This window comes from Anolis carolinensis, chromosome 3 (genome assembly GCF_035594765.1).
Source record: "Anolis carolinensis isolate JA03-04 chromosome 3, rAnoCar3.1.pri, whole genome shotgun sequence".
NCBI classification, from domain to species: Eukaryota; Metazoa; Chordata; class Lepidosauria; order Squamata; family Dactyloidae; genus Anolis; species Anolis carolinensis.
In genome coordinates, this window is record NC_085843.1 from 116,620,617 (window position 1) to 116,908,974 (window position 288,358).

General features: G+C 40.1%; 2 protein-coding genes and 1 long non-coding RNA gene across 7 annotated transcripts; 2 read left to right on the top strand and 1 right to left on the bottom strand.

The window, feature by feature from the left end:
* The first annotated feature begins 14,597 nt into the window (after positions 1 to 14,597).
* On the top strand, positions 14,598 to 34,692 carry LOC134297553 (uncharacterized). The gene is made up of 3 exons (XR_010004343.1): positions 14,598 to 14,765; positions 31,271 to 31,367; positions 32,665 to 34,692. It is a non-coding gene; the product is annotated as an uncharacterized LOC134297553 (long non-coding RNA).
* Positions 34,693 to 60,965: 26,273 nt separating this feature from the next.
* Positions 60,966 to 147,914, top strand: LOC100562810 (parapinopsin). The gene is made up of 5 exons (XM_008107065.2): positions 60,966 to 61,100; positions 67,599 to 68,294; positions 88,155 to 88,480; positions 111,895 to 112,128; positions 143,670 to 147,914. The coding sequence occupies exons 2-5, from the start codon at positions 67,961 to 67,963 to the stop codon at positions 143,913 to 143,915; spliced, it is 1,140 nt and encodes a 379-aa protein (XP_008105272.1). The 5' UTR covers positions 60,966 to 61,100; positions 67,599 to 67,960; the 3' UTR covers positions 143,916 to 147,914.
* On the bottom strand, positions 134,704 to 228,565 carry st6gal2 (ST6 beta-galactoside alpha-2,6-sialyltransferase 2). Of its 5 annotated transcripts, none has more exons than XM_062974325.1 (7): positions 227,733 to 227,893; positions 211,010 to 211,096; positions 177,557 to 178,559; positions 166,313 to 166,410; positions 159,610 to 159,711; positions 157,371 to 157,545; positions 134,704 to 142,255 (listed from the first exon to the last, which is right to left on the bottom strand). In XM_062974325.1, the coding sequence occupies exons 3-7, from the start codon at positions 178,500 to 178,502 to the stop codon at positions 141,987 to 141,989; spliced, it is 1,590 nt and encodes a 529-aa protein (XP_062830395.1). In that variant the 5' UTR covers positions 178,503 to 178,559; positions 211,010 to 211,096; positions 227,733 to 227,893; the 3' UTR covers positions 134,704 to 141,986. The 5 variants fall into 5 exon arrangements, with proteins under 5 accessions (XP_062830395.1, XP_062830394.1, XP_008105275.1 ...); XM_016991921.2 differs by lacking the exon at positions 211,010 to 211,096 and adding an exon at positions 153,265 to 153,310 and having other exon boundaries at positions 142,081 to 142,255; XM_062974324.1 differs by lacking the exons at positions 211,010 to 211,096; positions 227,733 to 227,893 and adding an exon at positions 228,143 to 228,565.
* Positions 228,566 to 288,358: the final 59,793 nt, after the last annotated feature.

Below are 288,358 nucleotides of genomic sequence, written 5' to 3' on the forward strand. Positions count from 1 at the left end.
TGAAGCAAACTGCAGTTCTCTGTTGGACCAGGAGATGCTTGGGTCGTGAAGTGTCAGCCATGGAATTCCCAAAATTACAGGGAAATGGGGAACCTCGGTAACAAAGAAGGAAATTTCTTCCATATGTTCCCTTATCCACATTCTGGTGGGTTCCGACCACTGGCTTACGGGACCCGTCTTGAGGGGGCGGCCATCGATGGCTTGCACCACACGGGCATTCTTGAAGTCATGGTATTGTAATCCCAGAGAGTCGGCATACTCTCTATCAATGAAATTGTTTGTAGCTCCTGAGTCTATCATGGCATGGACCATGACTGGCCCCTTTTTAGCTGACCACAAGGTGACCACTAGAAGAAATAGGACTCCGGTTGGCGGCTCTTGAGTGGGTTTTTTGACCGGGTTGGCGAGCCTCTCTACGCCCGGTCGCTGGCTTCCCCCGCCGGCTGTGTGCCAGCCGCCTCAGACGTCTTCATCTCCGTGGAGGACGCCGCCGCCAGACGGGCGGGGGGCTTCCCTTTGGCTGGGCACTCTCTAGCGAAGTGGCCCCCGTTTCCGCAGTACCAACAGAGATTTAGGCGTTGGCGGCGGGCCTTCTCGGCGGCATCTAACCTGGGACGCACGTTGCCCAACTGCATCGGCACCTCCTCGTTCCCCCTGGGGTATGGGGCTGGTGGCGGGGGTCTCCATACTGGACGCGGCTGGACGCTGGTGGGAGCGGGAGGTTTCACCCCAGCTCTACCGCTCTGGCCTCGGACCCATTGTTTTCTGTTGGCAAGCATGACTTCAGCTCGTAAACATTGATCAATGAGTGCTTCAAGAGAGTGGGGGGGATCCACTTTGGAAATTTCTTCCAACATCTCGATGTTGAGACCCTCCCGAAATTGTCCTCTGAGGGCTATATCATTCCATCCGGTGCTGTGGGCCAGCACTCGGAACTCGGCTATGTACTGGGACAAGGGTCTGTCCCCCTGAGAGAGGCGCCGGAGTTTATGGCCGGCTGCCTCCAAATTGTCTTCGATCCCCCAAGTCGCCTTAATGTGATCCAAGAAATGTTGCGCTGATCTTAGGTGTGGGGAACCTTGGTCGAACAGCGCCGTCGCCCAGTTGGCCGCTGGCCCGTCTAAAAGGCTATAGATCCACGCCACTTTGATGTCTTCTTGGGGAAACTCGGCATTGCGGGCCTCTAGATAAGCTTGGCATTGGCGACGGAAAACATGAACCTTAGAAGCTTCTCCAGAAAACTTGGTTGGCAATGCCAAGGCTGGGAGACGGATTCCGCGTTCCTTCAATCCCTTTATTTCTCCCTCCTGCGCATTGAGCTTATCACGGATGCGGTCCACTTCCTCCTTGTCGATGGTGTAGCTAAGTGGCTGGCCACCCGGCACGGTTCCGGTAGACATTCTGGCCTAGGTTAATTGGTGCTTAGGGTGGCGGAGTCAAACTGTCAGAACCCAGGCTGCAGGGCACCAATAACCATACACAGAGGCCAGAATCTATCTAATATCTTTATTGAAGAAGTATATAAAGTTAATAAAAACAAGTGTAGAAAATAGTCCAGAGTTAGACCTTTCAGGAAAGGTCAAAATTAGTCCAAAGAAACAATGTCCAATATGAAATATTAAGGTCCAAAGTTGTAATCCAATAACCGAAACACTCACTTGCCAAGCAAGTGAGGGGAGATGACAAGGTCCTTTAGTCCATGAACTTGAGCAAGGCTAGGAAATAACTTGATACTTGGAACACAAGGCTTGATTCAAGACAACAAGGTAACGAGGAGCAGGAACAAGATCCGTGGAATTACTTGGTAAAATCCGGGAAGCAAAGCGAGGCTGAATCCTGGAAAACAAGGCAAGGTCCGCGAAGGTAAACAAGGCTGGAAACAGGAGCGAAGGCTTGAAATCAGGGACTAGGCTTGAAACAGGAACGAGGCTTGGAAACGGAGCGCGCTGTCCACACACAACTTACTCCAGTAGCTGACGAATTGACTCCGCAAGATGTCTTTGTGGGTAAAACACCTAAATAGGGTCTAGTTTTCCCACCAAAGAGCAGTTCTCTGGGGAACTAGAAACGAAAGCTAATCTCTGAGTCCAGATGCATGACTCCTTAAGGTTTCCCATGGAAAGCAGGCTTAATCAGCTGAATTCTTAGCAGCTATCCTAGCACTCCTACGAGAGGCCGCTTGAACAGCTCTCTGATGTTTACAAAACTCGTGGCGAGAAAACACAGGAGATTTAGGCTCAGGGTTTGTTTGACAGATTTCTGGAAGACAAATCTCTTGCAGGTGCAAGGTTCCCAAATCTGGCTGGGAAGGTTCCAATTCTGACTGAGACGGTGAAAAACCCAAGTTCTCCTCTTCATCTGGGACTACAGTGCCTTGAACGGGACTACATGGCCCATGACTCATCACAATTAGTAGTGTTTAAATGAAATTTGTGTCTGGCATGTATTGCATACAGGTTGCATCATCTAGAGTATGCTATAGTCTGTAAAGAGTTAATGACTGAGAAGCTGTGTTGACCTTGATGTGTGCTGGAACCTGGGGAGTATCCAGACTCAAGTTTGTACATTACTGATTGCGTCAGTTGAGATCTTGCTCTGTTCTGAGTTTGTGTCTGCCTAGAGTGAAAGCCAAGCCTGTGTTCGTCTGCAAGTCTGTTTGTCTTGTAAATTAAAGTTTTGTATATATTTTTAACATCGTCTCTGACGTCTCTTCGGTTCTGCGCTTCATTGACAACATACAACTGCTGCTACGCTGCGAATTACTCTGACATATCTCAGGAGATACAGGCTAAAGTTTTAACTCTTAACTAATTTTAATGTAATGCTGCCCTGGATAAAACAAGCAAAATATTAACAAAAACTTGATATCTTTACATACAATTGTGTGGATTCCTGCCTCCAATGATATTCTTTAATATTTGCAAAACAAGCACAGAGAATGTGGATTATCTGCTTTGATTATTTTGATTATATGGTAGTGTAGAAAGGGTCTGAGAAGAACCCTCACAGTTGAGATCGAATAAGTGGAAATTCCCACATTTAGTGTGTACAGTGGTGGAGTAAAAGTCTTATAAAGTCTTTTAAAAAAACTCTTATAAAGGATGGAAGCTCTATATCTGATGGTCCCAGTGGTGGGGCAGAGGGTTGAAAACCTCACATTTAGTGGTAAAGATAGGAGTTAAGATAGAAATCCCCATATCCATATAAATGTATGCTGGTTAATTGTTTTATGACCCAACACATGATTTGCATAAGGAGCAAATGATTTGTAAATACTACTTCGTAAATACTGATTTCAAATACAGCAACCCTAAAATCAAGCAAACCATGGAGAACTTGTTTGTGACAGTTTTAGATACAGAGGAGGTCATTTGATGTGGTTGGCCATGAATAGCCCTCTCTCACGAGCCCTCTCACTTCTTTCTTTGTTGATACATTAGCATGCTTTGGACCATCATAATTATGTATATGTACAATATAATTACTTATGATTATAAGATTAATGCACGGGTTATATATAAATGGCTCAACTCTCATCTGCTTTATGCATTGTTTATGCAAATGATTCTCCCTTAAGGGTTGACATTGCAAAACAATTGCCATGAAAGGGGAAAGGGTTTTAAAGCCAGCTGCCAGTTCAGCTTTATTATCTGAGCAAAAAATATATATAAAAAAATTAAAGCATAAACACACAATTCTGTTGGTTGTCATTATCCATCTCATCTGCTATGAACATAGTGAGAAGGCAGGTGTGGACCTATGACCTTCTGTCCTATGACTCAGGAAATCTAAATAAATTTTTAGCAAAAGTGCCTCTCCTGATGGATGGTCATGTATCTGAGTTTTAATTTATTTCTGTATGGATTTGACATTCTGTAATCAGTTTTTGCTAGTGGCTTAAAGTTCATAGATGGTTCATAGATGCAGTCATGCCGGCCACATGACCTTGGTGGTGTCTACGGACAATGCCGGCTCTTCGGCTTAGAAATGGAGATGAGCACCAACCCCCAGAGTCAGACATGACTGGACTTAACGTCAGGGGAAAACTTTTACCTTTTACTGGCAATTTTATGATATACATGTTTATTTTCTGGGATCACATAAATATTTCTTGGGCCAAAAGTGGTGGGAAGTGGAAAAGTTTAAGAAGCCCTGCGTTAGGCAGCTGGCTCCTTAATCATTTAAGAAAGTGGTGAGTAAAATATGGTCATCCAGATGATGATGGAATGCAACTTCCAGCATTATTCATCTTTGGTTTTGTTGCAGTCCAACAATATCTGCCAGGCCACATGTATTCTTCTCTTGGTTTAGGGCTGCTAAGATCAAAATAAGCTCCTTAAATTTCAGTAACAAAATGGCAAACATCGTGAGTGGTATAGGATAGATGTCACATGCTGTAAAGACCAATCCTTACCAATAGCCAAATATCTTCTCTTCCAATAAAGTTCTAAGTCAGGGATCCCCAAACTTTTTAAACAGGGGGCCAATTCATGGTCCCTCAGACCATTGGAGGGCCAGACTATATATTTTTTTAAAACTATAAACAAATTCTTATGCACAATACACATATCTTATTTTGGAAGTAAAAACAAAAACAAAATGGGAACAAATACAGCCTCAATGTTAATAATCATAATACTAATAAAATAATAAAGAGGGTTGGAAGAGACCCATTTAGTCCAACCCCCTTCTGCCTTTGTGCACCAAAAGCACTAGCAATGCACGCCTTAATAATTAATTAATTAAAAATCATTATAAACACAAGCAAAGCTTTGGAAGGCCTCAGAGTGTGGCAAAGTCTCCTTCTCTGGAGGTTTTGAAGCAGAGGCTGGAGACCCTTCCACACAGCTAAATAAAATCTCACATTATCTGCTTTGAACTGGATTATATGGCAGTATGGACTCAGATAACCCAGTTCAAAGCAGATATTGTGGGATTATCTTGATATTGTTAGTTATATGGCTGTGTGGAAGGGCCCTGTGTGGCCATCTGTCAGATTATGTTTTTGCCTGGCAGAAGAGGGTTGGATTAGATGACCATTGGGGGTCTCTTCAACTTGAACTCCAATATCTAAACCGCAGGTGCCCTGAGCTCACTGGAGGAAGAAACAGTATTCTTTCACACTGTGCCATTATACTGCTATGGTTCCACTGAAACTACCATGGCAACAGCCAATGGAATCCCGGGGTTTGCAGTTTCAGGCTCTCCTCTGGTGCCTCTGGCCACGTTGAGCGATCTCAGGTCTCCACAGAATGCCATCTTGTCAGTCAAATGGGAACATAGCGCTGTGTATGTGTGTGAGGGCCCCTGCTTCCTTCCCCACAGTCCTCCCACGAACACCGCCAGACCCAGGAGGAAAGGGGTGCACCTCCGAAGGACGGCTGCCTTCGCCCTCCTCCTCTTCTGCCTCACTCAGCCGCCCTCCTTGCTCCATGCTGAGAGACAGAAGCCACCTCTGGCTCTCAGATCCCAACCGTTGCACGGCCACCTGAGGCCAAAACTTTCAGCCAATGGCGTTCCTCAAGTCCCCACCTCCACCTCAACTTCCCGTCCAATTGGAAAGTAAGCCCAAACCTACGCTATCCTCATTCCTCTTGCTCCCCTCCTTTTGTCTAGCTGTTACCAAATTGGCATCTCGAGGGACCAATAGGATCAGGTTGAGGTCTGCAGAGCCTACCCCTCACCCGCAGGATGTATACACACCTCCCCTCTTTCTTGCAACCTGACAGAATGGGAGAAAGGAAATAGCTGTCTCTCGCTGCTTTATCTCTGGGTGCATCTACACCAGGCATGGGCAAACTTGTCCCCCCCATGAGCACAGTTGCCACAGCTGAGGAAGGCGTGTGTAGTGTGAGTAAGGAGGTGGAAAAGGCGCGTACGAGGGCCAGATAAATGGCTTCTATGGGCCGCATGCGGCTCGCGGGCCATAGTTTGGGGACCCCTGTTCTAAGTGAACAAAACTCTTGCCTTTCATCAATATACTCAGAGAAGGAGGTGGTTCCTTATTTGATAAGAGTTAAGGTATAGTACTCACATTGATCCATGGATAAGTCGACCCAGGGTTTTTGGGTTGATTTTTTACTAAAATGTCTAGACTTATACATGAGTATATAGAGTAAGGCCATTGAAAGAGATTGACATATCTGTTGACTTGCCATACTACAGTTCATTCAATATGCCTACTTCAGTTGGGCATAGACACACATGCATACATGCACACCTCAAATGTATGTGAAGCAAGTAACATTAGTTGGAACAAAGGCTGGATCTACACTGCCCTATGTCCCAGGATCTAATCCCAGATTATCTGCTTTGAACTGGATTATATGAGTCTACACTGCCAGATATTCTAAGATAAGCAGATAATTAGGGATCAGATCCTGAGATACAGGGCAGTGTAGATCCAGCCAAAGCTCATTTGATGACTCAAGTTTCCATTGTGGAACTTAATAGAAAAAATGCCCTTGAGCTTTTGAAGAATATGCCATTCAACATCAATAGCACAGCGTCAACTTTTGGCATTGCATTCAAAATGTTCAAGTTGGCAAAAAACAGCTTTCCAACTGATTTGAGGCCTAGATTGATTTTTTTTGTTTTTTTCCACAATTAATTATTGTGGCATTTCTTCCTGTCTTCAAGCTCAATTTCCTCCAGTGCTTCAAACATGCTGCTATGGGGGGGGGGGGGGGGGGGTTCCAGGTTACAACCATTTACAAGTTTTTAATTCATCTAGGCTGGGGATCCTGCTAGTGATGTGTATAAATAGTACAAATTGTTGTTTGCCTTGTTTGATTTGTACTTGATTTTATTCTAAATCATCCTGGAATTAAAAAATAAGAAGATATATAAATAATTTGTAAGTAAATGAATAAATGAAATTGGGCTGAGGAACATGACAGTGTTTTGTACACCAGAGAAACACGTTTTATATTCTCTCTTGAATAATAATGTAGGCAAAATGGATTGCAATAATTGAATACAGAATGTTCTAAACAGCATGGCTTCTCTCTTGCCTGGCACCTATTACTGTTAATGTTGCCATTTAATTTTCTTCATAAATTATCCAACTGTTGTATTTCTGAGGATGATTTCCTCTGGAAGAGGTAAGGAGACCCACTTACCATTTTAAAATGTAGTAATGTGGATTACCAAATAAACAAACTATGTTTTACAACATAATCTGGTTATTGTTATTTTCAAAAGATAGAATACAGGATAGATATCCAACAATCACACTCCATAGTTGGTTGTGAGAAGTTGCATCTGTTAAAATACAGGATGACTGAAATGAAATGGCTTGTATGTTAGAAGCAAATATCTTTTATAATTCGGGGTTGCCTTCTCAATCTGAAGAAGACAGGATAGTAACTTTTCAGGCTATTTTAATGTGTCATTAATTTTTTTTAATATATTTGTCTGCAACAAGGACAAGATCAACAGAAGAAAGTATGTGCAACCTGAGTAGTTAATTCAATGTAAATGCTAATCATATATTCAAAATAATTCACATGAAATGTGGATTTCAGTTTTACTGAAAGAAACTATTTGAATTATGTGTGCCTGTGGGACATTTGAAGGCATGTGTCGTTGTCCTGAGTAAGTTGAAAAAGTTACTTTTTGAACTAGAGATTACTGGGAGCTGTAGTCTAAAAATAACTTATTCAGGGCTTTGTTACTGAGGTAAATACCGTTGACAAATCCACACATCACAATTCTGCACACATCTTCTCATGAGTAAATTCAGTGGGACTTACTCTATAGAAAGAATTATTGTTTGCCAGCTTCTTTTTTCTCTTGTGTCAGGAGCGACTTGGGAAACTGCAAGTCGCTTCTAGTGTGAGAGAATTGGCCATCTACAAGGACATTGCCCAAGGGGTGCCTGGATGTTTCATGTTTTACCATCCTGTGGGAGGCTTCTCTCATGTCCCCGCATGAGGAGCTGGAGCTGACAGAGGGAGCTCACCCACTCTTCCCAGGTTCAAACCGCTGACCTGTCGGTCAGTAGCCCAGCCGGTGCAAGGGTTTTACCCATTGTGCCTCAGAGGGCTCCATTGCCAGCTTCTGAAACACTATAATAAGGTTCTCAAATATTCAAACAACAATGGAGTCTGTTATTAACAATATATGCATGTATATATTGAATTTTCAGCTGAAACTAGGTTTACTTCTAGAAGCATCAACAGAATAAAAGGAAGGCTAAAAAGCAAAGGTGGAACAAAGCTTTTAGCCTTCCTTTTATTCTATTGATACTTCTAGAACCTCATGCCAGAGTTTCTATGATTTTGTATTCTTTCTCCTGGAAAATGTTTTAAATTTCATTTGTACTAACCTAACAAATAAATTGCACCATTACAAAAACAAATCAGACCACAAAGAACACAGCACATAACAAAAAATATAGTAGAGTGACTTTTCTATATCCAGTGTACAGTTCATGATAGTTTGTTGTTTCAGAACGATGGGTGCTGTAAAGTGAACCCATCCCATGTTTTTCTTGACAAGAGTTATTCTGAGGGGGTTGCCTTTTTTGAAGGCTGACAAGAATATGACTTATCCAGAGTCACCCAGTGGCTTTCTATGGTCCAGTAGGTATTCGAATCCTGGTCTCCAGAGGTGTTATACAATCCTCACTACACCTTGTTAGCTCTTCATTATAATTTACTAATCCTTTTCCGCCCTTGATTATCCAGTTCTAGTTTTCATTGCAGGCTAATCTGGTTTTTAAAAACTCACCAAAGCTGAGTAACTTTATCTGATGATTTTGTTATTTTAGTATTTGTATTTTCAGACTGAAAAATGAATATCATATTGCCCAAAAGGTGCCATCTGTCCTATTTTCTCTTATTGATTTAACTCGGAATGTTAACTTTTTCTGCTAAATTCTTCCAGTAACTAAACGTATTGATTTGTTTTTAATGGGTAGCCACTATCAGACAGCAATATATCATTCACCAATCATTAGCGGTTTCCAGTGTTCCAGAGGATTATTCTTGCATCAACTGAAGACTCTCTTAAAAGCCACACTTCATTCACTTCCTTTCATTATATGTGCGCCCTGTCACAGCAGTTATCTTTTATTTCCAATGCCCTGCTTAGTACCGTGTTGATGTGTTCTTTCCAAAAGAAAATTATAGCTGACAACTGGCTGTCTGATCATGGAAGCTTGTACATCGGCAGAAGTGAGCACTGTTTGCATCCAAAATCAGTTTGCCAGAGTTCTTACCCACAGTTTTGTCTGTACATCTATCTCCCTTTATTTGGTCAAATAGATCATTATTTTAAAGGACAAGCATAAAAATGGCTTTGCTTATTCACATCTTGCTTGCCCTTTTAAATTATCCTAACTTGTTTGGACACCAGTTCTAAATGCTGCGAGGTCTTTTATGAATCAATACTGTGTCACCAAAAGATTTTCAACCAGTTCTGACAGCATATGTTTCTCAAACTCCCTGGAAATGATCCTCCCTAACAGTCCAAGGTGTACATAAAGGATGGAACTTCTTATAGGATATGAAAGCAAATGACTTTCTCTGCAAGACTGAAACAGCAGATTTAGGAGGAATATGAGGCTTTCACAAAGTTAATAGGTTAAATGACTTGCAACTACAAATCAGTGTGTGTGTGTATTTTATAGAAGACAGATTTTGTTTATTCCAGTGCATACCATTGTTCTGTATTTCCTCTGTTCTGGCCAGTAGGAAGTTCAAGTGTCTATATGGATTTTAGAAACATGACATATTTAAGATATTGATTATTTGAAATATACAAATTGGGCATCTGTTAGAAATTGGGAAAAAAGTCTGCTGATTAAAAACCAAACTATTTATTTATTTATTAAGTTTATTCATATGCCGCTTTATCTCTCCATACGGAGACTTAAAGCGATCACAACTAAAAACATTTCAATATAACTTCAAATATACAAATATACAAACAGTATTAAATAATATTAGTATTAAAACAATCCAGGTTAAAACTATAAAAGCATATAAAATCACATCACAAAATCACAGCAGCCCTTGATGGTCTTCTTATTTAAAAGCCTGCCTGAAAAAAGGGTTTCCGCCTGTTGGTGGAAGGACAGTAGGAAGGGTGCCATTCTGGCTTCCAAAGAGCCCTGGTGCAGAACTGGCCCCAATGTATGCAGCACTCTCCATCTGGATTCCCCTTCTTTGCTAACATAGAATGTTGTGTCTCTTTGCTCTTGCTGGATTCAATAACCAGCTAATTAATGACAGAGGGAATCCTACTCAGCTTTTTAGACTAAACAGGAAACAGTTGAAAAGTATAATTTTGGTACTATGCTAAAATTAGGAAGCAACATGTGGTCCTCATAAGAGTGCTGACTTTTAGGCTATATGTCCACAAAAGCATCTTGATAACTTTCTGTGCAATTACTATTACAATTTACCAATCCATCAAATCCTACTTTAACGTCGCACCTACCACTTAATCCAAAGACACAAGCTGGTGGCTTCCATAACAGTGAGGCGATGAATCTGTGCCAGGCTTATTGAAAACTGGTAGCTTTCATACTTGATGGCTAGTAGAACTTCTGGAGTTCTATTGTAGGAGCCCCCGGTGGCGCAGTGGGTTAAGCCACTGAGCTGCTGATCTTGCTGACCAAAAGGTTGGCGATTTGAATCCAGGGAGCCGAGTGAGCTCTAGCTACTAACCCCTGCTTCTGCCAACCTAGCAGTTTGAAAACATGCACATGTGAGTAGATCAATAGGTACTGCTTCTGGGGGAAGGTAATGGTGCTCCATGCAGTCACGCCAGCCACATGACCTTGGAGGTGTCTACAGACAACGCCAGCTCTTTGGCTTAGAAAATGGAAATGAGCACCAACCCCAGAGTTGGACACAACTGGCCTTAATGTCAGAGGAAACCTTTACCTTTAGAACTTCTGGAAATGTTCATGTGTGGCTTGAATGCTACCAGAGATGTGAATACTCTACACTGATAAGGGATTGGATTAGATTGGGGATGGGAAAGTCTTGAGGTTAGGAGACCACATCTGCCCTACACTCCTAAAAAATGGTTTCTTTTCTTTCTTTCTTTGGCTCCTAAATGATCCCAACATTCCTGAGGTGTGGGGAGGGATTACTTTGCCATTGCATGTCTTTGTCAAAGAACTGACCTAGAAGTCTTACAGAACATTTTGGGACAAACATAAATTTTAATAGTTTTTGCGAGTGCTGAGCTACACAAAAACAGTGTTTAGAATTCTGGAACTGTCTAGCAATCTTGGGTTTCTTATTTTTAAAACGTGGATACAGGTTGCAATAGAAGGGCAGAATATATGGCCAAGACAAAGTCCAAAATTGGATATCGCACATGTAAATTATATATAAGAAGAGTTTTTTTTATAACAGAAGTCAAGAACTGCGTAGTCCTCAAGATGAAATTCCAGCAGCACTTAACAACATCACTAAGGATGGACAAGGATTGAGTCATACTTAGAATTGCAGTTGGTTTGCTCCAAATATAGCTATGTCTGGATCCTACTTACAATGTCCTCCTTCAACTTGAGAGAAAGGACAAAGGAGACCAAGCTTAATGACAAAGGCCTCTATTAGGCTGGGAATATGTGGGACATGGGCATAAACTAGTGTCTCTGGTTCAATCTTCAAAAGAGTATTTTCTGTTCAAAACCAATGGATGCATTTTACCTTTTAAATATTGAGTGGCTGAAGTACTACTGCATCTTTCCAGCAGGGGTCATGCCATGACCAGAGCTGCACAATTGTCCATACCTCTTAGTTTGAAGGCAGCATTTGTTGGATGAAAGAAGATTTAGTAGTGGAGGGGCTTTAGTGTAATTAGTCCTTCTAACGAAGAACAGCTTTGTCTTCTGCTTATATGGGTGAATGTTGTACTGCCAGAAATTCCCATACAGCTCCACTGAAAAGACCTGTGTTACCAAATAAGTACTAGACAGAAATAAAAGTATGAACTGATTGTAAGGTGAGCCAGTGTCACCCACTGACACTGGTTTCAGTGCCAGTGGGTATTCAGTGTCCATTGAAGGTGGGATATAAATATTGTAATTAATAAATAAATAAATAAATAAATAAATATAATACAGATTATCAAAACAGATAATCCACATTACAGTAGAGTCTCACTTATCCAACACTCACTTATCCAACGTTCTGGATTATCCAACACATTTTTGTAGTCAATATATACAATACATCGTGATATTTTGGTGCTAAATTCGTAAATACAGTAATTACTACATAGCATTACTGAGTATTGAACTACTTTTTCTGTCAAATTTGTTGTATAACATGATGTTTTGGTGCTTAATTTGTAAAATCATAACCTAATTTGATATTTAATAGGCTTTTCCTTAATCCCTCTTTATTATCCAACATATTTGCTTATCCAACATTCTGCCGGCCCGTTTATGTTGGATAAGTGAGACTCTATCTGCTTTGAACTGGATTATATGGATCTATACTGCCATATAATCCATTTCAAAGATGATAATCTGGATTTTATATGACAATGTAGAATGGCCCATTATGCACTGGCACATTATATCGGTTGGCAGCCTCCCATCCAAGGACTAACCAAGAGTGATTCTGCTTAGCTTCCATGATTAGACTGAATCTGGTATTTAGTAATTACGACACTGTTAATATCAAGGGCTCATGTCATACTCAAAAGAATTTTTTAGTACTACCAGACAGAGGGCCCACATCATAGTACAAATGCTTCTGACAGGAAATAGATTTTTCTTAATGTGTTTTGTAGTACTGATCAAGATTCTTATGTTGTTTGTTCCCATGAATATCACAGCACATTCATGGTGAAAGCAGGAAGGAATATTTAAACTGTTAGACTGCCAAAGCAAAATATTCCATACATAGATCACTGAGTTCAGAGATGGGATGTTAGCCAAGGTCTTGCATACACTCCAATTACACCATGTAACAAATTTTGAAAAAATTCCTGTTCCTGTATTGAAAGTCTTATTTCCTGTTTAACTGTGTGGTACTTACTTTGAACGTAGTTGTTATACTCCAGAAACTTTGTTTTTGTGGCTATCACAAACTATGTTGAATTGGTTGAGACTCTTTGAGATATTGAAAAACTATAGCAAAATGTGCTGCATGATGTCCTGCAGAAAGAAAGTTTTTGCAGTTTTATAGACCTTTTCTGTGTTTTTATTATAGAACTAATTAGGAAATGATATTTATTGCACAGGAACAAAAATCATGTTGCATAGTGTTATCACAATTTGGCAGAAACAGTACCAATTATTTTAAGCTTGTGTGTTCCTCCTCATTAATAAATTTTGCTGTCTTGACCACACTATAGTCTTTATTATATGAGGCTGGCAAGAGGAATTTTGGCAGCATAATATAGTATTATCTTTGGCGGTAAGTTAACACACAACACTATATCCTTCTGCAACTAGCGCTTGTATTCCATTCATTAGTGTAGCACATTTTTTTTCATTCATAGGTAAAACTGTCATGGCTCTTGATATCGCTGTCTTCTGTGACACTATCTACATTACCATATAATACAGTGTGAAGCTGAGTTATATGGTCAGGGTAGATTTGTATAATGCAGTATAGTGCAGCTAAACTGCATTATATGAGGCCTGTGTGGTAGGTAGGTTTCTTCTGCAATAAGGGCCCTTCCACACAGCCATATAATCCAGAATATCAAAACATCCACAATATCGGCTTTGAACTGGTTTATCTGGGTCCACACTGCCATATAATCCAGTTCGATGTAGATTTTATACAGCTGTGTGAAAGGGGTCTATGGAGACAATACTGTGGCATCAGTGGACATGATTCTCCTCATCTCCCTTTTCATCGTTGTTATTCCCAAGCAACTTGTTTTCCTTTTATTAAAAAAAATCATTTATGTGTTGTTCTTTTTAATCATAAAGCCATAACAGCATAGCTGTGTTGAAAATAAAAATGAAGTAAAAACCCCAAAATTAAGGTGGGCAATGCATAGGGAAGTGTTATGGAGGCAGATTGGAAAACAGATTGTGGGACTATAGACTGTCAAAGCAGTGGCATTGCACTAATAGAGGGAACTGTAATTATGAATGCTTTACCCTAGAAGTTCTCAAACATTTTCAGCCGAGGGCCAGTTCACGGTCCCTCAGATTATTAGGGGGTTGAGTATAACTTGAAAAAAACAACATTGAACTGATTCCTATGCACACTGCATATATCTCATTTGTAGTGCATAAAAATAAAAGAATACAATATTTAAAATGAGCAATTGTAACCAACATAAATGTTGAGACACAGAGGCCTTAAAGAGTCAAACACACTATTTTGTCCAACAAAAGGTTTATTGCAAAAACAAATAAAAGCTCAGAGACACTTAGCTTCAGTGTCTCTGCCCAAAACGCAAAGAATTTACCCAAGCCGGGCTCCAAAAAACAAACCGAAAATAATCCGAGTTAAACAGAAGGAAAAAAAACGGATTAAAAAGCAGTCACAGTAACCAGCAAACAGGCAGCGCTGTACACAAAGAGTTCAAACAAACAGTGCTGCCCCCAAAGAGTTAACTGCAAGGAGGAGTTGCCAAAGCCAGCCGTAGTCCAAGAGTTGTCGCCGAAGAAGCCCAAAGATACGTTGTTTCAAGTCTGTCAAACAGAGTCAGCGTCAAGTCAGTCACCGATCCAGGGAGGGAGAAAGCCACACTCATGAGAAGCCAATCCACAATCCAGGGAGGAAGAAAGCCACACTCACGAGAAGTCAGTCCAAGTCGAAGATCCACAGGTAACACGAACTCCAGGCTGCAGAACCCAGACCTAAAACCTAACACGAGAACGGGCAGCAACAAACACACACAATACAATAATGTAACCAACACTTTGCCTTCTGCAAAGGTTCCCCATTTCAGAGCCTGCTTTTATCTTACACATCATTATCCAATGATGAGCTGGCCTCCACCCCATCATCATCTCTTACAGCTGCCCTTGTCTTCACACGTGAACCCCTGTTTCCATCCCTCCAGTTCCTCCATCTCTGGTCAAGACTTAGGCTTCCCCATGATTCAGATGTATCTCCCGTTTGCCAATCCTCATGTCCCAAAAACCCCACAAACATGTCACTAGAGGTTGGCTCCGCACATATATCCCTTATCTCTTGTACCTTAGTCCAATCCACTGTGTCCTCCCCATCCTCATCACTCCCAGACACATCATTCCCAGAGAAACCCATAAACAACTCATCATCTGTGGGAGCAGTAAGTATATCCCGGATCTTCTTCCTCTCCCGTTCTTCATCTGATTCCTGCTCCTGAGTAACCCTCTTTGTGCCTCTATTCCCATCCACCACATATCCTTCCTCGCTCATTGACTCCCCGTCACTTGAAAACCCTTTGAATGTGTCTTCATCAGTAGGTGCCATAAGTATATCTCGGATCCTTTTCCTTTGCTGTTTTTCATCTGACTCCTGCTTGCGAGTAGCCCTTTTCCCCCTTCTGGTACTCATACTACTGCTTGCAACATTACTTACAGGCTCTACTACAACATTAAACTTACCAGTACTTCAGTGGGAAGTGTGGGCCAGTTTTTGGCTGATGAGATAACCAAATCAATTAGGATTGTTGTTGTGTGCCTTCAAGTCATTTCAGACTTAGGGTGACCCTAATTCTAAAGTGTAGGGCGGGGTGCATTCGGTCCATAAACCTTTATTTTGGGGACTCCTACTTTACCCTTTCTTTGCTGATCATGCAGGAACCCATTGTGATATCAACAGATAAAACAGGCAATAGCCAGATGCTCAAGGGAGCTCTATTGCTGGCAAGGAGTGACAGCAATGACACAGGCCCCAAAGAATGGGCCAGCTCATAGATGGACTGGACTATGCGGACACTGGCTCCAGATTAGGAGGTGCGTACTGGATCCGGGGCAGTTCTGGGACAGAAATACTCCAGAATAACCTGGCCACGACATGGAACATTAGTTTGAAACTACTGGAAAAGAATTTTTACCTAAACATTAGGAAGAACTTCCTGATGGTAAGAACTGTTCGGAAGTGTAGTATCTTGCCTTGGCATGTGGTGGAGTGTCTTTCTCTGGAGGTTTTACATAGAGGCTGGGTGGCCATCTGTTGGAACTTCTTTGATTGTGTATTCCTGTATAGCAGTGGTTCTCAACCTGTGGATTCCCAGGTGTTTTGGCCTACAGCTCCCAGAATCCCAGCTAGTTTACCAGCTGTTAGGATTTCTGGGAATTGAAGGCCAAAACATCTGGGGACACACAGGTTGAGAACCACTGCTGCATAGTGAGGGGTTAGACTGGATGGCCCTTTGTGATCTTGTTCAATTCTATGATGCTGTGAGTCTATGAGGACTTGCTCAGTATGGAATCTGCCATTGAGGGGCTTCTCCTGTGTGTCCTCATGAACTGAGCATGCAATGGATAGGAGCAGAACTAAGAGAAAGCCTCCGCCCAGAAATTTTAAGATTCAGGTGGTCTCATACAAAGTGGTGAGAGTAATCCAGATACCTGTCCCAAAATATCTTAATTATTTTTGACAATTTATGATATTTGTTTAAAATGGAATCTTTCACATTCCTTTAATATTCCTCTTCTCAAAATCCTGGGATCTTTGGCATCTCTGAGACATACAATTACTGCCCTCATCTCCTTGAATGAATGGTGCCCCTTTGGCTACATCAGGTGTGGTCCAAGGGCCAATCAAACTTTAATATAGGCATGTGATAGCCAGAGACATTCCAGAAAGAAAACGTTTCTTAAAAACTTAAAGCAGTAAGAAGAGTAAACGATTTTTTCCAAATGTTAAATTAAAATATTTTTCCAGTAAGAAGGGCAAGGGCCAACAAAAATGAATTGGTGGGCTGCATATGGCCCACAGGCCACAGGTTGGACCACACTGGGCTACATAATCCAAGTAGAAGGAAGTTTTTAGAAAAGCTCAAGAATAATTTATTACCTGCACTGATTATTGAAGCACATCTACTTCTCTCTTAAACAGGGTGAATTTAGTGTATTATTGTGATTGGGTAGATTAAGGTGGAATGATTTAACATGTCACATTATTGTAGTACAAATATACAAGGATTTCTATTTGTGATGTTTTCTCCATTGGTCTGTTGAAACAAAAACCCTTACATTCATATCTACAGAATCATAAAATAAGTACTATTGGTAATGAAGACTGCATGGCTAAAGATGGTTTAGTAAACCTAGGCTTTGTGGTATCCACATTGCATAGTTTCTGAAGTGTATTACCATTTCATCCTACAGAATTCTGATATTTGTAGAAGAGTATTCTAAAAGCTCTAGTGCTGTAGTGGAGGGATGTGAGCTGGAGTTATCTAACAGAAAGATACTCTTCACTTGTGTGCCTTTCTATTCTGTTCCAACATGGACCACTTGAAACAATTCCTGCCTAATGAAGAATGATAGCCTGTGTTTTAATGGTTGAGATGTGACAAGTATCTCCCGGAGGAAATCAGGGGACACTGTTTCCTGATGACATGTTCATTCTCCTATGTAGGAATGACATTGTAACCCCCACAACCATATCACCCTAAACACACTGAAACTGTCTGATTTTGGAAGCTATATTGGCCAGGACAGGTTAATACTTGAATGAGAGCCTACACATTTAGAGTCAGTTTCTCTGCTTGAAACTTCAGGGAATGGTGGCTGCTGGACCACTAAGTTACCAATATTGAGTGTTAGGAACCAATAGTAAGGCATCCTCCTACATTCCCGCAAGATATGCTTGCAAGTGCTGTAAAGGATGTAACTTTTTGCAGTTTTCTTCTTGAGCCTTTCTTCGGAATTCACATGGGCCAAAGTATTTCATTTGATTTTACTTTATTTTCCACCACGGCCCTTTTGAGACCACAGTCATATTTCTGTATACTTGGGAATAACATTGTTGAATTCAGTGAGGCTTACTTTAGAGTAGACCTTGTTGGATGGCATTGTAATTGTCTTTCATCAAACCATTTCTCTGCAAGGAAAAAAATACACACAACCTATATATTTTAATACTCATTATGATGTGATAGTCTGTAAGTTCTGGTGACCTCCAAAAGCTTCGACAGTACATTTCTGGTTTTAAAAAATTGACAGTGTTTACCACACCTGAGGGAATTTCTGATGTGTCTGTAAACATCACAGCATCCCTAAGAAATCCCAGCTGTTTGGCTTGCTTGAAGCAAGCCTGGCATTTTGAGAACAGACTTGGTGGCATTAAGCTGATAATATGCACAACTTTTACTTGTGACTTGGAGTTTATATTACTTCAGGCTAATACCAAACATAACAGTTGTTCTTCCCATTTCGTAAAGTTTAGACACACAATTGAACTCCAGCAAGGTTACATGAATAACAATTGTCAGTATATACAGACATAAATGAATCCAGCACCTTTGAGACTAACTGGGAAAACAAAATCCTAGCATTAGTGTTCATCAACTCTGCCTACTGCTGATGTATTTTAGGAAGTAGACTGGGTCCGTGGAAGCTTATGCTAGAAATGTGATCTTACCAGTTAGTCTCAAAATTGCTTCTGGAAATCTTTATGCCTGTTTTTTTTTTTTTTTTTTGTTTTTGTTTTTTTAAACCCCAGTGTTTTACTATTTTTGAATGCAACTCTCAATGTAGTATTTACATGGGCCGCAGCATTTGTTTTTCAAAAACTTATGCACAATTTGTCTGTATTTTGTATGAATCATATATGTGAGGGATGTGCATAGGCTTCAACTAAATTTGAGATTGAATTGGGCTTTTTTTTGAGAGAAAAGGAAATCGCCGTTCCTTGTATCTCACTAAGTTTCAGCCGTTACATTTTAATGAACATTGCTTCTGTGTGGCAGATAAATACAAATGGAAGAATGCCATCATAAATGAATAAATGTATCTCAAATAAATACCAGAAATGGCAATGGATATTTTAACAGTATCTTAAGAAGTTTAAGTGAATATTCTGTGCAAATAACAAATACACAAGGATACAAAAATATACAGTAGGTCTATGTGGAATTCCAACAACTTTCAGCACAAAATAGAAACATGCATAGAAAATAGCAACTATAATGAGTCATAGCAACATAAAAAATAACATTGGAAGAAGTCAGATCTTGTGATGACCCATGGGCCTTGTAGTCCTGCTCAGGACACTGTAATTCCTGATGAAGATGAAAACTTGGGTTTTTTACCTTCCCAGTCTGAACTGGATTCCTCTCAGCCAGATCTTTCCCAGGCCGATCTGGGAACATTGCACCTGCAAGAAAGTTGTCTCCCAGAAGTATGTCAAACAACCCCAGAGCCTACTTCTCCCGTGTTCTTGCGCCGGGAGTTTTGTAAACAACAGAGAAGTTTGGATTCAACTTCGCGCAGGAGTGCAAGAATTGCAGCTAAGAATGTAGCCAATTAAGACTGTTTCTCGTGAGAATCTTTAAGGAGGTTAACATCTGGTCTCAGAGTTTGGCTTTCGTTTCTGATTCCCAGAGAACTGCATCGGTGGGAAAGTTAGACTCTATATAGGTGTTTTGCCCGCGTAGTAACTTCGCGGAGTCAATTCGTCAGCCTACGGAGCGAGTTGTGTCTGGACAGCGCGCTCCGATTCAAGCCTCGCTCCTGCTCAAGCCTAGCCCTGCTTTCCAGCCTTCGCCTTGCTTCCCAGCCTTTGTTTATCTACGGACCTTGCCTTGTTTCCCAGGACCAATCCTTGCCTTGTTCCACGGATTTTACCAAGTTATTCCACGGACCTTGTTCTTGTTCCTAGTTACCTTGTTCCACGTTTTAAGCCTTGTTTCAAGTATCAAGTTATTTCCTAGCCTTACTCAAGTTTATGGACTAAAGGACCTTGTCATCTCCCCTCACTTTGCCTGGCAAAGTGAGTGTTTCGGTTATTGGATTACAACTTTGGACCTTAATATTTCATATTGGACATTGTTTCTTTGGACTAATTTTGACCTTCCCTGAAAGGTCTACTTCTGGACTAACTTTTACATTTGCTTTTACTAACTTTATATATTTCCTTAATAAAGATATTAGATAGAATCTGGCCTCTGCGTATGGTTATTGGTGCTCTGTAGCCTGGGTCGTGACAGTTTGACTCCGCGCCCCTAAGCACCAATTAACCAAGGCCAGTATGTCTACCGGAGTCGTACCTGGGCCGAGCGGCCAGCCGATTACCTACACCATCGACAAGGATGAGGTGGACCGAATCCGTGATAAGCTCAATGCCCAGGATGGAGAAATAAAAGGTTTGAAGGAACGCGGAATCCGTCTACCGGCCATGGCGTTGCCAACCAAGTTTACTGGAGAAGCTTCTAAGGTTCATGTTTTCCGTCGCCAATGCCAAGCTTATCTAGAGGCCCGTGCTGCCGAATTTCCCCAAGAAGACATTAAGGTGGCATGGGTTTACAGTCTTCTAGACGGGCCAGCGGCCAACTGGGCGACGGCACTGTTCGACCAAGCCTCTCCACACCTAAGATCCGCGCAACGCTTCTTGGACCACCTTAAAGAGACTTGGGGAATCGAGGACAATTTGGAGGCAGCCGGTCACAAACTCCGTCGCCTATTCCAAGGAGACAGACCTATGTCTCAGTATATAGCCGAGTTCCGAGTGCTGGCCCACAACACCGGCTGGAATGATGTTGCCCTCAGAGGACAATTTCGGGAGGGTCTCAACATTGAAATGCTGGAAGAAATCTCCAAGGTGGATCCTCCCCAGACCCTCGAGGCACTCATTGATCAATGTTTACGGGCTGAAGTCATGATTGCCAACCGGAAACAATGGGTTCGAGGCCAGGGCAGTAGAGCCGGGGCAAAACCCCCCGCTCCCGCCAGCGTTCAGCCACGACCAGTGTGGAGACCCCCACCGCCAACCCCATACCCCAGAGGAGGCGAGGAGGTGCCGATGCAGTTGGGCAATGTGCGTCCCAGACTTGATGCCGCCGAGAAGGCCCGCCGCCAACGCCTAAATCTCTGTTGGTATTGCGGGAATGGGGGCCACTTCGCCAGAGAGTGCCCAGCCAAAGGGAAGCCCGCCGCCCGTCTTGCGGCGGCGTCCTCCACGGAGACGAAGGCGTCTGAGGCGGCTGGCACACAGCCGGCGGGGGAAGCCAACGACCGGGTGTAGAGAGGCTCGCCAACCCGGTCAAAAAATCCATCCAAGAGCCGCCAACCGGGGTCCTGTTCCTTCTCGTGGTCACATTATGGTCAGCAAAAAGGGGACCCGTCATGATCCACGCCATGATAGACTCTGGAGCTACCAACAATTTCATTGATAGAGAGTATGCCGACTCTCTGGGATTACAATATCATGATTTCAAGAATGCCCGTGTGGTGCAAGCCATAGACGGCCGCCCCCTCAAGACGGGCCCCGTAAGTCAGTGGTCGGAACCCACCAGGATGTGGATAAGGGAACATATGGAAGAGATTTCCTTCTTTGTTACCGAGGTTCCCCATTTCCCTGTGATTTTGGGAATTCCATGGCTGACTCTCCACGACCCTAACATCTCCTGGTCCAACAGAGAACTGCAGTTTGCTTCACAGTACTGCCAAAACCATTGCCTCGTAGCCAAGGTCTGCCATGCCTCAGACACCGAGCCCATCATCACCTTGCCAAAGAAGTACTCCGAGTATTGGGATGTATTCAATGAGAAAGAAGCCGAAAAATTACCCCCACATAGACCTTATGACTGTGCCATTGACTTGGTGGAGGGGGCCCCGATCCCGCGAGGGCATCTTTACTCCCTGACTGAACCAGAGCAAGAAGCTCTCAGGGAATTCATAGAGACAAACCTTCGCAAGGGATTCATCAGACCCTCTCAATCCCCAGCCACCTCCCCAGTGATGTTTGTGAAGAAGAAGTCAGGGGAACTACGCTTGGTGGTGGACTACAGAGCATTGAACAATATCACCAAGCGGAACAGCTATCCCCTGCCCTTAATCTCGGATCTACTGGATCGGCTTCGAGGAGCCAAGGTTTACACCAAGCTGGATCTTCGGGGGGCTTACAACTTAGTTCGCATCAGGGAAGGGGACGAGTGGAAGACCGCCTTCCAGACCAAATTCGGATTATTCGAGTCCCGAGTTATGAATTTCGGTTTATGCGGAGCTCCCGCAACGTTCCAGCATTTTGTCAATGACATTTTTCGGGACTATCTAGACAGGTTCTTGATAATCTACCTGGATGATTTTTTGGTGTTTTCTAGATCACAATCAGAACATGAGAACCACGTCAAAATGGTGTTACAACGATTGCGGGATCATGGACTTTATGCCAAGCTGGAAAAATGCGCCTTTGATCTACAAGAGGTAGATTTCCTGGGTTACCGCATCTCGCCTCTAGGGCTTTCCATGGATCCAGCCAAGGTTTCAGCAGTATTGGAATGGCGGGCGCCAACTAACAAGAAAGAGGTGCAGCGCTTCTTGGGGTTCGCGAACTATTACCGCAAGTTCATTCCAGATTTTGCCCGCTGGTCCGACCCCATCACTAGCTGCATCCGTGGAAAGCAGCCTTTCCGCTGGACTGATCAAGCAGAGAAAGGGTTCCAGCAACTAAAGAAACTATTCACCTCCCAGCCAATTCTACAGCACCCAAATCCTGGAACCCCTTTTGTTGTGCAAGCGGACGCCTCTGATGTGGCAATTGGGGCTGTACTCTTACAACCGGTGGGAGATCACCTCCATCCCTGTGCCTTTTACTCTCGTCAACTAACCACACCAGAGAAAAATTACACCATTTGGGAAAAAGAACTACTGGCCATTAAGGCAGCCTTTGAAACTTGGAGACATTGGCTAGAAGGGGCCAAATTCCCCATTGAAGTCCACACTGATCATCGTAATCTAGAACATCTAAGAACTGCCCGCAAACTAAATCAGAGGCAGCAACGTTGGGCTTTACTCTTTGAACGTTTCAACTTCCAGATTCATTATGTGACCCCAGCCCAGACCAAGCAAGCAGACGCCCTGTCTCGTAAACCGGAATACGCTGCAGGACGCAAGGAGACCTTTGAATCCCAACTATTACAACCCGAGAACTTTGCCACGCTCACGGTGGGGAACACCAAATCCATTCCCATTGGTTCAACTTCCTCTACTCCAGGACCCATCTGTGCTCAAGAAATCAGGGCTAGTCAGCAAGCAGATGCCTGGGCGCAGGACCAACTTCGCCAAGGTCTGCATTTTCCCTTTTCGCTTAAAGATGGGCTGCTTTGCTATGGAAATCACGTTTATATCCCACCCGGACCGGGCAGGGAAAAAGCGCTTCGTCTGTGTCATGACTGCAAACCAGCAGGACACTTCGGACTATTTAAAACTATGCATTTGATCCTAAGGGATTTTTGGTGGCCCAAGATCCGCAAGGATGTGGAAAAATATGTCAACACCTGCCCAGTATGCCAGCGCTCCAAGATACGAAGGGAGAAGCCCTCAGGGCTTTTACACCCCCTTCCTACCCCATCTCGCCCATGGGAAATAATTTCCGCGGATTTCATCACTGACCTACCACCTTCCTGTGGATTCACCACGATCTTAGTGGTGGTGGACCTTTTCACCAAGTTAGCCCATTTCATTCCCTGCGAAGGCCTCCCCACGGCCAAAGAGACTGCGGATCTATTCCTTCAACATGTTTTCAGACTACATGGATTGCCCAAGAGTTTAGTCACAGACCGTGGATCTCAATTCACCTCTCGTTTTTGGAAGGCACTACAAAAACTATTGGGCATAGACTCTCGCTTATCTTCAGCTCATCATCCCCAAACAGATGGGCAAACGGAGCGCACCAATGCCACTTTGGAGCAGTATCTTCGCTGTTATGTAAACTACCAACAGGACAATTGGGCTTCTCTGTTACCACTGTCTGAGTTTGCTTACAACAATGGAGTTCAAGCTTCTACAAAAGAAACGCCGTTCTTTGCAAACTACGGCTTCCATCCACGTTTCTTCCCCCCTGTCATTGAAACTTCAGAAGTTCCCGCAGCAGAGGATTGGCTGCAGGAACTCACAGCGGTGCAACAACTTTTGCTCCAGCAACTGGACCAAGCCAAGGAGGACTATAAACGCCACGCTGACAAGCATCGCCAGCCGGGCCCCGAAATCAAGGTAGGAGATCGGGTTTTTCTGTCCACTCGCTTCCTGCCCTCCCACCGCCCTTGCCGGAAGTTAGATGCCCGTTTCATTGGCCCCTATCCAGTGGTGGCGCAATTAAACCCTGTGACTTTCAAACTCCAACTTCCGCGTTCATTGCGCATTCACCCAGTGTTTCACCGTTCCCTGCTCCTTCCGGCGGATGGTGTGCGTCCTGATACAGACCAACCGGCCCCCCCTCCTGTTTTGATGAATGGGGAGGAGGAGTTCGAGGTTGAGGACATTTTGGATTCTCGCTTTCACCGCCGCCGCCTACAATATCTCATTGACTGGGTGGGTTTTGGCCCTGAGGAACGCTCTTGGGAAGACGCCTCCACAGTCCATGCTCCTGATCTAACCCGTCGCTTTCATCAGACCTATCCCGCCAAGCCGCGACCTCGCGCCTCGGGGAGAGGGCCCCAGTTTGGGAGGGGCCTTGAGGAGGGGGATAGTGTGATGACCCATGGGCCTTGTAGTCCTGCTCAGGACACTGTAATTCCTGATGAAGATGAAAACTTGGGTTTTTTACCTTCCCAGTCTGAACTGGATTCCTCTCAGCCAGATCTTTCCCAGGCCGATCTGGGAACATTGCACCTGCAAGAAAGTTGTCTCCCAGAAGTATGTCAAACAACCCCAGAGCCTACTTCTCCCGTGTTCTTGCGCCGGGAGTTTTGTAAACAACAGAGAAGTTTGGATTCAACTTCGCGCAGGAGTGCAAGAATTGCAGCTAAGAATGTAGCCAATTAAGACTGTTTCTCGTGAGAATCTTTAAGGAGGTTAACATCTGGTCTCAGAGTTTGGCTTTCGTTTCTGATTCCCAGAGAACTGCATCGGTGGGAAAGTTAGACTCTATATAGGTGTTTTGCCCGCGTAGTAACTTCGCGAAGTCAATTCGTCAGCCTACGGAGCGAGTTGTGTCTGGACAGCGCGCTCCGATTCAAGCCTCGCTCCTGCTCAAGCCTAGCCCTGCTTTCCAGCCTTCGCCTTGCTTCCCAGCCTTTGTTTATAGCCCTGCTTTCCAGCCTTCGCCTTGCTTCCCAGCCTTTGTTTATCTACGGACCTTGCCTTGTTTCCCAGGACCAATCCTTGCCTTGTTCCACGGATTTTACCAAGTTATTCCACGGACCTTGTTCTTGTTCCTAGTTACCTTGTTCCACGTTTTAAGCCTTGTTTCAAGTATCAAGTTATTTCCTAGCCTTACTCAAGTTTATGGACTAAAGGACCTTGTCATCTCCCCTCACTTTGCCTGGCAAAGTGAGTGTTTCGGTTATTGGATTACAACTTTGGACCTTAATATTTCATATTGGACATTGTTTCTTTGGACTAATTTTGACCTTCCCTGAAAGGTCTACTTCTGGACTAACTTTTACATTTGCTTTTACTAACTTTATATATTTCCTTAATAAAGATATTAGATAGAATCTGGCCTCTGCGTATGGTTATTGGTGCTCTGTAGCCTGGGTCGTGACAGATCTGAGTATATGCAATCTGTATAGTCTCCAATTATCTGATTCATCAGGGCAGTCCTAATACATTCCTCTGTTGTCCATCTTACAAAGGCTTTAAAATACTCCTGTTTCTCTCTCTTCCTTCCACTTCTACTTGTGCCCACAGTTTATTTCAGTTGTGGCAGACTGAGTTCTAGGCTTGCTCAAATAATTCGATTTCCCCGTTACCCGTTATTAATTCGTTATTTTCGTTAGTTTTGAAGCAATATACGGCCTTGATTGTCCACACGTCTGGATATCGCGGTTTCGAATCGCGAGAGGCCGTTTTTTCTTATTCCGTCGTTTTTTTCGTTAGGAAAAAAAGCTTTTGCAAATCACCCAAACTCCCACCATTCAGGCCCTTTCCTTTTGCCCCTCAGCAAAAGGGGCGTCACGGGCTCAGCCAATGGGAGGGGGCGAGGGGGAAGGAGGCCGAGGAGGAGGAGGAAGACGGAGGGGGGAAATGGCCGCCGCCGCCGCCTCGCCTCAGCTCAGGCCTGGTGTCTCTCTGTGAGGCGGGAAGGCGGCGGATGGAGCCGGGAATGGAGAGACCGAGAGAGACAGAGAGGGGCCCGGCGGTGAGGAGGAAGAGGCCCGGGATGCGAGGGGGTGTGGGCCAGGCCCGTCCTCGGGGAGGGAGGGAGGGAGGACTACGACTCCCAGGGGCCCAGATTCGCACCCTCCCTCCCCCCAATACAGGTCTCCATACGACGCTACATGAACTTGAATGGATACTGTGGTTGTGTTGTCGAAAGCTTTCATGGCCGGGATCACACTGTTGTGGTATGTATTCCGGGCTCTATGGCCATGTGCCAGAAGCATTCTCTCCTGACGTTTCACCCACATCTGTGGCAGACATACTCAGAGGTTTTGACGTCTGTGCGAAGCTAGGCAAGTGGGGTTTATATATCTGTGGAAGGTCCAGGGTGGGAGAAAGAACTCTTGTCTGTGGGAGGCAAGTGTGAATGTTGCAATTGGTCACCTTGATTAGCATTGAATAGCCTTGCAGCTTCAAAGCCTGGCTGCTTCCTACCTGGGGGAATCCTTTGTTGGGAGGTATTAGCTGGCCCTGATTGTTTCCTGTCTGGAATTCCCATTTTCTGGGTGTTGTTCTTTTACTGTCCTGATTTTAGCTTTTCTGTAGCTAAAAATGCATATAAAATTGATTCTATAGGGAGGATAAATGATTGGATTTCAACTCCTACAGCTTGGCTTTCTCTGCCAATAATGGTACCATACCAAACTAAACCTCCCAAGATTCTGTAGCAGTGAGCCATCTTGGATATTGTAAGGGATTTATTATTATTATTATTATTATTATTATTATTATTATTATTATTATTATTATTAGACCTTGCTCCCAGGAAGGTGCCTTCGCTGTGGCTCCCAACTTATCTATCTACCTTTCCACATATTCTCCACATTGTGTGTATGTGTATGTATATTATATATACATGAGCCCCGATGGCGAAGTGTGTTAAAGCACTGAGCTGCTGAACTTGCAGACCGAAAGGTCCCAGGTTCAAATCCCGGGAGCAGAGTGAGTGCCCGCTGTTAGCTCCAGCTTCTGCCAACCTAGCAGCTTGAAAACATGCCAATGTGAGTAGATCAATAGGTACCGCTGTGGCGGGAAGGTAATGGCACTCCATGTAGTCATGCCGGCCACATGACCTTGGAGGTGTCTATGGACAACACTGGCTCTTGGGCTTAGAAATGGAGATGAGCACCAACCCCCAGAGTCAGACATGACTGAACTTAACGTCAAGGGATACCTTTACCTTTACCTATATACACACACACACAAACACACACACACATATGCAGGGACTATATATATATATACACAGTATATATCACACACACACCAATTTAACAAGGTTTCAGCCACAAAAACAAAGTTTCTGAAGTAGAACAATGACTTTCACAGTAAAGACAACCCAATTTAACAGGAAATAAGACTTTCAAACCAGGAACAGATTTCTGCAATTATTAAAAAAAAAATCAGAGGATAAGGGAAACCTTCCAAATTTTGGTGAGCTATCAGTGTTAAATGTGTTCTACCACTGTACCAAGTTTGAAGAAGATCACTCAAAAAATGAGGGTGGGAGAGTCCTGTAAAGTCCTCTCCCTCTGTGCTGTTTTTGGGAATTGCGCATGCGCGTCCGCCATTAACGAATTAATTTAGAAAATAACGAATTTTCGTTAATTTCGAATTTTTTGGGGGGCAAAATTCGGAAATGACATCAGAAACGAAACGCTGGCGCCCCCTGCTTTTGAAACGAGTTTAGAATCAATTTTTTCATGGATCGCTCAAGCCTACTGAGTTCAAAATACAAAAGCAATTTGTACTCTGTTAATTCAGCAGCAGAGAGGAAAATTGGTCTCTTGGCTGTCCCAGTAAGCTCAGGCAAAAGCAGACAGTGGCGGCTTCAGTGAACATTTCTGTTCTGCCTCATTAATAACTTTTACCATCTTAATTGCACTCTAATGTTGTCCAGCCAAACGTGTCCTGGATATCATTTGTGAAATGTTGAACAGTACACAACTTGGAGCTGCTTTCAATAAATATAATCTCTAACTGCTGACAAGATGACCACTCCAATGAATTATAGTTTTCTTTCATAGGAATTATAGATTGTATTTATTGCCAGTTATTTTTGTGTTTTTGTTCACTTGTTATTTACAGGCAGTCTCCAAGTTACTAAGAAGATAGGTTCTGTAGTTTTGTTCTTAAGCTGAATGTGTCTGTAAGTCAGAAAAGATAGTTTAACTCCATATATATATATATATATATATATATATATATATATATATATAAGCTTTGGATAGAGTAAGTAAGGATTAACGCCCCTATGTTTTTTGTTTTGCTGTCTGTGCCCCTGTCCAGAAGATTTTGCCTCACTTTCTGTCCCTATGGTAATTGGATTTTGATAAAAATAGGCTTGTTGTGGAAATAAGGGTTGGTGATAAAGCTTCGGTGCAGACTCCTTTTTCCCATGATCTCTCCCAGGAGTGAATTTCCATTCCTAGGGATAGATTTCTTTCATTTCCTGTTGTCTCACCCCCGTTATGAGTCATATGTAGGTCGAATGTTTGTAACTCGGGGACTGCCTGTATTTGGATTGTTCATATTACCTTCTTATATGCTGTTCTAATAATTTATTTGATACATGCATGCTTATTTATAATGGTCCTCTTCAAAATGTATTTTTGTGTTTGAGACCCTGTCATCTTGTGTTTCCTAACATCTAGTAAAACCTGTCATATGTTGCTCTGGCATAATGGGAAAATAAAAGTAGTTAGACCTACAAATGTGAGTAATGCAAAAGTGAGGAGCAATATAAATGTGTTACTAAAGTGGAGTAGTGGTCTGGACTAGAACCCTGAGACTAGGGTTCCAGTTCCAGCTTAGCCATGCAAAACCACTGGGTCATTTTGAGCAAGCCACACTCTCTCACTTCGGGAAACCAATGGTAAACTTTCTCTGAGTAACCCTTGCCACAAGGCCCCCATGATAGGAATACTGTAAAACAACATAAGCAGTCATTGCAGAGCCCAGGCTGGAGCCAGAATCTGACCTGAGACTGAACAAGGCATATGAGCCACTAGAGGTGGAGGATGCAAAGATGGTGTCAAAAATAGGTGTCAGGTTTGCTATAAAAAAAATCGGCATGCTGTAAGTTGAAACTTTAATTCTTATTTTAAGCCAATACTTCGGTAGTCTGGTTGAAAAGTTGCCAGATGTGCTATTCACAGAAACTGATGTGGATAATGCTCAGGACATACTGCAATGTGAATGTACTATATAGACATATTGTAATGTAAATGTAATATAAAATGCACTCCAACATTCCAGTAAAAACATTCCATATAAAAAATATGCAAAGATCTATGAATTTTCTGGAGCAAGCAGACAAGCTGGGAAAAAAATCATTACAAAACTAAAGGTTCTGACTTATTAAATGTGATTGGTAAATTATAACCTTTTCTACATAAACTGGCAAAGTTAGCACATGTATACAAATACACTCTGACTCCTTAAGCTCCAAATGAACAGAATCAACATAACAGCATAACAAACACACAGTTCTTTGGGAATTCTGTCTGCAGTTCAAAACAATTTAAATTCACTAGCAGCAATGTATTTTTAATCAGTTGAAGCAATTCAACTGGTATTGCTCAGCTAAGATAGAGAGGAGGGAAGATAACCTTTGAAAGCTCTTTGATAAATGAAGATTAGATGCAGAGACTGTTTAATAAAGATTTACAAAGCAGACAGGCACAAAACCATGTGTTAGAATGGTACTGAAAGTTACCTAGTTCATGATATTTGGAGAGTGGGTATGTCACTTCCACAAAATGTCAGGAAAGGAGAAGGAAGAACTTTATCTCCTCTGCCTTGTTGCACCTGCTTTGTGGACAAAAAAGGCAGATACTCAACTTAGAGAAGCCCAAGTGCTCCAGGACCTTGGACAGCGAAGAGGAAAATTTGGCAGCATTCACGCAACCTGAAAGCATCCCATGATTGCATAAGCCAATACCAGAATTAATTAAGTAGTTAATTAGAAAATAATGCTTTTTCCTGGTTCTCTCTGAGTTTGCAATTGAGATGTAATATATATCACCTTTGTCTTCCTGCCTGTTATCTTTTGGGGCTGCTGTCTGACTCTGGGAGAGACTCTGCAGCTGGGAGCATGCTGCACAATTTGCTGTATTCTGAGGTTCTCTGCAGGATGCTTACTCTAACCAGATAGACCCCGAGGACCTTTTCACAGACCATCCCAAGTCTGTGGCACAACCTGCTGGAAGAGCACAAATACAAAAAACAAAAGCAAACATAGGCACAAAATTAAGATATAGCAGCAATAAAATGTAAGTCAAAACTCATGATTGAAAGTTGACTGGGTAGGCCTGCTGGAAGGGATGGGTCTTCAATTGTGTTTTAAATTGTGTTTGCAAGGCTAAAGCACAAAATGAGCTCAGGCTTGCCAGGGACATTAAAAAGAATAAAAAGGGCTTCTTTGCTTACGTAGGTTGAAAAAGAAAGAACAAAGAGGTGATAGGGCCTCTGCAAGGAGATGATGGAGTGATGCTGACAGGGGATAGAGAAATAGCAGAACTACTTAATGCCTTCTTTGCCTAAGTCTTCTCACAAAAAGAAAGCTGTCCTTAAGGAGATTCCACCTGAACATTAGGAAGAACTTCCTCACTGTGAGAGCTGTTCGGTAGTGAAACTCTCTGCCCCGGACTGTGGTGGAGACTCCTTTATTTATTTATTTATTTATTTATGTACTACATTTATATCCCGCCCTTCTCAGGGGACTCAGAGAGGCTTACAAATAATACTTACATACAGTGTATAATATCACTAGCACAGCACAACACTAGCACACCTTCTTTGGAGGCTTTTAAGCAGAGGCATGATGGCCATCTGTCGAAGGTGCTTTGAATGTGATTTTCCTGTTTCTTGGCAGAAGGTTGGACTGGATGGCTCACAAGGTCTCCTCCAACTCTATGATTCTAAGGTGTTTAAGATCTAGTCTGGGGGTGCTGTGGTTTTTAACTCTTTTGGGGTTAGCACAATGGGTTAAACCCTTGTGAACTGCTGACCTGAAGGTTGGGTTGCTGATCTGAAGGTTGCCAGTTTGAATTCATCTGTCTGCTCTAGCTTGCAGGGACATGAGAGAAGCCTCCCAGTAACACATCTGGCATCCCCTGGGCAACGTCTCTGTAGATGGCCAATTCTCTCATGCCAGAAGCGACTTGTAAGTAACTTTTGACACGATAAAAAAATTATGTATCTTGAGTGCTGTTTGTGTTTAATTCAACTTTAATGTTTATATGTTTGTATATTTTAAATTGTATGTTTTTAATGTAAGCTGCTTTTAGTCTCCTTGTGGAGACAACAACAACAAAAGGAGAGATTTCTGTTGGTGGTACTGAAATTAGTGTGAGTCTTACAATCAATGTTGTCTTAGAATCAAAGGAATATGGTAGTTATCCCACTTAGTAAAAATCATTAGGTATTTTCATGAATTCATTTATATAACCCCTTTTGTAGTCAATGCTAAAAGGATCCACTGCTAGATGGATGAATTATTCTCATCATTCTCATCATTCTTAATTATATTACTCCTTCCCCCCCAAGTGAAATTTAATGATTACAATATAGTAAAAAACATATACTAAGCATCAATATTAAAACTGAATTGGTTGCTTAGCAGCTTAAAATCAATTAAAATATTAAAAGTATCTTTTAAAAGGATACATTTAATATAGCACATGTGATCTTTTCTCTTGTTGCCTTTTCTAGAACCCTTTGCAGAGGTTTTAATTTCTGGTTTGGGAATACTAAAACCATTAGGCTGAAGTACATCAGTCATACAATTGCATATCTGAATCCATACTTCATGGTATTCAAGCTTTGGAGAGAGAAAAGGGAAGCATTTCAGTTAGTTCTTTCTAAAAAAATCACTTTCTTCCCATACCAGCATTTGTTGCCTTGGTCTTCTTATATAAGCTTATACTCTCAAAAAGAAACACAGACATGCAGTTTTCAGCCTTTTTAATACCCTGAAGAGCACGAATCCCCATGGAGAAGGATAGTTCAGAGTTACAGCCAAGCCTGATTATCTGGAACTACAGAACACAGGCTGGAATTACTTTGGATCCTGCAGGCTTTCAGAAAATCTTCTTTAGGGGAAAAAAAAATCAAAATTTCTTCTCTGGGCGTATATGTGTATAACTAAAGTCCATTTTGCAAGACTTTAGCATACACATTACATGGCACTTACCTACTTATTCCCTAATAATGAACCTTATATAACAGAAGAGCTCTCCATAATTCTTTTTTAAAAAGCTGAGCATTTTAGGGAGTTCATTTTGTTTGGCAGGAGCTAACCCACTCCCAATGCCCAAACATCTGCTATGAATGTGGCATTTGGAAAAGAAAAAAAGACAGACACAAAAGGATAATACTGGCACGATTTAATGCAATGCCTCTGGTCTTTGCAGTTCAGACAAAAGATTAAAGAGCTAATTATTTTTTCTTTATTTGCACAGGCAAAACAGAAAACAAAATACATGGCAGCTATTGGACTTGGTGGTGTTCTCTATTTTGCAGTCTTAGGAAAGCATGAATCTTCACTCAGGCATGAAATCCACTGTGACCTTGGGCAAGTCTCATTCTCTCAGCTTTGGAGGAAGGCAAAGCGAAACCTCTTCTGAAGACATTTTGCATAGAAAACCTTCTGATAGAATTGCCATAAGTTGAAATCAGTCTAAAGGCACATAGTAACAAATACACATGGACGCACACACATACAAATATAAGTGTGAGTATGTCTGTACATGTGTGTGTATAATCTTCATATGAGTATATATGTATATGTGGATTTGATTCTTGTTTTCTTTTCTTTTATAGTGCTATTATTCTGTTATGAAAAATCATGAAAGGACAACAGTAATTCCTCTCTTTCTGTTTCCTCATAACAGAGAGAATAATTCATGGGCAGTTAGATGCTAATCACCTAGTGGAGCTGAACAGAAAATAATAAATTGGGGTGAACCTATAAAAAAGATGCTTTCATTTTAAGACCTGATAGTTTTTAAAAGGCTCAAGCTCTTTATCCTCACTGGCTAGATTGGTGTTGCAATTTTGTTTTGTTACAAAACATTAACATGGACAAGAGTTAAGAAACATTTATAGTTACAATAGAAAACAGAAAAAAAAATTGTGATAGCAAAAGGCTAGGACCTGAGTCACAAAGTTCTCTATGTGACTTTGATGGGTTTCCCATAACCTATTTAGTGCTGTCAAAGGATCACAGTTTGGTCTCAGGTCCCTGACTAACAATTATAACAAATAATATTAAGCAAGAAAGACTACTGAGTACTGTATCACACAAGAAAGGAAACTGGCATTGAAGCAAGACTATCACCTTTGGTGACCATTCCTATTGCATGATGCTATATGCATCACATTGCCAATCTACCTCCTCCCCAAAAACCCATCAATCTCACCTTGTTCCCATCTTTTATCTTGTGCAATGGGTCTCATCTGCTTTTATGCTGGAACAGATTATATTCTCTCCCTTTCCCCCGCTATCCCAAGCTGCTTATTTTTACAGCAATATTTGCCTTTAAAAAAACCATTGTTGATTTGTGAAAAGGCTAAACAAATTTTAAAAAATTACAGGACATTGGAAGAGAAAGAAGGCAAGGTAAAAAGGGGATGCAAAAGTATGACCTTGGGACCATGCGTCAATGAACTGGTCAATGGGTCAATGAAGTGGTGCAATTGCACAAATAAAGAGAGATACAATGACAATGGTGTTCATGGCAATATGTATTTGGTGCCAGTGACTGTGTGTTTGCCCTGGAATAGCAGCTTCATGCAGTAAAATCTCAAAATAGTATAAGCCAGATTCGTATGTTCAATATCATGCTATTTATTCCACACTTTTTTCTCTCAAGTGAAGAATACATGGGATTTTGGTTATCTACACTCCATAGTTGTGAGTCTTCATGTCTCAAGAAGGTCATGTCTCCATATAAAATTTAGCAACACCCTCTTTCCTCCTGAATCATTTAGTCTGCAGCTGGTCTGTGTTTGTTCTTCATCCACTTTGTACTCTCCAGTTCTCTCTCTTACCTCCATGTTTGTAAAGCACAGGTTTCTGGTGTCTTTGGCCATAAGAGATTATGGCATCTTAACATTTCTTAGTAAGTTTACTTCCTCTCTTTATATTTTATACACACACACACACACACACACACACACACGGTATATTTGAAGAGCCTATGTTCTGTTTTGAGGAATCTTTAAAGATAGTTGATAACTTGGCTGCAGATGTTCAGACATCCTGAAAGACCATTTTGCTTGAAGCTCAAAAGGTCCTTGTCTGGATCACTTCAACTGGTGCATTTATACAGATTGGAGATAACTGAAGGAGAGGAGAGGTCAAACAGGCTCTATCCACAAGCTTCTTAAGTACTGAAAGCAGTCCTTGAAAATACAAGCTTTGGACAAAATGTTGAAATGCCAGTTTATAAGAGTTCTTCTAACGCATCTCCTCTGGAAGCTGAATCCTAATGGCAAAGAAACTTATTTGGTTCTTCCGCATTGCAGTGCTGAGAGGACTATCTAAGCCTCTGCTTGATGGATAAAAGAAATTAGTCTTTAGATGAACTTTAAAATTTATTTCAATAGCTGGGATTGGATAGAGGAGGGTCTGGTTTTATCTCTGCATGAGCTTCAAGTCCCTTTAGGCAATAAGGCCTTGCATCACTGATACCAGCATGCACTAAAGAGAATCTCGGCATTTGGCAGCTGTGCCATCTGTGCCCATGGAGTTTATTTTATGTCCTTTTATATTATCACAAGCAACATACAATAGAGGTCAGACCCATATTTCTTCTTGTGATAGAATTCACAGTTAGGACAGAGTTCTTGAACAAATCCATCTGGAATATTTTAAAGGGCACTCAAACTAAAATAACATAGTATTTAGAACACAAATCTGATTGTTAGTCTCCAATAGAGTCGACCCATTGAATCAATAGGGATTTAGTTATTTAACACTTATGTTAATTCCATTATTTCTAATTTGTACCAAAATTGGATTTTGCCTATACACACACACACACACACACACACACACACACACACATTAATTCCACCATTCAAATGATAGACACATTTTAAAAGTTTTGGATAATAGATTATTTCTCTGATATCAAAACTAATTACAAATGAATGGTGTGAAGCAGACTATTTAGAATTTAGAAGTCAGATCATCACTATAATATAATTGTTTATTATCATCCAGTTGAAGCCCCTGGTGGCACAATGGGTTAAACCCTTCTGCTGGCAGGACTGCTGACCGAAAGGTTGGCGGTTTGAATTGTGGGAGCAGGGTGAGCTCCTGTCTGTCAGTACCAGCTTCCCAAGCAGGGACATGAGTATATTTGAACTACACAGGATGGTAAAACATCCAGGCACCCCCTGGGCAACATCTGTGTAGACAGCCAATTCTCTCACACCAGAAGCGACTTGAAGTTTCTCAAGTCGCTCCTGACATGAAAAACAAACAACATCCAATTAAGGAGATTGAACTATCATAGGTATTGCCTGTCTCTTCAGTCCTTTTCTTCAATATACCTTTTTTTCTTAACTTATCTGTACTCTAGGGCTGTCCTCCAGTTCCCAGTCCACCCCCCAAAACTTTTGTTCTTTCTCTAGGTTCCAACTGGTAACTCTCACACCCTTCACTGAAGCTTGATTTCTAAAAGTTTTGACAATGTTGAAGGTACTTAGAAACAGGAGAGGACTGCAAGGCTGCATCCTATTGGGAGATGAATTCATGCTCCTTCACATTTGAATTCAGGGTAGTTGGCAATGAAGAAGTCTCCCTGGAGGCCTGTGTGCATATATCACTCATAATACAAGATGACATTCCTGAAACTACACAGGAATCTCATTGGCAACTAGGAAGCTTGAGATTGTCATCTCTTCTAACTCCTCAGAGGTTTTAGGAAGCCTGTTTCCATGTCCAGGCAGAAGACAGATGCACAAAGAGGGTCCTACAATACTTAAATGAAGAAGACTGAAATCAGTCCTTCCATTGGTGATATTTTTTTCAACAAAGAACTGGGGAACATTTTGAACTTTGTTTCTACCCCTGTTCTTCTAGTTTTGTCCTTTCTCCTCAGTTAGGGTTGCCCCATTCTACATGTTCAGCTCTGGACACTAGGTTTACATATTCCAAATTATTCCAAGTATTCTGAAGAGTTTGCAATCTAATTATGCAAACAAGGCAGATACATTGTTCTATTTTGTCTCCCACTCTGTTTCAAGCTTCAAACGATTTAACAGTTAAAACTGATCTTACAACACCAGTTCAGAGTAATGTTTAAAGTGCTGGAACAGGGAGATTCAAGTACAACTCTGCTACTTTGCTGGATTGCTTTGGAGATTAACAGGAGAATGAAGACCACATCAAGTGGACATGTACATTTGAAGTGTACTAGAAGTAATAGAGTAATGACAATAATATGAGCATGTTATGATAAACAGACACTTTTGTGATGTTTTAATCAGAGCTTAACTTTTTCTTCTCCCCTATCAATTTTTCACTGATATCAGATTATCCGCTTTGATGGAGCCCCTGGTGGCGCAGTGGGTTAAACCCTTGTATCGGCAGGACTGCTGACCTGAAGGTTGGGTTGCTGACTTTAAGGCTGCAGTTTGAATCCTATCTGGGGAGAGCCCCAGCTCCATGGGGGGACATGAGAGAAGCCTCCCACAATGATGGTAAAACATCAAAAAACATCTGGGCATCCCCTGGGCAACGTCCTGGCAGGCGGCCAATTCTTTCACACCAGAAGTAACTTGCAGTTTCTCAAGTCGCTCCTAACATGAAAAAAAAACTGCTTTGATTATGTATCTACACTTCCAGATATTCTGGGATACGCAGATAATCTGGGATCAGATCCTGGAATAAAGGGTGATGTAGGTCCAGCCAATTTTAGCAATGTGGTACCTCTTTAACAACAATTGCAGAATTCTGAGATGTGCACATTGCTGAGTGTTTTCTTTAATTTGCCTCTACAGAACTACTATAGCTCTGGAGCATGGAATTCCAAATATACTTCACGATATGGTAAACACCAGAAAGCCATATGGTGGAATTACTAACTATTAGTAAATGCTTTATGACTACTATAATTGTGAGGTGTAGAGGCACACTTTCCTCATTGCCAATTCCTTATTTATTGGAAAGAAACCACACCAAAATAGCAAATATGTGCCAGTGTTGATAATTGCCATCATAATATCTACATCTGAAGCTGTGAGAATCCAGAGCATCCTAAAGAGTTGCCAAAGCAATTCTCTGCTAAACTGTCTTCTTTATTCTGTGCAGATGTTTTTTAAAACATCTGCACAGAATAAAGAAGACAGTTTAGCAGAGAATTTTTTTAAAACATCTGCATAGCAGATGGAAGCATTTATAGTCCTGACTTGTTATGTATTGAAATAGAGTGGCAACTACTGGATCAAAAACGACATACCTTGCCATTATATCTATCCCTAATTCCCCCCCCCCCCCCGATCTCCCACTTTCCCCCTTTGTCTTTTGTTTGCTGCAAATGTAGCTTACACTTAATTAAGGGAAGATAGGATAAGCAGAATCATGTTCTTCCTTGTAGGTGCAAGTGAAGACTCTTAATAACTTTTGCCATCTTAACCATACTCTCATGCTGTTGAGCTACAAGTGCCCCAGTTTTCATTTGTGAAAAGTTGAAAGGCATGAGAGTACTGTATTCCTTTTTGTGATCTAGTTTTTTAAAATTATTCTGAGTACAGCTGCCCCCCCATATTTCCAATTTTTTCCCCCTGGATTTGATTATTGACAGATTTCAAAAATAGAATATATATATTTTTGAAATCTGTCAATAATCAAATCCAGGAAAAAAGTCCTCAGGCTGGAAGACCTAACGATTTCTAGAGAGAATTTTAAAATTGTGTCAATTCCTTTTTTTCAATAACTGAAGCTTTTGGAATGAGGAATCTCTCAAATGCTATTGAAATGGTGAATGGATGCTCTCATACAGTGCCTTTTCAGAAACATGTTGCCATGGTGTTCAGTTACAACACAATTCAAAATGAGACAATAAAAAGAGTGCTTTTACTGAAACCAAACAAGAAATACAATATGCTGTGTATTTTGTAAGCTTTCAAATTACACAAATTTTTGTCTTTTCCCCCCCAACCAAAACTGAAAAAGAGGGGAAAGGGAAGAATGATTTATGTAGCCTTTGGAAAGTCATTTTCAGAAAGAATAAACATAATGGCAAAACTGAAACTTTTTATGACTGAGCCAGTTATGAATGGCTATAGCCATTATATTCATGCCTCTGAAAAACAAATTCACAAGTTCTGTACTTCATTTCTTTTTCAATGTTATACCAAATTCTAGTATTTTCCCCTTTAACAAAACACAATCAGCTTTCAACAACTGCTGGGGTTTGGTTCAAGGACCACCCCCAATAGATACCAAAAATGGTGGATGCCCCAGTCCCATTAAATATAATGGTGTAGTAAAATGGTGTCCCTTATATAAAGTGGCAAACTCAGGGTTTGTGTTTTTCAGTTTTGACAAATATTTTTAAACAATGGGTGGTTGAATCAATTGATACAGAATCTGTGGGTGAAGAAGGTAGGGTATGTGTTGGTGACAGGGTTGTCATATTGCCTGCATAAACTGGCTTTTCTCCTGAATCTAGACATTCATGCCTGTTTGGATCATAGTTCAGTCGAGATGCCAGTTTTTTCTCTCCCTTACATATAGCTATAGATAAGCAACCCCCCCCCCCCAAAAAAAAAACCAAAAAACAAAAACAAAGGAGGGATGCACTTTGAAGGGGTGGGATATGGTGAGGAGATGTGCAGTGAGGGAGGGAGTAGGAAACATGGGAGAAGGCAGGAAGCAGAGGAGAGATGCACTATGAAATGTGATGGAAACATTAGGAAGAAATAGGATTGGCCAAAGAGGAAGTAAATGAGACAGTGGAAAAACAAGGGAGGAATGTGAGTTGAGGTGCAAGACTTGGAGGACCAGGAGGATGAGTGGAAACATTACAAGGACACAATGTGAGGAGAAATAGATAGAGAATGGGAAAGCAAACTGCAGCACAAGAAGGCAGGGAGAGGTGCAAGGTGAAACAAGGAAGGTAGGTTTTGTAGCCTGGTCAAATTCTGAGTGTTCAGATGAGGAGAAAGGAGATGCTGGGAGAGGTTCAGAGGGCCCAGAGGAGAATGGAAATGGCCCAGAGAGAGTTGTTTTGGAATCTCCTACTGGCAGTTCCCAGGAGACTGAAGGCAGTGAGATCCATTAGGTCAAGGCAATTAAAGTTGTGGAGATAAGGTATGCAACAAATACAGACTCACTTTTCCCAGAGAATTAGTGACAAGGAGCAGAGAAGCAGGTGCGCGAGACATGATTTCATGGGAGGATTAGGGCTTTTAAAAGCGGTTCCCGCTGGTACAATCTTTGTGGGAGAAACACTGCATTCAAGTAAAGAGCTCTCATTTTTTTGAGCCTGTGTTCTTGGAATTCATGTATTCTAGTTTCTAAGTTCTTGCTTCCTGTTCCTGTATGACAAAGTTTGCCTGCCTTGGATTCATGTTACCTTGTCTTTGGAGATCATTATGGATTGACTTTTGAGACTTTCTTTGAATAGATTTTTGGAGACTGGGCCTTTGTGGGAATAACCTTTCAATTTTGATTCTCTCTTTTGAATTTGCTTGCTTTTTATATACTCTGCTTTTAATCAACTTTTACTTATTGGATTACCTGGACAGTGTGTGGTTTGTGGTGAAAAGAGGTTTCAGGGCCCTAGTGCAACAGTGGGAGAGATGTGAGAGTAAGTGATATGCAAGGGAGGAAATGTATCACAGTATGAAAGAAGGAATGGAGGAGGTAGGAGATGTAATAGCAGAGTGCAAATGCATGAGGTGAGTCCAGGGAGAGAGGAGAAGGGGAGTAGAGCAAGTGAGGAGAAAAGATCATAGGCAAGGCAAAGGAAGGGGTCCCTCAGGTTCATTCCTCTAATGATCTCCTTCCTGAGGCATCCATGTCATGTTAATTCTCTAAAGAAAGCAGGAGGTGGGAAAAGGCAAGAGGAGAGTCTAGGCAGAAGTATATTAAGGTAGATGCTTGATGAGAATTTTCAAATCTTTTGGAAATGGATCAAAAATTTAAGGAAAATATTAAGGTTTTTATGGACTAATTCCACATGTATTTATCTTGTGAGTATGGTATCAATGTTTGACTAATTCAACTAATTCAGTTATGCATAAGATTACAACAACAACAATTTATTGATTAGTCAGTTGGCCTTATCAAGAACAAACAATACAAACACAACATACAACGTACAACATACATCTGGTTCACTTAAAATAAAATACAGATATACAGGTATTTGCCTGCTTGGTGCCAACGTAGCTTAACTATCTATGCATCAACTATCCTCATCTCCCATACACTGCACCCCAATCTGATCTATGTACTCCGATCTCCTTTTAGCAGCTTTAAACAGATAAAGGGCCACTTTTGTTGTCAGAGTGGGGTTATAACTGGCCAACAAAAATGAGGTTTTGGCCTCAATAACCCAGCTTGTTTTATTACAAATAAAAGGCCATAAGTATTGTTTCCTTTCTTTTTCATATAGGTTACAATTTTGCAAAACGTGGTTCAAATTTTCGACTTCAGGGGTGCCACAAATACATAATCTTTCTTCATATGGGATGTGGTTGAATCTGCTGTATCTCTCCATGGACTCCATTTGTCCAAATCTTGCCCTGGTGAAAGTGATTCTTAGATGTCTTGGCATATCTGCTTTTAGGTACAGTGCCCACTGGAAATTGCATTTAAAGCATCCTAACCACTTCAGAGATCCTGTATTTGACAGGATGGCTATGTCTTTTTGGGTTTCAATATTTAGGATCCTTTGAATTACTGTCCTTTTTTTGGCATCCCTATTCTGGTCTAAGGAAGTAATTTGTAATCCGCAGGTGCAAAGAAACCTTGTTAGTTGTTCTGCCCAGGAATCTTGGTTTAAGCCATTAGAGTAATTATGCATAAGAGAACAATACCCTTGTATTTACCAATGAAAAGCTTATCAGAGAAACAAAAACAGCAGCACCAAAGGTGAGGATGGAGAAGAACAAGGATACTGTATTGAAAGTATTTTGATTTTTTAACTTTACACCAAGGGATACCTTATAATTTTTTCATGGGAGAAGCTGTGTTTTTGCAGCAAAAAAGTGATCCTTATCCACACCTGCCCCTAAAGACTAACAAGTTTTATTTAGCTTTTGCAGTTTTCATTAGAGATATAGGGTGTTAGCTCAGTTGGAGATATTTGCGCACTTTTGGGAGTGCCTTCAAGTCACCTGTCGACTTATGGTTAATCAATACATTTCAAAGGAGTTCCTAGGGGTAGATTTCTCTCATTTCCTGTTGTCTCACCCCATTTGTAACTATAAGTGTTTGTAAGTCAGATGTATGTAACATGGGAACTGCTTGTATTTCTGTTAAAAATATTACCACTTGCTACCCATTTAAAAAATAAAGATTCTAATCGTCAACAGTGTTTCAATCATATGTTCTTCAAGTTGTCTTATTTGTAGCTTCTTGTAACCAGGTCATGTTTTGCATAAAAGACTCCAAGACTTGCCAACGGTTTGATCTAAACTGTGCAGAGTCTTGGTTTCCCCCCTACTACACTTATTGTGGTTGGAGAAAAGAAGGCAATAATAAAAAAATGCAAGTGGTGAAACCCAAACTCAACCCATAACTCCCTGCTTATAAAAATATTTCAAACCACTTTACTTTTGACATGCATATTTCAATAGCCCAGCTTTTCCTCCCATTAATACCATTGATTCCCATTGATTTCAGCCAGTTTACGATTCTAACTACATAGAACTGGGCATTGTTGTTTTGAGCTCTCGTAAGTTTGATAAAACATTTTTACAGTAATTTTCCTGTCTGCTTATTTTGTGGGCAAGAACCCTTAGGGAATGTGGTCTCCCATCGTGTGGTACAATTTTGTGAACTCTGCAGGTTTTGGTGAGTTGGTTTTACAATCTGCAACAGTGAAGTCTTCTTTCAATCATTTCCCACTGTGTTAAGAGATTACAGCTGAACACTGCATTTAGAAAAAAAAAAAGAGAGAGAGAAAGAGTGTTAAATAAAAAACCAAGTGGTCACTGTGATAAATGTACTTCTGCTGCCATTGTACTCATTGGAGTTCTACCACATCATTTAGCCACAACTTTTTTCTGCACCTCATGTTTTTCTTGGTATTTTATTATAGCCTTGATAAAGTTATTTTTTTTCTAGAATAAAACTCCTAGAACCATCAAATGAGCAATGGGCAGACTGGCTGGGGGGAATTCTGGTAGTTTCACAGAAGTCATGTTTCAGAGCTCCGCCAAGAACATTTCAGAAGGGGAGCTTTATAAAACTTTGCTCTTGCTCTTAGGTCTAGATGGGACATGTATTGATCTATATCAGGCATCCTCAAACTGCATCCCTCCAGCTGTTTGGGCCTCCAATTCCCAGAATTCCTGACCATTGAACAAGTTGGTTAGGGCTTCTTGGGGTTGGAGGCCCAAACTGCTGGAGGGCTGCAGTTTGAGGGTGCCTGAACTAGACTGTTTGGCTGGGACTGAAAAAAAAACAACCTGAATTCTAGTCATCAATTAATCACAAATCTCCCCAGGTCACCTTAGGTATATCACTCTTCCCCAACCCAACCTACTTCACAGGGCTGCTGGGAGGATAAAGTTATCAGGAAGTAAAGGAAATACATCTATTGCAACTCCATAGAAAGCTCTAGTTCAAAAAGTACAATTTCCAATTCAGATACTATAATTAGGTGGACTTGAAGGCACAAGACTTCCATAATATTTTTAAATTACAATTTTATTATGTATGGTTCAACTAACAAATAGTGCACAATTCTTCCTATTGCATGACCTATGAGAATCGAAATAAAGATCAACCTCTGCTGCTGTTGCAGTGGTTTTTAGCAGGTTATATCCAAGTTCTAGGAGCTCTGGTGGCGAAGTGTGTTAAAGCACTAAGCTGCTGAACTTGCAGACTGAAAGATCCCAGGTTCAAATCCCGGGAGTGGAGTGAGCGCCCACTGTTAGCTCCAGCTTCTGCCAACCTAGCAGTTCAAAAACATGCCAATGTGAGTAGATCAATAGGTACCATTCCAGCGGGAAGGTAACAGCTCTCCATGCAGTCATGCGGCCACATGACCTTGGAGGTGTCTACGGACAACACTGGCTCTTCGGCTTAGAAATGGAGATGAGCACCAACCCCCAGAGTCAGACATGACTGGACTTAACATCAGGGGAAACCTTTACCTTTACCTTTTATCCAAGTTCTACAACCACACTTCAAGGCTTTAGTCAACAACAATGACACATGGTCAAGTAATAAACCTGGCCAGCGAACTGCCAGGGGAGGCACTGGCTCTTGCATTTGACACCAACATTAGATGGAGGCAATGTTGGTTGCGATTTCCATGCTAATGGGATAGTAAATCCTTTCTGGGTTTTAGTATGGACTTTAAAGTATCTCCCCCAAAGTAATGCTTTCCACAAATAGGATTAGTACCTCGGAGAGCTCATTTAAAGCTCAGACTGAAATCTAATTTGATTTACTGCCCCGTAGGGCTTTTCCGCACAGCCATATAACTCAGAATATCAAGACAGATAATCCACAATATCTACTTTGAATTGGATTATCTGAGTCCACACTGCCAGATAATCCAGTTCAATGTGCATTTTATACAGCTATGTGGAGGGGCTTTAATAGTTTGTAGGACTCAGAGACCAGGGTTTGAATCCCTGCTCAGCCATGAAACCTACTGGGTGATCTTAGGCATATTCAGACAAGTTATATTTTCTCAACCTCAGAAGACAGCAATAGCAACCCCCCTCCGAACAAATCTTGCATAGAAAACCCCTGTAATAGTATCACTCTAGGATCACCATAAGTCAGAAATTATTTGAAAGCATACAACAGCAGCAACAACAACAGATACAACAACAACAACAACAACAGTATCTGTTTGTTGTTGTTGATGATGTTGTATGCTTTCAGATGTCACTGAATTGAGATAATGTCTATTAACCATGCCTGTATGGTTGACTGCTATAATAAAACAATTTTGACCCCTTGCCACTGTGATGTAGTAGATAAAAATATTGGACTTTATTATGAAACTTATCATCTTGGGCAAGTCACCATCTCTCAGACAGACCTACTATATGACCCCAGTTTCTGAAATAAAGAGGCATGGATCTCTGTAAACTCTTCTGACCATTTTAACAAATAAATTATTCACAATTCTTTCTCATAGACTGCAATCCTCCTGAGACCAATTTAACTCAGGGGATTAATTTCTGAGTAGACATAGGTAACATTATCCTAGTAATTTATCATGCTCTAATTTGGACTGAAATGTTGCCTTTTTGAGGGGAAACAGAAGCATTGGTGAACTATGCCTGAAGTTAATCCCATTATAAATCCTCAGCCATTCCATCACCACAGTTTTATTAAACTGCCTATGTTTTAACAGTCTTCCTGAAGAACTGTCTAATTTGCTATCTGTAGAATCACAATGTGAACATGACCCAATAGCATTATTTTATTGTCTCACTACATTGTTTTCTAATGGTCCAACAATAAAACACAAACCAAAATATTATATGTATTGTGAAGAAGAATGGGTTTTGGCATTTTTAAAAAGAAAAATCATACATCTTTTTCTCTATACATAAAATATCGGCTTCTATTTCAAATAAAACTTTATTTCTTTCCATGTTGTCTGATAAGCTTTTAGCAAATAGACATAATTGCACCACAGGCCAGCAGACATCAAGAAAACAAGCCAACTTGGTTCCTGTTGATTGGATGGCAATGTCAGCACAGTTGTAGCACAGGAAAAAAACTGTGTGATAATATGGTCAATAGTTTCATGCAGATACTGTGCTGGAGGCACAAAATGTATTTGCATGCCTCACTGTAGGTTTCATATCATGGTGTTTTAATATCGGCTATCTATCCAAAAGGTTTCCAGATCTCAGTGCAACACAGGTGGTCTCAGGAGGGTTGCAGTCTATGAGAAAGAATTGTATTGAACAAGATATTAGAGGGGAGAAACTTGGTTTCCAATAAAAATGGTTAAATTATGCAAGGACACATTGTACCATCAATTTGGGAACAGAAACAATTGCTGCACTTTGAAGGATGGTGGGCTTTCACTGTCTGAGGTTTTCTGCTGGAGCTGCCTTACCTCTGCATTTCCTAGATCAAGGACAGTTAAAATTATTTTAACTTCTCTGTCATTTAAGAAAAACAATACAGCCATTAACTCACTGTCATTCAAGAAGAGTGGTTTCTTACTGTCATGCAGATACCCTGGATAAAGGGTTGATGTGTTTAAAGTTGCAATGCTGTACTGACTCACAAAGTAAGTGAGTCCAAGGTCTTAGTTGACATGATAGTACAAATTACTGCTAAATTTAAAGCTACTAATGACTTGAAGAATCTCAAGATACTTGCACATTTATTCTCAAACGCACGGTTAATTTACCATTTTCTTCTATTTGACATAAGAACATTCACTCAAAGACACTGTAAGCCTTTCATTCTCTTTCAGGTAAAGGTAAAGGTTTTCCCCTGACGTTAAATCCAGTCATGTCTGACTCTGGGGGTTGGTGCTCATCTCCATTTCTAAACCGAAGAGCCAGCGTTGTCCGTAGACACCTCCAAGGTCATGTGGCTGGCATGACTGCATGGAGCGTCGTTACCTTCCCGCCGGAGCGGTACCTATTGATCTACTCACATTGGCATGTTTTCGAACTGCTAGGTTGGCAGAAGCTGGAGCTAACAGCAGCTGCTCCCGCCGCTCCCAGGGTTTGAACCTGGGTCCTTTTGGTCTGCAAGTTCAGCAGCTCAGTGCTTAACACACTTTGCCACTAGGGCTCCATTCTCTTTCAAGCAACAACCAATTATGCTATACCTTTATATGTACTATTTAAATAGAACATTGTGATCCCTTAAAGAATGTATATTATCTGAGAAATTATTTTGGAACACTAATAGCTGGGAAGTATTGCACTGTATGCAACGAACGCTTATAAATGTATGTCTATTTGAATAAATAAATAAAATCTTTTAAAAATGCAAGGAACAACAGCTGCTAATAAAAAGTGTTTATTGATCAGATATTTAGCCAACTCACTGCTCAACAGTCTCCCTACCTGAGCTAGCCGGGCTGGTCTCTGGCTCGGCGTAGGAACCCCAGGGGCTAATAGTGTTGGGGGACTTCCATGTCTTCCAAGGCTATCCTGTTGGGAGTAGCTCAGGATTTCATGGCCATCATGACAACTATGGGGCTGTGTCAAGTCATATCTAGTCCCAACCATGCTGGCGGGCACACATTGGATGGGATGATAATGATGGTATGGAGGAACTATCTACAGTTTCGTTGTCATGGACTGACCATTATCTGGTCAGGTTTAGACTAACTGGGGTTCTGAACCTCTGCAGGGGTGGGGTGGGGGGCTAAATAAAATTGTCCATCCCAGGAGGCTTTTGGATCCAGATGGATTCCTGATGGCTCTTGGGGAATTTCCTGCTACCTTGGAAGGTGATTCTGTTGATGCTCTGACAGACCTCTAGAATACAGAGGTTGCCAGGGCAGTGGACACAATCCCTCCTGAATGTCCCCTCTCACAGAGCAAAGCCAAATCAGCTCTATGGTATAATGCAGAGGTGGCAGCAATGAAGCAAATGAATAGGAAACTAGAGCATTGTCGATGCGAAACTCGTACCAAATCTGACTGAACATGGAGTATAGCACATTGGAAGACCTACCCCACGGCAATGAAGGCAGCTGAGAAATCTAACACAGCTGCCAACTTGCATCTGCAAATAACCAGCCAGCTGAGCTTTTTTGAGTGGTCAGGGGACTCCTGCATCCTGATTCCTGGGGGTGAGGGATTCCTCTGGCCACCTAATAGCTCGGTGTGAGGCATTCGGAAGGTTCTTTTCAGATAAAGTCACTTAAATCTATTCCGACCTAGCCATCACTACTGATACAGACTACTAATGTAACACAGGCACCTGCTTGTCCAGGTTTGATTGATTCATTTCAATTGTTGCATTGTTGTATTGAACAAGATATTAGAGGGGAGAAACTTGGTTTCCAATAAAAATGGTTAAATTATGCAAGGACACATTGTACCATCAATTTGGGAACAGAAACAATTGCTGCACTTTGAAGGATGGTGGGCTTTCACTGTCTGAGGTTTTCTGCTGGAGCTGCCTTACCTCTGCATTTCCTAGATCAAGGACAGTTAAAATTATTTTAACTTCTCTGTCATTTAAGAAAAACAATACAGCCATTAACTCACTGTCATTCAAGAAGAGTGGTTTCTTACTGTCATGCAGATACCCTGGATAAAGGGTTGATGTGTTTAAAGTTGCAATGCTGTACTGACTCACAAAGTAAGTGAGTCCAAGGTCTTAGTTGACATGATAGTACAAATTACTGCTAAATTTAAAGCTACTAATGACTTGAAGAATCTCAAGATACTTGCACATTTATTCTCAAACGCACGGTTAATTTACCATTTTCTTCTATTTGACATAAGAACATTCACTCAAAGACACTGTAAGCCTTTCATTCTCTTTCAGGTAAAGGTAAAGGTTTTCCCCTGACGTTAAATCCAGTCATGTCTGACTCTGGGGGTTGGTGCTCATCTCCATTTCTAAACCGAAGAGCCAGCGTTGTCCGTAGACACCTCCAAGGTCATGTGGCTGGCATGACTGCATGGAGCGTCGTTACCTTCCCGCCGGAGCGGTACCTATTGATCTACTCACATTGGCATGTTTTCGAACTGCTAGGTTGGCAGAAGCTGGAGCTAACAGCAGCTGCTCCCGCCGCTCCCAGGGTTTGAACCTGGGTCCTTTTGGTCTGCAAGTTCAGCAGCTCAGTGCTTAACACACTTTGCCACTAGGGCTCCATTCTCTTTCAAGCAACAACCAATTATGCTATACCTTTATATGTACTATTTAAATAGAACATTGTGATCCCTTAAAGAATGTATATTATCTGAGAAATTATTTTGGAACACTAATAGCTGGGAAGTATTGCACTGTATGCAACGAACGCTTATAAATGTATGTCTATTTGAATAAATAAATAAAATCTTTTAAAAATGCAAGGAACAACAGCTGCTAATAAAAAGTGTTTATTGATCAGATATTTAGCCAACTCACTGCTCAACAGTCTCCCTACCTGAGCTAGCCGGGCTGGTCTCTGGCTCGGCGTAGGAACCCCAGGGGCTAATAGTGTTGGGGGACTTCCATGTCTTCCAAGGCTATCCTGTTGGGAGTAGCTCAGGATTTCATGGCCATCATGACAACTATGGGGCTGTGTCAAGTCATATCTAGTCCCAACCATGCTGGCGGGCACACATTGGATGGGATGATAATGATGGTATGGAGGAACTATCTACAGTTTCGTTGTCATGGACTGACCATTATCTGGTCAGGTTTAGACTAACTGGGGTTCTGAACCTCTGCAGGGGTGGGGTGGGGGGCTAAATAAAATTGTCCATCCCAGGAGGCTTTTGGATCCAGATGGATTCCTGATGGCTCTTGGGGAATTTCCTGCTACCTTGGAAGGTGATTCTGTTGATGCTCTGACAGACCTCTAGAATACAGAGGTTGCCAGGGCAGTGGACACAATCCCTCCTGAATGTCCCCTCTCACAGAGCAAAGCCAAATCAGCTCTATGGTATAATGCAGAGGTGGCAGCAATGAAGCAAATGAATAGGAAACTAGAGCATTGTCGATGCGAAACTCGTACCAAATCTGACTGAACATGGAGTATAGCACATTGGAAGACCTACCCCACGGCAATGAAGGCAGCTGAGAAATCTAACACAGCTGCCAACTTGCATCTGCAAATAACCAGCCAGCTGAGCTTTTTTGAGTGGTCAGGGGACTCCTGCATCCTGATTCCTGGGGGTGAGGGATTCCTCTGGCCACCTAATAGCTCGGTGTGAGGCATTCGGAAGGTTCTTTTCAGATAAAGTCACTTAAATCTATTCCGACCTAGCCATCACTACTGATACAGACTACTAATGTAACACAGGCACCTGCTTGTCCAGGTTTGATTGATTCATTTCAATTGTTGCAGTCTGAAGATATGGACAGAATCCTTGGAGAAGCGAGACCCACTATGTGCGTTTTCGATCCTTGCCCTTCCTTGTTAATCAAATAAGCCAGAGGGGTTTTGGTAGACTTGGTAGGTGAAGAGGGTGTCAAATGCCTGCCTAAATCAAGGTACATTTCCATCTAGCCTAAAAACAGCTGTTTAAGACAGCAATTAAAGAAACCATCTCTAGACCCAACCGAATTGGGTAGTTATCACCCAGTTTCTAACCCCTCTTTTTGGGCAATGTCTTGGGTGGCCTCGCAACTCCAGGGATTCCTGGATGAAATGGATTATCTAGACCCATTTCAATCTGGCTTCAGGAGTGGCTAGAGGACTGAGATGGCTTTGGTTGCCTTGGTAGATGATCTACACAGAGAGTTAGACAGGGGGAGTGTGTCCCTGTTGGTTCTCCTGGAACTTGCAGTGGCCATCAATACCATCGATCATAGTATCCTTCTGGGCCACCTAGCTGGGATGGGACTTGGGGGCACTGTTTTACAATGGCTTCATTCCTTCCTGGAGGGACAGACCCAGAAAGTGGTACTGGGGGACTCCTGCTCGACCCCATAGCCATTGTCCTGTGGGGCCCCGCAGGGCTCTGTGTTGTCCATCATGTTGTTTAATATCTACATGAAGCCGCTGGGAAATATCATCCAGAGTGTCAGCTCACTCCAGCCGCTTCCAAATGAACACAAGAGACTCGCTCTGTTATCACTGAAAACTTTAGGATACTTTGACATGCATAAAGCCGAGATTGCTGGTCGGCCCAGAAAGACTCCCTTATATACACTCCCCCCACATTCAAAGTAACAATTCCCGCCCAGAGAAAACCCAGCGTAATTCTTCCAGCCGTTTTCCTTCAGGGCCGTGAACCGCAGGTGCCTTATCAGTCTGTGATGTCAGCGTCCTTGCTTTCTGGCGCCAGAGTACAGACCCTGAAATTATGGTCCTGACACAGAGTTTTGGAGTTTGGTGCCATCTGTATGCAGATGACACCCAACTCTACTACTCATTTCCACCAAAAGCCAAGGAAGTCCAGACCCTGAACCGATGCCTATCACCAGTAATGGACTGGATGAGGACAAACAAATTGAAATTGAATCCAGACAAGACAGAGATCCAATTGGTCAGTCGCAAGGCAGATCAGGATATAGGGTGGCATCCTGTGCTGGGTGGGGTAACATACTCTCTGAAATCACAGGTCTGAAGTTTGAGAGTCCTCCTGGACTCATTGTTAAACTTGGAGGCCCAGATATCGGCCGTGGCCAGGAGGGCATTAGCACAATAAAAACTTGTGCTCCAGCTGCATCCATACCTTGAGAAACCACTGTGGGAGAAAAACTGCATATAAATAATGATGTATTATTATTATTATTTATTATTACTTAGTTAGATATAGTAAAGGTAAAGGTTTCCCCTGATGTTAAGTCCAGTCATGTCTGACTCTGGGGGTTAGTGCTCATCTCCATTTCTAAGCTGAAGAGCTGGCATTGCCCGTAGACACCTCCAAGGTCATGTGGCTGGCATGACTGCATGGAGCGCCGTTACCTTCCCGCCGGAGCGGTACCTATTGATCTACTCACATTGGCATGTTTTCGAACTGCTAGGTTGGCAGAAGTTAGAGCAACAGCGGGCGCTCACTCCGCTCCTGGGATTTGAACCTGCGACCTTTCGGTCTGCAAGTTCAGCAGCTCAGTGCTTTAACACACTTCGCCACTGGGGTTCCTTAGTTAGATATAGACTTGCTCTTTTCCTCCCATTACAGATTGCCTCTGAACACATCATTCTAACTCCACTTTGAGATAAAAGCACCTCGCATTAAAGGCTAACACCTCCTCTAGCATTAATGTTTTCTCCAAAGTAAAATAATCAATTTTTAAAAAAAATCCTTGGTTTTACTTCTAAGCCTTGTTGATATTTCTATTGTGCTGGCCACTGACTCACCACCTTCATAAGGATTCTACTTTCCTAGATCTGCACTTCTAAATAATTTCAATATTTCAATGCCACATGGGACAACAAACAGGCCACTCTGTCACCAGAAACATCAAATGATGCTGAAAAATCAGAGGCGTAAGGCAGCTGTAACCAAAAGGTGTTTTTATACACTTACATGCACAGACAGCCAGACATTGACCCAGAAGAAGAAAAGACAGCTGCCTTGAGCATTTTATTGTATTAAGTTCACTAAGCATGACAGACTGATAAATCTGAAGCATTACTTACAGTATGCGTACAGGCAGAGTTTTCATAAAGCGTATTAGGATTATAGCTCTGGGGAAGCTGTCTATTGTTTTGTCTCTAAGATAGAATATACTTTGCAACTTGTGTCTATTTCTGTTTATAAATGAGCATATAATGAAAAATGGAGGATTTTGTAAAATACATTTAGGAAAGTAGGATTTTTATTCTTATGACAATGGGGATTTGCAAATTATGCCACAACTATAAGTAGGAAAATCAGTGAAACATGCCAGTATACTATGTATGTTTTTACACTGATAACATTCACTAACTCAGTGATTTCATGTTTTCAAAATCCCTCCAGTTTCAGTACCATAAATATATTTCTGATATATGATTGCCTTAATCTCAAGGTTAATATGCTTTCATGCAGTCCGTGTTTGTTGTTGTGTACTGTACTTGTTAAAACTCAGTGGTCATTGGCTTGATGCAAATAAAATATGACTTGACTTGATGTTATAGAATTACATAGTTGAATGAAGGCTCATGGGGGAGACATGGCTTAGCAGAACTGCATGGAAAAAAACCTTGGAATTATTGTTGAAAATAAACTGAATATGAGGCAGCAGTGTTATGCAGCAGCCTGCATTAATAGAAACTTAGAGCCCCGGATGGCGCAACAGATTGAACCACTGAGCTACTGAACTTGCTGACCAGAAAATCAGTACAAATCCGGAGAGCGGGGTGAGCTCCTGCTGTTAGTCCCAGCTTCTGCCAACCTAGCAGTTTGAAAACATGCAAATGTGAGTCGATCAATAGGTACTGCTCCAGGGGGAAGGTAACGGCACTCAATGCAGTCATGTCGGCCACATGATCTTGGAGGTGTCTATGGAGAACGCCAGTTCTTTGCTTAGAAATGGAGATGAGCACCAACCCCCAGAGTCAGACACCACTGGACTTAATGTCAAGGGAAAACCTTTGCCTTTTTAATAGAAGCTTAGTTTTCCAGCTAAGGGAAGTAATAGTCCCACTTTATTCTGTGCTGATCAAAACTGTGTTCAGTTCTGGGCAACTGGTTTTAAGAAAATCTGTGCCTTTGGTTTTTGTTGGCCCATATGTAGACTTTTGCATGTATCTCTGCTGAATTTCATTTTATTTGAATTCTATTTCAGTTGTGTTAGTCGCCCCTCTCAGGTTTGCATCATCTACAAACTTGGTAAGAATTCACCCCACCATCGCCATTTCAAGTCATTGATAAAAATATTATCAATATTGATTTGAAGTCTGGATCCCTTGTAGCTGATGCCTGAATGTACACAGTTCTCTTTTTGGGGAAAAGCTTAATGAAATAGATATTAAGCAGTTCTGTCTTTTTCATGTTATTTGTTAGCATTTTACCATCCTTATTGAGCAGCGGTGCCACCATACCTTTTGTTGCTCTCTTGTTTTGTACATATTTGGAAAAAAACCCTTCTTGTTAGCTCCTGGTCTTCTAGCCAGTCATAGCTCGTTTTGAGATTTAGCATTGCTTATACCTGATTTTGAGCTATATGTTTTCATTCTTCTCAGGCATTTGCCAGTCTTTCCATTCTTTATACATGCTCTTTGGGTTTACTCTACAGCCACCTAAGTTTTTTCAGATTTTTCCAATTTACTTCTTCTACAGAATTGCTTGTGATCATGCTTTTAGCAACTCCTTCTTCAAGAAATTCCACCCATGTCTTTTTCCTTTAGCATCTCTTGCTATGGGAGTATACTCAGTATTTCCCTAAGCTTGATAAAAAGCTTTCCGAGAACCCAAGATTTCTGTTTGACCATAGGCCCTTCCAGACAGTGTGAAATGCGGGACAAATAAGTGAGGCAAAAAATCGTGGTACCTTAAGGTGAGTCCAGACATGGAGTTTTCAGTCCCTGTAAATGGTCCCTTGGCATCCTGACAGGTTCAGATGTAATGGATTTTAGAAATCCATAAGATAGATGGGGCACATTCAGCAGAAGTTTACTTTTATTTATTTTTATTGACTCTCTGAGATGTGCTGGACTTCATAAGCACTGGTGCAGATATTTGAAAATGCACACAAGCAGATTTCTTATCATTATCTCTCCTCACCCCTCCTGCTGCATTTACTTTTCCCCTCACAAACTCTATTTCTCTTTGAGTCACTTGCCTCCCATGCTCAGTGTTCACTGTATAAATTCAAGCTCTGTTTAATTTTATAAACATCAGAATAAAGGAATGGTTGCAGAGAGTTCTCATGGGAATTGCTTTCCAATTGTGTTTCCATTTACCCACCTGTGTGTCTGTGGCTCCATTTGTTTACAGCCCTCATGAGCTGCTTTTAAAATGATTTTAAAATGTGGACATGTACTGGATCCACACCAGCATATTGCAACAAATTCACATGTGTTCATCTAGTGCAGGGATATACAGTCATATGAAAATGCATGTTTCTGGCTAAAATTGGGTTTAAAGTTCACCTTGTTAATGCGTGTTTTTAGGCCATTAATTGGATCCAGAGCACATTTTTAGCAAAAGTTATTTAGCCACCTCCCCTTTTATCCTGGTTCCTTTAGCATTTTAAGGCCTATGTAGAAGGGCCCTATATTTTCTTTGGCCTACTCCACATTCACAAATTTTAGTATTACATGGTCATTTTCCCCTAAAGTAACAACTGTATCAAATCTACTAACATTTTCTTTGTTGATTATGAAGATCAAGACTCATGACTCATTAAGACTCAATGCTATAGAATTGTGGCAGTTATAATTTTACAAGCTCTTTAGCCTTCTCTGATAAAAAAGTGCTTACCAAACTATTACTGTCCGCTCCAAGGCATTCTTGACTCTTCAGTACTAAGCACTGTTGCACTTTCAACAAGAATAAACATCTTGACATTTGCAAACTAATAAAAAGATCTGCCAAGCTGTTAACAAAAGGGGAGGTATCAGAAACAGCAGCTGATGGTAAGTTGAACATCCTTGCCTTTGGCAAAATAACACCATTCTCTTGGGAGTTTGTGGTTCAAACATGTCTACTTCTAGGTCTACAAATCTCATCTGAATTTGATTGAAAACTTCCTGAGGGAGATTCCACTTCCTTGGTTTGATCAGATATCTTCTGAGATAATCTGCATGTCTGCTGGAAATGCCCTCCAGATCTTGTGCCACAACAGATTTCATTGTGGCTTTGACCCATCTGGGAAAAATGACTAATTTCCCTTCATAGTGAAAGGGACCTTGAACCCTCTTCCTTTGAAATACACAATTTCACAGTTATACTGTCTGTTCTGATCAAAACATGCTTTAGAGGAAGTCGCTGCTGCTCAGAATTTCAGACAACTGACCTTGCACCAACTGATCCAAACTAACGAGATTACACCTGTCACAAATAACTTTTCTGCTGAATTCTGTAAAAGGTGCTCTCTGTCAAAACAAATGTCTAACTCTTTAGCAATTCATTTTTTTGTGTCAGGAGTGATTTGAAAAACTGCAAGTCGTTTTTAGTGTGAGAGAATTGGCCATCTGCAAGGATGTTGCCCAGGGATGCCCGGATGTTTTGATGTTTTACCATCCTTGTGGGAGGCTTCTCTCATGTTCCTGCATGAAGCTGGAGCTGATAGAGGGAGCTCATCTGTGCTCTCCCCGAGTTGCATTTGAACTGGCACCCTTCAGGTCAGCAACCCAACCTTCAAGTCATCAGTCCTGCTGGCACAAGAGTTTAACCCACTGCACTATCGGGGGCTCCAGCAATTCAAATAATGGCTTATATTAGCACTCCTAAAAGGTGGGAGAGGCATTACATTTGTCTGCTTCTTCATGGCTCCAGTCTGACTGAAGGAGTTGTTCGTGTTTTTTGTGATGTTAAAGTCATGTTTTCAGGCAGAAAACACTACTGAATACTTGATGAAATTTTCCCTTTTACACGACCATTAAAGGGACAAGAGCCCTGTCCCTTGTTTTACCCAGAATCCATAATTGATGGAAACGTGTTTTTTTCCTTGAAGAAGAAAAGTTTGCATTACAGTATTAGCCTTACTTTGACAACTTTATTCTTCCTCATCGGATGAACATGTATCCAAGAGTTCAGGCATAGATGATGGACTCTTTCATACCACAGAGTTATAGCACCCTGATTCCACTTTAAAGGCAAGATCTAATTGAGTGTTGGTGTTTATAACTTTGGTAACGCACTAGGTTAACCTGCCTGAGAATTTTAAGTTAGTTCTCATTAAACTGCAAATCCGGGATTCCACTGGAGATTGCCACAGTAATTGTTTCATGTGAAAGGGCCCAACAGATTTTGTGGAATGTTAAGGGTGGCATCCTGTCTGTATTCACTCAGAAGGAGTCATTCATTGGGACTTGGTTCTGTGTTAAGACAGGTGAGCAACTGCACCCCTACAGATGTGTTTGGCTTTTCACTCTTTTCAGGTCTTGATAGTGTAGTGAGGGATCATGGGAACTGAAATCCAAAAACAACTAAAGCAACACAGTTTCCCACAAGCAGGAGGATAGAATTGCAGCTTGAATGAGCAAGGAGGATTTTTTGAACATTTCTAGACACTTTCTATACTTCTAAAAGTGAAGTAGTTATCATATCTGGTCTGATAATTGCTGCTCCCTGCTGGCCTTGAATAAAATATCTTCATCTGTGCTGACCCTCAGTCACCACCTTTTACCTTTTTACAGTTTCCTTTCTCTATCTGCTCTTCTCTCCCCGTTTCCCTTTAGTTTGCAGCAATTTGGACAAAGGGGTGGCCGTGTTTAATAGTGAGGCACACAGCCAGCTGAAGGCAATACACTGCTGTCTAGCAAAGTGATGAGATGTAAGAGAGAAAAAGCTACTGAAGCATGTTTTCTCTTGATGTATGTTTGCATGCTAGTCAGGAAGAGATGCTGTGAGTAATACCTTCTCCATCCAGCCCTGATGTCCACTAAATGTGTTGCAGCCTGCCAATAGAAGCTTTTCTGTTTCCAATCAGGATTACATTGTTAATCTACAACCACCTTTTGGTTGCATTGCTGGAAATGGTTAACCACACTGTGATGTTTGCCTTCGTTTTTTCTCCCCACTGATATCAAAGTTAATGGGATCTCAGTACACACACAGCACCCTACCTGGATCCATCCATGGCCCAGGCAAACTGAAACAAAATTATGTCAGAGATATATATGAGTTCCTCCTGAGCCTAAAATAATCTATATCGTGTTGACCCATTTCCATGCATCAACTCCATTTCTAGGTACTTTCTGTGCAAGCAGAGCAAAACATGTTTTCTCAAAAGGGAGGTTGATTATATTTAGACTTGCTACTTCAGTCTCAAGGTGAAATAACTTCCTTTTCCCTCCCACCAATAAGTAAGTAACAGTAGTAGCAGTTGTTTTTATTGCCATTTTCAGTCCTCTAGGTGTTACTGACTGGAGTTTAAGAATCTCAACAATTTTGATTCTATCCAATAATGTAGGAATTGGTGAAGTATTGTTGGGGAACAGTGTTGCTTTTTGAAATTGTGCTATTGTGATCTGATCTACAGTGATTTCATTCAGATGCTTTTGTTAGTCCATTTAATTGCTCCCAGAGAAACTGTCATTATTGGCCTCACAGATTTTTCCCAAATATTTTGAAGCCCAGTTTGTAGGTCTTGATAGTTCATATTCTTTACTTTCTCTTTGTCTGTTGTTGTTGTTGTTGTTGTTGTTGTTGTTGTCTCAACCCAAAGTATAAAATCAAGAAAATCTGATAATGCCTTTTCTGATACCCCAAGTCTGAATGTACAAATGAAAATCTAAATTAAGTAGATACATTAAAAGAACTATGGAGTATGCAGATGAGTCTTTCTTTCTTTTTTCATTTACAAGTGAGTGTGCAGGGTCCAGTTCTGACTGAGAGATTTATGTACGCGTAGTCTTTGAATGCTCTTGGCATTATAATTGTTATGGTTGTAATGCTTTTCAACTGTTTAAAATTAGTGCTGATTTTACTAGGAATGTTTTTAAAGTATCTAATATTTGGGTTTTTAAAAGAGAGATTTGAATTAGATTTTTAAAAATTATGTTGTGAGCTACCTTCCCATCCTCTTTTTGGGAGAAAAAAATGGAATATAAGTAGATATATTGAACTGGAGCTGTCAACTTCTGTCCCCAGCCACTGTCCCCTCTAAGTTCACCCTCTGTGCTGTGTATGATGCACATGTGTAAAAAGCCAGCAAAAAAGGAAGCCTTTGGGGAAGTTTAAAATGAAATAGCAGAACTTCATGAAATCTTAATAAAGGGAACCAACTGATATTTACACATGAGGGAGCACTGAGGCAGAGAGGGAACTGTATAAGGTCAACCAATATAGACTTTATTTACAAAAAAAACCCTTGCAATTTTACTTGCAGCTTATAAGCTATTGGAATACTATTACAGCAAAAGAAATCTATGCCAAAGCACTTGGAGGCTTACCAGCAGACATCAATTTATCATTTTCAAGCCATAATGTGAGAGGGAACCATGTTTTCTATGGTGTTGGATGGTCAGAGAGAGAAGAGAGAAACAATAAAAAAATCAAGGGGACAGGCACTGAGAGACTCTGCTAAGGCAAGGGAACCAGCAACAAGTGGAAAGTCACCAGTTTCCTTAAGGCAGTCATTTCATACTGATTAAAACTAAGGTCCCTAAGGGAATGACTGTTGGGAATCATCCTGGACTACTCAAGTCTAAATGTAGTTAGATAGATGATAGAGTTAGATTGAGGGAATCCTTTCCCTGTTTCCAAAGCATGCCTAGACTGTAAAGCCTTTACTGTGTTTCACTCTATCCTGTTTACGTCACATCCCTTACTTTGAAGTTAGTGGAAATGTGAATCTTTAGGGACAATAACTTCTCATTGCTCAGAATGTCTTTTATGGCCCCAATAAACTGGACCATGAGGTTGGAACCATTTGGTTCACTCTTCTCCCTTTGTTCTCCTAGCTAAGAAGAAGCATCTTGCTGTCTCTCCTGGCAAGATGTAACTATTTAGATGTTTGTTATTTTTCCTTTCTTATTTTTCCTTAGAAACCAGTCTAGAGTAGACTAGACAGCTCCCAAGCATTTCTATCTACAATGGAGTTCTTTCTACCTGAATAAATACCTTTTTTGAACTTTTACTGAGACTCTGCAGTCCATTGCAATCCTAAATGGTCAAAGGCTTCTCTTGCTCACCCCGTGTAAGTAACTGCTGCATTTGAAAGCTTTGCTTTTGCTACTCTGCTGATTTTTGGTGGAATCTCCCCCAGAGAGGGTTAAATTGAGTCTAACCGCTCAGAGATTACCACAACAATGACAAGATAAGGAGAATTTGTGTTGTCGAAGGCTTTCATGGCCAGAATCACTGGGTTGCTTTGAGTTTTCTGGGCTTTATGGCCATGTTCCAGAAGCATTCTCTCCTGACCCAAACCTATGGCAGGCATCCTCAGAGGCTGTGAGGTCTGTTGGAAACTAGGTAAGTGGGCTTTATATATTTGTGGAAAGTTCAGGGTGGGAGAAATAACTCTTGTCTGTTTGAGTCAAAGGTGAATGTTGCCTGGCTGCTTCTTGCTTAAGTGAATCCTTTTTTTGGAAGGTGTTCACTGGCCCTGATTGTTTCCTGCCTGGAATTCCCAGCTTCAGAATGTTGTTCTTTATTTACTGTCTTGATTTTAGAGTTTTTAAAATACTGGTAGCCATATTTTGTTCATGTTCATGGTTTCTTCCTTTTTGTTGAAATTGTCCACATGCTTGTGGATTTCAGTGGCTTCTCTGTGTAGTCTGACATGGTGATTGTTAGAGTGGTCCAGCATTTCTGTGTTCCTTAAATAATCGGCTGTGTCCAGGTTCGTTCCTCAAGTCTTTTGTCTGACTTCTCCAGTTGAGTTAGTCTGCAGTGCCTTTCATGCGCTTAGTGATCCCTATGTAGACTTGTCCACAGCTGCTGGATCCCTCTTGTCCTTCACTGAACGTAGCATCTGTTGGATTTTCTTAGTGGATCTGTAAATAGTTTGTAGGTTATGTTTCTTCATAAGCTTCCCTATGCAGTCAGTGGTTCCCTTATCATTTTCTTTCTTTCTTTGTTTTTTCCCTTCCCTCTCCTATATTTTTGAATGCATATTATTTCATGGTGATATAGATTTCTGGTGTTAAATATAATAAATAAATCTATTTTTTTTTAAAAAAAACCCCTAATGTCCCTTTTACACTGCCATATAAAATCCATTTTATCTGCTTTGATAATCTGGATTATATGGCACTGCAGTTAGAAGGAGCCTAAGAAAGGAAGGTGGGATGGTTTTCTCATTTTGCCTTCTGATTCATAAACCTTTTCCTACTAAGCCTTGAGAGAAAGGACAGAGGCATCAGTACAAGTGATAATAACACAACTTCTTTGCATTGAGTACTATAATAAGTCACTGAACATGCACACTCTGGGTTCCAACTCCAAGCATGTGGACAATTTCAACAGAAAGGAGGAAACCATGAAAATGAACAAAATCTGACTACCAGTATTTTAAAAAACCCCTCTAAAATCAGCATAGTAAATAAAGAACAACACCCAGAAAGCTGGAGAATTCCAGACAGAAAACAATCAGGGCCAGCTAATCACCTGCCAACAAAGGATTCCTTGGCAGGAAGCAGCCAGGCTTTGAAGCTGCAAGGCCATTCAATGCTAATCAAGGTGGCCAATTGCAACATTCACCTCACAACTTCTGAGGATGCCTGCCATAGATGTGGGTGAAACACCCGGAGAAAATGCTTCTGGAACATGGCCATACAGCCCGGAAAACTCACAGCAACCCGGATTCCAGCTCTGTTTCTGTCACTTTTTACTATTGCTTCTTGCCTGTCTTGCCTGTCAACTGTTTTGAAGAGTTTAATGTCATCTAAAGAGGCTCTTCTTTCCTTTTGGTGACCCTTTGGTGTGTTGCTCCTTGACAATGCTCCTGATCTTGGAGCCTAGTCATCCTGGTTCCCAGTCTATTGAGCTTCGTAGTGCAAAGGCCATTCTTTACATAGAGTTGTTGTGAGTTTTCCTGGCTGTCTGGCGATGTTCCAGAAGCATTCTCTCCGGACGTTTCGCCCACATCTATGGCAGGCATCCTCAGAGGTTGTGAGGTATATTGGGAACTCAGCAAGGGAGGTTTATATATCTGGGTGTGAGAAAGAACTCTTGTCTGCTGGAGGCAACTGTGAATGTTGTAAGTCACCACCTCGATTAGCACTGAATGGCCTTGCAGCTCTTTCTTTACATAGTCCAAAGCCAGGCGCTATTGCTCTGTTCAACCGGGGAAGACCCCGCCCCCCAGCGGCGCCCACCAATCGGCGGGGAGGGGGCGGGGCCAAGCGGTTTTGGCGGGGGCGGTGGGCGCAGAGGGAAGAAGGGTCTGCAGAGGCGGGTGGGGGAGACGGGCAGAAAGGAGCCGCGGGGGCGCCGGGACTCAGCCTCCGACTCTCTCTCCTTCTGACAGTCAACGCGGGGAAGTCCAGAGGCGCAGGTAAGAGAGAGAGGGATCCACACTTTCCAAGTTTCCCTTCCCTTGGGCACGCCTTCCCCCAGCGGGGGGTGTCCTCCTGCCCCCATTGCCTTGGTCCCTTTCCTCGATGCAGAACGGCAGGGGGAGAGAGCCCAGGGGCCACCCATCCCGACCCCGCTCTGCCCTGGAGCGACACCCAATCGAGGTATTCAAGCCTCATCTGCGGCTGAGAAGTAGACTTCAAACTAATTGGCTGATTGAACTTAGGGTCAGAGTCCTGATCGCCTCATACCTTTTTGCATACTTCGGATGCATCTCCGTTGTAGAAGTCATGCGGTTTGACTCCACTTGAACTCAGTACTCAATGCTACCGAATCCTGGGAGTTGTGGTTTCCAAGGTCTTCGTCTTTCTCTGCCAAAAAGTGCTGGTGCCTCGCTAAACTATAGATCCCAGAATGTCATCGCATTGTGCCATGACAGGTAAAGCGGTTTTTTTTTTTTTGCCATAGATGCGCCTTCCACACAGCCATATAACCCAGAATATCCAGGCAGAAAATCCCTTATTTTCTGCTTTGAACTGGGATATATAGCAGCGTGGACTCAGACAACCCAATCCAAAGCAGATATTGTGGGATTTTCTGCTTGGATATTCTGGATATATGGCTGTGTGGAAGGGCCCTGGGTTACCTTGAGGCCCTTCCACACAGCCCTAAAATCCCAGAATATCAAGGCAGAAAATCCCACAATATCTGCTTTGGACTGGGTTCTCTGAGTCCTCACTCAGATAATGTGGGATTTTCTGCCTTGATACTCTGGGATATAGGGCTGTGTGGGAGGGCGCTGAGTCCACACTGCCATATATTCCAGTTCTAATCAGAACATGCAGGATTTTATTCAGTTGTGTGGAAGGGCCCTTAGTCTATGCGAGTTTATGCTCCCAACTTCATGCTCTCAGGTCCCTCCTACACTGCCATATAAGATACAGATGATCTGTTTTGAACTGAATTATATGGTAGACTCATATAATCCAGTCAAAAGCAGATTTTTTTTCTTTTTTCATGACAGGAGCGACTTGAGGAACTGCAAGTTGCTTCTGATGTGAGAGAATTGGCCATCTGCAAGGACGTTGCCCAGGGGCACCCAGATGTTTTAGCATCCTGTGAGAGGCTTCTCTCATGTCCCCACATGGGAAGCTAGAGCGGACAGGTGGGAGCTCACCCTGCTCCCCGGATTCGAACCACCGACCTTTCGGTCAGCAGTCCTGCCAGCACAACACTGCGCCACTGAGGGCTCCATTCAAAGCAGATAATGTAGATTATGTGTTTCGATAACCTAGATAATATGGCAGTGTAGAAGGAGCCTCAGTCTCTAGGGTGCTACCAGAACCCATTGCATATTAAAGCCACAGGTTTTCAAACATATTTGCACATTTTGACCTGTGGGCAAATCACACACTCTCAGCCCCATAAAATCCCATGATAGGCTTGTTGTAAATTGAAACAACTTGGGGGTGCACAACAGCAATACCAAAAAAAAAAAAAAAAACCCTTACAAGAGCTGTGTAAGACCAAGTAGCTGGTCTGTTAGCATTTTTGCTTGGGAAAAGTGAGTTGTTTTAGGGGCCTTCCACACAGCCATATAACCCAGAATAGCAAGGCAGATAATCCATGTCTGCTTTGAACTGGATTATCTGCATCCACACTGTCATATAATCAAATTCAACGTGGATGTTTTGCCATTGTGTGGAAGGGGCCTAAGAGTCAGAAGCTTCTCTGAGGAGATTTCTTTTGCAATGCATATAATTCTAAGTACTTGTCTTAATATGTGCAGGCGTTTCTCACATTTCCAGTTCCGCGAGGATCCCGCTGAAAGTACAGTTGAAAAGCTCAGAAAGTTGGGCAGAAAGTTGGGACATGGATTATCTGCCTTGCTATTCTCCAGTTGTGCCCGAGTTGTGTTTTCCTGCATTGCAGGGCACTGGAGTAGATGGTTCTTATGGACCTTCCTATTTTGTAATTCTGACTCTTCGCCAGTATATCTCCATTCCAGATTCCTTGCCTTTCTATAGAAATAGTGGATTTGTTCTGTACATTTCTGTAGTTTGGTCTTTAAGGTTCTTTCAGGCTTTTCTTTACTGTGCGTTTAGATATGTTTTAATCTCTATACATGTATGCCTGTGTGGAAGGGCCCAGAGATGTGTGCCTCATCCTGCCCCGCTCTGTTTAGGTCATGGACCGCTAGGGAGCAAAAGGGTAGTTTAGCACATAGAAAAGTTCTTGATAAAAACAAAAATGTTATGACAGGAACCACTGCAAATTATAATGACTTTCCAACTCCACCCGCTATTCTTCTAGTTGTTGGAAAACTTTATTTCCTTTTTTATTTGTGCTGTGTATTCACTTCCCCTCCCTTCCTAATTGTTGGAAAGTTAAAACTTCCTTTGAGATTTGTATTATGGACTCTGGAAATTTGCCAGGTGTCAACTTGATTTAACTTGGACTGTTTAGGTGTACAGTTGTAGCTTGTTTGTTCCATTGTGAATGTTTTCAGGCGAGAATCCAGCTAAGGTTTGAGTTCCAAGACAGCTGGAAAATCTGTTCCATCTTTTTACTTCTTTCCTTTCCATTTAAACCAAACAAATGAAACCAAAACAGCCATCCTTTCCAGGGCTTCATTTACTACCAAGTTTAATTTTTCAGTTTGCTATTTAAGGAATTCATTTGCAGGTTTGTCATGTCCCATTAATGCAGTCACTAGGACTCTAGAGAACCATTTTAATATTAAAATATGAAACATGATAATGTTGGGGGTGGGATGAATTAATTGCTACTGAAAAACTAATGTGTCATTTCTTGGCTGGAAAGAAGCCACAGAAAACATGTTATAGTCACATTTGTTAATGAGGATATTAGTATTCACTGATTCTGTTGGTGTGAAACTAAGTTTTAGTTCCTCCCCGCCCCAAAAAAGTCATGTTAAAAAGGCCTGAATATACTAAAGGGATTAAATCTCATCTGATATTATAAGTTAAGCATGTTCACCCCTGGTTAGTACTTGAATGGGAGACCACCAACAAATATAAGATTTTGTTGGCTATATTTTTGAGGAAGAACTAGGCAAAATTACCTATACATTATCCCAATGTCTGCATGTGCATAATGCTAACAGGGTTGAGGATGGAAATAGGGTTGATTAATATGTAGCTGAGCTGGTCCTTCAATTGGAGTATAATTTAGCCAAATATCTGTCCCATGGCTTGAAATAGAATTTCTCTTTCAGTAAAAACAACTCCAAGTAAAGTTGGTTAGAATTACTAAAATGTGCCCCTAAACAAACAAATGTGGCTCTGCTGTGACTTTGAACTGGGTTATCAGAGTCCACAAGAAGATCAAACCAGTCCATACTCCAGGAAATAATGCCCGACTGCTCACTGGAGGGAAGGATATTAGAGGCAAAGATGAAGTACTTTGGCCACATCATGAGAAGACAGGAAAGCTTGGAGAAGATAATGATGCTGGGGAAAATGGAAGGAAAAGGGAAGAGGGGCCAACCAAGGGCAAGATGGATTAATGTTATCCTTGAAGTGACTGGCTTGACCTTGAAGGAGCTGGGAGTGGTGATAGCCGATAGGGAGCTCTGATGTGGGCTGGTCCATGAGGTCAAAAAGAGTTGGAAGTGACTGAATGAATAAACAACATCAGAGTCCACACTGCCATATAATCCAGTTCAGTGTGGATTTTATGCAGCTATGTGGAAGGGGGCTCAATGTCTTTAGCAGGCATCACACAATAGCAAAAAATGCAAAATGTAAAGAACAGTAGTATCATACACATTGTTTTGGGGTTTTGAATGATTACTTTCTCGGGATTAGTAGTTGATAATGTAGTACATTCAGTATCAGAAAGTAAAAAGAGGAAGCGAAACATTAACCTGGGAGCAAAACATTTGTAAGCAGAAAAACAAAGGATTGTACTTTGTTTCTTAATGGGAAACAAATACGAATATAATATGAATTATTTATGTTCTTTATGAAGAACGCATTTTGAACAAGTCTGGTGAAAAGTTAACATTGTTTTTCTTTGTTTCTACTTTATGAATAAAGAACATAAGATGTTTGATCCAGAACAAGGTGCTTGTATCTTAATGCTGTGGAAATTAATGGGATGTAACAGGGAGGACTTAAAACCCCTAATTGCTGTTGTTTTTCATGAAAACATGATTTCATATCCACAATGTTAGATGCCTAGTATTTATATGTAAACTGCTATATCTAGCATAGAAGTCAACGCAGAGCCATTTGCTGTTTGGCTAAATTGGACAAAAAAAGATCTTTTAGGCCTATATGGAAGTCTTTGGTCCTCCAGATGTTTTGGACATCAGCTTCCAGATCATTTGACTGTTGGCCAGTCTGGCAGGGCCTTCTGGGAAGTAAAGTCCAAAACACCTGGAGACCAAAGTTTGGGAACCATTGGGTAAAGGAGATCCATCCAACCCATTGTTGAGTTGTGTTTTAACAAATACATCCCATTAATTTAATGCATCTGCTCTAGTGGGAGATAATAGGATTTCGGCTATTGTATTTTCTGGGAAAATATAAACTCTAGAGCTAAAATTATGGGAGGAAAACAAAGAGGGAAATAAATTATGCAATCCTCTTTAGTTTTATCCCTTCCTCTACCTTTTCCCAGCCAGCCCCTAGCAGTCTTGATATTGTTTGCCTCTTGGTAGAAGATTGTCTTGGCCTATTATGTGCAGAAAAATACTCCGTAACTATTAAATAATAACAAAAAGTGATGAGTTCACAGTAGGTATTGTTTAAATAATATATTAAGTAGTGAAAAATTCTTTCCCTTGACTTTCTGCCTCTGACAACACAATTTGTGTGCAGATGCTACATTATTGCTAACTCATCTTTAAAATGTATGTTCTGCTTTCAAAAAAAATCTCTCGGCGAAAGAAGAATCTCATTGCACATATTTTTTTCATCTAATTTTTCTGCTTTTAAAATTAATGAACAACCTAAATGAACTTTCTATTTCTTGCCACTGAATAAGACTCTGGACTTCTGTTATTATGCTATATTCTGTTTGCATTGGTAGTGATAGAGTTGTCTTTCAAATCCCATATTATGAACCACTTGTAGGGAAAACCTGGAGGGATATATGTCTCAAGGAAGGGGGACATGGGACCACATGGAAAGAGTATGATTCAGAGGGATCTGGGGTTCCTTGGAAACATATCACATACATTTTCTATTTCACCCCTCAATTCATTTAAATTCCACCCTGTTTCCCCCTTCCATGATCCAGATGAAGATCGTTGTCACCCTCTGTGTTGCATTTAAGGGTATTCCTAAACTTTATAGCAGTGGTTATAATAGCAGGGTGAGCCCTGGTTAATATCTGAATGGGAGGCCGCTATACCAAATGCTGTAGGCTATATTTCAGAGGAAGGAACTGGGATATAAATGTTGGAAATAAAATCATCTCTCAGTATTCTTTGCTTAAAAAAACCCTATGACATTCATAGAGTCACCATAAACCAGCAGGCAACTTGAAAGCACACACAAATAGACACACAAGGGACTAAGAAGATCTAGATAAAGCTCAGGGGGAAAAGAGAAGCAGATGTAGAGAAACCGAGAGAGCAAACGAGAGAAAAAGAAATATGCTATATGGAAACCAAAGTATCGGAAATACTTGTGTTGTTGTAAACATGAAGCAACAACATCTGGTGACCTTAAGATTTACAAGAAGTCAAGCTGTGTTGTATTTGTATTATATATTTTGAAGTCAACATCTGGTACTGTAAATGAGGCCTCATATATAGCCAAACTAATGGCTCAACTTCTTTGGCAAGTTAAGTACTCCTGTGTTGCATCTTCTTATGATTATGTGTCATGGAGTGGCTTTCACTCTGTTTTGTGAGCCAAGAAGCAGTGTAAAGCATGTAATTTAATTGAAGACTTGTAATTGATCCTTTCTATTGTAGTCCATGCCTTTTGCTCTTCATGATCCAACCCATACTGCACTCTGTCCTCATCCTTCTTGCGTTGTATGATGAATTTTGTTCAAAAATTTCCAGAGCCACTTGGAAATTCCAGGGAGTGAACTTGAGTCCTTTTGCAGTCAAAGTAGGGACAGTCTCTTAGTTGTAATCCTAAACTGTGGGCCATGGTTTAAGTGCTATTACCTTCCAGTTTGGAAGAGCAAGTTGTATCCCGATGAGAGAAAAAAAATCCAAAGCATTTATCATGGTGATCTTTGAGAATGTGTATTATCTTTAAATATAATTACACTCACTTGACAGTCAACTGTGCAAGGCAATACCTTGAACAAAGCAATTGAGAAAAAAGAGGCCTATGAAATGAATGGAAGTGGCATCTTCCATTACATTTTTCTTGCCGTGAAAAGTAAAAAGATGGTATGAGTAATAAGGGTAGGAGCAAATTATGTAATGCTTTCATATACAATTATTGTCCTAACTATAATGCTTATGTTTTCCTCTCATTATATGCAGGCATCAAGAAAAAGTATGAGGAAAAAATAGTGAATTAGGAAAAAGCTTTTTGGATTGGAGAGAAAAACAAAAGAATCAATCATATCTCTGCATTTTTGAAAACTTTTTTTATTTTTTAAGGATCTACTGAAATAATTCTTTTAGTGGAGTGACATGCTGGATTGCTACTATCTTCTGTTCCACAGAAGTTATAGGATTGCGGGAAGAAAAAGTGCAATGCAGTTATGTTTCTGGGATGTACAATCTGACATTTCCAGTTAAGAAGTCATGATAAGGCATGCTGTATAAAAATTCCAAACTTGGTAATTTTCAAAAAGTTCAATCTGGAAATAAGATTCTTTGGTATCATCTCATCTACTAGGATGTCAGAACTTAGCTCCAATTTGACTTTCAATATGAGCACCTCAATTGAAGAGCCAGGAAGTGGACTCTCAAGAATGGGACACAACATTGTCGCTGTTTTTCTTGGACTAATTCTAGTTTTTGGGTTCTTGAATAACTTGGTTGTCCTCATTCTCTTCTGTAAGTTTAAAACCTTGCGCAACCCTGTGAACATGCTGTTGCTGAATATCAGTGCCAGTGACATGCTAGTCTGCATCTCTGGGACTACACTCAGCTTCGTATCAAACATTTATGGCAGATGGATCGGAGGAGAACACGGCTGCAGGTGGTACGGCTTTGTCAATTCTTGCTTTGGTAAGAGATCAAACACTTCTGTTTCACTATTCTGGGGATAATTCCTACTGGAAGAAACGTCACTGAACATTATGAAATATTATACTTATGTCTTAGTTGAGGGCAAGTTTGGAGCCCCAAATCATGGATTTTGATGTGACCTGTGTGTAAGCTGAGGGCTATTCCAAAAAGGGGGGAAAGCACAAGCACTATCTCAGGTGGCCAGCCACCGCAGGCAATTGCTGCCAATTTCCCTGCCCAGGCATTCAACAAGGTTTTTAACCTCTCTTTCTTTCCCCCTTCTTTCCTTCCTTCCTTTTTTCATTCTCTCTCTCTCTCTCTCTCTCTCTCTCTCTTAAACATAAGTTAAGACGCAGTATTAGCTCTTTTTCATTTTTGAATAATGATCCTTGCCCTTTTCTGATTAGAATGATAAAAGGGTCTTCATTTCAGGAGAACTTGAAAGAAGCACGGTTTCTTTTTACTCTTTTGGTGCTCTTTTAGGGGGAAGAACTAAAGTGTTTCTGCTGGTACTACTGCCCCCCCCAGGCATTTTAAAAGGTCAGAAGTGGGTGCTACAGCAGAGAGAGTAGAGGGGGTTGGTACTTTTTTTAGATTCTCCTGGGATGGATTACATTTTCACCTTTTGCCACTCTACACAGAGACGGTGATGGCTTGTTTTTATAGGAGTTAAGCTACAGTACTTACATTGACTTATGGAAAAATTTATCCAGTTTTTGGGCTTGATTTTGACTAAAATTTCTAGATGTATATATCTTTTAGGGGGAAGAACTAAAGAGCGTTAAAGCGCTAAGCTGCTGAACTTGCGGACCAAAAGGTCCCAGATTCAAATCCTGGGAGCGGAATGAGCGTCCGCTGTTAGCCCCAGCTCCTGCCAACCTAGCAGTTCAAAAACATGCAAATGTGAGTAGATCAATAGGTACCTCTTGGGCGGGAAGGTAATGGCACTCCATGCAGTTATGCCGGCCACATGACCTTGGTCTACAGACAACACTGGTTCTTCGGCTTAGAAATGGAGATGAGCACCAACCCCCAGAGTCGGTCACAACTGGACTTAACCTTTACCTTATACATAAGTTTATACAGTAGTTCCACTCTGTTTGTTTGATGCTCATAAAATACTTACTTCTTCTCTCCAGAAGCTGTTACTGTGTACAGTTGTTTTACTTGAGGTTTTAAAATTTCTCTGTGTTTGATTTATATGTATTTTGAGTTTGTATTGTCCTAGTTTTGAATGGCATCAAATTGTTGCTGAGTGTGAGCCACTCTGAGACCCTCAATGAGGGAGAGAGGACAGGGTATAAAACAAAAGTAAATAAATAAGCACTTAATTACACATCTTTATCAAGAATAGTCATCCTGATTAGAATCCTCAGGCTGAGTAATAGAAGGAGTGTGTAATTCCGTTAAACCTCATTCTGTTTTCGGTATCTGGATTTTGGTGGACCCCAGACCTATTTTTCAGGAGACTCCCAAATTCGGTTGGGAAAAAAAATCTTTTTTGATCCGGCAACAAAAAGATCTGGGAAGAACCGGCCCGTTGGTGACAATGGGGAATGTATGAGGCTTCCCTTTCTGTCATTTTTCGGGCATCAGTCTTAAGCAAACATCTTTTCTGGGATATTCACATACACTGCTGGTGGCACCTACCCCACACTGCACACCATTCAGGCTTCCCCCTCATCACACAGAGGGAAGCCTAAGCCTCAGTAAACTGCTTTGGTTCAGGCTTTAAAAAAGGGAACCCAGCTATTTCTCCTTCACTCACCCTTCTTTCCTTCTTTATAGAAGGGACTCAATTTCTCTTCTACTTGGTATCAGCAAATAGCAAGGACCTGCTTTATTCATTCATATTGACCTTTTGGTTTCTTGTGGTAACTCTGAAAATACAAGAACAAAAAAAACCTCTGAAAAAAATCCAGAACCAAGGCTATCACCAAGAATTTTGAAAAGATGAGGGCTTTACAGATCTGAAATTATTAGGCGTACCTAAAAAGTTGAGCAATCTGTTAACAAGCATGATTTAGAAATTAATTTCATTTGTCTATTTTTTATAATTTTTTTCATTTTAAAAAATATTACATTTTCATGATAAACAAATATTCACAAAACAAAAATGACATGAATTGTACAAAAGAAATTGTAAAAATATTGTTTTTCAATACATGAAAGAAATAAAACAACATCCTTCATAATTCAAATGCCAAGTAAAAAGAAAATGAAATTTCTTTAATACAGAAAAAACAGAAGAAGGTGACATCTTAGATTAAGTCCCCCAATTGAAAAGCTTGTAGGAGGCAGGCAAGCAGGCAAAAGTTAAAAGAGTAACTTTTCCTTTTTTATCTGCTTGCATCTTCAAGGACTTCTCTCTTATCAAAGACTTCATCCTCCAGTATTATCTTTTTGAGTTAAGTTTCTCTTTACTTTTCTTAATAAAACCAGAGAATATGGCTTTGCCATCTTCCTGCTCTCTACAGCAGGGGTTCTCAAACTTTTTCAGCATCGGAGCCCCTTTTGAAGCAAAAGTTTCTCATGGAGCCCAAGAAATGTTTATATTTTCATGATAAATAAAACAAATATTCACAAAACAAAAATGGCATAATTGTATGACAAAAATGACATGGGCCGGGCAAGTGGCAGATGGGTGGAGAGTATTTGTGTGAACTAATTCCCACAGAAAAAATTACAATCTTCAAAATGAAGAACAATTTTAATCAACATAAACATAATTTAACAGTATTTCAGTGGAAAACCCCCAGGGCCATTCAGTCCAACCCCTTCTGCCATGCAGGAAAAAACACAATCAAAGCACCCCCAACAGATGGCTATCTAGCTTTTGTAATAATATTTACAGTATAGTAATAGTACTCCACTTAGGCAGAAAAAATGAAATACAAAGATACAGAATGGGGAATGCCTGGCTCGACAGCAGTACGTGTGAAAAAGATTTTGGAGTCCTCGTGGACAACGATTTAAACATGAGCCTACAATGTGATGTGGTGGGGAAAAAGCCATTGGGATTTTGTCCTGCATAAATAGGAGTCTAATGTCTAGATCCAGGGAAGTCATGCTACTCCTCTATTCTGCATTAGTCACACTAAACCTGGAATACTGAAATTGAAGGGAGATGTTGACAAGCTGGAAAGTGTCCAGAGGAGGGCGACTAAAATGATTACATATCTGGAGAACAAGCCCTATGAGGAGCGGCTTAAAGAGCTGGGCATGTTTAGCCTGCAGAAGAGAAGGCTGAGAGGAGACATGATAGTCATGTATAAATATGTGAGGAGAAGTCATAGGGAGGAGGGAGCAAGCTTGTTTTCTTCTGCCCTGGAGACTAGGATGCGGAACAGTGGCTTCAAACTACAGGAAAGGAGATTCCACCTGAACATTAGGAAGAACTTCCTCACTCTGAGAGTTGTTCAGCACTGGAACTCTTTGCCCCGGACTATGGTGGAGGCTCCTTCTTTGGAGGCTTTTAAGCAGAGGCTGGATGGCCATCTGTCAGGGGTGCTTTGAATGCTATTTTCCTGCTTCTTGGCAGGGGGTTGGACTGTATGGCCCGTAAAGTCTCTTCCAACTCTAGGATTCTATGATTCTAGGAGCAACCCTGGGACCATCCAGTCCAACCTCATTCTACCTTGCAGAAAAAGTACAGTCAAAGCGGTCATAGGCCGTGCCAGTGGCAGTGGGGCTCCATAAACTGTGTGCTTCCTAGGTAAGGGGAGCAGAGAGAGGAGGCACCCGGAGATGCCACAGAGTCCCTGACTGTGTTTTCCAGAGCACTTAGGGCTCCTCGGAGCACAGTTTGAGAACCATTGCTCTACAGCCTTGTAAACAAGTTTAGAAAATAAAGGCAGTACACGGGTTATAGGAAAAAAAGGAACAAAGTGGCATATATGTCATGGGGGGAATATAAAGCAATTTAATATCACAAATTTACCTTTGAAATACTTTTGAAAATGAGTATTGAAAGATATTCTTTTGTTCTGTAAGAATTGTCCAGAAAGATTGCTATAATTAAGAATGTCAGCAGGCTTGTTTAAACTAAGAAAAAACTATCTAACCCTGGGATTTGTATATAGTAGGTTCTTCTTATTCACTGCAGTTTGATTCTAGCACCTTAGTGGTTGCCAAAATCCATAAATGTTCAAGATAGATAGATAGATAGATAGATAGATAGATAGATGCGCGCGCACGCGCACACACACACACAAAATGGTGTGGTAAAATGGTGTCCTTTGTATAAAATGACTTGCTTTTTAGAATTTTGGATTTTTTGGAATATTTTCAAGCAGTTGATAGTTGAATCCATCAATGCAGAATCCGGACGAGGAAGGCTAACTCTACTGTGACAACAAAGAACTCATCTGTTTCCTCAATTATTTTCTATTCAAACATTTCCAAGTAATTTAAAAAAGCTGACAAATTTGCTTTTCCCATCACTTGCATATGCTTCTTTTCGAATGTAGATATTCTCCAAGTTACAAACACCCAACTTACAAATAACTCATTATTAAGAACGGGGGTGAAACAATAAGAAGTGAGGGCCCTTCCACACAGCCATATATCCCAGAATATCAAAGCAGATAATTCACAATATCTGCTTTTAACTGGAATATCTGAGTCCACACAGCCATATAGCCCAGTTCAATGTGAACCCTGAGAAATCTATCCCTAGGAAGGGAAATTCACTCCTGGAAGAGTTATCATGGGGAAAATGTATCTCCACTGAAGCTTTCTCACCAATTCTTGTTTCCATAATGACCCACATTTTTAAAAATTCAGTTATCACAAGGACAGAAAGTGAGGTGAAATCTTCTGAACAGGGGCACAGACTGCAAAACAAAAAATATGGGTGTTAATTCTTCCCTCTGCCATCCAAAACATATATGTATGGATGTATATGTATATGTGTTTGGCTGGAGTTACACTTAAAAGTGTACCTGTTCTGACTTACAAATTCAACTTTAGAACAAAGCTACAGAAGATATCTTGTTTGTAACTTGGGGACTGTCTGTACACGGAAAGTAAGGAATAGCTTTAGATTTAGATGCTAAGATTCAAATAAATTTTGTAGTTTTCTTTCAAAATGTCCTGATTAAAGTAAAATAGAAAATGTCATCATTATCTGAAAGGACAAAACTGAGTAACCCAGTAATACATGCAATCATAGATAAGCATGAGTCAGAATCCTTAACAGAATTTCCACCTGGATGTAATGGGTTGAGATGGTATATATTTTTTAAAGATGAAGATTGTAATACACAATGAAAAGTCAAAATTGGTTTTGGAAGCACATTATATTGTGTTGTATATCTCAGGGTCTTCTGTATGATACAGAATGTAGGACTTTAACACAAGCAATTTTTAAAACAGAACAATGGAAAAGTGGGTTTGTCATAGGGCATCAAGTATTTCTTGAACTGAGGGAGTGACCAATGAAAGTGTTAAGGAAAATGAGTGAAATAATAAAATGTAAAAAGGTTGAAAATATTGGTTATATGATGAGGAATGAAAAATACAGACCACTGCAGTTATTCAAGGAAAATAAATGGGAAAACACGTAAGAAGGAGAAGAATCTCTTGGCTCAAATCCTTAGAGGATTTGGGTACAAGGCACTGTGTTATTTGGAGCTGTTGCACTGAAAGAAAGAATAGACCACCGAAGAGGAGAAGGATGAGGAGGAAGAGAAAGAAGCAACAAGGGGATGACAAAAATTAGAGAATATTTATAACAAATGAAAGAGACATTTATACATAGAAGTAAACAACTAAAAACAAAATGTAGATATTTATAAAAGGATTATATGTATGGTGCTTTTAATCAAAGGTGAACACATCTAGGCCCAGATAATGATGCTTAAGCATGGGAGAATAAACAAAAGAAGTGTCCGAATGCCTGTGTTTTTCTTTTGCAAAAGGAGTGTTTTTATAGTGTATTGAAGTAGGCTTTGAAGTTGTGGCAAGTGGCATATTTTGCGTACCTGTTAAGAATCTGATTCAGAACAGCAAGGACCAAAAATATAACTTGACTAATGATTATGAAAATAAATGTTAAAAAAATAAGCATCAGATTCAAATCCTTTCTATGAATTGACTTTTCTTGTGAGATAAATTTAAAATTTGGAGTGTTTACACCTGGCCTATTTAACCAGATGTCACCTTAATTTAATTTGATCTTTTTCTTAGTATTGTGCTGTGGTAAAGTCTGTAAGAGTGCACCTAATTCATAGTGCAACCTCATTTTTAAAATTAAAAAATCAAATAACTTTTCCAAGTATCAGTTTTGGGATCAATATCTTAGGTCTGATCTATACTGTTCACATAAGATGGTGTAGAGGCAAATTAGCCTTGTGGAGGCCAAACACCACATGGGGCTGATCCAGAGTAATGCAGAGCAAGGCTACCCCAAGGCAGCTTTGTCCTGCATTAGTCAGGGTAAGGTTCAAATTCTGGTACAGAATTTAGGACCTGTGGGAACAGTTGGGTTGAAATAGCCCAGGGACATGGGATGGCAGATGCCTTTCCCCCCTGCCCTCCATGTCATGGCAGTATCTGACTATGACATGGGTCCTACCTGTTTGCCATTGTATGCAGTGACGTCAGCCAGGGTGACAGGCTTTGGTTGAAGGGAGGGGGTTTCGTCTTCTCCTCTCCCTGAACAGTGAACAGATAGGATCTGTGTCAGAGGAGTGGGGCAGTTAGGATTGTATTCAGTGTTGCTAGGTGGTGGGGACTCCCTCCTGCCTCTGCAATGGCTAGGGAGTCCTGTTTGTACCATAGCCAGGGCTAATCCAGCATTTGACACACCAGAAAGGCACCAGGTTATGGGTCAATGTATATGCAAAAATAATTTTAAAAACCCTCTATAAAAACATTGGTTGACATTGGTATTTCCTGGGGGTTGTATGTAATACAGACATGCCTCAGTTAACAATGCCTCTTTTGCCAAATCCTTTTCTATCTACTCAGTGTCTGCCTTTTCTTCTTGTCTTTTTCCTTTTGTCCTTTTTCTAGCTGAAATGATTTTTTTAAAGTATTGGAATTTGGAGGGCAGTGAAGAACGGAAGAAACATAAGCTTTCAATTGCCAGGCTACAATAGCATGTTGTAACCTGGCAACTCTGCAATAAAGTCTGAGCTAGGAAGTAATTGACAATTTCTCAACAGGCAACTTCATCAGATGGAGTGAAATCACTGTACTAGGATGATTTCACCCCATCTTGGGGATGGAGGCCGACACCGGACATCACACAATGTCATGTGACTTCCAGCATAGGCCCCACTCTCAACTGGGATGAAAGCATCACCAGATGCTTTCACCCCAACACAGGAGGCTTCCTGTGTTGTGCTGGTTCCAATGCAGCCAGCACAGGGCCCTCCTGTGAGGTCAACACTTTCGCCATGTGATGGGGAAAACGTCGCAAGAGAGAGCTGTACGCGAGGTGACAGATTCACCCTGCTGCTTCCTCTTTCCTTACCAGAAGCCAGGTGAAGTGGGATGCTTCACTTGTCCTTCCTGATAAGGTTACAATAAGCCTTATCTCGTTGTTTGTGCTTCTCTACAATCAGTCACAGTAATAGCAGCTGTCTCTAGAATGCATTACTAACCTTGTAAAAGGTAAAGGTTTTCCCGTGACGGGGTCCCCAAACTTTTGAAGCAGAGGGCCGGTCCACAGTCCTCCAGACTGTGGAGGGGCCGAATTATCATTTGAAAAAAACAAAACAAATTCCTATGCATACTGCACATGTCTTATTTGTAGTGCAACAACAACAACAACAACGAAAAAACAATACAATATTTAAAAATGAAAACAAGTTTAACCAACATAAACCTATCAGGATTTCAATGGAAAGTGTGGGCTTGCTTCTTGCCAATGAGATAGTCAAGTTAATTAGGATTGTTGTTGTTGTGTGCCTTCAAGTCATTTCAGACTTTGGCCGAGCCTAAGTCTAAAATTAATTATTTATTTACTACATTTATATCCCACCCTTCTCACCCCGAAGGGGACTCAGAGCAGCTGTATGTACATACAATATATTATATTATTAGCATAACACAATATTAGCATTATATATTGCTATATTGAACTATACCACTATACTATTATATAATATGTAATATATAACATATAATTAATATTATTATATGGTATTACTATTAGTATTATATTCTATAACATAATATTATTATCAATATTATATGTATATACAATATATTATTAAAACTGATATAAAATATATTATAAAACTGAGGGCGGGGGCCAGGTAAATGACCTTGGAGGGCCGCATCCGGCCCCCGGGCCTTAGTTTGGGGACCCCTGATCTGGAGAGTTATTCCTCTTTGTCTCCCCACCTTCGCTTGTTTGGTGAGGAAAAGGGAGAGGGCCTTCACAATGGCTGTCCCCAGACATTGGAATTCCCTCCCTAGTGAGACCAGGATAGCCCTATCCTTGTTCTCCTTTTATTGGCAAGGAAAACATTATACTATCTTTTATAAAATTACTAGGGTTGGTCTTTAATGCTGGTGGTTCTATTTTAAAAATATTTATATGATTTTAAGTGAATTTTAAATTTTCAGGTTTTTATTGTTTAACCCCATAAATTGTTTAATTCTTTCAAAAATCTTGTATTTATACTTGTTTCATGCTTTTATAGTTTTTGCTTCTATGTATTACTAATTGCCATTATCAGGAGAAGAGTGGTGTATATGATGATGATGATGATGATGATGATGATGATATTACTCCAGTTGGTAGGAACTCTCAGAAATTTCATACTGGGGTATGGATAATTTCCTTCCAATTCGCCTTTCCTTTAATTAGGACGGCTAACTGAAGAAATTCTTAGTTTGAAGTCTGTGACCTTATACATACAAACAATATGTTCAGCTAATAAATTATGGCTATTTTGGGAATGATTAAATGTGTGGTCAAGCTGTAAGGCAAGGAAACATCCATCCCAACTGAATTTAACTCTCTCTCTCTCTCTGCAAATACTATGTTTGTTTCTCTTCTTTCATCTTAATATATTTTCTCCTGTGACATTTTAAAAATGAAAAGACCAGGTGAAGACATGTCCTTCATTTCCCCGTGGACAGGGAAATCTGTTCTCTCTGTGGCCTTTCATGCAGGGATTTAATGTGTCACATCTTCCAGATATTTGTGAGACATGTTTTAGTGCCAGGCGTAAGCAACTTCTGTCTTTCCCTTTTAAAGAATACTCTTAAGAATCATTAGAGAGATATACGAGGGAGGTTTGTTGAGGTTTTTAAATGTGACACTGAATACATTAATATTTTATGTTCAAATGTCTGCTGGCAACTCAGTGTTTAGAGCACTCTTGTGAAACTCAGTTACAAACTCTAAACATGAGTAGCTCATTCCTATTTCACCAAATAATATTATGAAAGATTTTGTCACATATGAAAAGGCTAATACAGTGATACCTTGACCTAAGAGTTTAATCTTTCTATGACTGAACTGTTAACTCAAAATGCTCTCATCCCAAAGCAAATATTCCCATTGAAATGCATTGAAATGCTATTAATCCATTCTGCCCCCCAATTTTTTGTTAATTTTTTTTTTAAAAAATGTACTTTATGAATAAAAATAATGTATAAATGCATTCATGCGGAAAAATACAAAAAGAAAGATCAACTTTCAAATGGTAGAAGCACGAAGTTATGTCAATGAAGCACATTTGAGGCAACAAAATGTGTGTTTGGCCAGTGTAAAGCAAGGCAAAATCTACACATTTACATGGAACAATAAAAATTAAACATCAACTTTAAAATGGTAGAAGCACAAAGTTGTGGCAAGAAAGCACAAAGCACAAAGTGAAGCGGTAGGAGCATCATTTTCTTCATACTGTACTCATTTCAGCCTCTCTTCCTCTCTAGATCTTCCTCCCTCCCTCCCTGTCTTCGTGAAGTCAAACATACCAGGAATAAAAAACACACAGAATAATAATATATAATAATAATAATAAAAAAACTTTATTTATATACCTCTCTATCTCCCCGAAGGGACTCAGGGCGGTTTCCAAAGAGTACAAATACAAATACAAAACAACATACATACATAAAATGGCCTTAATCCATTTTAAGGCTAGATGAGAACTTATATACCTATCTTAGGGGCAGGTGATGAGCAGTATACCACAATCTGATTCAAGTGAAAACTAATCTTGATCAAAAACCTGCCTAAACCACCAGGTTTTTAGTGCTTTACGAAAAGTGGGTAAGGTGGGGGGCCTGTCTGATCTCTTTAGGGAGAGCATTCCAGAGCCGGGGAGCCACCACCGAGAAGGCCTGTTCCCTCGTCCCCACAAAACGTACTTGGGACGATGGTGGGAGCGAGAGAAGAGCCTCCCCGGCTGATCTCAAACCCAAAGTTCCTCAAGTGCACAAGAGCAAAGCAGACAGCAATCTCTCAAAGCAGACAAGAGCAAAGCAGACAGCAATCTCTCAAAGCAGACGAGCAAAGCAGACAGCAATCTCCCAAAGTGAGCAAGAGCACAAGGCACGTAGGCATGAGACATGGAGGTTGCTCCCTTGAAGCCCTAAAGCCTTCTACTCTCTCACTAGCACTCCCTCTGGCGCTAGCTTTTAACTCAAAACATAGCTCTTATGATAAAGCGCAACCTGGATTGAGTGGCAGCTCTTAACTCAAAATGCTTTAAAGTTGGGATGTTCTTAAGTAGAGGTTCCACTGTATTGTCCATCTGTCCAATCTCTTATTTATAACCCGTGTGTCTTATATTATAAAAAGAAAATGTGAGAGCTGTTTGGCAGTGGAACTCTCTGCCCCAGAGTGTGGTGGAGGCTCCTTCTTTGGAGGCTTTTAAGCAGAGGCTGAGGTCTCTTCCAACTTTAGGATTCTATGATAAGAAAAACTCCAGGTAGCTAAAAAAAAGTGAAAAGTAAAGCTTAAAAAATACTAAACCATCCATGGAATTTGTTGTGTTTCACATCTAAGGTGAACCTATCACAGGGTTTCTTGGCAAGATTTGTTCAGAGAGAGTTTGACTTTGCGTTTCTCTGAGGCTGAAAGAGTGTTGCTTACCCAGGGTAACCCAGTGGGTTTCTTTGACTGAGTCTGTTCTCTGGAGTCGTAGTCCATTGTTGAAACCTTGTTGACTATCTGTCCATAGAGTCCATAGAGTTTCCATCCACAGAATTAAAACCATGCAAATTATCAAAGTAAAAGCAAATAATGAAAGTAGTACAGCACATTAAAATGCTTTAAAATGAGTTAAGCAGTTCTACAAAGCCTCCTGCAATAGAAAAGTTTTCACTTGTTGATGGGTGAAAGAGCCAACTTAGCCTCTTTCTGGAAAGGAGTTCCAAAGTTTAGGAGCAGCCACAGAGAAAGCCCTCTTCTGTGCTCCCATCAAGCATGCATCTGAAGGCAGTGAGTTTTAGAGAAGCACTTTCCCCAAAGATTTTAATGTTCTGGCACATGGGAGGATTCATTCAAACAGCTTGGATCATTCAAACAGCTTGGACTCGACCTATATATGGTTTAACTGGTCATAACAAGCACATGGAATTTTGCTCAGAAGATGTTTGGAAACTAATAGAAAGTTGGAACAAGGAGACCCCATTATTAATCAAGCTGTAGATGTTTTGACCAGCTGAAGTTTATAAATTTTATAAACTTTATTCTTCAAAGAGAATATTCTAAAGTGTATATAGCACTTTGGAATAAGGTATAACAAAGATATACATATATAACTATGGCCAAACTATGAACCTCTTCATACCGGGGGTTTTTTGGCTCATTTTTCCAGTTGTCAATGGGGCCTGGATGGGGCCTGCTGAATATCATCAGACGATGCTGGCTTGGCCCCACCCATATTCCTCCCACAGGGAGGAAAGTGTTTTGGGGTAGTCCCAACAGAGCTACCTGCATTTTATTGCCCTTTCCCCCATATGGGGACAGGGACGGGCAAAATGGCGAAACGTCACAACCCCTGGGGCTGTGTGAAGAGGTCCCAGATATTCTTAAGAACAGGCACAGTTGGAACACTACTTTTAACTCACGATAGCTGAGAAATGGTGTCTGTTCTGTGTTATATTTCCAATGTGCTGTTGAACAAGAACAAGTGTAGTTGGAAACTCCACAGATTGGAAACTGGAATTTATATTATTATCACTTCTCAATTGAGGCCATTGGTTCCATTCATTGTTGGTTGTTTCTTTTCTTTTGCTTTTTCTTCATTTGCTTTTAGCAGCATAGCACCTGCATTACAGTCACTGAAAAAACAACCCACAACATAGTTTGAAAAACTGGTGTGTGGGCACAAAGAGATTTTTTTTATTTTGTTGAGAAACATAGGTGATGAAAAGAAAATGATTTGTAAGCAACACTAGACAAAAACCAGACAAAGCAGAAGATTGTTCAGTGTTTGTTGTTCAGTGGTCAGTTCTGTGCTGCCAAAATCAGGATGATTTCTGTCTCCTTGAATAGTTTCAGTTCTCAATGAAGCCAATGCAAGTAAGATTAAAAGGCCCCATGTTTATGGGACATTATGTTTTGATCAACCAGTTGGTGGCATTTTAAAAGGCTTTCACTCCTGAGCTTTCTTGCCATTATTCCGCATGTAAGCATCTCTAATCCTCACTCCAGTCAAAATGATATTTTATGCTTGGCGTATTTCCTCATCAAGGAAAGAAAGGATGCATATTATTAAGACAGATGAAAAGGATAAGCACTGGGAATTTCACTTTTTTTATAGGGCCATTGCATATGATTACAGTGAACTGCCATACAACACTGTTCAGTTAAAAGACATTTTTACTGAAGCCATTTCAAAATATTAGACATTTCAAGGTATAAAAGAATTTGCTGCTTCCTGTTTTATACAACTGAATTCTAACATACATATGTCTCAGAGCCTTGAACACCTATATTTAAATGTTTTCATACATCCAAAAGAGCCTATTTGCAGACGAGTGAAGTGAGTGGCTGGATGAGTCAGTTTAGGTGGTTCTGGGAGCTGCTAGGGAAATATCACTGCATGGAATTGGAGCTGTCAGCTAGAAGTGGTTAGTTGCTGAACTGATTTACTGGTAGCATCACCCCAATTTTCTTTCAGCCGGATTTGTAATAATATCAGGAAAGCAGTTCAAGTAGGGGTGAGAGACTGAATAGGAGCACACTGCTTGCCATGCCATCTGCTTCTTTTTATCCAGAGACCTATAGCACAGAATGCATGGCCTTAAGCTGGCATCGTCCAAGACCAATTGCCACATTCCCGAGGATTCCCCAAAGAGGAAGAGGACTGTTGTTCAATGGTAGAGTATGTAGTTTAATACTTGCCAAATCCAAATCCCTGATGACTTCAGGTTGGAATGGAAAAAGACAAAAGACTTTGCCAGTTGGCACTGTAGATGGTACAGATGTAATGCATGACAAATCAGTTTCCAATATTCCTATCCTTTGATCTACACTCTCTGAGAGTAATGGCACTTAACTAACATGATTTGGGTAGAACTTTGCCTGGAGCTCATAAGACTCCCCTTTTCACACAGTTGCAATCTCTAAAACACATGTGCAAAATGTCAGACATGTGACATCTTTTGAATCTATAATCCCCAAATCCATTCAGCAGAGCTTGAAGTAAAAGACACATACTTAGAACTAAAGAACGGTGAGCTCTAGAAATTCTTCTGAAAAGTATTGGAAGTAGATTAAACTCCTCATTCATTCTGCAGACACTGCTTCTGATTACTTTAAGGGTTTTTCATTTCAGTAGTATAATTTGAGGCAGGGAAAAGGGAAACATTTGATTGCTGATTCAGGTGAAGAGTCGGGAGTGTGAAATCATAGCAACACTATTGCAGATAGTGAAGAGATTACACAGGCTTGGAAAAATGAAGGTCATAAAAATATTTGGTATTGTTCCATTATCTGGGTGAAGGCCACTAGTGGGCACTAGAGAGAGAAGGATAGGGGTGGAGAGACTGTTGAAGGAGGAAAGCCATTTCCCCCCGTTTTCCTGTTATTTTCCCCACCTATGTCCCCGTCATGTAAATAACTCTTGTTTATGATATGGAAAGTGGGTAGGGGGAATAACTGGTGAAAACAGGGAAATGCTTTTCCTCCTTCAACCTACCCCTGTAAAATATACTATCCTTCTTTCTCTATTGCCCCCTAGTGGCCTCCACTCAAATAATGGAACAGTAGCAAATATTTTTAAAACAATGTGTGCTGGTTTTGTAGAAATTTGGTATTCTAAATCGAAAAATAACCTCAGATTCACTCCATAACATGCAGTCCCCCTCCCCCACACAACTTGTTTTAACATTTTTATTTTGTAATTTGTACATGACTAAGATTTTTGGGGGCAAGGGAGTAAAAAATAAACCATAACGAAGTAGCAGAGCACCTGATGAACCAACCTGGACACAGTATATTATTTGAGAACACAGAAATGCTGGACCACTCTAACAACTACAGTCAGACTACACAGAGAAGCCACTGAAATCCACAAGCATGTGAACAATTTCAACGTAAAGGAGGAAACCATGAAAATGAACAAAATCTGGCTACCAGTATTTAAAAACTCCAAAATTAAAGAACATCACCCAGAGAATGGGAATTCCAGTCAGCAAACAATCAGGGCCAGCAAACATCTCCCAATAAAGGATTCCCCCAGACAGGCTTTGAAGCTGCAAGGCCATTCGGTGCTAAACAAGGTGGCCAATTGCACATTCACACTTGCCTCAAACAAGAATTCTTTCTCCCTCCTTGGACTTTCCACAGATATATAAATCCCACTTGCCCAGTTTCCAACAGACCTCACAACCTATGAGGATACCTGCCATAGATGTGGGCAAAAGGTCAGAAGAGAATGCTTCTAGAATATGGCCATACAGCCTGGAAAACTCACAGCAACCCATTGATTCTGACCATGAAAACCTTTGACAACACATAAGGAAATGGTTAAAGTCTTCAAATAGATTTTCAAAACGCTTTAATTTGCTGATATAATTTTTTTAAAAAGCACTAAAAGGAGTCATTCTATAACATCAGTGTCCACACTTAATCAAAACTGAATTACAAGTGAATTGATAAAAATATTGAATCTGTGATAGAACTGATTGCAGTATAACTTTTTAATTAAAACCAGTGAGGGTGGACAGCATGTGTCTTTCATATAAACAACTTGCATACATACACAAAAGATTGAATCAGATATTGCAGTGAACAATCATTAAATGCATTACTCAAAGTATTGCTTAGCAATATTTAAGGAAAAACAAGTGTCACATTACTCATATTGAGTCATTTCTGACCAATGATAACTGTAAGGCAAGGCAAGCCTGTTACAGGGCTGTTGTTGTTTTTTTTGTTTTTTTTGGCAAAATTTCTTCAGAAGAGGTTATCATTTCCTTTTCTGAGGCTTAGAGAGTGTGACTTTCCCAAGATCATTCAGTGGATTTCATGGCCAAATTGGTATTTGAATCCCGGTTCAAATAGAGTAGTGGTTTAATGGTAATGCAGATGGCCTTCTCCAGCCATGGGTCATATATGTGTACATTCTGGTCTTCATCAACAAATGTTGAGCCTTAGTGTTAACCAGATGGGAAAAGGAGTTCCTTTTTACCAGTTTAGTGTTGGAGCTGTAAATGCACAGACCTGTCAAAAGATATGACTGTTACCTGCGTGTAAGAGAAAGTTTGAATTGAATGTACAGTTTTGCTCCTAACAGTCATTCAGCAGGACAGAGAGCTGGGGCTTGATGACTTAAGAGGCTGAGCTGTGCATGGGATGTCTACTTATTAGAAGCTCATTTCCAACAGGCCAGCTTCAGTTTGTCTTATGTAAGATGATTGCACTGATTTACTTTTCAGTATCGTTGTAAGGTTATCTTTATTCATTGGGGTGAATTTACTTTAACTGCTTAAAAAAATAATCTACCTCACTGTAGTGCTACTGCATATAGAATTTGGGGTATAGTGCTGTATCTGTTGAATCAGAACGGTCACCGTTTCTCCAACTCATAATTTATCAGCACCCCTGCTGAAAAAATACATGGTTTTATTTTTCCAGCCATTCATCAGCTGTTTAACTCAGAGGGATCAGTCGTGATTGTTTGCACTGCCATTTCCCTAAATATTGAAATAAGATGAATCAGAAACCTACTGCAAATGCTTTCAAAACTGGGGCATTATTAAATTTGCAAATCAATAAGCAAGGGTATTGATTCACAAGCAACACCACAATTACATATTAAATAACCCATAGCAGCACTGGTGGAAGTTATCAAATGCTTCTTTGCCTCTTCTTGTGCTGTTGTTTTTGAGCTGGATTCCACAGTGTTTGTTTTTGCTGTTAATGTGGGTGGGAATGTAAAGCTACTATTTGTGTTCCAATTACAGTACTGAAAAACTTGCTTTCAGTTTAGTAGATTAAGAATTCATTTCATGGAAACCGCTAGCTATCTTCTGCCATTATTGGACATGTAAGAGGGCTCCTGACAGCTTGTTGGCTAGCTCTGTGCACTTTCCTCCAAAACCAGGATACACAGAAATTCATATTTCTATCAGTGAAGGGAGTCTTCTGCACATATATTTTTACGTGTTCAGTCATGTTCAGACTGAATTTTTCACTTAGAAGGTGATTGCAGTAGAGGGCCTAAATGATTCCCTCATATGTTTTGTGGGGAAAGAATTAGATGATATTTTTCCACAAGCTCAATAATATGTTTGTTGCTGTCTCTATACTTGGGACCTTTTCGCATTACAGTTATAACACTATTATTTTCTTTAACTGCCAAAATTCCATCAGGAGTTCATAGTTTGTTGATGTTGTGTGCCTTCAAGTCATTTCTGGCTTATTGCATCCTTTCACAGGGTTTAGGAGAGGATTTTTAGGACTGTGAGACAGAAAGCTTTACTGCCTCACCAAATCACAAACCTCTGGATTCCACCAATCATAGCTATCAAGTTCTAGTTATACAGGGAGAAAGGGCCCCTGAATTTTGTGATGCTATGATACTGTGGCACTTAATCCAAGTAAGCAACTGCTCCAGAAGTAATAAACTCTGTAGGAAATGTAAAATTTCCTTCTCATTGTTAATTTTACCACATTTATTTATTTTGTGTCAAAAGCATTGCATAATAAATAAGTTTAAAACTGATAAAATAAAGTGTTCACAAGCAGCTAAATAGTTTTAGACCAAAAGCGGGCACACACGACTGCATTGTTTGTAGGTTTAAACAGCTCTTCCTCTATACATGTGGCAAGACATTGTGGGCAAGCATACAGATGCTGAGTTGTTTGTTCTGCTCCACAGTTGCACAGGGTGGAGGATTCTTCTAGGTAGTACTATCTTGCCATGAAACTTTTGCCACATTTTATTACATGAAAGGTAGGCACTTTCATTTCGCCACATGAAAGCAAGGCACGAATGCAGCACTCTAACTACTATACAACACAAGAATGTCTAGAATGGCATTTTAACAACATCAGCACCTAAATACAGTTCACTCTCTTTGCTTGTGTGCGATGCTTGCTTTTAAAGATAATGATAAATAATAGCATTTCCCCTTGAATATAGCCATCATAGTCTCTGGGATTTTCTGACAGTTGTGATCCAAAAACGTAAAATGTCCAAGCTTCTTCCAGTGTGCTCCTTCAACTATACTACCCCCAATTGTTTTAAAAAGTGTCATGGTGGTCTTTATGATGGTATTCATTCAACTTGTATTAGCTTCACCTGGGTTAGAAACCCCTTTGCTCTTCCTCTCTGCTCCCCTCCACCTTTTTTCTTTCTTCCTGTTCTTTCTCTTCCCCCACCCTGGTGCTCGTCTACATTTCTGTTTCATAGCCTCTCTTTGACTTGACCAAACACAACCCCTCAGTCAGCAGTTAACCAGTCACATGCTCAGTTTGGGTAATAATAATAATAATAATAATAATAATAATAATAATAATATAACAACAAAAACAAAAACAACAACAACTTTATTTTTATACCCCACCTCCATTTCCCTGAAGGGACTCGGGGTGGCTTACATGGGGCCAAGCCCAGGAAGTTACAATTGTCAGAAAATAAAAACACATCACAATAAAATACAATTACACACATTAAACATAATAAAATAGCAATAATGTCAAAGTTTAAGTAGACATAAATTAAAAATCTGAGCGAAGTTCATAAAAGCAAATTTTTATCATGTTCTGGCTCCAAAAATCCAGGCAAGCATATTTCCATATTAAACAGATTATGTCATCCGTATGCACCCTTATGGCAAGTCTCAAAATAGGTTGACAAGGACACCAACTCACAAATTGCTCATTCCCCACACAGATGCAATACTTTCAATGTTGCTTTATAGGTAGAAAACAAAAAGTAGGGTTTTCGTAGTTGTTTGCCTGCAATGTTGAAGTGGATAGTGTGCAGTCAAGGTGTCTTGTCTACTTTCATGACCCCTTCTTTGTTTCCCTTTCTTCTTCACAAAGTAACTATGCTTTTAAGATCTTCAGGAGATGGAGATATTGAACAGATATAGCTTTCCCAAGGATAAGGATTCCATAACGTTCAGAGACCCGTTTGAAGTATCAGAAATAACTGTGTTTATGCTCAGCATCTTGTTTTTTTAGCATTTCACTTTTCCATTGTGAAACCACCTTCCAAGTGACTTATAGGTTATCTCATATAGAACAGAATTTCCAGGTAATTCAACCATTACAACAGCATTTCAGTAATCATACAATAAACATCTCACAGCATGAAATGCACATGAAGGTGAAACAATTCACATTAAGGTCTAATTTAAAAAGAATGCCAAAAACAACAGCAAAATCCACAAATATTATCCAAAGATAAATATTGCCTTTGGATAAAATCAGTAAAGTTCTATTAAGGAAGACCCATTGTCATGGTCTCTAAGCAGCAACGGTGTGGGTGAGATCAGATTTAAGTACAGTAGAGTCTCACTTATCCAACATTCGCTTATCTAATGTTCTGGATTATCCAACGCAGTAGTCAATGTTTTAGTAGTCAATGTTTTTGTAGTCAATCTTTTCAATACATTGATGCTAAATTCATAAATACAGTAATTACTACATAAAATTGCTGTATATTGAACTGCTTTTTCTGTCAAATTTGTTGTAAAACATGTTTTGGTGCTTAATTTGTAAAATCATAATGTAATTTGATGTTTAATAGGCTTTTCCTTAATCCCTCCTTATTATCCAACGTATTTGCTTATCCAACGTTCTGCTGGCCTGTTTATGTTGGATAAGTGAGACTCTACTGTAGCTGAAGGACAGATTTAAGTAGCCAAAAACCATCTAGAAGTTCCCCTGCTAATCTTCAGGAGCTCTCTTATTTCTAAGAACTTGTTGTAAGTATGCCATTGCAGGCTGTAGGTAGTCATTAATTGTATTTAATCCTGAGATGTGCTTCAGGTTAGGCTTCCATATTACTCATGCCAGGTTGCAGATGTCTCTTTTTCACCATCCTGAAGCTATGACAGAGATACAAATATTGTCCTGGTTCACAATGATTATTTTAAAGCAGTCCTTGAAACTTTACATGAATCAATCCTCTTTGCCTTTCCCAGAGGTAGTGCACTTCCACTGAAATAGATCCTTTGTTTTGAAGATTTGCTTGATATGAGAGTAATTCTCAGAAGCTTTGAATGCAGGTTGCTCAAAGAAAATGAATGAATGACACACTGCTTGGCTCCAGCATACATGTGAATGCAGAGCCTGACTAAGTGAATTTGCCCTGAAATTGTTATCATGTGGAAAATGCTATTTCATTTTTTGTCTTTCTAGGCTTGTGAAGAAATTTATACTGACTCTCTAACAATTGCTTTTCCTTTCCTTTTGTTCCGCAGGCATTGTATCTCTGATCTCACTGGCCATTCTGTCTTATGAACGTTATAGCACTCTTACACAAACCAATAAACGTGGCTCTGACTATCAAAAAGCCCTGCTAGGCGTTGGAGGTTCCTGGCTCTACTCTCTGATTTGGACAGTACCGCCTCTCATTGGCTGGAGCAGCTATGGGCTTGAGGGGGCGGGCACCAGTTGTTCAGTCCGATGGACATCGGAAACACTCGAATCAGTGACTTATATCATCTGCCTCTTCATATTCTGCTTAGCCATTCCCGTCCTGGTCATGATATACTGCTATGCTCGCCTCTTTTATGCTGTCAAACAGGTAAGTGGGTAGAATTCAAAAGACATAGCTATGTTAATCTGGAATATCTTTACACAGATAGATAACTGAGAGAACAGTTATGGTGACATAAGCTTTTGTAAGTCTGCAAAAGCTTATGCCACCAACTACAGACAGGTAAGAAGGTATTGGCTAATTACACTTTCTGTAGAGAAGAGTGGCCAGCACTTCATGGTGTACTGCTTCCACCAGCAGATCAAGACTTTCTTCACATTTTGTTTTTTTCTGCATCCTTCTATGGTACCAAAGTCTGGATGATTTTCCAGATGTCTTGGGCCCCATCTACAATGATCACTTAAGTTGATGTAGAGGCTGATCTGGAGTAACATGGGACAAGGCCACCTTAACATGGCCTTCCCCCCACTTGAGCCAGTCTCCAGCCATGACACCGGTGCTACCTGTCCATTGTTGCATGCGGGACCCTTGGTATTTGTAGAATTTTGCTATAGCACCACATTTCAAAGTGGTTACATTTCTTCCTTTCATCATTCTTCACAGAATATAGTAACACATTTCTTCCACCATCTGTTTAAAATGAGCTATAATACAGGCTTCATTCTGTACCGGGTCCTAGAGAAGTGCACTTGGAAAGGACCAGACGCAGAGCTTTTTATATTTCTGCCCCTGCCTTATGGAATGCCTTGCCGCACTACATGAGAGCCATGCATGAGTTAGGGCCTTTTACCCTAGCACTTAAGACCTGACTCTTTACTAGAGCTTTTAATCTATGTTAATTTTATCAATATTTGTATGTATGTATTTTTATCCTTTACAATTTTATCTTGTAAATCGCCTAGAGCATCGTGGATGGAGGGCGATTAATAAGTAATTAAATGATGATGATGATGATGATAATCTCTCAGCCCAGCATACTCTATTTTCGACTCTGATTTATAAACAGAGACTTTTGTTGATCTCTGTAGCTACAGGTGGTTTCTCCTGGGAACCCTCTTTATCACTCAGCTTTTTACTCGAATCCTTATCTACCATTGCTACTTTTGACTTCTCGGACTGGCCTTGAGGACCTGTACTTTCTGAGTCAGTTTTCTCAGAGAGAAACATCATTTCCTAGAACTAAATTTTCCAGACTTCAGAGCCCATCACTTTGTGCCACAGGAAAGCCCTAAATCCTCAGTTAAACCATCAGCCTCTGGCTGATCTACAACACATGGCTTCAGTGCTGGTGGTCTTTCCTTCTTCCAGAACATTGACATTTGTTCGCCTGTCTTCCCAAGAGAGTTGCAAGATTGTTTGAAGGCAACACTGATGGAATTATTCCAGAAGTTGAGTGTGACGTCTGTAGACGGTCCACAGAGTTCGGAGGACAATAGCTTTATAAACAAGCTTTATAAACAAGAATTTTGGCATCCCTATGAATACACAGACTACATTATCATCAGCATATTGGAGTTCTATAACCGATGTTATGACTTTGGGTTTGGCTTTCAGCCTGCTGAGATTCAGTAGTTTGCCATCTGCCCAATAGGTAATTTCAATGCCGGTGGAAAGCTTCCCATCAACAAGGTGTAGAATCATAGCTATGAAGATGGAAAATAAGGTTGGGGCAATAACACATCTCTGTTTGACACCTGATTCCACCTTAAATGGGTCACTTTGGGAGCCACTGTTGTCCAAGATTGTTGCTGTCATGTCATCATTGAGAAGCTGCAGGATGTTCACAAATTTGTCAGGGCATCTGATTTTTAAGAGAGCATTGCAATTCACTGTGTCGAATGCCTTTGCAAAGTCAGTGAATGCCATGCACAGAATTTGATTCCCCCCCCCCTGCATTTTTCTTGGAGCTGTCGTGCAGTGAAGATCATATCCACTGTTCCTCTGGAGGGGCAGGAACCATTTGGAGTGCATATACATAATATCACTGTATATACATACTCCAGCTACTTGCTTTCGATAATAACCATTTCCAGCATTGATCTATATATATAAAAGAGTGATGGCATCACGGCAACTCACAAAACAACAAAAGTACAGGCCCCCCAACCTCAAAATTTGACAACACAACCCATCATCCACGGCTCCAGTAAGATACAACAAAAAGAAAAGAAAAATAAAGTCCTAATTAGAGGGAGAGCAATAATGTTTTTTATCCAATTGCTGCCAGTTTAGAGAGCTAATCTCTGCCCACTTGGTTGCCTAGCAACCAAGGGACAGCCAGGTTTCAGTTAGGGGACAGGCAGATTTAGGCTTCACTTAGACTTCTTCCACAGATTATCTAATTTGCACTGGATTATATGGCAGTGTAGACTCACGGCCCTTCAACACAGCTATATAACCCATTTATAATCTTATATTATCTGCTTTGCACTGGATTATCTTGACTCCACACTACCATATAATCCACTTCAGTGTGCATTTTATACAGCTGTGAAGAAGGAACCTCATATAATCCAGTTCTGAGCAGATAATATAAGATTAGAAATATACAGTAGAGTCTCACTTATCCAACGTAAACAGGCCGGCAGGATAAGTGAATATGTTGGATAATAAGGGATTCAGGAAAAGCAAATTAAACATCAAATTAGGTAATCATTATACAAATTAAGCACCAAAACATCATATTATACAACAAATTTGACAGAAAAAGTAGTTCCATGCGCAGTAATGCTATGTAGTATTTACAGTAGAGTCTCGCTTATCCAACGTTCTGGATTATCCAACGCATTTTTGTAGTCAATGCTTTCAATATATCGTGATATTTTGGTGCTAAATTCATAAATACAGTAATTACTATATAGCATTACTGTGTACTGAACTACTTTTTCTGACAAATTAGTTGTCTAACATGATGTTTTGGTGCTTAATTTGTAAAATCATAACTTAATTTGATGTTTAATAGGGTTATCCTTAATTCCTCATTATCCAACATATTTGCTTATCCAACGTTCTGCCGACCAGTTTATGTTGGATAAGTGAGACTCTACTGTACTGTATTTACAAATTTACCACTAAAATATCACAATGAATTTAAAACACTGACTACAAAAACATTGATTATGAAAAGGCAGACTGCGTTGGATAATCCAGAACATTGTATAAGCGAATGTTGGATAAGTGAGATTCTTCTTTAATATGAAATAATTACTGGGATAGAATAATGCAAAACAATATAATCTCTAAAACCAGGACAGTAAATAAACAGGGGGATTCCACACAGGAAACAATCAGGGCCAGCTAACACCTCCCAACAAAGTATTCCCATCATCAAAGTCTGGCAAATCCTGTTTTCTCAGGGCCACAGACAGTAGAAGCACATAAAATATCGCAAACAACACCACTCTGAAAACAAGGGAATTCCAGACAGGAAACAATCAGGGCCAGCTAACACCTCCCAACAAAGTATTCCCATCATCAAAGTCTGGAAAATCCTCTGTTTTCTCAGGGCCACAGACAGTAGAAGCACATAAAATATCGCAAACAACACCACTCTGAAAACAAGGGAATTCCAGACAGGAAACAATCAGGGCCAGCTAACACCTCCCAACAAAAAATTCACTCAGGGAGGAAACAGCCAGGCTTTAAAGCTGCAAGGCCATTACATCCTAATCATTTTTCCTAATTGCAGCATTCATACTTGCCTCCAACAAACAAAAAAAACCAATCAGAAATATTGTATATTCACAACCTTTAGGAAATAATATCCCCTGATGGCGCAGCGTGTTAAAGCGCTGAGCTGCTGAACTTCTGAACCGAAAAACCACAGGTTTGAATTGGGGGAGCGGAGAGAGCCCCCACTGTTAGCCCCAGCTTCTGCCAACCCAGAAGTTCGAAAAAATGCAAATGTGAGTGCATCAATAGGTACTGCTCCGGCGGGAAGGTAACGCCGCTCCATGTAGTCATCCCACATGACCTTGGAGGAGTCTACGGACAACACCGGCTTTTCGGCTTAGAAATGGAGATGAGTACCAACCTCCAGAGTAAGACACGACTGGACTTAATGTCTGGGGAAAACCTTTACCCTTGACCTTAACTACACCAATTCCTCAATACTTTATTTCCCATACCACCATACTTCGCCACAGCAACGCGTGGCCGGGCACAGCTAGTATTACATTATAAAGTCTCTTATACATGTTAATATGTGTTAATATTGGAAAATAGCTGTAAAACAGGTATTTGTAAAGAAAAATGGGAATTATCCTCCAGAAATCACTGAGTTGGGACCATTGACAATCCCATTTCCATTAAAACTAATACCTTTAACCCTGGAAGAAAGAGTAGCCACTGCAACTAATACAGCCCATGTGTGGATCATAATATATAGGGCTGTCTGTAGGACTGATTGACTTGAATGTATTGATAATGGAATCAGTAACTTTTTTGTAATCCTTGTGAATATGAAAAAGGAGCTAATTGAATTGTGAACTATGATTAATATATGGTAATTAATTCTGTTGGCAGATGAGCAAATTTAGAATTAGTTGAGATAATTTCACAAATTGAAATAGAGATTTAATGCTGGGAAATTAATTGATTTATTAGGTTCTTATCAGTCTTTGTATCCTAATAGATAATAATTGATTCTTTGTCTGCAATAACAGGATTGATTTAAAAGGAAAAGTTAATTAATTAACCAATTGTATATTTAATTAGGTTGGTGGTTTATGATTTCCCCAGTTTGGCTTCTTTAAGAAAGCATCTAATTAACTGGCATTGAAATTAGATAGTACTGATATAATTGTAAGGCAAAATTATTGTGAAGGACACACACACACACACACACACACACATATATATATATATCGGAGCCCCTGGTGGCTCAGGGTTAAACTGGTTGAACTTGCTGACCGAAAGGTTGGCAAATCCAGAGAGTGGGGTGAGCTCCTGCTGTTAGTCCCAGCTTCTGCCAACCTAGCAGTTCAAAAACATGCAAGTGTAAGTAGATCAATAGGTACCACTCCATCAGGAAGGTAACGGTGCTCCATGCACTCATGCCAGTCACATGACCTTGGGGGTGTCTACGGACAACGCCGGCTCTTCAGCTTATAAATGGAGATGGACATCAACTCCCAGAATCAGAAACAACTAGCTTTAATGTCAGGGTAAAACCTTTACCTATACACACACACACACACACACACATATATACACACACGCATGCAGAGCCGGCCCTAGGTATTTTTCAAGTGTAGGCGAACAGAATTTTGGCGCCCCCCCAAACCAATCACTGAAAAATAAAAGCGTTGGATAAGCGAAAATGTTGGATAATAAGGAGTATAAAGGAAAAGCCTATAAAACATCAAATTACATTATGATTTTAAAAATTAAGCACCAAAACATCATGTTTTACAACAAATCAATAGAAAAAGCAGTTCAATACATGGTAATGTTATGTAGGAATTACTATATTTGCAAATTTAGCACTAAACATTGAACAGGGATATAGGGCAGTGTGGACTTAGATAACCCAGATAGCCCTCAGTATTAAAAAAAAACCTCTAAAATCAGGACAATAAATAAACAACAACACTCTGAAAACAGAAGAAATCCAGACAGTAAACAATCAGGGACAGCTAACTCCTCCCAAAAAAAGATTCTCCCAGGCAAGAAGAAGCCAGGCCTTGAAGCCACAGGGCCATTAAATGCTAATCAAGGTGATTAATTACAACATTCACACCTGCTTCAAAGAAAAGTTCTTTCTCCCACCCTGGACCTTCTACAGATATATAAACCCCACATACCTAGCTTCCAAGTTCCTACAGACCTCACAATCTCTGAAGGCCCCAAAGGTGGGCTTGCGTGGTGCAAAGGTGGGTCTGCGCTGGCCGGAAGGCCCAGCGCGGCCGCTGGAAGGCCCGAAAGAGAAGGAGGTGGAGAGTGGTGCCCTCCTCCCAGGACGATGGTGCCCCCGGGACGATGGCGCCACAGGCAAATGCCTATTTCGCCTTATGGTTGGACCGCCTCTGCACGCATGCACCAGGAGTTGAGATGCCATTAGACTCTGCCCAAAAATGAAAGGACTTTTCCAATTTCTTGTGATGATGTTTAACAAAATTTTGCAAGACAGAAAATAATTGGTTGCATAAGCCATGATTAAAGGAAGAACAGACTTAGTTTTCCTTTGGAAAGCTGTTTTAAAAATAAAATTAGATGCTTTGAAGTGAAGAACCTAGGAATAGCTGTCTGCAGCAGCCATAAGTAAAAAAGAGGAAAAGATATTATTCAGAATTATATCTGTCAATGTGAGAGTAAAACCTAAAAGGGATGACAATTTCATTTCATGAAATGAACCTTTCCCGCTACACATTTTAAAAGGAGAGGAAAGGGTTTGTTTGTCATCCCTTTTAGGTTTTACTCTCACATTGACAGATATTCATATATTGGCATGAGAACAATGGTATGTATGTAAATTGCATTAGGTAAAAGGTAAAGGTTTCCCCTGACATTAAGTCCAGTCATGTCCGACTCTGGGGGTTGGTGCTCATCTCCATTTCTAAGCCGTTGTCCATAGACACCTCCAAGGTCATGTGGCCGGCATGACTGCATGGAGCGCCATTACCTTCCCGCTGGAGCGGTACCTATTGATCTACTCACATTTGCATGTTTTCGAACTGCTAGGTTGGCAGAAGCTGGAGCTAACAGTGGGTGCTAACTCCGCTCCCTGGATTCGAACCTGTGACCTTTCGGTCTGCAAGGTCAGCAGCTACGCCACTGATCTTAAAATGCCTGCATCTATAGAAATGCGGATAGCAAAAGGTTTATACATGAAGAACATGAATGAGAACACAGCCTAAAAAGCGGTAAAGTCTGTTATGAAGTATATCATGTCTGTTAGCAAGTTGACATTTTATTTTGTAGAATTATTTCTTAATTTAATTGTGAAAATTATTCCAAGAGACAGGATCCATTCAAATCAGCAACAATTTGTTTATTTATACAAAAAAGGATTTTCAGCTCAATACTGCAATCTAGCAAAAAATATATATATTTTTTTTTAGAAAATCATATTTGATAACATATAAGATGCCTGATCACCTAAAATCAAAAGTCTATTGAACGGTCATAAGGACTGCTGCAATATATGGAGTCAAATGTTGGCCGGCAGCAAGGGAAGCTGAACACCACCTTGGTGTTATTGTGATGAGGATGCTATGATTTACAGCTGGCATCACACGTTTTGACCACATCTGCAATAATGACATCCAGCAACGCTTTGGCATTGCTCCAGTTGCAGACAAACTACGATAATCACGCCCTAGATGGTGTGGTCATACTCTCTGAGGTGAAGACAAGTTCATTTGCAAGATTGCTCTTGATTTAGAAGTGCCTGGCAAGAGACCAAAGAGTTGACCGAAGCAACGCTGGCTGGACATGTTGCACAATGACCCGAAGACTTCTAGCATACACCCTGACCAGGCGCACAACTGGGTAAAATGGTGCGAACAAACCAGTATAGCAGACCCCACCATCAAGCAGGACAAACACAGAATAATAATAATAATAATAATAATAATAATTATTATTATTATTATTATTATTATTATTATTATTATTATTATTATTATTATTGGACATAATCATTATGATTTATGGTTTATCATTTTTTGCTGGGGATGTACGGTACATACACTTCTGTTGATATTAAGAGAAAAGGAAGCAAGTGTATAAAGTCATGTAGATCCACAAAGCACAATAACTGATGCCCGGGGAGTGGAATTACTGTATGGTGCTCATATTCGCAGAGATACATTCCTGAACTTTCTATGGATAATTGCGAACCTTACTGGAAGTTACTATGGAGTCATACTGGAGGTCCTAGCAAATTTCTAGAGAAGGACTCTCTCTCTAGGAATTCATTAGTTCTTTCAGGGTCAATCAATGGAATGGTAACTTGGACATAAAATACCATAAAATCACCTGGAGGATGTAAAAAATTCCTTAAAAAACTTTTTTTTGTCAGATGCAGGTAAGTGATCCTACAGGAATGAGCATTTACCACCATTCTCTCACTCTTAGCAGGTTACTTGCTTCAGAGAAGTATACTTCTCTGCTGATGTTCTAGGGAAGGATTCCTTAATTCTTTTGGAGCTCATATTTGACGAACACATGACATATCCTTTATTCTTAGCTCCAAAATTTCTTCAAAGGGGGCAGAACCTGAAGCACTAACTTGATTGGAGATCTATGTATATTTTCTTTAACATACTGTTGAAGCAACAGCCAAAATCTGTTGTTCTAGATTTCCTTTTGTGTTCAGTCTGACTGCTGATACTGACCCCATCTACACGAACCTTGCCATGGTGGCGGGAAGGAACCCTCACTGCCAAAAGGTTTGGTGCCACTGGATGGCCACGCTAAATGTTTCCCTCTGCTCCCTGTGTTTTGGCTGTCTCCTGGCCCCAACATTTTCTCCATGGTTTGCTCTGCTGTCAGTCTGAGGTACCAAGGGAGGCAAGGGGAGAAGATGAAATTTCCCTCTCCTCTCCCCTCCCCAGGTCTCCCTGTCACAATGGGGAAAGAGTAGGTGCCATGTTGCAGGGATTGCTATGTTGTGTCCCCAGGCTATGTACCTCTGCCAACCAATCCTGGGAAACTTAGGATGAGTCAGGACAGTTGCAGCCAGTTCCAGTGTGGAACCGGCTCCATGCCCCTAAGATGGGGAAATGCCCTGAACCCTGGGGGAGGATAACATTAAGGTGGATATGGATCAACGGGGCTGATCCATATCTACATTGACCTAAAATAGATGTTCCTACGGTCTTCATGAGCTGACTTTGATCCTACATCTCAGATGAACTAAGGTGTTCTCCTGAGTCCAAATCTGGAACAAGATGTCATTACACTATGGAAACCTACTGCTCATCTGGCCTTCCAAAAGGAAAACTAAAAAGCAGGAAAGACACTACAATCTTGACATTTTATAAATATTTAGCTCATTTCTAAAGACTATAGTTTTCTTTACTTTGTTGAAAGTTTTGTGTTCTCTGTGATCATGATAGTAACATAATGTTTTATAATAATTCTTTTAAAAAGAAGAATGAGCAGCAATAAAGCTTCCATATGCCTCCCCTAATCCACTGCCAATATACATATTATATCCAGTTAGATATATGTTCTTCATTCTAGAAATAGAACCCAGGGAACTGTCATGCAAAGGATGACATTTGAATTGGGCATGCATTTATTGATTCTTCATCTGAATAAGTTTTCAGTTTTTACTTCAGTGAGGTAGATATGTCCTTTATTTCAATGACATTTACCCCTCAGTTAAAGCCCCAAACGCCTCAACTTTTGGTACGACACTTAGTATTTGAGAAAGCAAGGACTGGCCTTTGCATGAACATTTTACAATTATGATTGTGAGTAATGCTAGAAGATGATATTTTGGATTTTAGGTGCTAACTCCTGGAGGATTCTTGTCAGCAGAGAGCAAAAGCTATTACTTAAATGTCTTCAAGGATTAAATATTTGCCTGGTACAGACCTAACATATTCACAAAGTGCTCTTAACATTTAGATGATGAAATTGTAGCATTTTCATTAGAATCTTCTGCAGTCAGACTGAGTCAGTTGTAGCTGGGATTGCATGAACAAAGCATGCACATAACATTTTAAATTTTTACAGAAATCCAGAAAGGCAAAGAGCATTTATCTAACTGCATCTCAGAGAGCATAGCTTTTATGTCCAAACAATACTGAATCTATCTTTGAGTGTACAATTGTATTTTATTACAAGTCAGAGAATTGGGAACAATATTAAAAGTTTTGACAGTGTTTAGAATCATAGAGTTGGAAGAAACCACATGGACCATCCAATTCAACCCCCAGCCATGCAGGAAAAGCACAATCAAAGCACTCCTGACAGATGGCCATCCAGCCTCTGTTTAAAAGCCTCCAAGGAAGGAGCTTCCACCACATTCAACTGCTGAACAACTCTTACAGCCAGAAAGTTCTTCCTAATGTTCAGTTGGATTCTCCTTTCCTGTAATTTCAACCCATTGCTCTGAGTCCTAGTCTCCAGGACAGCAGAAAACAACCCTGCTCCCACTTCCTTATGGCACCCTTTCACATATTTATACATGGCTATCACGTGTCCTCTCAAACTTCTCTTCTGCAAGCTAAACATCCCCAACTCTTTAAGATGCTCTTCATAGGGCATGGTCTTCAGGCCGTTGATCTAGTTAGCCTCCTGTGAACACGTTCCAGCTTGTCAATATCTCTCTTAAATTGTGGTGCACAGAATTGGACATAGTATTTCAGGTGAGGTCTAACCATCGATCTAGACCAGGGGTCCTCAAACTTTTTAAGCCGAGGGCCGGTCCACAATCCTTCAGACTGTTGAGGGGCCGGATTATCATTTGAAAAAAATACAAACAAATTCCGATGCATACTGCATTTGTCTTATTTGTAGTGCAAAAACAACAACAACAACAATGAAAGAACAATACAATATTTAAAAATAAAAACAATTTTAACCAACATATATTTATCAGGATTTCAATGGGAAGTGTGGTCCTGCTTCTGGCCAATGAGATAGTCAAGTTAATTAGGGTTGTTGTTGTTGTTGTTGTTGTTGTGTGCCTTCAAGTCATTTCAGATTTTGGGTGAGCCTAAGTCTAAAATTTATTTATTATTTATTTACTGCATTTATTTACTACATTTGTATCACACCCTTCTCACCCCAAAGGGGACTCAGAGTGGCTTACAAATTATATGTACATACAATATATTATATTATTAGCATAGCACAATATTAGCATTATATATTACTATATTGAACTATACCACTATACTGTAATATTATTAGTAACATTATATGTAATATAGAATATATAATTAATATTATTATATGGTATTATTATTAGTGTTATATTGTATTACATTATAATATTATTATCAACATTATATGTATATACAATATATTATATTATAAAACTGAGGGCGGGGGCCAGGTAAATGACCTCGGAGGGCCGCATCCGGCCCCTGGGCCTTAGTTTGGGGACCCCTGATCTAGACACTATACTCCTTTTGATGTAGGCCAAAGTCCCATTGGCTTTTTAAGCTGTTGCATTACATTGTTGGCTCATTTTTAACTTGTCATCCACCAAGACTTCAATGTCTTTTTCTGCCTGACTGTAATATCTTACATTTGTCTTTGTTGAAATTCATTTTGTTAGTTTTGGCCCAGCTCTCTAATCTGTTAAGGTCATTTTGAATTCTTATCCTATCCTCTGGAGTACTAGCTATTCCTCCCAATTTGGTGTCATCTGTAAACTTGATAAGCAGGCCCTCTAAACTTTCATCCAAGTCATTAATAAAGATTTGAACAGAACTGCGCCCAGGACCAAACGCTGCGGGACTCCACTAGTCACTTCTTTTCAAGATGAAAAGGAAACTTTGGTGAGCACCCTTGGGGTTTGGTTGTTGAACCAATTACAAATCCACCTAAAAGTAATATTGTCTAGCCAACACTTGATTAGTTTGTTTGCAAGAAGATCATAGGAGAGCTTGTCAAAGATCTTACTAAAATCAAGATCTGCCATAACCGCAGGATTCTCTGCATCTACCAAGCTTGTAACTCTATCGAAAAAGGAGATAAGATTAGTTTGGCATGACTTGTTTTTGAGAAATCCATCTTGACTTTTAATAATCACAGCATTCATTTCTGAGTCCAGACTGCCTCCTTAATGATCTACTCCAGAATGTTTCCTGGTATTGATGTCCAGCTAACCGGATGGAAATTATTTGAGTCCACTTTTTTCCCCTTCTTGAAGATAGGAACAACATTTGCCCTCCTCCAGTCTGTTGAAACTTTGCCCACTCAAAGATTATTGCCAATGGTTCTGAAATTGGGTTGCTGTGAGTTTTCTGGACTGTATGGCCATGGTTCTGAATTTACTTATGTTAGTTTTTTCAATACTCTTGAATGCAGTTACTCTGTCCCTGGAGGCTTGAATTCATATAAATTTGCAAGGTATTCCTGGACTACTACTTTACCTATTTTGCTTTTCATATCTCCTATAGCCTCGTCCACCCCATATTGCTCAGGTGTTGAGCAATTCTGCCTTTTCCCTATCTCCAGTCAGCATTTCTCCATCCTCTCTATGGAGAGACCCTACCACTTCCTTGTTCTTCCTTTTTCTACAGGCGTAACAAACAAACTCCTTTTTATTGTTCTTAATCTCTCTGGCAAGCTTGAGCTGATTTTGTGCTTTAGCCTTTAAGACCTCTTCCTTACATGTGTTGGTTATTTGTTTCAATTCTTCTTTGATTGTTTCCCCTCTTTTCCATTTTTTACATGTCTCCTTTAAATCTTTGCTCAGCTAAAAGTTTCTTGGACAACCATTCTGGTTTCTTTGCACTTCTCGTATTTTTTCTTCTTGGCACTGTTGCAGTTGTGCCTTCAGCATCTCATTTAAAAAAAAGAAACTCCTACCCATCATTAACTCTTTTATTTTAGTATTCCTATCCATGGAATTGTGCTCAGTATTTTTTTACATTTCTGGGAGTCACCTCTCCTAAGTCTAGAATGCATGTCTGATTTCTTTTAGTTTCCCCATTCCTCTGTATCTGTTATATCCCAGCCGCCTTTGGATGCTGAACCTGGTTCAGACATGAACTTTGACCAGGATGAAGTCTATTCTGACATTTCACCTAGTTCTCCTTCAAGTTCCTTCCAATTACAGACCCCAGCTGTGGATAGCTCTGAGGCTTCCTTAATTAGGAGAGATAATGATAACACTACTCCTCTGGAAGAACCAGATGTTTCAAGCTCCCCAGGGAATGTATCTTTTAACAGGAGACAGACTTTCCAGCAACAAAGATCCCAGACACAGCAGCTTCGCAGGAGTCAACCATTGGCTGCTAAAGCAGATACTGGATAGCAGATTGCTTTGGGAACATTTGGGGAGTTTGGTTCCCTTCGTTGTAATTAGATCTAACTTCTATAAAAAGTGTCTTGCACTGTGAACCTCTTGTAGTGTCAACGTAGCGACTTCATCATTTCCAGTTCCTTGATTTCTCCAAGCCGAGTTTGCTCTTTCCTGGCGGCCAAGCCGAGCCGCGACTCCCGTTGTTAATCCGGAGTGAATTCACGTCCTTGCCTTGTTCCTGAATCCAGTTTGCTTTTAACCTCGTATTTTGCCTGCCTTGTAACCCAAGACTTTCCAGTGTCAGGACCCAGGCTGCAGAGCACCAATAACCATGCGCAGAGGCCAGAATCTATCTAATATCTTTATTAAAGGAATATATAAAGTCAGTAAAAACAAGTGAAGAATATAGTTCAGTAGTAGACCTTTCAGGAAAGGTCAAATATAGTCCAGAAAAACAATGTACAATATAAGATATTAAAGTCCAAAGTTATAATCCAATAACCGAAACACACACCTTGCCAAGCAAAGCGTGGGGAAATGACAGGGTCCTTTTAGTCCAACGGAGCTTGACAACAAAGGCTGGAAGCAAACTAGATGCTTGGCAAACAAGGCTTGATACGTGGCAACAAGAGGCAAGAAGCAAGAACGAGGTCCGTGGCAAGATCCGAGGACAAGGCAGGCTTGAAACTGGAACAAGGTCCGAGGGAACTGGAGTAGCGTAGTCCACACACAATCTACTCCCGAAGCTGACGAATTGACTCCGCAAGGATTCCTTTGCGGGCAAACACCTATATAGGATCTTGTTTTCCCGCCAAGGAACACTTTCTCTGGGGAACAAGAAACGAAACCTATACTGTGTCCAGATGCATGACTCCTTAAAGTTTCCCAAGGGAAGCAGACTTAATCAGCTAATTGTCTGGCAGCTATCCTGGTGCTCCGGCGAGTCGCCTCCCGAGCGCCTCTATCTTGATTATAATAATCCCGGCGAGAAAATGGGGGAGATTTCTGCTCAAGGCTTGTTTGGCTGACTTCTGGTGGGCAAACATCTTGCAGGTGCAAGGGCTCCAATTCTGGCTGAAACGGTGGGAAACCCAAGTTTTCCTCTTCATCTGCCACCATAGTACTGGGAACGGGACTACATGGCCCATGAGTCATCACATCCAGTGACTTTGGACTTCGTTGGTTACTCCTGCTGCTTTGTTGTTTTCCCCGCTCAAGAACTTTGCAACAGTTTTGAGCGTGTTTCAGTTTCTAGACTTTGGACAATAGTATTGGACATAACTCTTCAACTCTTTGGACTAATTCATACCATTCCTTAAAGGACTATTGTTCACCCATCTCTTCCACTTATTATTTCCTGAATTTATTATTGTTCTAATAAAGATATTATATGATTATTGGTCTCTGTCTGGTTTCCAGTGTTCGAGCAGCCTTGGGGTGTTACAGTATTATAAACTCCAGGAGAACATAATCATTTCCGCCTAAGGATCCCACCACTTCTACTCCATTTACTAGGTCCTCATTGTTGGCTAGGATCAGATCCAAAATAGCTGATCCCCTCGTTGCCTCTTCCACCTTCCGGACTATAATAAAATTATCTGCAAGGCAAGTGAGAAATTTGTTGGACTGTGTATTCTTGACAGATCTTGTATTCCAGCAAATATCAGAATAGTTGAAATCCCCCCATTACTATTATATCTCTTCTTTCTACATTTTTGGTCATCTGGTCAAGGAAGGCTTCATCCAGTTCTTCAGTTTGGTTTGGAGGTCACAATTACATTTTTTTCAGTCCTTGTTCCCTTAAGTCTTATCCAGATACTTATCCTGGCTTCCAGGATTGAAATACTGCAGCCCTTCACAGGTGTAAACATCCTTTACATATAATGCTACTTCAACCCTTCTCCTATTTGGCCTACCCCTCTCTATTGCTACATTCCAGTTATAGGATTTGTTCCACCAGGTTTCAGTTATGCCTATTCCCCCTCGATGGATTGTCACCTTGACGTGGTGAGGGGGCTTGCGTGTTCCAATGAACCTGCGGGCACAACTACGGGAGTCACACACTCCTAGGAGTGGCCACAGGGGAGGATCCAGACCAAGAACAATCTGAAGACCCGAAGACCTCAACAGTGGAGCAGGTGGAAGATAACATGGTACATGTTACAACGGCTGTGAAGGCGGAAGAAGGCTGCAACAGAATGAGAAGCCACTTTCGCTGTGTTAATCACACCACTGCTGGAACCTCAATCTGTGAAGACTGTGTGTTGACCGGCCATGCACCAACCTCCACACATTAAAAAAAATCACGCACAGGCGTCTTCCAAGAAATGGAGGACCATCATCCTCAAACTACGAGGGATCGCCTAAGTAAGTATGTCGTAACTGTTTTGTTGGGCTAAAAGTTCCAGTTCATCTTATTTCCTATTCTCTGAGCCGTTGGGTTATTCCCCGTAGCTGTTTATTTGAGAGTATTGTCCTTTTGCTGTTTGGTACTTGTTTTGTTTGTCCAGACCTCTCTTTAAATCCAGTTTCTGCCTCCTGCAAAATTCTGGGCTTATAGTTTAGGAAGGGGCCTTTAAACTGCTCAGTCAGAGAGGTCCTGTCGCTCACTAAGCTACAAACCCTGGAAATAGGCAGGAGGCAGAAACCAGATTTAAAGAGGATCCATATTCTAGTATGATGAGGCTTTCAGTCCCAGAAAGCCATGAGATAGGGTCATAAGAAAATGGACTTGACTTTAAGGCACTACATTAACAACAACATTCCTGTTTTGCAGAACTTGAAATTGGAAACACTCATGACTGACATCTCATGCTAGGTTTGGTTTTATCTGGCATATTTCATTCACAGTAGCTAATAGTATCTGCCATCTTATGAATCCACTGCCTTTAAAACAATCATTTTCTGTGTTTACTCATTTTATGTTCTTTGGAGATATGTTGTAGTGTTTCAATCTGTCAGAAGGAATTTAGGGATGCACTGCTGGAAGAATATATTTTGGTTCATCTTGGAAACCCTTTGTTTCCTTTAGTGGAAACGTTGAATCTATAGGTGATGGCAAGCATGACAACATTGTATCTGCTGAAATGTGAAGTGCCTTGTATGCTCTCACTTGGCGACCAAGCTTCATTTTTTTCTGGTCAGCTGAATGAATGTGTTGTGACAGGGACCTCAGCACTGGGATGTCCTGTAGTTTGTGTTTCCCTAGAGATGCATGAATCAAATTTATTTGTGAGGCAAATTGTCTTTTAAAATTTTGCTTCAGGGAGTGAAATATACTAGGTGGGTCTAAAGAATGAACTCTTGCAGAGTCGACTATTCTGCATGCAACTTGTCTGCTGTCACTACTGAATCTTGAGATCACGGTTCACCTAATGAATTCAGACCAAGTGTGAAGATACATTGTCTGTTGCCTGGTTCTTGAGGTTCTTCAGGCACAACTAAACTTCATCATATGGGCCATCCTTTCAAAACTTTTTTTACTCTGGCGTAACACCATGAAGCCAGCATGATGTAGTGGTTTGAGTGCTAGCCTATGACTTTGGAGAACAGGGTTTGAATCTCTGCTTAGCCATGAAAGGTCATGGACACCTTAGGGTCACTATAAGTTGGAAACAAGAACCGCAGCAAAAACACTTGAAATTATTTTCAGGTTTCAGGGAAGCCCTGCATATTATATCTTCAGACACCGGTGTGTTAGTATGATTGGTAAAATGTAGATACAAGTGATAACTTTCAATGCGTTTTTGAGTAACAAATGTGTTAAATCCCTAAAATCTAATAAAATAACCAGAATAAATATTTAAATATAAATATATGACAAACTAAAATATAATACATAACAAATAAATAAGAGCAGACTAAAAAAAACACCTTCTTAAAACACATACAATGCCAATAAAAACATGGAGCAGCAGCAGAATGCCCTTTCATACAGTAATCTCTTTGAATGAGGCTAGAGATTGCCAACTGCAGTCTTCAAGATCCATGAACTGATCTGGAGCTAGAAGAGTGTTTTGCTGCACAGAGGTCATGCTCTTTAACTAGCATTGTTGCTAATTAGTATTGGCTCAGGAACTATACTATATACACATTCTTAAGGGGCATAAAGTCATTGATGATGAGTTGCATGAGATAGCCAAACAGAATAAAGTACTTGAAATTCACATAGTGAACCATTTTGTCCTCTGGTCCCCACAGTCATTTTAACTACTTAATCCATTTGAAGAGACAGAGAGAACATGTATTTGTGTGACAAGTCACATCCTTTGATTCTTTTTTTAAAAAATTAAATATTTTCTAATTAATTAGAGTTATTTTAAAAATGGTAGGAATCCCGTGCTGATGAGTCTACTTAGGAGTAAAATTGCCATATTTTGTTCAGATTAAAAATACCGCAGAAGTGAAGAGCAGCAGTTTTCAGTTTAGTAGAACACCCAAGACAGTTGTTTTCACCCGCAGCTGTATTTATGTTTTTATTCAGAAAAGGTACTCATAGAAAGGATAATCAATGTGGGAAAAGGAACATGCTATCCTTTCCTCCTTTCCCGGTAATTTCTACTTGCAGAGATAAATGGTCTGAAGAAGACACTGCTGTCTATGTGTACAGCCACTCCATACGAAGCATAAGCTTTCCAACTAGCATCTGGAAACAATTATAGACTGGTTGAAGGCCAATCAATTTATTCAGTTTTGAAGAGGCAGAAGTGCCATGTGGCAAGAGCTTCCTCATCAGCATTTTCTAAGGTAAAAGCTAACATGGTGTCAAGAGAAATTATACATCTCCTATGGGGGCTGGCTCCAAAGGTCTGCAGGTAAATAAGCACTCTGTTGACAGGAATCACTACTTTTATTGTTTTTGCAGGTAGAAACCTCAACTCACCCAAATACTTCTGTGGCACAGTTTACAACCCTTTTATTTTTCAGACTTCCAATCCCACTGCAGCAAATCTTAGGCCAATTGCAATATGACCTTTGTCTCCTTTCCTTTATATGGCAACTACTGCAGAGCTGAACTTGCGGAGCATATAATATCTCAGTCTCCATCAGATCCCTTTATATTAGCACATATATACACATTTGTATGTATGTATTTTTATCCTTTACTATTTTATCTTGTAAATCGCCTAGAGCATCTTGGATGGAGAGCGATTAATAAGTAATTAAATGATGATGATGATGATGATGATGATATATATGTGCTAATGCCAACAGGTGTACTTGCTTGATAAACTTCCCCAATGGCACATGGAGGAAGGAGGAGAGAAAAAGGAGGTGGAAGAGGAGGAGGGATGCATTGAGGAGGAGAAAGGGGAGAGTGAAGAAGAGAAGGAGGAAGATAAAGAGGAATGGGGGATATGAGTTTTAAAAGCCATTTTAATGTATTTGCTGTATTTTAATTCTGTTTTTACTACACCATTAGTATTTAATTTTTTAACTTTTGTATTGTTCTTTGTAAATTATTTAGTGTGGATAGATTTTTGCCATCTTGAGTCCCAATGGGGAGAAACGCAGGATATAAATAATGATAATGATAAAAATAATAATAATGGATCAAACTCAGGGCATGGGTCAAATTCAACCCACCATATCATTTTATGTGGCCCTCCAGATGTTGGACTAAAATGCCTGCATTCCTCATCATTAGACATCATGACTAGAGCTGATGGGAGTTGTGACACAGTAACATCTGGAAGGCTGCAGTTCAATTTAGTAAGTGGGGTTTGATTTTAGATACAAGGCTTGTCCAACTTTAAAATGTCCTTTAATCTTTTCCCGATCTCAGAGCCACAACTGCTGTTGGATTGCAATTCCCATTATCTCTAGTCTGCATGGTGGGTAATAAAAAATTATGGAAGTAGTTGTTCAGTGAAATCTGAGGATCTAAACTGGGCAAAAACTAAAGAGCGCTGACCACTATGTAAAATAAAGATAGTTGGGCCTCTTTATCCACAGGCTCTCTGTCCATGGATAAAATGGCCCTTTGAAGGCAACAATAAGTCTTGATGTGGCCCTTGATGAAAATGAGTTTGACATCCCTGCACTATGGAATTTCCCTCATCCTCGCAGATACCAAAAGTATGGGAGTTCTGCTCTATTTCTTGTGGTTTTTCTATCCTAGGCCTATACATGGTTGGGATGGATCAGCCCCTTGGCAGCATTCTGCCCTGTTTTAGTGGTTCAGCTGCATTATATGCCAAGTTCTAATGATGCCCTCTGTGCCATAAACATTTGCTGACTTGCCTTGGCAATGCCATTAGATTGTCTTGGGCACAGTGAAAGGAAAGCATACACTACAACTGCTCTGATTTGTCAGCGACACACTTGATTAACCTTCTGTTGTGCTACTTTTCTCCATTAGTTTATTAAAATTGCAGCACACTTGAGTTCTAAGTGCAAAAGTAGTTTGCACTCAATTACCTCAACAGGAGGAAGGGGAGAAGAGGGGGCAGAATCTTGCCCTTATCTATATGCCTCAGCTTTTTGGATTGTGCATTTCTCCTCCATAATAACTTTTGCCAATTTTGATTAACTGCTTGATGGTGTCCAGGATTTCATCTGTGAAATGTTGGAGGGTTTCAGAAAGAGGTCTGTGCTGAGATATTGCCATGTTTTATTTAGGGTAGTTAACATCTAATTATGCATCTTCAAGGGGGAATTCTTTTTGGTTTACTAACTTCCTCTAGGTTTCATATGTCCCTTTCTCCATCTCCATTTTTTCAATTTCTAGAAGCTTTTAAATTACCAGATATTAAACTGGCAGCCTTCTTTCTTGCGATCATGAATTTTTCATTACTGCTTGTGTATGAGTGGCCTTACTGAATAACTAATTATGACAAGATAGGTATGCTTTCAAATAAAATGAAATAAAATCTCAAAAGAGTGCTTTGTGGTTAACTGCAGCTTTCATGAACAAGCTGCCTTTTATTAGGTGGCTGTTAAAAGGCCAGCAGAGGTTATATATTTTTATCTATCTATACACATATAATTGATTGTAAAATGGATGAAGCTGCAAGTAATGCCTAAAGGTCAATAAAACATCGATAGGAATACATTTGCCAAGCATCCAAAATGTTTTCATAAAAAGTGAGAAAAAGTATTTAGTTGACAAATCAGTACAAAATGATTTACTTTCAAGGTTGTTGTATGTTTTCTGGGCTGTATGGCCATGTTCCAGAAGTATTCTTTCCTGACGTTGTGCCCACATCTATGGCAGGCATCCTCAGAGGTTGTGAGGTATGGAGAAACTAAGCAATATATTAACTAAGATATATATTAACCTTCCTTGCTTAGTTTCTCCATACCTCACAACCTCTGAGGATGCCTGCCATAGATGTGGGCGGAACGTCAGGAGAGAATACTTCTGGAACATGACCATACAGCCCGGAAAACATACAACAACTCTGTGATCCTGGCCATGAAAGCCTTCAATAACACATTGATTTACTTTCCTTCTCATGATGAATAAGCCATATCTGAAGGAATTTGTTTTGTTGACATTTTTTTACCCATAAGTTCTCAATGATTATTTTTAAATGGTCCCCAAATGTTTTCATAAGACAATATACTCATCAGTGTAATTGCAACATGCATCTCGATAGGATTCCATTGTTTTCTGCTAACCAAATCAGACCAGGAGACTTCAACAGTACAGTCAGCACAGGCATTCAATTTTACAAAAGCAATTATGTTTAATAAAACCAGGCTCTAACTAGGTTCACAAATGCATGAAATTATGTTGGTCCATTTAGTGTGCATAGTTTTGAGAAATATACTTGAAATGTTGGAGAACACTATAGGCATTTGAAGAACTTCCTCATTGTGAGAGCTGTTCAGCAGTGGAACTCTCTGCCCCAGAGTGTGGTGGAGGCTCCTTCTTTGGAGGCTTTTGAGCAGAGGCTGATGGCTATCTGTCGGGGGTGCTTTGAATGTGATTTTTCCTGTTTCTTGGCAGGGGGTTGGACTGGATGTCCCACAAAGTCTCTATGATTCTATGATTCTGGGGCTAGCAGGTAGGACAGTCCCATCTAGTTTCTTCATTTTGCTGTTTAGTCATGCTCAGTAGGAGATTTGGGAGGAAATTGCTGTTTACCTTCTCAGTTGCAGGCTTATGAACCCACATATGGTAGTATCAGTAGAATTCCATTCTTTCTCAGATCCAGTTATACTGCACTGTTTATTGCAGACAAGCTGCTACCATCTGACTCTGAAAGTCTGTGTTTCTCAAGCTCTTTCCTCATCCTTTCAATGTGCATACTGTACTGCTAAGGAAATTCCAGTTTAGCTGAGAACAAACAGAAATGAGGGTCTGGGCAGGCATAAAAAGACTTTACAGGAATGAGCTTCTTTGTCAGAGGCCTTGTTAACTGATGTAAGACTGAACATTTTCATGATTGCCGGCTCCTAAGGAAGTAAGCAAATGACGACCATACGAGGGTTGAATGAAAAGTAATGCCTCCACCTTGGTAACTCCTTAACAGATGGCAGTACTGGTTCAGTAGACTCCCCTCTACAGTTCCATTTGGCGGGAAGCCTTAGCATTGAACGGTTGTGTTGTTAAAGTGCGAAGTATGAAACTCTGCGCAGATGGTCAGTCAATGTGACTTAAGCAATGTGTAATCATTGAATTCTTGACAGCAGAAGGTGTCACCCCAAAGGAGAAAGGTGTCACCTTCATTCTCATAATGGGAGAGGAGTTCCTGGCAAATTTCAAGTCTGTGCGCTTTCATTTCAGGCATCAGCATCCAGGGTACCCATCGTGCACAGATCTTCCGATAGCCAAGCAAAGCAATCATGTGACCCACACGTTCTTGTGAAATGCCGATTATGCTTGCAATTTCTCTCTGAGTGATACGATGATCGAATCAATCTGTGAACATTTTGCTTGTGAAACTTGGTGATTGCTGTCACAGGACGTCCAACTCTTTGTTTGTCACGCAAGTCAGATGTTCCCACCTCAACATCTTTAAACGTACTTGCCCAACAACGCACAGTCTGCAGTGTGGATACAGTCTTAATATGTTTATGGTTGTAAAAATCAATATCTTGACTTGAGCAATTCTCAATCAGTCTAAGCCTTACTCTCATTTCCCTCCCTCCTTCTCTGTTCATTCATTCTGTAATTGTTTTTCTCCATTCCTCTTAACAATAATAGCAAAATAGTGCCTGATGTCTTTGGCGTGAATCACTTTAGGTTGGACTGTGGCCCAATCACAAGCAGTGGTCTGGAGAATATCCTTAAAATGAAGGATGAAGAGAAAAAGGAATACTTTGCCATTCATGAAAAATAAATTTGTTGGGAATGAGTTGCAGTGCAGCTGAACAAAAACAGATGGAAAATTATAGAAACTTTGGATGGCAGTAGATTCTTTATGGGTAGCATTTGGTATGGGGTGAATTTATAGCCATCTGCCCTTACATTGCAGTGGAAGTAGGGTTAAAGTTACAACCTGTGAAATGTGTGCTTCTAATGAACTATGTTTAACATCTGTCAAAGCTAGGCTATATATAATTCAGAATTTCAGAGTACACTGGATGAGTATGAGCAAACTGAAGCTTAATCCAAACAAGACCAAACAGGGAATAGAGATTAATTTTATGTTGGAAAGCATTACGTATTTCCCTTAAAGACTCATATTTTCATTTGAGATGTACTCTTGGGTTTAGCCCTCAATCTGAATGGCCCAGGTTATGATATTTTCTCATAGGAAAGAGTGGGACAAAGCTACTTCTATTTTAGTGGCATAGCCACCAAATGGTTGTGGCAACATGAATGCTACTGATGCAACATGGTCCAGTTGGTATATTCTACTACAAGCATGGCAGATGTTTGTATGTGTAAACAGAGGTCATGTGCCATAAGGAGACACATCCAATTTTTTTTAAAAAGACATCCAAATGTAGAGCTTGTTTCCAAAAGGTATCAAATCCATCTGAACAAAATTTACAGGAAAATGTTCTGATTAGCTATAAAATGCATTTTTCCAAGCCAAATGATTTGATACATTTTGATAGTTTTGATCTGTATATAATATTTTACTCCTAGCCAACAATGTGAATATTTTTCAGGGTTTAAAAAAAATTGATGCCTTTTGGAAACAAATTCCACATATTTTTAAGAAAGCACCACACAACCCCACCCCCACTCTCTTTCCATATCCTTGCATGTGTATAGTTCTAGACCTGACTATATTCTTGTTAATCATATGACTAAGGATGCACTACAATGGCTTAGATCTTCTGTCTCCCATCAATATGTGTTGTTGGTGATGTAAAGGAACTGTGTCATTTGTTTGCCCGACAAAGATACAAATTACAGGCTCTGCATTGCAAACTTTAAAATTTACTAATCCTGCACACAGGGAGATGGTCGGCATTGAAGTGACATTAAATATGCAATATAAAATATATTGCTTTAACTTAAAGAACATGCCCATTTATTGGCTAACCTTAGCTCAAGCACACACTTGAATTGTAAGCTATTTATATTGCTATTGAGTGTACAGTTTTTCTAATCAAATACAGCAGTTTTGGTCCTTCATAATTAGATGTTATGTATTTACATCAGGTGGGGAAACTCCGAAAAACCTCTGCCCGGAAAAGAGAATTCCATGTACTCTTCATGATAATCACAACCATCATCTGTTACCTGATCTGTTGGATGCCCTATGGCGTTATAGCACTTCTTGCAACATTTGGTCGTCCTGGCTTGGTGTCTCCTGTAGCCAGTGTCATACCTTCTATCTTGGCAAAGAGCAGTACTGTATTCAATCCCATCATCTACATTCTAATGAACAAGCAGGTGAGAATGTGTTTTTTAAAGGCTGTTTACTATTGTTTTAGAAATATTTGTGTGCTTCTACAATATAGTCTATGACCCCACGGCACTGTTGGAGTATGAACCAGCTTTGTTGCCTTCAGAACTGACAACTTGATGGAATTGTTCGGGGGGAAATGAGATAAACATGTTTAATTTTTTCCTAGATTAATGCAGCAGAACAAATGTTGAGGAGAATAGGAATGCAATATATGCCATGGCCAAAGGCTGCCAGCTATGTGTCTGATCTTATGAGTCTAACAAAAGCAGTGGTCAATACGCCCCTCATGTCTACTGTTTTCTAAACTTTCAATATAGGATTCTTGTAAGGTGATGTGTTGGGTATGGTATTCTTCAATAATAGCTCACAATATAAAAATAATGAGATTTTAAAGTAGACCATTTTGCCTTGGTCTTTGTCAACCCTTAAATTAACATGCTATTCAGATATCATGTATTTCAGTGCTTATTGTCTCAAATATCATATTTCAAATTGCTATCCAAGAAAAAATTCTGGTTTGTTCTTTAAAAGGAAATTGCATAGTGATTTAAGTCAATGGATCTTAAAAATGTTTTCAGCCATTGATCATGCTCATTGATTTTTATAGGATGTTTGCAGAGTTGCAGTTTTAAACTCAAGATTATTGTCTGTCAGATTTATGTACTGATTCAAGAAGAAAATCCCTTTAAAATAAATGGCAAAGTGTGGTTGCGTAAGTTTACCTCAAGGTCCTCAAAGATAGCTGTCTTATTCAGGGTTGAACAAAGAACGCTGTCATCTCTTAGCCTTGATGGGAAAAAAGGGTCACCATCAATCATTTCATTGAAGAACTCAAAGATAGGAAGGAAAAACACAGCAAAGTCCCAGCTTGCTTTCAGTTTCTTTGTAAACAGCATCTATTTCCTTTTGTGCTTCAGATTTATTGTTGGTGTTTCTAAAAGCTCCCATAAGCTTTAGCAGTGGCTTCCCCACTGATATATTAACATATCACACAACTATTAGACTCTGAGGCAGACTTGTAATATGTGTTGTTCAGAACCACTTGTTTCTGCATCATGCGGGATTCTACAATGTGAAATTCAGCTTTGCACCGACTCTAAGAAACTTTTGAATAATGCCTCCCAGAACCCCAGGTTTATTTCTCCCACTGTGACATAGGTCTTTTGTCTCACTCTTCTCCTTAAGATAAGTCAGGACCACCAAGATGCCTCCCCAACATGCGAGTGAAACCTGAATCTTTTCCTTTCATCTAATTCTGATATTGTTGAAAGCACAGAGCTGCTGAGAAGCATATGTGTCTCTCGCATAATTCATAACACCTGGAAAACCAAAAATGCTTTTAAAACAGGATTTTCAGGGATATAGTTCCTGGATGATGTCCCAATTTGTGTTATGTTGTAGAAAATATTTGCTTGGAACACCCCCCCCCCCCCCCCCACCTGCTGCCCCAAACAGCCTTTCAGCAAACTTTATTCAATTTTGTTGCATTCAGCCACTTCATCAGGGATGCATCTGCACTGTAGAATTAATGTGGTTTGACATGTCTTTGACTGCCATGGCTCAATGACTTGGGATCAGGGAAGTTGTAGTTTTACAAGTTCTTGATCCATCTCTGCAATGGGTAGTGGTGCCTTGCCAAACTACAACTTTAGGGATTCTGTAGCATTGATTCATTGCAGGAAAAGTGGTGCTAAACTGCATTAATTCTAGATACACCCTACTAAAGGGATCTTTACCTATAGCTAGGTAAAACGAAAATCAAAACGTTGATCTACTGTGTAGGATATCCTTGGTTGTGAAAAGGAGGAAAATTCCAAATCTGAGATAGCTGGGAAATGAATTGACAGAAAACTAAATGAAAATAAATAAACATGGATGTTATGGCAGTTTGACCCAACTTGAAAATACTACACACAGTTTTGAACACTGTGCATCCATAAAGAGGTGTTTCTGAGTAGTTAAGAGCAAAAAGGGTTTTCAAAACTGTAAAGTGGCAGCAGTGGGCAAATTCCTGAGTGAGGAATACATATCTTTCAGCTCTCCTAATCTGGCAGGGATAGTCCTGATTAATCCTCTGTTATCCCAGTTTTTCAGCTGCTGTTAAAACAACCAGTTTCCCTCTCCTCCCATTCCCACTTTGTCTTCAATGTATTTGAATTGTTGAAAGTTAATTTGCAAAAATATTTTGAACTGAATTAACTCAGCTGGTAGTAGTGAAAAAAAGGCTGAATTTTGGGTTCCCCGCATATTTTTTTAAAAAAAACTTCAGCTGGATTTCTTTCTCCCCTCAATTGTTTATTCAAGCTCTGTTTAATATTATAAAGTTTAATATAAAGAGTTTCAGAGAGTTCTAATTGTTCTCTATTTGTGCTTCCTTTAAACCAGCTGTGTGTCCGTTTGACAGGCCAATCAGCTGATCAGCTGCTTTGGGATTTTAAAAAGTGCACATGTGCTAGAGCAGTCTACATAGGGGGGAGGGAAGGAAATCATGTGTTTTTACAAGTGCAGGGATATATAAGGTAAAGGTAAAGGTTTCCCCTGATGTTAAGTCCAGTCATGTCTGACTCTGGGGGTTGGTGCTCATCTCCATTTCTAAGCCGTTGTCCATAGACACCTCCAAGGTCATGTGGCTGGCATGACTGCATGGAGCGCTGTTACCTTCTTGCCAGAGTGGTACCTATTTATCTACTCACATTGGCATGTTTTCGAACTGCTAGGTTGGCAGAAGCTGGAGCTAATAGCGGGCGCTCACTCCGCTCCCGGGATTTGAACCTGGGACCTTTCAGTCTGCAAGTTCAGCAGCTCAGTGCTTTAACACACTTCGCCACCGGGGTTCCTACAGGGATATATAGTGATGTATATATGCATATTTTCCAGTCAGAATTGGGATATAAGGAGACCTTTTGAACATGTATTTTTCATCCATTGCAGCTAATCATTGTGGATTTACTGCTAGCATCATTTAGCCACTCCCTTCTTTTAACCCAGTAACTTCCACATTTTTGGTGATGTGTAGAAGGGCCACTAGTTTATGTGTTTTTTTCTTGTTAATAACTTACTATCTTAACAACTTACTATCTATCACAATGTTTAAAATGTGGACTTTTTAAAAAACCCATGGTGAGGAGAAAGTGGATAGGAGGATATTTTTCTCTCTTTGGCAGAGTCCATGCCTGCAAACTAATTAATCTTCCCCTTTGTCCTGATCCCTTTTGAACACACAATGTTCCTCTGGTTTTGAAATGAAGGCCTGTCATTTTGATGCCCGAGGGCATTAGTATGATTTTTTAAAACTCTTTTTATTTTGCAGTTTCTAGGAAAAATATTTATTTGCAGCATAATGTCCAACTCAGTGTGGTATAGTGGTTTGAGATGTGGATGTAATGTGGTTGGGTGCGTGTTGTTGGATCTTACTCCATCTTGTGGCCCCCTGACACATGGGAAAAAGCCCATTCCTATCCACACTCCATGAGAAATATGATCCTTGGCATTCTCCCCACAATGAGTTGGCAATATGGGATTTGAAACACCAACCAAAACCCCAATCCAACCATATCATTATGAATACAAACAGAATATAACACAACAGTAAATGTCTACACTACAGTCTCATTCAGTCATAGGAAGTAAAAGAATTATCCAAGTTGTTCATTATTTTTCAATAAAGAAAAATTAGATGAAAAGATCATGTGCAGTTAGTTTCTTCATCTTTAGTTCACAGATACCTTTTGAAAGCAATATAAACTTTTAAAGAGGTGTTGTGTACAGCATCTGGACACAAATTGTGTTGTCAGAGGCAGAAAGTCAAGGGAAGGAATGTTTCCCTCCCGCATATATTATTTAATGCAGTGTCTACTGCTATCTCATCACTTGTTTGTAATTATTTAATACTTACATAATTTTTGCGTGCACAATAGCCTATAGTAATAAACCAAGACAATATTTTCTCAAGAGGAAGACAATATTGAAGCTGCTAGGGGCTGGCAGAAAAAAAGTAGCAGAAGGAACTAAAGAGGGTTGCATTATTCATTAGCTTTTTTGTTTTGCTTTAGTATATTAACTATAGAATTTCCACAAAGTACAATAGCCTAAATCCTGCTATTATTCTCAACTATAGTAGCCCCATTAAATCAATGAAATTTAATTATATGCTGACTCACTACTCAATAATTGATTGAATGTGTTTCTTTTGGTTGGATTTAACTCAGTGGTTCTCTAAGCTTGGCCCCCATGTTTTTTGGACTTTAATTCCCAGAATCCCCATCCAACTTGGCCAACAGGGCCTTTGAGAGCTGTTGTTCAAAACATCACAAAGACCAGAGTCTTAGAATCGCTGGCTTAAGCAATAGGTTGAAGCCAAAATGTACGTCAATGTAGCTCTTAAGGAACATAGGTGGTCCAGTTCAGGCTCTAAATGGACTTCTATACTTAGCTTATGCAGAAAGTTGTTTGTATAGATACAGAGTATCTGCCATTGTGGGTATGCAATAATTTTTACACAAAAAATACTACAACAATTATGGATCACTTTCCTTTTATTTTATTTATTTATTTACATCACTTTTACCCCGCCTTTCTCTCCGAGGAGACTCAAAGCGGCTTACAGTAAATGGCAAAAATTCAATGCCTAAAAACAATGTAAAAACAACAATTCATATAAAACAATCTACAAAACAGTTCATATAAAACAGATACCATTACAAAATAAAATCACATTATATAAAATTTTAAGAATGTCCAAGAATGTCCAAATTTTAAGAATGTCCTTTTATATGCATTTTGGAGAAAAACAAATGCAAAAACAATGTAGAGAATATATCTTTGTCTTCCGTTTTCACATTTGTTTTCAGTACTTATTAGTTCAATTAGTACTGTTTAGATCAATCTGTCAGGATGTTTGGATGTTTATATGTTGACAGTTCCAATAAGAAACTACAGTAGAGTCTCACTTATCCAACATAAATGGGCCAGCAGAACGTTGGATAAGCGAATATGTTGGATAATAAGGAGGGATTAAGGAAAAGCCTATTAAACATCAAATTAGGTTATGATTTTACAAATTAAGCACCAAAACATCATGTTATTCAACAAATTTGACAGAAAAAGTAGTTCAATACGCAGTAATGCTATGTAATAATTAATGTATTTACGAATTTAGCACCAAAATATCACGATATATTGAAAACATTGACTACAAAAATGTGTTGGATAATCCAAAATGTTGGATAAGCGAGTGTTGGATAAGTGAGATTCTACTGTATATAAATCCCTACAGCTTACTGTTTTGTGTATACTTTGTATTCAAGGAATACTAAAAGAAAGATTTTACAGTGCCACCTAGTGTTTGAAATGATGGGGACATTGAGTTGAAAGGACTGCTACAAACACCTGTCCCTACAAGAGGCTTGCTGAAGCTGGACTAAAAATGTAATACATGGCATAATTAACAAATAAAATCATACCATTTAAACTGTTTATAAAAAGGTAGAGGAGAGAACTGTAGAAAGTCTTGGGATGAGAGAAACACAAGCATTTGACTTGTGTTTCTAGTCACTTCCATCAAAGCCGTAAGTGCTCTTCATACTTTATTATAACGGAGCCCCCGGTGGTGCAATAAGTTAAACCCATGCCGGCAGGACTGCTGACTTGAAGGTTGGGTTGCTGACCTGAAGGTTGTTGGTTCGAGTTCAGGGAGAGTGTGGATGAGTTCCCTCTGTCAGCTCCAGCTCCCCATGTGGGGACATGAGAGAAGCCTCCCACAAAGCTGGTAAAACAACAAACATCCAGGCATCCCCTGGGCAACGTCCTTGCAGATGGCCAATTCTCTCATACCAGAAGCGACTTGCAGTTTCTCAAGCTGCTCCTGACACGAAAAAAAACTTTACTGTAATAATTAATGTTGGGGTTAATAGTTGGAGCAAGATTTCAAAAATGTGCCCAAGCTTTAACTTCTTTAAAGATTCATCTAACTATTTTTCATGCTTTTGCACGATGGCCTGGAGTTTGGTTGATTTGAGGTGACAAAGAGAAAGACGTGACTTGTTAAAAGCTGTCCTTGAGCTAACAAGAAGCAACGTGGCACTGTGAAATGTCAGGTTTCGCAGTGTTCTGTGGAACACTTTGAAAGCATTTCTGTGTGGCTAATATCCTAAAAATATATAAGTGAGTGACTGTCTACATTATCCAAGTGCTTTTTCCCCAAGTCTTAAAGCAGTGGTTCTCAATCTGTGGGTCCCCAGATGTTTTGGCCTTCAACTCCAAGAAATCCTAACAACTGGCAAACTGGCTGGGATTTCTGGGAGTTGTAGGACAAAACACCTGGGGACGCACAGGCTTAGAACCACTGTCTTAGAACCAAATATATTCACAATGGGGCATTTTGAAAATTTTGGAAATTCAGGTTGCAGACTTCATGACCATTGGCTATGCTGTCAGGAAGTCATGCAAATTATTGTCTCAACCATCTGGAAGGAAATGGGTTGCCCACCCCTTCATAATACCATTCAGACTTATATGTGGATATGTAACTTTGCTTGATCCTGCCAACCTAGCAGTTCGAAAACATGCAAATGTGAGTAGATCAATAGGTACCGCTCCGGAGGGAAGGTAACATGCAGTCATGCCAGCCACATGACCTTGGAGGTGTCTATGGACAACGCTGGCTCTTCGGCTTAGAAATGGAGATGAGCACCAACCCCCAGAGTTGGTCACGTCTGGACTTAACGTCAAGGGAAACCTTTACCTTTACCTAACTTTGCTTGAATGGTTACGTTTACTTTGAAGGAAAAACTACATAGAGGTTCGACTTAGGGCGCTTCCAGACAGGCCCTATATCCCAGGATGTGATCCCAGGTTTTCTGTTTATCCCAGATTATCTGGCAGTGTGGGCTCATATAATCCAGTTTAAAGCAGAAAACCTGGGATTAGATCCTGAGATAGAGGGCCCTTAAGGTTGCCATAAGCCAGAAACAACTTGAAGACATACAACAACAACCACCACCACCACCACCACAACCCCAATCTGGAAAGAACACCCAGTCCTAAAGGCCATGTCCAAATAGGAGCTGGGAAAAGGGGATATGTGCTAGATTCATAGCAATGTTAAAGTTTGGAGTACAACTCAGAACAGATTGATTTTCTCACTATCATGAAAGGCACCAGAATTGAAAATGTAGGATTTCACATTTGTGATTAGAAGCCAAAAGGGTTCTAGTCTTCTGATTCAGCTTTTCTCCTATATCTAAATAAATATCATTCCAGAAGGAAACTTTGTATCAGAATGAACCCAATGTGTGTGGCTTTTCCTGCAGGTATAACGCAGATGGATGATAAATGATTTGTAGTGGGCTCTAATAGGATTAATCTAGTGATGAACATTTTCATTTAAGCCTACTAAAACTCTACAATAATAGCCTTGAAAAATTAACTTACAAAAAGGTTCAACGTTTCACAACTAAATGTTGCTATTCTCATTAGTGTCTGTCATTGTAATTTAAAATTATGTTCTGTGTTTTATGTTCTTATCATTTTTTGCATAGCGTGACAGCCTGTGACGTAGTCACTGTTTAATAACCCAATTAATCGCTTTCTACGTCCTACAGCCTTTATGACTCTTTTCACACACACCTATAATTTCATCCATTTCCCATCTCCAGTAACGTGTAAAACTTTTCCAGAAAGCATTGTTAATTGCCATAAAAATGTGCAGACATGTGTAATAACTACGCAGGGTGTAGTTGTAGAGGGTGGCTGAACCCGTTACATCTTTCAAGACATGCTGCTGTTTTGGATTGCCCATTTAGACAAAACCTCATTTGAGAAGATCGAATCGAATTTTGAGAAAATGATGGAAATGAAGGAGTCAGTGTTGAGTAGTGACTTGAATGTACAACACTGGAGACCAGAATCTGAATCTGATTGAGCTTGAATCTCAATTAACAAGCTGAAAGGTCAGGCAATCCCTTCAGTCGGTCCTGTTTGGAGCTTTTAAAAAGAGATTTTTAAGAAATGAAACTAAATTAAGGAGGAGAGACAAAAGTGTGAAAAGAAAAAAAGGAAGTACATTTCATGTTTGACAATATGGAAGAAATCATTTTGAAAAGTATTTTGAGGGGTGGGGGACAGTAAGTTAGATTTAAAGGCACCTGCTTCTCTACTTTTAAAGATCAGGTTTGTAAAGATTTTTAATATCAAGTCAGGGAGTGCTATGGTTTGAGCTTTGAACATGTTTTTGTATATTTTAACTGTGAAATTTTAAAATACCATTGATATTTAATTCTACTTTAATTTTTGTATATTTTGAGGTTTTAAATTGTATTGAAATGTATTGAAATGTAAGCTGCTTTGAATCTCCTTGTGGAGAGAAAAAGCAGGGCATAAATAATCATAATAACAATACAGTACTTTCATTAATGGAAATTGTAGAATTAATTAAATATTCTGAATAAGCCATCAAATTGTTTTGTTACTAAGGCTGAATCTAAACTGCCATATAATGCAGTTGGGATCTGCATTATATGGTCAGTGTAGACCAGTGAATCTCAACCTGCAGGTCCCCAGATGTTTTGGCCTTCAACTCCCCAAAATCCTAACAGCTGGTAAACTGGCTGGAGACCCACAGGTTGAGAACCACTGGTATAGATCCATGTAATACAGTTTAACTGCATTGAACTGTGTTTGAGTCTACATTGATCTATATTACATGGCAGTATAGATCCAGCTTAAATGTCTTGCTTCTGAAAGGTGGATGAAAAACTAGAGACTTGTGATTTGGCCAATGGGCCTGCCATTCTACTGAACCAAGTGAATCTGACATGCTGGTGTTGGTAATGGAAGTCGAGTGGTTAATGTGTTGTTGAAGGCTTTCAAGGCCAGAATCACTGGGTTGCTGTGAGTTTTCTGGGCTGTATAGCCATGTTCCATAAGCATTCTCTCCTGATGTTTCACCCACATCTATGGCAGGCATCCTCAGAGGTTGTGAGGTCTGTTGGAAACTAGGCAAGTGGGGTTTATATATCTGTGGAATGTTCAGGGTGGGAGAAAAGGCTCTTGTCTGCCTGAGGCAAGTGTGAATGTTGCAGTTGGCCACCTTGATTAGCACTGAATAGCCTGGTTGCTTCCTACCTGGAGGAATCCTTTGTTGGGAGGTGTTAGCTGGTCCTGATAGTTTCTTTCCTGGAATTCCCCTGTCTTCTGAATGTTGTTCTTTATTTACTGTCCTAATTTTAGAGTTTTTAAAATACTGGTAGCCAGATTTTGTTCATTTTCATGGTTTCTTCCTTTCTGTTGAAATTGTCCACATGCAGTCACCTCTCCACAAAAGTCAACATTGGCACTTAAATACAACACCGAATGAAGCAAAGAGTGTTTGAGGATTGGGATATTCGCAGAGCGATCAAGATGCTTGTTTATAAAGCTACTGTCCTCCCAACCCTGTTATATGCCTGCAAAACATGGACTGTCTACAGACATCACTCTCAACTCCTGGAATGACTCTGTCAGCGTTGCCATTAAAAATCCTGCAAATCTCTTGGGAAGATAGGTGGACAAATGTCAGTGTGCTGGAAGAAGCAAAGACCACAAGCATTGAAGCGATGCTCATCTGACATCAACTTCACTGGACTGGCACCGTTGTCCGAATGCCCAATCAACATCTCCCAAAACAGTTACCATACTCTCAACTCAAGAATGGAAAATAGAAAGTTGGTGGACAGGAACAGAGATTTAAAGATGGACTTAAAGCCAACCTTAAAAAACCCTTGCATAGACACCAAGAGAGAACTGGGAAGACCTTGCCCTTGAGCGTTTTAACTGGAGGTCATCTGTTACCAAGAGTGCTATGGAATTTGAAGAGTCACAAATGGAGAGCAAAAGGGAGAAATGTGTTAGGAGGAAGGTGCGTCAAGCCAATCTTGACTGGGACCGTCTTCCACCTGGAAATCGATGTTCTCACTTATTTCACCCAGCACCACATCTGAGGTCATTAGTCCAATAATAAAGTGTTTATTGAATAAAGAATATAAAAAAGGGGGAAAGGGTTATGTCCAAAAGCAGCAATCAGGATATAGCCAGCAATATATATAAGCAGCCAAAGTTCAATAAAAATCTTTTAGAAAATGATAATAATAATAATAAACTTCATTTTTATCCCACCACCATCTCCCCAAAGGGACTCAGGATGGCTTACAAAGGCACTCCAGAGTGCAGCATATGATATAAAGTGGTACATGAATATAAAACAATATCATATAAAATTATAAAATTAAGCAACAACCACTATCAACACATATAACATAAAATCAAAAATAGCACAATATTAAAAACACAAAACACAGATCAATTCACAACTTAAGTGCCAGAGTGTCAACCTCATATGGGCCCATTTCAGCCTACTTAGGTCAAAAGCCTGGTTGAACATCCATGTTTTTAGGCTGTATCGGAAGGATTGAAGGGTGGGAGCTAATCTAATCTCCTTTGGGGGTGTATTCCAGAGCCGGGGAGCCACAACTGAGAAGGTCCTCTCTCTTGTCCCCACCAACCACACTTGAGACAGTGGTGGGACCGAGAGAAGGGCCTCCCCTGCTGATCTCAAAGCCCGCAAAAGCCAAAGAAGCAGCATAAAAGCTAGAAATCCACAAACAGAAATAATCCAGGAATGTGAACACCGGAAACGCTTCCAGGCAAAACTCCTCCAAGATACATAGGCAAAAGCAGGAACATGAAACAAAAATCTTAACAATACAAGAAACATTGACTTCTTGAAAACTTGGTAACATAAACAGGAGACTGTTTTCCCCAAAAGCAACGTCTCTGAAATGCTTGGAACCAAACAACTAATTTAAGCCCAACCATGCTGTCATGAAATCATTCTGAAAACATCTGGATCTCAAACCCTTATCTTGGAGGCACTCTTGGAGGTGCTGGGAAGATCTTCTCTGTCTATTTTTCATGTCTTGCTTTCTGAGATCTAACCTATATGCCCTAGTGACCTCTTCGGCCTCTCCATCTTCCCAAGGTCTCTTCTCTAGAGAAACAATAGTTTCACTTTCCTCGGCCTCGGTTGCTAGGGAACGATCTAAGGTATGCACAGCTGCGTCAGGCTAACCTGACTGAAAATCTCCCTGGACATATACACTTTGAGGCCCCTCATCCCCATAATCTTCTGAATCTTGTTCTGGCTCTTGCCAGGCTACAACAATGTGGATCTAGAATAGATCTCTGCAGTCACCAATGGACCCACCACCAAGACACTACACTTGGAAGACAATCATACTAGGACATGAGTGATTGCCGATGCAAGTGTGTACACCAGAAGATTTTTCACTCAGTTTACAGTACCCATCTAGCCTTTTCCTCATGGAAGTATTTTCACACAACAGTTTCTGTATTATCTTCTATCGCGTTGGATAAGAGGAGCTTCTCTTGAAGTCCCACTACATCCTGATTCCATTAAAACATCACCTGGCCTACACTTCTATTCCTAAACAACCAAGCATTCAGTTTTTGAATGTTCTGTGCTGATAAAAGAAAAGAAGGTCTTACTTTGCACAGGTGTCCTAAGGGAGAGTTCTGGTAAATATGAAGGCAGTGGCTGGGATTGATAGGCAGCAAATTGAGAAAGAAAGCATTGAATCAGAAATCAGAACAGCTGAGTTCTTGAGGAAGAGTCAAAAGTGAAAAGTGAAAAAGTCAAATGCTTAGATTCCATATGAATCGAGTATGTCTCCTATCTTGCCTGTTTTATTATAAGTATTTCCTGGCACTAATTGTGAATCAAGATGAAAATTAAGCATAGGTATCACATAACTTTAGAAATCTGAAGATGGGAAGGAAAAATTGTCAAGAGTAAAAAGAACTGACCAGAAAAGAAAAAGGGCTTTGATCCACATTTCCAATCCATTTCGTATTTGTGATTGGTTGCATTGTTATGTGCCTTCAAATTGTTTCAGACTTATGACAATCCTAAGGTAGACCTATCACAGAGTTTTCTGGCCCTGAGGGTGTGTGGCCAAGTGGGTTTTTATGGCAGAGCAACGATTTCAACCCTTGGGCCACACAGTTTACAGAAAACCTACACACACAGATAGATACCTTCATAAAAACTCCAATCATCACCCAAGTCAAAAAAGGAGCACAATCAAAGGCCTGACAGACCGTGCACAAAGAATCTGCGAACCTCACCTCCTCCAAGGTGAACTAAACCACCCATGAGGTATGAACTCTTCAGCCTCATTTTCTAACTGACAGAATGAGGATTTAATGGCAAGTTAGGTGAATGACGGCATTCTCCTGAATCATCCATTTGGAAAGCTAAAGTTTAGAACAAATGAGCAGTGGATGTTCAAGGAGCATGCTGGTGCTTCACTTGTTTCTTCCTGGCAATCATGTTCTTGTTCAGAATTACTCTCCTCTGACTGCTTTTTTTCCTGCTGCGGAAAAAGACATGAATGGCCTTATTTTGCCCCTGATAGGCCAGAGATACAGCTGATCAAGACAGATTGCTATAGCAACCTATCCCCTAGTACTTGTTTGAAAGCAGGCCCTTTGTTGCTGTGAGACACCAGAATTGTTTTAAAGATGGGTGTGGGTGGATGGAGGGTAAAATTAAAATCAGCCGGGTCATAGTACGTTTTGTCATCTTGCAGGAATATTCTTGTGACAACGTATTAATTCAGCTAAATAAATAATAAATGTGTCGTGTTGCATTAAATATCATTAAAATTAGCATAACCATTAGATGAAATTAAATTAGATTAAAATTGATAAAAAGAGTAGTAAGTAGTAGTAATAATAATTCAAAGTAAAGTTTATAGAGCTTTGATTAATATTGAAACACTTCACATGCTACACTTAACCTGCATTGGATCCAGGGAAGGAAAGCAAGAAAGCAAGATGTTTTATAGATGGTTTTGATATAAGATTGGTAGTTAGTTAGTAGGCATGCGTGAATTCCTCGGAATTGTCATTAATCGGAATAAAATTGGTTCTGAACGGGGTTCCGAGGTGGTTTGGTGATTTGGAATTAACCTTCCAATTTGAAGTGTTGGAGCCCATTTATTTAATGACCTTGGAAAACCTTCGGATATATGAGAAAGCGTTTTTAATTCAACCAAACTTTGTTTGCAGGGAGGCGCAGCCTAGCCTGGGCTTGCCTCCTTGCCCAATCAGTTCTGAGTCTTGGTAGAAAGGGAAGAGTGTTTTCTCCAGTGGCTAGCATCCAGACTTAATAAGAGCCCCATAGAAAGAAACCAAGTCCTGAGCATTTTCTGTCCTGGTTGGGGCTAGCAACAGGCTTAATAAGAGCTCCATAGAAAGAAACCAAGTCCTGAGCATTTTCTGTCCTGGCTTGGGCTAGCAACAGGCTTAATAAGAGCTCCATAGAAAGAAACCAAGTCCTGAGCATTTTCTGTCCTGGCTTGGGCTAGCAACTGGCTTAATAAGAGCCCCATAGAAAGAAACCAATTCCTGAGCATTTTCTGTCCTGGCTGAGGCTAGCAACAGGCTTAATAAGAGCCCCATAGAAAGAAACCAAGTCCGGAGCATTTTCTCTCCTGGCTGAGGCTAGCAATGGGCTTAATTTCATTAGGTAAAGGTTTCCCCTGACGTTAAGTCCAGTCGTGTCCGACTCTGGGGGTTGGTGTTTATCTCCATTTCTAAGCTGAAGAGCCAGCGTTGTCCGTAGACACCTCCAAGGTCATGTGGCCTGCATGACTGCATGGAATGCTGTTACCTTCCCGCCGGAGTGGTACCTATTGATCTACTCACATTTGCATGTTTTGGAACTGCTAGGTTGGTAGAAGCTGGAGCTAACAGTGGGCGCTCACTCCGCTCCCCGGGTTTGAATCTGGGACCTTTTGGTCTGCAAGTTCAGCAGCTCAGTGCTTTAACACACTTCGCTGCTGGAGGCTCGGCCTTTTGGCTAAGATCAAGTGTAGTATTAGGATAGCTAAAAAAATGAGTGAGAGAGAAGCCCCTCAAGTTTCCCCATTGACAATAATGTTTTCCTTCATGCGCATCTGCCTTTAACAAGGTACATACGAAGATTCGGAAGTTTCAGAAAGTTTTGAACTTTTTGCCTTCAAAATTAGGAAATGACTTTAGAAACAAAGCGCCAGCACCTCCTACTTTCGAAGAGAGTTTAGAGCCATTTTTTTTCCTGCATATGCTTAATAGTTAGGTACTTTCTAAAAAAATAGGTGATACATAGTGGATGATTTCATTTCTTGTATTCTGCTGTTTATAACAAAGCTATGGATTGCAGTGGTCTCTAGATTCCTTCAAATGTAATTACTTCTGAACAACAGGACAACATTTTAAAAAGTTTATAAATAAAGGATATATAAAACACAATTTCCTGTATTCTTGGAGGTGAGTAGATAAAGCAGTAAGCACAATAATACTAGAATTCAGGGTCATCAACTGAAATTGAAAAGGAAATACAGGACATAAGTATTTTCACACAGCGCATTGGGAAATTGTGGGACTCACTGCCAGGAGAAGAATTGGCAACTGGCAACGTGGACAGCTTTAAATGTGAATCAGATGAATTCACAGAGTCTAATAATAATTCAACATGCATTAAGAGCAAGACTGCTATAAGAGCTTGATTTGGTGTATCTTACTGTTGTTTCCTTCAGTCTAACTCTGGATTATGAACATTAATGTGTAATGGTATAATCTCTCACATTCATGACTGAAGGGCCTCTTGTGTTGTGTGAAATTGTTTCATGCAGTGACAACTGGTGGTACTCATGTTAGTGGGGTGGGAATCCAACATAGGTTTTCCTCCAATATGAAGAGGAGTTATCAAAGGTACTGGACCCTATTTTGCCAAATATATTTTTAATCTTGAAAAGCTATTTAAAAAGTATCCAAGGTCTGGAGTGGATAGTGACCTAAAGGCCACCAGCTGACACTAGTTTCCTTCCAGTACCAGTCTTGCTCTACATTTTATGAAGAAAGGGAAGGGCAACCAGTCATCATTTGGGATTAGCTTCAAGTAGTCTGCATATGATATGCATGACGGGTGGACATTGCCTCCTTATCCTTGAGCTGAGCATAATTTAACTGGGATTACTTTAGTTATTATACTAACCACAGATGGGGTAAAGGTAAAGGTAAAGGTAAAGGTTTCCCCTTGACATTAAGTCTAGTCATGTCCGACTCTGGGAGGTGGTAGACCTCTCCATTTCTAAGCCGAAGAGCCGGCGTTGTCCGTAGACACCTCCAAGGTCATGTGGCTGGCATGACTGCATGGGGCACAGTTACCTTCCTGCTGGAGCGGTACCTATTGATCTACTCACATTTACATGTTTCCAAACTGCTAGGTTGGCAGAAGCTGGGGCTAACAGCGGGAGCTCACTCTGCTCCTCAAATTTGAACCACCAACCTTTTGGTCCGCAAGTTCAGCAGCTCAATGGTTTAATCCGCCTCACCACCAGGGATGGAGAACTGCTGAGTATTCACATTTTCCACTGTCTATAGACTCGTTGCATGTTGCATCAACTTTTCCCATCAAAATTGAAAGTATCTACACAATAGTATTTTAATGTGTTTTTTTGCATTAACATCTGTATTGTGGGAATAATTGGTTATAGGGGACTCACACTCCCTGGTATCTTCTAGAGGCACAAACCTCCATGCAAGACTATAATTGTTTTAGAAGGGGTCCCCAGGGATCACTCAGATAGTTGTTGTTTTTTTTTTGGGGGGGGGGGGTGTTCATGACTAGTGGGTACATTTTTCCTCCTCTGAGATAAACTGTAGTACAACAGTATGACCTTTTCATAGTTCTTCCACTGTTCAATCTGAAGGAAAGTGTTTATCTCAGATTTTGAGAACAACCTTCATTCTTTTTGTAATGAGAACCAACTATTTTCTCCTTATCTATTTTTCCAATTATTTTGAGAGTTGGACTTTTTCACCTCAAAATTTCAAAACTGGATGATATGACATCCGTTCATCCAAGAAACATCAGTAGATGTGGGTCAAATGATCCATGCTGCTTTCACACCACAGAATTATAATGTTGTACTTTCACTTTAACTGGATTTGAAGTTTCGAAAGGAATTAATAGAATTCCCAGCCAGTGAGCTCTAGTACCTCACTAAATTACAAATTCCAGAATTCCATAGGTCTAAATTTAACTCACATCCCAAGTGAAACATATCAGTATAACTTATCTTGAGTGCCACATTTCTCTGCCTAAATAATAATATTGACTCAAAACGACTGTACATTCACAAGTGGTTACTTCTGAACATACCACATGCACAGACAGAGAATTGCAACTTCATAAATAGAAATAAGAAATCACCAAATAATTTTGTATCAAAGTTGCTGGTGAACTATGCATGCGTATTTTGCAAAAGGGATCCACCTGAAGTAACAGGATCATGTACAAGCATAAAAGGAATTTGGGAAGTTCCAACCATGGCATATGGGTTTAAGCCACATGACAAACCAATGGATTAGCTAGACCTTTTGTGGTGCCTTTGGGGTCTTAAAAATTGTGATTGGAGCTATAGGTTGTCATGCTGGCATTTAAAGTGCCTGAAAAATGAGTGTGGATTCAAATTAACCTTTGTATTATAGCTCATACTGAAAAGACTACTGTAGAGGAATCAATTACATATACTCAGAATGGAAATGTAGGCATTTACATTTAACTCAACATGGTCGTAGAAACCCAAACCTTTTATCTTTATAATGATCTGACTAGGAATCATAAAAAATCATGGGGGAATTTGATTTTTTTTAACACCCCCCCCCAGAAAACATTCTATACCCAGATCCCCCCTCCACTCCCAAAATTCCCCCTCCCCTGGGCCCACCCCCTCCCCTATTCTTCTCTCTCCCCCCCCCCCATCTACCCCCTCTCGCTACCCCCCTCCCTCTGCTTCCTCACCTCTCCCAAGCATACTCTCACTCCTACGACCCCCCCCCAGCTTTTAAAAATGTGTTAAAAATCATCAATAAAAATTATGTATATAAAAAAATCATGGGGGAACTGCCTTTGTTAGTTTTAAGGATATAGTATTAAAGGATTTTGTTGTGCATTCTGAATAGTTGTTGTTTATTCATTCAATCACTTCCAACTCTTCGTGACCTCATGGACCAGCCCACGCCAGACCTTCCTGCAGGCCTCACCATCCCCAGCACCTTCCAGGTCAAGCCAGTCACTTCACTGATACCATCCATCCATCTTGCCCTTGGTCGGCCCCTCTAACTTTTTCCTTCCATTTTCCCCAGCATCATTCTCTTCTCCAAGCTATCCTGTCTTCTCATGATGTGGCCAAAATACTTCATATTTGCCTCTAATATCCTTCCCTCCAGTGAGCAGCCAGGCATTATTTCCTGGAGGATGGACTGGTTGGATCTTCTTGCAGTCCAAGGCACTCTCATTTTCCTCCAACACCGCAGTTCAAAAGTGTCTATCTTCTTTCACTCAGTCCAGCTCTCGCATCCATAGGTTACTATGGGGAATACCATTGCTTTAACTATGCGGACCTTCATTGCCAGTGTGATGTCTCTACTCTTCATTATTTTATCGAGGTTGGTCATTGCTCTCTTCCCAAGAAGTAAATATCATCCGATTTCCTGGCTGCAGTCTGCGTCTGCAATAATCTTCGCATCTAGAAATATAAAGTCTCCATTCTGAATAGTAGAGCATACTTATTAAAGCTGAAGTACTTTGGCCACATCATTAGAAGTCAGGAAAGCTTGGAGAAGAGAATGATGCTGGGGGAAATGGAAGGAAAAAGGAAGAGGAGCCGACCAAGTGCAAGATGGATGGATGGTAACCTTGAAGTGATTGGCTTGACCTTGAAGGAGCTGGAGATTGCAATGATGGCTGACAGGGAATTCTGGCGTGGGCTGGTCCATGAGATCATGAAGAGTCAGAAGCGACTGAACGAATAAACAACAACACTTATTAAATAGGTTTTTCTCTGTAAATACAGACAATCCTAAGAATGTATAGTCCCTCACTGAGATCCCTCAAAACCAGGAAAATGGAGGTAACAATGTCTCACTTTCAGAAAAGTAGATATGTTTAATCCAGAAAACCAGTTGTAAAGAACACCTATTTCCCCTAGCCTCCTATTGTCCCTGAATGCTGATTGTGTTATCCCAGATCGCTTTCCATGGTGGATGGGACTGATGGACACCAGGCCCAGTTCTTCATGGATGCTGGGCGCACCCGAAGTGGCGGTGGCGGCGTGGGGTGGTGACCGCGGAACCAGGAAGTATTTTGTATTCTCGCGATATTTCGTGAGATCTCGCGAAATATCGTGAGATTTCTGCAAGATCTTGTGGAAATCTCGCGAGATCTCGTGACAATACAAGCTACCTCATGGTTCTGCGGCTAGCGACCCAATGGTCACCGCCGCCATCCGCCGCCACCACCGGTAAGTTTGGGATGGGGGGCGCAATTTCAGGCGGGGGGGGGCGTGGCCCTAGGTTGGCTTACCACCTGGAAAAACGTAGGGCTGCTCCTGATGGACACTGCAGTCCAAAACATTTGTCTGACATTATTTTAGAGAATGCAACTATAAAGGAAAGGCCCCTCATTCTTTCAGGAATAGCTGGTATGGGTGTGTATAAGGTTGTTTACCGAGAATGCTGCTGATCCACATTTAGGGTGGTCTGATCTCTCTCCTTTACACCTATCAAAACCTGAACAGAACAATCAGTCCTAAACTATGTCAGCTATGGAGGAGAATTGCTGGCTCTGAAGCTCAGAAGCAGCACACATGTTTTGGCCCTGATTCAGGACACACTACAATCTGTTTAAGATCTTAGGTGACAGGACTGGGGAGGTTCTGTCACTAGCAGAAACTCTAAAAAAGGGTGAGGCTGAACAGAATAGGACAAAGACTGTACCAAACAAAAGTTGGTGGATTGCTCCAGTTCTGGTTACTTGGGAAGAGATGTCATGACTAGAATTGCCTTGACGACAAGTGTTAACTCCCCATTACGTTCATATATGTATCTTTTAGGAGGTTGGAGGAGGAAGTATTTTATGCAATGTCCTTCACCCCAGGTGTAGTATTGGTACAACTCCATCACTTTGGCCACTGATCTGCTGTAATGGTGAATGTTCCTTGTTCTGGATGCCCTTATATACTTATTTACTTGGAGATGAAGCTACAGCCTTCTGAACTGATGCCTTCACCGGGAATGCAAAGGCAGTAAAGCAGACAGAATGTGCCTGGGTTCATCCCCATAGCAGATTAGTGGCTGAGGGGATGGAGATGCCCCCCCCCCCCCATGGCTGCTGTTGCATATCTGGAGAGGAAGTGGGGAAGAGGAGGCATATGCTAGTGGAGATTGAAGCACTTATTAGATCTCAGCCAATATATTTGGACTAGCCTTTGTCCCTTTAAATTTTATTATACTGGGGAGCCTTCAAATATAGTTTTGCCCATGAAATCAGTTGGGCCTTCATATCCATAGGTTCTGCGTCTAAGGATTTAACTGGCTATGGCTTAAAAATATTTGTGGGAAGGTGGAATCCAAAAAGAAAACCATGCTGCTCGCAATATTATATAAGGGATAGCATTTTACTATGCCACTGCATATAATGGGATTTGAGCATCCATGGATTCTGGTAGTCGCAGGAAGTCCTGAAACCAAACCTTAGTGGATAATGAGGGCCCACTGTAATATGAAATTTGTGGTTCTGCCAATCATGCAACTATTATTGTATAGGAAAGCTAAAGAAAGGCCTCCCTGTCTATGAAAACTACCATCGTCTGTGTTTCTAGCCTAAAGGCATCTTCTGCTGAGTGAGTCATTGGTTATAAGCCTAATGAAAGAAGATGGGCAACAAGTGTTGGCCAGTTCCTCAGATGGTGCTCTGGGACTCCACAAGGCTGTTTGGTCCAATCATGCTATTTAAAATCCATCTAAACTGCTGGGAAAGTATGTGAGCTGAGGGACTGTTAATTTGCAGATGACACTCCATTTTTTGTTTCCCTTTTAATTTAATACTGAGGAACCTCTTGATGGTCTGAAACTATCCCTGAACATTAAAATGAACCAGATGAAGTGTAATGCACTGAAATTCAATATGTATGTGATGTTTGTAGATGATTCATTCATCTGGCTGAATTGTGTTTTTAGTATTCTCTGTCTGTGTGGTTTGAACTTCTAGGTGCATAATTTAAGGGGTGCTCTCAGATTCGTACTCAAGCCACATTTTTTATCAATTTAAATGTTAGCTATAACTACTTGGACAGAAATAGCCTTTCAGCAAGCCTTTATTTTCTAATAATCTCCCATTTGGATTATTACAATGTAGTAATGACACATGGGCTGCAGTCCAAAAAATGTTGGTATGCCTAAAATAGGATGGCTAGATGGTTAATGATAGCTGGCCAATGAAGTCACATTCTGCTGGTATTTTGTCAGCTGCATTGACCACCTGTCTGTTTCTGGGATTAATTCAAAGTGTTGCTCTTCACCAAAACCCCTTTACATTTGGGGGCAGATTGTCTGAAAGAATGTCTCCTTCCATATTTACCAAATGGGACATTCTAGGTACCCTTGTCATGTGAAATGAGTCAGAGCGAAATTGAGATACTGCTGTTTAGTGAAATGACTCTGCTCCCTGAGAGAGATATTCTGCCATCAGTTGAATAGCCTTTCTCCATCTTTGTCTTTTAAAGTCAGTATTGGGAAAGATCTTTTTTTTTTATGCCGGGTATTTTGTTTTGAGTTCTTTTAGATTTTTAAATTATTATTAATTTCCTCATGTAATATTTCAAACTTGCTTTGGGGTTTTTAAAATTGCACTAGTTTATTGTCATTTTTTGCTTGTAGTATTTTATTTTTTAATTTATCGCAACACTGGCAAGCTATTAGGCAATTAAAATTTAATAAGCAAATAAAATTAAGCCCTGTTACAGAAGAAAAGAAAATGTATTACTTTTTAATAGTGTCTCTGACAATGTGACTGGCAGTATAGTATAAAGCAGTTTGACAGCACTTAACTGCCATAGCTCAATGCTGTGGAAACCTGGGAATTCTAGTTTTACAAGTCTTTAGCCTCCAGTCTCATGAAGGTAGGTGATTATCGATGCTATTTGACCCTTGCTGCATTTGTGCTTCAAGAACTTAATTTGCACTTTTTTTCTCCTGCATTAATGGTGTTATTGCCAACTCTTCTCCCCTGCTCCTTGTTTCATGACTGGTTTGTCTTTTTTAAAGAATGTAGCCAATAGCGTTACAATGGCAAAATGGTGTGATGGCAGGAGATATTGTAATGTGATGACAATATAAGAGCAAACAAACAAAATTAGAAATCAAAAGGGGTGTGTGTGAGAGGGATATAATATACTAGTAAAAGTATCTTCCCCACCTGAGCACCGGAAGTGATCTGAAGCCTTGAGGGAGGGATAACGTAGTCACACTCACACAGCTCCCACAAATGGATCATTCACAGAAGGTAGTGTTATATGTGTACCAAAACTGATTAATGAATTGTTAAGAGAAAAGGGGTCATTAACAGATTGTTTCCATGATGAAAAAGACACATATCTTTTCAACAACCCTGCAATGCAACCATACCTTGAGAGTGGAGAGCAACAATGTTGGTGTTACAAGGCTGAGCCACAAGCTGGACTAATGCATTGCTAAGATGGTATAACAGATTGGTGTGGTAATGCTTTATTACTAGCTGTTAGAAAATGTGATCTGTATAAGCAGATCCGAATGTAGCTATAGTTGCATATTAACATGAGTGGATATCCCTGCTCCTTTTATATTATTGTTGTTTGGTTTTTACCTCCCAGTGTTTGTATTCTATCTGCCACCAAGTATTCACCAACTAAGTTCAGAATTGAGATTTCTGAAATACATTTCGGTTTTCAGTTTTGTCTTTAAAAAATGAATGGGCAGCAAGCAATGCTCATGCTTGCAGATAACTTGTGATTTTTTGATTGCACACACTTGTGACTTGATTTAATCAATGGATTTATGTTTCAAGCTGATTAGGACAAGAGTGAAAATTGATAGATCTCCAAAAGTCTTAAAAAGCCTAGAAATCAGTAACAGAGATAATGGCAAATTGTCAATGTATTAGTCCTGGTCTGGAAATGCTTATGTTTGTTGGGGAGACATTTATCAGCTTCTCTGTGTGCAGGAACAAATATCTACGGATTTAATTATTGTTGCTGAATACTGTAATTTAGATACATGTAGATGCATTAACTGTGCCGCAATAAGCTTCTCAGACATCCACAATGACAGAGCGAGATTTCTTTGAACCCCAGTGGGTTTTGAAAATACTGAGTATGAGTTAATTTAAAATTGCATTCTTCTTCATACAGCTACAGTAAGAAAAAACCCAAATTAGATCTCAGTAGGAAACTAAACAGCTTCTTATGGAATCAACAGGCATTCAAAATTCTTGTTTTAGAGACTAATCACATCTATATTTAAGAAACAGCTATTTCTTCCATATTTTAAAATATACCAGACTGAATGATTCAATGATGATAGCTGTTTTGTATCATAAGAGTTTTATCCTTCAGACTAAATAATGAGAGAACACCAACTTTTCTATGCAAATAAAAAACAAACTTTATTTACAAGAAAAAACTGTACACTGTGCATACATAAAAATATATAAAACCAAAATAGAAAATACAAAAGTGTTAAAATGTATACAAACACTGTTTAAAAATGTGACTCCTGGAAAATCTCAAGCTTTAATTTCTTGAAGAGTGCACATTCACTTAAAAAATCATCATACAAAATAATTTTCAAGGCTATTAAAAAGTACACAGTCTTCTATTGGAATAGCTCAGCAACTACAGATTTAGAGGATGAGATGATATGTATAAATAGAAGGTGTGTGCACAGATGAACATTCAGGAACAGTTTCAAATGATATTTTGTTTGAGGGGAGGAAAGTTCTTGCTACCTATCAATTGATTCCCTTCTTTTGCAGCCCACTCTGGATATTCTAGTGAATTCTGAAGACAGTTAATTGTGGGTTGTGTCTTACAGGACTGCAGCAGGAAAGGATAAATCACCCCAAATGGGCCAGAAGAATCTTACTCTGGTTACACAAGGTTTATGTAGTGATTTGTCCATCCTACTGTAGTTCTGTGAAGTGTTGCTGATGACATTCAGCATGTTTCTCAATCCTCTGGAGTGATGTTGTGTGTGTGTGTGTGTGTGTGTGTAGAACCAGAGGTACTACAGCATGAAGGGAGACAAAAGAAAGACCGGTTGCACAAAGATGCTTTCCATCTGCACTATGTTAGATCCCATCCTGTATCCTGAAATCTTCAGTATCAAATACTGTATACTTTTTTTTTGGTAAAATAAAGTGGGGAACCATTAGCCTTCCAGGTGTTTTGGATTACAACTCATTATCCCTTACTATAGGTTGGGATTTCTGGAAATTCTGGAAGTAGATGGCCAAAGGTTGCCTTTTGTTACTTCAGGCTCTCCCATAGGAGCTGTTGCTTCCCTCAAAAAGTATTTTTGTTGCAAAAGAAGGGACTCGTTTTGCTCTTGACAGTAGAGACTTGCCATTGCAAAGAGTTTGCAGACCCTCTTGCTTGTATCCCCTTTCAGAAATGAACCATCCAAATTATCTGCTTTGACTTGGATTATATGGCAGTGTAGACTCATATAATCCAGTTCAAAGCAGTTAATGTGTATTATCTGCTTTGATAATCTGGATTATATGGCAGTGTAGAAAGGGGCTAAATGGCCAAAATCTTCCCACCATTCAGTAGACAGTTAAATCAGGTGTTCCCTTTATACAGACAGATATGTAGATATCTCTAAATAAGCATTATAAAGTGTGGAAACTTGCACATAATAAAACCAACTGATTGTACTTCCAGATTGGCACATATTTTTCAAGACAATGCACTCAATATTCAGTTCAGTTTTGTAAATTATGTTAAGTGGCAAAATACTGAAATCCACATGAAAAGAGTGACCTTAACCTTATTTATGCACAATTGAAGCACACATAAAACTACACAAACACAAAGTGTGTATTTGTACGTGTGCACCTGTGCCACTGTGTGTGCGAGGGAGAGTGAGAAAACAGTGGCAGAGTTAGTTTAAAGACAAGAATGCAATGATTTGCAAGAACTCCTAAGTTAGAAAAGTCAATGTTCAATTTGTGGACAGAAAATCTTTGTTGAACAGAATTCAAAATACCTTCTAGTCATGTTTTTCAAGTGTTAGAAATCATTTAGAGACTGAATCATATTTTCATGAACAGCCAAGGAATGAGCCAAGGAAGGGTTTTTATAGCAAATATAGAGCATTTGGCATCTTTCATTATTGCCACTTCTGCATGATGTGTATAACATCTTTGACTGAGGCGTGAAAGCTTACATGACCACAGGGCTGATTTGACAACATTAACATCGCGCAATTGAAGTACGTTGCTGAATAGGAAGGACACATCGTTCCCTTCTTGGTTGCTGGCTTCCATGCAAAAGGACCACATAGCCCCTTCCATACAAAGATCTAGAATGCAATTTACCACTGATGCCCTTAAAAACTGGTCCAACTTTTCAGTATCTCCCTTTTCAGTATTTCCTGTGAGGAAAAGCAGGACACGGCAAGTAAGGATGGCAATCCTCACTTCATAGACTTGCATCTCAATCCTAAATATGTCCTATTGCAGTGGTTTTCAACCTGTGGGCCCCCATGTGCTTTGGCCTACAACTCCCAGAAATCCCAGCCAATTTACCAGCTATTAGGATTTCTGGGAGTCAAAGGCCAAAACATCTGGGGATCCACAGGCTGAGAACCACTGTCCTATTGGTTTCAACAGAAGTTGTGTCCAAGTGAATTTGCTTAGGAGGGGCTATCAAGAGTTGTATTCTTTACATATAATCAATGTAAATATACATATAATATTTATTTGTAAACCCATACGGTAGTAGGCTGCATAACAACATCATCAGATATGAGGCTAATTTAGCTTTTCCCAACCTGATTCCTTCCAAATGTGTTGAACATTAAATCCTATCACTTCTAGTCAGCTCAGAGCCCATCTACATGAGGCAGGGTGGGATGAATGAACTCCATGGCATCCACATGATTCATGGGACCCATTTGCCTTTATGCCCACCAGGACTACTTAATGCAGTCTTGTCTTGAATTTAGAAAAAGTCTTTGGCACTTTGTGGTGGTGTCAACAGTTGGTCCGGTTTCTATTTGGAACTGCCCATCCTGCTTAGAGGATGGCACCTTCCCCTTCTTGTCCTCAGCTTAGTGGTGATCACCAGGTGCAAAATTGCTGGTGGTTGTTACTTATTACCTCCACTGATGCTAAACAGAGCAATTGGTGGAGGGGAAAGGAGAATGTGATTCCTTCTTCCCCCTCTTCCTTCTCCTGCAGGGCTCTGTAGCTCGAGCCAATATTAACAGATGCAATGAATGATAAGCTCCTGGTAGTCACTGCGAAGCCAATGCCATTGCTAAGCCAAGAGGGGGAAGGTATGACTGGTTGTCCAGTGGTGCTGAACCAGATTTGACACCACTGGGCCATGTGGTCCATCCAGCCGACACTGCTGGTTCAGCAGCTGGCCATGCAGTCTTCTGTGGTGTCGATCTGGAGTATCTCACTATGGATCTGCACCAACGTATGTGGCCCATGTAGATGGGCCCTCAAACCATAGCCATGTGGGCTGGTTGAAACTGTAATTTATTACATCATAAGAGAATAAAGCTTAATGCTATACATTTCAAGAAGGAGTATTTCACATCTGGAGCAAGCATGAGAAGGTTATTGGGAGCAATTTCATTCTGTTTTATTCTAACTGCACTTAGTCATTCATCCTGAACTAGAATAAACTCAAGTTTAAATTATACTTTAGGATCAGATACCTGAGCCTATCTTGCTTTAGCAAACCATAGTTTAACCTAGCTGCAGTTTGTCATTCTTGGATATAACAATAAACTAGAGTTAATCTAAAATGGCAAGCTCCTGTCTCCCCAAGACTCTACTAAATAAAGAGTACAGGAGGGAGTTCCCTGTTGCTTATGCATTCAAACTAGGTCTTAGTGTTACATTTATATCTCCCATTGTGCAACTGGATTTATATTAGATCTTTTCTGTCTTACACACTATCATTTTAGTTGCTCCAAAATTAATTTACAGCACAGTCCTTTTTACATGGAAGTAAATCCCAGACAGTCCAATGGGACATACTTCCAGGTACATACATACATACATACATATATATATATATATATATATATATATATATATATATATATATGATGAAATCTTATACACACACATTCACCTGGGAGTAAGCAGCTAACACTGTTAACAAAACAACTTATAGATGAGAAAAAATCACTTTAGAAAACTAATGATGGTGTGAATATGCCTCCAATTACATGTGAGAATAAAACTAATACTACAGTTGGAGCATTTTTGTTTATCAACAAAAACAATCAATTTGAAAACAATCTGTTATAATAAAGAAAGAACACCTTGATTTAACCATCTGAAGGCATTATGTATAAAAATGGAAAGAGCACCACATTAAAAAAAAATCCACAGTGGAAAGCATAGACCATAACAGATAACAGTCGCAGGAATAAGTACATTTACTCAAGGGGTTGTTGAGTGCAAGTTTTCATCTGTGCAGCTATCAGTGCAAAGAAAATGTGAGGTTCAACATCTTTATGCCAATCAATACTCACCTCTACTATCAACCTTTGCTTTTTAAAAATGTGTCTTGCTAACTAGCAAATAAAGCAAAGGCTAAAACAGGCTTCATACTTTTTTAAAGTGAGATTTCTCACTGAATTCAAGTAGGAATTACAGACATTTATGTAATATTTATAAATCTGACTTAGATTGCAAAGGTACTATATATATTATATGATGGACTAGAAAACATACAAAATTCTATTTAACATCTAATACACATTCATTTACTGTCTTAAATTGAACAGTATGAATTTTCAGGAACATTTCACCAATTCTACTAATTTTTTTTCTTCACTTGTGAAAAATGTTTAACAAAAGGGGGAAGAACAGAGCAGTACTGGCAGTAGTCCTCTGCTATTTCCCCTTTTCTGTTTTCCTCCACCCAATTTATGTCGCAGTAAATGCATTAGTGTTTTTAACTATTTAATGTTACAATGTGAATACTGTCTCAATAATAGTTTGTATTTTGGAGAACAAATGCTCATCTAAATTATGTTCTATGACTACAATTAGTTGAGGTTTTTTTTTTTTTTAAAAAAAGGTGATCCCCTCAAGTGTCAAGAAAGTGCTGCCTGTGGATGCATACAATCCCAAGCTCCTTCTGTGACACCCATCATCCTAAAATTAAGTGGTGGGTTATTTTTTTTTCTTGGCTTCACAATGGGCTTTAGCACTTAGCAACGGATTCTGGAGGTGCTACTGGTCATTTTAACTTCCTGAACTTTTAAAACTAATTTTCCAAGCAAAAAGTGATAATCTAGTCACTTCCCAATTGAAAATGAGGGCCTCTTTGGCCCTGAAACAGGCAAAGGGGGTGCAAAAAGATTGTCGAAGGCAATGGAATAGGAAACATCAAGCCTAGAGCTTTTTGGACTGCTATTGGCCATTAGACAGTACCCAAATACAAGATATGCCATTTTTAGATGGTGAGATAGGACATGGGGGATGTGGCTCTCCATAGTGCCACAGAGACCCAACAGAGCCCCAGTCTTAGGATGTTACCCACCCTTTTCAGAATGTCTGTAGGTTAAAACTGCCTCTTTGAAACTAGTTGGATGAAAATACTAAACAACAGCATGCTTCGCCTAAACAATGAGATACAGAGATTGCCAACGAGGACTACATATTAGGGGGTATTCAATTTTAATTTTGTTGCTTCTCTAAAAATTCTGCCTGTATTCCCTTAGTTGTGGGACTGATTTTTTCATCTTCTTTCTACAAGGAAATCTGTATGGATTTTACGGAATGGATACATTTGTAATGTACTTTTCTTAGGCTACACATTCAGTATGCATTTCCCCTTTTTAAAAAACAGATGCATGATCTCATACTTATATGAATCATGTGGCTTATATGCCAAAGGGCTTATAGATTTAGATGCATGGATTTTTTTGGGGGGAAAAATCACAAATTGATTTTAAAATGAGGTATAAAATGCGTAATTTTGATAAGCAACCCAAAAGCACAAAAATATTTTTCACCCCTACTAGGGTTTTTCTGATTTGACACATGCCATTAGCTGTAAAGCTATAAAATGCTGCATTAGAGTGTTTATGGGAGAAAGAAGAATGTGCATTTGGTATGCTATGCAGACTTGAATGGCTAGCCTTACTCACTCTGAAATTATAGATTTTATTATCTTCATTTTTAATAATGAGAGAATGTATGTTTTAAATAATGGGCAAGATAAAATGTATCGAATGCTCTGAAAAGATTCCACAGATAACATATCCATGGTAATTAGATACAGTGTCCCAGTGAAATGTTCAGAGGTAGTAAATGTTCAAATGCTAGGCATAGGCAGAGATATAGAAGGGAGAAGGAACTGTTATGACTATGCTGAATTGCTTGGGCACTGCATCTACGTAGAACCAGACTGAACATACAGGCAACAAAGCACTTTAAAAGCCGTTCTATTTGCTTGTTTTTTTAAAACATGGATGTTTGTGTGTCATTGTCTGTTCTGGGTTGTTGTATGTTTTCCGGGCTGTTTGGCCATGTTCCAGAAGTATTCTCTCCTGATGTTTCACCCACATCTATGGCAGGCATCCTCAGAGTTTGTGAAAGCCTTTGACAACACAGTGTCTGTTCTAATGATATTCTCATGGGCTGTCTTTAATGGGGTAAAAAAGCCTTGACATGAATACACTGAACTTGCAGAAAATTGCAACTTGAAATTAATTTGTATCATCCATGTGGAGCCAAGATCTTGCATGAATTGAGGGCCTCTATATTACACTGTGCTATGAACACTTTACATGGCTGAATTTACTTCTGGCTGACTACTAGAAATCACATTCCGGCAAACCGAATTATTAAATTGACAAATGAAGTTGTTCCAAATTAGATGAACCTTTGTCTTGGAGTGGGCTGAACACTAAATATACACAAAAGAAATGGGAAAAATATAATCTTCTGTTTCCAAAATACGACAGCAAACATCTCCATTCTGCCTTCCCCAACATATCTCACATACCCAAAAACTGTAATATGCTTTTTCCGAGGCACTGAAGAGACTGCCTTCTTATTCTTTTCTCTACATAGCGATCATTTGCGTGTCCCAAGAAATTATGCACATTAAAAGAAACTAACACAAACATTTTAAATTTAGGGTGCCAAATCCAATGATCAGTGTAAGTCTAAATAAATCTTGAATTAAAAGCATATGGCTCATTATGTTCTGTAAGTATCTGATATTGATACGTATGGACTTTTTTAACCTAAGAAAAGCAGAGATAGCCTAGGTTAGCATGAAAAATGGTCGGTGGATATGATTTTATTTACTTGTGTAAGGATGTAGCCATTAAAAGGCTGAGTTTAAAGGACAGGAATCTGACCCATGTGACATAGTTGTCTGATGTGTTTTTGGCAGATCCCATGGGCAAATAAATACTCACTATAGTTTGCCTTCACTTGTATTTTGCATCTCACAAAAGTTAGGCCTGAAGAAAGACCAGTTTGCAAAGCAATAAATAATGAGGCTTCAGAAGGAAGGACTTCCTTTGTGCCTTCTAGTTAATGATAGTTTACAGATTGTAGACTAGGTTGGTCTAGGACACATTTTCAAGTACTTTTTTTGTTATCAGTATGACAGTAGCACCTTATTGCACATTGTTTTAGAAAGATTCACCATTATGTATATGGAAACCGATTGTGTCCAGGGCACTTCACTGACCTGAACCCTGGCAAAATTACTTTCCCTTTTCGGTACAGATCATCCTGGAAGCCTTTGTTCATCCTCTGCACCAACAGTTTTTCATAAAGCAGTGGGTGGTAGGCCCCCAAGGTACACGCTGCATCATAGTAAAGTTCATGGTAGTGGCAAAGATCAGTCTGTCGGACTGAAGGAATGTATTCATAGACATGCACTTCATGGCACATTGACATCATGATGAGGATTCCTTTAAAAAAAAGAAATAAATAAAATTATATAGCATGCCAGTACAATAGCAGAATAAAATGTGCTCTATACATGCAAAAAAATCCAGGTAAGCTTTATTAACTCATCACATCATCACTAGTTATTTCAAATATTGGGTAGCAGAAGTATGTTATAATCCATGTTGTAAAGATGATAACCAATAAAATGTGCTACATTATGGGACACAAATCTGTGCCTTACCCTTTGAGTGTCTAGAGAAAACACAGTAATTTTATGTGTTCAAAAATGGTAAATGACAGGCAGAAAGGAAGTAGTTCCACCTCCCCCCCCCCCCCTTTGGTCTATGTACTTAGTACAGTAGAGTCTTACTTATCCAACCCTCGCTTATCCAACGTTCTGGATTATCCAATGCATTTTTGTAGTCAATTTTTTCAATACATTGTGATATTTTGGTGCTAAATTCATAAATACAGTAATTACTACATAGCATTGCTGCGTATTGAACTACTTTTTCTGTCAAATTCGTTGTTAAACATGTTTTGGTGCTTAATTTGAAAAATCATAGTGCAATTTAACGTTTAATAGGCTTTTCCTTAATCCCTCCTTATTATCCAACATATTCACTTATCCAATGTTCTGCTGGCCCATTTATGTTGGATAAGTGAGACTCTACTGTACTAAATAAAAGGTGTGTTTGGGTTAGCGATTACAGCTATGGCAGAAGCAGCCAGTGGTTTTTCTCTCACCAAAGCAGACTCAGTATCTTAGTTACCTGCATGTATTTTATGTCCAGAGATGGTAAGAAACCATAAATATAGTTCAGCTAGTTCCAGGGCTTACATATAACGGTAGCTACTTCTTGTTATTTACAGTAATTCTCCGTATTTGCTGGTGTTAGGAGCACAGGACACCCATGAAAGTGAATCGTAAATAATAATAAAATAATCTCTCTCAAGGAATCCCTAGGTCATCCAGCACGAGTTTATGGCCAAGATCCACCAGATGTTGATCACAAAATCTTGGAATTTCTAGGATGTCTAGGAATCTCTAGCTCAGGCAAATGATCATTGAGTTGCACTGGAGAATCAAGATTCTCAGAGATAACATTTCAATCAAATATGTGAATAATCAAATCCATAAAAGTCAAACCTACAAATGTGGACAGCTGACTCTTATTTTATACATGCTTTTAAAGAATTTAGTTTATGACTGGGGCTGAGCTGAAAACCATTTGACAATAACAGTGTTCATAAAGGTAACACCAGAATACTCACTTATCTCTTAGGATGCCCTAATAGTTTTACAACACATTTGAATCCTAGATTCTCACTGGTGATGCACAATATTTTATTAGTTAACAACTTACGTAAGAAAGCTAGCCTTTGGTGAAACAATACTGATGCATGTTTTCTTTTTGGTTGCTTGTTTTTCAGTTCTATAAATGCTTTCTCATGCTTCTGCACTGCCAGCCTTCTTCAGTTGCTGATGGAGAAACCATATGCCAGTCAAAGGTCATGGCCATCCACCAAAACCAGAAGGCACAAGGTGGAGTTATATTAAAAAGCCAAGTAGTTCCACAAATGGATGAGAAAGCAATCTGTCTTCTGAGTCCAGAGTCAAGCCTGGATCCGGTTTTAGAGAGCACACCCCAACTGTCCAAGGAAAATTCATTCCTGTGAAAGAGTACAAGCTATTGCCTATAAAACTACATCAAATATGTTACAGTTTGTAACTAATTAGTTCTGAATTCTCTGAGGAAATATGTTATATGTTGAGCAGAAACAGAACAGAAGTTCCTCCTATTGCTATTTTTAACTTTAAAGCAAGTAGAAATTATGTTATACACTGGAAAAGATCTGTCTTCTAGATAAAAGAATTAGGGGCTACTTGAATTTTAACACAACATGAAGGTTGAGCATCCCTAACCAACAAATCCAAAATGCTCCAAAATCTTAAACATATTGCTGCCAGCCACCTATTTCCCCCTTTGATGTAGTGTTCCTGCTCATTCATTTGCAAGATGGAAGACAGTGGCTGGCAGGCTCCCCAGAGAGAGGTTAGAGAGAACACAAGGATCTGTGGAATACTGAGAGAATCCCATTTTGGGAGAAAGGCTGTATATAAACCCAATAAATAAAAATTAAATAAAAGCAGATGTGTGCCAAGCACTATGCTTGGATTTCTGCCATTTCACAGAACTTCAGTGTCTCTCCAGTTTCATTTCTCACATATCACACAAGTAGCAAATGAAAAATACAAGAGAGTAGAAAGGGGACTTGTGGAGTGGGAGGAGGCACGAATATCCAAGATCCAAGATATCTCATTATATATATGCAAATATTCTGATTCCAAGCATTTATTTTCCATCCCTTCTAGTAATGTTAGCTCCTTGACAGCATTAAACTGGGATTTCCTTCTAGATATATGTGTAGCCCGATTAGCATTGGCCTCTAGAAAACTTTAAAGACATTTTGTAAGTCATATTCTTTACAAAGAATAAAGTTATAACACTCTTTAGTTTTTTCTTTAAAAAAAAGATTTCAGTTTAGTTCCTCAAATCTCACAATTTAAAAATTTACCAGCATGGTGGAGTGGTTTAAGTGTTGGACTGAGACACTGGGAGACCAGTGTTTGAATGTCCATAAGCCATGTAAACCAACTGGGTGATCTTGGGCAAGTCACACAGTATCCGCCTCAGAGAAGGACAAGGTCAAACCCTTCTGAACAAATTCACTAAGAAGACCCCATAAATCAGAGATTACTTCAATGCACACAACACTAGTTTAATCTTCTCAGGAACAAATGCAGTTCAGTCATAATTTGTTTTTTAATTGTAACACGGCTATTTATTAGGGTGTTGTTTTTTCACAGGACCTTTGGGCATCAGTTTTTCTGAGAAAAACTGAGAAACTGAGTCCAGCCCTCTAGTCATAATAAGTGAATCTACATGTTGTCTTTTGTTTAGATAATTATATTCTGACATAATGAACCACGATTAAAAAATGAAGCCTGGAAATATTCTGCTAATTATAGTTTCCCATTCCATCCAAACTGGGAATCTAGTTAACAGCTTCAGAGCAAGTCAGAATATTAAGCTAATGGCAAACAATGGCTTAATATCCTGGCTTGTTCCAAAGACATTATCCACAATTTACCATATGGATAAAACAGGAAACCACAGTTAATGGAAGACTTCACTTACTCTCTTACTTTCTCATACAAAGCAGGACATATTTTGGGGCATTTCAGGACATATATATATATATATATATATATATATATATATATAATGCACAAATAGTATTTTAACCCTGCACTGGTTGGGGGGACATAAGGGGGGCACATGTGGTCTGGATGTGATTTAAATTAATTAGTATGATCCTTTGCATAAACAGTCTGAACAAATTTCAAAATATCACCTCACTTTTGAATTGAACTAACAAAAAGCTATGTTCTAATGTTTACGTTTACTAGTTTAACCCCCGTCTCTGTCTTTTTGGGGGTGGGGGCTCTCCCTGTTCCCAAGAGAGATGGCACATTTCACAAAAAGTATGAGAGCACTGAATATCTCTTGTCACAACAAACTTTTGACAATCATGGGATATGACCTCCTAGACTACAGAAGTATTTCCCTTTTCAAACAATTATTTTAATTCTAAGAGCATACTCTAAAGATTTTTTCTTATATGACAGTACAAACTGCATTTGAACCTCTGCCTTCCTTTTGGTCTCAGATATGAATCTTATTAATATAAATATGAATTTAGGATCAAAATGAAATGTTTATCTTAGTAAAGTATGACCCCTGTATCCTCAGGGATAATGTTTCTGGACTTCATGTGAGTATGTGAATGTGTGGATCATACAAATTCTGTTGAAATGAAGAACTTCTGGTACAAGAACACCAGAGGACCTAAAAATGCATAGAAAGGACATATTTGTTGGACATGGATAAATAACGTTGAAGATACAGTCCAGCAGATATGAGAGTTGTACTGTATACCTTAGTATCACACAGAAGTGTTTCCTTCACTACTGATGTGTAGATGATGAAATACAGATCTGCCCAAACTGGTTCAAATTAATTTCATTGCATGTAAATGCTATGTATGATGAAAGATCATATGGCTATCTGCATTTGTCCATACCACTGAGTTCAATGGGGGGATATTTGCTTAGGAACTTCATAAATGTGTAATTCTGGGGTTTACACATGAACAAAGCCTGCCTTTTTTATTAAGCCTCAGACAAAATCATGACTGAGATAAAGCAAGAGGCTTGATGGGTGGACAGAAGTCACTATTTTGCTCCTCTCATTTGTCCATTCGGCCATGCTATATTTTAACTAGATGACATTCTAGGAAGACTACCTCAAGGGCTCAATATCGGTGTTTATGAATCGGTGAGATTCATGAATTCAAAATGAGAAAGAAACAAAATCTTACAAGATTTTGTTAATGAGCAGCAGTCACCTTCTGCTCTGAGAATTGATCTTAGTTTATAATAAACAATATAGGGATAATGACTTGGAGACAGACCAAGTTGAAATAAGTAGGACACATTTGTTACAACCAAACAAAGTGCCAATCCAAACCACCAACTTCAGTATAACTGATCTTATTTTTTTCTTGAATCTTAGGTATGGCTCTTGAAGTCTCCCTAATTTTTAAATTTAAAAAAATTGCAAAAAAATCCAGGGACACAAGTGCTTTCCACAGCCAGATCCTCTTTGTTCTCTCTTCTGAAATGACAACCCTTCACCTGTGGCCAAAAACAAAAACTTGCAATGGTTTCAAAACATGATCTAGTCTTCAACTTAAAAATGACAAGTGTTTCTAAAGGATAAATCAAGTATTGCTCACAGGTACTTTTTTGAAAACAATCAGTAAAAAAGTTCAGAATGGGCAGAAAAGTTGACAAGTAAAAATAAACCTGTGATAACTTTCTGGTATACGATTGTTCTGATGTAAGTACTTCAGTGCAATCATGAAATTCTTAGCATGCTGTGGCTGTCACCTTATCTGCTTTACATCCGGAATAATTCATAAACAAAATGAAATGTCCTTGGGCATACATATGGCACAGACCTAGTTCATGGAAGGGGGAAACTTCTATTTTGCTAGATCTCCATGAATATTGGACACATAATTTATAGTGTTTCAACTGAAGATAACCAAAGTAAGTATGTGTGTATGTATTTGTATGCGCACAAACATCTATATACATGCATTTCTATATGTGCACATGTGTATGTAAGCTTACATTCACTGTATCTAGTTCAGCTTCCATTATATATATATATATATTAAAATGTTAAGCAATCTAAATCCATCATATTCGCATTAATATTTATATATAAACTAAAGATACCACTAGACCTCAACCCTGTTTCAATCATAGCTTGCATTTCTTAACATACATACTACTTATCCTTGATTCTGGTCAAACAAATGTTTCAATCTGCGTTGCTGGAAATTAGGTGCATCTGATACAATCACTTAATAACATAGAATTTGTACATTTGTGTTGCTTGTTCTGTCATGTAAATGTATGTTCACAATGAAATCATACACATATACATATTTTGTCAAGAAGCCCTGCTGAATTTTTAATATGCCATGTTACCTATGGAGCTGTGTAACAGGAATTGCCATGTTCAATAAAATATTTTGTGCATAGTTTTCACCTATTTTGTTTTCCTAAAGCCACACTACTCCTTAAAAGACTATTCTTTGAGTCAGTTTGGGTCATTATTAAAATCAGTAGCTGATTACACCCAATGTCATTTCTGTGGTAATAGCAATATTGTAACAGAAATATTAAGTTAATTTCTGAGGAAAGACATTGGGTATAACCACCTACTGGCACACCTTAGTTTGGCCAAGATGTTAATATGCCAGACAGGCACTTCTCCAGAAGTCAGAAGAATTCAAAGTGGAATGTTGTTGAAATTCAGATGCAGATTTTTCAGACTTAAAGGAACGTTATATTTACATTAAAATAGTTGGTGGGAATGCGTGGTATGGTAAGTATCCAAAGAAAGGATTACTAACAGCAAAACTGTAAAATATAGCATTGTGCTGAAAGTACAGTATATGAATGGATAACTTTGATTCTCCAGATATTGCTGGAATTCCAACTTGCAGCAGTCCTAGCCAACATTGCCAAGAGATCATGAGGGTTGTAATCCAAAAACATCCGGAAGGACACACTTGATCATGCCTGATTTATAGCTGATTTGTCACATAAACTACATATTCTAGTAATATGAAAGCCAGCTGACATATGTACATGTTAGTGCTCCCCGGATCTGGAATTCCCTTCTGGAGGAGATCCGGCAAGCACCCACCCTGGCTTCCTTCAAAAAGCTGCTTAAAACCTGGCTCTTCCGCTGCGCCTTTGGATAACCGAGCCCATAGCTATAGTAGTCGCACAGGCCACCTCTTTGACTTGAAACACTGCACTTTATTCCTCTGCCCCAAAGCATCTTAGAATATCACATTGCATTTTAGTTCTAGTGGTCCCTCCAGGCCATCCTCTCCTCCATCCCAGTGGTCTTTTTCCCCCTCTTTCTTTGCGGATTCATGTTATTTGAGTGATTATATTCCTTCTGCTTATGTGATTGTTTTAGTCAATTGTTATGTTTTGTTTTCATTTCTAATTCTTATAGCGTTTTATAGTGTTTTCAGTGTTTTATTGTACAATGTTTTATGCTGATTTTATATTGGAAACCGCCCTGAGTCCCTTTTGGGAGAGAGGGCGGTATACAAATAAACTTTTACTTACTTACTTTTACTACTTACTATGATTTCAAGTGATGACTTGCTGAAAGCTAGCACAAGTCAACAAGCAGAGATTGATTATATCACTCTTACATCAATGTAAAACCAATACTTTTGATGCTATGATACCAAAAGGTGAACATACATAAGAGATTCTTCCCTAATTCTAAAAAAGGAATTAGCAAAAATATCCTTCATTCCCATCAGTAATAAAATAGAGGAATGGGAAAAGCAGACCTATTGCAAACATGATTCACACGAAAAAAGTATGCCTGAACTAATTTGTATTTTAAAAAATGGTGAACGTACTGCTGCAAAATGAGTCACAGAATGTGTCAGTGGCATGAAAAATTAAAGAAGTATTTTTGAGTATTTCACAGAATAGGTTTCTGCTATTTAAATCCACAGCTTTTTTAAGGATTTATCTGTTCAGGATGTGATTATGGTAACTTATCCTTCATAATCCACATTGCAGTGTCTGCCCATGTAGACTGCCAATAAGGAGTGAAAAAAGGGAGAGAGAAAAGGACGACCCAAACAATTACCGTCCGGTCAATCTCACGTCGATACTGGGCAAGATTCTGGGAAAGATCATTAAGAAAGTGGTCTGCAAACACTTAGAAACGAATGCGGTCATCACTAATAGTCGACACGGATTTATCAAAAACATGTCATGACAGACTAATCTGATCTCTTTTTCTGATAGAGTTACAAGCTGGGTCAATGCAGGGAACACCGTGGAACTTCTGGCAAACAAACTAGTCAAATGTGGGCTAGGCAAAATTACGGTTAGGTGGACCTGTAATTGGCTAAGTGAACAAACCCAAAGGGTGTTCACCAATGCTTCCTCTTCATCCTGAAAAGAAGTGATAAGTGGAGTGCCACAGGGTTCTGTCCTGGGCCCGGTTCTGTTCAACATCTTTATTAATAATAACTTAGATGAAGGGTAAGAAGGCATGATCATCAATTTTGCAGATGACTCCAAACTGGGAAGGATAGCTAATACTCCAGAAGACAGGAGCAGAATTCAAAATGATCTTAACAGATTAGAGAGATGGGCCGAAACTAACAAAATGAAGTTCAACAGGGACAAATGCAAGATACTCCACTTAGGCAGCAAAAATGAAATACAGAATGGGGGACGCCTGGCTTGACAGCAGTATGTGTGAAAAAGATCTTGGAGTCCTCGTGGACAACAAGTTAAACATGAGCCTACAATGTGATGCAGCAGCTAAAAAAGGCCAATGGGATTTTGGCCTGCATAAATAGGAGTATAGTGTCTAGATTCAGGGAAGTCATGTTACCCCTCTATTCTGTCTTGGTCAGACCACACCTGGAATACTGTGTCCAATTCTGGGCACCGCAGTTGAAAGGAGATGTTGACAAGTTGAAATATGTCCAGAGTATGGCAACTAAAAGGATCAAGGGCCTGGAGAACAAGCCCTATGAGGAGCAGCTTAAAGAAATAGGTACATTTAGCCTCCAGAAGAGAAGGCTAAGCAGAGACATGATTGCCATGTACAAATATGTGAGGAGAAGTCATAGGGAGGAGGGAGCAAGTTTGTTTTCTGCTGCCCTGGAGACTAGGATGCAGAACAATGGCTTCAAACTACAGGAAAGGAGATTCCACCTGAACATCAGGAAGAACTTCCTCACTGTGAGGGCTGTTCGGCAGTGGAACTCTCTGCCCCGGAGTGTGGTGGAGGCTCCTTCTTTGGAGGCTTTTAAGCAGAGGCTGGATGGCTATTTGTCGGAGGTGCTTTGAGTTTGGTTGAACCCAAGTTTTCACCAATAAATACTTTACCACAACCACTACTTGGGTTATTTGAGCAGAAGGGATTATCTTCTGGCAGTTACAAATTAACAAATTAACAAAATTTACAAAATGTCCTAAACAAACAAACAAACAAACAAAGTTGTGACAATGGCATTTATCTGAGGTTAGTCAATTCATTTCCATAGCTGAGCAGCTATTTTAATCTTTCTCCAATACCATGCTGGCCCTGAACAAATCTCATTTTATTTGAGTACCTGATTAAAATATGAATGGGACTTATACAGGGAATATCAGGAAACCTCAGCTAGCAGAAGGAAATGCTAGCTATATAATGCTTAAGACTCTTGCTTAAAACTTTTGAGGCCAAAAAAAGAAAGAATGAAAAGAAATATCTAGGATAAGATTTGATGAACTGGTTCACTTCATCAGATGTGTGTTAGTTCGATTTAGTCTCAAAGGTGGCACTTGGTTCCTTTTTTGACTTTCTGTGTAGAACATGTCCTGTTGAGTTTATGCTCTATTGTCCAGGATGAGAGTCGATGCGCCTTTCGAATGCAGTTGGAGAAGATTAAGAAAAAGAAGCAGTTCTTACTTTCAGATAGCCTTCATTTAAGGCACACGTGTCAAATGTAAGGCCGGCGGGCCAAATTTATCCTACCATGTCATTTTATGCTTTCAATGCTAGGGCAACATAGCTACAGTCTTTGCCATTACAGTAGAGTCTCACTTATCCAACATTCGCTTATCCAATGTTCTGGATTATCTAACGCATTTTTGTAGTCAATGTTTACAATAAATTGTGATATTTTGGTGCTAAATTCGTAAATACAGTAATTACTACGTAGCATTATTTCGTACTGAGCTACTTTTTCTGTCAAATTTGTTGTATAACATGTTTTGGTGCTTAATTTGTAAAATCATAACCTAATTTGATGTTGAATAGGCTTCTCCTTAATCTTTCCTTATTATCCAACATATTCGCTTATCCGACGTTCTGCCGGCCCATTTATGTTGGATAAGTGAGACTCTACTGTACCAATGATCCCCTGAAAGCAACCACAAGACTGATGAAAATAAAATTGACACCGCTGATTTAAGGTATCCTGTAGAAAACAGGCGTCTGATCTCATTCAGCAAGGCTATTAGGTTTTGATGGCCCTATTGTTTACACAACATTTTAAAAACAAAACAGCAACCCATAAACAGCATGAAAGGGATCTTGTAGAACCTTAGAGATACCAATAGCTAAGAGAATGAAGTTGGTAGCATATGCTTTTGTAGACTAAGTCTGTCTTCTCAGGTGCATGGAGTAAAACCTCTAAAGAAAACACATGTAGCCAATTTTCACCATCCAAATAGTTTCAGTCTTAGTATCTTTACATAATGGCCTCAATCCAATACTCTCTTAGTTAATGTAAATATACTAAGGCCGGACTGTGGCGAAGCTAGTTGGTAGCCAGCTGCAATAAATCACTAATGACTGAGAGGTCATGAGTTTGAAGCCAGCCCGTGTCAGATTGAGCGCCTGACCATTAAAAATAGCCCAGCTTGTTGTTGACCTAAGCAACCCGAAATATAGTTGCATTTATCAAGTAGGAAAATTTAGGTACCACTTATGCGGGGAGGCTAATTTAACTAATTTACAACACCATAAAAATCGTACAGCAGTGTGCAGAAAGGAATGAGGAAGCAATCCATCAAGGACTCGGTGTCACAGGGGATGATGAAGCAGCAGTTCCCCCTGTGGCCAGAATCGAGCACACCCTCATGAAGCCTGGAAGCTGGATTATGTTAAATTGCCTCTGTGTCTTCGTCTCTGTCTCTAATGTCTAATGGCCTTGAATGTTTGCCATGTATGTGTACATTGTGATCTGCCCTGAGTCCCCTTCGGGGTGAGAAGGGTGGAATATAAATACTGTAAATAAATAAATATCTGCCTGGAAATGTACTGATTGATAGCAAAGCTGCTGAAACCATCCTGCATAGTCATTCCATGCTTCACTGCAAGCCAGCAAGATTGGAGAAGAGTGGCTGTATCCCCATGGTGTGACACAAAGTGTTGTAGAATATCCTGATGGATCTCAGTGCTCTTGTAATCATTTTGCATCTGGCTATGGGATTCTACTAGGTGCAGCTCTGATCCTGCCTGCTCATTGTGAGGCATAAAAGGGCTGTGGGTTTTTTTTTCACAGTGATTCAGGGCAAGAGGAGTTGGGCACTGTGGAGGGAGGAAAGGAATGCAACTCTCACAATTCCCCACAAAGGACAACTGCACATGTAAAAGACACTTGTGTATATGCTTGTGTATGTCTCTTAACAGGATTCTTGCCATTGAGTGTAAGGTTATTAGAATTCCAGTCTCAACCAGAGAGAAACAGATTACTCTATCTCCATTTGTTAAAATAGTATAAGATAGTTATAACATTATATAATGAAATGGATGTCGAGCTTTTGAAATCTAAACCATACCTGTGACAATCACACCCTAGGAGGCATTCCATGAATGAGGGTATTTCTGTTAACAAAACAGAATTAATGTGCACAAAAATGTGTACAGTAGATCAGTTTTAGGAACATTTGTAAAGAGATCCATTTCAATGTATTTCTTCATAGATGGGTAGACAGTTTAAGCAGGTAGGAAGACAGACATATTCAGGCAGACAAGAGATTCTTGTAGAGAGGAATGGTCTGTCACATGTGACAGTCTTCATTTATTTTCCTTTATTAATATTGAATTTTGCCAGTGGGTATATTTAGTTCATAAATGTGAAATTTTGGTTCAGCAAATCATCTAGCAGCATCTTTCAATGTATTATTCTATGACATTCACAATAGCCATTCTTCTACTCTGTCAGCATTAGCTCAAATCAGCTATAAGACAGAATGATGGATAACCATTCTAAAATATCCATCCCATAAACATTTATGCAGATTGAATGCATCATATACTCATGCATTACTTTACCTTCTCTGCCTAGTCCTCAAACAGCTACACAATTTCCACTTTTAAGTACATTGGATGTCTGTACGTTTCACATTAAATAGTCACACACACATTATTAGCATGTTTTCAACCCCCCCCCCTTTATTTTTGCTAAAATTAATCTATTTTCTTTTAATATACTGTGGCCTATTTGGTTAGGCAGCTCCATATCCATGTGTGGAAAATTACGCTATGTATGTATACATCTATATATATAAATGAGTGATGGCATCACGGCGACCAACAAAACAACAAAACTACAGGCCCCCCAACTTCGAAATTTGACAACACAACCCATCATCCACGGCTCCAGTAAGATACAACAAAAAGAAAAGAAAAATAAAGTCCTAATTAGAGGGAAATGAATAATTGTTTTTATCCAACTGCTGCCAGTTAGAAGACTAATCTCTGCCCACTCCTAGCAACCAACTCAGCCCCTGGGGACAGGCAGATTTAGGCCTCAGGCCTCTTCCACAGATTATCTAATTTGCACTGGATTATATGGCAGTGTAGACTCAAGGCCCTTCCACACAGCTATATAACCCATTTATAATCTTATATTATCTGCTTTGCACTGGATTATCTTCACACTACCATATAATCCACTTCAGTGTGCATTTTATACAGCTGGAAAGAAGGGGACTCATATAATCCAGTTCTAAGCAGATAATATAAGATTATCAATATACAGTAGAGTCTCACTTATCCAACATAAACAGGCCGGCAGGATAAGTGAATATGTTGGATAATAAGAAGGGATTCAGGAAAAGCCGATTAAACATCAAATTAGGTAATTGTTATACAAATTAAGCACCAAAACATCATATTATACAACAAATTTGACAGAAAAAGTAGTTTCAGGTGCAGTAATGCTATGTAGTAATTACAGTAGAGTCTCACTTATCCAACATTCTGGATTATCCAACGCATTTTTGTAGTCAATGTTTTCAATATATCGTAAATATAGTAATTACTACATAGCATTACTGCGTATTGAACTACTTTTTCTGCCAAATTTGTTGTCTAACATGATGTTTTGGTGCTTCATTTGTAAAATCATAACCTAATTTGATGTTTAATAGGCTTTTCCTTAATGCCTCCTTATTTTCCAACATATTCACTTATCCAACATTCTGCTGGCCCGTTTATGTTGGATAAGTGAGACTCTACTGTACTGTATTTACAAATTTACCACTAAAATATCACAATGAATTTAAAACACTGACTACAAAAACATTGATTATGAAAAGGCAGACTGCATTGGATAATCTAGAACATTGTATAAGCAAATGTTAGATAAGTGAGATTCTACTTTAATATGCAATAATTACTGGGATAGAATAATGCAGAACAATATAATCTCTAAAACCAGGACAGTAAATAAAGAGCAACACTCTGAAAGCAGGGAAATTGGAAATTCCACAAAGGAAACAATCAGGGCCAGCTAACACCTCCCAAGAAAGGATTCTTCCAGAAAGAAAGCTGAGAAGGGAGTGAAGCACTGTGTATTACTTGTACTTGCCTATGTATGGTAAATCCAGAAAGAATAACTGCTGCATGTTTATTTATTTACAGTATTTATATTCCACCCTTCTCACCCCGAAGGGGACTCAGGGTGGATTACAATGAACACATATATGGCAAACATTCAATGCCAACAGACAAACAATATATATAGACAGACACAGAGGCATTTAACATTTTTTTTCCAGCTTCACGATTCCGGCCACAGGGGGAACTGTTGCTTCACTGTCCACTAGTGGCTGCACTTCCTCATTCTTTTCCTCGTGTTCTGCTGGCAGTTTTATGATGTTGTAAATTAGTTAAATTAGCCTCCCGCATAAAGCGTACTTAAATTTTCCTACTTGATAGATGCAACTGTCTTTCGGGGCTGCATAGGTCAACAGCAAGCCGGGCTATTTAATGGTCGGGGGCTTAACCCGACCCGGGCTTCGAACTCATGACCTCTCAGTCAGTAGTGATTTATTACAGCTGGTTACTAGCCAGCTGCGCCACAGCCCGGCATGTTTATCTCTCCTTCCTGACAACAATACCTAAGTTAGATATTCAAAATACTGCTATTCAGCTGTTTGTCAGGAAAATGAGGTTTAATCCATGAGTTCTTCCGCCTTTACTGAGAAAGTACTCAGCATATTAGCAGCATTCAGTTTATTGAGATAAGAGATTATGGCTAGCATCCTGTTAGTACAATTTACTAACCCTTGCTTTTTTGTGGTTTTGAACACAGTTTTGTGTTGTTTGTAGAGATGCGTTTTAATATGTGTATTTGCAGTATTTTTACAATGTTTATGTGTTTTAATTGTTCTGTAATCCGCTTTGAGCCATGAGGAGAGGCAGGTAAGCAGAGGTGGTTCAACCACCAGGCCAACTAGGCAGTTGCCTGTGGCGCCATCTTGTTGGGGTCGCCATCGAGGCAACTCCTGTCTCCTGCAGCCTGCCTCCACCGCCGCACCTCCCTCCGCAAGGAAGGAGCCGAGGTTGCCGCTTTGGGGAGCAGAGAAGTGGCGCCAGGAAGGCGTTCGGGACTTTGCAGAGCAGAGAAGCCGCTGAATGCCTTCCTGGCGAGGCCTTCCTGGCATTCGGCGGTTTGGGGAGAAGAGAAGATGCGAACGCTTTCATTCTTGCCAGGAAGGAGTTCGGGGCTTTGGGGAGCAGAGAAGCGGCACCTCTCTGCTCCCCAAACCACCGAACGCCTTCCTGGTGAGGCCTCACCAGGAAGGCCTCACCAGGAAGGTCTTCAGTGCTCTCGGTGCCCGCGCTGGGCCCGCCTTTGGGTCCTTCAGAGATTGTGAGGTAAGTGGGGTTTGTATATCTGTAGAAGGTCCAGGGTGGGAGAAAGAACTCTAATTAATCACCTTGATTAGCATTTAATGGCCCTGTGGCTTCAAGGTCTGGCTTCTTCTTGCCTGGGAGAATCTTTTTTTGGGAGGTGTTAGCTGTCCCTGATTGTTTACTGTCTGGATTTCTCCTGTTTTTAGAGGGTTGTTCTTTATTTATCATCCTGATTTTAGAGTTTTTTTTTTAATACCGGGGGCTATCTGGGTTATCTAAGTCCACACTGCCCTATATCCCTGTTCAATGTTTGGTGCTAAATTCGCAAATATAGTAATTCCTACATAACATTACCATGTATTGAACTGCTTTTTCTGTTGATTTGTTGTAAAACATGATGTTTTGGAGCTTAATTTGTAAAATCTTAATCTAATTTGGTGTTTAATAGGCTTTTCCTTAATCCCTCCTTATTATCCAACATTTTCGCTTATCCAATGCTTTTATTTTTCAGTGATTGGTTTTGGGGGGGGGGGGCGCCAAAATTCTGTTCACCTACACTTGAAAAATACCCAGGGCCGGCTCTGCAGGTAAGAACCAACAACAACAGCAACTACAACAATGTTCGAGCTGATTTGAAATTCTGGCATTGATAATTGAGTCCCTGAAAAAGCCTGACTAAAAATGTGTAAGTCTGGATAACGCATGCAGTACTTACTTTACATCATGGGGCTGGAGAAAAGAACATTGTACAATGGAGAATATTTTAGTAATAAAGGCATCTACCAGTGGATCCACCTACCGATGAAACCTGATGAAGGAGGGTTGGGTTGTATCTCTTCCTTGGTATTTTCTTGAATGATATCCCAGAGCTGCCATATAAATTTTGGATGGAGAATGTAAAATGGTTGGTTTGGATTCTTTCTGCGATGTTGTACGTATGGAGTAAACAAATTGTAGTCTGGTTTCTTAAACCACTAGTAGAGGAAATAAAAACATATATTTTATTGAAGTGCTAAATGCATACTAAATCATGACATATTGGCAGCTCTGTCTTCATACAAAAATCATGGCAAGTAAATCTGGATTTCTATTACTTGAAACCTATTCTCTCCATTAGGAATCTCAATAAGTAGATCTCTCAAACCGATTTGAATTTCTTCATGTTAACCAAATTTGGAAGACAAAAAGGTAACTTTCAGGATCAAAACAACACTGCCCCCTGTATGAGATTGCTGAAAATGTCAGTCTCTCTTTCCCTCAGTTTCACTATTTTAGCTTTAATGTTGTTTGATTTCAATTCCATATATTTTCAATTGTACAAAGTTAGCAAAATGAATATAGATCTTAACATTTATATTTAATTACATTTATTAGTTATAGACTGTATTTCTTCAATTCTAAGACATCACCAATTGTAAAATGCACACTAATTTCAGTCCCACCAACAGAAAAAAGGTTTATTTATATACATAAAAGAAACACTAGCAATTCAAATACGTATCCCATTTTTAGAGGTATTCATATAGGAAAAACTTGATCTTAGAATTGATGAACTAAAGTATTAATATAATATATACATTTAATTACAGAATTGTGTATATAACATTTAATTTATTTCAGTTATTCATACAGTATTAATTATACATTTGTTTTATATGTCATTTTACTATACACACAAACACACATACACGTATATATGCATAATTCACTCCTGAAAGAGTTATCATGGAGGAAAGGTGTCTCAACTGAAGCTTTATCACCAGTCCTTGTTTCTAACAACAAGCCACATTTTTGTATATGACTTTTTGTGAAGTTTCTCTGATAGTGCATTTTTGTATGATTGTTCTGACTGAAGACTGCATACTAAAAAAACTGGCATATCAAAATATCTATGTTTCAATTTATATACTGATTTCCATTAAAATATGGAATTAACTTTTCTCATAGCTAATGGTGCAGAAAATAACTACCTGGCCAGGTAGTATAGCAAAGGATTTAAAAAAAAACAGAAGGAGAGCAAATTTACAAGTCCTCCAATTGTAGAAGAATAATTTTTCACAGTTTACTATTGTTTCAGTTGGGCAATAGAGGACTATGAATACAGAATTGCAGTTGGAGAAGCATTTGCACCAGGGAGGTCACTTTAGTAGCAGTGAGGGTAAAAAGATGGGACAATCAGGAAGGAAGGAAGGAAGGAAGGAAGGAAGGAAGGAAGGAAGGAAGGAAGGAAGGAAGGAAGGAAGGAAGAAAAGAAGGAAGGAGTCTGGTTGCTAGAAAAATATATTAATTTGTGTTTGGCCAGCATTAACCCAATTTTGTCTTTGTTATCACAATTGTTAGAAGGCTTAATCTCCAGGATTCAATGTATTGAACTGGCCAAAGCAAAATGTGAAGCTACTCTTACAGGATCCATGGCTCCCTCTAGTGCCAACAGGTGAACATTAATAAATTCAGCAGAGTCATGGAATCACAGAAAGTTCACCACTGGATGAAAAATTTACATGAGGCAGGCAAATAATTCCTGCATTAACACTGGCTTGTCTAAACCAGGGAGAGCAGTCCCAAGTCAAAGGAGCATAAAAATTGTGCCTCTTCTCTGTAGAAGTTCATGGTTTTAAGCTATAATTACGAGAAAACGTGTTGCATGGCTACACAGAAAGAAGGAAAATGACATATGGGCTCACTAAATAGTAAAGGAAGAGTATCATTTGATACCAGTGCCAGCTATTGTTCTGTTGTTGGTAATAGGAAAATGTGTTTTGGGCACAGGGCAGTGACATATGGCATTCATAATATTTCTCTTAAGGAACTAAAGTTAACTATTTTAGTTAGTTTTGACTCAAGAAATGAGAATATTAGGGATATATGATTGTTTGTTTGTTTTTTAAAAAAATCCCAACTATAATAGTAACTACTGATGTCAAGAAACTATAATGTAAGATATTCCTTAGTAACAATAGCTTTCCTAGCTATGATTTCTTCCATCAGGTAGCAAGATTACTTACAGATGCTGAACTGTATCCTAGCTGGTGACTTACCACATTGAGATTTGCAGAATAGGGAGCAGGATCCCAAGCTACTAAGATAACATCTTTATATAAGGAGTTCTCAATGAAATGATGGTTTGGATTGGTAAGAATCTGAAAAATACAAAAACACACATCTGCTAAAACCTTTCTGAATCAAATCTCTATATTTATCAGTGTACCTTTTTCATGTGTATGTGTATATGTACATAGGAAGACACAGTAGGTTAAAATACCTTTTATTTTAAAATAAAAATCTAAGATAAGCATGGGATTCTAAACTGTCTATGCTAAGATTTAAATTACCACTATATCAGCTGGGAATGGAAGCACCTTCTCAATATATTGAGCCACCAGTATATTAAGTTGGTATTAAGTTGGTATCACAGTGTCTGCTTTGTGGGACCTCTAATATGACAGTGATACCGCTGCATGTCCCATGCTTGGTGAAGTTTTCTATAAAACTTCAATCACTCCATCATTATATCAGGATTTACCTCCACTTTTCCCTATGAAGGCTGTGGGTATGCCTCCCTCCAAAGTGGGAGACTATACATCTATATTTTTTGAAATATTTTTTGTAAGACTACTTTATTACAAAGAGACAGATGATAGTGTAATCCCTTTTTAAAACAAGCATCCAATTCCAAAGATGAGTGTGTATTAATTTATTGAGAGAGGTTCCAAAATTTGAGACTTTATGAATAAATGAAACTGTAGATGTTGGTCCTGCAGATTTTATCCTTGGGTATCTTATTATATGTATTTTGATAGTCTGGTGTTTTATCTCTTTGTTTTAAACATGCTGTGCCTCCCTCAATCCGCAAGGAGGGTCATACATTAATAATAATAATAATCATCATCATCATCACCATCATCGTAGTAGTAGTAATGGGGATGCACAGTATTTTTCTCTAATATGTATCTTGAAACATTTTGTGATACTGTGATCTACTCACCAAACAGTTTTGAATTAGTACCTTAGAATTTACTGGGACACATAGATAGGCAACTGTATTTCTAGAAAAAGATTGTTTTAAGACCAGCTGAAAAATAGTTAAATCTTGGGCCAATCAAATCCAACACTCTTTAATACTTACTGAAAGCAAATTGGTTAAACATTTAGTTGAAGCATGAGATTTTAAATTCTCTTTTGAAATCAAGCAAGTTTAAAGCCGAACATAAAACATACCAGCAAATATGTACCATGAATTCATTTCTGAGCAAATATACTTAAATTATTGAGACTTGCCTACACTGTGCCCTTAATCTGGATCTATTGACATTAAATTGAATTAGATTACTTGTTGGAATCACAGATGCCTTAAAGGGCCAGACTTAAAAGTGTCTTCAAAACAGAGTTTATAGAAACAAAAGGAAAATGACGCAGGGACATTTAAATGCAGTTCCACTGGTCAAAAACTCAAAAACCCAAACCAGACCTGGTTCAAAAGGGTAAACAGAAATGCATTCCAGATCAACTAGATGCAAAAAGCAACAAGTCAAACAAAGTGCTCTAAGGCAAAACAAAAAGGCACAGTACACAAATGGTTAACAGAGGGAGTTGCAAGTAGAGAAGCATCCAGGGCCGGTTGTTACTAGGCGGCCGCGTCAGCGGCCGCCTCGGGCGCAGGGCCCGGGGGGCGCCGTCAGGCTTCCCCCCTCCCAGCGGGGACCATGAGCTCACTCGCCGGCGAACAGGAAGGCCTGTTCGGTGACGAGCGAGCTCATGGCCGGCTGGGATGGCCCTGGATGGCCGGCCTGTGCGCCCTGGCCCCGCCTCTCACGTTGTGTGAGAGGCGGGGTCGGGGTGAGCTGCGTGGGAGGCGGGGCCAGGGTTGGCCCCGCCTCCCGCGCAGCTCAGCCTTGCCCGTCTGGCCTTTTCCAGGCGGGCAGACTGCACCGAAGGTCCCTGCAGGCCGCGATCGCGGCCTGCAGGGACCTCCAGTGCAGTCGGCCTGCCTGGAAAAGCCCAGGCCGCGCGGGGCGGGAGGCAAGGCCCCGTCTGGGCGGAGCCCTGCCTCCCGGCCTGTGCGCCCCGGCCCCGCCTCTCACGTTGCGTGAGAGGCGGGGTCGGGGTGAGCTGCGTGGGAGGCGGGGCCAGGGTTGGCCCTGCCTCCCACGCAGCTCAGCCTCGCCCGTCTGGCCTTTACCAGGCGGGCCGACTGCACCGAAGGTCCCTGCAGGCCGCGATCGCGGCCTGCAGGGACCTCCGGTGCAGTCGGCCTGCCTGGAAAAGCCCAGGCCGCGCAGGGCGGGAGGCAAGGCCCCGTCTGGGCGGAGCCCTGCCTCCCGGCCTGTGCGCCCCGGCCCCGCCTCTCACGTTGCGTGAGAGGCGGGGTCGGGGTGAGCTGCGTGGGAGGCGGGGCCAGGGTTGGCCCTGCCTCCCACGCAGCTCAGCCTCGCCCGTCTGGCCTTTACCAGGCGGGCCGACTGCACCGAAGGTCCCTGCAGGCCGCGATCGCGGCCTGCAGGGACCTCCGGTGCAGTCGGCCTGCCTGGAAAAGCCCAGGCCGCGCAGGGCGGGAGGCAAGGCCCCGTCTGGGCGGAGCCCTGCCTCCCGGCCTGTGCGCCCCGGCCCCGCCTCTCACGTTGCGTGAGAGGCGGGGTCGGGGTGAGCTGCGTGGGAGGCGGGGCCAGGGTTGGCCCTGCCTCCCACGCAGCTCAGCCTCGCCCGTCTGGCCTTTACCAGGCGGGCCGACTGCACCGAAGGTCCCTGGAGGCCGCGATCGCGGCCTGCAGGGACCTCCAGTGCAGTCGGCCTGCCTGGAAAAGCCCAGGCCGCGCGGGGCGGGAGGCAAGGCCCCGTCTGGGCGGAGCCCTGCCTCCCGGCCTGTGCGCCCCGGCCCCGCCTCTCACGCTGGGTGAGAGGCAGGGTCGGGGTGAGCTGCACGGGAGGCGGGGCCAGCCCTGGCCCCGCCTCCCGCGCTGCTCGCCGTGACCCCGCCTCCCACGCTACGTGAGAGGCGGGGCCAGGGAGCAGGAGGCGGGGCCCGCCGGCGCCGCGGTAGGCGTGGCCATGTGCCTCCCGCGGCACATGGCCACGCCTTCCGCGGCGCCGGTGGGGGGGGGCGCAATTTCCCCCCTCGCTTTACATATAAATTTATCTCCGGCCGGCCCTGGAAGCATCCAAGGCCGAAGCAGGAGGAATCCAAAGCAGCATTGCTCCAGTGTCTGCAGAAGCAGCATCTCCAGCTAAACTGGTTCAGGTCCAAACTGCATATCCGAGTCCAACACCGAACATGAAACAGGCAGCAGCAAGACTACAAGAAACTTTCCCAATACCCAGCACACGAACGCACATCAACACCTTGCCTTCTGTGAAGACCCCTCACCCCTGAACCCACTTTTATCTACAAACCATCATCAGAGGATGAACTGACCACCGCCCCATCACCATCCCCCACAGCTGCTCCCAGCTCTTCATGTGAATTCCTTTGACTCTCCCTCCAGTTCCTCCATCTCTTGTCAAGACTTAGATCTCAAGAATCAGTTGGATCCCCTGATTGCCAGTCTTCACTCCCAGAGAACCCCATAAAAGTATCACTAGTTGCTGGTGCCTCACAAATAGCTTGCACTTCTCTTATCTTAGTCCAATCCATGGTGTCTCCTTCTTCTCCTTCACTCATTGACCCATCATCCCCAGAGAATCCCTCAAATGACTCTTCATCTGTAGGTTCTGTAGGTATGTCCCGAATTCTCTTTCTCTGCTGCTCATCATGAGATTCCTGCTCCCGAGTAACCCTTTTCCCCCTTCTGGCATCCATACTACTGTTTGTAACGTTACTCACAGGCTCTACTACAACATTACTCTTGTCCATGTTGATTTCCCTTCTTCAATATAACTGAATTAAATCTTCATTTCAGTTCCCCTTAGATACCAATCAACGATGTACTGTATTATTTTGTATGCTGTCCATTATTTTCGGCACAACAACATATTTAAATCACTTTGGCAAGGTGCAGTCTGCAGGACACACACAGCCATCAAAGTGTGGCCTCTGAATCCCCCAAAATACTCAGACACCCACATTTTAATTTTTGTGTCTTTTGGGGCAATTCTGTTCTCATCCAATTTGCAGCAAACATCCAAAACTGGTCACAAAATTGGTGGTACTATACTTGACCACTGCAAACCTGCTTAAAAAAAGGAGGGACGGCCTAAAATTGTTCAAAATGGCAGTTGGTGGTGACATTAGATCACTTTTGATACAATGAACTTTGTAAGTCCAACAATGCTGAGCACGAAAGAATCAGTCGGTGCATTAGGGTTAGTTTAAGTGACCCATGTGCCTTAATGCCTACCTCACTTGACCCCTAATATACTTAGCAATGTTTCTCCTTCTTGTCTCATCCCATAATTCCTATTACTGTTCTTTCCTAGCATGAAGCTAGTTCAGATTAATAACCTGAGTAACTTTTCTATCTTAGAATGGAGTTCCTATAATAAAGCCTTTTGTTTGTTTCTCTAAACCGGGGGTTCCCAAACTAAAGCCTGCAGGCCAGATGTAGCCTTCCAAGATAATATCTCCAGTCTTTGGCCTAAATTTTAGAGTTAGGGTTGCCCTAAATCTGAATCAACATGAAGGCTCACAAGAAAGCACACACTGGCTGCCGATCAGCTACCGAGCACAATTCAAAGTGCTAAATGATTCCGGCCCAGCTTACCTGTCCGAACGTGTTTCCCGCTATGACACATCACAAAATCTAAGATCCTCCGGGGAGGCCCTGCTCTCGGTCCCACCAGCCTCACAGGTGTGGCTGGCGGGGACGAGGGACGGGGCCTTTTCAGTGGTGGCCCCTCGCCTATGGAATGCCCTCCCAAACGAAATTAGACAGGCTCCCTCCCTCCTGTCTTTCCGAAAGAGAAAGGCTAATATGATGTATTTGTACTTTTAGCTGTCCAAAAACAGGTGAATTTTAGATTATGTTTTTGTTTTATGGCCAACATGGATATCCTGATAGCATAGCTATAATAACAAAATGACATCACCACATTCATAGCCAGAAGTTAAAGCTGCAAAAGAAGGCAGATGCTGTTTGTTCACCTCCAACTGCAATCCAGTCATCTTGTTTTACAAGAGAGAAAATGGCAGAGAAGGGTTCTTTAACCATTCCAGGGGAAATAACAAAAGAATTCACATCTTATACAGAATGGGATACATACAAGTATACTTTAGTTAATGAGATATATGTGTCCCTGGGCATTACTTCTTTAACAGAAAATTTGGTTCCAGAAGCAGAGATAACATGGAAAAAAATAGGCAGAGATTCTTACACAACTAAAAAGAAGAGCAGCTCTTATTTCAAGAAACCTTTAATGCAATATTAATATTATGCACTAATAGAGTACATTCATCAGGGATGGTTTTTATCTCCATGCTTCTTTTAATTTTCTTTTAGATATTTGTAATGATTTTTAACACGCTGGGAGGCATAGCTGGTGAGGAAGGCTCATTGTTGCTGAACCTTGTCCTGCTGCCACTGCCAAGGCTAGAAGAATTATGCCAAAGCATGGTAGTTCACCAGTTGGGTTCCAGATTTAATAAAATAGCTGCACTGGATGTCGAATGTTTACAGAGATTCCAGGAGTTAGCCACCATCTTTGTTTAAAAAATAAATTCTTAATAGAAGATGACCAATAGATATTGTTTTGATTATCTGTTAAATGTTGCTGCTGTGTTAAGTATATATTCCAATACACAAAACTAAGGGTCCTTCCAGACAGAGATCTGTCTCGCTTTTACCGGAGGCGTTTAAATGGTACCTCCAGTAAAAGTGAAATAATGCTGAGTGAACCAGGTTTCCCTGGTTTACTCCACATTAATTAAATATCTCATTAGATCTGGATCTGAATGGAATATCCAGGTCTAATAAGGTAATAGGCATGTGTGGACTGACTCTTGGGATGCGTCATGCATTTCCTGGGGGTCAAGCCACACAGCCATCTCACACTTGTGGGCTCCCCCTCCCCCCAAGCTACAAATTTCTCCCCTAAAACTTATTGAAAAGGGTCCCTGGAAGCCATTAAGCCTCTCTTTGCATCCTCCTGAGTGGAGAAAATGATCTCACCCCTCCCATCTCCTTAGGCGAATTTCCTCCACTCAGGAGGATGCGAGGAAAGGCTTAATGGCTGCCAAGGACCCTTTTCAGTAAGTTTTAGGGGGAAAATTTGAAGCTTCAGGGTGGCTTCATGCTATTCCGATTTCAATTGGGACGGCATGTAGCCACCCTTACAGGGAAAATCTGGGTTTTGTGTTGGGGGTGGGGACTAGAACTTGAGTGTAAGTGGGTTATTTTAAGCCATGTCCACTCGCGTCTTAGTTTAGAGTAGAAGGGCCCTTTGTAACAACAATTTCAACAAAGGCAACAAAATAATATCCAAGAAGTAGTACATCAATTCTACTTAAAGTGACGATCACTAAGTCATTGTCTGCCAGTCCCTGGTGAGTTTCCTTGAAAGAAAGAAACAACTGTAGCTAGTGGGTACAACTATGGCATCAATCTCTGGCACAATGGGAAAAAAATTACAGGTCTGTGCATCAGGTAGCTTAAGAAGTACCGATGACATAAAATAAAACAACATTTAAGCAGCTTGGGTCACTTGTGTCATTCACATATTGGAATTCACCCAGTCATCATAGTCTGTGGTGGGGATGATGAGTGATGCAATCTAGCAACATCTGTATCCCACCTCTGCATTAAAGACACTTACCTGGGAATTAATAATACGCATGGTGGTTTTATTTCCAACATCTTTTTCATAACCTCGGGTTGGAGCTGAATTGAATCGTAGAACTGCCTCATGGGAATCTAAAGCCAGAGAAGAACTATATTTAGATGTGTTTGTTGTATACATGCCTACTTGTTACCGTGTCCAATAGATTATTTTATATGATAAGTATATTTAGAACTTGCTTTGCTAAAAAAAAATTACCCTACCGTTTAAGAAAATGCAAATATCATCTATTTATTTATTTATTTTATTTATTTCAAATATTTCTATCCCGCCCTTCTCACCCGGAGGGACTCATCTATCTGTTATGTGCTGCTGTACTGTTCAACCCAAGGAACATTCAGATATTGATGTAAAGGAAATTGGTTAAGTTTATTGTCGAAGGCTTTCATGGCTGGAATCACAGGGTTGTGTGTTTTCTGAGCTGTTTCGCCCACATCTATATACCTCACAACCTCTGAGGATGCCTGCCATAGATGTGGGTGAAACGTCAGGAGAGAATACTTCTGGAACATGATAATAAAGCCTGGAAAACACACAACAACCCAGAAGTTGGTTATAAGCTTTCAAAATTAATACAGAAATATTAGCGGTTCACAGAACGATACACTGTTCTTCTATTATGCATAATATTTCCATGCATGCAAAGATAATAAATGGCAACATCTAACTGCAGTTCATTTGTTTCTCCATTCCATACTCTTTTCTAATTTGTTGTTTTCTTATTTGAAACTACTCATAAAAATTGTTAGCCAGAATGAATACATTTAGCACAAAAAACTTTAAAATGTCTATTTAATGTTAAATCTATAATATTTTTCAGTATTTTTGTTTCAATATCTTTTTTATCAATTTTAATTTTAGGATTATATTCATTTTCACATTAATGATAAGAACGTTTTAGAAATGATGCTGTAAAATGACTATATGTTCCTGTGTTATGAGAACACCATGCCTTAGCACTTCATTGTAAAAATGCCAAGCTGTCTTCTGTCTTCATTATCTGTGGATCCTCATAACAGAAGAAAAGGTATACTGCCTAGAACTCAATGTAACAATGAAGTAAAAATCAAAACGGTGATAATTTTTTTTGTAAAATCATTGTATGTCTTAACATTCATAACTGTGTAGCATTTATAGCTGACAAACAGAAGAGGGCACCAAAGGTTTACTGTTAAGCATCCAAGTTTTTCTTGAATTCTGCACAATAGTTAGCCATGTTTTTTCCCCCAGGCATCAAATAGTCAATTTCATTTGAAAAGTATATTTCATCATGCTTGGTCTCCCCAGAATCAGGTTTGTTGATAACTTTGGTGATAACATCATCTTCAATAACTCCTAAAGGAAGTCCAACTGGAGGAGGTGAGTGCCAACGTGTTCTTCTCCACTCACCATGAATGGAAAGCAAGCTGTTTTCATGTATGAGCTATTTCCGAATGTGTGTCCTAGGATTTTTTCTTAAGTTTAAACAAATGTTGCATCCCTTTGGGCAAAGTTAGGGATATACTTCAGAGTTTGCTGGAAACTCTGGAGTATCCCATGGCTTTCGGGCAGTCTGAATAGCTAGATTCGGTCCTATTAGGCCCGATCCACTCTTCAAACTGGACACTGGTATCATCATCCTTTCCTTATGCTTATCAGCACAGGGAATGGGGATGGATTATGCCTGTGTTACCATCACGACCACTACTAGACTCCCTTTGACCTCCTAGCCATCACTGGAGTTTCTGCAGACATCAGAATAAAGTACTGGTAATCTAATGAGGGAGGGGTATAATCCTCTTTTCTCCTCCTGTTCATGCAGGAGCCTTTCCATCTCAGAACAGAGTGTCTACACAACCAAGAAGATGGGGGATTACCCTCTCCATCATATTGATTGCAAGTGCCACATTTTGATGTCAAAAGAGTTGTCCACAACAGCCAGGAGGTTGTACAGAGCTCCATGGCTGGCTAGGAGAGGTGGTGGTGACACAAAGGAGATGAGATGAATACTGCACTATGGAGCAACACTCCAGATCCAGGGCTGCTTCAAGGCATATTTGCACTGAATAGAATTGGCCTCAGTTAATGAAAAAATAAAATGTTTTATCAGTGCTTAGAAAGAAATTCAGAAAAAGTAATTAGTAAACAGTTAGAAACCTAATTACCTCAAAATTAGTTGCCATCATAGCTACAGGTCATTGTTCAAATGTAACTTTAAAAGTTACTTCGTGGGAAAAACACATCAAAATGGTTTTATATATAGCATAAAGTGGAAATACAGTAGAGTCTCACTTATCCCACACTCGCTTATCCAATATTCTGGATTATCCAATGCATTTTTGTAGTCAATGTTTTCAATACATTGTGATATTTTGGTGCTAAATACGTAAATACAGTAATTACTACATAGTATTACTGCGTATTGAACTACTTTTTCTGTCAAATTTGTTGTATAACATGATGTTTTGGTGCTTAATTTGTAAAATCATAACCTGATTTGATGTTTAATAGGCTTTTCCTTAATTCCTCCTTATTATCCAACGTATTCACTTATCCAACATTCTGTGGCCCGTTTATGTTGGATAAGTGAGACTCTACTGTAGTTAGAAGTGGACATTTTTAAAAGAATATGGGTTTTAGTAGCATTAAAGGAAACATATATGTAGGCACTGATAGAATCTTTTTCATCTACCAGCCCCCATTCATTCTCTATGACTAAAGGAGAAAAAGGATGTAGTGGTGACAAAACAGGAAGCCTCAAATGACTTTTTTTTGCTTTCTGGGCTAGTAAAGGAAGGAAAAGAGCAGCAGTCTGTGAAGTGCAGTTGAAGGAATGGAGAGTGGATGCAGAAGTGGAAGACATAGCTGTTGTGTTTCACAATTCTCTTAGGTGCATTCCAGACAGACCCAACACTCGTGATGGGTTTCAAATTAGCCTGAGGTTACTCCAGATTAATCCAGAGTAAATTGGGTTTTCCCAATTTACTTTGGATTAAAAAAAAACAGCTGAAAAGATCCAGACCTTACAGATCTTTTCAGGTGTTGGGCCTGTGGGGAGTGACATTCAGGACCGCATTTCGTGATCTCAGAGGTCTGTGATTCCCATTGCCACTCCAGTTCTTTGGGTACCTCTCCCCTCCCAACTCCCCATTTCCCCTCCAAGCTTATCAAAGGGGTATAGCTGTGTATTCAGGCCCCAACATATCTGACACAACATTTTGAGATTTTCCCCCTCTTCTCTCCAAAGCTCCTGACACATTATTTGCAGTAAAGTCCGGATTGTTTCAGGTGTTTTTTTAAATCCAGAAACTTTCTCCAGGGGTGGGGGTGTGGGCCTGAGGCCACAGCCAGGCCACTCTGGTAAGTTTACTGGGGAAATTGGGGACTAGGGGCTGACTAGATGCTGGTAGCCATGTCCCCCTGGGGCAAACCTGGGATTTGGGCCCTGTGTGTAGCCAAAATCTCTAAAGGAATTGGAATTTTAAATCCCAGTTCCTTTTGCAATTTCAGTCTGTCTGGAAGAGCCCTTAAAAGAAGCAATCAGAAGCGAACATTTTAGCAGAAATTATAGCTTGGAATAGTTGAAACAAATATATGAGAAACATGCTTTAAACAATGGATACATGCTAGGTGAGATATGTATTCAGAAAGGCTACTAAGCATACACTTTCCAGGTTGTATCCTCAAAGGAGAAAGTCTTCCAGATGGATTCCTGCTTCCCATGGTCCTACTTTGCCTCTACACACACTATCTCTGTGTTTGTCATGAGATCACAGGCAGCACTGTACATTTCAGACACTTCACAGATCTCTATGTCACTGTGAACAGGCAAGATTGCACTCTCTCAAGGCTTTGGGATAGTTCTGCTGTTTTTTGTAGTATCAAGTGCTATGGGTGAGGGAACTGCTAAATGGATCTTTAAATTAAACAGGATGGTGTGTGCTGTGTATGTATTCTGTCATAGAGAGAAGCAGGTTGGCTGGGAGATTCAGGTTGTAATTAAAATGTTTTCTAAACTCTGTTCATACACATGGAGGAAAACAGATAAAAATAAACCCACATACGCTTGTCTGTGAATAAGCTCTTTTACACTCAGCATGGGGATTTCCTTCTAAGTAAACATGCTACATGGTGTGTATCTTCCTTGACAAGCTCAGGAAAATAAAAGGAGCAGTCCATTTACTTTCAAGGCTGTTTACTTTTTGAATCCCCCAAACTGTTAAAGCAGCTATTGCCTATGTGTGTCAAATATTAAGTAATCCCACAAGGGACAAAAAAATTATAAATACAATCTGTTCCAAAAGGGAGCCAATTTAGAGCAAAAAAAAAAAACCCTAGCTTAAAAAAAAACACTCCAGAAGTGAGTGGTACAGGTATTACCATATTGAAACAAAGACAAAAGTCCATTTGGCACTTTAAAGACCCCCCAATTTATTACAGCAGGAGGTTTTATGGAGTAAAGTCTACTTATTCAGATTTTAATGGTTATAATATATGGGAGAACAGTGATGTCACAGGGGAACTAAATGTAAAATTTAATAAATTTAAAAATAGTAGTCACCACAGTTAATAATGCCATGGTCATTCCAATTATTTTCTGCATTTCGTTCTTCATGAGCTTACTGTTTATAATGGCTTTTCTCAGCCCACCCTCCTCTTACATGTATATTTAAGGTAATACTTAAGATTGGGAACAAGATTGGCAATCATATTTTTCATTTCTTCATACACGTGCAATTAAATTGATTTAATTTGATTAGTATTCTGAATGCATGTATTATAAAATAATTGAAGCACTATTTGCTGGTTGCTTACAAATTGCATGCAAATACCCACATTAAAAATATTTCAGGTGTTTTGAATCTGAAATTCTTAAGCATAAATCTAAAGCTTTGGAAGACCATGCTCTATAAAAATACAATCCTAAAAACCATATCTGGAGAAAAGGAAGACCACATGAATTTTTTCTGACTAACATACAAAGAAATAGTATTTAAGGAATCTTAAAAATATGTTATAAATTTTGGTTTGTTGAATCAAAGGAACTGTTTCTACATGTTTGTTGTTAATCAAGTCAGGTTCAATTTATGGAAACTCTGTGACTTCTAAGACATTGTGTCATCAACAGCCATCCTCATGCCTGTGGGTTTAGTGCCTGAGACCATGTCTACATGGCTAAAATAAACTCTCTGCTTAGGTGCTGCAAGGAACTCAAATGACACACGTCTGGATTCATGCCAGAAGCATTGCACCCATCATTAAAGTGGGTCAAGAGAACATGGGATTGGGGTTCCTTCCACACAGCTGAATAAGATCCCACATTATCTGCTTTGAACTGGGATATATGGCAGTGTGAACTCAGATAATCCAGTTCAAACCAGATATTGTGGGATTTTCTGCCTTGATATTCTGGGTTATATGGGTGTATGGAAGGGCGCTGATTCTGAAGCATCCAGAAAGCTCTGGAGTATCCCAGAGTTTTGGAGATGTGGACAGCTTGATCAGTCTGGATCTGGCCTGATTCACTGTCAGCATCATAAATAGACCCACTACTGCACTGTTGGCAGCAAGTAGCTTCCTGGTGGTGTTGTTGCTTCTGGTAATATCACATAAGAATGTGCAGCCATATGACCCTGAAATGTGATGTCACCAGGAAGCCTCTGGCAGGGAGCTGCTTGCTGTCAGTCATGGCTGGCCATATGGACAGCCAAAGGGCTCCAAGGATGCTCCCTAGCTGCATCAGATCATCTCCAGAGTGGCTTATTCAGGTAAGTGTAGATACAGACTGAGTCTAGTAAACTGCTTTTCTTGTAACATAATGTAAAATCAGAGCGTTAAAAATCCTGTTTCCAGATAGCCATATGATTTTGTGTGTGTATAAATAACAATCTTTCAAATAAAAAGAGCCATATTATTCATGCAAGCAATATATGTATTTCAGATTTTTTTCAAAACAATTTTAGCATGTGTGAATACTGTGTGATAACAGTACAGAAAATTCTCACCGCTGTGTTATTCTTTTTGGCTGGGTTCCTATGTGTTTTGGAAAACCCAAATGCTTTGGCCATGAATATTCCTTCAAATCCAAATGTGGTTTGCTTTGCATTCTGGTTCTGTTACTTCCTTTCTGTTGAGTCTATCTCCCATATCTATAATCTTATGCACACAATTTAGAATAGGCTCTATCAATTGCCTTGGGAGACTTACAACTGAGTAAATCTGCACAGGATCTTGCAGTACAGATTAGATTGCATTTGGGGGGGGGGGAGCCTCTGAAAGGGTCAAAGACTGGTTGTATATTTATCTAAGTTGACCAGAATAGTCTTAAGGGGAAAAATTTGAGAAAATTCCCTAAAGACAAAAGGAGTGAAACACTTCAGATGAACTCTTTCCTTTAAGACTGGTTAAAAATAAGTGAAAAATCAGGAATGTTAGAATATAGCATTCCATCATGCAATATTACGGCTAAAATCCTGTTGGTGAGCTATACTAGGGGTTGTACTATTCTGAGGGTTGTGCAGTGGTAATGTGAAAGAGAAATACATTCTGCCAGAGTACAGCACCAACAGGATTCCAACTCAATTGTATTTTCCCCCCTACAAATGAAAAACAAGGCTTGGCCAAAAAGACTAGCAGGCAGTCTGCCATGGACTGAATGCATCAGTGCACAATCTCATATTGGCTTCGGAATTGTTCTAAGACAGACGTGATGACTTCACATTTATACCCAATTAGCTTATGGCAAATGTGAAAAGGCAGCCATTTCTGAACATCTGTTGCAGGAAGCTATCTCTTTCTCCAGAGTCTTCTTAGCCACTGATTCAAGCTTCTCCATAAAGAAAGAGGAAGCCCACTGTGGATTCATGAAACTGTGATAAGAGGATGGACTGGGACAGATTACAGCTTGTGAGATAGGGCAGAAGACAGAAGAACTGGCCTGGGATATTTGTACATTTTCCACTGTGTTCTTAATTCTGAATTAATCAAGGCTAGACATTCCAGTTCCATACCTCTCAATCAACAATATGCAGTATACTCCAGATTAGCCTGTACTAAAAAAGATGGGTTGGGAAGGGTTAGTGGAATGCATCTTTTATTCTCTGTATGTTTCTACAAAATGCTGTTTAATGACTATTTTGCTGATGGGAAACATACAAGAGCTAAACTACTCTGGGATTGGTGGTTATATAAGTTTGAGTTGATTCTGACTTATGGCAACACTATCTCGAGGTTTTATTAGCAGGAATTGTGCGGGTTCTTTTTAGTTGGGAGGGGGTGCTATTGCTTTGAGGCTGAAAGAGTCACTCAGTGGGTTTCCATGACTGAGCAGGATTATGGCCTTTGTATGTGTGAATGAAGCTGGTCTAGATCATCATCATCATCATCATCATTTAATTACTTATTAATCGCCCTCCATCCACGATGCTCTAGGCCAGGGGTCCTCAAACTTTTAAAGCAGAGGGCCGGTCCACAATCCTTCAAACTGTTGAGGGGCCAAATTATCATTTGGGGGGAAAAACCAAACAAATTCCTATGCACACTGCACATATCTTATTTGTAGTGCAAAACAACAATAACAATGAAAGAACAATACAATATTTAAAAATGAAAATAATTTTAACCAACATAAACCTGTCAGGATTTCAATAGGAAGTGTGGGCCTGCTTCTGGCCAATGAGATAGTCAGGTTAATTAGGGTTGTTGTTGTTGTTGTTGTGTCTTCAAGTCATTTCAGTCCAAAATTATTTATTTATTCATTTACTACATTTATATCCCACCCTTCTCACCCCGAAGGGAACTCAGAGCAGCTGTATGTACATACAATATATTATATTATTAGCATAGCACAATATTAGCATTATACTATATTGAACTATACCACTATACTGTAATATTATATGTAACATATAATTAATATTATTATATGGTATTATTGTTAGCATTATATTGTATAAAATGATAATATTCTTATCAATATTATATGTATATACAATATATTATATTATTGAAACTGATATAAAAATATTATATTATAAATGAGGGCGGGGGCCAGGTAAATGACATCCGGCCCCCGGGCCTTAGTTTGGGGACCCCTGCTCTAGGTGATTTACAAGATAGATCAGGATCATCATACAAGGGCAAACCTTGTCCTGCTTATGTATTTTTTAAAATTCACCCCTGATGTGAAGCTATGAAGAAGAACGCTCAATTGGCATCAGTGGGGTAGCAGTGCTTCTAAAATAAAATCAGATTGGCAGGGTGAGTTTCAAACTTCTTAGTCATGCATCATGGCCCTAATCTAGACCACAGCAAGATGCATGAAAAGAAGAGATGTTTGAGATGCCACAAAATGTGGAAAGGGTAGTGTTCTTCTTCAGCACAATAAAGAGACTAGCAAAAAAGAGAAGGCTGAACTCTGGAACATGTATATCTTACACACGGAAATACTAACTTTTACTAATGGTAAAAAAAATATTTTGGCCCAGATCTATTTCCAAATCCATAATACTAAAACTAGGGGAACTTTTGAAGGAATGCGTTCCCAGTGGGAACCCCAAGTATCTAGGATATAATTGAGACAAGAAGTATAGTACTAGGAAACTGATTTTTAAAATAGAAAAAAATAGAAAGATTATAATCAGTGATAGCACACTGTGAGAAGGGAGAAAAATATATAGCTATTTCATTACAGTTGTTTGAAAAGCAGTAGGAGATCTCTTAGAACTGGAGGTTATTCTTTTTTTATTTTCAGTGCCAGGACAACATGGCCCTTGTGTTGAGAAGGTTGGCTATTAAGGACCTCATCATATGTGCTGCCGGAATCACCATGGATTGTGCCGAATTGGACGGTGACCAGTGTGAGGAACCCGTCACCCCATGCCCCACACCACCCGGCTTCCCTCTTACCTATCTCACGGGAGGAAGCATCCGCTGCCCCAGAGATCCCAATGTAACTCAGGAAGCCTCCTGTGTTGCCGCAACGAAGGCATATACTGGTTCCTCTTTAGTTTTGTGATGGAGCCACTCCAGAAGTTGCTGAATGTCATGGGATGGGAGCCAATGGGTTCTGTCACAAAACTAAAGAGGAACCGGTGCTGCTGCAGAAATTTACTTTGTCTGATGAGGTTGTATTTCAGCTTGATAATGATAGCAATTTGAAACCAATGTTGAAATTTAAAGGGAGAAGCACCTGGATAGAAATAAAGCCTGATGAATTTGAGAAGTAAGATGGCAAAGGGAACATTCACAAGGAAACATGAATGCTTAAAAAAGCAATGCTACGAAATGATTTTTAAAATTCGTGTACCTTAGCCGTCACCTAGAAGAAAAATCAGGAAGATATAAATCCTGATATTTCACCATTAAATCTCTTTTGAGTAATAATATATGTAGTATGGGTTTTAGTAACAGAAAAAATAACTTTGCAACCACTTTTGAACATCAAAAACTTTCATATACTTTTTGCCATGGAGTCTCCAGTTCAGGAAAGTATATCACCACTATTAGGTGTGGCTTGGTTTTGCCTCCCCTCAAAAAGAGGGGGGAAATCATAATACAGATGTATGTACTAGTTTGGGCTGGTATGGCAACAATGGCAACTTCTGGAAATAGACACAGACTCATGCATCGATAAAATCTAGATAGAATTACCATTAATAAGAGCATGCAACAGTAGTGATCATTATTATAACAAAGTACTTATTGTCGCAACAGCTATTAAAGTAAAATTAATATAAAATTGGCATTTCTTCTACTACAAAGAGAATATGAGAAGTTAACCATTTCTTAACCTTAGTCTAATGTTATTAGACTGAGGGCGCTCTCAGGCAGCAATTTATTGTGGGTGAAAATGGGTTAAAGTAACCAGTTTTCGCCTGGGTTGCTGTTCCCACAGGCATCCAAAAGAACAGGGCTTCCCCAAAGCCCTTAAATAAAATAACAACTTACCAGACTGCCATGCCTCCTCTCCGGCAGGCCTCATGGCATGTAGAAATGATGTGCCAGGAGGTGGTGGGGGGTGGGACAAGCAATTTTTCTCCTTGCCTCCTCCCCCGCCCCACCTCCTGACATGTCATTAATACGCACCAGGAGGCCTGTTGGAGAGGAGGCATGGTGGCCTGGTAAATTTTTATTTTATTTTAAGAGCTTTGAGAGATTTTGGGAAGGGGGTGGGCATCATGAGTGTGGGGACTGACCTCCGGGACTACCCAGGAGTCTGTCCCCACAGGGCCCATACCCCATTAGACTTTCAGGAAGGCCTGGGTCTAATAGTGTTTCTAATTAATTAGGGACAAAGCAGGGTTTTCCTGCTTTGTCACAAATTAATTCTCTTTTGCCTGAGGCATCGTTTGGATGCTTCAGATAATAGTCTGACAGTGCCTGCATTTTGGGACCTGTCTGGAAGGACCCTGAGACATCCAAGATAACCTTGCCAAATTGTTCTCTCACTTTAGCTCTGTGCCACAAATCCTAATTCAAAAGACATTTTTGGGAAGTCTACAGGGGAGCAGGAGGGGGTGACCTTGGAGCATATTTCTTCTTCTTTTTAACTCAAAACATTACTCAAGTCATCTCAGGACAGGACATTTTATTTCACATCTGTCTGACTAGATATTCAAGACAGGAAGAAAATAGCATTGGAAGTCACTATCACAACATCTTGAGCTTTCAAAGACAGCATTCAGAGGAGACTTTGCAAATTCATGAGGAACAAGCCCAGCAGTGTCTTCAAACCTTGGTGGGATTTGCCACCATTAGGGGCATATCCGCACTGCACAATTACGTCCAGTGTGATTTCCATGGCTCTGTGCTATGGAAACTTGAGGTTTGTAGTTTGTTAAGATACATATAGTTTTTAGCTAGATAGCTTTGAATCCACTTCCCTCAACCACAGTACTAAAACTATGTGACACAGAATGTTAAGTAGCTCAGCCAACTTCAAATTTCCGTATTCTGTAGGATGGATCCATGGCAATAATAGTGGTATGGAAACACTATAATTTGTCATATGTTTAGAGGCACAGCAAATTCTGAATACTCACTGCCCACAAGGGTTTCCAGCCCCACCCAATGGTTTCTAAGTAGCAAAATGCCACCCATAGGGAGAAACAGGATGTTGGACAAGATAGGCCTTTATCCTGATTTTGTGGGACTCCTATTGGGTTCTTATGAAAGGTTCACCATGCTTAAGCAGGAGATTAAGTGTTTCAGCCATGCAGCTACCCAAACATCCTCACTTACCAATTTCTTTCCCAAGAGAAGAGTTCAGTATGGCACCAGCAGACATCACAACAGCACAGCTTCCAAACCCATTTGGATATAGTTTATTTAGAGAAATCTGGGGCACATGCTTTTCCCATCCAAGGATAGAGAAGGGGGCTTCTTTGCCATCAATGGTTCGGATGTTCACCCGTGCCTTCAGCTCACAGAAGAGCTGTTCAGAAGTCAGCTTGGAGTTTCTCTTCCCTCTAAACCGCACTCCATGCTTATTGGTATTCAGGTAATCTTTCATTGCTTTCTGGAGGCGAGGATTCAGCATCTTGGAGGAGACGTCCCCTTTCCAAAGCCTGTACAGGAACGATTTTGACATTGTAGAATATATTCCATCCCACTCATCAGACTCTTCAAACATTTGGCTTCTTCTGTGTCTTGTGTGCCTTCTCTTTATCTTCCTTTGAGAGAGCCAATTATTCTGAAAAGCCTTTCTCGTCTGATCCTCCCCCTCTGCAGAGATTAATTTCACTATTTGCTGAACACTGCTCTGTGACTGAGGCTGACCAGCAGCAAATAAATAATCACTATCCCTTTGATAGAAAGCACTTTTTGATTTTCTTCTTAATTGAGAAGGGAAAAATTCTTCCTCGCTTTCAAAGTCATCCTCTAAGTCAGTCCACTTTTTAATGCTCCCAGTTCCTGATTTAAATGAGTCTAAGACATCGTCACTGAGCAGCACTTCATTCCCAACTGCTGATTCAGAAAAGGATGGGTCATGAATGGCTCCCATGATAGCTCTCTGTTTGCCCTGAATAGGCAAAAGCCTTTTAGTCTCAATGTAAGAAAAAGAACTGGGAACTGCATCAGCAGTGTTACTATCTGTGAAATAGATGAAGATCACCAGGAATAGGAGGCCCCATGCAAATATTCCAAACAGCATTACTTGTTTCCATTGCTTCAGGTTAGGTTTCATGGCAATGTCTTTGCCAATCCCTCTGTACCTTAAAGGTCTGGTAAAGGAAAGTCAAACCTGGAGGGAGAAAAACAAATATATATATGAAGTTCTCAATGTGTTTTCAAATGTATCACAGAAACACACAAAGCAGAAGAACTATAATGACAAGTGTTACTATCTGCTGCCCTAGGAGCTCTAGATGTAAGACAGAAATATACACATTTTCATAAAAAAACAACCCCAATATATAATAGTCAGGAAGATCTGTGTGAAGATTTCTATTTCTGAGATGGGAACCTGATAGAAAAGGGTTAATAAATTGTAAATGAGTTCTAACTGAGACAGATATTGAGCTCACTAACAATTAATGAAATACTGGTAGCTTTTTTCTCTGAACTTCCCATTTCTAATCTATCTGAAGTACAGAACAACCTCCTGTATCCACAGTACTGGCACCTGTGGATTTATATACTCACATCTGACAAAATATGCCATCTCTAGGAAGTTCTAGATCCTCCAAGCAATACTGTGGTGACTTCTGCAAGAAGTCACTCATTTCAATGGGATTTCCTGGTTCCATGGTTTGTTCAGGAGCATATCCCACACACACTGGGTTAATACTGTACAGTAAATCCCCTTCCCCCAAAATAACAAACAGAAGTTATTTGTAGCATAACATTTTCCACCACTGTCTTAGGTCCCATCTACACTGCCATTATAATGCAGATTGAACTGAATTATATGGCAGTGTTGACTAGTAGAATCCAGTTCAATGCAATTCAATCTGCATTATACACTGACCATATAATGGAATTCAAATGGCAGTATATAGCAGTGTAGATAGAGCCTTAGAGGGATGCTTAAAAATACACTGAGCGCATTGCTGAAAAGCCAAAATTCTTGATACATGCTAAGTATTGGTCAGGTTTTTTCGTAATACTGATGCCCTACATAAATCACAGTGTGGCAAAAGTCACACATTTTTTTTTAAGATTCCTAAGAACTAATCATATGATTCCCAGCTTGCATTAAAACAAAGAATATTCTCTAGTGAAAATATTGTGCTGAAAGAGCTTTACTGTTCCTTTGATCCCATTCAAGTAGCAGACTGCAATCCCTGTGCAACAACCCCCATTGTTTTGCAACAGGAGGCACTTTCAGTATCTCTCAACTGTCCTCCTCTGTTTATTACAGGAGAGCTGAGTGGAGGAATAGTCTTTATTCTTTTCAAACTTTCTTCTCTTCAGTACTTTGTATTGTTAAGGTCTCCACTGGTTTTAAAAAAATATAAAGACAAGGGGCAATGGGGTCAGGATGGTTCAAGTTGATGTTCTACGTTAGGCACTGTTATGTTAAATAGGCCCCTTTCTCCTCCTAAAAGAAGGGAAGGGGGTATATTGCAGCTTTTCAATTAGATGTTTGTACCAGGGTTAGTAGGGGTTGTGAATTTTGAGACCAGACTTTCCCAGGGTGTTGGGGACTCGAACTTGATGGGAAAACAAAACTGCAATTTCACTGGAAAATGTTTTAGAGCTGCTAGCTGGCAAAAGAGATGAAAAAAACCCCTCTCCAGTACAAAGCAAAGAGGGTGTTCTCTTCAAAGCAAGGATATACTCACACACTACTGTGTGTTGCAGCTGTTCCATTGCTTTTTAATATTTTCCAATGTATAATTATAACAACCTCTTTGAAGTAGAGACAGCTTTTTTTCAAAACACGACTTCAGTAGAAAATGCAAACTACCTAATAACATAAAAAAGAGGACAGGAGGAGAGCGATAAAAAAACTGAGGCAGCATCTTTAAAATTAAATGTTTTTTTTTAAAAAAATTGCTTGAGCTTTTATAGATATAAAACCATTTCCTAGGATGTAGTACCAAGTACTGTAGTAGTAACGACTCCTATTTATACCATTGTGGGACTTGAATAAAATCTAATACGATCCAGAAAGATGTAAATCTTGACCCAGAGCCTAAATGATCAAGACTAAAACCAGTTAGTCTTAAAGGTGCTGCCACATTTCTTTTTTCTCGCTCTCGAAGGAGGATTTTGTCTCATCTGACAAGAGACAAAGGACCTAATCGCACAAGGAATTTTTAGCGTCCTAGGATGCTTCTGCCCAGTTAAGGTACGGATGGGCATGCAGCCCATCACATGACATCCCTCAACTTCTGGCGGAAACCCTGTCCCCCACTAGCATGGAAGCTTCCTGGAACATTTCCTCATCAACATGGGAAAGCTCCCATGTTGTGCTGGCTCTACTTCTGCCCTGGTTGGGGGACACTTCCCCCGAGTGATGGAGGAATCGTTGCCACGCCTACAGTTTGCCACGCTTGCTGGCAAAACAGCATAGAAAGTGTATGATATGGGTTATCTGGCAGTGGGGACTCATATATTCCAGTTTAAAGAAGATAATCTGGGATCAGATCCTGGGATATAGGGCAGTGTGGAAGGGCCCCCAAACACCCAAGAACTAGAAGGGGCAGAAAGAGGTGTCGATTATGGCACATGAATCTTGCCCCCCCCCCCTTCTAATGTTGCTCTTACAATTCTAATGTCACCACGGTTAATAATGTCTGCTGGGTGAAAGTATAGATTATTTTAATTTTCTTCACTATTAGAAAAAATCCTTGTCCTTTCTCACATTACAAGCCATGTAGCTGTTCATATGCAGTAGAAATGTTAACAGCAGTCTTATTAAGCACTCTGTGGTTGGAAGAAATGAAACGCAAGTGAATTGGCACAGTGGGACTATTAACAGGGAGGACAAGCAAGAAACTGTTATCCATTTTCAACCCACCCTGATCTCCTCTGATCTCCCCTGATTTCTCTCTGTCCACATCACTGACTTTGGAACAATAGATAAACTGAAAAACCACAATTCAAAGCAGCATGTTTTTCTGCTCTGACATCATGTGTAACTGTGCATGACTGCAGGCATATTCTATGGCATATTAGAGCTAGAAAGCGCTGCTGGGAAAAGGAGCTGCAGGTAATGAAAGAGCCATTGAGTGTCAGAAATGGCCTATGCCAGTATTTTTTATGAATGGCATTAATCACATCTGCCCAAATAGGTACATATAGCTTGGGATGGACCTTGAGTCTGACTACAGACATTATACTTAAAAAGCAGATTTGAAGAATTTTAAAACATTTTGACAGGAGAAATAAATCTGAAGCCCCAGAAAACCACATCCGCCTCTGTGATTACCTACAAGATACAGCCATTAGGAATGAAACCTTATGTTGTTGACTTTAAAGAACTTCACACTCCATATGCAATAACTCAGATACGGTCCTGGCAAGGTAGGAATAAAGGTTTTCTTTCTCCATTTCATGAATATTTGCTGTTCCTATATCACTTTGCATTAGCACAACAAGTCTGGAATTGAGACCAAGAAGTTAAATTTCTTTCTTGAAAATTAAGACAGCTAGGTTTGTAGACATGAGAACACAGAAATCATTGTCCATGAAGCGTTTCACTGACAATTAGAAAAGTTCAATAATAATTCTATCCAAAATAAAATGTTAACAGCCTTCCAAATAGAAAATAAAATGTTATGGAGTCACACTATTAAAATGCCTGTTGTTATTGCTGTTGCTATGTGCCTTCAAGTCATTTCCTACGTATGGAAAACCTATCACAGGATTTTCTTGGCAAGATTTGTTTGGGGTGGGTTGGTTTGCCTTCCTCTGGAACTGAGAGAATGTGACTTGTCCAAAGGCAAGCGGAGTGGAGATTTGAACTCTGGTTTCCATAGTCAAACGCTCAAACTACTATACCACATTTTCTCTTATAGGTAAAAATAAAGGTTTCCCCATGTCTGACTCTGGGGGTTGGTCCTCATCTCCATTTCTAAACCGAAGAGCCAGCGTTGTCCGTAGACACCTCCAAGGTTATGTGGCCGGCATGACTGCATGGAACACCGTTACCTTCCCGCCGGAGCAGTACCTATTGATCTACTCACATTGGCATGTTTTCGAACTGCTAGGTTGGTAGAAGCTGGAGCTAACAGCGGCCACTCATGCCGCTCCCGGGGTTTGAACCTGGGACCTTTCGGTCTCCAGCTCAGCAGCTCAGTGCTTTAACACACTTCGCCATAAATATGAAAAAACAGGAATTCCAACCAGTTTTATCTCTTTTTCATGTAATTCCTTTCTCCTTCAAAAAGATCGCAGTGTGCTCATGATGTATTATGAGATTAATCCTATACTTCTTACTTAAATTCTGTAAATTATTATCTTAAAGTTAAATATCTGGATTAATCCTCCTTTGCTTTATTTATATTAGTACAACTTCAGAAGGTATATTTGCAGAAATACAGTAAAAAGTGTTTTAATGCCTTAATTTCAAAAGTAAAAGATCTAGAACATCAAATATTGATACTCATGACACTAATCTGTGGGTCCCAGGATTTCTTCCCCCACCATCCCCACAGGCTTCCTCTGTATCAGAACAAGATGGAGGACGGAGGGGGACTTTATTTATTTATTTATTTACGACATTTATACCCCGCCCTTCTCACCCACGGGGACTCAGGGTGGCTTACAACAGTTGGCAACATTTAATGCCAAGAACATAATAATAAACCAAAAACAGTACATATCATCAATTACAACTATAAAAATACATCATTTAAATACATTATAACATTTAAAACATATGTAAATTAGATCCATTTGTCTAAAAACCTCATGCTTCAGCCTTCAATCAGACCCAGGCCCCGCCCAACACGGCATGCTGACCATGCCCCCGCGTTGGGTGCCATCTTCCCAGGGGCGCTATTGAGCCCCTGGGAGGCGTGGTCGCGCTACGCGGGAGGCATGGTTGCGCGCTGCGGGAGGCGTGGCCAGGTCTGGCTCTGCTTCCCGCGGGGCACGCCCTGGCCCAGCCAGGCTGCATGTGGTGACAGTCCTTCCAGGCTGGGTCTTCACCATGGCCTGGAAGGACTCCCACCGCACGCAGCCTGGCTGGGCCAGGACGCACACCATGGGAGGCGGGACTGGCCACACCGGTCCCACCGGCACGCCCGCTGCGACGGGAGTCCTTGCAGGAGGCGGCGAAGACCCAGCCAGGCCTGGCTGGGACAGGATGCGCCCCTCAGGAGGCCAGTGCGCGCGGGGGGGGGGGGTGTGCAAAATTTTTTTTTGCGTACCCCTTTAAATTTCCTCAGGCCAGTCCTGATCAGACAATGTCGACGTTATCATATTACTCATTAAAAGCTTGTGCACACAGTCATGTTTTCACAACCTTTCTGAAACCCAGAAGGGTTGGGGCTTGTCGGAAATTTGACAGGAGCAATCTCAAACATCTGACAGGAGCAATCTTAAACAGTGATGCAATATGCGCATTTTCCGTCTGGAATCAGGATAAAAGGGGACCTTTTTATCCTGAGCTTTTCAGCCATTGCAGTGAATCACCATGCATTTAGTGCTAACATCATGCAGCCACTCCCTTTTCAACTCAGAAAATCCCATGGTTTAGGTGCTGTGTAGATGGGCCCTCAGTTATATTAGAGAGCAATACAGTGATGCTTGGGACACGTTTGCAAGATAACAGCTGGCGAGTTTTTTTCAATAAGCTGGCAACATGTCTGTCTCAGGCCTCTTCTATACTGCCATATAAAATCTGGATTATCTGCTTTGAATTGGATTATATGGCAGTGCAGATTAAGATAATCCAGTTCAAAACAGATAATGTGGATTATCTGCTTTGATAATCTGGATTATATGGCAGTGTAGAAGGGGCCTCAGTTTTCCCAGGTTTCTGTTGTGGCTTCCTCAAAATTCAAACCCTGGGGTGGGATGAATAGGGAAGAGATATGCTGGTGGTATGCTGTTAAGTAGAAAAGGAAAGTGGATGGAGCTGATGAATCCAGACCAGAATCCTTTCTAACTCACAACCCTCTGCTCCACGCCTTCAATGTGAGGGACAATTTACACTGATCTAAATGAATTATTTCACATTTCAAGCAACAGGAAGGAATGTCAGTATGATACTCTGGAAGGAGCTACCATGTCCATAAAAACTGCACAAGTCTCCAAAGTATCGTAATCCCACTATCTTCAAATTTGTTACTATCTGTAAGTAGTAGAGACACTGAATTCTAATTTAAATTGATACTGAAATTAAAGGTTCATCTATTGCAATCTATTCACTATGAAAGTTTGACAAAATGAAAGATGAACAACAATTTAACTGTTTAGCTATGCTGAAGCATTACCAAAATTCAAAGTTCCAAGATTTTCATTCTATTTTTTTTATATAACTTAATAAAGAAAACCAACACAAAATTATTTTAAATTGCTGATGACAAGCCAATGAACACTAACTGGAATGTATTTTAATTGGCTAACTCTTGGAAAATAAAGTAGTATTAAATGCTTACATTTTCTCCTTTCTGGCACAGATTCACACGTAGCAGAGTGATTTACTACTTAAACCAACACTTGGTCAAGAGAGTTTTCTTCTACATGTAATGCAATTGGACATGTAAACCAATGCTAGCCATAAGAACTAGACATATTCTTACCATATGTCTACAAATGAATATCACACAAAGAGGTTCACCTATTCCCTCACAACCCTAACACAGAGTTATTCCACCAGACATTTTTCTAACACATATTATTTTGATCATTTCTAAGCCTTGGGGTGGGGAGAGGAGAGGGCAGAATGCCATTTTCTTGCAGGAGCTTTTAATTCCATTAGGTACATTAGGTACTACAAGGTTATTCATTATGTATGTAATGGTAGAAGATGGAACAAAATGTGTTAAAGACTTTCCAGCTGAAAGCAAATGGCTTATGTAAGAATGGAGGTGAATTATATGCAAAATAATTACTTTCATCTCATTTCAAAACTATAGTTTCAGACTATTTGGGCTGATAATTATATTTTGTCTCTTATAAATATACAATTTTTCATGCATATTTTAGCAGTAAACACAATTTTATATTTTCTTATTATATCAACTATTATTGAACACACACACTATTACTCCACCTTTCCAACCAATATAGGAAGGCAGGTTAAGCAGAATTAAATCAACATAGAAAGCTCAACCTATGACCTTCATCATGTTGAAAAGGTAGAACTGACTGGTCCAGTGATGTATTTTAAATATTTGTTTGACTTGTCAACAAATCTGTGAATTAAATAATCATTATTCCAAACTTACATCTGGGGAAGACTGTGACTAAAATGAAGAGATTTCTCTAATGCTACATAGGATGGGGCAGACAGAATGTAGACAGCTCACAGCACCTCAATATCCTGAGTTGCAAAGTTACACCTTCATTCTACTGTTCCATCAGGACTGTGTATCAGTCAGTCAGTATCACCTTTCCACCACGGTATTTAGATTCCTCTTGCCAACAGGTGTTGAGGCTAAGCCACAAGACAGTTGTTCAGATGGCAGGCAGAACCCAAGGAAAATCAGAGCTGAAGCACAGTATGGCCACCATATCTATAGGGGATACATTCCTGAAATTTGCAAAGATATGCAAAACCACTGATAATAGTGAACCCTATTGAAATGAAGATTTCCAGTCCAGGAATACATAGGAAGCTGAGGAAATGCCCAGAGAGGGTATATTTTGTTCGATCAGAATGAATGATAATACAAGGATCATACTGTATATAGTGGGCCTTTGGTATCTGCTTGGGTTTCGCTTTAGGATGCCTCCCCCAATACCAAAATCCATAGGTGCTCAAATCCCATTATATATAAAAGTGTAGTAAAATGGTGTCCCTTACATAGAATGCAAAAAATGAAGGCTTGTTTTTGGGATTTTTTTTTTTAATATTATCAAACTGGGGGTGGTTGAATCCATGGGTGAAGAAGCTGTGGGTAAGTAAGGACTGACTTCACAGTAGTGTTAGGAAAATTACTGTTATCAAGAAAAGTTTGAGTCTAGAAAGGAAGCTCTTTACTGCCCTTCATGTCTGGAAAACACTACAGTCAATCCTAATTAGCGATGTGGGTAAATCTGACAATACTTTGATAAATCACTATCTAAGGACCATTGAGTAAATAGGAAGCTTTATCAAAGTGTCCTACAAATTTTGGAAAGAAAAATGTTTGGTTTGATTATTACTGCATACATCACTGAGAGTGAGGAAGAGTTGTGTGTGGCCCCTTCAACACTTCCATATAATCCAGATTATCAAAACAGATAATCCGCACTATCTACTTTGAACTGAATTATATAAATTGTTGTGACTCAGCTGGAACCTCAGATTGACTCTGATGAGGATGATGGGATTCAGGTTCAAAATGTCCCTGTTGTAGAAGATGAGGTACAGAGAGTGCAAGTTTAGTTTCCCACAGCAAGGAATGGTGTTGATGATACTGAAACTAGCCAGGTGCAAATTGATTTAGAAAAGGAGGACAGTTTTCCGTCTGATAACGAGGATCAGCAAACTAATGAGCAGGCTGACCTTGATAAAACGGGTTCCTTAGATCGAGCTGACGGTTTGGAATTCAGGGTTCGGAGGAGTGTGAGAATCGCACACAAGAGGGAGGTTAGAGGCCAGAGAAATGCTTTTATGCTTTGCAAAGAGTATTAAAGCAATGTGCTTGGAGACAAAGCTTTGTCAAAGCAACTTTCGTTCAACCAAGAAGCAAGCTCTCATTTTCCTGGAATATCTTGAAGCCTATGTGTTCATGTTCCTGGGACAATGACAATGCTCTAAGGGGACTTTGTTTATTCCTTGAGATTTCTTGAATTATTCCCTAAGGCTTTATTTTGTAACGATTTTTGGAACTTTATTTTTACTTTTTAAGAACTTTTTACCTTCTATTTTTTAATAAACTAGAAAGACTTCAACCTGTGTGCAGTTTGGTGTATATAGCAAAGTGAAGCTAGCCTGAGGTGCAACATGAATTTGCACTGCCATATAATCCAGTTCAAAGCAGATAATCTGGATTTTATATGGCAATGTAGAAAGTGGTCTTTCTAGAACTTCAGCAAGTTCAATGTCCAGCAGAACCTCTGGTAGAAGTTGACCACAGAATCATGCTGGAAGCCTAGAGGGAACATCTCTCTAGGCATTGTGTGTCATCCAGAGCAATTATATGGCATTCAAAGCTCTTCGCACATAAATGAAACTGTGTTCAATGATCTTGCCGAGTAAGTGGGCCTCCTGCATGTGTTACAACTATAAAAATTTTATTGCAAAGGCTGAATGGAAATTTAGACCTTCTGTGTTCAAGCCCATTCTGCAAGTCCAGTTGGTGTCAGGACCTTCAGTGGCCCTCCAGCAGCTTATTGTGTAAAAATTAACAAGCTATACAACCATTTTCCGTGCTTTGAAAACCTTTACCTTGAAATTTCTGCACACGAAGCTGATATTAAGCAGAACAAATCCCTACCCACTTTCTGGTTGTGGAGATTTTAGCTTCTTTTATAGATGTGTGGAAAATATTACTGCCAATAGTCCTGACAGATTTAATATGTATATTTTTTTTTGTGTGTGTCAGAAGAAAACACTGGGGAAACAAACACTAGGATCCTGGAAGGTGATCCTCCAAAGGCCCAGACCTTTTGGGAAAGCCTTGGTCTTTTCAAGAATTTTTAAAATGTGGATTAAAGTTGGAAAATCAGGTTTACATGGATTAGCCTAAAACGTCACTTGGATGCCTCTGGCTAATCCATTTCTCAGCCCGATTTAGGGCTATGTAGAGGGGGCCTATATGACAGCACAATGTAAATTAATAAGCAACTTAATATGACAATTTGGGAGTACCAGGTGGCACAGTAGTTTAAACCCTTGTGCTGGCAGGACTGCTGACCGAAAGGTCAGCGGCTTGAATCCAGGGAGCGAGGTGAGCTTCCGTCTGTCAGCTCTAGCTCTCCACTGCAGACTAATTCAAACAGAGAAGTCAGCCATAGCAGAGCACGTGATGAACCAGCCTGGTTACAGCATATTATTTGAGAACACAGAAATGCTGGACCACTCTTAACAACCACCATGTCAGACTGCACAGAGAAGCCATTGAAATCCACAAGCAGGTGGACAATTTCAACAGAAAGGAGGAAACCATGAAAATGAACAAAATCTGGCTACCAGTATTTTTTTAAAAAACCCTCTAAAATCAGGACAGTAAATAAAGAACAACACTCCAAAACGGGAATTCCAGACAAGAAATAATCAGGGCCAACTAATCACCTCCCAATAAAAGATTCCCCCAGGCAGGAAGCAGCCAGGCTTTGAAGCTGCAAGGATATTCAAAACTAATCAAGGTGGTCAATTGCAACATTCATACTTGCCTTAAGAGGACAAGAGTTCTTTCTCCCACCCTGAACATTCCACAGATATATAAACTACACTTGCCTAGTTTCTAACAGACCTCACAACCTCTAAAGTTGCCTGCCATAGATATAGGTGAAACGTCAAGAGAAAATGCTTCTGGAACATGGCCATACAGTCCGGAAAACTCACAGCAACCCAGTGGTTCTGGCCATGAAAGCCTTCGACAACATATGAAATGAGTACGTTTACTTCCTTTGCAGTGTAACTGCAACCTTTCTCTTAGTTTTATAGTTATGGAGTTATGGTCTCAACCTTAGGGTGTGGAAGAACTATCACATTATTTAAGTATCACTTTATGCTCTATGTCATGCTCTGCTGTGGTTTTTGAGGTCACAGTGAGGTAGACGGGAGGGTATTTTGTATCAGATTAATGGTGTGTAGAATTCAGATCTTTTAAAAGCACCCCCTACCTGTAAGTGTTCCAGTTTCTCTTGATAAAAATAATAATTACAGTATTTTTCAAAAATGGGAAGTACAAGAGTAACTTTCAACTATGGGGAAGATACTGGAAACTATCACTTGAAAAAAAAAAACTTGCCAAACACTTAATCTCTTAACAACAGCGAACTGAAGATGACTGGTACAGTAGAGTCTCACTTATCACATTGGATAAGCTAATATGTTGGATAATAAGGAGGGATTAAGGAAAAGCCTATTACACATCAAATTAGGTTATGATTTTACAAATTAAGCACCAAAACATCATGTTTAACAACAAATTTGACAGAAAACGTAGTTCAATATGCAGTAATGCTATGTCGTAATTACTGTATTTACGAATTTAGCACCAAAATATCATGATGTATTGAAAACATTGACTACAAAAATGCATTGGATAATCCAGAATGTTGGATAAGTGAGACTCTACTGTAACTATATATTTGTATTTATCAGTCTTACAGGCATCGTACTTCAATATACAGGCAAGACAATGCTTCCATTTACATCGGAGACCATGGTAGCTGTTCCTTGCCTTCTAGTTCGCCATGCTACACTAAATTCCAGAATATTTAGTTGGTCCTCCACATTAGCCAGTTTGTGGGGTCCTGCATTTCATCCCATGTAAAAGTGGAGGACCTACTACTGTCATATTCATATTTAACTTTTTACCTTTATTGTGAGATGGAAAATGCAGCCCTTTTCTTGCTGATATTAGACAAGTTCTGCAGAGCTACATACTCACTTACCTTAATAAAATAGACTGTTACTAAATGGTATTCAATCATCTTTTTTATTAAATAAAATAATTTCAGCCAGAAATTTAAGCATTGACTTGAAAATTTGATGCGAAAAAAGGCTACTCGGCAACTGATGAAAGCTTCTTTCAAGTAAGCCTTTTTATTATTGGTTTAATGATTAAAATTATTGAACTGGAAACTAAAGGAACACTGATGGAAAATTGCTGGGTTGGATCCAGATTTAGGAACGTGCAAAAAGGATGGGGGAAGCCGACTTTGCTGTCTCGACTTTTACATTTCAGTGCTCTGTCCTACTGGAAATAACTACAGAAAAGTATTGGGAAACTCCTAAGGGAGTGAACAGTAGTTGGAGAGGAATGTGGCAAAGCAATCTTGTATGAAGGAGTCCTTCGTTCCCCAGAAGGCAGTTCCTGGATCTAATCCCTAGAGTCTTATTTGATCATCTTTCTCCCCATATTTAGTGCAGCCTGTCTCTTTTGTCCAAAGGCTACCACATCCAGAATGCTTACCCTGAATAAACACAAATAACTGCATCCAAACATACTTTTATTTGTAGCCGAATCACTGAAATCAATGGGACTTCAATCTGGCTGGATCTACATTCCCCTATATCCCAGGATCTGATCCCAGATTATCTGCTTTGAACTGGATTATATGGGTCTACACTGTCAGATAATCTGGGATAAGCAGATAACCTGGGATCAGATCCTGGGATATAGGGCAATGTAGATCCTGCCTTAGGCCCCTTCTTCACTTCCATCTAAAATCCAGATTATCTGCTTTGAACTGGATTATGACAGTGTAGACTCACATAATCCAGTTCAAAGCAGATAATCTGGATTATCATCTTTGATAATTTGGATCATATGGCAGTGTAGATGGGGCTGGAGTCAAATGAAAAATACATCATATCAGTCTTCACAAACTGCTTCACAAGTTTTCACACTTTGAAGTACTGTCAGGCTTTCATGCAGTATTTAAGCCTTATCTCTTAAAAAATATAATGCACCAGAGAGACAACATGGTGTAGTAGTTACAGTGTTGGATTAGGAATTCATCTACACTGTAGAATTAATGCACTCTGACACCAGGACTTCCAGAACTATGTTACCACAACCATCATCGGTCACCTTAATCTACTTCACAAGGTTGATGTGAGGATAAAATGTGAGACAGGGGTTTTCCATGCTGCCTTGAGCTCCTTGGAAGAAAAATAAGGTGTATATGAGCAAATGAATACATGTTTCTCTTTACCACAATTTGTCTGTGACAAGTGCCTTTAATGAAAGAAGCCCTATGTAAAGCAGAATTGTGTTATAAACAAATACAATAAAAATAAAAGGTATGGATATTAAATAATGGCTAAGCAATTCCTGGCAAGAAATTCTTTATTGCAAGAAACAGATGTGAATGTCAAACCATTTACATGTTCATTCCTGCGCTCGTATTCTGAAAGATCTGAAATAAGGAGTGATGGATAACCATTAAAATGATAGGGCACAGGAAATACACCAGCCTGCATGTACAAAAATGTCACTGCTCCTACTCAGATATGGAACCACATGAAATATAATGACATACTTCCAAAGCATTTAAATCCAAACATGCCTTAGAATATGGTTTAGAGAAGACATCGTTTTTCATCTTCATGGAATGATAGCTGCTTTTCTGGAAATTTCAAGAACCTGTTTTGGAAATGTACCCATTTTTATCACATATATAGTTGCATAGCGATTCTTCATTAACCTGTAAGGTTTTGTTTTCAGTGTAGACACTACAGTTTTGCTGATGCAGATGCTTTTACACTATCTCAGTACAAAAGTGTTTCAGAGCTGTATTATCTGATTCTATATACTTTAATTTCCATCATGTAAGGGATGTAAGGTACAGTGCTAAGCACAATGAAAACAATGCTCTCCATATTCCAAGCATCAATGAACTAGAAGACTTAAACAAACCATATAAAAATCATTTAGAAAATCATTTGGAAAGGGTGGCTTGAATATGCCAGATTTTAAAGACAATTTGTTGCAAAAGGGAGATATATTGTTCTCATTGGAAATATACACACTCACTAATTCTTTCAACTACAATCAACATTCACTGTCTAAAGCAAACCGAATTAATACTTTATCTGTAATCTCTAAAACCTGCAAGATGGCTCTCCTGTAGTTTTAGAATTAGTTCTATTGCCAAATAGAACCACATGGATATATGCAAACTACGCATAGGTTTTCTGTTTCTTTCACTGCAAGATCACCACCACATCCTGGAATAAATGGTCCTTTTAAATACTCTGTTTTGCACATTGTAAATGCAAGAAAGGACTAGGTGTACAGTAATGCACTATTCAGAGCCTCCAGTAGTGCAGCAAGTTAAACTGCTTAGCTGCTGAATTTGCTCACCAAAAGGTTGGCAGTTTGAATCCGGAGAGCGGGGTGAGCTCCAACTGTTAGCAGTTTGAAAACATGCAAATATGAATAGATCAATAGGTACCGTTCTGGTGGGAAGGTAACAGCACTCCATGCAGTCATGCCAGCCACATGACTTTGGAGGTGTCTACAAACAACGCTGGCTTTTCAGCCTAAAAATTGAGATGAGCACCAACTCCCCGAGTTGGACACGACTAGACTTAATGTCAGTCTCAGACTTAATAGTGCATTAATTAAACCTTTACCTTTATTTAATCACTATTCTGAAAATGGGTTTCTTCAATAAAATTGTTTGATGAAATAGGTGATCACTACCAGGAGCTAAACATAATAATTTCACTCCAGATTAATTTTGAGCTAGACTAAAAGGGAGTTTGCCATCTCTTTCCAAATAAGAGCCATTAAAGCATTGCAGCAAAATTGCTTGATGTGCAGCAGATCCCAGCATAAATCTGGCAATTTTAGTATGCCTACGACCTTGAGCGAAACCGTGGGCAATCACTGTGGATCTCAGGAGTTGGCAACTGTGTGCTTACTACTTGTTTTGGACTGTAGGTTCTAAATTCTGTGATCATTGCACGGGTAATCTGGGGTTGGTGGGAGCTGTAATCCAAAACATTTGGAGAGGGCCAGGTGGTCTGTTACTGGTATACACACACAGTCTCAAGGTAGATGAGCCAATCACCTATCTCAGGAACCGGCATTTTTCTAAGTTCCTGCAAAGTCTGATTCTGTGATCATTGCACAGGTAATCTGGGGCTGGTGGGAGCTGTAATCCAAAACTTCTGGAGAGGGGTCAGGTGGTCTGTTACTGGTATAAACACAGTCTCAAGGTAGATGAGCCAATTGTCTGACTCGGGAACCGGCATTTTTCTAAGTTCCTGCAAAGTGTTTCCATCTGATCCTTGGTACAGAGACAATTGTGGTCCATTTGTAGTAAAGATGTGGGGGGAAAGGTATCACACTTTACTTGTTCAACAACCACAGTTTAAAAGGTTACTTTTGGACTCCAACTCACTCTGACAATGCACATGCCAGTTGTAGATTCTAGGAATTATAATCCTAAAGTATCACATCCCACCTCATAAAAGTACCCTTTCAGTAATTATGTTACATATTCCAGGACTAAATGATATCATCTAAATATTTCTCAAAGCTAATAAGCTTTCCTAAGCTCTTGCCTCAAATTACACTGCAAGAACAGATTTTCAGGAAGCACCCACTGCTTCTGGTAAGCCTTAACCCAATCAGTCATGAAGTGTTATTTCGTTTGTTTGTGTTTCAAAGGTATTTGAGATGCCTCACTTGCTTTACACACACTGTTATTTTCCTCCTCTTGCTTCTCAGTCAGAGATAAAATATATTTTTAAAAACCTGAACAAGTCTTTTGATTAGAAAAGTATTGCATTTCAAAGAGAACAGGGCAGGAGAAGCCATGATTACAAGGTCTGTTTGGCAGACTAGAATCAGAAACTGATTATCATTGTGTGCCTTGAAGGCACACGTTGGTGACAGATGTGCAACTGTCGATCATCAAGGGGAGATTTTACAAGATGAATTGTGTATGTTCTACATACTGTCCAGGAGTGGAACATTTATTAAATACAGTCTGTTTGTTTTGCTTTTGATCAGTGGAAAGGATTTAAAATCATTATATCATAGTAAAGCATGATCATGGGGATACATTCTTGAATTTACCACAGAAACAGGTGCCACTGGATAACAGTGAACCCTATTGAAATGAATGACTTCTGACAGAGGTTGTCATAAAATCACCTTGGAGAACCTAGAAAAGTCCCCGAGAGGATATATTTTGATGGATGTGAGATGAAGAAACAATGAATATCACTCCCATGGATACAGGGCTTTGTGCCATATTCTCAAGTTTGCATCACTGACATGCCAAAAAAAAAAAAGACTCAGTAAGCTTAGGTGCTGGTAGATCTACTATATTCAGCATTTTATAGAATCACAGCATCTTAAAGCTGGATAGGATCATATGGGCCTTCAAGTACAGTTTCCTGCCATGTAGGAATAAAAAATTCAAGCACTCCTGAAAAATGCCCATTAAGAAAAAGTTCTTAATGTTTAGGTGGAAACTAAATACTGTAAATAAATAAACTTTCCTTGTAATTTGCCATTAAGAAAAACCTATTTGCCTACTGCTGTTTTAGTAGGAAGATACTGTTAAGTGACGTTATAGAAACTGATTAGAACTGTATCATCCAATATAAGCACTGGTTTCTGTAAGTTACCATTTCTTATCTTATCACATGGAGCTTTTAATGTAGAATTTCCCTTATTTGAAACAACAAAGAATGAAATAACATTAAAAAAACCAAAGCCAGGCTGTGGAGAAGGTGCCTCGAGGGAGGGAGGGAGGCTCCAGAGGAAGTTCTAATGCAAGATTTCTCCTCCCCCCCCCTCCACACACACCTTCCTTGTTTACCTTTGAGGAGCTCAAAGGCTCCCACCAGCTGCTTTGAGGTGGCGGATGGCAGGGCGGGCTCCATGCAGAAGAGGGCATGGAGCTGCAAGGAGGCCCAGAAGGAAGCCGCCACCACTCATGGCTGCCTCTGCATCCACCTCTGCTGCATCCTCCTCCTTCGCATCTTCCAACCAGAGGAAGAGGGAGAGAAAAGTCCTCCTCCCTCTCCTCTCGAGTTCCCTCCGCACAGCAGTGGTGATGGCGGCGGCTTCCTCCCAGGCCTCCTTGCAGCTCTGCGCCCTCTTCTGCATGGAGCCCACCCCACCGCCTCAAAGCAGCTGGTGGGAGACTTTGAGCTCCTCAAAGGTAAACAAGGTAGGCGTGGGGAAAAAAAATTCTTGCATTGGAACTTCCTCTGGCACCTCGGATGATACAGACGCTCGGATTAGCGGAGCTCAGTTAAGTGGGGCTCTACTGTAAGTACAATGTAAAAAAAAAAAGGTAAAGGTTTCCCCTTGACAAAATATGTACAATGTGTTTTGTGCAAATTACACAGTTTTCTAGAGGGGGTGTGTGTCTCCTTTTTACACAAACAAAATTTTCACAAAACTCTAAAAATAAAAAAAACAAAACAAAATAACCTCACAGTGTTTTGATCGCAATGCATAAGATGCTCTTTTTTATTTAGGATGATCAGAAATTGGTATTATTTCACCCCCTCCCCCATCTTATTTGATTTATAAATCTGGAATATGTTGAGGGAAAGAAACTGTTTTCCATTTCTTATACAACATAATGTCATTTGGAAAATAAAAGAAAAGTGTGAATATTAGCCTATGCAAATCTACTAATAAGTAAGCCCCACTGAGTGTGTTGGTATTTACTCTTTGACAAGTGTTTATAGGTCAGCAGATTCAATATCTAACTTCGAAACACTACCATATTGGGAAGTTTTATTTTCCAATATAAAAACTAGGAATATGTTCTTGATATACCTTTTGCTTACTCTGCCATTTTCAATCCATATAATCTGTTTTATTATGAAGAGTCCCTTAAATTCTGTATCTGTAATTTTCAAAATGCTGCAAAATTTGATGCTTTCGAAGCTTATTTTGGATTCATTCATGATTATAACATGAACAGTTGACAAGCTGCCTTGAAATATGGCTGACCCATGATAATCTTCTCTTTTAAGATCCTGTATTATAAAGTGTATTATATGAAGCATGAAGAGCAACAGCAAGGCACCATAGGACTGGCCTATATTTCACTATGAATTGAAACATTCCATAGTTTTGCAAATGAAATGAAAATTCCAACATTTTGGCCAAGCTAGAATGGGATTCAGACAGTTGCAATAAACGTTTTCAAAGCTAAGATCTTTGTAGGAAAATAGACCTTATACTATAGGCTTGTTGTTGTTTAATGGTTTATTATAACTAATTGAGGGAAAATTGGGGAGAAGGCAGGATGATGATGATTCTCAAACAATGTGATACCTCAGGCACCTTTGGCCCCTGACCATTGCTGACCAGGACGAAGAAGACTTTGGTTTTCTCCCACGTCAGCAAGATTCAACTCCTTTCCAGATGCCTTCTATTGACATTTCCGAGCCAGCGCCAATTAAGGATGGCCTTGAAACAGCTCTCCCAGATTCTCCTGACGGGTTAGTGTTTGATTGCAGGGCATTTTTGAAAACAGAGAGATCGCAGAGACAAAGTTTGAGGAGAAGCTCCAGATTAGCGGAGCGTGGTGACTATGGCTAAGCTCAGTTCTCTTGGGAAGAATTAGGGAGTCAGGCACCTGGCTTGGGGGAGCTTATGAACTTCAATAAAAGTATTGTGCTGGAAACTTTCCTTTGCGGTGTCAACGTTACTTCTTACTGAGAAGCATCATTGTCTCTAGCTCCTGAATCCCAAGCGGTCTGACGGTGCATTTACTCCTGAGTAGACCGGGCTTCTTGCCGAAGTTTGGACTGCGTTTCAACTCCAGCACATCTAGCTTGTGCCTTGCCTTGAAATCTTGCTTTTGGACATTTACTCCAGAGAACTCATCTGTGCTACCTTGCTCCTTTTCCCCACTTAATACTCAAGTCGAGTTTGAGTGTGTTTTGGTTTCTGGACTTTGGACCTTAATATTGGACATAAGACTTTCACTTATTGGACTAATTTTGATCTTTCCTGAAAGGTCAATTGCTTGTTCAACTTTTCTGCTTATTTTCTTTTGGAACTTTATTTGCTTCAATAAAGATATTATATTGTACTAGCTGTGCCCGGCCACGCATTGCTGTGGCGAAGTATGGTGGTATGGGAAATAAAGTATTGAGGAATTGGTGGTAGTTAAGGTCAAGGGTAAAGGTTTTCCCCAGACATTAAGTCCAGTCATGTCTGACTCTGGAGGTTGGTGCTCATCTCCATTTCTAAGCCGAAGAGCCGGCGTTGTCCGTAGACTCCTCCAAGGTCATGTGGGATGACTACATGGAGCGGCGTTACCTTCCCGCCGGAGCAGTACCTATTGATGCACTCACATTTGCATGTTTTCGAACTTCTGGGTTGGCAGAAGCTGGAGCTAACAGTGGGGGCTCTCTCCGCTCCCCCAATTCAAACCTGTGGCCTTTCAGTCCAGAAGTTCAGCAGCTCAGCGCTTTAACACGCTGCACCATCAGGGGATATTATTTCCTAAAGGTTGTGAATATACAATATTTCTGATTGGTTTTTTTGTTTGTTGGAGGCAAGTATGAATGCTGCAATTAGGAAAAATGATTAGGATGTAATGGCCTTGCAGCTTTAAAGCCTGGCTGTTTCCTCCCTGAGTGAATTTTTTGTTGGGAGGTGTTAGCTGGCCCGGATTGTTTCCTGTCTGGAATTCCCTTGTTTTCAGAGTGGTGTTGTTTGCGATATTTTATGTGCTTCTACTGTCTGTGGCCCTGAGAAAACAGAGGATTTTCCAGACTTTGATGATGGGAATACTTTGTTGGGAGGTGTTAGCTGGCCCTGATTGTTTCCTGTCTGGAATACCCTTGTTTTCAGAGTGGTGTTGTTTGCGATATTTTATGTGCTTCTACTGTCTGTGGCCCTGAGAAAACAGGATTTGTCAGACTTTGATGATGGGAATACTTTGTTGGGAGGTGTTAGCTGGCCCTGATTGTTTCCTGTGTGGAATTCCCCTGTTTATTTACTGTCCTGGTTTTAGAGATTATATTGTTCTGCATTATTCTATCCCAGTAATTATTTCATATTAAAGAAGAATCTAACTTATCCAACATTCGCTTATACAATGTTCTGGATTATACAACGCAGTCTGCCTTTTCATAATCAATGCTTGTGTAGTCAGTGTTTTAAATTCATTGTGATATTTTAGTGGTAAATTTGTAAATACAGTACAGTAGAGTCTCACTTATCCAACATAAACGGGCCGGCAGAACGTTGGATAAGTGAATATGTTGGATAATGAGGAATTAAGAATAACCCTATTAAACATCAAATTAAGTTATGATTTTACAAATTAAGCACCAAAACATCATGTTAGACAACAAATTTGTCAGAAAAAGTAGTTCAGTACACAGTAATGCTATATAGTAATTACTGTATTAATGAATTTAGCACCAAAATATCACGATATATTGAAAGCATTGACTACAAAAATGCGTTGGATAATCCAGAACGTTGGATAAGCGAGACTCTACTGTAAATACTACATAGCATTACTGCGCATGGAACTACTTTTTCTGTCAAATTTGTTGTATAATATGATGTTTTGGTGCTTAATTTGTATAACGATTACCTAATTTGATGTTTAATTGGCTTTTCCTGAATCCCTTCTTATTATCCAACATATTCACTTATCCTGCCGGCCTGTTTACGTTGGATAAGTGAGACTCTACTTTATATTTCTAATCTTATATTATCTGCTCAGAACTGGATTATCTGAGGCCCCTTCTTCACAGCTGTATAAAATGCACACTGAAGTGGATTATATGGTAGTGTGGAGTCAAGATAATCCAGTGCAAAGCAGATAATATAAGATTATAAATGGGTTATATAGCTGTGTGGAAGGGCCTTGAGTCTACACTGCCATATAATCCAGTGCAAATTAGATAATCTGTGGAAGAAGTCTAAGTGAGGCCTAAATCTGCCTGTCCCCTAACTGAAACCTGGCTGTCCCTTGGTTGCTAGGCAACCAAGTGGGCAGAGATTAGCCCTCTAAACTGGCAGCAATTGGATAAAAAAAATTATTGCTCTCCCTCTAATTAGGACTTTATTTTTCTTTTCTTTTTGTTGTATCAACCTTGAGGCGTGGATGATGGGTTGTGTTGTCAAATTTTGAGGTTGGGGGGCCTGTACTTTTGTTGTTTTGTGAATTGCCGTGATGCCATCACTCTTTTATATATATAGATTGGTCTCTGTGTTGGTTTTCAGTGCTCTCGCTGCCCAGGGGTGTAACAAACAACCTCACAAGTAGATGAGGTATGGATTGTTGCAGATGAATTCACATGGAAATAATTCCTTGAACATATGTGCTTCAAAAAGATAAGCCACCTGTTCTCCAAGACCTTGTTGAAAGAGTCTTCCCAGTAGGAGTTCCCCAGTTATGGACTGATCTCTGCAATGAAGCTCTCCAGGCATCTATTTCCTTGCAATGTTAGTGCCAGACAAAATATTTTATTTTCTAATTTATCTAAGAGAGTTCTATTGTCCATATCACTTTTGCAATGTTGTCACAGCTCCCATGTCCAGTTTTAACTGGGATAGACCCACAGAGTTAATGGATCTAATATTAAATGTTGGCTTAGTTACAAAATTTCCATTGATCAAATGGGTTTGTTTTAGTTGGAACTATCAACTAGAATTAGGCATTATATTTTATAAGTTTGTTCTTATTTGCATCTTTTTACATAGTTACTGTTTTTTTAAAACAGAATAAATCACAATGTTTCTATTTTGTAGGATTTATTTACCTAAAATACATAATAAATAAACATTTGTATTTGTTACCCAATTAAAACATCATTAAATGAATTTCTAGAAATTCAGTTGACAGCCAGAATAAGTTTCACAAAATGTCAACTTTCTGATGTAATTTAAGGTAACAATTTTGAATTTTGATTGGCTTACTGAAACAGAGACATACTGGACTAGGCATAGTAAGTTAAAAGAATTTAAAAAATGAGATGTTCTTTAACTCTTGGATATTTTCCTAATTATCTCTGGCTCTTTGTAATTTTAAAATGGCTTGGCTCAGAAAATTAAAACTTGCTTTAATGTTTTCTTGGCAAAGCCTAGTGCCTCTGACTAATTTAAGGGTGCTTTGTTATCGAAGTTGAATTATGCACACAGTGTCGGAATTACCTCATTGCCAACTCCACTAGCTGGCATTTGTACACATTGGAAAAACCAGTATCAGTACTATAAAAGCTGCCTGCACTCAGTTCCTCAAGTTGTTAGGATTACACTTCTCATTTCCTTTAAGTTAAGCTCTATTGTTTTTTTTCTCTACACTAATATTTTATAAGAATATTACTATGGCACCCCATTAAAAAAAATGTCAGTCGCCATGAAACCCCTCCTCCTTGGTATGACAGTGCTTTATTTTGTTTTCATCATCTTGCCAAAAAAACAACAAAAAACCCTGTATTTTGTGCATAAAGGTAGAACTCTGTAAAAATGCTATCACTGAGATCCTGTATCAAAGGCTATAATAATACTCATGTATATGTCTAGAAATTTTAGTTAAAAATCAACCTCCCCAAGACCCCACTGTACTTGACAATTACAGACCAATCTCCAGCCTCCCATTTCTGGGCATTGTACTGGAACGTGTGGTGGCTTTGCAACTGTGCCGTCCGCCAGACAATTAAAAAAAAAACTATAAAGCTGAAACGTGCCGTCCTTTATCCGGGCGAACTGCAAATCCCTATAAGCTGTCCTAAAATATTGAACGACTGAGTCTGGAGAACTTCAAAAAAGGATGTTTATTCATACAAGGTTGTAAACCTGGCACAGATCTTAAAGTTGCAGAAAATGAAACAAATTTCCATAGGTTTTAGTTGCAGAATTATCCCTGGTTCCAGAAGGCAAAGGTGATTATAAAACCACTATACCCTAATCACGCTGTCTATATTAGAAGGAGAAACTCTTTCCTTCCCTATCTTTACAGCAAAGATTAGTTCTAGAAGCGATGGAATAACCCTGCTCCTCTAACTAGATTTCCTATTCCAGATCAGTATAATTCAATACTTATCTAATTTGGATAGGCTTAGATTGGCCTGGTTTTGAGGATGATTTGTCCCAGTTAGCCTTGCACAGCTCCAGCACGTTGGAAGACTATAGCCAGAATGAAACTCTAAAATGGAGACTAGACCCTGGTAAAAAGGGCGGTCCTAAGATGTTGTACTCTTTGACCAATCATTGCAAAGAAAACTGCAGCCAGCTCTTGCAGACTTCAAGCCACCTTTCCTGGGCTTTTGCAGCCAGAGGCTGAAACAAAATGCAAAGGAGGGAAAACAAACAAACGACCAATAAGTAAGGCAAACCATCGTCCTGGGGGACGGAACACTCCCCGCTTAAATTCCCAGGATGTGGGAATTTACCACTCAAAAACATACAAACCCCTTTGCACATATGACAATACAAACACTAGAACTTTAAACATCTCCAATAAGCAACACGAGGTCACTAATTGGTCTGTCCAAAATGGACACTTTGTCTCTGTTGCAAGTCTTTAATTGAACTTTCCTGACCTTACCATCCGGGCAAGGAAAGGTCTTTAATACAATGCCCATGGGCCATGCATGGCGGGGCAAGTCTTTGTCCTTTAACAACACAACGTTGTTAACCTCAATGTTGTCCTGTGGGCTTTGCCAGATTCTTCTAGCTTGAAGCTGGCTTAAGTACTCAGCTTTCCACCTTTTCCAAAAGTGGTTGGCCAAGGACTGCACCTGTTTCCACAGGGCACGGTGAGTTCCGTCCGGAACTGGCAACATGATGTCCTTCCATCCTGGCACCTTTTGTGTCAAAATAAGTGCAGGAGTCAGTGGTTGTAAGTTCTCAGGGTCACTGGTAAGGGGAACCAGCGGCCGGTTGTTGATAATTGCGGTAACTTCCGCCATAAGTGTCACCAAAACATCATGCGTCAATGACCTATGACTCAAAAGCATGGCATTAAGGATTTTGCGACTAATACCAATCATCCTCTCCCAAACACCACCCATGTGGGAGGCGTGAGGAACATTGAAAGTCCACATAATTTGTTCAGTATTCGTAAAGTTCTGAACCTTTGGGTCTCTCCCAAACCTAGACACACAATTGAGTTCTTTGGTCGCACCTACAAAATTGGTGCCACAGTCCGACCGAATTGACTTAATTGGCCCTCTGAGGGCTATGAACCTTTTTAATGCGTTTAAAAATGATGAAGTGTCCATCCCTTCTATAACTTCTATATGGACAGCTCGTATTACTAAACAAGTAAACAAAACTGCCCACCTCTTGTTATTTACAACACCACCCCTGGTTTTCCTAGTGACAACCTCCCAAGGACCAAACACATCGATTCCCACATGGGAAAAGGGTGGGTCTGTCAAAGTCCTATCCTGAGGTAGTTCTGCCATCAACTGACTTTGACAGTTTCGCCTAAGGCGCCTGCATTTAACACATTTGAAAATACAACTGTTGACCAACCTTTTGGCATTAACTACCCACAGACCTTCATTTCTAAGGGCTGCCTCAGTTAGAGTTCTACCCTGATGATGGATCCTTTCATGGTGATGCCGAACGAGCAGCAATGCAGTGTGACTATTAGGGGGTATGATGATGGGGTTTTTTATGCACGCCTTGAGTTTAGCTTTGGCTAACCTTCCTCCAACTCTCAAAATACCCTCCTTGTCTAGAAATGGGTTTAACTCATTTAGAAGACTTTGATTAGGGATGTTGAGCCCTTGCTCTAGCCTAGCTATTTCCTGCTTGAAAGCAGATCTCTGTACTGACTTGAATATGACGCTCTTAGCCTTTATCATATCCTGGACCTGTAAAGGCTCACTATCTTTGCAAGCTAAACGATGTATAAGCCTAGCAACTGCTCTAAGAAGACTGTGCCACTCCGAAAAACGTTCAAAGCGGTGCAGTTCCAGGTAAGATCTTTGGCCTGTCTTGATTGCAGTGGTGGTCTTGCAGGCTGTTATTTCTGGAACAGACTCTGGTAATTCTATGTTTTCCGAAGGTGAAAAGACCAACGGGAAGTAGACATCCGCTAAACATCGGGGACCCATCAACCAACTGGATCTTAAAACTCGTTGAGCTGATGCTCCTCTAGAAGCGATGTCGGCTGGGTTGTCATTTGTGGCAACATGATGCCACTGGCTAGGTGTGGAGCTAGATAGAATGTTGTTAATTCTATTTGATCTGGGAACTGTGATGGTTTCCAGTCCTTCAGCTTGAGAAGTCCAATTTGCCCAAGCTGCTTTCACCGATGGGGTCAGCTCTTGATCCCATCCTATCTTCTTCAGTGACCAGAGTCTTTTTTCTGTCACATGCCTGTTGTTTGGCAAAGTGGGTTTTTCTGCTTTAAAAGGCAGAGGGGCTATCCAATTTCCCTCGGGACTCCGGGAAACTTGAGAGTTCATGATCTCTAAAAACCTCTGTTCATCTTTGGAAAGCGCTGTAGTTTCATCCCTTTCGGAGACTTCAAAGATGGAAGAATACTCTGGTGTTATCCCCTGACAATAGACCGAGATATGACTCAAACAGCTATGCATTAGTGTGGGGCGACTACCTTGAAGCACATGCGCTTGACGAGTGCCCACCGACGATGGAGGGTGCATCCTATTTATGCACACTGGGCCTGTAACTGTCCAGCCTAGTGGTAGCAGCTGAGCAATGGGCGCCCCTGGAGGTCCCTTAACTTGGTCGTTCACATAGAACAAGTTCGGACAGTCCGCACCAAGCAGAAGGGCAATGTCCACATCTGGACGGAAAGCAGGTAAGGCGTTCTTCAGCCTTCGCAAGTGTGGATGAGCCTCCACAACTTCTCTAGTTACAATCTGCCTTTTGTTCCGGGGAATAGAGGAACACTCAATGAGGTCTGGTAACTCGAACAGTCTCTTCTGGTCACAAGAGGAGACAACAAAGCCGGATGCTATGCGACCCTGCAACTTCTTCTTCCCTACACAGGTGGACATGGTGTAGTCGACCGTCTGGGTTTTTATGTCAAACAGTTGGAAAAACTCTGGAGTCGCCAGGGAGGCGTCGCTTTGTGAATCCAAAGCCACGTAAAGTCTCTTTTTAAGCCAAGGTCTTCTGGCTGGATATACATCTGCTAGGCAGATGGGATGGCAGACTCTGAACTGGTGCACGTCAGAGCATAGTTCAGTACAGGCGACCGATGGGGCATCCTCCTGCATCCGTGACGCGGTCTGCATGTTGGTGGCTTCAGTAGATGACCCTTCTTTGGAAGACGTGTCCCCTTTGGCGCGGGAGACAGCGTCAGAGTTGTGCATCGCGGTGCAATGCTTAAGGCTGTTACACCTTGCGCATTTGACGTCCTCTTTGCAGTTGGATGCAAAGTGAGGAGTTGCTCCACAGCACCTAAAACATATGCCCAGCTTCTGTACAATCTGTTGTCTTTCTTTATATGTCTTCCTACTAAACTCCCTGCAGTTGGCCAAGCTGTGAGGCTTTTGGTGAATAGGGCAAAGCAACTCTTTTACCTCTGACCTGGGTTCGTCAGTCTTGTGTTGAGTTTCGACTGCCTTTACGCTGACAGGTCTATTGGCCTCTCTAGGTGGTTTCTTGTCCACTTCAGGCGCCTTCCCTGTATGGATCCCTTGATATAAGGTGGGCAGGCCCGTCTGTGGATCATTCCTTTCCCTGGCCGCTCTGGTGATGAACTGGACCAGATGGGAAAACGGTGGGTACGCCTGAGAATGGGCCTCCTTGTAGTTAAAAACCTGTTTCCCCCAGTCTTCCTGCAGGGCAAAGGGAAGTTTGTCCAGAATCTGCCGCTGGGACAGATGCTGATCGAGGCACTGCAGTCCAGGCAACTCTGGATTCTCCTTGGCCGACTCTAACTCTGCAAGAAGATCACTGAGGTCCCACAAGAGCTTGCAGTCCTTGAGCTTTAAGGTTGGGAACCTTTGCAGCTTGTCCATTAGAGATGCTTCAATCTCCGTGCTAGCTCCATACCGCTGGTCTAATCTGTCCCAGGCCTTTTCCAAGGCTTTGTTGGGATCAGCTACGTGGGCTGAATATATTCTCTTAACTTGAGAAGATGATGCTGGACCCAACCAGGCGCCTAGCAGGGTCAGCTCTTCTTCAGGCAACAACTTTAAGTCTCTAATTGCCCTCTTGAAGGTAACCTTCCAGAGAAGGAACTCTTCAGGCTTGTCTGAAAACTTTTCAACTCCCTTGTCTTTGAGGTCTCTTTTGGGACTTCTAAGGATCGAGACGAGTTGGGATTCTGGCGTCGACGGGAACAAGTGTGGCGTTGGCTGCTGTGGGGAGAAATCCCACCATACTCCTTGCGTCGACCTTTGGTCTTTTGGAGGGATGACATCGTCTGTAGATGGACCGATGGTTCCCTTTGGACTTGCTTGTAGGGCCCAATTGGTGGTAGGCTTTGATGGTTTGGCTGACTGTTCAGGAATCTTAGTAGGAGGCACAGGCAACCTGAGCAAAGACGAGCTCCCCGCTATGATGCTCTGAACTTTAGGCAACCCGAAGGCAACTTTAGGGCCCTGTTCTGACCGAAGAGAGAAGTCTTCATGTTCCTCGTCAGAAAGCTGGCTGTTTAAACTATTAAGGTGCACAAGCACCTTGGAGGAAGGGTCCTGCATTGGCAACTGACTTACATTTTCTTCTGTGAGTTGCCCACTTAGGACCTTGGCCAAAGTCTCAGCTTTTACCTTTTTGGCAGTAGCATCCATCCTTATTCTAAGCATTTCTATTTCACATTGCCTTTGGGCCTGTTCTATTTGGAGTCGCTGTTCCTCCTCTTTAAGGTGGAAAGTGTGGTCAGCTGCTTTTGCATCAGCTTCCGCCTCCGCAACCTTGCTCTGTAGCTCCAGACGTGCAGCCTCCTTAATGTGCAAGGCAGCTAGGGAAGAGATGGCACTCCCAGCAGCAGAAGACTTGCTAGAGTGGCTGTGTTTAGACGATGCACGCTCCCTTAGTTTAGATACCTGGCTAGACCGGTTGGACTTAAGACTAAGTGCCACAGCAGGTGATTTTAAAAGATTGGTCTCATGGCTGCATAAGGAAGCTAGGATTGCCCTCACCCTATTTTCTTTCTCATTAGTGTCAGCTAAAACACTCACTATTTCTAACTCTGAATCCTTGGCGTTAATGCGCTCGAGGACCTGGACTATCTTAGACACTAAACCCCTCCAAAGACCGAAGGTCTCTTCGAGGTCTGTCTGTAATATGGATGGCACCCTTGTAATACCCAAGCTCTCTATTCTGCCCATCAATGTTGTGATGCGCTCCCATGCCGAACCTAACCTCACATGGAGGAACTCCTTTTCGTCTATTAGATGGGCTAGCATTTTGGCTGAAGGGTGCTTTATCCTTTGGGGCCTTTCATTCCTACTTTCAGCCTCAGGAGGAGATATACCATCTGTATCATCTTGAAATTGCATAGACATTATATATTCTTAGTAGCAAGTAAATTTACAACAAAGGCAAATGCAATATACCTGCAAGTAAATTTACAATAAAAGCAAATGCAATATATAATACAATGCACAGCACTTAACCATAGCAATATATATCACTAAGTAACTATACTTTACAAAGATTGTGACCTTTGGCGCCAAACTTTGGTAGGCAAGCTGCAAAATGCCAACTGACAGCAACTTGCCACTTGATACCTCCCTTGCCCGAGTGACGTAAACTGCCAAAATGGCGACTTCGCCAAATTTTCAAGCACCTCGTGCTCTGCGGCTCGAGGCCTGCCGCCGAAGGAGCACCGAGGCTGGCTTTGGAAAGGAGGAGAGAAAAGATGCCTCCTCCCCGCTGTGAAGGGAGGTCACCACCGCAGGACGATGAAGCAGGCCACCACCGCAGGACGATGAGGCAGGTCACCACCGCAGGACGATGAGGCAGGTCACCACCGCAGGACGATGAGGCAGGTCACCACCGCCAGGCGATGAGGCAGGTCACCACCGCAGGACGATGAGGCAGGTCACCACCGCAGGACGATGAGGCAGGTCGAAGCCGGCCGAGTGCTCCGGCCGAACTCGCAGCAGCGTTGCCAGGCCTGTCCAGGTTCTAGCCTGGTTCTGGTGGGCTTCACGCCTCAGAGCCAGCCAAAGAACTGTCGCTGGTGCTCCGCGGCTCGAGGTCTACCGCCGAGGGAGCCCTGGACGTTGCTGGGAACTGCACAGCCTGTGCAAACCCAGAAAGCCACTGGGCCACGTGCGCACACGCGAGCCAAATAGCAAGGAAATAGAGCCCCACTATTTGACTCCTTCAGGTCTGAGAGCGGGCTCCACTGCCTCAGACGCTGGTAGAGTCTTTAGGTATGCAGACTGAGCTCAGGCGGAAAAGCCGCGGCCTAAACTAAACTTCCTAAACTATAAAAAACTATAAGCCGTGCAAGCTAGCTCAAGCGGAAAAACCGCTGATCTCCCTCAAAACTGTGCCGTCTGCCAGACAATTAAAAAAAAAACTATAAAGCTGAAACGTGCCGTCCTTTATCCGGGCGAACTGCAAATCCCTATAAGCTGTCCTAAAATATTGAACGACTGAGTCTGGAGAACTTCAAAAAAGGATGTTTATTCATACAAGGTTGTAAACCTGGCACAGATCTTAAAGTTGCAGAAAATGAAACAAATTTCCATAGGTTTTAGTTGCAGAATTATCCCTGGTTCCAGAAGGCAAAGGTGATTATAAAACCACTATACCCTAATCACGCTGTCTATATTAGAAGGAGAAACTCTTTCCTTCCCTATCTTTACAGCAAAGATTAGTTCTAGAAGCGATGGAATAACCCTGCTCCTCTAACTAGATTTCCTATTCCAGATCAGTATAATTCAATACTTATCTAATTTGGATAGGCTTAGATTGGCCTGGTTTTGAGGATGATTTGTCCCAGTTAGCCTTGCACAGCTCCAGCACGTTGGAAGACTATAGCCAGAATGAAACTCTAAAATGGAGACTAGACCCTGGTAAAAAGGGCGGTCCTAAGATGTTGTACTCTTTGACCAATCATTGCAAAGAAAACTGCAGCCAGCTCTTGCAGACTTCAAGCCACCTTTCCTGGGCTTTTGCAGCCAGAGGCTGAAACAAAATGCAAAGGAGGGAAAACAAACAAACGACCAATAAGTAAGGCAAACCATCGTCCTGGGGGACGGAACAGCAACTCTAAAGTTTTCTGGATGAAGCAGATTATTTAGACTCATTTCAGTCTGATTCAGACCTTCTCCAGTTGATTGTAGATGTCTACAAGATTTAGAGATAGAGATACGGACCTTCAGATAACCTGGACCGAAGACATATAGGGCTTTCAAAACCAGCACTTTGAATTGTGCCCAGAGATGTGTGGAGATGTTGCAACAGAGGTGTTGTTTGATCTCTGTAGCCTCCCCCAGTTAGCAGTCAGCTGCTGTTTTTTTGGACCAACTGAAATTTCTGAGCACTTTTCAAAGGCAGCCCCATGTACAGTAGTCTAACCAGGATGTAACTAAGGCATGTCTCACTGTGGCCAAAACCGACTTTTCCAGGAATGGGTGTAGTTGGCTCACCAGCTTTACTGTGCGAAAGCATTCCTGGTCACTGCTGATACCTGGGCCTCCACGTACAGAGACAAATCCAAGAATACCCACAAATTGTGAACCAGCATATTCAGGGGGAGTGCGGCTGTAACATGGGCTGAATCACTACTCCTAGATTTGTCCTATGACTGATAAGGAGCACCTCTGTCTTGTCTGGATTAAGCTTCAGTTTGTTTGCCCACATCTAGGCCATTACTATCTCCAGGCACCAATTTAGCACAGGAACTGCTTCCTTGGGATTAGGTGGAAAAGAGTAAGTGTTGGTTGTAATCTGCGTATAGATGGCACTGCACTCCAAAACTCCAAATGACTTCTCTCAGCTGTTTCATGTATATGGTGAACAGCATAGGGGACAGAACTGAACCTTGAGAGACCCTACAAGCCAGTGGCGAAGGAGTCCGCCAGCGCCACCCTCTGAGATCATCCTTCCAGTAAGAAATGCAGCCACTGAAAAACAGTACCTCTAAGCCCCATCCCAGAAAGGCAACTCAGAAGTATATCATGGTTGATAGACTCGAAAGCTGCTGAAAGAACCAACAGGAGAACCAACAGAGACAAACTCTCCCTGTCCAGTTCTCTGTGTAAGTCATCCACCAAGACAACCAAAGCTGATTTTTTAAAATTTTGTATTCGCATTGTTTTAAATTGTGACCAGATTGGGTGACTGTCAGACATCTTGAGTTCCCATGGGGAGAAAGGCAGGGTATAAATAAAGTAAATAAATAAATAACCGAAAAACCTGTGTTGACTTACACATAGAGGAATGTGAGAACTGTACCTTAACTGTTATCAAAATGGGAACCTTCCACTTCTCTGAGTGGCAAAAGGCAAGAGCTTTGTCATTCTGGGATAACCTCAAAAAAGCACTGACCCCCTCCGTCTATTCTCTCTGTTATGGTACCACTTCTGATCTTTTTGAATATCTGGTTGGTGAAATATTTGTTGCATCCAGGGGCATCTTGCACCAAGCTGGCATTGGTGCTTTCCATTCTGGGAACGAACTCTAACTTTCCTACAGTCATATCAAAATCCATAACTTTGTCCTTCCTAACCTGCCCTTGACTACATGAATATATAGTAACTTGATGATGACATGACAACAGAGCTACATAGACATGATACACAACTAAGCTAGTGAACTGTGAAAATGCATGATGGGGCATCATGCAGGATCAATGGGGGCTTTCATTGTGCAATGTGAATTCTTGTACACAGTATGCATCAGAACATGTACAACAGTCATGTTGCTGGATCTCCTTGCACAATGATCCCAATAGCATAGCTATATCTCCCTTTTTCTCCTGAGAATATGAACATTGCACAACAGTGCAATTCAACTTTATGTGATCATAAGTCATTTTACAATCACATAAATTCCCATCATGCAGGCCTGTATACTGTCATGAAATAGCATAAACAATTACCTTTTAAAAAGAAAAGAAACATGCACAAAAACAATTTCAATCTTTCCCCGTTGGAAGGAAAGTTTGGGAAATTTTCATTATTTCATGCAAAAGTCATGATTTACAAATCTAACATTTTTATTTCCATCCCCAAAAATAACAGTGCAGTCATTAGGGGCAGGAACAAAGCAACGTTCTGGGAAAGAAGCTTCACTTGAAATGAACTTTACCCATCAGCTTGTAACATTAGAAACTTAGTTCTTCTGGGAAGCATCAGTAATTCTTGAAATAATAAAACAACACCTGGGGTTTTATTGGACTTAGACCACAGGCTGAAGTCAAAGTTTCCATCCCCTCAACCCACAGATGTAGGCGTTTAAGGAAGCAGTACCATAGTTGGTAAAACTTCTTTTTAATCAGAAATCTCTACACATTGTATCTATAAACAGGGCTTGAAATTCACAGGAGGACAATGGAGTTTAGAAATTATTTACAGTAAAATTAGCAGAACCCGAGGAAGCCAAACAGACATATTTTAAGTGATGTTTCAAACATAAGAACCTCCCTGGAATTTTGCCTCAATGCCAGACCATTTCTGAAGATCACATTTTCCTCATCCTGTCTCTCCTTTCCTCCCATCCTGCTCTTCTTTAATCCCTTTTTCACTCTTCTAGTTTCAATTCTAAAACCTATCTGTATTCAACTAATTGCCAAAGCAAGCTTCGTGTTATTCAAAGCAACCTGAATAATTTGTATAACAGACAATAAGGCCTGCTCTTAAGAACCATAAGATCGTCACTAAACAAATAAGCTCAGTGACAGCATTTATTCAAGCTTTCTACAGGGTCAAATGGCCATTTCACAACTTGGAATCTTTGTGCATAAAATAGGAGAGGACTTTAAAAAAATAACTTAACTTAGTTCAGCTATCTATAACCAAATACTTTTATTTAAAAAAACAAAGGAAGGAAACTGTGTACATACTTTGTTGTGTGGCATGGAGATGAAGAACCTTAAAGCATTCAAATATTGTTTAACTGAATCTCTTCTCAGCCTGAATCAGCATTACATCTGCAAATTTTAGGGTTATGCAAAGCCTGTTAATACTTCATACTTTTGCATAGATGATGCTGTTTTAGCCAGATACTCTAGAGAATGAGTTTATACATATTGCAATAAAATCAAACTTGCAATTACCTCTGGCAGCAATACAACACATTTAGATAGGATATACTGTAGTAAACCTTGAAAGTCAGCACTAAGACAGTGCACATTACTGGGACACGAATCAGGGACCCTTTCTCTGAAGTTCAGTGCATGAAGTTCAGTGCAGTTAGTTACAGCTCAAGGATAAAAGCTATCTCTCAGTCCGTCGATCTGTTAACTCTATATGCAAACTGATGTTTATTCAGTGTATGTGGAAGGCAATAAATGATATGCCTGCAGACTAGTTTTTCAAGGCACTTCACAATGATGGAAGTTAGTGCCACTGGTCTGTAGTCCTGAATATTACCAGTGGGGAACTTCTTTAGTTCCGGAACAATGATGGAGGCCTTCAAAAAAGATGAAATAATAGTCTGAGATAAAGGCTGATTAAAAATCAAAGTAAAACACCGGCCAATTGGTCAGCACAGTCTTTAAACAGCCAGTCAGAAATGCTACCTGGTTCAGCAGCCTTCCTAGGATTCGCAACCCTCAAAACACTCCTCACCTCATGCTCCTCCATGGTAAGGTGGAAGCTGCAACTGCCTAATGGCTGAATTCCAGGTACCTCTGGTGGGCTTACTTCAAAGGGAGGGGCCTTATGAATTCCCAAACAGATATCTTCTCTAGTGCTTCAAAATAAACTATAAATGCATGGATACATTTAGACCCCTTCTACACTGCCATATGAAATCCAGATTATCTGCTTTGAACTGGGTTATATGGTAGTGTGTAGACTCATATAATCCAATTCAAAGCAAATAATTTTGATTATCTGCTTTGATAATCTGGATTATACAGCAGTATAGAAGGGGCCTAAGAGGCCTTCTATACATACTGTAAAATCCGGAAGTAACCAGGTTAAAAGGGGGGGATGGCTAAACAATGTTTAGCCAAAGTGCAGGAGAGACTGGGTTAAGAAGTTAAAAGTATGTGTTAAAAATATGCGCTTAAAACTCAATTCAGAATGGAAAAGTGCACCTTTGCATGACTGTCTATCCCTGCAGTCATGCAAAACACTTGCTTTCCTTCCCTCTCCGCTGTATAGACTGCTCCAGAGCATGTGCGATTTTTAAAAAGCCCAAAACAGCTTATCAGCTATCAAATAGACACAATGGTAGTTCAAAGGAAGCACAAATAGAGAGCAATTAAAACTCTCTGAAACTTGTTATTTTATATTTTATAATCTTAAACAGAGGTTGAATTAAGACTTGGGGGAAGAGAAAGATCTGAAGTTTTTTTAATTCCCTCCATTATACGCTGAACCTCATATGCACACATGCAAATTTGCATGTGCGCATATATGTTTCAATGTATAACAGAGTGATTTAAAAAAAAAACTTTCACCAGATGTCCCCTGTCCACCCTCCATGTCGATCCGCTTTAAAAGAGGACTGTGAGGATGGCCAGAGACCATATCCTGGGACTGACAGCTCTATGTGTGGACCTGTTGTCAGGTCCCAGGATTATTTTTGTCTTAGATTTAAAAAATAGATTTTGGCACTGTCTGGAAGTGCCCTAAGATGCATGCCCAGGGGTTAAAGCACAAGCACTATAACTGTGTACTGTAACAGCTCTTGGTATCTGTCTCATCCATGAATGTTCCCATGTAAAAGGAAGATGTAACCAATTCATATTACCACTCCAGCTCAACCACTTTCACCTGTATTTCCTTCATGCTTTACTCCTGGGTCTATAGTCATTACTCAGACACACCTATTGCAATGTACAAGATTATCTGTTTGGAATACTATCACAAACTATACAAGCCCTGATTTGTCATACAGTGGCAAACAAATGCTTAACTTTGCATATGGTAGAAAACACATTTACAAAATTAATCAACAGCAAGAATTTCAAGCAGCTATCATAAGGGAAAGACCTACATGAATTGGCATTTTAACAAAAAAGAACCCTACTGCACTATTACGCAATCATGCAGATCTCCATAGATAATCTGCCAGTGCTCCAATAAATGACACAGTGAAACCACAGAGACTTCATGGCAATAGTGTTCAGTTATTATTTGTTGACACGACCATAAAAATAGCTACATATTGATTTTCCCTCATCCCAAATCTCTACCACACAGACAATATTATATATGAAGGGAAACTACTCTGTTTAGTTCTCCTTTACATCTGTTACTCTTGTGGCCAATGAAACTTGACTAATCTAGAATTTTCATACAGACAGCTGATAGATAATACTTTGTCTTAATTTGGATTTTCTCATTTTTTTGAAAATACAGTAGTAAAAGTCTTAGCTACAAGTAGCCTATTTTTTTTCAGATTCACTTATGCATGACTGCAACTGATGGAAGGTACAAGTGCATCAAAAGAAGAATAAGCTTCCAAGTGTCTGCAATTACCTACTGCATCTTCAAAATCAATACACTATTACAGCTGACCACACTCAAGAAATCCTTATATTTAAATAACATTAAAGTTATGACTCAAACCTCTAAAACCCATAAAATTCAGATTATTTACTCAGGAGAATAAACCACACAAGGCTTTCCCTTATGCTTTGGCTTAGCTAATCATGCATTTGTCAGAGATGTTTTATTTGTAGGGCTTAAATACTGTGTATATATATCTCTGCACTGAAAGCATCTTACTATCGCAAGTCTGAGAACAATTTGCAAGGCTTTATGTTCACTCATCCATTACCTGCACGGCCCAGTATGATAGAGGTTCACAATAAAACTCTCCCACGCCGAAAGACTTACTTGATCCATCCTGTAGTTGTGAAGTGCACAGCCTTTTTTTGAAGTCACAAATAAATTGTAGCTTGATTGTATCCCCATACCACCACCGATCCAGTGGAACATCAATGACATGGATGGCAGCCCGGAAACCACACAACACTCCAGACATGGGTGTTCTTTACATACTTGGGCAAGGGAATCCTGGCCCCTCTACCTGCCAGAGTAAATACTTAAGTAAAAGTGAGGAAAAGAAATAAGGTGTGATCCAGGTCCTCTTGCCAGCTCAGAGAGTCACCCACAGTGTAGCAGACACTTTATGCTTTCTTAGCCCTTGTAGTTAGTTTGAGTACTCTCCTATATGAGCACTCCCCAGCCATCTCTCCTGGCACCTGACTAAATAGAGGATTCTGGCACTCAATATTTCTCAACAAAATCCTGGGAACTTTATTACGTTATCTAAATAGCAATATTTTGTAAATGCAATTGCAATGAAGTGGCTTGAAGCCATGAGGGGGCAATCGGGAGCTATTGTTGTACTGAATTACATCCTGATGCTCCATTTTGCCCTTATCACAGGTGGTCAATGGCAACTTGGCACTGCTGGTGAGTCTGAAGGCTAGGAACAGAAGGAGAATGCAGAACAGAAGACTTTGGGATTAAGAGAGAGAACTGCATTTTCAGATCAGAGTGGCACTGCAGCCAAGAAAAAAAATGGGAACACATATGAACAGAGAAGAGAACAAACATTTTTAAATCTCTTCTGCAAAGCTGTTTTGGAATGTGAACTACAGTCATTCTTTTAGATTTGTGATTTTGACTTTTGCAAATTTGATTATTCACAGATTTGATTAAAATGTCCTCTCCAATCAACTTCTTCCAATCATGCTAGATTACCTAGATATTTCTAGAGAAAACACCTTTCTGAGACCCCTTCTAAACTGCCACATAATCCAGATTAAGAAGCAAACAAGACACATGATCTTTGAACTGGATTATACACATCTACACTGTGAGAGGTTCCAGACAGCACTTTAACCCATTAGCCATTGGGTTTTAAAAAAACATGATCGCGCCTGGGTTGAAGTCTGCACACACCCCAGAAAGCGCGTGCTTTTTGAGGGCGGGGGTGGTGGTGATGGTGGCATCAGGACACAAAAGACCCCCCCCCCCCTCAGAAACGCCTTTAAAAAAGAAAATAACTTACCCGGCTGCCATTCCCCCTTCTCCGGAGCTCTCCTGGCATGTAGAAATGATGCACCAGGAGAAGGGGGGGAAAGACTGATTTTCCTCTCCCCTTCTCCTGGTGCATCATTTCTATGTACCAGAAGAGCTCCGGCTGCAGAGTAATGATGGCTGGACAAGTTATTTTCTTTTTAAACATTTTACTCAGGGGTTTTGGGAAGGGATGGAGACTGTCTTGGATTTCTTGGGCTCCAGGAACCGAAGAAACCTGAGACAGATGTGTAGATGGGCACAGGAAGTCACATGGCACAATCCCCAGTGCCCATTTACAAAGCGTTTGCAGCTGGAAAGACAGGTTTTCTGAAAGAAGGTTTTCCTGCTTTCTCCCAAATTAATTTGTTTTTACCTGAGGCATCGTTTAGACACCCCAGGGAAAAACGCGGGTACTCGCGCTTCTAAGAGGCTGTCTGGATGTGCCCTTTCATATAATCCAGTTCAAAGCAGATAATCTGGACTTTCTATGTCAGTGTAGAAGGGGTCAAAGAATCTCTAGGTCCTCCAATACAATTCTATGTTTTGCTTCCAGAGGAAGCGGACTACACAATTGTGTTGAAAGACCCAGAAATTTCTACATAGTGTTTCATCAGTTTTTAAAAAATGCAATTTCTTTATTCATGTTCTTTCACTTTCATTGGGTCCTTTGCCCCTAATCCCAGGAAATATGAAGTGCTAAGTGTACTACCTATGTGATGATTACTCTCAAAAGGCTTATTTGGGCCAAGGCTCCATGTGTCTGGTATAATTTGCCTACAGGCCTGATCACATGAATCAGTGCTTTCACCCTTAGTCCCCACCCGCTGCCAATTTTACAACTCCTAGGGCTGAAAGTGCAAAATGTGATAACCTTGTCTGCAGCTTCTGGATGACTATGTGGATCAGCACTTCCTATGTCACATCAGCTTCACAGAGCATCTGGAAGAGTTGTTTCCTTGCAGTCATTCCCTTACAGGAGAAGCAGTTTCGAGAAGGATGCCTAGAGAAGTAACATGTAGAACACCTTCCTAGCTCTTCTGGCTCTTTGGACCCACACATTCAGCCTGGAAAGGCCCTGTTTACACATTGTTATTTACAAAAGAATTCAACTCATCTAAGATTATATATTTTTGAAATGTAAATCAGCAATATGTAAAAATTACCATCCAGTTATGAGCTGAAATTGTTCCCCACAAAATGGGGAGTTCTTTTATTCAGTATTCAAGCTTTCAAATGGGGTTTGTAAGGCATCAGGAATGAAGCACTGTCCTTAGTTAAATAATGGTTTTTGTTAAAAAGCTTGTAGCACTTGACTAATTTTTTCAAATATTTTACATCAAGAGTGGGGCCATGCAGGTGCTTCAGCCTAAAACTCCTATCAGTCCTGCCTGTCCAACAGTAAGGAAGCATAGGAACTGTAGTCACATATTCCACAGCCTTGATTTATATGGAAATACTGTGATAATGGTTGCCATTAACTGGGGTTAATACAGGAGTTAACAAGTCGGAATCCTAAATGCTTCCAACTAGCAGTGTGAAATATCACTTTGGAGATGCTATCCTGTGGCTGCTTACCAGCATGACAATCAGCACCATCATACCACTGCTGGCACTGTGTGACCACAATGGCTCGGCAGTGCAAATTCATACTTCTCAGTGTGTGGCATAACTGCACACTCCCGTTCCTGCCCTCTCCATTTTAAACAATTTTAAAGGAAAAAAATCCAGCTAGGGGAGAACAGAGGATGTCACCACATAAGGACTTTGTGTCATCACATGAGGTAAGGCCAGAACTGGGCTTAACTGGAGACTACTGAAAGAATCTGCAGGCAAGGCAGATTCCCATGGGCAATACCAGAAGTAGATGTGTTTCATGGAATGCCCTCAGTTGTACTCTGTTTTGCCAGCACCTGGAAACAGAGAGAAGAGGCAGGAAATACTGTGTCTGATAAGGTGGATGCTTACAATTTTAAACAAGTACAAAATAGCTAAAATATACAAAAGGTAAAAAAAAAAATAGAATAAAGCTATAGGCATATCTTAGGCCCCATCTACACAGGCAATGCTATCCAGCTTGGGGCTGACCTGTCGAGGAAATGTTTTCCCCCAATGCAAGCTCTAAAGTGATTCCTGCCAGAAATAGCATGATAAAAAGGCACCAAAATTATTATTATTATTATTATTATTATTATTATTATTATTATTATTATTATTATTATTATGTTTATTTATACCCTGCTCTTTCTCTCCACAATGAGACTCAAAGCTGCTCCCGATTGAAACCCCAAAATAAACTATACAATCTACTGCATCCCTTTTGTGTATAAACCAGGCACATGAACCAAATGCCAAATATAGATCACAAATTTAATTGGGTCTAAAATGGGAGTAGTTGGAATAAAAAGCAGATGCACAGCACAGCTGGAAAATAAATGAGTGCCTCCCCCCCTAAAGCAATGAAAGTACCATGGGAATGCTAGATTTAATGGAGGTAAGAAAAAAATCATGAATTTTGATTGAGTCAATTACTCTGGATCAGAATGTGGATTATAGCAACCTGGTGGATTTGTGTGGACTCCTTTTCAGCTTGCTGCCAGTTCATGTGGTGCCTATGTAGCCAGGGCTGTAGCCAGGGGGGGGGGGGGGTTAAGGGTTCTACCTCCCCCCCCCCCCAAACCTGGTTTACTCATGGTTAACCAATTTATAAGTAAACCAGGGGTTTTTTAACCTGACACATTTCAGGTGTTTTTTTTTTAAACTTTTAACCCACTCCTCTGTCTATGGCCCTGTATGTAGACAATCCAGATATACATAATCCATCTTCTCATCTGTATTGATTGCCTGTGTGGAAACAGCCTTGGTTAAATAATGCTTCTGACAAAGACATCTGTTTATGCTCCCGTCGTCCTGGGGAAAAGCAGAACTACTCTTACTGTAGTTATGTGTGCTCACCTACAACAGGCAAGACAAACAGCTGTTGACTTCCTAAACAGCAAAATAGAGAGAAATGGAGTGTGGGTGTCTGTCTCAGAAGCTCTTTCTATCGTTTTTTTTAAAAAGCACCATAGCTATCTAAGGGCCCATCTATACAGCTACATGAGTGAATGGACTCTGTGGTGTCCACATGATATCTTAATGCAACCTTCTCTCAAGCTAAAAATTGTTGCAACCCAAAAACAGACAAGCTCTAGAGATTCAGGGAAGTCCCAGAAGGCCATGTTAAGGAGACTGGGCCTCCTGTATTACATAGATGTCATGGAGTCCATTCACCTGAATGACTCATTTGGCCTGTGTAAATGCGTCCTTATCTGCTTATCATCCTGATACTGTTATTTGCCTTTAGCTTAACAGGAAAGATCTTCCATGGCTGGCTTTGATCACATCCACTTAATTTGTTCTTTTATTGGCATAATTTTAAGTTATGGCATATGTTTGGTACTGCTGAAATTTGCAAAGCTTGTGATGATTATTTGAGAATGGGAATGGGACTAACACAAATCAGTAGTACATAGGAGCTGCATCTATGTTGTAGAATTAATGCAATTTGACACTATTAATGGAGTTTGACACCTGCGGAAGCTCAATGCTATGGAACTCTGAGATTTGAATTTTGGTGATGCATCAGCACTCTGGGAAAGAAGGTTTAAGACCTTATAAAACTACAATTGCCGTGATTCCATAACACTGAGTCATGGCAGAAAGGTGATGTCAAACTGCATTAATTCTACAATGTAGATTCACTCCAATATTTATTTCCAGACAAATATATGTGGCAGTATCATTACTATATTTAGAGGTCACATACATTCTCTACTATTTTAGCTGTGTTTTAAACAACATTGCAGACTATCTGGTATTCATTTTCTTATATATTGCCCATTCCCTTTCTCTTTTTATTCATTTCTTTTGTGAAATTACCCATTATTTCCTTTTGTCATTTGATGACTTTTAATGACATCTCTAAATCAGTTTACAGCAGAAATGCAGAGCGGAACACATTCTTTGTGTGGGAACAAGGTCTTAGCCATGAAATGCACTTTGAAAGGTGATATGAAAACTCTTATTCACAGTGAATGAACGTATGGAGGAGAGAAGAAGTCTAAAACAGATATGAATGGAGAGAGCCACTTAAGTCCAGGGCATCTTGATAAACCGAATAATATTTCTGCAGTTTCTACAATGGCTTCATACTATTTCTTCTGTCCTTTTTAATGAGGGAGTGCCAAGACTTCAACTAGCCCTTTTTAAATAGCTAAACCAAAGCATCTTCACATCTCTGCTACAGGATTTTTGGTACAAACCTCATGTAAAATTTGCACCCATTGTGACAACAACTTTGAACAGTGAATCCCACTTTAGGATTGTAAATTGTATATATCTGTGTGTAAATCAACCTAATGTGTAAGTGGGGGATAGGATTTAGAGTAAATATTGTGAATTTTAATGTCCCATGGATAAGATGAGGGTCATTCCATGCAACGGGGAAAGCACCAGTGTGGCCTCAGGGCCAATTGCCCTTTGCTCCTGTTACTTCCATTTTCCTGCCCAGGACAACAAAATAACTCCTAAAAAGCTACTCATAAGATAAATTAATTCTGGTAAAAACTATTTTGGATTTTCGTGAAATAATGAGTAAAATTTCCACATTTTCTCATGTCAGTTGTTCCTTTTCCACCATTCTTTCATGTATACTGCACATGTACAAAAAGTATACTTATATTTACATTGATTTAGTGTTGAACCACTGTTAAAAATACTAATACTTGTCCCTGTTTTTTCTCTCTCTTTTGTCAAAGTCACAATAAAAGAAAACAATGAGGAGTTGTGTGTAAGGGGAGGGGGAGTCTACATATTTAAGCACAGCCAGGTACTGGAATTACTGTTTTTCAATTAGTATGCTAAATGATGTGTGTATGAGTTTGAGCTACTTTAAAATTGCTAGCTCTCAGAGGGTCACTTAATTACCCTTTTTGTTCTAAACATCAAGTGACCCATATAACATGTTTTAATCACAACTGTTTTACATATCTAATACATCAAATGTGCCAATCCTTCTAAAAAACATAGCAGATTGTCAGGTGCATTTTCGTCAGCTTTAGCCCAAGGTCAGGTCCTATACTCAATTCTGGCTTGATATCTGGACTAAGGGTGAAAAGTGATGAAAATCACACTAGTACATAGTCAAAACTGCTGAAGTCCTCATTGTTAGAAAAACCAAAAGAATTCTTTGAATTGAGTTCATGGATCGGTTTTGAAACATCTGTTCCTTTAACACCGACAGGTTTCATATTATCTGTTGCCGTCGACGTTCATGAGCAAGTGTTATCTGCTCCACTGTTTCATGTTGTCACTTTGCATTATCCCCCTCTAACCATGCACATTCAATGATGACAAAAAACAAAACCCCCAAGATGCAAACACAGCACAGTCTTAATTATAGGAAGGCATTTAAGGTGAACTGCTGCAACCACAGCAAGATTTCCCCAGGATACCAAGTTGTGCTGCCAATTCATGGCATGAAGGAACTTCCTGTATCTTTCTAGTGTCAATTTAGCAATCCACATTACTATTACAGAAGAAACATTTTGCACCTTCCAAGTTATACCTTGCCAACTAACTTATTAGTGAAACAAAGACTGAAATTAGAAACTACAACCTGCATACTAGGTTTCAAGATTGGTACCAGATACATAGTAATCAGACTGGTACTGGACTTGAAGCCAAGTATGCAACCACTTCTAATATCTACCTACATCAAATTCTCCTTCATATTTCTGCATACTTATCTACGTCAATACTTTATAAAGATAATATTCCAAAACAATTAATAGGAAAACTGTCTCCTTATAACCAAGAACAAGTAAAAGAAAGAACTAGATAACACTTGATTGAATAATGGCCAGAGGAATGTAGCTTCTCCATATAAAATAGGTGGGCTGTGTTGTCTGTATATCTTTTTTTAAAAAACTGTAGTCATTAAAAGGGTAGCTCAAAAGATCAGAATTTTCAATTTTGATGTAATCTTTTTGGAAAAAACTTCCAAGAAAGTTAAAAAGAGACTACGTTGTCTAGTTAGGCAGAAACGTGACAAGTCCTTTAAAAATATAGTAACTCTTTATTAACTTCTCAGTAATAAACACACTGTTATTGTCTGCTACTTTTGACATTTATTATTAAGAAATAGACTCAAGATTCAAGAACTACCTAAAAAATGAACAGTAGAACTTAGCAGTATTAAGCAAGATAGAGAACTGGCACATATTAGAATCCCTTATCCAGAATTTTGAAATCCAAAATATTCCAGAATCCAAAACTGGCCACATGATAATTGAGATAGCTTTCTGATGGCTAAAATTACACAAACTTGGTTTCATGCACAAAATTACTAAAAATAGTATGTATAACTCTATAGAATTATAGAGGTGGAAGAGACAACAAGGTTCATCAAGTCCAACCTCCTTCCATTCAGGAAAATAAAATCAAAGCACTCTCGACAGACATCCAGGTTTTGCTTAGAAACCTCTAGAAAAGGAGACTCCCTCATCCTCTGAGGAAGTATATTCCACTGTTGAACAACTCTTACTGTAGGAAAGTTCTTCCAAGTATTTAGGTGGAATTTCTTTCCCTGCAATTAGGACGCTTGGTGTCCTAGTCCCTAGAACAGCAGAAAACAAGCTTGCCCCCTTCTCAATGTGACATCCTTTCAAATATTTAAACATGGCTATTATGACTTGCTGTGAGTTTTCCAGGCGGTGTGGTGGGTGAAGCATCAGGAAAAAATGCTTCTGGAACACGGCCATACAGCCCGGAAAACTCACAGCAACTCAATGATTATTATCATGAAAGCCTTCGACAGCACATGGCTATTATGTCCCCTCTCAGCCTTCTTTTGAAAGCTAAATATACGCAGATCCCTCAGCCATTCCTCATAGGGTTTGGCCTCTAAACCTTTGACCATTCCAACTTGTCAATATCCTTCTTAAATTGTAGTGCCCAGAGCTGGACACAGTATTCCAGCTGAGGTCTGACCAAAACAGAATATTAATTCCCTCATTCTAGACACTATACTCCTATCAATTTCATGTTTGACTTTAATGCCATCTTAAATGTTTCAAATTCTGGAAAAAAAATGAACTATAAAACATTTCTGGTCCCAAGCATTTCAAATGAAGGATGCTGAACCTGTACTATATAATAATACGGTTTCAAAAAAAAATCTAAGGTCTAATGCTGTCTTTGCATGTCTAATCACATCACATGTTCCCAGACCCAATGTACATGGCCTACAGAAACTGATGGCAACGTGCTTGCTTCATACCCATATGTAGTACAAGAGAATAAACTATCATTGCATCATGACCTGTCAATAAAATCTTCTTGTCACGTCCTCATCTCACAATGAAAGAGAAATGCCAGTTTTCAGATCAGTTGAAATACATTTTACTACAATGAGAAAGGACAGCAGTATTTTCATAATATGAGTGTGTACCCCATTAACTTTTTAAGAAAATGAGATGGGTTTAGAGACAATGATCAAGTATCAGCTACAAAAATGAAAAAGGAAAGAGGTTGTAACTCAAATCTACCATATTCCTTTTCTGTTACTACAACACCATATACATTCCAAGCTCCATTGTATAGGGTACAAGGCAGAATATACGAGTAGATAGATATAGATAGATAGATAGATAGATAGATAGATAGATAGATAGATAGATAGATAGATATGGATATCTATCCATTTTCTAATCAATTGTTACTATGTAAATATCACATTATGAACTATTTCTGTGCTGTTACTATTATTTTGTGCCATTACAAATTACAGGAAATGCTCTCTGGTTCCACCAAATGGCCAGTGCAGATACTACACCTTGAAATATATATTTAAAATACATGACATACAAAACAACAATTTCCAATTGCAGAATGAAACAAGCAGCCTATGTGACTTCTTCCTTTCCCCCTCCTATTTCACTGACTGAATCAGCACACAATAATATGTTCAAACATTAATAAATAACGGGCACACAACTGCTCTACCAAAAACCTGTACAGTACAACAATGCCTGCTATAGGCAAAATAGCATTGCCTAAAATGTCTGCTAAAATGTACTTGTTTTAATAATGTTTAATAGCCTAGTATATAATGCTAACTATCTTGCCTCAATGCATTAGAATATTAGAATAATATAAAACATTGAACAATTGATACAACAATCAATATTCATACGTACATTTGATGGTTAGCATTCATGAATTCTCTCCACATACACAGCACTTCATATGAATTGACATGATTTTGTACAAATGGCTTTTTCACACATAGAAGCAATCACAATTCCACAATCAATGAGTAAACATCCGTGTGTGACCCAACCCTATAAAATACAAACTTGCAGCACTCTACTGAAACCTTGTGCAAACAGAGAAGATTGTATCTTGAGTTGCAGCCTACTTAGTTCATGATAACTAAAAATTAAATACAGATTTCCTATAATTTATGGGATATAAATTATATACATTTCATGTTTAGAAGATGACTCTTACATGAATATGCATGTAATGTGTGCATGCATATAGTTTGCCAAATTGTTAAGTCTTATTTAGAAATCAATGAAACTTACTTAAATGTTGATTTGTCAAGTTGCCATTGAGTCAATACTTTGACTCTATTTGAGACAAATCACTGAATTTAGTCCTTTTGGGTCACTAGGAGAATCACCAAATACTTATGCAATTGCTTTGAAATAGCATTATTATTGTTAAACATCATTAACATAATGAAAATAGATATGTGACTGTGATGCCATTTATTTACTGTGCATCTCAGAATCTTCTTTTGATGACAGTATTGGCTTCAAAACTCAATGCAGTTGGGGATATTTTATGTGTCATAAGATTTTAAAAAGTTTTAATGTCACTGTATGAATTTTAAACTAATGTCTGATATGTATTTCGAAGGCATTGAACAAGTGTCTTGGTAAGCTGCCTTGAGTCCCCTCCGGGGTGAGAAAGATGGGGTGCAAATGGGGTAAATGAATAAATACATTTCCTACAAAATGTGATTGTATGCAGACCTGCTGCCTTCATCCTGGCCTCCAAAGAGCTTATTGTTTCTCCCACCAGATATCTTAAGTGAACTGTTATAGACTTAACATCAGTGCAGTAGCAGACTCAAGTGCAATTACATGCCACAAATGTGGAACTTTAGTGAGAAAGGCAGTTGAATAACGTGAAACAAGCATGTACAGAATAACCAAAGACATGCACTTTCCATTAAGACTATTCCCAGTAGAATTGATACACGGGTAAATACAATTGCTTTTAGATAAAAGGAAACTTCTCTCCTATGAGTTGTTTTTGTGGAAAATGAGCTCAATCAATCTGATTCTTATCACTATCTGCAACTGGGAATCAAACCACATGCTTTGTTAAACACTTGAGTGTATTGCTGCATATGAACTTTCCAGGTGTAGTGTAAGCTATATACATCTCCAAATTAGGAGATGTAATTAGGAACAATACCTTTAAATTTAAAATACTACCCTGTGATTTAAAAACAAAGAAACCTCAAGTGGCTTCACTTGAATTTTCCTTAAAACATGTCAGCAGTGAAGTAGCTGGTGTAAATGACTGAGAACAGTGTGCTTGTTGAAATATCTCTGAAATCCTGCCTGGTAAATCTCCCTCAGGTTCAAGAAGTGTGATGATTTAAACAAATGACAGAAGTCCTGAGAATGTTGCGTGATTAAGATGGCAAACATTGACATCACAAGAAAGAGAAATGCAAGCAGTTCTACTAAAATAAAGGGAATACCCAACTTTCAAAATGTAACAAGAAAGAAAATGTTTTCAGCGAGTCTGTGGTAACAGCTAAGAATCCAAATATCACCAGCTACCTATACAACAAGAGAACCTAAATATCCTAAAGGCAACTGATCTTGGAAGCTAATCAGGGTCAGCCGTAATTAGTACTTGGATGAGGGACCACCAATGAATACCATGTGCTACAAGCTTCATTTCAGAAGAGGGATCTGGCAAAACCACCTCTGAGTATTCTTTGCCTGAGCAAACCCAATGAAAATAATCGAGTCACCTATATGCAATTTGAAGGCACACACACCCTTATACTACCCATTGCAGTCTAGGTACATGTATGCATCACACAATTTTCCTCAGTTACACAATTCAGGTGTTTTTTTGGGGGGGGGACTGGCAAAGCATTCTACACTCTTTGTGATATTTCTATGCATTCTTAATAATAATAATAATAATAATAATAATAATAATAATAATACCCCGCCCTATCTCCTGGAGGGGACTCAGGGTGGTTTCCAACAAAAGTAACAACATGGCAAACATTCAATGTTGAAAACAGATAATGATGAATCAAATCAAAACAGTGGATAAAACAATCTTAAAATAAACTCATAAAACTAAATAACAGTAATACATAACTGAACTTAAATAAACATAATCTAACCCATCACACACAATTTCCACAGGCTGAAGTAGGTGTCCAACATCTAGGCAAGGATATATATAAAGGTGTACTAGTCTTCCTCCTCTCCATATGCTAAAGTGCACAAATGAGTTTTTTAAAGCCTTTTAAAGGAGAGGAGGGTATGGGCTGTTTTTATGTTAACTCAGTCCAATTACATCACATTTTGCCTGAAGATCCAAAGTACTTCTTTTAAGTGTAGAATATTTCCATGTCCACTTTTATATTTGAACTCTTAGGCATTTTTGTGAAATGATTGGTATTTTATTTGGAAAAAAGATTTTAGACTTTTCTTCTTTCTGTCACTCTAAGTTATTTTGCAACAATCAGGTGAACTTTACAAAAACAAAACATTCAAAGGGCATTTTTCTTTGCAGAAGAAATTCAGATTTCATTTACTCTGTCTATTCAGTCTGGGCAGTTCAGGCTAAGACACTTCTGCAGTGTTGTGAAAAATGTAAAATACTTTGAAAAATATAATATTTCAGGATACTTGATTGTTAATCTAATTAGAGTGTATCTGTTCATCACATTATTATAATACATACACTGCTACTTCCCTGAGTGACTATCCTAACTAAAATATGTCTTTCCAGCTCCACCCAAAGAAAACATTCAGGGATGCCCAATAAAATGTGTGGATGAACATGGACTTCTCCCTTTAAGAGTCAACACACTTGCCTAGAAAAACCAACGGTCACTGTGAGAAAACAAAGAGAGCTAATAGAAGAAAGCCATTTTTAAGCACCTCATTGACATTCTTTGAAAGCCCTGCTTCTCTAAACAGATCTATTCAACTCTTTGAACTACAACATAAATAAATAAATAAAGAGCGCAGGGTCTAGTGCAAGCCACAAAACCATTCAGCACCCGCCATAAAACTGGTCCCAATGCTGGAAGGAAAGAGGAACACAAATAAATAACAACAACCATTTCCTGGGCAAAATGAACAGTGGGTTGTTGTGAGTTTTCTGGGCTGTATGGCCATGTTCCAGAAGCATTCTCTCCTGATGTTTAGCCTGCATCTATGGCAGGCATCCTCAGAGGTTGTGAGGTCTGTTGGAAACTAGGCAAGAGGGGTTTATATATCTGTGGAATATTCAGGGTGGGAGAAAGAACTCTTTGTCTGTTTGAGACAGGTGTGAATGTTTCAATTGTGTGTGTCAGGAGTGACTTCAGAAACTGTAAGTCGCTATCTGGTGTGAGAGAATTGGCCATCTGTAAGGATGTTGCCCAGGGGAAGCTTGGGATGTTTGATGTTTTACCATCCTTGTGGGAGGCTTCTTTGATGTCCCCGCATGGGGAGCTGGAGCTGACAGAGGGAGCTCACTCCCGCTCTCCCCAGGTTGGATTCGAACCGGCAACCTTCAGGTCAGCAACCCAACCTTCAGGTCAGCAGTCCTGCCAACACTGCGCCACCTTGATTGGCGGAGTTAAGAGATGGGACACTGAAAGGGCATTAAAGCAGGCATAGGCAAACCTGGGCCCTCCAAGGGGTTTTGGACTTCAACTCCCACCATTCCTAACACCCGGTTGGCTCTTAGGAATGGTGGGAGTTGAAGTCCAAAACCCCTGGAGGGCCCAAGTTTGCCCACGCCTGCCTTAAAGTCTAAGCCAGGATGACTCTTCTCCGACTCCAATGCGTTTATTAACTTAGCCGGTCCTTCTCTTCTCCACCCCGTCGCGTTTTCCTGCCCACAAAAGCGTGTTATTATTAAAAAAGCAAGCAAGGAAGGAGAGGACGGAAGGAAGGAAGCCAGGGCACTTTTCAGCCCCTGAGGGCACAATGCTTCTGCTCTCCCCGCACTTTGCATCTGCCACAATGGCAAGGCTTGTGTGTGTGTGTGTGCCTGTGTGTCAGCGCCGAGGGCAACCCTCTCTCTCTCTCTTTCAGCCCCGCCGCTGCCAAGCCCGAGCGAGGGATGTGACATTATTATTACTCGGGAAGAAAGAAGGGCAGCGACAGTGGCGGCGGCATCTCATCCTATCCAAAGGGAGAACCTCTTTCTCTCTTCCGAAAAGAAGACCCGCAAGGAAGGAAGGAAGGAAGGAAGGAATGAGACCTCCACACGTACCACATTCTAGGAATTCCTCAAAATCTCCCCACGGTGCTGCTGATTCCGCTGCTGCTGCTTCTCTCCCGCTCTCTCTCTCTCTCTTTTGGAGGCAAGTGTGCGCGCACTAGCCGCGTCTTCCCCCGAAAGGCACACATGCACACAGCCCCACGGGAGACCCCTCCCCTCCTCCTCCCCCTCCCCCTCCCCTTATTAACCCTGCCTTGGCGGGTCCGCGCAGCAAGGCACGCTTCCCTGCCCCACACTCTCCGTTGCACATGGCCCGGGAGGAGCGCCCGGCGGGTTCCTTGCCTCCTTCCCCGCGCGCGCCCGCGACAAGGAGGGAGGGAGGGGGAGCAGGCGGGAGCGCGCGCGCAGCCCCCGCCTCCCTCTTCCTCCGAGGCTGAGGGGTTTTGTTTCGGGGGCCTTACCGGGAGGGAGGGGCAAAAGGGAGCGGCGATGCCACACCGCAGCCCGGGTCGTCAGTCAGTTCATGGTCGGTGCCCCGACGAGGTGACAGGAGGGCGAGAGCCGCAGTTAAAGAACCAGCTGCTGCTGCTGTTGCCGGTGGCCTCGCTGTTGCCAAGTGGCTGCTGGGCTGGCGGCAAGCCCCGCTCGCCCTCGGTGCTGAAGGGTGGGCATGCTGAGGCAAAGGCAGGCAGGCGGGAAGGCAGGTAGGCGCTTACTACTGTTCCTGCTTCGCCGGTGTCTCTACGGCTCCTGCTGCTTCCACTGACTCCAAATCCCGGACTGCGAATCGCGGAGAGAGAGAGAGAAAGAGAAAAGGGGGGAGGAGGAGATGGAGAAAGAGGAGGAGGGGACGCTCATTGTTTGAGAAAGGAGGGCGGCAGCAGAAGCCGCAGGAGGCGGCTTGGGTGCCGTTCCCGCCGCCTCTGTGCTTCTCCCTCGCCCAGTGGACAAAGGTGGAGACGTGCCCGCTGCTCCACCCGCCTCAGTCTCCGCTCAGGAGCCCACGGTGGCGCAATGGGTCAAACCCTTGTGCCGGCTGAACTACTGACCGAAATGTCGGCGGTTTGAATCCAGGGAGCGGGGTGAGCTCCCGTCTGTCAGCGCTAGCTTCCCATGCGGGGACATGAGAGAAGCCTCCCACAGGATGGTAAAACATCAAAACATCCGTGCAACCCCCTGGGCAACGAATTCTCTCCAATTGCCAATTGGCGTCCTTGCCAATTCTCTCACACCAGAAGCGACTTGCAGTTTCTCAAGTCGTTCCTGACACGGACAAAAAAACTATCCGCTCCTTCCCCTCGCATGTCTTCCCCTCTCCCCCTGTAGTGGTTCCCTACAGACCCACTAAGAAAATCCAGCAAATGCTATGTTCAGCAGAGGGCAAGAGGGATCCTCTCACCTCTGCAGGAGTCTACCTATCCTATAGCATGCAGCTGTGGACAAGGCTACTTAGGGACCACCAAACGCAGCAGCATTGCCCAAACAGGAATCAAGAAATATGACAGGCACTGCAGACTAAGTCAACCAGAGAAGTCGGCCAGAGCAGAGAACCTGATGAACCAACCTGGGCACAGCATATTATTCAAGAACACAGAAATGTTGGACTGCCCTAACAACCACCATGTCAGACGACACAGAGAAGCCACAAGCATGTGAACAATTCAACAGAAAAGAGGAAACCATGAACAAAATCTGGCTACCAGTATTTAAAAACTTTAAAATCAGGACAGTAAATATAGAACAACACACCAAAAACAGGGGAATTCCAGAAATGAAACAATCAGAGCCAGTTAACACCTCCCAACAAAGTATTCCCCCAAGCAGGAAATAGCCAGGCTTTGAAGCTGCCAGCCTATTCAGTGCTAATCAAGGTGGCTAGTTGAAACATTCACACTTCCCTCAGGCAGACAAGAGTTCTTTCTCCCACCCTGGACACTCCACAGATGTCCCCTCGGGTGAGAAAGGCGGGGTAGAAATGTTGTACATAAATATATAAACCCCACTTACTTAGTTTCCAACAGACCTCACAACCTCTGAGAATGCCTGCCATAGATGTAGGTGAAACGCCAGGAGATAATGCTCCTGGAACATGGCCATACAGCCTGGAAAACTCACACCAATCCAGTGATTCCGGCCATGAAGGCCTTCGATAACACAACTCTTTCCTTCTTTCTCACCCAATGGGCAAAGAGGTTGCCCCAGGGCTGAGGCACCCTTTTCGTCTTCCCTGCAGTCTTTGCCTCTTCTTTTCTTCCGCCTTCAAAGGCACCCCTCAAAGTCTGGGGTAACTTTGGCCATGAGGCTCCTCCATTTTTCACTCAGTTGAAGTAGTCCTTCCATCTATTTGTAATGTCCGTTTTTTTGTTCATTCTTGTTACTTGCTTAGTCATAATTCCTGTAATGTCTAACAAAACTTGATCATACATATAATCATTCCAATTATTTAACGTCCATTTTAATTTGTCTCCCCATCCTCTAGCAATCGTGGCATGTGCTGCTCTTATTGTTACTTTAAATAATGAAGGAGCAAACAATTACATCAGAGAAAAAATACAAAGACTTTACCTGGGATCCTCAACTGTGGTTGAGGAGGTAGAGGGAGGGAGGTAAAAAATATTGGTCGATTTGGTAGGCAAATGTTGAAAAGGGGAAGTACTACTGTTATGATTTATAAAACCCAATAAAAATGTTTAAAAAAAGCTTTGGCCATGGGGGCAAATAATAATAAATAATAATGACAAAGTTCTGGAACACAACACATCAGACATCACAGTTGTGGAAAAGAAAAAGGTTTGGATCATTGATGTGGCCATCCCAGGTGACAGTCGCATTGACGAAAAACAACAGGAAAAACTCAGCCACTATCAGGACCTCAAGATTGAACTTCAAAGACTGGCAGAAACCAGTGCAGGTGGTCCCAGTAGTGATTGGCACATTGGGTGCCATGCCAAAAGATCTCAGCCGGCATTTGGAAACAATAGGAATTGACAAAATTACGATCTGCCAACTGCAAAAGGCCACCCTTCTGGGATCTGTGTGCATCATCCGAAAATATATCACACAGTCCTAGACACTTGGGAAGTGTTCGACTTGTGATTTTGTGATACAAAATCCAGCATATCTATTTTGTTTGCTGTGTCATACAGTAATAATAACAATAATAATAATAATAAACTTTATACCCCGCCTTTTTTCCCATGAGGATTCAAGATGGCTAACGATCTCACACTTTAGCCAAGTTTAAAAAGTACAGTGTGGTAAAAACAGATTAAAATACAATAAGTAGACTTAAAACAGCCTTTGAAGATACTGAGTACCTTTAAAAACATGTTCACTTGACCCTGGTGGCCCTTTCTCCTTTCTTAGGTGTTCAGGATGCCTCCTTCATAAAAATGGACAAGGGCGGGGGGGGGGGGGCAATTGTGTATGAAGACAAGGGCAACACTCCATTCCTTTTCACACCTTGATATGCCTTGGAAAAATAAATTACTCATATAGGCAAAGAGTAAGAACCAGGCACTGCCTCTGCATAATTTATTCTGATATATACGGTATTTACTCAAATCTAATGCTCACCTTTTTTGACTAAATCAGCTTTCCAAATTTTGGTGTGCATTATTTTTGTGTAATAGAGTCATTTTAGTACTGAGCCAAAGTAATATGGGAAGCTACTTCAGGAGCACCTGGAGCCTCTATTTGAGGGATGTAATGTGTAATGTAATTGTCATAGCTCAATGCAATGCAATTCTGGGATTGGTAGTTTGATCAGCACTATTTGGCAGAGGAGGTTCAAGACCTTGTAAAACGGTAGCCCCCATGACTCCATAGCATTGAACAAAGGCAATTAATGTGGATTAATTCTAAAGCATAGATGCACCTCAAGGTTTCTTTTCCATTGCTTAAAGCTTTGGTGTTCCAACACAATTGTTTTTTTTTAAAGGAATTCTAAGCAGGCAGCAACTGTAATGAGCATATTAGAAAGAGTGCACATTTTGCTGCTGCATATTACATTCTCTAGAATTTTTTTTGTTTGAAAACTGAGGTGCACATTTAATTCGATTGTACATTCTTCTTCTTCATTCACACAGTCATCTCCGAGTCTTTGTGACCTCATGGACCAGTTCATGCCAGAGCTCCCTGTCGGCCGTCGTTGCCCCCAGTTCCTTCAAGGTCAAGCCAGTCACTTCAAGGATACCATCCATCCATCTTGCCCTTGGTTGGCTTCTCTTCCTTTTCCCTTCCATTTTCCCCAGCATCACGATCTTTTCCAAGCTTTCCTTTCTTCTCATGATGTAGCCAAAATACTTCATATTTGCCTCTAATATCCTTCCCTCCAGTGAGCAGCCGGGCATTATTTCCTGGAGGATGGACTGGTTGGATCTTCTTGCAGTCCAAGGCACTCTCAGGATTTTCCTCCAGCACCAAAGTTCAAAAGCATCTATCTTCTTTCACAACCATAGGTTATGATGGGGAATACCATTGCTTTAACTATGCGGACCTTCATTGCCAGTGTGATGTCTGCTTTTCACTATTTTATCGAGGTTGTCCATTGCTCTCCTCCCAAGAAGTAAACATGTTCTGATTTCCTGGCTGCAGTCTGCATCTGCAGTGATCTTTGTGCCTACAAATTTAAAGTCTGTCACTGCCTCCACATGTTCTCCCTCTATTTGCAAGTTATCAATCAGTCTCGTTGTCATAATCTTGATTTTCTTGATGTTTAACTGCAGCCCGGCTTTTGCACTTCCTTCTTTCACCTTGGTGATAAGGCTCCTCAGCTCCTCCTCATTTTCTGCCATCAGAGGGGTATCATCTGCATATCTAAGGTTGTTAATGTTTCTTACAGCAATTTTAACTCCAGCCTTGGTACATTAGACTTGAATAAATACAGATATATGCTCTGTTCATCCCATCAACTTAATGCTCAAGGAAGGAGGCAGCAGGTGCAATCTCTTTATATTGAACAGTCAGGATTATTTATGGATTTTTAAAACCTCTGTACAGAATTTAAGTGAAGGGTAAAGATAGGCCTGTTGCATGTCAGGATTGCAGCTACTTACTTGGGACTGTGCTTGGGATATTTGGTTTATCCCATCCTACTGTGTTCAAGGCAGCTTCCATTAGTTCTACACAACAACGCGAACTGAAATATACAGACTTCGAGACACGACTTGGTTTGTGGCTCTTCAAATAATACTCCATGGATGTGGTTTCAGAATAAGGACCCACTGTAGATGGGGATCTGTGTAGGCAATTTATTCAGCCAAATTAGACTAGAAATATGAGTTGTGCGTGAGGTTCTACTACAGCATTCAGAATGAAAGAGTTATCTGAAATGCTTCAGAGTATAGCAAATCTGCAACTTCCAGGCAGACTGACAGTCATGTTACTTACTTAGCTGTAACAAAATAATAACAACAGAGCCTTGTAAGCACTTTAAAGGCTAACTTATTTATTACGGTTTGAGATTTTGCAGTCTACGGTTCATGAAATCATAAGCCATAAAAATACTGCAAGTCTCTTGTTTTTTTAAAAAAACTTGGTGACTCAACCCACATTTATTGCTGGTTCAACCGAATTTTGACATCTCTGCTGTTGTGCGGTAAATGAAGACTGTTGCAAATTGAGCATAAATCAGTTTTGGTTGTGTCATGTGAACTGAGCTTATAGGAGAAGAGGTGTCTTCTATTTCCCCAAAGTATATAGAATATCACAACTGCCCCCATTTTAATCTGTCCTAGATGCAAGCACTTTTAAAGCTTTAATTTCAGGTTATGAAATTTAATCATAATGTGTGGAATCCATGAAATAGCACGCAGTTCATAGCCAGTATTCTGTATCTGCGTATCCCACATAGAAACATTATATCATGATGTTGGAGAAAAGGATTTTCAAAACTAAAACCTGGAATGTATTTAACCTATTTAATCAGATTTGCTGTATCATATGAAATGTTATTTATTTATTATTTATCATCCATGCGATTATATAAGTAAATCATTTTAAACAAACATTTAAAATGATAAGAGTAATTTAAATAAACTGAAAACAATACAAGTAGACAAGTTAGAAAAAGTTCAAAAGGTTAATTTAAAACCATGGATATAAATATTTTAGAATAAACCAATTATGCCCTAAAGGCCTTAGTGAATAGGCATATTCTTACTTGTTACCTAAACACTGAGGTGTTACGCCTAGTTTCCCATGAATGGAAAAGGCTTACTAAACCCTTGCCAAAAATATTGTCATGTTAATTGTCACATATGTGCATGCCATTATTAACAAAGTAATTTCTTCAGACCCACAAATGAATTGACTTAAATTCCTCTCTTCAGTGTGAAGGATTATAAAGGCAGCATGTGGGCCATTATTCCATTATTCCTGGATTTTGATCTTCCTTCATAATAATGCCCTGTGTACTGATAGCATATTAGCTCTCTGAGTCTAGACTGCCATCTAGTCAACTAGACAAGTGTTATGAATTTGGCTTGTGCAGTCTGGGTAAACTGTGATTAATTTGGTGTCCCAGATTTTGATGGGGATCCTGATTTGTTTTTTTGGGAGCAACCTGAATTCAGGAGGACAGAAATCTATTTCTGATCTGGGAAACAGAAATATTAGTTTTCTATCCAGCCCATTGGCAGCAATGGGGGGGGGGGGACTTCCCAGGCTCCCCCTTCTGTCATTTTAGGCATTGTTTGTCCTTATATCCTTCATGAAGACCTGGATTAAAAGCATCAGAGTTAATATACCACTCTTTATGCAATCCTTTCCCTTCTGTCTATAGAGAAGACCTGGGTTTAATAAAGGGCTTAAGAAACCTTGCTTCCTTGGATCCTTTTCCTTCTAGTGGCTCCTCCCTCCCTCATGTAACTGAAAGAAACTGAAAGCAGCCAGTTTTTGACAGCCACTGTTCTGTTGTGGCTGGTAAAAAAAAATGACGGCAGAGCCTTGCTGTTACGGACTTCCAAACAGGCCAAACAAGCCGAAGGCAAATGTCCAAAACGAATCCATGCACAAGCCTAATATGAATATCTCTGGGGAGGCCAAGGATTGCAGAAATATATGTATACACACACACAGAAACATACTATTGGGGAAAATAAAGGCAATTGACATTGGGCATTGTCAATGGACATAGAAAGAGGACTTGCCTAACAAGTTACAGGTGACTGTGGCCCATAGAATGAAATATAGTACAACTCCCATCACCACGGGAATCATATTATATCATCTCTTTAGACATTTAGTAGGTCCTTTGTGTAATTTTATGGTATATTTCCCCTGGAAGTTACCGTGGAGTTGAACTGGATGACCTAGCAAATTGCTAGAAAGATTGCCCTGTAGAAATGTCTAGGCTCTTCAGTGCAACTCTATAATATACTAGGACCAAAAGTCAGATAATGGTGCTCGGTCATATCCATGGTTCCAGGTAACTGGTTTTGCTGGGAACATACGTCCTGCAGATATGGAGTCTTACATTATTCTACAAGGCTGGCCTGAATTGAATTATTCCAAGACATAGTGTTTTGCTGCAGATCACAAATCATGGTCAGGTGAATCTCAGGCTCCTTCTACACTATCCCAGGATCTGATCCCAGATTATCTGCTTATCCCATATTATATGGCAGTGGAAATGCATATAATCCAGTTCAAAGCAGATAATCTAGGATCAGATTATGGGTTATAGTGCAGTGTAGATCCAGCATCATTAAAACAGGCTTTATGAAACAGACAGATAATTCAATAGGCAGAAACTGCAGAGTTTTAAATCCATTTTAAAAACATACTTATTTAAACAGGCCTCCTGTGGCTGGCAATGATTTCTCCCTTGTTCCATGTATGTATCTGTTGTTAATGTTTTCTTATTCATTCTATAACTTGTTTTAAAATTGTTTCATTCTGTATGAACTGTTTTATGAACAGCTTCAAATTGGTTTATGTTTTATAATTACTTTACATTAGTACTGAGCAGTCTCCACGCATCTGGGATTAGAGGTCCATGCTTTTGAGAAGGTTTTTGGACACTGAACCAAGAACGCAAAACCATGATGGCACATTTGAGGTTGACACATATGCTTTTCATGTAGAAGGCCTCATTTTCAGTCTGTGATATCATCTGCTATGAAAATTTCATATAGCTGAGAAGAGCCTCTATTGCAACTGATCATTGAAAATTTAGTGCAATTCAAAGGTAGCTTCAAACTATGGTGGCCAGACAACAAATTCCCACAAAAGTGCATGAAAGTGTTCTTTGACTTGCATAATCATCATCCAGGCCTCACACTGGCTTCATGATTTCTTTTGTAATCATCTGTGCAGTGAAGCTACATTCTTCAATACCAGTTTGAAACTGCATTAAATGGTCAATGTAAATGAGGCCATAGACTCTAATGGGCTAGAGCAATGTTCCTCAGCCTGATGTATCCAAACATATTGGACTCTTTCTTCCATTGTTCCCAGTTACCATGTCCAGTCTACAGGGAATCATGTTTGGGAAGACTGGGGACTATCTGACAAAAGATGTAGATTAGTTTAGTTTCCACAACCTTCTTTGGGAGCACAAGTTTTAACATTTAAGTGTAATTCGATGCCAGTAAACATACAATTGGCTTTATGCATGATGTTATCACCATAGTGGTGGGTTGGAATTGTGCCCTTTTAATCTATGTACAGTATTTTATGTGCCATTGAGACCTCAGCCGTCACCCCACCCCAAATACCCCATTGTTTCCAATTCCAAAGAATATTTTTTTACTAAAAGGAGATCTGAAAAGTTTTTAAAAATCTTTGTGAGAACAGTTTTGAAGGGCTTTCTACACTGAAATAGCCAAAACCAGCTCCAGAAAGCCCCAAATTGACATAAAAGTGCTGCTTTTCATTTCAGGTTACTGAAAATATAAGGCATTTTTGGCCTTTGGAAAGGCCAAAAATGAAATAGGGCAACTTATTTGTATTACAAATTGATTATCTCTAATCCAAAATGAAATACTCCAAAATCCTAAACCTTTGTCCACCACCTGCCCACTTTGGCTTTTGAGGCCACAGCTCTTCCACTCCTGCTCCATTATTCACAAGGCAGAAGCAACTTACTGGCAGATTTCCTGGAGATCTCCTGTATGTACTGTATTTTTTTTCCATATACAGGTCCATTATATTTTCAGTCCTTCAGACCCTCAGTTTCTGTCCAGCTTTGCATCTCATATACAAGCAAATGAGACAAGGCACCGAGGAGGCACATGAGGATTTGCAAAACAGCGGGAGGCATGGATTAAAACCAAGCACTATATTTGGATTTCTACCATTTCACAGATCCTCAGTCTCACTTCAATTTCATTTCTGTTTTATATAGGTATTACAAAATCAAAAAAAAAAATCCAAAACAACTCTTGTACCAAGTATTTTGGATAAAGGATATTCAGCCTGTATCATTTTTGGAGATTATAGATGTATCCAAACATGCTGGAGTGCACTAACAGGTAACCCTGTTAGTGCACTTCAGCATGTTTGGATACATTGGAAGGGAATCCTCTGTGGTACAATAGGACTTATTTCTAATTAGTGTTCACAACTCCTTGTGTTTTTGCACTCTTCTAAATTTTGAATTTCTGATGCAGAATGAAAAATGTACCAAACTGTGTATACAATAATGTACAGTGTAAGATAAAATACATACAAAATGTGTATTGTGGGATAAAAAGCACATCAGAATGTTTACTTTGTGAATAATAGCAACAATAACTCTATGACTGATGTAGAAATAGGATAGAAAACACCCATGAAAAGTGCATGTAGCCCTTGAACCTTGAGTTCATGCTAGTGTGCAGCATACTGTTTACATTAGTGATGAATGTGCATACTTGAGAGTAGCCTAATGGAGAATGAGTGCGCACAACAAGTGTGCTCTCTCAAATACAGAAATGATTCATTCAGGCAAATCTATCACACGGGATTTCATCATTTGATTGTTTACCACTTGACAATTAGCTTCTGAAGTGTTTGCATTCAAACGGACTGTGCTTCAGATGACCTGGAGTAACCTGGAGAGAGCTTTCTGTCTGCAATACTTCATATGTGCTAGTGGTTGCACACATACAAATCATCAAGTGCTGCTTTCATCAACAATCAATATACCTTATCTACATTGAAATGTTCTTTAAAAACTTGCACAATTTTCAGGTGTATATGAACACAAAATGGCACTCAAATATAGACGGATTTCTCTATTAGAAGATGAGTTTGAATCATAGCATCTTGAGGCATTTGAATACATATGTCCGTTTTCTTCTCTTCCTTCTTGACTTCTTGAGAAATTCAGTGTCCTCTGCTTAAGAAAAGAGCGTGTGGCTTCATAAAAGACGAACACACCTTGGATCACTAGAGGAGATACTTTACTCTTGCTAATGGTGTTTACTGTCCTTTGTCTTGGTTCCCAACTGCAAAGAGTAGCATTGAGATCCCTTTAGACCAATGGAACAACAATAAAACAGCATCTCATAGGATATTTTAGCATGTTTTTTAATTGAAAAACCCGTGGAGCTTTGAAAACATGCAGTATGTGTGTTTTTTTCATTCTGGTTGGTCAATAAGCATATCATTTTTGTAGATTTTATATTGTGTTCTACAGGTTAAGTATCCTTTAGCCAAAATGCTTGGAACCAGGTGCGAAGCTGGAGATAAATGTTTTGAATTTTGGATTTTTTCCCAGATTTTGGAATGCCTGTATTTGTATATACATATGTAATGTGATATCTTAGAGATGGGACTGAAGTCTAAACATGACATTTATTTATGTTTCATACACACTGTATACACATGTAATTTTATACAATATTTTAACTAGTTTGTATATATTGAACCATCAATATGCACAATGATGTCACTATCTCAGCCATCTATGTGGCCCTTTTTTGGATTTTGGAGTAATTTGGAATTCCATACAAGAGATGATCCATCTGTACTTTGCTGTATGGGCAACATGGCTACATCTGAATATATTTCGCCTCCATAATCGTTGTAGTCATCATTATCATCAGCATAGTTGTAATGATTGTATGTATGCATTCCCCCATGAGAATATTACTGCATCATATAATATGTTGCAAGGTGGCTATTGTGGTCATCTCATTCAACTCCACATGTTTATTTATTCATACCAACACCACTCCTACGTTCTCTCGTCTTCTATTTCTTTATAAAAGAGAACAATCACCTACAGGCTCTGAAGAAGTCTCCTTCTCAGAAGTACTAAAGAAAAGAGTGCAGTGGAAGTCAGAATTAAACTATTGAAAATCAGACCAGTTCTGAACATCTTGCTTTGTTGGATGATTGCTTTTTTTCTTTTTGCTTCAACTCTAAATGGGAAGATTATCAGGAAGCAACTGCTGTTAACTTAAAAGATGAGTCCTCAGAAAACCTCTGGTTAGATTATTTTCTGCATTAACATTCTTTGAATATATGCTAAATTTGACAGTCTATTGGCTGAAAAATGGTAAAAAGGCTTATCTGCAGATATATTTAACTCCCAAATTCCCAATGACAGGAATGCAGTATACAGTAAATCCTTTGGTAGGAGTGCTGGAGAATGAATTATGATTATAAACTCCAACTTGTGACCTTCACATATCTGTAGCAGGTCAAGAAAACTGCTCATTGTTTCTGCAGCGCAGTATGTTTTTAGTAGTGCTGGCCAGACCTGTAATTGTCCTGCTCTATCCATAGCTGTCTACTAAACTCAGCAAACAGAGAAGAAACCAGCCACGGGGTCATAGTCAAATTGTATGTTTTGCTTGAGCGCAATTAAATGAGAGAATATGCATTGTTGCTTTTTAGACATTTTTGCCAAGTGCTCTTCAGTGCATATTGCTGGATGGGCTCCATAAGATCTACTGATCTATTTAGAAAATATTTTGAAATATCTGTAGCTATCATCTAAGAAGGCCCTAAAAGGAAACAGAAAAAAATGAAGTAAGTGGACATTCTAATCTTTTAAATATCTCTCTGTAATGTGAGTGCTTACTGCTTGATAATACAGAATATCAACTTAAATGCTAGTATCCATTGTACCTGAAAGCATGCAAAACCATTTTGGTTTTTAGAGTAGAGCTGTACAAGGAACTGATAGGTTTCTTCTTTTTAAAGGAGATTACGAATGCCTTTGGGACACACATTTTCAGGAAATTGCTACATTTCATAAGACTTACAATCAAGCAAGTGTGATGCTCACTAAATGGTGGGGATCTATATCAAAGGAGGTGAAAATATGAGACTGTAGCTTGCAGGAGTAGTTGGAAGATGTAAGTTCATAGTTGTCCAATGCACAGCCACTGAAAGGAAGTCTTACTAAATACAATGAAGTTTATTTCTGAATAGCATCCACAGCTCTTAGTCTGAGTGGGGTGTGTGAGGTGAGCCACCATATTCCCTAAATAGACACACACAGGAAAAAGAGTTTAGCTGGATCTACACTGCAGTTTGAATCTGTACTATATGATCATTGTAGACCCAGATAACAATGCAGTTAAATTGCATTGAACTCTATGTAATTTAACTGCATTGTATACTGACCTTTTAATGCTATTCAAACTGCATGATATAACAGTGTAGATCAAGTATATTTTATTTACTTCTCTTTTCAACTATTTTTTCTGATTTCCTTCCTTTCAGCCCTACTTCCTCTTTCTGTGTTCTCTTACCTGCATTCTTTCCTCAGTTCCCCTGCCTGATGGATATTGGTATGAATACCATGCCATGCCATGAGTGAAATCTAGACAAAGTATAGGAAATGTATCTCAGCTGCAGAATTTTAACAGATCTTGGAATGAACAGCCTTGGGATATATTTTTCTTATTACTCAAATCCAGATCTGCCATTTAGTTGTTTTCAGGTAGACCTGCATTGGTCATTGCTACTCACATCAGACTGCCGACTTTTATTGTTTTCCACTCTGTTTCAAGGCCAGCTTTGCTTCTTTACTCACTATGGATACCCACTAAGCTTGAAAACATTTTTGGGAAGACAATAGACTTTATTGTAGTTGATCTGATATCACTGACAATTTCTCAAAACAGGAAACTCTGGGGAAAATAGAATGGGGGGGGGGTCCTTATAAGTGAAAGATTGCAAGTTCACAATCCATTTTACTTTGCTTTTCAGTTTTCTCTCACTATTTTTATTCAGAAATGTGAGAGACAGTGCAGATTTCTCAAGCAGAGCACCTGATATCCAAGGCAGAAGTTTGAATAGCTTAACAGACCACTCTACGCTCTCTCCCATAACAACTAGCAGAGAAAGAAACCAGTCTTAAGGCACATCTACACTGTAGAATTAATGAAGTTTGTCACTGCCTTAACTACCATGGCTCAAAGTTATGGAATCATAGGAGCTGAAATTACCCATCTTTAAGCTTCTCTGACAGACTACAAATTGCATTAATCCTACAATGTATATGCACCCTTGGCCTTCTTCATAAGGTATATAAAGGTAGTTTTGCTTATGTGTAGATGTGCATACTCAACACAGGTTCATTTTTTTGTTTGTTTGAATGGTTTGATGAACTCTTATATTATTATTTTTTAAATGAGAAGAAAGCTTAGACTGTAAATAGTGGATAACGTAGAAATAACAAGACTATATGTTATAAATTAAGTTACTTATATCAATATGCACTCAATGTCAGAATTAACTGGTTGATTGATTAATGTAGGTATACACGTACATATCAACATTATTGTTACGTGACTATATCTGCTATGATTTGTTGTGCTGTTATGTACCATAACTATAATCAAATGTTTACCTCCCCCCAAAAAACCCCATAGGTTCATTTTCTTGAGCAAAACCAAGGGAAAGGGAAAGTGTCACTATATGGTGTCAGGAAAGTTAGAGCATCTCACTCCATGCTCCATGGCAGGGAAAGAGATGAAAAGATGTGAGCTAAGGAACAAAGGAAAGCCTATGTGATGCAGGAAGAGAATACGAGTGAAGAAACACACAAGGAACCACATAAACTCACTGTGTCCATGCTCCTAGAAAGGACATGCAACCAACGGGTATGGGCAGGCAAAGCTTGCTAATTCAAATGTTTTCTTTCAGTGAAGGCCTGTTGAATGCCTCATAACCAAAGCACAGTCATATGGGGAAATATCATTAAACAAATTCCTTTTCTCATAGCCGACTATTTCATAGAAGTAATTGTGCAATAATAGATAAGTGAGAGAAGGTTCGTTCAGTGTTATGTGAAGTGAAAGCAAAAGCTACAAGTGATATAATTTTTTTTTCAGATCTTTCACAGGGTAGTGCTTAATTGATCAAGAAAGTGGCACAAGAGAGAGTGGATTTAACCGTTTAGTCTGCCAATACTTTCTCAAATTATATTGTTCTCCCCCAGTTCATCCTTCTGTTCCAAATTCCTCTTCTGTTCCGTATCTACTGTAGTAAGGAAATAAGTACCTGTACTGTACCTAACATTTCTCTTCAGTTTGGCTAATAACATTGTAGACTGAAATTTGAATGTAGAAATTACACGGGGAAGAGATTAATCTCTCTTCCACCAATGTTACTTCTCCAGTCAAATTAGCAGCCTCTTGCAGCTGCTTTGAAGTAAAGAAAAGATAAAATCACATGTAGTTTGGGGCCATACTTACAGTTGGCACACATTAAAAGAGACTTGATTTGCTGTAACTCTAGTCAAAATGCATTACAAGAGCTACAGTCAGGAGGTATTCAAAAGAAAGTTGGCCTTTTGAGATTAAGCTCTTTGAATTTCCGAGCTACTTTAAGCTTATAGTTCCTCAGTTTACTTAATTATTTTCAATGTCCACAGAGAGGAAGCAATTAATTTCTAACAAGTCACTTACGAAAACAGCACTGGCTAAAAACAGCAAGACTGAAAAATTAAATATAAGCAGAATAAACTAAAAACCACAGTTCGCAAACCTTGGGGCTTTGGGTACAAATGAAATAATGTGTTGGTTTAGGCATTGTGGTTGTGATCACGGATCAAAAACAGCAAAAATGGGAAAAGTAACTTTTTTGGATGACAAATCCCAGAGTAAGGGGGGGGTGATGTAAGTTCTCCTGCTCCCGATATTGAAGCAAAGCACTCTTTCTCCATATCATATGGGGCCAATCTCCCACTAATGGTACCCAGCAATATAGAGATAAATTCAATAGACACCATCAAAAGAGAAAGGTAGCAGGCAGCAATGGCAGCAAAGGGGTAGTACAGGGATACCTTTCTATTCGAAATTAATCCAAGTCTCCAAGATGAGATGAATTACACCCAAGGCTGTTCAAAGAACAGACAGAAGTAATCCCAGAACCACTGGCAATAATTCTGAAAATTCCTGGAGAACAGGAGAAGTCCTAGCAGGCTGCATGAAGGCAAAGGTTGTCCACACCTTCAAAAAAGAAAGATGGGGGAGAGAAGACTCAAGCAAATATTGCACAGTCAGTCTGAAATCATTATCAGGAAAAATTCTACAGCAGGTTGTTAATTGGACAATGTGTCATATATACAATAAACCAGTAGTGCATCTGGGTTTGGGGGATGGCCTTCATGTATTAAAAGTGTGCCCAAAGCTACTGTTCTTCTCAACAGAATAGCCCATCCTTGGAAGGGACTTGTAGGGAAAAGTAATTCCATATTTGCTGCCCATGTGCTCTGCTTCCTGAAATGGCTATCTTATCAAATCTCATCATAGAGCCAACACTGCTGATTGGATGTTTCTGGAAGTTTTAGTACAAAAAAAGTAAGTTTTCCTAAGCTCCAGTCAACAGACATGCTTGTGGTTCAAATTAACTAGGCTCAACCATAAATATACTGAGCCATGGGTTACAATAGTCAGATACAATCCTCAGGTACCCATAAGTAATGATTAAAGCAAACCACTGGAACAATTTACATGGGTATTTGAGTTTAGTGAAATAAAGTGGCGGACAACAATAGCATGATATGATTAGATTCACACATATTGAACTTGGAAGCATTCCTGCTGAACTGAGGCCCCTTCTACACTGCTATATAATCTAGATTATCAAAGCAGATAATCCATGCTATCTGCTTTGAATTGAATTATATCAGTCTATATTGCCATATAATCCAGTTCAAAGCAGATAATCTGGATTTTATATGGCACTGCCCCAGAACCTGATCCCAGATTATCTTCATATCCCAGATTTTCTGACAGTGGAGACTCATATAATCCAGTTTAAAGCAGATAATCTGGGATCAGATCCTGGGTTATAGGGCAGTGTAGAAGGGGCCTGAATGAGTCTTCTCTAAGCCAAGAACATGGTTGATAAAACATTCTAAACATTTACACAAGTTTTGTGGCTGTTGTTTTTGTCTTCAAGTCATTTCCAACTTCCAGTGATCTTATGGCAAACCTATCACAGGCCTTTCTGTGCATGAGAAAGTATGACTCACTTAAAGTTGCCCAATGGATTTTTATTGATGAGCAGGAACTCAAGCCCTAGTGCCCAGAATTATAGTTCAATGGTCAAACCACTACATTACACTGGTTCTTTTTATATGACTCATCAGGAATTAATTACCCTGCATCGGAATATCTGTTGAAAATCAATATATTAGTTCTGAATTTAAAAGCCACTTTTTCTTAAAATAGGTTCAGAGACATAAAGATTTAAAGCCAAATAGATCTCACCTTAAAAACACAATAATGAAAATTATGCTCAGTTTTGTTTCCCCTTTACAAGGTGCACACTGCACAGTTTGTAGACAACAAAGCAGGTTACATGGAGTGATGTATGTCTTGTAAAATAATGAAAAGATTTTATTCACAGCAATTTTCCTGAGATTTGTGATGCATGTAAATAAAAAAATACATCTGTCAAACAAAAATGGAGACATGTGATTTGTATATTTATCTGTATCCTTTTCATACTAGTGCCAGAGAACCAGAACTTGGAAATGTTACTTTGGGGAGCTACAACTTCCACAATTTTCAGCCAACACCACCAAGCTGATGAGGGGATCCTGAAAATTATACTTCAAAAAGTATCATTTTCAGTCTTTGAAAAGATGCGGATACATTTATGATTGGTGTTTGGCTATCATATGACATTCCCCTTCAGTCTCTTTCTCACTACACAATTAAAGTTATTATTCCACTATAATTGCCATGGCCTTATCCTGAGGTTTGTAGGTTTGTAGTTTGTAGAACACTCTGCAGAAAATTCTAAATATTCCTCCCTAAACTACAAAACCCAGGATTTCTCTCAGTAAAAGACAAAACTTGCTTGCTTGATTAAATGGCAAATTTCGTACTTCAAAAAGTATGAGTCAAGAATTGCTCCAGGGCAGTGGGGAATTATTTTAATCCCTCACCTTTTAAAATCTCCTGCATCATGTCCTATGGGGCATAGAAGTTTGTGAACAACTTCAGTGTGATATCCTGTCACTTAAAAAGGTAAAAGTTTCCCCTGACGTTAAGTCCAGTCATGTCTGACTCTCGGGGTTGGTGCTCATCTCCATTTCTAAGCCAAAGAGCCAGCATTGTCCGTAGACACCTCCAAGGTCATGTGGCCGGCATGACTGCATGGAGCGCCGTTACCTTCCCACCAGAGCGGTACCTATTGATCTACTCACATTGACATGTTTTCAAACTGTTAGGTTGGCAGAAGCTGGAGCTAACAGCGGGCGCTCACTCCGCTCCCGGGGTTTGAACCTGGGACCTTTCAGTCAGCAGGTTCAGCAGCTCAGTGCTTTAACACACTTCACCACCGGGTCTCCTTATCCTGTCACTTAGATGGGCTTTTATGTTTCAGTGCTGACAACCTTTCTTCATTTTTGTACATTTTTAAAAAGGTTGCATGAGATGTGGGTTTAAGTATGAGCACGATCTTGTGCAAACCCAAATATAGGAAAGTCTTGATTGGCGTCCTGTCAAAATCTCATTTGGAAGAGGCCACATGGGCAATTAAGTTCAACCTTCTGTCATACAAGAAAAGCATAATCAAAGCACCCTGCCATCCAGCCTCTGTTTAAAAGCCTCCAAAGAAGGAACTTCCATCACACTCCAAGGCAGAGAGTCCCACTGCTGAACATCTCTCCCCCCCCCCTGTTGTGGTTGTTGTCGTTGCTGCTGTTGTGCAGTGAATGGGGAAGGCAATGAATGCTCCCCTCATGCAACAACCCACAGCCCTTCAAGACTCACCTGCCTCTCACTACCATTTTCCTAATACTGGCATGGAATAGGTGATGGAGAGCCAAGGATATCTCAAGAGCATCTGGCACAATGATAAAGACATTATTCAGGACCTCCAAGGTGTCCCATGGAGGAGGATGACAGTACTGTCAAGGATAATAACAATGTTGTGGTGCATCTGGGTTTTAAAGGAAGGTAGATATGGCATAGTCCCATGCAGGTGGAACATTTAACCTTTCCTTTCAGCCTTCATTTTCCAAAATGCCACACACTGCTGAGGCAGAGCTCCTACATAATGTTGACAAAGGAGATATTTATTGTACATTTAAGGGAGGATGTCAACAAATGGATATCTGGAACCAAATAAATGAGCCATTGAACTTGTTACTCAAGGCAAGCTTTTAGGGGACAGGCATCAGCTCTCTCATTAGGTTTCCTTTTCTTTTGAATTACAGGCTTCTGAAAGGTGATTCATGCTACTTAAAAGCCAAGCATGAGAGCAAGGAAAAACAAATTGTGTGCACGCAGGCTAAACTGCTGTGTTTCTCCTGAGGAAGCATTGTTTTGAAAACCTAGGTTGCAGTCTAATGTAAAGATCCAACAACTGCAGAAGAAAATGAAATTAGCAGGACTGAAGTCATGTGCTACATTTTAGTGACCAAAGCACCTTAAAGCTCAGTTCCGGGTTTGGAAAATATTACTTGGCCATGCTGGGACTTGCAGTCCAAAAAGGCAACTTTTCTAGAATCTGAATTTACCCTGATTTTGAAAGAGAATGTCTTCTGATGCTTTAGAGGAGAAATAAATAACATGTGTTCTCTGTTACTTGCATAAGCAAGGACATTTTTAAGTGCATAGTTTTCATACCTGCTGAGAAAATGGAATGAAAACAACAGCTAAAAGGATTAGGAAACTAAATTCAAGTCAAAATTTATATTGTTTTCAAACCTCACAATATTTCTGTAAACTTCATTACAGTATATAGACATGATATGCCACACACACACACATTATGTACAATTGTAATACATGGCACAAAAGTACTATGATATAAAAACCCATCGGATTATATATGACTAAATATTATAATAGAATTAAATGTAATAATGATGCAATATTATTTGTATGACAATTTGACTATATTTAACGTTTCAGTGCCAAAGAAATAATGCCCATTCCGCCCCAAACAAAAATTGTATGTTTATTTCCTTTATAAACCTTGGGAATGAATGCTAATACAATTATTGCAAGATTTGCAGACTGTATTGTACTAAAATGTTTTAGAGAGACTAATAGAGAAAACCTATATATTTTTACAAAAAAGAAATCCACTCTGAATTCAGTAGGACGTACTGTCAGAATATTGTTTACAAAATCAGCCCACACAGGGTTGTTGTTTTTTTTAAAAGGATAAAAATAAAAATATACCACATTCATAGGCTCCAGTAGAGCTTGGAAAGTAATTTTTAAAACAATCCACTGTGGTCCTGACAAAGCAGAAACAAAGCAGAATGCTACAGGCATCTGGCCAGACATATGAGGACAGACATATTCTACTATAAAAGTAACTAAAACCAATCAAGAAGATTAGTAACCTGATTTACTATAGTTAATGTAAAAGAGGAAATTAATTACACATAAACCATTATTTTAAACCACAGTTGACCCTCCATATACATGAACTCAATCCAAAAAGAATATCTTGATTTTGCCATTTTATTTAAAAGACATCATTTTATTATGCCATTGTAGATAATGGGATTTGAGCATCCATGGATTTTGATATCCATGGGCAGTCCTGGAACCTCAGTGGATTCTAAGGACCTACTGTAGTTGCTTCCAAGCTCTGATGTCGACACTATACCATTCCTTACATTGACTTCACATTTAGAAACAATCTGGACAGCTCTGCTTTTTGATATCCGCATGGCCTTAATTTCTAAACAAATAGTTTAGAAGAGTCATATCATACAATGAGGTACCAGTTTGAATCCACTACTACATCAGGAACAATATTTGTGAATAGATGTAATGTACAGTTCCTGAAGTTTAGGGATATACCGTATGCTGTTGCTATTTATGCATTCAGTTGCTTCTGACTCTTCGTGACCTCATGGATCAGCCTATGCCAAAGCTCTCTGTCGGCCATCGATACCCCCAGCTCCTTCAAGGTCAAGCCAGTCACTTCAAGGATACCATCCATCCATCTTGCCTTTGGTTGGCCCCTCTTCCTTTTTCCTTCCATTTTCCCCAGCATCACTATCTTCTCCAAGCTTTCCTGTCTTCCCATGGTGTGGCCAAAGTACTTCATCTTTGCCTCTAATATCCTTCTTTCCAGTGAGCAGTTGGGCATTATTTCCTGGAGTCTGGACTGGTTGGATCTTCTTGCGGTCCAAGGCACTCTCAAAATTTTCCTCCAACCACACAGTTAAATTTGTCTGTCTTCCTTTTGCATTTATAGGTTACTACGGAGAATACCATATACCATATACTGACATATAAATCAACCTCATGTAAAAGTCAAGGACCGGCTTTGGGGCCAAAATTATGGATTTTGATATGACCCAAAGATAAGTCTAAGGTCCTTCTTTATAGAGGGGAAAGTACCAATATTGTCTCAGATGGGCAGCCATTTTTGGCTGCCATTGCCAATTCGTCACCCAAGCATTCAAAAAGGCCAGAAATAGCATCACGGCAGAGAAAGTAAAGAAGCTTGGTACTTCTTTCCGGTTCTCCCTGAATGGGCTAAGCACTCACATTTTTCAGTCTGTTCAAAGAAGGGGATGGTTCCTTTTTGAAAAGAGTTCAGGTACAGTACTCACATTTGGCCATTGATAAATAGACCCAGTTTTTTGGGTTGATTTCCCCCCCTCCCACTAAAATTTCTAGACTTATATATGAGTACCTAGGGTAATTTTTCACTAATTTTCTTCTTGCAGGAAACGATTAGTAATTTTAGCAGTGTTCATTTCACTGTTAAGAAAATTTTTCAAAACTGCCCAGTTTTTGAGTCTGTTTGCAGTTTCAGAATAATTCTGCACAAAATTTAGAAGTGATATTTTTGCATGGGAAACAGCATATTAGTGCATAAAATAACATTTCTATGCAGACTTTTTATAATTTTGTGCAGAAAATACTATTTCCAAAGCAAAACAAGCAATGTTCATTTTTTAACAAAGTAAGGCCTGAACTGCAGGAGTCTCCTCATCATGATTTTTCAACACTTTAGAAGGTTGCTTTTGTATTTACCATATTTCATTGCATAATAATCGCACTCCCCACCACCACCACCTCTCTCATATTTCCATCATCTTGCTTGTGAGAATAGAGGGACGAGGAAAGGGTCCTTCCTGAAGATCTCAGTTTAAAACCACATCATATGGTCAGTGTGGATGAATATAATGCAGTTTAACTACACTGAACTGTATTATATGAATCTACACCAACCATTACTTACTTAAGCGATCCCTCGAAGCTCGAGGATGATGGTCCTCCAGTATAGTGTCTTGGTGGTGGATGCGGAGGTGACTGTGGAGACTTATTCTTGACCTGCATGTTCTTCTGTAGTGAGGGCATCGGATTCCAGAAGGAAGACGGTCCTGGTCAGGGTTGGCTTGATGCACCTTCCTCTTGGCACGTTTCTCCCTTAAGCCCTCCATTCGTGTCTCTTCAAATTCTGCAGCACTGTTGGTAGCAGATGACCTCCAATTAGAGCACTCAAGGGTCAGGGTTTCCCAGTTCTCAGTGTCTATACCACAGATTTTAAGGTTGGCTTTGAACCCATCTTTAAATCTGTTTATCTGTCCACCAACATTGCATTTCCCATTCTTGAGTTGGGACTATAGTAACTTCTTTGGGAGATGGTGATCAGGCATTTGGACAATGTGACCAGTCCAGTGGAGTTGATGGCGTAGGAGCATCGTTTCAGTGCTAGTGGTCTTTGCTTCTTCCAGCACACTGACATTTGTCTGCCTGTCTTCCCAAGAAATTTGCAGGATTTTTCAGAGGCAACGCTGTTGGAATCTTTCCAGGAATTGAGTGTGATGTCTGTAGACAGCCCACGTTTCGCAGGCATATAGTAGGGTTGGAAGAACAATAGCTTTATAAACAAGCACCTTGGTATCCCTATGAATGTCCCAATTTTCAAACACTCTCTGCTTCATTCAGAAAAATGCTGCACTCCCAGAGCTCAGGTGGTGTTGTATTTGTCACAATGTTGACTTTTGTGGAGAGGTGGCTGCCAAGGTAGCGGAAATTGTCAACATTTTCTAACATTACACCATTAAGCTGTATTCCTGGCATTGCAGAAGGATTGGATGGTGCTTGCTGGAAGAGCACTTTAGTTTTCTCGATGTTCAGTGACAAACCAAGCTTCTCGTATGCTTCTGTAAAGGTGTTTAGAGTGGCTTGTAGATCTTCTGTTTCAAACTGCATTATATGTCAGTGTAGATGGGGCCGGCTCATATAGTCTGCCAGGTTGTCTGGACATGAGCCATATAGGACTTTATAAGCCATAACCAGTACTTTCAACTGTACTCTATTTTCAACTTTTTCAAGTATTCCTCCCATCCCTACTGCGGTCACATTCATCCATCCAGCAGCTGGTTTTTCTGCATTTAACTACTGTTGTTGATTTGGGACTATACACGCAGCTTTGAGCAGATGGAAGAGACTGTTCTTAGCTCTGGCCATGTCAGTCATCTCTTTCTCCTCAAATGGGTGGTTGACACTGTCAAGCTAGTTCACAACAATAATTTCCTAATTGCTGCATATATATGATTCCAAAATGTGCTGGGTTCAGAGTTGAGCATTGCTGCATAGGCTTAACTCTGAATCAGGGTGATTGTTGGTCATGCTAATTTAGAATAATTATGTCAGCTGTCTATATTTTAATGCTATTAACTTTGGCAAGGTTTTGGAATACCTTGATAATGAGGCTGCATTTGAAAACAAGCAGTTATTTATGAAATCAATTTTTTTCTTTTGATTATTTGTTAGGAGATGTTATTATAAACCATATTAAGTAATAATAACCATTCTCTTTGATCTCATTGACCTGATTTAATTGGTTTTTTAAAAATGATTCTTTGATTTGACTTAAGTATACTATACTTAAAAGTTTATGTTCAGGAGTGATCAGGTTTTAAAGAAATCTGAGACAATTTTTTGCACATGTTTTTGTTTGTGTTTGAACATTTGAAAAAGTAATAATGTGAAAATTCAAATGAGAAAAAGAGTCTGTTTTAGTAAGAGATTAAATAAATAAATATCAATAAATGAAGCATAGCAGAATGTGAATAAACAAACATGACCATGAAGAAATGGTTTAAAATGGAAGAGTTCAATTGTTGCAATAAACTGTGCTACACAAAAGGAAACAAAGATCACAAATCCCTTCCTAAGCACTTTATCCACTTAACTTATTTACTGCATTTTGCTTAGAAAAGAAGAAATTCATGAAGGATCAGTTTGACTCAAAAGACCAGATAACTTTCCCCACATCAAGCTTGTGCTCTTTGAAAGAGGCTTTCAAAATGAAACCAATTTTAGCATATACTGTTAAGAAGAAGAAGAAGAAGAAGAAGAAGAAGAAGAAGAAGAAGAAGAAGAAGAAGAAGAAGCAGCAGCAGCAGCAGCAGCAGCAGCAGCAGCAGCAGCAGCAGCAGCAGCAGCCTGAAGTCTACTTGCAGTATATATCCTAGGGCACTTCCAGACAGGCCCTGTATCCCAGGATCTGATCCTAGATTTTCTGGTTTAAACTAGATGAGTCTGCACTGCCAGATAATCTGGGATAAACAGAAAACCTGGGATCAGATCCTGGGAGTGCTCTTAGACAAATTCCACTGTAAAGTAAGTTCTAATAACAATTATTATAATAGCAAATCTTCAAGAAGGGGGGAAAAATGACAATTACCTCAAGTCAATACCAGGCAAGATTCTGGAAAAGATTGTTAAGGAAGTGCTCTGCAAACACTTAGAAAAGAATGCTGTTATTGCTAATAGTCAACACAACAAGTCTGATCTCTTTTTTCGATAGAGTTACAAGCTGGGTAGATACAGGGAACACTGTGGATGTAGCGTACCTAGATTTCAGTAAGGTTTTCGACAAGGTCCCCTATGACCTTCTGGCAAACAAGCTAGTCAAATGTAGGCTAGGCAAAACTACTGTTAGGTGGATCTGTAATTTTCTAAGTGAACGAACCCAGAGGGTGCTCACCAATGCTTTCTCTTCATCCTGGAAAGAAGTGACAAGTGGAGTGCCATGAGCAGGGTTCCGTCCTGGGCCCGGTTCTGTTCAACATCTATACTAATGACTTAGATGAAGGGTTAGAAGGCATGATTATCAAGTTTGTAAATGACACCAAATTGGAGGGATAGCCAATACTCCAGCAGACAGCAGCAGAATTCAAAACAATCTTAACAGATTAAAGAGATGGGCCAAAACTAACAAAATCACCTTCAACAGGGACAAATGCAAGATACTCCACTTGAGCTGTCAGGTGACCCTGAGGTAAGGCCCGTTCAGCCTGTGATTACCCTTGCACCTACCTTGCCAGAGGTACAGTCAGAGTTTGTCCCTGCACCTGCCTTGTCAGAGGATTCTGGATTTGAGCCTGAGATACAACCAGAGTCTGTCCCAATGGATTCTGGGACTAGAGACAGAATGGTTGCAAGTAGACAGTTTGAACCACATTCCTCTAAACAGTCAAGGCCAGACCTTTTGATGCCAGATGGACATTCCAGTTCAGATGCTGAAAATGATAACACAGGAAGGGCTAATGAGCTTGACACGAGAGGAGTGATAACTCAACACCGGACAGAGAGGGAGTCTGTGTGAAGGAGTAGATGGCTGCTTTTGAAGTGAATTAATAGGTACTATTCTCACAGTTTAAGGCCTTGAATTTCCCTTAAAAAGTCAGAGGTGGCAACATTGCTAATTCAAGCGAGAAAGATCTTTGCTCCATGTTCCTGTGTATTCCTGCAGCCATGTATCTTGCTTCAAGTTCCAGCCTCGCTTCGGCCTGTGAATCCAGTTGAATGTTCCAGTGACTTTGCTGTTTGGATTTCTATTCTAGCCAAGAACCTCGCCTTGTGTTTCAGCATTGACTTTATACCTTGGACTATCTTGGAGTTTGTTCTTGCATTCCAGTCTTGTTTCCTGTGTTTTTCGTTTGACTCATGCCTTGGAATTAATCTTGATTGGACTATTCTAGATACCTTTCATGGGACTTACTTTGATATCCAGTTTGGACTATGTTCTTTAGTGACTTTTATAGACTACTAGCTGTGCCCGGCCACACGTTGCTGTGGCGAAATATGGTGGTATGGGAAATAAAGTATTGAGGAATTGGTGGTAGTTAAGGTAAAGGGTAAAGGTTTTCCCCTGACATTAAGTCCAGTCATGTCTGACTCTGGGGGTTGGGGCTCATCTCCATTTTGAGCCCAAGAGCCAGTGTTGTCCGTAGATTCCTCCAAGGTCATGTGGGATGACTGCGTTACCTTCCCGCCGGAGCAGTACCTATTGATGCACTCACATTTGCATGTTTTTGAACTTCTGGGTTGGCAGAAGCTGGGGCTAACAGGGGCTCTCTCCGCTCCCCCAATTCAAACCTGTGGCCTTTCGGTCCAGAAGTTCAGCAGCTCAGTGCTTTAACATGCTGCGCCATCAGGGGATATTATTTCCTAAAGGTTGTGAATATACAATATTTCTGAATGGTTTATTTTCCCCTGTTGGACGCAAGTATGAATGCTGCAATTAGGAAAATGATTAGGATGTAATGGCCTTGCAGCTTTAAAGCCTGGCTGTTTCATCCCTGAGTGAATTTTTTGTTGGGAGGTGTTAGCTGGCCCTGATTCTTTCCTGTTTGGAATTCCCTTGTTTTCAGAGTGGTGTTGTTTGCAATATTTTATGTGCTTCTACTGTTTGTGGCCCTGAGAAAACAGAGGATTTGCCAGACTTTGATGATGGGAATACTTTGTTGGGAGGTGTTAGCTGGCCCTGATTGTTTCCTGTGTGGAATTCCCCTGTTTATTTACTGTCCTGGTTTCAGAGATTATATTGTTCTGCATTATTCTATCCCAGTAATTATTTCATATTAAAGTAGAATCTCACTTATCCAACATTCACTTATACAATGTTCTGGATTATCCAACGCAGTCTGCCTTTTCATAATCAATGTTTTTGTAGTCAGCGTTTTAAATTCATTGTGATATTTTAGTGGTAAATTTGTAAATACAGTACAGTAGAGTCTCACTTATCCAACATAAACGGGCCGGCAGAATGTTGGATAAGCGAATATGTTGGATAATAAGGAGGCATTAAGGAAAAGCCTATTAAACATCAAATTAGGTTATGATTTTACAAATGAAGCACCAAAATATCATGTTAGACAACATATTTGGCAGAAAAAGTAGTTCAATACACAGTAATGCTATGTAGTAATTACTGTATTTATGAATTTAGCACCAAAATATCATGATATATTGAAAACATTGACTACAAAAATGGCTTGGATAATCCAGAAATTTGGATAAGTGAGGCTTGGATAAGTGAGACTCTACTGTAATTACTACATAGCATTACTGCGCATGGAACTACTTTTTCTGTCAAATTTGTTGTATAATATGATGTTCTGGTGCTTAATTTGTATAACGATTACCTAATTTGATGTTTAATAGGCTTTTCCTTAATCCCTTCTTATTATCCAACATATTCACTTATCCTGCCGGCCTGTTTATGTTGGATAAGTGAGAGTCTACTGTTTATTGATAATCTTATATTATCTGCTTAGAACTGGATTATATGAGGACCCTTCTTCACAGCTGTATAAAATGCCCACTGAAGTGGATTATATGGCAGTGTGGAGTCAAGATAATCCAGTGCAAAGCAGATAATATAAGATTATAAATGGGTTATATAGCTGTATGGAATGGCCTTGAGTCTACACTGCTACCGTGTTTCCCCAAAAATAAGACAGTGTCTTATATTATTTTTTGCTCCCAAAGATGTGCTAGGTCTTATTTTCAGGGGATGTCTTATTTTTCCATGAAGAAGAATTCACATTTATTGTTGAACAAAAAAATTAACATTTATTATATCCTGTACAGTAGTTGTTATCACAAACCAACATAACCAAACCAAACAAACTATGACTCCTGTCAAGAATTTCTTGTTACTACCATTATTTCCATGTACAACTGGAATGTACATTTACCAATCCTGCATGCTATGGTGTTTTGTTTGGCAGGCGCTGGGCATGCTTCCAAACAAAAACTTTGCTAGGTCTTACTTTCGGGGGAGGCCTTATATTTAGCAATTCAGCAAACCCTCTACTAGGTCTTATTTTTTGGGGATGTCTTATTTTCAGGGAAACAGGGTATATAATCCAGTGCAAATTAGATAGCCTAAGTCTGCCTGTCCCCTAACTGAACCCTGGCTGTCCCTTGGCTTGCTAGGAGTTGGTTGCTAGGAGATGAAAGTGGGCAGAGATTAGCCCTCTAAACTGGCAGCAATTGGATAAAAAAATTATTGCTCTCCCTCTAATTAGGACTTTGTTTTTCTTTTCTTTTTGTTGTATCAACCTGGAGGCATGGATGATGGGTTGTGTTGTCAAATTTCGAGGTTGCGGGGCCTGTACTTTTGTTGTTTTGTGAGTCGCCGTGATGCCATCACTCTTTTATATATATAGATTGCTTCAAGATTTTCAAGTACTTTGCTCTTGTGGATTTAAACCCATTTTATTGACTCTGGACTTTGATTTTGCTATTGCTTGCATATAACCTTCAATAAACAGCTTGCTTGCTTATATTATGGGGCTCCAGTGTAGTTTTGAGATGCTACGTAGCCTAGGGGTGCAACATCACATGACATAAGGCTGCTTCTGGCGGGGCTGTGTCCCAGCTCTCAGCAGCATATTCACAATACAGGTGACTGCCTGTGTTTTCATTCAAGAAGCCGGGGATAGCGTGGGATGAAGCTGGGGGCAGACAGGAAACACCATGTGATTGTAAGGTAGTGATGTGGAGTGCTGCCCAACAGTTTCCCATGCTGCCCCACGGATACATCCCACTGTCCCCCAGCTTATGAGCCTCCATCTGATGAGGTCCTCAGTGCAACCAAGAACAATTTCCTAAGCATTTCCCTCAGTATTTTCACACATAAAACACTAAAAGAATAGAATAGGATGAGCATGGGTTTTATAATAACAATTTTATTATTTATGACAATTTCTAACAAAGCACTTTTACATCTTTTTAGAAAACTCACTCCACATGGCCCAAACCCTTTCCTCTCAAAATAGAGCTTGTTGTAACTGAACAGAAGGATTTCAAGAAATGCTACTTCAAATTTTATTTTATTGTAAACTTCAAATACCAGTTGTCTATATGGGCCTATTAGACAGACAACTGTTCCCTTTGTTCATTTGCTCTCTCAGTTAATTTGTCATTGATTTTATGATCAATGCACAATGACTCCCCACCACTGTGTTGTTTTATGCAAAAGCTTATACGCCCCGAAGAGTTGTTAATGAATGTGTTTTCACTATGTAGTGTTGATTTCACGCTGTCCTTAAAAAAGGGCCATCCCCAAAACTAGTTATGTCATGCAAGTTTTATTTTGTAAACACGCAGAACGATGAAAATTTGCTGGTGATGATAGGTCTGAATTTTGGCAGAACAAATCTAAATATCAATTTGTTTTTATAACACACATGCTGCATAAAATACCCCATGATGGTTCCAGGACAAGCAAATCTTACGCTAATTCTAGTTATTTAAGTATAATACCCATAATGGATTATGAAAATCTTCTTAGATGGTGGATGTAATGAATAGATAATTTAGTGAAGGTTCTTTTCTTTTCTTTTTTTACTGCAGTTTGAGTCCAAAAACGTTTTACCTGCATGGGCAGAGATTTTGAAGACTCACACAGAATGTTTACCTGCAACCTACAGTTGGTAAAATCAGTAATTTTAAGGTCTTTATTATAACTCTTCTCGCATTAAAAGTTTGCTTTTTTCGAAAGTGCTATGGAATCAGGACTGCACTCTCTTCGATCACACCTTCATAATCTTCCCATCATTGCAGCCTTCGTTCATGCTAATACCTTATCACATACAGCATCTGGTACCGCCCACTCAGTACAACCAAGTAAAATCACACAGATCCCCCTTGAAATATAAATTGTAAATATAAATGTAAAGCAGCCCTATATTTTAAAAGACCTTTTTTTTCTTTTGGGGAGCAGGAGAGAACCTCCTAATTTAAGATACTGCTCACAGATAAACCTTTCAATGTCTGCTCAGTCACTGGTAAGCAAAGGCACCTAAAGCCAGTGGTGGACTGAGTCTAAAAATATTGGTTGCCAGGAGACAAATTGGCCCACCCACACCTATAAGGCTATCACTTAATTTTTATAAGAAATTGTAATGATTTGAGCCTATATAATGTATGTGTCAGCCTCATATAATCCGAATCAGAATTTTTTAAGAATTTTTTAAATTATATTCTTAAATATAAAGAATTCTAAAAAAAGAGATTTTTTTATTAAAATAATAATACAGTAGAGTCTCACTTATCCAACACTCACTTAGCCAACGTTCTGGATTATCCAACACATTTTTGTAGTCAATGTTTTCAATATATCATGATATTTTGGTGCTAAATTCATAAATACAGTAATTACTACATAGCATTACTGCATATTGAACTACTTTTTCTATCAAATTTGTTGTCTAACATGATGTTTGGTGCTTAATTTGTAAAAATTTCCTTAATGTCTCCTTATTATCCAACATATTCGCTTATCCAACATTCTGCCGGCCCGTTTATGTTGGATAAGTGAGATTCTACTGTACAACATAAATTCTACTTGTATACATTAATGATATTAGAACTGCTATTATATTTTCAAGCTACTAAAATATCATTAACATATTGTATAATGTTTAAAGGGGCCCACTTGCCATTGGGTAAGCTGATGCCCAGGCCAGGCCGTTATTGCCCAAAGCCCACCCAATATTGGCATTGAAACAAACTGAATGATCATACCGAAAATGGTAGCATGGCAGAAGTGAGAAAGGAGGTAATTCATGTTAATGAAAAGTTTGCATTAATGAAAAGAATTGCTTTCCAAACTGGAGAATAACAGGGATGACATCATGAAATAAATCTCAGCCAGAAACGGGCTAATCCTGTTCCAATTGCGATATAATACCCTGTGTGATAAAAACCTAAGTGTGAGGAGAAGGAAGAGGAAATAACAGAAAAAGACAAGATATATTTTCTATCATAAAACAAGCTGCATTTCAACTTGGCCTTGTTTTATATCTTTGGCTGTTGTTTTAGCAGCATCTTTAGATGATTCCTCTCCTAGTGCATAGATGACTGTATGGTAGATTGTTTACCAAAATCCAGATTCAGATTGCACAATATTCGTTCTCTAGAAATATTACTAAAAATAGTTGAATATTTAAATAAATAAGCAGCATAATTACAACACCATCATCAGTTTGCTGATCATTATCATTGAGCCCTTCCAGACAGGACTGAATCCTGGGGAGGACTGTTCCACCCGGGATTCAAATCCACACCTCCCCCAATCCCCAGACTTTTCCTGGGAGGTGGATGGCTACATGCTCTCCCGGGTCAATCAGAAGTTGACCTGGGAGGGCATTCAGCCAACCCCCAGTCCCCCATTTGCTCCCAAAACTTACATGAGAGGCCTGGCTGCATGCTCAGGCATGCCTGTCGAAAGCTCCTGGCATGAAAAAATGATGTGTCAGAAGGTTGGGTGTGGGCACCCCACTCCTTCAGGCTCCAGGAGCCCCAAAGAACCAGGATCGCTGTGGGGATTGACCCCCAGGATTGCGGAAGTGTTTCCAGGAGCCAATTCCTACAAGGCCTACACCTGGAAAGATCTAGACCTTACATTAAGGTCCAGATCTTTCCAAGTGTCTAATTAATCTGGGGTGATCTGGGAAATCCCAGTTTACTCCTGATTAATTCAGGTTTACCCGAGGCATAATTTGGATGGCTCAAGTAAACCCGAGACAGGCTTAAAGGCCTGTCTGGAAGGTTCCATCATTATCATCCCACTCATGGTCTTATTACAGTCTTCTACAAAGTCTATGAAGTTGGTTTGCCATAATGTAAAAGCAGAGTGAAGTTAATTTCTCACTCCATGTACCTCAGACTGATTAGGGTAATTAGATATAGGGCTGGCAATAAAACTCTGCATGTGACCAGAAAGTGGAAATCCCTAGGTTATCACCACTCATTGCAAAGAAAATGAATTCATGCTTCCAGAGCAACAGGGATGAGCAGAATTACATACATACACAGCTCACAATAAATTGAAAGTGTGGAAGCATTTTGGAACCCTGCAGCAATGTTTAGAAAAAGCCCATGCTCTTTCAGAATTGCGGATTGACTCGTATCCATATTAATGTAAAATTATATATTATTATTATAAAATTCTAATATTATACTAATTGGCAATTAGCAATAAGGGATCCTTTGTAGATGCAAGTGTTCAAATGTGCTTCCCCATCTGTCAAGTCCTTCCTGTCAAACATATGCAATATCTCTACTATTTGTCAAACAGGATCTTTTTTGTGCATGTTGGAGCTTAGGCAGAACTTCAGGATCTGAGGCAATCTGGTGTTTTCTCCCAGTTCAAAGTAAAATGCAATAAATTGTAGCTCATACCTGGTATTAGGTTCTTCAGAAATATTTAATATATTGAATAGATTTCTCTGTGTTAAAATGAATAAAATACATATTCCAAATACAGGAAAAACAATATTCATTCCCCTGAAGCATAGCTAACACTTTGTTATGTGTTTGAATTCATTCCTTGCCATTTCATTGGCTCTTTAGCAGGTGAACAAACCCAGATCATTATGGCAAACAAATGAACAAACAATGAACTTGGCCCGACAGTTAAGTAGCATAGATAACTAAGCATTAGAACAAAAGATGCCTCGTGACTGATTCATCTGTTTTTTTTAAGTAGCCATAATAGCTCTGCAACAGCATGATGTTACAACAGTAAGGTGTGCTATGATAATATGACAGTATACAAAAAGAAATCAGAAATCATGAGAGGCGATAAGAATGGATGAAACATCCTAGAAAAGTCATCTCCTCTGTCAGAGCACGGCACATAGTCTGGGGCTTCTCTGCCAGAGATTTCCTTGGGAATCCTTGAGGGAGGGATTGCCTGACCATCTCCATACCACACTCACAAATGATTTGTTCGCTGGAGAAAGCCCTATGAGAAAGTCACATCTGAAATCATTACAGATTTGTGGCAGGAAAGGGGGGTCATTAACAAAGTATTTCCACAATCTAAAAAATTTGCCTTTTCAATGACCCAGCAACACAACAATGGCTGAAGACGGATTATGATATCATACAATAAAGTTGAAGCACCTGCTGGAATAATGCATTGCTGTAGTGCTCTAATGGCATGGCATGATAATCACTGACTGAATGACATTTGGTTATTCATGCTGGGAGCCGGCTCATCTACTTTGTTCCATTGCTCTTAAATGTTTCGCTCTGATTTGGCCATGAAAATGTCTAGATATCAATTAGTTAGTAGAAAGGAGTGGATTTTATCAACCATAGCCTAGAAAAAATTTCCGTTGAATTAGTATGAACACTTGACATAAATGATCTTATGAAAGGTTGCCTAATGTGCACCTGTCTGATATTTGTCTAAAAAATTGAATCAACAAGGGAAAAAACCTGTCAGTTTCACAACACTGATTTCCCCAAGGAGGATTAATGTTATAATTAATACTAGTTGACATTTTGCTCTCCTTCACACACACTGTGTGGTTTTCTTGTTCTATATCCTTTGGCATTTGAATCAGATAAAAGGCACTCAAATGCTTTTGAATTGTAATTGTTATATTTTTTGTTAGTGATCATTCAGTCCAGAATGAGTTTTTAGGGTTGATGGAGGAGTTATTCTGGTCTTGTTATGTTAGTGTGAGTGAAAACCATGCAGCTGCCTGATGCTGCTGCTGATTTTACATACTATATGGAAATGATGATGATGATGATGATGATGATGATGATGATGATGATCATAATAATTTTCATAACGCATCTAAAATCACAAGGTGCCTTGCAATCTTAAAAAGAAAATTGCTTGACTACAGGCTCGCAATCAGTATTGGAGAGGTAGTTGAGTGGATGGGAAAGAAAAGAGAGGGAAGGATATAGCTCTGTTGGGTTTAATAGAAATGCTTCAGAAGAAAAACTTCCCTGCAGTTACCCACGTGCATGTCTCTAGAGTTGTGGTTCCCAAACAGAAGTCAATTATCCCCAAGCAAATACATACATCTATAAACATGTGCATGTATCAATCATTTTCTAGTGGCTGAAAGTTTGAATAACGCTGATTGACACAACATTCATTTAGAATGTTTCCTGAGCATTGATGATGAATATTTGTAGAAGGCACTGGGACCCTAGGGGTTCGGACTCCTGGACTCAACCTTGCGGTCCAGCTCCAGGAATGCTTTTCTCAATTTAAAATTTGTGCACCAACTGTAGATATCTGATCTGACCATGGTCGTACATGACTTGGTTACATCCCATTTGTCCATATATTTCAGGCTTACAAGGTGTCAGTTTCCATGCATTGGCAAGTTACTATGTTGTTTACATGACATTGGATTTTGGCTAGCATCTTGATGAAATCCAGTATTCAAAGAAGTAAGTTCCAGGCTCAATGTGTTGACTTTCATTGCCGGAATTACTGGGTTGCTGCGAATTTTCCAGGCTGTATGGCCATGTTCCAGAAGCATTCTCTCCTGACATTTCACCCACATCTATGGCAGGCAACCTCAAAGGTTGTGAGGTATATTGGAAACTAGGCAAGGGAAGTTTATATAGCTCCCACCCTGGACCTTCCACAGATATATAACCCCACTTGCCTAGTTTCCAATATACCTCACAACCTCTGAGGATACCTGTCATAGATGTGGGCAAAATATCAGGAGAGAATGCTTCTGGAACATGGCCAGACAGCCTGGAAAACTCACAGCAACACATATCCAGGCTCATTTGACTTTTGGAGTTTGTAACATTACTCTCTTCAATATACTTAGTAGTAAAAAAAAATCAAATGATGCCACAGTAAGCTCTACAATTATCTGAAAAGGAAAAACAGGAGTCTGGCAGGAATTGTGTAGGATGCTGCTTACCAAATAAAACACATCACTTTCCAGAACACATTGTTTTTTCTACAGAAGTTGGAAAAGTTGTTATGTTGACTACAAGCCCCAGAATCAACCAACTGGAATCACCATTGGGATCTACAAGCAATTTTTATAGGATCTGCTCTCCCCACAACCTAGAATTGAACAGTAATTTAAATGCATCATTTGCCTATCAAGATTCCTCTGGTCACTTTCGGCAGCATTACTGTGGATGAGACTGTAGCAAACATAGATTTGATGTTCCAGATAGCCTGCTATTCATTCCCAAACTACCCTTCTGTTTTCAACATTTGATATGAGGGCCTTTCACACTCCATAATTATAATGTTCAGATACAACTTTAAATGCATTTTTTCCATCCCTTGGTATCTTGGAATTTGTTGATTTGTAAATTATTTGGAATTCTAAAGAGCTCTTTTGTCTCTGCAGATTACAAATCCCAACATTTTATAAGATGCTACCATGATGGTTAAAGTAGTAGTAGTAGTAGTAGTAGTAATAATAATAATAATAATAATACACTTTATTTATATTCCGATATATCTCCCCGGAGGGACTCAGTGCAGATTACAGTATATTCATATAAGGCAAACATTCAATGCCTTTTACACAGTGAACAACAATGACATACAACACACAGACAAAGGTTAAGACCTCCCCCCTTTCATCTCTGGCATCTGGAGGCGATGCTCAACTCTGGCTATGGGGAGGTGCTCTTGTTCCATTTTTCCATGTGAGGAGCCTGTTGTCCATAGACATCTCCGATTGTGTTTGCTGACATGTCTGCATGTCTGCATGGAGCCCCAAGGTGGTACCTATTGATCTACTCACATTGCATGCTTTTGAACTGCTAGGTTGGCAGAAGCTAGGGCTGACAGCGGGAGCTCACCCTGACGTGCAGCTTCAAACTGCCAACCCTTTGGACAGCAGATTTCCTGCAGCTAGTGGTTTAACTCACTTTGCTACTGCGGCCCCTTTAGAATCATAGTGCTATTACTGCATAATTTGAAAAGGCTCCTGGTCAGCATGCATGCAGAATGGGGGAAAGCGCCATCTTTTCTTTTCTCCCTTGTCTCAGGAATCAGTCCTTGCTAGTATATCTGCCCCAGAATTAGGAAAGCATTTTCTGACACCACAAAGATATTTCAACAATTTTGATTTATTATTATTTATTTAAAGAATTTTTATCCTGCTCCTCAGCTACAAAAGCACCCAGAACAGAGCAGCTTACAAATTTTTAATTTGACCCCAAGCTTACATTGTGCATTAGATCAATAATTGTTACACAAATATTACATAAGGCACGATGGAGTTGTGTCTTGCTGGTTGCCTCCCTCCCACTCATTGACCATTTATTTCAGTGGTTCTCAACCTGGGGTTCCCAGATGTTTTTGGTCTTCAACTCCCAGAAATCCTAACAGCTGGTAATTTCTGGGAGTTTATTTATTTATTATTTATTACAGTATTTGTATCCTACCCTTCTCACCCAATAGGGGACTTAGGGCGGCTTACAATAAAAGCACATATATAAAAATAATACAGTACATTTCAAATCAATTAAAATTAAATTACGTTAGGCCTTCATAAAAATACACATATAAATATACAATTAGTGCATTTCAAGTCTGAAAAACTGGGTCTGTCCTTGAGTTCTAAAACACATAGTAGTAGTTGATGCTGCTATTCGAAGGCCTGGCCCCACAACCAGGTCTTAACTCTTCTATGGAAAGATAAGAGGGAGGGAGCCTGCCTCACTTCACTTGGGAGGGCATTCCATAGGCAGGGAGCCACTACTGAAAAGGCCCTGTCTCTCGTCCCCGCCAGCCGCACCTGGTGGGACCGCTAGCAGGGCCTCACCTGAGGATCTTAAATTATGAGGTGGGATATAGCGGAAGACACGTTCAGACAGGTAAGCTGGACCAGAACCGTCTAGAGCTTTATAGGCTTTGAATTGTGCTCGGTAGCTAATCGGCAGCCAGTGGAGCTGGTGTAGCAGAGGAGTCGTACGCTTCCTGTATGACGCTCTGTTTATTAACCTGGCTGCCTCCTGTTGGGCTAGTTGAGTTGTAGGGCAAAAACCCCTGGGGACCCCAGGCTGTGAACCACATATTTATAAGCTACTATTAGTTGCCAGATGTAAATACAGTAGAGTCTCACTTATCCAAGCTAAACAGGCCGGCAGAAGCTTAGATAAGCGAATATTCTGGATAATAAGGAGGGATTAAGGAAAAGCCTATTAAACATCAAATTAGGTTATGATTTTACAAATTAAGCACCAAAACTTCATGTTATACAACAAATTTGACAGAAAAAGTAGTTCAATATGCAGTAATGTTATGTTGTAATTACTGTATTTACGAATTTAGCACCAAAATATCACGATATATTGAAAACATTGACTACAAAAATGGCTTGGATTATCCAGAGGCTTGGATAAGTGAGACTCTACTGTAGTACTAGTTCTAAATTGTGAAGGAGGTGTCCAAGGTTCTGAGCCTATTTTATGGGATAGACTTCCGCATTTTGGAGTGCTGCTTTACACTTTGCATTAAAACCTAGAGCATGATTGCCCCACTGGCAAAGCAGCCACCAGCTGCTGCTCCGTTTAAAGTATTCATAGGTGGCTGGAGAAAAGTAGTTGCCATGCAATTTATTAAGACTATAGCCTTGAACTCTCAGTCTATAACCTTCCACTGCAAGGAGCACCAAATAACATTTGAAACAAATTTTAGTTCAAAAGGATCCTTAACAGCTGGATTCATACCAATGTGTTTTCATTTTTGTTTTCAATGTACCCGTTCCTGCATGAAATGAACCTTTTCTATTGAAACTGGTGGTGCAATCCTATGGTGAAGACTGTACTTTATCAAAACAGATGCCATCAATGACTATAAACATTGACTCATTCCTCTCTATTCTGTTGGGGGTCTGTTGCTATTCTGTTGCCGTAGGGGTCAAAGTATTTGTCAATACATCTTTCATCAATGCTATTCATGGCATTAATATTTGTGTGGATAGTTTTATAACATTTCTCTGGTGTCATTATCTATTTTTGCCTTCTAAATAAAGCATTCATTTTCAATCTTTTCCCTTCTAGATATCATCAGTCCTTTGGAATAGGCGCAGTGTGCTACCGAAAGTCCTTTCTCATCTCAGGAAGGATCAAGCATTTCTCTAAAAGCTATTAATGGATCCGATATCGCTCTTCAGCATGTGCCTTTCTTAGCCACAGTCTGCACACAGAAGGCTATGTTACAATGTGGTGCTTCATAGCAGTAATGAATGTGCTTGAATCTATATCTGCTTCAGGTACCCACTGTGCACAAGATATGCTTCAGACAGAGAGACAAAAACAGGAGTTATTTTCTTGGACTTTTGAGAGAACAGAAGAAAACCCACACACGTAATAAAGTAGTTTGAAACGATCTGCAGGAGTCCTATGCCATTGTTATTACTAATGTTACAAAATAAATATATTGTCCACTAGCAATTTGCCAGTTCTAAATAAACTTTGGAAATGTAATGATGACTGGCAAAGCTCTGTGAATTGGGATGAGGAAACAATTCACCAAATTTATTTGACTTCAGCTATTTCATTTGATATATGTTTTGTTGTAATATTCTTGGAGTTTATCTGTTGTTACTTTTCCTTTAAACGTGGGATATCAGTGTGACAGAAGTATTTTGAGTAGAAAATTGGCTATCTTAAAAAGGACCAATCATCTTTCCCTGTTTACTTCTTCTCTAGTTGAAATCATTGCTTCCTGCAGCTTATTTTCACTTTAAAAGTGGGGTTTGGGAAAAGCAATGTGGAATTTCATGTACTGTGTACAACCTTATAGTTATGTGGGATAATAATGCAGGCCAAAAATGTTTGCTAATGAAATTTCTAACTAATGTTCTAGATGCAGAAACAGTTGTAGTTCATTAGCTTTTAAGGAATATACAAAGGTCGGTATCCAGTTATTGGATTTTATTCATTTACCTCATTCACCAGATCCATTGAAGGTTTTACCTAGACCCCAGCAAAGTCTAAATTAAAATGACAGAGATGGATTTTAGATCCAGGTGTATTTCAGGGGATCTTCTCCCACTCTTTAGTATCACTACACCTACATGCCAAGATGTGGACATCAGGAGACCTCAAGTGAATGTTTTTGGTTGTTGATTAAAATAGTTTGAAATCATAGCTGATGCAGTCAGTATAAACAGAAGTCTTCATGGTTTCCATTTCTCCTGGTTTATCTTGGATACTGCTATATGCTTCAGGACAAACTGGCCCTACTGACTTTCTCTACATAGATGAGATTTTTTTCTGACACTTCTTTTTCTGGTTGTTTGTTGTTGATGTTGTATGTGCCTTCAAGTTGACTCTTATTTATAGTGACACTATCACTGGATTTTTGTGACAATATTTATGTGGAGGTTTCCATTGCCCTCCTCTTAGGCTGAGAAACTGTTACCTGCTCAAAGTTATTAGTTAATTTTGTACAAATATTTCTAACCACTTCCATAGAGGAACTATGGTTATCAACAGGATTCCGAACAGCATGTTAATTGCTGCTCAAAAAGTTTCACTTACTGCATTTTAAAAATGGAAACAACTGTTAACTATGTTATTGAATAAATGTTAACAAGTTCATTGTTAATTATTATTTTTCCAGCTATGACCCTGATGTAGTCAAACAACATCTTTCCTGACAACTGGCCATACTTACTAACTAATTGTAAGGCACGGCTGGTGGGAACGAGGGACATGGCCTTCTCGGTGGTGGCTCCTCGGCTGTGGAACACCCTCCCCATTAACACTCAGCAGACTCCAACGCTCCTGGGCTTCAGGAAAGCCTTAAAGACATGGTTGTGTATGCAAGCATTCAATGAATGAGAACATCTATGTCACATGGTCTGTACTAAGATTTACGTATGAGGATTTTAGATGAATGGATTTTAACTTGGATATGTTTTTTAACTTTTGTATTATGTATTTTACTATATTATGTTATTTATTTATCTGAACTGTTGTTTGAATGTATTGTGCCAGGCATTGAATTTTTGCCTATTATTGTAAGCCGCCTTGAGTCCCCTCGGGTGAGAAAGGAGTGGTAGAAATGATGTGTGTGTGTGTGTGTGTGTGTGTGTGTGTGTGTGTGTGTGTATATATATATATATATATATATATATATATATATATATATATATAAATTTGAGTCAAATGACATTTAGGTGTTGTCTGCATAGATAAAAAAGCATACTTCATGCTGACATAACACACAATACTCTTGAAAATACAAATCTAATTCACCCCAAATTATAAAGGTAAATCCAAATTATAAAGGTTGACCTTTTATCCTACAGTTTTCTGGAAAACTTGAGTTATTCTACATGTACCTACAATTCGAGTTGGCTTTGGTATTAAGTTGGGGTGGGTGGGTGGCACAGGAAGATAGGAGGTTCCCTGATCCTTCCTGGCATGAAAGATTACTAATTTTCATTTTTCCAGCATGTAGTCTCTTTTACTTCTTGAAGGTATGTTTGTGTGGCTAATTCATATCAGTATTAGTGCAGCCCTGTCTATCAGCATTTAAATACCAGCTGCTTTGCTTAATAGGATGGCTAGTGCCCTATTAAGGCAAACAAGTATATTGCGCCATTTGTGTATGTGTGTTTGGGAGGGGGGTGCCACATCTGTGTTGCCAGAAAGAATGTAAAGTTGGCACATGTGATTATCTCAGGACCATACTTTAACACAGAGATTTATTTGCATAGAGAAAACATGTGACTGGCAATGTCACTTTCACTTTGATTTAATTAGGATGTGCGTGGCATTATGGGCCAGAAAAATGTGAGTTGACGCAGATTTTTTTAATTCTTTGTAAAGAACCTTATGCTTTCAGTGATATCATAGGAACACAACAGACTCTAGAGCCCTCTACAATTCAAAATGGATCCTGCTGAGATTTGGATTAATCAGATGGCAGATGTCCTCCAAATTAATCTGACTGAATAAAAGTCCTTACCATGTGCCCATCATTAATCCTTTATTTCAAATGAGAGAATATCTTCCCTTTATATTTGCAATATGTAATTGCTGACAGCAGTTCTATATATAAGTTGAATATTGCCTTTGGTGATTTTATGTCTCTGTTTTCATGCTTGAAGCTTTCCTCACACCGGGATTGTAAATCTCTTCTACTACTGGTAGTTTTTGCTCACACTGTTGAGGTGAACATGCATGAACAGCTTGACAGCCAAAGTGAAATGTATGGTGTAAAGTCCTGCTCTCTCTTAAGAATGAGTTCCAATGGATCATACCCCCGACACACACACACAGATACACAGGGGCAGAACAGGTGCACAAAAGGCTTGAGAACTATGTAGATATTTAATTTCCACATCCATGTGCAAGCAATGACCTCTTTCTTTGCATTGATTCATATATTACATTCAATACCAGTTCAGCCATTAGGCAAAGTGATGTGGTAGTCCCAGGCATTAGCAAAGTTTTGAAGAAAAGGATTTAAGGTACATTTCTTTATCTGTGCTCCTTCCAGTGCAAGACAGCACGCTCTCTTATTGTCAATGTTGTAGCGATATTCAAATGTCAGTTTGATTGAGTTTTGTACAGGAAATAGAGAGGCACAAAAGACATTCACCAAATATTTCCAGTCTGTCCTATGAACTGCATGATGGCACAGAGAAGCTGGGTTTCTGTTAATGATATGTGTAAGTATAAATCTACCGTATGACTGTTTTGTTTTTGTTTTGTTTTTTAAATGCTGAAGTTACTATTCCCTTTCTCCTTCAGAATATTAATCCCCACTCCAACTCCTGAAATCACCACTGCTCAACAATCGTCTCCACAAGCTGATGGCATCTTCCATTGAGGTGTGCTGGGTAATCCTAGTAGTCTCAGTTGATGGTAATGTCATCAGTCTGTGCCTGTTTATAGAAATATCGATGCTTTTCCCACCCACCTTGGTGCAAGTGGGAACCCAGTGCATCCCAATGAAAGACGTCATCAGACAGTGTATGGCTATGGACAAGTGTCCAGATATTTTCCCAATCTCTCTCCCTCTCTACATCAGCAACATAATGGTTTTGTGTCTGCGTGTGAAAGAGCTCTCTATGAAAGGGAGAGAAATATTACAGTCAATACCGAATCCTGGGCATAGTGGCAGGGGAGCCATGTTCTACATATGGAACTCTACCCTATATTCAACCACATAGGATCTCAAGCCAGAGTGTGGGAGGAGCTGGAATCTTGGCTCTGTCATCTTGAGTAACAAGAGGAAGGAGAGGAGGCTTTAAGATTGATCTAAGACAACTAACAAAACTGGCTGTCAGAGTAGGTATTTTGGGCGTCTTTAATTATAGTGTATTAACTAATCACTTCACTCCTTTTTAAACTTTTTCTGCCAACATTTAATAAAAATGTAGAAAAATAACCAAATGAATCAGTGCAAATACCACATCATTTCATTAGTCTTATGGTGCAAGATTAAAACACGTAAACAAGTATATTTTAACTGGAGAGGAATTGAAGTTGAAATTCCTGGCTCTTGCATGCACAATATGTATGGTATCACTGTTATTTGTAGACTGTGTTTCTTGAATGGATGTGGGGAGGCAAAGAGAATGTACCGCTTTTTTTGTGGAGAGAAAAAAAAGGTTCTGCGTATATTTAGAGATGTTTGAAATATTTCATTAAATAGTATCCCACTCTTGCTTTCCACCTGACTAATCTTTGTAGCTAGCAGCTTATTGCTGTATTTGTAGTAGAGCTATGTAATTTAACTCAATGTTACACAACATAGTGGTCCATGGCTATCTGACTCAAGGCTATTCAATATGGTGGTCCATTCGAAGTTTCCAGGAAAGAAAGACACAATTGTATCCAATGGTGCAAATGTGATACAAGTTTCTTGAACATCAGAACATTGTCCTTTACATCAGAACATAAGTACATTATTCCTTAATAACCTTTAACAGCTCTTTTTTAAAAAAGAAAACACAGAAAACAGACAGACCAAGGTGCTTGAGAAGTGAGTAAACTGTGCATGTTGGCTTTGAAAAGAAAAGAGATTGAGTGACAAATTCAATTGAATAGGTTGTAAGATAGGATGCCATGCTTTAGGACAGCCTTTCCCAATTTAACAGTTTCTAGACAGTTTAGACTCTCACAATCTCCAGATAACAACTATATTATGTGTTTTGCAGTCCACCTAGCAATTCTTTCCCCCAAAACAGGCTATGAGAAGGCAATGTTAAAGCAACAGAATGTGCCTATGGGGATTAATGGTCTGCTCTGGAAACAAATATTTCAAGAAATGAATTAATCAACATCATTTCAGTGACTCAAACAATTCCAGTAGTTGGTGTTAATATCAATGAATGGATACTTTATTTCCAAATGTTAACATTAGATAATTTGTTTTCAAACCTAGAAGTCCAGGCTATGCATATGCTGCTAGTGTTCGTGCATCTCCAAGTAAGCAATGATAGCTGATAACAGTATGAGTCAATCTATGTGATAAACTTAGCAAACACAGAAGTTATGAATGATGGTGGTCTGTCACAGCATGTGATTTATCTCGCTAGTTTGAGACTGGTCATTAGAATATAAGTATGGTCTGAATTAATATACTGAGGCATATATCTCATATTGAAAAAGGGAAAACGCACTCTTTTTAACCCTAAAAGGCAACTCAGAACCCTTATTTGTCTTTGGGAGCATATGGGAAAGTCACATGAAACCCAGCTTCCAAGACCTGCCAAGGCATTTTGCTGCCAGAAGTGGAATATCAAATCTACCCAATAAAGGTGCATAGTATTCAAAGTCAGCCAAGCTATTTTTGGTCCAGGAAGGACCAAAAGCATTCCCTTTTCTGTAGGAGGAACACAGTTAGAATTTGAAAAGCTAACACTTTGCTGCCTTTTATGACATCTAAAATCATTTGCCTGAAGTAGCCTATATTTCAGAGGAAAGGATTAGCAAAACCACTTCTGATCATTCATTTTCCAAAAAACCCTTATGAAATTCATGGTAACCCGAGTCGACAGGCCTCTTGAAGGCACATATACACAAAGTAGCGCACTTTATGGAAGAAAACACCAGCCTTACCATGTTCTTTCATCACATAACTTTTTCTGAACCACAATACATAAGCATTAATTGTTGGCACTTGTGCAAAAATATTCCAGACTTGCAATACAGTGGATGCATTAGCAAGAGAAGGAACTGTGTTTTCAAGACCCTCCTGAGTTCAATTTCCCATAACAAATGCATTTTGATTCCTTGCAACAGTTGTACACTTGCCATGATTATGATGATAACAAAATAAGTCAACTAAGCATGGAGCCTTGTTTGCCTTTTTTTGCTTCATTTGCATCCCACATTTTGCCCTGTATATAGAGTCTCACTTATCCAACATAAATCCAACATAAACAGGCTGCCAGAATGCTGGATAAGTGAAAATGTTGGATAATAAGGAGGGATTAAGGAAAATCAAACATCAAATTACATTATGATTTTACAAAATAAGCACCAAAACATCATGTTTTACAAGTCTGCCACTTGTTTGGGAGCGTGGCTGCACTTGTGTTGTTGTTGGGCATGTTGGTCTGCTGCACATTGCTGCCTAGAGAAACAGCTGTGGATCTGTGCAGGAGGCAGACTGCGTTGGATAATACAGAACATTGGATAAGTGAGACTCTACTTATAAGTATGTGCTTTCAACTTGACTGCTACTTAAGGCAGGTTTTCTTGAAAGGTGGATTTAGAAGATGTTTGCTGAAAAAGTGTAACTTGTCTAAACACATTGAGTGGGTTTCCATGACTGGTCTCCCATTGTCCAAGTGTAGCACTCAAACCACTGCATCACCTTGTATAAAACTGAAAACTGAAGGTTACCTGGGAAGGCCAAGCACTTGAACACTGTTACAACCCTAAATATCTCGGTGTCACCTTAGACTGAATGCTAACATTTAGGAAACACTGTGCAAACACCAAGCACAAAGTAGCTGCATGCAATAACATCCGGCAGAAACTTATTAATAGCGCATGGGGTACAGATCCAAAATTAATAAGAACATCAGCCCTGGCCTTGTCTTACTCAACTGCTGAGTATGCCTACCCCATCTGCCATAAATCTGCCCATGCAAAGCAGGTGAATATAGCACCGAATGAGACATGTAGAAACACCACAGGATGTCTTAAACCTACACCTGCTGATAGACTCTATAAACTTGCTGGCATTGTCCCCCCGATGTGCAACGGGAAGTTGCTGCCAATTATGATAAAATAAGGTTGAACACTGTGAAAGCCACCCTCTGTATAGCTACCAGCCTCCTCCCAGTAGACTTAAATCTAGGAAAAGTTTTTGAGAACAGACACTCCTCTAAATGTTCCTCCAGCGACAGCAAGAGTATACCTGTGGGCATTAAAACCAGGCAATCCCAACTGGATGGCCCCCACGAGGGTCTTCCTCCAGGGGCAAACAAAAAACAGGCAACTTGGAAGTCCTTGAACAGACATAGGAATAGGCAGATCAAAAGACAACCTGGCAAAATGGCACTACCTAGAAAAATCCTCCACTTTGTGTAACTGTGGAGCAGAACAAACAACTCAGCATCTGTATGCTTGCCCACAATGCCCAGATTCATGCACAGAGGGTGAACTGTTTAAAACTACAGACAATGCAGTCACTGTTGCCTGTTTTTGATCTAAATCTATTTAGCAGCTTGTGATCCCTTTATTTTATCAGTTTTAAACTTATTTATTTTGAAATGCTTTTGACACAAAATAAATAAATAAAATCTTATATAAAATATGAAATTAATAGATCCAATGGAATATGATGACAGGTTGTACTCTGATTGATTCCCCTCAACAATATTTTATTTTCTGCCTTCAGAACAACTAGGCTTGCAGTTGTAGTCTTGTTACTGACAAAATACTCAGCCAGTATGACAACAGCCCTATTAGCAGATATTCCTTGTCTTTTTCCTTCAGATCTTTACTCCTAGACATTGTGTCAGGTTAAATTAAAATGGAATGGTTTCCAAAGGAAAGGTATGTTCTCTGTTAAAGTTTCCCCATCCACATAGACATTTAGAATACTCTAAATGGTGGCAAGTTCCCCCAAGGATTGTAACGTTGCCTCAGGCAATGGAGTCACGATGCCAAGAAGTAAACGAGAAGTCCTTCAAAGAACAAGCTGTAAAAGGGGACACATGGCCCAGAGTGAATTGCGCTGACTGGAGCAGAAGTGTGACATGAATGCTAAAGTCAGAAGAAGCAGCCACTGCTTGTCTTTGAATGCTGACAGAAACCCATTCAGAATGTTCCTGGTAGAATAGCAGATAGAAATGTGCTTTCTTCACCTGTTTGCACTCCACAAGCACAGAAGAAAATTCCTGATTGCCACCAGAGATCTCTCCAATCTATTTATTTTGTTGAAAGTTGTTTTATACCATATGTGGGTTACAAAAATGGAACTGACATCAGCTCAAAGGAATGTTAAGGAAAGTGGAGGCGGAAGTCCCACATTCAAAGTGATTTTCTCTATTTTCAGACATCATTGGCCCCATGTTGCTAATCTGAATCTGATTCACGTGCAAGGGAGGAAGAAAAAAAAATCCGAATTCCCCAGACATTCTGTCTCATTTTTCCACTTTCTCTTGGCCACTTGTATGAAGCAAACCTCATGCACAGAGTCAGGAATGAGTAGCAAGATTGACATAAAATAATTCAAGATAATGAAACCCAAGTGAACTGCAAAAACTTATGCTCTGTAGCCACAAGAGTGAGGTCAAGTAGAGTACAAGCTAACTTAGCCCTTTATTCAACCTTCCTCATTTGTGGTCCTCTGCCATCATGGTCTTTATTTTTTATCCAGTTGCCTCTAATAAAAACATCCCACACTTTGCTTTTGATCACACTGGAATCTTCTTCTATGGATCTCAGCCTAGTCATTTTATTGTACTGGTTACAGCAGGAAAGAAATCAGATGTTGAGTGAAAATCTAAGCATCCATCTCAAGACTAGTTAATGTAATCGTATTTCTACCACTTTAGCAGTAAGGTAAGAGGCTGTGAAATTAACATGAAAATCATGCTGTCATCTAAGCCTTGTCTAGACTGTTTCTTACTTAAGCCAAGTACTAGCAATGAAGCAATTTCTTTGAGTTCATCCTCGTCATTTGGCAATGCAGCTTCTAGCTTTCTTGCTTTCACTTCAGCTATTCTCTCGCCTGGAGACGGGATTCTCAGGTACTATGGGTTTTTTTTCCTAATTTCTAGGTTGTGAACTCATCTTTCCTTTTTCCAACTTGTCTTAGAAATAGTTTTCCAATTCCTATCCCCAAAGCCTTATTCAGTAGACATTTGTTACACTTCTGGCTTTCCACAGAAACTGGATTTTTTTTTAACTTCCTACATATAGTTTTTAATGACTTTGAACACTTTTGCAAGTACAGCAACTGCAATTATGAATCACCTTATGAAACAGGAAGCAATATTTTGTAATCTAAAACAAGTTCTAAATGGCTTAACAGTTAAAACTCTCTTCTCCAAAAACAAAACAGAGAATAGCAATAAAGTGTCAAATGAGGTCCAATTTGAATTAGCCTGGTGTCAATATGTATAAGAGAAAACAAAACTCACCTTTATTTATATACAATCATATTTTATTTTAAGCAGAATACAAATTATTTCACCATTATACAAGTCAAGACATGTTTATACACTAGTATAAAACCATATGCATGTACATTTGAAATCATTAATGCCTCAGAGGCTTTATTAAGAAGCTATGTTTTAAGTTCTCACTAAAACAAAAACCACTAGTAGCAGGGAGAGCTTGTCCAACAGACCTAAATTTTTATGCAGACATAAAAAAGGAGCTACCGTACATCTCCAAATAATAAGGTCCCAAGGTATTTCGGATTTTGAATGTTATCATCCACTTCTTGAATTCAGAGCAACCATTGTGAAAATCCTCATACCCTCTTTCTATTTGGATTTGGCAGGAACAGTCCTGATTAATCCTTTGCCACCACACTCTTTCAGCTGCCGTTACAATGTCCCAGTCTTTCTCTCCTCTTTCTACCATCGACCTTCGTCCTTGGCTTAATTTAGTTGCTGTAAAGGAGGATCAAAGTGCAAAAATTACATCAATAGAGGAGAGAGGAAAGGGGGGAATCTTGCCCTTCCCAGTATACTCAAGGATGCACAAACTACTGCAGCCTCTCCTAGCTTGTCTTTCTTTTTTTACTTATTAATAACATTTTCAGTCTTGACTACACTCTAATGTTCTCTAGCCTTGCTTGTCCCACTTTTCAACTGTAAAAGTTTGGAAAGATTGAATTCTTCAAGACTTGTATTACATGTTTGATTCTGGTAAGCTGGTTGCTACTTTAGTTACAGAATTTTGCACTAGCTGCAGCATCCAAATGTAAATCATCTTCAAGGATAGCTTGGCATTGAGAACATTACAGCATTATAAGTAGGACATTATCCAGAGATGAACCAAACTAGAGTGAACTAGGCCAGTGGTTCTCAACCTGCAGATCCCCAGGTGTTTTGACCTACAACTCCCAGAAATCCCAGTCAGTTTACTACTTGTTAGAAACACTGAACTAGACCAAGAAAGGTTGTATCTAATGCAGGGGTCCCCAAACTTTTAAAACAAGGGGCCAATTCACGATCCTTCGGACCGTTGGAGGGTCGGACTATAGTTGGCCACCGAGCAATAATAATTAATAACAACAACAACAACAACAACAATAAAAAAGGGTTGGAAGAGACCCTTTGGGCCATTGAGTCCAACCCCCTTCTGCCTTTGTGCACCAAAAGCACAAGCAAAGCACCCCTGACAGATGGCCACCCAGCCTCAATGTTAATAATAATAATAATAATAATAATAATAATAATAATAATAATAATAATGTGTTGTCGAAGGCTTTCATGGCCGGGATCACAGGATTGTTGTATGTCTTTCGGGCTGTGTGGCCATGTTCCAGAAGTACTCTCTCCTGACGTTTCGCCCACAGCTATGACATCTCTGAGGATGCCTGCCATATATGTGGGCGAAACATCAGGAGAGAGTACTTCTGGAACATGGCCACACAGCCCGAAAGACATACAACAACCCAATAATAATAATGATAATAAAGAGGGTTGGAAGAGACCCCTTGGGCCATTTAGTCCAACCCCCTTCTGCCTTTGTGCACAAGCAAAGCACTCCTGACAGATGGCCACCCAGCCTCAATGTTAATAATAATAATAATAATAATAATAATAATAATAATAATAATAATAATAGGGTTGTAAGAGAAGAAGAGACCCCTTGGGTCATTTAGCCCAGCCCCCTTCTGCCCTTGTGCCTTCGATAAATGCCTTCAATGGGCCGCATCCGGTCCCCGGGCCTTAGTTTGGGAACCCCTGATCTAATGGGTTGGGTGAAGCACTTCAACAACCGGACTCTACTGTAATCTGAGCCCTATATTTTCCAACCTTTAATTCCTGTCTCTCACTAAGGAATTATGACTAGAATAGAAATAACTCATGCTCCTGTTTTGGGAGTCATTGTTGTATAAAACCTTGCCTTTAACCCAGCGGTTCTCAACCTGAGGTCCCCAGATGTTTTCGGCCTACAACTCCCAGAAATCCCAGCCAGTTTACAAGCTGTTAGGATTTCTGGGAGTTGAAGGCCAAAAAACATCTGGGGACCCACAGGTTGAGAACCACTGTTTTAACCCAAGGTATCTTTCCATTCTCCATATTCTCTCAAACCAAAGAGAAATCTATTCAACTATTCATCATACAATTTCGGTAAGGGGATTCTGGATATGTTTGGCACTGAGTGTCATTGGAACTGAGGCTGTGAGACAAGAAAATGTCAAGCAATCAAAAAAACAACAAAGAACACAATGTTAGTAATCTGACAAGCAAGGAGATTGACTTCTGTTTTCTGAAGTCACTTTGACCCATAAATGTAGAAGAGAAGGAGCAGTGGCTGGAAGTAATCGGAGCTCTGGTATTGCTTGGTCAGGTTTTGGCTTTGAAAGCCCTCTTCAACATGCTGAGCTATACTGGGGGAAGGAAGAGAGTGTAGCATCTACCACAACACCTTTAAAGTTCACAATGATATCCAAACCAAATTTACATCTTCAGTGATATGGAAACCACATCTGCTACTATTGGTTGTTTTGTTCTGATATTTTGAGGGTTCCCCCCTTTTTTTCCTCTGTTGGCACATAGAACCTTCATACTTCCCCATTCATTTTACTTACTAACAGATATACACACATTCATTTTATTTACTGATTTACACTCATATACACTACTCTAACTACTGCAAAAGTAATGCGCACTTTGTTTGTACGACTCTTGATTTGTGTCCCACAGAATCTGACAACAAAGTGTGGTTCTATCTAGAAACCTAAAGAGAGTATTTTTGGCTCAGAGTGTAAAGTGGCATAGGAAGGAGAAACCATTTAAATTTTATTAGAAGCACTGGAATAAATGCTGCATTTAAAAGTAACAAGGAGATTTTAAAAGAATGAGTTCGATAAGTAGGTGGCATTTGGTACCATTGAGTTCTAACAGGTTTTTCAAATCATTTGGCAGAAAGGGGAGGGGGAATATTCTGGGAACTCTGTTATCACAGTAGACCTCTGAACATTAAAAAAATCTGTCATTTGGGTGTTGCTATAGTAACAACCTAGTTCCAGCTGGAAGGAACTGGTTCACTTGTGCCTGCCTCCTCTGCACTTTCAGGCTTGTTTTCTCCCACTGTATGGTGGTAAACAGATGTCTATTATTTGGTGGTGTGCAGTAACCCTGGAAAGACAAAAAGAACTTACTATAAAGTAGTTCTTCCTTTCAAGGAGCTTTGTTTTCTTATTCATCTAACATCTATTATTACTTTGCCACTTGCAGTGACTTCAGATCTTTACACATTTGAGTCAAAAAAGCAATTTTACCCATTTTAACCAAATAGGTTTTCTCCCTGAGGATTAGGCACTAAGTAGATCATTTCAAAGGTATTTAGTGGCTCTCCTGCTGATTGTGGGAGAGTATGCGCAAACAAGTCTACAGCACTTACAAATGGCCTCCAGATGGAACACTGATGATGACTTTTCCCAAACACTGAAGTTTCCGAAGCGCTAATGGGGGAGCTTGCCTACTGTCTGCCTTAAAGTGCCTCGGGAGTCTCTTTCCAGCTCCTCCAGTTGAATTTAGACAAAGGCAAAATGGGATACATTTATACGATTGAGATGTCTTCTTCAAGTCTAACTGTACTGTAGAAGTGGGAAAGATGCTGAAGAGGTTAGGTGCTGCTAATGGGGAGGATCTTTTTTCTTTTTTGTGTAAATAGTTTGTTCATATTTTTCATAATCTTTTTAAAGAAAAGTCTTAAAGCACAGAAATGTCATTGCAAAATAAGCAAAAGCTTTCATAATTTCATCCAGTATTGAGAAGGTGTTTAATTTTAATTCTTCTAGCATCTAAGGCTGAAATAAACAATGATTTATATCCCTGTTGATGATACACATGCAGTTGTGGACAAACTTCGCTCCAAACTGATTGGGATTTGTCATTGAACATGAAAGTGGAGAATTCTCCAAAGAGAATTTTACATCTTACTCAGTATATTGAGATGAGAGAATGAAAAATTGGTTGGCTGTCAGACTAGAACAGTCTGTAAAATTATCTAAAATGTTAGAAAGAAAGTAGAGGGAAAAGCTGGAGTAAATAATAATAGCAATAATACATTTATTATCCGTGTATTGTCAAAGGTTTTGATGGCCGGAATCCCAGGATGTATGGCCATGTTTCATAAGCATTCTCTCCTGATATCACCTCTCAACAAAGGGTTCCCCCAGGCAGGAAGCAGCCAGGCTTTGAAACTGTAAGGCTATTCAGTACTAATAAATTGCAACATTCACACTTGCCTCAAACAGACAAGAGTTCTTTCTCCGACCCTGGACTTTCCACAGATATATACACCCCCACTTTCCTGGTTTCCAACAGACTTCACAACCTCTGAGAATGCCTGCCATAGATGTGGGTGAAACGTCAGGAAGAATGCTTCTGGAATATGGTCATACAGCCTGGAAAACTCACAGCAACCCAATTTATTACCTGCCTCTCTCTACGGATGGATTGGCAGTACTCCATATAGATAGTGAATCTTGGGGTAATCAATGAGAATGTAAAGTGCTGGTAGAATGAAGTACAATGGTGTGGATTGGGATGAATAAATAATGCCCTTAAGCAGGCCCGTAGCCAGGATTTTGATTTTTTTTGGGGGGGTGGGGGGGCTGAGTCTGAGTGAGAGAGGATCTATCTTAGCAAATCTTTTGTATCATTATCCCAATACCCCCATGCATATGGGATATATTGAGCATGGTGATTAGATCATGATATGAATAAACATAACAGTTGAAATAATACATGTTATTTATGTACTTTCATTAACAAAATGTTTAGAATACATTTTCCTGAGAATTTCGGGGGGGGGGGGAGGGCTGAAGCCCCTCAAGCCCCCCCTCCCCCATCTACATGCCTGCCCTTAAGGAAACCTTGAAGGAATGCAGATTTCTAGGAAAGCATCCTTTTTATGCCCAAGATAAGATCATCTACAGAGGATATGATTTCTATAAATAACAAACTCCTTGCTATGCATATGTTTATAAAATTGTAGGCAGCAATTTTGGGATGGGGCAGTCTAGCTTAGTTTAGATTGATGTTCATTACTTTTCTCGATTTTTATTAAAATGAGGGTGTAGTGAAGTGAACATTGAGTTGTGGAATGGGTTACTTGGTTTACAGAAAGCTTTCCCACTTTTTTAATGGAAATTATTTATTTATGATATCTCTATCCACCTGGCTTTCTAGATTATATAGTGCTCCAGGCAACGACTAATCAAGATGAAACACGACATTACAACCAATATGTAGAAACAATTTTAAAATGCAGTTATATTTGGGGATCTCTTGATGTGTTTCTTGATGTGGAGATAGTCCATACTGAAAACCTAAGCATTTGCTCTGAGGACAAAACAGCCTACAAGTTTGATGTTGTTGAATTTCTGTTGACGATGACAACATCATTTTAGGAAGGAACCGGGGTTTGTGACAAATGTTGGGTTACCGACACAAATGCCTGCCATATGTTACTTTTTACCTTGTATGAAAGCATGAGACCTGACATTTTGTCATTTGTTTCCCTATCCACAGTGGCAGTCAATAATGCAGAATGGATGTGGGTAAGGCATAAGGGAAAAATATTATTAACAAGATTGTAATTCAACACAAGATGTTGTTTTTGTTGGTTAAACCCTTCATGGTTCCATCCAAAAATCATTCTGGCCCCAACTAAAAACATTTGCTCATAACAACTTTCATATATACACCAGTGTTTTAGTTGCATTTTTCTGGTCAATGCAGGCATGTGTGTGTGTGTTTGGGGGGGGGGGTTCAGTCTCCATACCCCCAAACTTCTCAGGGTGGTCCGCGAGAAGGCCTTACTGGTATTATTTAAACTGTTATGTTTATTCATATCATGATCTGATCACCATGCTCAATATATGCCATATGCATGGGGGTATTGGGATAATGATACAAAAGGTTTGCTAGGATAGATCCTCTCTCTCAGACTCAGCCCCCCCCCCCCCCCCCCGAATCAAAATCCTGGCTACAGACCTGTGTCAATATATTATATTTTTTTATATTTGAAATGTATCATTTGAATGCTGTGTTTTTAAATTTCTATTCATATTTTAGTTGCTATCCACACTAAAGAGCTCTTATAAAGAAGTGCAGGAAAATGTAGCAATCAATCAATCGATGATGATTGTCATGTTCAGTTCTAGCTGCTGTAGGGTAATTCAGAACCAATTTTTGTGATTCATAGAAAATTATATGTAATTGTGTCTCTGCTTACTGTAATGTCATATCAAAGTATGTATAACTAATGGTATTTTTGCATCAGTACTAGTAAAGTCACCTGTATACCTTCAAATTAACATGTATTGGAGTGAAATTTTCATTTTGGAAATGTTTCTACTCCTTATGCAGAACAAAGAGACAGATACAGCATTACGTTTTTAAAAAAGTTCTTGCTTGGCTCTGAACTCAACAGATATAACCCTGGTGTGCTTGAGAAAGAGACTCACTGATTTACAGAATTCTGTTTTATACATATTCACTTTTGCTGCAGTCATGTCCTGTAAATTCAACAAAAATATTAACTCAGCTGCATAGCATATCCTATATCTTTCTAACGTATTAAGAAACACAAGAACTTCAAATAACCACACATAAACTACATAGCTCATTTTGTAATTAATATTTTTTTTAAAATGTGGTTCCAAATATCGCCTAAAGATACTTGTTGAAAAACACAGAGAAAATTGTATTCTGTGCAAGGAGAAAAGCGGAATATAAATCAATCTATCAATAAATAATACGTAAAATTATATTCTGTAGTTGGGTACATTCTTAGTTAGTTATGTAAGTTATACATGTGGCTGCAATTTCCACATCAGAAAAAGGAGCAAGATGATTTTTTTGGGACCAGTATACGTGATTTTTAGCAAAGTAGTCAAAGGAAGAGATATATTCTAATGCAGCATACTCCCCAGAACTCTACACACTGAGAGAATTTAAAGAAATTTAATGGGTCTCACTTTTGATGGGCTTGTTCCAGCCCTTTCACATTATTCATTTATAGCTAAGCTCTATGATTCCTGGCTGCTTCCTATAGAATCTTGATGTTTGTAGTTTGGTGAGGCACTGGAGGAGGCATGGGCAAACTTCAGCTCTCCAGGTATTTTGGACTTCAACTCTCACAAGCTGGCTGGAATTTCTGGGAGTTGAAGTCCAAAACACCTAGAGGGCTGAAGTCTGCTCATGCCTGCACTAGATGTATTCTTTGGCTGAGAATTCTCAATGGTTCTCCCTAAACTACAACCTCAGGACCCTAACCTTATAATAGCTCTATGAAACTCAGCCATCAGTAACTTTATTCACTAAGTTCAATGGTTTATTCTAAGAAAAAAAAAGCTGAGGATCTGTCTACATGAGAAAAATGAATCATACTCACCTTAGAGCTGCCTTGATCCTAACACATGCATACAGAATAATAAAAAGTGCTTCAGATACAACAGAGTTACAGAAGCAATGACTGCACCTTTGGCTTCACATATTGTGTGAATGTGTGGAAAGGGAATAGAACCACATCTATGGACCCTCCCCATCTGCTAACCCAGCCACTATTCCCCATCCTCTACCCTACATATTCATGCATAGGTTTAGAAATTTTAATCAAAAACCAACCCCAAGAAACTGGATTGATTTATCCACAGGTCTATGTGAATACTGTACCTCAACTCTAATCAGAAGGGAACCATTCCTTTGCTGAGTAAAATGGCAAAAGATGAAAACATATTTCATCTCAGAAGAACCTAGTCTCTCTACCAGGTCATCATGTCTAGTCATTATGAATGCTTGGGTGGAAAAATGGCAGTGGCAACCAGTGGTGGCTGCCCACAGGAGGTGGTGCAGATGCTTTCCCATCTTTGTGAAACAACCCTCAACGTACTCATGGGTCATATCAAAACCCCATAATTTTGTCTTCCAAACTTACCCTTGACTGATATATGAGCCCAACGTATGCATGAGTATATATGGTAACTGAAATGGTTGTTACAACTCATGAAAAAATATAGGCAAGAGAACCTACCTGCGAAATGCCTGCATTATGATCAAAAGCAACATTGTTTTGTACAAACAATTATTTACATAATTATATTTAGCTTGACTAGTTGGATGATACATACATCCTTGCCAAGGCTGCCATGGTAATCACTGCCAATCCAATCCAATAACAAATGGCTAAGTAATGGGTTTTCTTGTAAAGTGCCAAGTGGAAAGTTATGGCTTGTAGAAACAGCCAACTGATTTGTTTTCTTCATTTGGAAACCAGAAAAATTACTGCAACACACACACAAAACATTGGAGCTTTACAGAAACAAATATCTAGGGGAAGATATTTTTCAAGTGTGAAATGTTTGTACATTGCTGCTGCTTTGTTCTCTAGCAATTGTATACCCAATACCCACACAGGGTCTTTATTTTAACAAATCCTTAAATAAAAGCTTTCACCAGAATGTCAGTGCAATTTGCACAGTAATCTATGGAACCATACATGCTTAATTCCGCTATTATCTACCACTTTTCAGTACAAATCCCCTTCTATTGCTTTACGTCGCCCCAGAACTTTTTTTTTAAATATCACACTGCGTATATTGTCAATGGAAGAGTCCTTCATACACTTGCAAAGTGTTGCCTTTCACAATTGTTCCCAGAAGATCTCTATGAAGCATTGAAAACGTTCCCTTGTCTTGTTCTTGCATGCAAGACTGAGAAATAGTCTTTGCTCCTCCTCTCAGAGGGCATTTTTTTTCTTATTAGTCTCAATCAAAATTTACACCTTTTTGACACCGTGCTGTTAAGGCAAGCACAAAACTATGAATACCTGCTGCCTCATTTCATGGACTTTTAAACAATTGAAGCACAAAACAATGTTGTGTCATCTTTTTGGTAAATTCACCATGCCTTCTGGGCTTGCTGTTTGTGTGTGCTTAATTCAAAAATGCACAAGATATTACTTTTGTGTAGATACATTTTTGCTCTAAGTGATAACAAATTGAGAGAAGGGGAAGAGAAGGTCATTGTCTGTCTTGTTCTTGCGCTGGAGGAGAGAGATCCTACAGGGACTGGTGAATTCTTGACAGATTGACAGACTACTCTGACATCTCATGAGACATGTCAATTAGAAAAAGTGTGTATACACACACACACACACACACACACACACATATTACATACATATTCATATTCATGTCCATATTCATATCCATCCATCCATCCATAATAAAAGTGAAAGTATGTATGTATGTATGTATGTAAGTGGCTGTGACTCCCACTTCTACAGACAGGCTCCTGCTTCCACAAACAACTGTGACTTCCACTACTGAGGAGCCACCAAAGGCCCTCCCTCCAATGGAATTGTAGGTTATAGAGCAATGGTTCTCAACCTGTGGGCCCCAGGTGTTTTGGCCTACAACTCCCAGAAATCCCAGACGGTTTACCAGCTGTTAGGATTTCTGGGAGCTGAAGGCCAAAACATCTAGGGACCCACAGGTTGAAAACCACTGTTATAGAGAATGCCATGAACTGCCAACCCCTGCCAATGTCCTTCACAAACACAATACTGCCCACCACCCAAGTGAATGCTTTCATTCAGGGACAATTTCATCCTAGATTTTGTGTTCCCTCTACCATAGATATCTCCGTGTTTCTTACTCTCTCCATCGATGTGGAATTTGCATGATCCCACCCACTGCTTCTCCCATAACTCACTCCTACTCTTTTCTACAGCATACAGCAAACAGAGTGGAATTGATCAGCAACTGAACATAGTGGAGGAGTTTGGGGGACTGACTCAACATGATGAAAGTTGTAGTTCACCCTGCCTCCAAACAGCATGGTGATCCCCGCTGATAATAGACCTGGACCAAATTTGGCACCGTGGAAAAACACTAGAGGAGTTTGGGGGGAATTGACCTTGATTTATAGAAGTTGTAGTTCACCTACATCCAGAGAGCACTGTGAACCCAAACAATGATGGATCTGGACCAAACCTGGCATGCATACCTGATATACCCAAATTTGAATACTGGTGGGGTTTGGGGGGAATTGACCTTGACATTTGGAAGGTGTAGGCACTAGAATGTATAGTTCACCTACAATCAAAGAGCCCTCTGAACTTCAGTAACAATGGATCTGGACCTAACTTGGCACACAGAACCCCCCATGACCTAAAACAAATATTGGGGGGCCTTGCAGGGAACTCACAGGGAGTTGTAGTTCACCTACATCCAGAGAAACTATGCCCCCAACTGACAATAGACCTGGACCACACATGGCACACAGAATCCTCATGACCAACTGAACATAGTGGAGTGGTTTCGGGGGAATTGATCTTGATTTCTGGGAGCTGTGGTTCACCTACATCCAGAGACACTGTGACCCCCCCCCCCCCCCCCGGACAATAGATCAGGACCAAACTTGGCACACAGAACACCCACAAGCAACTGAATCTTCTGGAGGGGTTTGAGGGGACTGACCCACCAGGTTGGGAGTTGTAGTTCACCCTGCAGCCAGAGAACACATTGAATCTCAGCAATGACGCATCTGGAGCAAACTTTGTACATATGGCCAACATGACCAACTTTAGATACTGATGTGGTTTGAGGGGGTTAACCTGGCATGATGTGAATTGTAGTTCACCCACTCCTTATGCATTTTCTTAATGGGACCATTCAGTGTGTGTGTGTGTGTGTGTGTGTGTGTGTCCAGTGGCCTTAAGGATGGCACGAGAGACCTAGAAAACCTACCAGGACCTTAGTCAACTGCTGGTCAGTCCTGGGGTCCATTCAGACTGCGCAGTTATAGTGCTATTATTCTGCTTTAACTCCTCTAGTTCCATTCTATAGAATTCTGAAACATGCAGTTGGGGGGGGGGGGATTTTGAATTCTTGTTATCTGAAACTGGGATCCCAAAAGTGGAGATTGACGTAAATTGCTTCTAGTTACCCCGCTTGGCTTTGGTAGCAGGCTCCTGTTGAGTGACAAGGCCAACTTCTCCTTTTGCCCCACCCCCACTTAATGGGCTCAAGATACCAGAATGTTCACTTCAGTCTTGCCTCTGGACTTAGACCTGAGACCAGACTATTGTTTAATCATAGAGTTTCCCCCTTCCCAGCCCTGATATCCATCAGCAAACATTGTTTTCTCCTGAAACAATTATTTCCTATGTTCATGAGCTCCCACGGGCAGAAAGGAGTGGTGTGTGGGCTACATGTAATAATAATAATATTGCAGTATAGTGGTATAGACAATATAGTAATATATAATACTAATATTGTGCTATGATAATAATAGAATATATTGTATGTACATATAACTTGTAAGCCACTTTGAGTCCCCTTTGGGATGGGAAGGGCAGGATATAAGTGTCGTAAATAAATAAATAAATAAATAAATAAATAAATACAGAAGGCAGACTCAAGAGTTCCTCAAATGAAGGGTTTTATTAAGTTTCTCACCACACAATTTACACCAATAAGACTGCAGATTGTAATTTGTACCGATCAGAGGGATGCCTATTATTTCAACAATGAATGTACTGTGAATTAATAAGATTGCAGATCATAATTTATATCAATCACCAGTCTATTACTTCAAATGTTTATAAAATGTTTTTGTTTGTAACTATGAGTTAAGCATAATCTGAGAAAATTCCCCTGCCATCCTTCCTTGGTCAACAGAGCAATAAACAATCTCTGATCCTGCCCATGATCTTTGCAGTCTCTATTGGAACTGATTGGAGACAGAAAACCAGGAAACGGACTCTGAGATTTTGGACATCATTTTCAGCCACAGAGTTATAGAATCATAGATCATAGAACCAGATAGTTGGAAGAGACCACAAGGGCCATCCAATCCAACCGTCCATCATGCAGGAACACTCAAGCAAATCTCTCCTGATTTATTTAGAGCTCAATCCACAGAAGTAACGCATGCAACCCGTTGTTAAGTTACTCATATTTCTTCTTTCAAAGTTCCTTCCCAGTCATTAGGAAACAACACATAATATCATTTATCTTCAAATCCCAAGTTGAAAAGGAAAATTATTGATAAAATGTAACAGATTTTTTAAAAAGGATTTGGTACTTGTTAAGCTTTCACATCATACCACTCAATTATTGTATGCTATATAGCCTCCCTGAATTTGTGGGAGGGAAAAACACATCTGTGTATCTTCAGTACAACTCTCTGACATGGATAGACTTTGGTTCTTGTCTCCCTTATAGAAGATTTGCACAGATATAACCCTAAGATTAACCCCACTGAAGTTCAGTGATGTATTCAGACTCAAGGCAAATTCAGTCTGAAATTCCATTTGGTGGTTCTGTAATGAGGAAAATGTTATAGCCCGGAGTAGGAAAAATGGGTCTCTTTAATACTTTTTCATATAGCAGCAGCAAGCTATGAACATGGTGGGAAGTAATTTAATGTTTTGACCTCTCTTGATTACCTTCTAAAGTGCTTCCATGTGCTTGGAGAGCTCATCTGTGACCTGTGCGCTAGTGATTTGAATTCTGTAATCTGTTTCCATTACTCTTCCAGATTCTTAATCCCTTCCCTTATTGAAGTGTACAATCTTTCCCATGCTCGACCGGCCAGATTGATGGGATAGTATTAAAAAGATAGGCAAGAGAATGAGAGATTTGGTCAGCCTCTATCACATGTTGTAAAATAATTGGATGACAAGAGCATTTTTATTAAAATCACAAAGTTGCTTCTGTGAACTGATAAGGAAAAGGAAAGAGACTATGTGTTATGAAATGGCTTTCCTGTCTGGACTAGGAAAGATCTTTCTGATATGAATGGGGCCTTACAGAAACAAGTGACGTCTAACTGGTCTGTATTCTATTTTCTTCTTCAGCTGATTTTTATGAACTCTTAGTTATGTAAATGGATTGTCATGAAAAGACAAACAAAAAGGCTTCATTTGAATCAAATATATGGTATTCTTTTATAAGAAGAGCAATCTTTTCAAGGCTACACTATGGTTATCTGTGAGCCTGTATCTTTTATGAAGGTAGGGTAACAGAGTTTGCATCCAAAAAGAATGGAATTGGCCTTTTAAAAAGCAGTGAGTGAAAATGTGTGTCTTCATTTTTTTAGGTGAGCTAACATGTGGCCACGGATTTGCCCCCATGAAAAATGAGATGCATGCTTTCCACTAATGAAAGGACTAGTTCAAGTAGGTAAAAAAGGTCAAAACATATAATGTGTGGTAGCCCACTATTGTGTATGATGGTCTTAAAAACATGTGTGACTTTCCTGCAAAATACATATGGCATTTCATGGATAAAAGGGAGGGCAAGGGGCAAGATATCTGAGAGACTGTTTTCTCCTATATAAACCTGTCCAGAATTTAAGATCTTTAAGGAGCCTCTGTTGCATATCTCATCACCTTCGATGGCTACACTGGTGTGTACACAAGACAGAGCTTTCTCTATAGCAGCAGCACCTTCATTGTGGAAATCCCTGCCAAGGAAAGTTAGGCTAACTCTATCCTTGCTAGAATACTGGAAGGTGTTGAATACTGTATTATTCCATCTGGCTT

Excerpts from the sequence above, each read along its gene's own strand:
- LOC100562810 (XM_008107065.2), top strand. The coding sequence starts at position 67,961 with ATGTCAGAACTTAGCTCCAATTTGACTTTCAATATGAGCACCTCAATT. Across the intron at positions 68,295-88,154 it reads CTTTGTCAATTCTTGCTTTG|GCATTGTATCTCTGATCTCA; the intron begins GTAAGAGATCAA and ends TTTGTTCCGCAG. Across the intron at positions 112,129-143,669 it reads ACATTCTAATGAACAAGCAG|TTCTATAAATGCTTTCTCAT; the intron begins GTGAGAATGTGT and ends CTTGTTTTTCAG.
- st6gal2 (XM_062974324.1), bottom strand. The coding sequence starts at position 178,502 with ATGAAACCTAACCTGAAGCAATGGAAACAAGTAATGCTGTTTGGAATA. Across the intron at positions 166,411-177,556 it reads TTCTCTTGGGAAAGAAATTG|ATTCCCATGAGGCAGTTCTA; the intron begins GTAAGTGAGGAT and ends CTCTGGCTTTAG. Across the intron at positions 157,546-159,609 it reads ATTCTGCAAATCTCAATGTG|TGGTTTAAGAAACCAGACTA; the intron begins GTAAGTCACCAG and ends TTCCTCTACTAG.